This window comes from Hyaena hyaena, unplaced genomic scaffold (genome assembly GCF_003009895.1).
Source record: "Hyaena hyaena isolate Hyena2069 unplaced genomic scaffold, ASM300989v1 scaffold_593, whole genome shotgun sequence".
NCBI classification, from domain to species: Eukaryota; Metazoa; Chordata; class Mammalia; order Carnivora; family Hyaenidae; genus Hyaena; species Hyaena hyaena.
Window position 1 is genome coordinate 206,600 of NW_024081225.1, and position 288,358 is coordinate 494,957.

At 43.9% G+C, this 288,358-nt stretch overlaps 1 protein-coding gene across 3 annotated transcripts; it reads right to left on the reverse strand.

Annotated features, from left to right (window-relative positions):
- Positions 1 to 15,959: 15,959 nt before the first annotated feature.
- Positions 15,960 to 132,540, reverse strand: ZNF608 (zinc finger protein 608). 3 transcript variants are annotated; one of them, XM_039256904.1, is made up of 10 exons: positions 132,290 to 132,540; positions 127,738 to 128,837; positions 77,275 to 77,530; positions 29,121 to 29,208; positions 26,135 to 28,583; positions 23,669 to 24,086; positions 22,881 to 23,053; positions 21,342 to 21,495; positions 17,553 to 17,634; positions 15,960 to 16,967 (listed from the first exon to the last, which is right to left on the reverse strand). In XM_039256904.1, exons 2-10 carry the CDS (start codon positions 128,641 to 128,643, stop codon positions 16,961 to 16,963), a joined length of 4,533 nt encoding a protein of 1,510 aa, XP_039112835.1. In that variant the 5' UTR covers positions 128,644 to 128,837; positions 132,290 to 132,540; the 3' UTR covers positions 15,960 to 16,960. The 3 variants fall into 3 exon arrangements, with proteins under 3 accessions (XP_039112835.1, XP_039112836.1, XP_039112837.1); XM_039256905.1 differs by lacking the exon at positions 132,290 to 132,540 and adding an exon at positions 129,875 to 130,199; XM_039256906.1 differs by lacking the exon at positions 15,960 to 16,967 and having other exon boundaries at positions 17,549 to 17,634.
- Positions 132,541 to 288,358: the final 155,818 nt, after the last annotated feature.

The window sequence follows — 288,358 nt, forward strand, 5'->3', positions numbered from 1 at the left end:
AAATTATAAAAATGGAGGCTTGCCTCTATCAACACAGAAATATAGATATATGAGTATAGGAGACAGAAAAAGGTCATGTGTGTTTTACCTTAAGAGCTATCTTAACCATGCTTAAGCTCCTAGTCCTACCAAGTGCCTGTCCATAGATGCTAAGCAGGAAAAAAAGAAAGAAAAGAAGGCAGACTCTGCTAAATCCAGGCATTAACTAACCTTAACTCCTCACTAAACTCAATTCTTGCCAGGCATCTAAGCCACTATATGTTCCATGTCCCCAAGGGTTCCAAAGTGCCCTTTTCAAAATGGCAGCCATAATACAGATGAGTCTACTGCTCACACCTCACCGCCCATCACAAGTAGGTTTCTTAAAATGATGAAACTCCCTTATTTCAAAATGAGGTAAATCCTCTACTGAAAGAACTTTAGATAGGCTTCTTCACAATTGATATATTCTGTTTTTAGCTCCAAAATATTAAGCACCGTAAGAGGATTACTGAGCCTATTCTTTTTTTTTTTTTTAATTTATTTATTTTTGAGAGAGAGAGAGACAGCGTGAGCAGGGGAGGGTCAGAGAGAGAGGGAGACACAGAATCTGAAACAGGCTCCAGGCTCTGAGCTGGCTGTCAGCACAGAGCCCGACGCGGGGCTCAAACCCACGAACTGTGAGATCATAACCTGAGCTGAAGTCGGACGCTTAACCGACTGAGCCACCCAGGTGCCCCTGAACCTACTCTTAATAAAGACATTTATTTGTTAGCTACTCTATTTGAGCACTGTCCTCATTAGGCATGTGAGAGTGTGCATACGATGGTATGCTAAAATGAAATATTATACACAAATAGCCAAGGACAAACTTTGCATAATAAACTTCAAAAGCAGTTAATATCATTGTGAAAGATTCTAGAACTAGTTATTAAACATATATATACTTTGAATACAGATGAATTAACTAGAGATAGGGAAAAGATAGCAAGAGAAATAGAGGTAAGATAGAAACACAGACACATATCATGCTATGTGATTTAGGTCCATCATTTAAAAAATCCAACAGTTCACATTAAAGGCAAAGCCCCTCCCAGCTCTAGGCTACTCCCCACGCCCCATTCATGATAGGTCAGCATTGTAAACAATTTGAGAACCTTGCTTTTCAGCTTGTCTTTCCAAATACAAATATACAACACACACAGGCAAACCATACGTTGCGGCCAGCATATTGTGTGAGTACATAAACACTAACCCCTTCAAGGCAGCACGCCGTTGCCCTACCTTTGCTAGATCACACTGATGGACACTTTAGAAGTTTTTGGTTGTTTAAAATGATGCAGTGAACATCTGTCGACAGTGTCTCTGTGCGACTGAGAATAGCGGTAGGCTAAATTCCTACAAAGGAAATTATTATGTGTGTTCGTAGTTTTGACAAACAGCGCCAAATTGTCCTCTCACGTATATCTCACTAACAGTGTCGGAACTTTGAGCCACACCCTCAACTAACATTTAGCCTATGTGGTACTAATCAGTGAAAAAAAAAATTCTGTTGTCCTTTTCATTCACTATTTGACCATCTTTTTATGTTCCTAGCCCTCATTATGTTCCTTATCTGTTAATGGGTTTGTTTATATCCTTAGTCGCTTTTTTCTGTAAGGCTGCTGGCTCAATGCTTTTCAAGAAATCATTTCAGTATAGGGGCGCCTGGGTGGCTCAGGTCATGATCTCAAGGTTGGTGGGTTGGAGCCCTGCGTCGGGCTCTGTGCTGACAGCTCAGAGCCCGGAGCCTGCTTCAGATTCTGTGTCTCCCTCTCTCTCTGTCCCTCCCCTGCTCACGCTCTGTCTCCCTTCCTCTCAACAATGAACGTTAAAAAGATAATAAATAATGAAAAATAATTTCAGTATAAAAATTGGCCCCTTGCCTGAGGCAAAATTTACAAATATTTCTCCCAGTTTCTTGTTTGTTATTTGACTTTACTTATGACATTATTCTCCAAATTCTACTCTAAATTCTTTACTGTAGTCAAATTATCCATCTTTTCCTTTCTGGCTTCTGAATCTGATGCTATGTACAGAAACATCACTCCCACCCAGAAATAAGAAATAAGGTGATTTACCTGTCATTTCTTCTAGTGCTAGGGTACTTCTGCGAAATGTTTGGTCGTTCTAGAATTTACCTGGTCCTCTAGAAATTACCTGGAGTACTTTTGGATTCCAGACGATTTCTCACCTATGGCCAAGCAGTGTGTCAAGGTATATTTAAAATAATAACAGACAACATTTGCTGGCCAGGCAGTGTTTCCCTAAAAATAAAGATGGAATTACTTTTACGTTTTCATGCATTGATTTTATTTTTCAGAAATATTAATAGTAGACTATAATCATTTTATAGGTTTTATAATATATATTTCTTTCAGAAACCTAATTTTCATAGGGTTATTAACTGGCCTAACATAAAAAAAAAAAAAAGACACGTAATTTTCAATTTAAATAACACACAATTATTCGTTCTGTGTTCTAGGAACATGAGATAGGAAAGGTGTAACCCCCAAATTCTTTCACTACAAGAAAGACTCCAAAAAAAGGTGAAATCAATTATGTTCCACAAAGAACATTTTTCTATCATTTCTACTAGAGCTTAAATGGACTTTTTAGGGTGATACATCCATTGAAATCACTATACCCTTTAACTTTATGTACAAACAGTGCAAAACTTTGATCAGAGTACTTAAATAGGTTACTTTTCCACCCCAGCTAATGCAAATCACAGAAATAGGGTGATTAATATAACCCTGTATCATTTACAATTCATTCACGTGGAAGAAATATAGAAGGAATAACTAGAATAGGGCAGCCTGGGGAAGCAAGTCAAGCTTACTGCAAAGACTGGATGATCAGTTAAAAACAGCAGAGCCTCTCAGACTTAAAGGTACTATTTTACCTCCTGCCTTGCACACCTTCTCCCATTAAACTTTGTCCCGGAACTGGCTTGTGTCTGTTCCCTAGGCTGCCTCCTGTCCACCCTGTGCCCGCCCCCTCCCTTCGCATCAGGGGGTGACTGCCTCACTCTGCGTGCTGTGGTCCCCACGCCGCCATGACAAGATTGAATCGCTAGTAGGCAAACAAATCAGAACAATATCTATTCCTCAGCCCGCATAACCCAGCTTCTTGGTTCCTTTTATACTACACATCCCTCTACAAAGAATCTGCTGGTACCTGCTTCTGTAACTGTTCCTACCTCCTGCCTTTCCTAAAATCTCCCATGCATGTGCTGAAATTTTAGCCTCATCTAAACAGACAGCTCCTTCGTCCCGCTCCAGAGTAAAAATGAAGTCCTCACAATGGCTTATAAGACTCCAATAATATGCCACCGCTCTGTGTCCATCAGATCTCATGTGACGCGCATTTGCCACAGCGAGAATATTCAGTTCTACCCCAGAAGACAAGAAAACAAAGGTGATTGATGCAAATCATTAGGTGTGTTAAGCATAGATAATTAAATTATTTACCAGGGAGATAGTTTAAGACAGATAAAGCAAATAGAGCATACACGTGAGAACCCAGATAGAAAGGAAATGGAAGAACCAAGTAAATACTAAATATTCATGATCACTAAATATACATGAGACATACAAAGCACTGAATATTCATGATATCCTAAATATAGATGAGGACAAGAAACACTCGATATCCATGAGGCCTTACTTTAGCCACTCATTGATGACACTCCTGCAAAGCCCCATCTGTCCTCTGTCCCAGACATGCAAATAAAGCCTGTAGCTGCTCATGACACTAATGCTACATTGCCTGGCCAAGCTCCCCAACAAGCCTGTGCTGACTCCAGGCTTCTCCCATCTTCCTCATTCTCATGTCTAGTCCTCCTAACCACACAATCACGGAGAAGGCTAATGCACCATACAGATAAACAAGACAAAAGCATATGTATCACACAGAACTCAGGGGCGCCTCGGTGGCTCAGTCAGTTAAGCGTCTGACTCTTGATCTTGGCTCAGGTCATGATCTCACGGTTGGTGGGATCCAGCTCTGTGTTGAGCTCCGCTCTGAGTAGGGAGCCTGCCTGGGATTCTCTCTCTCCCTCTCTCTTTCTCTGTCCCTTCCCGGGTTGCACTCTCTCTCCCTTGCTCACTCTTTCAAAATAAATCAACATTAGGAAAATTAATAACACAGAACTCAGGGTGTGTGGCCCTTCCATTTGCCTGGGCCCCAGCCTGAGTGTGTTAATCCACTCCATTTCTTTCCACTGGCTTCCAACCCTACGCTTCAGTTTACACTACTTCGGTAACCTGTGTGATTTGTCTGTCGCCACTGTTATTCAGCATAGTATGGGAAATCTTAGCCTCAGCAAGCAGACAACACAAAGAAATAAAAGGCATCCAAATCAGCCAAGAGGAAGTCAAATGTCCACTTTTCGCAGATGACATGATACTCTATATGGAACACCCAAAAGATTCCACCAAAAACTGCTAGAACTGATCCATGAATTCAGCAAAGTGGCAGGATATAAAATCAATGCACAGAAATCGGTTGCATTCCCAACAATGAAGCAACAGAAAGAGAAGTCAAGGAATCGATCCCACTTACAATTGTACCAAAAATCACAAAATAGCTAGGAATAAACCTAACCAAAGAGGTGAAAAATCTATACACTGAAAACTACAGAAAGCTAATGAAAGAAATTGAAGACGACACAAAGAAATGGAAAAATATTTCTTGCTCCTGGATAGGAAGAACAAATATTGTTAAAATGTCAATAATACCCAAAGCAAAATACATAGTCAATGCAACTCCTTTCGAAATAACACCAGGATTCTTCACAGAGCTAGAGCAACCAATCCTAAAATGTGTATGCAACCAGAAAAGACCCCGGATAGCCAAAACAATCTTGAAAAAGAAAACCAAAGCTGGAGGCATCACACTCCTGGACTTCAAGACATATTACAAAGCTGTAATCATCAAGACAGCATGGTACTGACAGACACTCAAGACACACAAAAACAGACACTCAGATCAATAGAACAGAATAGAGAATCCACAAAGGACCCATAAATATATTGCCAACTAATCTTTGACCAAGCGGGAAAGAACATCCAATGGAATAAAGGTAATCTCCTCTTCAGCAAGTGGTGCTGGGAAAAGAGGATAGCGACATGCAAAAAGATAAATCTGGACCACCTTCTTACACCATACACAAAAATAAATTCAAAATAGATGAAAGGACTAAATGCAAGATAGGAAGCCATCAAAATCCTAGAGGAGGAAGCAGGCAAAAACCTCTCTGACCTCAGTCACAGCAACTTCTTACTCAGCACGTCTCCAGGGGCAAAGGGAACAAAAGTAAAAATGAACCGTTGGGACCTCGTCAAAATAAAATCTTCTGCACAGTGAAGGAAACAATCAGCAAAACTGAAAGGCAGCCGACAGAACGGGAGAAGATATTCACAAATAACACATCAGATAAAGCGTTAGTGTTCAAAATCTATAAAGAACTTATCATACTCAACACCCAACAAACAAATAATCCAGTGAAAAAATGGGCAAAAGACATGAATAGACACTCCTCCAAAGAAGACATCCAGATGGCAAACAGACACATAAAAGAATGCTCAACATCACTTATCATCAGGGAAATACAAATCAAAACCACAATGAGATACCACCTCACATCCGTCAAAATGGCTAATATTAACAATTCAGGCAACAACAGACGTTGGCAAGGATGCAGAGAAAGAGGAACCTTTTTTGCACTGCTGGTGGGAGTGCAAACTGGTGCAGCCATTCTGGAAAACAGTGTGGAGGTTCCTCAAACAATTAAAAATAGAACTACCCTATGACCCAACAATTGCCCTAGGAAGTATTTACCCAGGGGATACAGGTGTGCTGTTTCAAAGGGAAACATACACCCCGATGTTTATACCAGTGCTATTGACAACAGCCCAAATATGGAAAGAGCCCAAATGTCCATCAATGGATGAATGGATAAAGAAGATGTGGTATATATATAAAATGGAGTATGACTTGGCAATCAAAAAGAATGACATCCGCCATGTGCAACTACGTGGATGGAACCAGAGGGTATTATGCTAAGTGAAATTAGTCAGAGAAAGACAAATATCATATGACTTCACTCAGATGAGGAGTTTAAGATTCTAAACAGACGAACATAAGGGAAGGGAAGCAAAAAGGATATAAAAACAGGGAGGGGGACAAACCATAAGAGACTCTTTAAAATATAGAGAACAAACAGAGGGTCGCTGGAGGGGTTGTGGGAAGGGGGATGGGCTAAATGGGGAAGGGGCATCAAGGAATCTACTCCTGAAATCATTGTTACACTATATGCTAACTTGGATGTAAATTGAACAATAAGTAAACTGAAAAATAAATAAATAAAGTATTGATTTGTGCATCTTCAATCTGTGAGCTTTCTGTCCCACAATTATGGAGAGCTACCGTATCTACCATTCGACTCCTCATCTGTGCCGTCGGGACACTGTTCTTGTTCTCCCTTCTATATTCAAACACATTCTTACTCCAGGACCTATGCACTTGCTCTTTCCTCTGCCTGAAACACTATTCTTCGAGACATCTGTATGTCTTGCTCCTTCATTTCTTTGCGTATCTATTTCCTGAACCTCCTATATAAAATTACATCATTTTCCAACAACAATTTTCCAGTTCTCTAACACCACGTGAAAGAGGTGTCCTATGATTCAGTCCAATTTAGACACTGGCCTGTGTTAGCACAGACCCCACAGGTTAAGGACTGTACCTTTTTAACTTTACTTTTTTATTTTATTTTATTTTATTTTATTTTATTTTATTTTATTTTATTTTATTGAGAAAGACAGACAGACACAGAGAGAGAGAGACACAGACAGAGAGTAGCAGGGAAGGGGCAGAGGGAAAGGGAGAGAGAGAATCCCAAGTAGGCTCCATGCCCAGCACAGAGCTGGACTCATTTTCCAGTCCTCTTCCTGAAAGTTCCAACCTTCTTCTTCTTCTTCTTCTTCTTTTTTTAATGTTTATTTATTTTTGAGAGGCAGACAGAGCAGGAGTGGGAGAGGGGCAGAGAGAGAGGGAGACACAGAATCCGAAGCAGGCTCCAGGCTCCGAGCTGTCAACACAGAGCCTGACGCGGGGCTCGAACTCACGAACCACGAGATCATGACCTGAGCTTAAGTTGGAAGCTTAACCAACTGAGCCACCCAGGTGCCCTTGGAAGTTTCAAACTTCTAATTATTTGCTTACACCCTCTCCAACCAGGCACAAACTTGAAGCTAGAGAGAAGCCCTCCTGGAGTCACCTCATTACCATACAATTGGGTATGGTCAAAAGGGGCTCCTTATGAATAACAAAAGGCACTCCTATTCTTAGGCAATTCTAAGGATTTTAGGAGCTCTGTTCTAGAAACATGGACAAAGACCAAACATATAAATATTAAATATGGAATATATAGAACATATAACAACCCGTATATATAACAATACATATAATATGTATTATATGTGTGTGCATATATGTATATACATACATATATGTGAATATATATATATAATAACACAAAGATAGGACTTTGCTCTTCCACATACCAGGTATTGCCTGTCCTTCTGGCTCTACTTCGCCTGTCTCTACATCGTTTGCTACCACCTGACATGTTCTATATTTGTTCGCCTATTTCTTTACGGTCACCTTCTCCCAGTAAAATGTTAAACTCCATGAGGGCTGAGTTGGGTGTCTTTTCTTGATTGTTCTATCTCCGGCATCCCAAACAGCTTTTAGTCTAAAACAGGCACTCCATAAATATTTCTCAAATGAGGGAGGGAACACCACGTCGGGATACAAAAGAGATGCCACTGACTCGCCTCCTTTCTTCGAGAATCTGCCTCACCCACACTTGTAGGAGCGGCAGTCCTGAGTTCTAGGATTCTCCCCCACCTCCCAAATCTGGCCGGTCACATGACGCGACTACAGGGACAGCCGGCCGGTGCTCCTGTGCCCCTGGAGCAGGAATCTGGAGTGGGAACGCAAAGCCTGAGTCAGTGAAACGACGGTGAGAAACGGGCCAGCGTGCCCTCCAAAGCCATCCCAGGCCACATTCAATAACACAGGAGGGAAGCCGTGGGGAGGTACCGCCAGGCCATCTGTCAACAGCAGCAGGTGTAGGAGATCCCGTGACACTCAGGAGAGATCGAGGCATGATGTAGACACCATCACTGGGACCTGCCAAGCCTTTCCTATTTTTGGACATTACGAGACTGACTCATAATGACTTTCTAAGCTTTCAGTAGATCCTCTTTGTAACTAAGCTGGTTTGAACGGGCTTCTGTTCCTGTCCGTAAAAGCTCCTTGGGTGCTGGGCTTGGACGGCATGGGCACGGGGCTGACCCAAAGAAGCCAGACCTAGGGGTGGGCTGAGCAGTCTGCTCAGGGCCCCCTGCCCGGACCCCCTCCGCAGGCAGGTTCCTTGAGGGCCGTAGTGCTTCCTGGCTCAAGGGGCAGCCCGGGGACCACTTGCAGCCCCTCTCCTGGAAGTCAGGACTTGGAACCGAGATGCTACGAACACTGCCGGTCGAGTCAGGCTATGCATTCAGAGAATGACAGAGAGCCAGTGAGCAGAGAGAGCAGAGAGAGAGAGAGCAAAGGGGCCGTGATGAGGAGGGGGTGGAGAGGACAGGGAAGGAAGGACACAGGGGCCAGGGCCTGCACCCCCCTCCCTCCGCAAGCTTATACACACTTCCTGCCCTCGCTCCCTCTCTGCCCTACGTTGAACCTGCCTATTTTGCTTAGGTTAGTTTGAACAGGTTTCTGTTATTTACAACTGAAAAGTCATTGACTAAGACATAGTGCTCTTAGAAGCAGAAGCATCAGACTTCTTGGGAGGCACGTGTAGAATCTACCAGACCGGTACGGGACAATTAACCAAGGTAGTATTTGTGACATTGTGATAAGAAATATATAGGGCGCCTGGGTGGCTCAGTCAGTTAAGCATCCAACTTCGGCTCAGGTCATGATCTCACAGCTCATGAATTCAAGCCCCACATCGGGCTCTGTGCTGACAGCTCAGAGCCTGGAGCCTGTTCAGATTCTGTGTCTCCCTCTCTCTCTCTGTCCCTCCCCTGCTCATGCTCTGTCTGTCTCAAATATAAACATTAAAAAACTTTTTTTGTACTTAAAAAACAAAAAGTAGCAGGAAGTACCCAGGTGAGCCTGCTAAGCAGTCAGAAGAGAGGCCCTCAGAGTCGCCAACATGGAAAGCGGGGCGAGGCTGGAGACAGTTGGCCTTCCATAAGAGTACTTCCTTCACATTAAACACCTGCCGTCAGTTTCCACTAGCAGACAGTGAAAAGGAAGTCCCTCTTGGCTGAACTTGGGGGACACCACTTGGCGACCTGTATGATCTTGGCCCACCTCAACCTCCAGGCAGTCACGGGAACGTTCCTGGGCTCCCTGGATTGTCACGTGGGGTTTCCAGAAGCTGCACCACCACAGCGAGAAGGCTCTCAAGATAGAAACCACGTACAAGCTGGCCGCTAATTGGCACCGAGAAGTCCCCTGGCTGTGAGGCATTTTTTGTCTCTGACTCTGCCCTTCACTATCACAGAATCCTGGCAAGGAGCAGAAATGAATCAGTCACTGGAGCTTTCCACTTCCGGGCATGTCTGCAACTCCCCAGCGGCCTGGGGACTGAGCTCATAGTGCCCCCGGTCACACGGCCCCCTTCCAGGAGATGCCTGCTGGGGCCTGTCCGTGACTAATCCTGCTTCAGCCCCCAGACAGTCTGGTCACCAAGCTGTTGTCATAAAACACATCTTTTAGTGTATGTCCCTGTGTCTCTTCTCACTGAGGGGATGGTGGGGGGCTTGGGGGACAGCGGCCACACAGGCACCTGGGGACTTCTGAGGCTGAGCACATCGGGCTCCAAGGTTTATGAGCTTTGGTCGCCGAGTCCCCAAAGCGAGTGTTCGTCTGCACATCGATCTCCCCGGTCAACAACAGGTCAGAAGGGCACTGCAGAGACATGTGGTCAATGCGCAGGGAGGAGGACCCTCCCCTCTGCCTAGAAGGGCTGAGCGCACAAGGTCCAGGCGCCGTGTCCCTAGGAAATACGTGGCCCTTTAGTGGGACCTCAAGAAATACTTCCTGAAAGGACTCTGGCTCCTGTCCTGTTTGCCCACTTTCAAAATTCCTTCTCTGGAAGGAAGTGAATCCCACCCAAAGTGTAGATGTACCAGGTGGGGCATGAGCCCACCCCTCACTAACCAGGGACCACCATGTGGCACCACTGAGTGTTCCATCCTCCGCAGTATGTGACCTGTATACACTGGCACCGGGGAAAGACTGACAGAGGGGCAGGAAATTGGGGCCATTCCTCTACCCTCTTCCTACTGACCGCTGTGATCTCTGAGAGGAGAGAGGAGGTCAAAGGTTAAAAGGATTAAGCCCTCTCCGCCTCCCTCTCCAAACCCCACCTTCAGGACTACCTAGCAGCTACCCACCTACTCTTCCTTTTGCAAACACAAGACTGCTTTGCAAGAACCACTCAAGGCTCTTCCTCAACCTATCGCTTTTGATAACCCTATGCCAATGACCACAGACTAGAGCCTGGTTTCTCTTTCCCTCAAGGAATCTTCCCTGTCTGTGATGTGGTAAGATTCCTCCTCCCCATCCCCCTTCTCACCACCCCCCCACCCCCGCCACCAGTGAGCTAATTTATCCTTTCTCTTCGTACAGCAGTGTCTGACGCATAGCCCTCCCTAAGTCCCAGGGCCCTCACCGCCCGCCTCCCCCGTGCCTTCACACTTGTATCTCTATTCCAGTAAGGAATGGACCTGAGCACCTCTTTTCAGATTACGGGTGACTTGCTTGGGGAGAACGTAGGTCCCTCTTATTTCTGACAGGCTATAAATTTTAGGGAACTTCTGCAGGGGAAAAGAGCATGTAACGGTGTGCGTGCGTGTGTGTGTGCGTGCGTGTGTGTTTGGGGTGGCAGTCAAGAGTGGTACTGTTCTTCCAACCAGTAGAGTCCTGCTCAGTAGGTTGCTGAAGCCCTTCAGAGTTTTTTGGGTGTTTAGTGTGGCCGGTGACGTGGTGCCTCACCACCTAATTCTGCCCAGTCACTGGATTCTCTAGAAATCAGTTACAGCTGACGGTCTCCCTGAGTTTCGCTTACGTGACAACAAGTGCCTGCTTGTTACCCATACCCCGTCCCGTATGCAGACATGGTTCCGGAGAGGCACAGGATGTCAGGAGAATCTACCACTTCCCACCGGGCTCAAGGAGAGGTTTATCTTCAGACAACAAGACATTCAACTCCTTCATCTTCTTCCCTGATGGAGCCCTGGTTCTAAGTCATCATGCGTCTCTCCCACGCACGCTCCGGGGGCAGAGTCTCACCCTTCTTAGCCTGAAGAATCTCATCCTATGGTCCATGACGGTTCAGGAGTGAGCATGCGCCCCGATTCTGGTCAAGGAGACACAAGGCACGGTCTGCCAGGTGTCTGAAAAGGCCTCTCCCCTCTTAAGACAGAGACACAGAATGACTCACCCGTCTCCCAGATGCGGCGGTCTCCAGACAGGGCCCCTGGAGCGCCCATGGCCGTTAGCACGAGGGATCAAGAGGAGAACAAAGAATGTTCCAGAGAAGCAGACCAGTGGCATGGAGGACTGCACTGGAGCTCACTCTGCTCTCAGCTTTGTGCCATGGAACAGAATGTATTTCCTCGTGGCTTGAGGCAGCTGGGGGTCAAGGTTTGTCACATGCAGGGGAAAACCCCCAACGCCACAACCACCCAGCCTCCCTCTCCACGATCGGGCTGAAAAGCCATCCTTGCCAGGCTGGGGATTGAACCCCTGTTTCCCACCTGCCAATCGTCACCCTAGTAATAAATCCTGGAAATTTCAGGATCTGATCTAGGAGGATGGTGGGGGCGTGGATGACCTTCAGTGGAGAGTGACAGGAAATGGGACCCTTCCTCCTTCTAATCTATAGTTTTCTGACGATTTCATGAGGCTCAGGATGCTTGAGCCATAGCCTCCTGCTGCCGTTAGGAGGAAGAATTTTTTTAATCAAATAGTCTATCATGCTCACAGCACACATTTCCTGGAACAAAGTCCTCTCAGAGGCCAAGAAAAATCAAGGCCATTCTTTTTTTTAGGCGTCCACTATATTAAAAATGAGGAAGCAATTCCAGTACAAGTTTCTAGATACTGGGGTACAGTTTACATCTTGCAAATAAACATCTCACATGTCTCCCGCTGCCACGTGAGTGCACGCAAAATGCACTAGAAAAGGATCTGGTTCCAGGAAATGAATGTGAAGTTGTGGTTTGAACTTCTTCCTTTTCTAAGTCCTTTAAATTTTTTTTTCCTTAGTAGGCTCTATGCCCATCGTGGGCTTGAACTCATAACCCCTTGATCAAGAGCCACGTGTTCCATCGACTGAGCCAGTCAGGTGCCCCCTAACTTCAGCTTTTTTAAAACTTACTTACCTTTTCACACTCCATTTTTCCCATCAGCCTCTGTCACACAGGCTTCAGTTCCCACCAAATCTAACTTGGCTTGTGAGCCTTGAGGTACCAGACGCAAGCGGCAGAGGATTAAGGGTAGCGAGGCCATTCAGACAGCCAGGAACAGAGTATAACTTCCAGCAACGTACGCCAGCAATGAGCTGAGGACCCTGGAAACTCACAGGATCCTGGCTCTGGACGGCTACCCAGCTCTGGGAAAGGCTTGTACCGGGGTTCTTTCGCCTAGAAAACTTGAGACACAGGCTATCTTTGCCCCTCTTCAGTGAAGAAAGCGGACTGGGCTTTGTCACTCGCTGCGTTTACCATCCCTCTTCTGAAGCAGGAGAGAGAGCATTGTGCTTACAAAGCCCGCCCCGTCCTGACGTCCGTGTGGACTCCATTGATTTTACCCTTGTGCCTCAGTTTCCTTAACTTTCAGATGGGAATAGTAATTGGGTTTCATGAGAATTAAGTGCTGAAGCCAGGAAGCCTTGCCTTCGAGAGCGCTTTGGCTGAGGAAAATAAAGACTCCGGGCCAGGAACCCGCTAATAGTGGGCTTCGCTTTGTTCTCTCTCCTCAAGTTAACGAACGGAGGCCAACAACATTCATGACTCCGGCTTCTGCAGGAAGCAGGGAGTGGAGGACAAAAACAATAATAAATGGCTTTGCCTGTCTAGCCTCTTTTTCAGAATCAGAGAGGGAACAAAATGACCAGTAATTATCATTTAAACTGCTGTTTTATCCTGTATCAATCAGGGCTATTCATTCTGGGCACTCTCAGACCCTCGGGCTGAAACCACAGTAAATCAGGGTCACGGCCAGTGTGCACTTAGAAGGCCAGCCTTCAACTCCGTAGGTGTTAATGACCGCTGCTGCACATCCATGGCGAGTTTCCATGAAAAGAGCCATCAGAGATCTTCATCTAGGAACGGACGGTTCTACGCGGGGCCTATTACCTTGTTTTTGAATATTCTGCAGTCGACGGGACCACAGCTGTAAACAACTCTTCGCTCTCATTGCTCCGTGAAGTTAATTTGCACTGTGTCAGCACCGTGGGCTTTTTGCATATGTTCAGGACAAGCTGATATGAGCAGGCCTGGAATGAATAATGTTTCGTAAAATCAATAAACCCTATTATTAGTCACTAAGGGGGCTGATTTTATGTCTATAAAAGTAAAACAATTAGAAGCGCATTAATGGCAGATTCATCATAGTAATATAATGGAGCCAAGTAGGCCTGTCTTTTGGGAATCTTTAATTTACCATTCGGTACTGACTATGTACTCATCCAGAGAACCCGCACACATAATATAAACAGACCCTGGCCTTTGGCAATTCGTGTTGTCATAAGCAAAGACGACACTGTAACAGTTCAGGGGAAGAAACAAAACTTCGTTTAGTGATTAATGTAAACCAGTCATGAATAATGTTCCCCTAAAAGCCTAGGGGGAGAGACTATTCAAATTGCATTGTGCTTTTGGTCACAAATTTCTCTGCGTTTATCACCACTCCTGTTTATTACAGTAGCAGACCTAAGCATGGTCGGCTGTACCTATTTATACTCTCTTTAGGCATCTAACTAGCAGTGATGAAAAGGCTGGCTGTGTATATAGTAGGCACACACCCAGTCATTTTGCAGCTGAAAGGGAAGACCGGCTCTCATGTAATTTAAACAAAAAATTTTTTTTAACATTTATTTATTTTTGAGAGACAGAGCATGAGCCAGGGAGGGGCAGAGAGAGGAGACAACAGAATCCGAAGCAGGCTCCAGCTCTGAGCCGTCAGCCCAGAGCCCGATGTGGGGCTCGAACTCACAAAGCGCCAGATCGTGACCTGAGCTGAAGTTGGACGCTCAACCGACCGAGCCACCCAGGCGCCCCTCATATAATTTTTTTTAAAGTAATTATTACTGAAAATAGGAAGGTCATCAGGAATCTGTAGCATCACCCCGGCACCATAAAGAACACGATAATTGAGCGGAAGATGTACGCTGACCTTAGTTTGCCACTGCGTTGGGAACAACCGAATTGTTTGGTCTGTTCCGGAACTACAGTACCATGTAGGCCATCAACAGACATACTTTAAACCATGTTCGGAACAGAGGAAACATGCTTGTTTAAGTGGCATACGAAAAATTACATCAGCTCTTCATGGACACCTCAAGATGTGGTCTACAAACTGAAAAAAGTTTGATTTAAAAACGTGATTAAAAAAATGATGGAAGATTCGTGAAATTCTCTTAGGAGTAGGAAGAAAAAACCCACCACAATGATTTGTATCAATAGTCACACGGATGGAATTCAAAAGAAGACCAAAGTGAAAATTCAAAGCAAAATATGCTTCTACAGAAACCTAGTAAGAACACAGGCTAGACCTGGAAGGCACCTGGCAAGGGTAACGCTTTCAGGTGATTTTCCGCAAGTGGAGCAAACATGTTGATTGCACAGAAATCTACCCAGTTGTGATGCCAAGGCCCCTAAGGAGGACAGCTAACTAAATCAGACACCAAAACAAAGTCCGTCAACTTAAAAAAGAACTTTTTAGAGAACACCAAGTGGGAGAAGTGTCATTAGCAATTAGGTTAAAATTAAAAACTTAACAGAGGCAAAGAAGCACCGAGACCAACCAGTCCGAACACAGGAAGCACACCCCCACTGCAGTGTTTCCTCGTGGCTGCGATGCTCCCTAACCACCCCCATCCCCAGATGTGTGCAGGGATCACTTCTCATCTCCCGTAGTGAGGCTTCCCTGACCGCTCTATCTACACTCGCGGACTTGCCCATGTATTCGCCCAATGCCCACTCTCCTGCTTTCTGTCCGTAGTGTTTATCAACCGTGTAACACACTCTGCCTATTACATAGATATTTTGTGATACTTAAGACACCTAAAGTGCTAATTCTGTGAATACAGGAATTTCTATCTGCTTTGCTCATGGCCGTATTCCAGGGCCTACACCGTGTCTGGGATATAAAAGTCGGTGCTCGGTGAGTGCTTCTTGGAAGAGAGGGACGATGGGATGGGGGGCAAGAAGAAGGAAGGAAGGAAGTAGTTAATTCTGTACATTTGGCATAAAATACACTCGTGAAACAACTTAATGGCGAGTCAAATAAATGGCTAGCTGACTTTTTACGCACCTCACCTACTGTCTACACAGCGCAAGACTGACAACTTTGCAATATCAGCCCGTATCGCAGAAACCTAGATCTACCTATCTGTAGTGATATTATGCCCCATGTTCAGAGAAAAGACCCAGGGAATTTGGACATGCCCTCTGAATTAAACACACCACTAGGATGCTATACCCATGCATCATACGTGATGATGCTAAGAAAACTTAGCATGTGTGTACTTTATGAGTTGAACATTCAAAATATTAAGAAGCCTTCCCTTGAAAATTAGAATCACGATCAGCCAACTAGAAAGAACACGAGACAGACAAGAAGCCGTTATAAAAAAAAAAACCTTTTTAATTCTGATTGCCAAATTATTTAAGGCAGGTATAAAAAAGGAAAGCATTCAATATACATTTTACATAAAATAAACTAGATTACAGCATAAAACAAGTAACCAGGCAATAGCGTTAAAGTCTCTCTTCTAAAACTGGATAATTGTAAACATTAAAAAAAAAGTGGGGGAGGGGGACTGTAATAAGACTATTCAAGTAATAGAACAATCACAGATGTCTCTGGTACGCAGGCTATTGGGTTATTTGCCATTCAAGATTATCAAAAAAATGACACCTCATTATTCACAGATGCTCATTATTTCCCCATTTGTAATCTTTACATTATCTACAACACAGTTTTTGTGGTACTGGCAAACCCATGCCTTCCAAAAGTCTTTTTTTCCACAACACACAAGTACAAACAGCGACTACGGGAACATTTTACACGGATGTGTCTTAAACGGGAGCCACCAAATAGACATCTAAATTGTACCCAAGCGTCATCATCACAGCCAGACTTTCTGAGGGCCTTGCGGCGGCGGGAGGGGGGGCGGAATCTATGGAGGATATGCAAGGTTCAGGCACACGGATACGTCATTTATTTACAATCGAAAAGGAAAAGGAAAAGAAAGTAGGCAGCCTTTTGTGGCTAACACTTTTCAACATGACAAATACATTTTTTTTTTAAAATTTCCTTTACTGAGTGGTTTGCAACGTGGTAGCAGACCCTGTGTGTGCGAGCCTGGTTACTGATACAAAAAGTAAAGAATATATATATATATATATATGTATATATACATATATGTATACGTATATATATATAAAACAGAAGCTTAATTACAGCAACATTTGTTACTCTGTGATAAAATCTGTAATTTACAAAAATGAAATGACTGGTTCTTGCCTGCCATTAAAGGCATTTCAAATTAACACCATGGAACTGATGTCTGTATAAAAGCGCTTCCCCATGTGATCCAGTCACATGACAACGTACATTTCCAATCTTGTTATTCTCTGCAAAGGAAAAAAAGAAGACCTTAGTACAGGGTTCCACCCACACTGCACGCTGAAACCGTGAAAACCCCAAGCCGGATAGGCTTATCTTCATTCTACCCAATTCATGCAACATACACGAGGAAGCAAATGAACACGAGGGTTATGATCTATGCAGCAGAAAAATAAATTATTTTCCTTTCTGCCACAACTTGAGGGATAATTACAAATATCAAAGGACAAACATGACCTTTAGCATCTGAAAAGAAATGTCTCCCCTTGTGACTTTATTTTTAAACACGATAAAACAAAGGGAGTTGTGGCGAAGTGTTTCAGCAGGGCTGTGAGGATAACTAAGGGGCTTTCAACTGCTTAAAAAAAACAACAACAAAAACCACTGATCAGTTAATTACTAACCTATATTATAGCTAAAGAAATGAGAGTCCCGGATGCAAGCTGCACGGGAAGCAACCAGGACAGAAAAGCACAGTCGTTACAAAAATATAAAAAACCTAAGAGGCAAGCTTTTGGTCTAAAGAGCCTCTATTTAGCTTCCTCCCACCCATCAAGACGTCTCTATGTAGAAAAGTGTGTAAGGATATTTACCTTCTTTGTGCAGGAAACATTCCTGATGCAGATGCCTGGGCGGCCACCTGCTGAGAGGCAACGAGGGCTGCGGAGGTCAAGCCTAATGGGGAAAAAATGCAGGGTTTCTGTGATGTTCTGGAAAGATAAGAGCAGGCACAGGCGGTGTGTGTGTGCGTGTGTGCGTGTGTGCGTGTGTGTGTGTGTGAGTGAAGGGCTGCAGCAATCCGTCCTGTCCTAAACATACACATGAAAGGTTTCACACAGCAAGGACAGAGTCCACATCGCTTGGTCTAACCCCTATGTATCCATTTAGCCAATACTCTGTGGTTTTTCTTAATAGCTATTCAAAGAGAAGAGCGAACATTCCAGAGCATTCCATCTCTCCGACTCTGCATGGTACTAAGCGGTTGGCTCACATTCCTGAATAGGAAGCTCTGGAGAAATAATAGGTCCCCGGCAACAACAGGAATCAAAAGTCACAGTGAATTATAGAAGCAACACGCTATTTGCGTAGCATACAATACTTTCATGATAACTCTCATCCCTTTAGCATCTCCCCAGTGAACGAACACAACGCATCCCATAAGGAACACGGAATCGGTGAATCGAACTTAGAAACGGGCCTAACTTATACCCTGCAAGAGAAAGACAGCAGCCAGAGAATGGAACGGCTCCAGACGCACGAAGTTGCCTGACAGGACATTATGTTTTAATGCTACAGAAAACAACCCTGGAAAAATGAGAAAAAGCAAATGCAGAGCTAGGGAACATCATTCTTCTACGCCCTCCATGTTCTCTCTGAGCACCACTCGTTGACAGTGAGTAGTAACAAGAGCTAAATAAATAAAAACGACCCTGCCCACGTGTAGAGCACTTCCCACTTATGGAGGTTCCTTTAAACGTGTTATCTCGTACTCACCAGCAGAATGAGGGGCAACGTGGCAAGTGCCATGGACTGAAGGGGCTCCTCCAAAATCCCTATGCGGATGCCCTAACCTGTAATGTGACCATCTGAAGACAGGACGTAAACAATTAACGTCAAATGAGGTCATGAAGATGGTACACTGTTGCGACAGGATTAGCGTCCTTAGAAGAGACACCGGAAGGTAGCTCTTTCCCACGCTCTCCTCCCTCCACCCCCGGCCCTGCCCCCTGCACACAGAGAAAAGGTCACGCAAGCACAGAGCAAGATGGCAGCCACCAACACACATCCTGTCACAGCAGTCCGAGCTCCCTAAGACAGCAAGAACCCAGCAAGTGGAGCTCTGGGTAGAGATGGGGCCACCGGCCACCCCCGTGAGGTGCCGGGGCTAGACAAGTAGCGCAAGGTCAGCGAAAACACCACAAATCAAAGGCTATCTCCCATCGAGTCTATGGCTTTCTCAAAACGTTTCTCCATCTTTAAAGTCACAGCAATGAACAGCTGTGAGGAGCCCCTGAATTTGAGGGCATTAAAAGTGTTAAACCGGTCCCCATCAAATAATGACCGGCATCCTTCACAGAGCTAGAATAAACAATCCTAAAATTTGTATGGAACCACAAAAGAACAGCCAAAAGAATCCTGAAAAAGAGTGGTAGCCACAAAAACTAGAGGCATCACAATCCCGGACGTGAAGCTGTACTCATCAAGACAGTATGGTACTGGCACAAGAACAGACACTCGGTTCAACGGAACAGAACAGAGAACCCAGAAATGGACCCACACACATGGCCATCTTTGCCATAGCAGGAAAGAACATCCAATGGAAAAAAGAGAGTCTCTTTAGCAAGTGGGGTTGGAAAACTGGACAGTGACATGCAGAAAAATGAACCTGGACCACTTTCTAACACCACACACAAAAATAAATTCAAAATGGACAAAAGACCTAAATGTAAGGCAGGAAGCCATCAAAATCCCAGAGGAGAACAAAGGCAGCAACCTCTTTGACCGTGGCCGGAGTAACCTGTTACTAGAAATGTTGCCAGAGGCAAGCAAAACAAAAACAAAAATAAACTATAGGGACCTCATCAAGATAGAAAGCTTCTGCACAGCAAAGGAAACACAACTAAAAGGCAGCCTACAGCATAGGAGAAGATATTCGCAAATGACATACCTGAAAAAGGGTTAGCATGCAGTATCTCTAACAAACTTAGCAGACTCAACACCCAAAAACCAAACAACCCAGTTAAGAAATGGGCAGAAGGCATGAATAGACGCTTTTCGAAAGAAGACATCTAGATGGCTAAAAGACACATGAAAAAATGCTCAACGTCACTCATCATCAGGGAAATACAAATCAAAACCACAATGAGATACCACCGCACACCTGTCAGAATTACAACTCAGGAAACAACAGGTATGAGTGAGGATGCACGCAAACGGGAACGCTCCTGCTCTGCTGGCTGGAATGCAAACTGGTGCAGGCACTGTGGAAAACAGTGTGGAAGTTCCTGAAAAAGTTAAATTTGGTCCAGCAATTGCACTACTATGTATTTATCCAAAGGATACAAAATACAGATTTGGAGAAGCACACACACCCCAATGTTTACAGCAGCACTCTTAACAATAGCCAAACTGTGGAAAGAGCTCAAATGTCCATTGACTGAAGAATGGATAAAGAAGAAATGGTAGGTGTATGTGTGTATACACACACACACACACACACACACACACACACACACACCCTGGAATATTAATGAAATCTTGCCATTTGCAACTACATGGATGGAGTATATTATGCTAAGCAAAATTAGAGCAAGACAAATATATGACTTCACTCATACGTATATACACACATACACACACACATATATACGTGTGTGTATATAATGCATGTATACGTATACATACACACACACACATATATACGTGTGTGTATATATATGCATGTATACGTATACATACACACACACACATATACGTGTGTGTATATATATGCATCTATACGTATACATACACACACAATAGAGTATTAGTCAGTGATCAAAAAGAATGAAATCTCGCCATCCGCAACAACATGGATGGAGTATATTATGCTAAGCAAAATTAGAGCAAGACAAATATATGATTTCACTCCTACGTGGAATTTAAGAAACAAAACAGATGAACACATGGGAGGTAGGGAAGAGAAGACAAGCCGCAAGAGACTCATAATGACAGAGAACAAACTGAGGGTTGATGGAGGGAGATGGGTGGGAGGTAGGCGAGATGGGTGATGGGCATTAAGGACGGCACCTCTGAGGCACACTAGGTGGTTTATGTAAGTGATGGACCACTGAATTCTACTCCTGAAACCAATATCACACTAGATGTCAACTAACTGGAATTTAAATAAAAATTTGAAAAGAAAAGGTTAAACCTAATCGTCTCACTCCCCTTACTTCCGGAGTGAGGGTGCGGGTCGGGGGAGATCAACTTAAAAGGCCTGCAGAAACCTGTGTGATTTCACCAAAGCCTCTCAGTATTCCTCCCTTTTTTCCTACAATTTCCCTCCAGCAGCTGTCTGATCTTCTGATTGTTATATTCAGTGCCCCAGACACTGGCCACCACTCTCAGTCCGGCAGATAGCGGTAAGCCGCCGATAACATCAGCCAGTGACAATTATTAAGTGGGAGCCGTTTCCTGTCTCAGTAGGACACAAAGACACAGGGAATCGCCTCCATTGTGTCACTAGGAAATACTAGGAAATCAGGATTAAGAACTTATTCACTCCCTGGAGTTCGTGTTAACTCAAAGCTCGGTATATTTATTTTAAGACATGAAAGGTACTTTGGGCCAACAGTTTTCCAAAGCGGAATGAACAGCATGAGAACGACAGGACGGCTGACCTTGAAAAGGGTCATATTGACCAGGGATGAGCGGGTAACCCATGCCCACGTGGGTGTGGTGGTGCGTGTGCAGGTGCCGCTGGCCGAACGGCGAGTGGCGGTCCCTCTCCCGTTCTGCCTCGCGCTCCCGCTCTGCGGTCGCCTTTTCCGCGGGCTGCAACAGAAAACAGAGACGGGCCCCTCTCAATGCTCCGAAAAACCGACAGGAGTGCCCAACTTACCCTTCTGTCCTTTGAGCCATGTACGTTAATGATTCAGCAGCAAACACAGAGATCCTTAACGTTCCTTAATAACTGAAGAGAACCTCAAAAGGCACGCAGGAGCTCAGTTGGAATTAAGCCAAGCTAAAGAAACGCCCCACCTAAAAAGTTACCCAGGCGGCATCAGGGTTTGTCGCAAGTGATAAGAAATCAGAGGACTTTTTCTTTACAGTCACTCGTAACCGCAGGATTAGGATCTACCCGGGTTCTTCCCAGAGACATTTATACATGGGTCAAGGGGGTCGAAAAATGTAGTTGTGGAGACAGGAGTTGAGTTTTCTAATGACCCGTGTCTTCTGTTTACATTTTGTGGGGCGGTCTATCTCCTAATCCTCAATACACCTTATCTGTTTTAGTCCACTGAAAATACACAGCTCAACACGATAGGTCAATATCGCGTACAGGAAATCGTTGCCCTGTGTCTCTGGAAGCATTCCAGAATCTGGCAGCTTCTGAAGGCTCGACGAGGAGCTGCGGGTCTCCCCGATCACCGTTCAGGATGGCCTTTCCCATACGTGTCTGTCTGCCAGAACCCGGCCAACCTGAAGTGCTCGTGGTCATGCAAACAACCCCACAAATGTTTGCACTAGAAGGAGGGCTCACAGAAACAGATTCATAAATGCTCTTTCCCAGTCTACAGAGGCTCTGCTGGCCCGTCCACATCAAAGATCCTGCATCTTATTCCAAACTTCTCTTTTCTAGGCAAGAACCATCACATCCTTCTGTCTCTCTTCACAAGAGCCTTTAGGACGGGGAGTCGCCCTTTTTCTTGGGGGAGGGGAGGGTGCTGGAGTGGGAGCAAGGGCAGAGCCATCTTTCACAAAGACACTTGTCTCCCTTGCTTTGGGAGGTTACAGAGACAGGATAACAGGGTCGAGGTCAAAAGAGAGAGATGCAGCCGCCATCCCTTCCCCGCATGACTCGCCCGACATGCCAATGTATCAAAATATCAGGCATCAGAGATCCTTCACGCCGAAAGCCGGCTCCCATGAATTTAAATGTCCACCTAGCAAACGCCCTCCAGGGCAGTAAAGGTACACTGCATTTTGCGACAGGAAAGCTCGCCAGCGCCACGCACGCTCTGACAACGTTTTTCTCCCCTCGTGTGTGAAAGCATCTTACTTTTGAACATTCCATTCTTTAAGGTGAAGATAACACAGCATCGTGAAATCACAGCTGGGTTCGAAAACCATTTATATTTCAAGACCGTCTCCTGGCCTGTCCCCTCCTCTCCTCCCCAAAACACGGTGCTTTTAAGTTGCAACAAAAGGAGGCTTACGGCAGGAGACTTGCTGCGGTACTGGCTGGCGTGCTGCTGGAGCAAATCCAGCGCTTTCGATTCCGACGTCGTTTTCGTGTTGATGCTTGGGCTGGTATTGACTTTCTCTGCCTCCTCTCTCCCTGACATCTTCCCATAAACAGGATAATGAAAGCCTGGAGAGAGATAGGCCCCTGCAGATAAACAACAAATGCCACATCAAGTTACGGGCTACATCTTTTAAAAAGAAGAAGAAGAAGAAGAAGAAGAAGAAGAAGAAGAAAAAAAAAGACCATTCGGGTTACATGAATTTGGGCTAAGAGTCGGAGATCTTAAATTAGGGGATTACATTAAGCTTGGGCTACATCATCGTTAAAGTGCACGTAGGTTCTCCAACTTTCTTCTCCCAGTTAATTCATCCTGATGAACGGAGGTTTATAAACAGAATTGAGCTTACAGCCATTTCATACATTTACGCGTCCGCTTAAGTGAAAGGAATAGTAACTATAATGACTATGACAGTAGGCGCTTAGAATATTTTCAGAGGCAATAAAGTATCTGTGAGTCTAACAGCTAGACTAGACCACCAGAGTCTATGGAAACTAGAGCTGGGAACTCTTGACGTTTTCTCTACAGCAAAACAAAACAAACTGAGATCGGTCAGTTTCATCTTGGGAACTTCTAAGGAGCATAAAAACAAGCTAAACCTAGGTGACAACTAAAGCATCTATTTTATCCCGAGCTTTGCAATAACTAATAATTGAACGCAGCCTCTTCCCTCCAAGAGAGCGAGAACCCGTGACACGTACCAGGGTAACTGTGCATTAGGACAGGAGAAACAGCCCGGTATGCAGGGTGGCTGGGGTCATACATCTGTGGGTAAGGATAAGCATGCAAGTACTGTATGTAGGGCTGATGCTGACTCAGAGGCGAGGACACTGCCACTCTCGTTCCCCTAGAGTCCTTCCAGTTCACGGGCGTCTTCCGATCATCACTCTTGAGCTTGTTCTCCTCCGTGGATTGAGAATCGGGGCGCTTGGCCTCTTTGGGCTCCTCTTTAATGCTCGTTAATGACACGGGAAGGTTGGACACACCACTCTCCTTAGTGGGAGTCTTCCTGGGACTATCTTCTTTTAATTTCTTTTCCCTATCAAGCTCTTCTGACTTTTGCTGATCTAGGTATTTGGGCTGATATACATAATGATGCCAGGTCCTTGAATCTGGATCCTGATTTTAAAGGAAGGAAGGAAGGAAGGAAGGAAGGAAGGAAGGAAGGGAGGGAGGGAGGGAGGGAGGGAGGGAGGGAGGAAGAAAGGAAGGAAGGGTGAGAGGGAGGGAAGAAGGAAAGGAAAGGAGAAAGGAAAGGAAGAGAAAAGACTTGTTTTAAAATCTCAATTTTTAAGCATAACCCATTAATCACCATGACAGCATTATTACTCTTAATTCTAACACTAAGGGAACAGGTATTTATGTGCTTGCACTGTGCAAAGAGCCTTACCTCCCTCTCTCACAAAGTAGTAACATCTGAGGTAGGCATCATTATTAACAGCTTTTACACAAGACAAAAGCAAAGCTTTTAAAGCTCAAGGAACAGAGCTGCTGACCAGGGCGCAGCTGCGTTTCAAACTCAGGTCTGAGGGAACTCAGAGCTGGACCCTTCGTGGGATCTTTCAACCTTAAATAACACCCTCAGACATAATTTTATCTAACCTTCATTTTCCCTTCACTGTCTCACATACACAAAACAAATCTTAAGAAAAACTCCAGCCCAGGGGACACCTGGGTGGCTCAGTTGGTTAAGCGTCTAACTTGCGCTCGGGTCATGATCTCGTGGTTCGTGAGTTTGAGCCCCACGGCGGGCTCTGAGCTGTCAGCACTCCAGCAGCACTGGAGCCTGCTTCGGATCTCTCTCTCTCTCTCTCTCTGCCCCTCCCCTGCTCACACTCTGTCTCTCCCTCTTTCAAAAAATAAACAAACATTAAAAAATATATATATACACACACATATTTTTAAAACTTCAACTCAAGCCAGTGAATAGTAAATGTGAGTCACCACTGTATCGCTTAACATCATTTGCAGGGTGGGGGATGGTGAAAACTCTTGGTTTCCTAATATGTTTTCTTCACCTACAGCACCTGAGGCTTAATATAAAGGGCTCACATCTCCTGTGCAGACATCTTCATCAAAACAAAATTTCAAAAATTAATAGCACACATTGTAGCTTTTCTATTAGAAAACAACGACATCTATAACCGCCCCCCCCCACCACCACCACCAAATTGTAGGATTCAGAGGCAGCCCTGTGCAGCCACGGCCTGAACCAGGCCCCCAGAAGTGGGGGAAATGAGGAGCCCAAACGCCTCTGCGACCCTCATCCCATTCGTGACAAAAACCCCCTGGGTATTTAAGTCCCGAGAGAACATTCAACCTTGGGCCTAAGTCTCAATGTCGGGGCAGAAATGAGCAAGACAGGACTCTGGTGCTCTGATTCACCAGGGGAGAAAGCGTGGGAGTGGAGAGGGGGGTCGGGAGCCGGGAAACCCCAGAGTTAACTCTCACGGGAGTCCAGTGAGTCAGGACATGTGCTCGGAGACAGGAAGTGCTAGCACATGTGTGATTCACGGTGGCCGATTTTCAGGTGTCTGTACGGGGAAGCTCAGGCGGGCTGAGGAGGGGGTTCGGGACAATTACAGGGGGCCCACGCACCCAGACACCTCCCCCCCCCCCGTTCTCCTCACGGGCGACAGGCATGGAGCCCAGCTTTGGGGCTCTTAACACCAAGGCATCTGGGACACCGTGTGGAAGACATCTGGGCCCCAAGTGTTATGAGAGAGACGAGTGGGGAATGTGGATTTAAGGACCCGGTCTTAATAGTCCTCGAAGCTGCCCGGAGAAATTTGGAAACGTAAAAGAAGAAACACGGTAGAGACCAGACTCAGGATCTCAGCGGTAGGATTCCCTCACTGTGGACTCGGTAAGAAATGAAGGGACCTCGTGAGAATCACCGAGCGGACAGCACGGAATGCGAGTCTGCAAAGCACGGGCCCGAAGTTCCTTGGACTACACGACACAAGGCAAAGGGTGGGTTATGCGCACTTGAGAGGAACACAGTGACTCCTGAGAGAATCATTTCGAAAATGTTTCAGGAGAAGAGGGGTCAACCCTAAGGAACCCTTGGCTGATTTCCTGTGGACAAGTCTAACCAGATCAAGCCCAGACATGTCCAAGGGTCAGACTCGCTCTCTCCCTGTAGGGGCCACGCTCCACAATCTTACTTGTTTAAATCTCGAGGTTGGGTCTACACCTGTCTGCTTCATAGAGTCCATGACAGATTTCATTTCTACAGCCTCCTTAATAAGCTGGTGGTTTTCCATCTGCTTAGCTTTGAAGCTGTCGGCCTGAAGCTGCTGCTGGTGGCCGGGGAGAAGCTGTGATTTACCTGTCTCCTCAGTTTTATTAGGCACTGGCGGCCCTAGTTTAGAATGGGTTTTGTTAGGCTCCGGGGTAGAGGGAGCTTTTGAGATTGTGGCAGACGGCAGGCTTTTCTGTTTACTGTCCTCCTTGCCCAGCTCCTTCAAGGGGAGCTCGCCTTTCCTGTCGCACTCTCCTCTGCCAGCCTGGGCCATTTTCTGCTCTGCCAGCCTCTGGTCCTCATAGTACTTCTCATACTGCTGCCTATAGGCAGGGCTGGTGGCCATCAGGGACTTCTGGTCCATATAGAGCCCGTAGGCATACTGGCCGTAGTAAAGTGACTGCGCCAGGGCAGGGTGTCTCTGCGTGATCACCGACTGGTGCTGAGGCTGTAAGGGTGCCTGGCTGTGGTCCGCTTTCTTGGCGTCCAGCGGCTCCGCCTTGTCTTTCCTTTCGGCCTCCTCCTCGGACTCCTTCTTGATCTTCATCGCCTGCGCGCTCCCGCCGTTGCCGGCCGCGGGGGCTCCCACCTGCCCGGGGTGCATGTAACTTGGAGAATAGTAAGGATCGTAGCCGTGGTAAAAGGGAGAATGGGACTCTTTCATTTGAGATGATTGTGCGGAAGCTGCCGGATGCCCTTTGACAACGCCCTCCTTGCTAGAAATGATCTCTGACGGGGAACTGGCCTTGGACCTCATGCCCTCCGACCGGCTGTCAGACCCACCGTCGTCAGCGGCGTCCGAGATGTCCGAATAGGCGGGGCTGCTGGTCTTGGCCGCGGTCTCGGCCCCGTTCTGCGTCAGCACGTGCAGCGGGGCCATGGGCGCCTGCCCATTCACCAGGGGGTTGCACTCCATCCTCGAGGCGCTGCCTATGGAAGGGCTGGGGGCGTTGTCCGTGAAAGTGTAAACCTTGTCAGCCTCAGCTTTGATGCTGGCCATCCGGCTCTCCTGAGACTCTGACAGTCCGTTGGCCAGCCCCTCATTCTTGTTGAGATGGTCCTTTAAAAAATGCCCCGATAAATCTTTCCCGGCCCCCTTGGCGTCCTCAAGTTTGCCCAGCTTGGCATCCATCTTCGGGCTCCCCGACTCCTTCCCTTCTTTGTCCTTAAGCTTCCGCTTCTCCTTCTTCTTTTTGTCTTTGAGGGACACAAGCGCAGGGTTCACGGTGATGGGCTCCCCCATGATGGTGGGCTTTGGCTGGATGGGTTTCAACGGAGGACTCTTTGGTGTGGCCTGCACGACGGTGGTGGTGAGGGAGGGCAGCCCGGGGATGGTCCCCGTGGTGGTGCTTGTGAAGGCCGCAGTGGGTATGGCGATGAGCTGCGGCGGGGTGGGGGCCGGGGCGGGGGCGATGGGCCGCGCGGTTTTCAGTTTGGAGAGGTTCTTGTCCATTTTGCAGTTGTTGGCTTTCTTGCCCTTTTCTTTATCTCCCGCGCTCTTCTTGTCAATTAGCCCTTCTGCTTCCAGTTTGGGCATCTCGGCGGCCAAGCTGCCGTCTGCGGAACAGCTGTCTAGCGTGGCCGTCATGTTGGAGATGACCGGAAGGTTGTTCAGCTCGCTGTGAAGGCCCTTCTTCTTGCCAGAATTCTTCCCGGCTTTCGACCCGACGACAGAGCCCGGACCGTTGCTCATCAGCTCTCTCTTCCCCTTGGGGGTGCCGGGGGGGTGTCCGGGGCCAGGCGACGCCGGCGCCTTCACCTGGTCGTAGGCGGCCAGACCGGCGCTGGGCTCACCGCACTCAAGCGCCACGTGACTCAGCGCCTCCTCGCAGTCTGAGATCTTGTCCTCGCTGTCGGGCTCGAACTCCAGCTTGTTCTCTGGGTCTAGGTGTGCGTGAGCCTGGTGGTACCTCAGGCCGTTAATGTGCTTGTACTTTTTGTTGCAGTTTGGGTGGGGGCAGTCGATCAACACTGGCGAGGAGCAGCCCTGGTCCAAAAAAGTCGTCTCCGGTTTCCCCTGAGGAGTGGTCGGGGTGCTGCGAGAATTCGTGCGGACACGCTTCCCCGGCTTATTGTCCTCGGAGCTGGAGTTCAGGTCCAGCTCCATCGGGGGCTTGTTTTTCCTTTTGTTGGTGGAGGAGGGGCTGGCCTTGATGTCCTCGGCAGCACAATTTGGGGGTGTCCTGCGCCCGCTGGCGTTGAGGCTGCCCCGCCTCCCTTTCCCATTGGCGCCCCCCCGGTTCTTGTTCTGCAGGCCCCTGGACTCCGTGAAGCTGGCCTCTGAGCCCGGAGCCGCCGCAGCAGACCTCGCTCTCTTCCCCCGGCCCCGGCCGCCTCTCATCTCCAGGTCGCTTGTCGGTGACTCGCAGAACCTAGGGAAACAAGCGACAGACGTCAAGAGGAGCATCCCCCAAAGTGCCGGGTGCAATCGCAAGGCACACAGCGCTGGCAAGAGCGGCCAGCAGCCCCAACAGCGTGAGGGCTGGGCCCAGAGAACGAAAAGAAAGACACTCTATTGTCCCGCGGACGATTTTGATTCCTGCCGAAGAACTGGCTACGAAGGGCATATATATTCTTCATCAGAACACCAAAGAAAACTGGCTCAGGTGGCTAGCTTCAAATCCAGTTGGAATTCCCATTTTGACGGAAGAAGAAAACAAAGGAGAGAGGGAGAAGGCGCAGGGAGGAGAGCTCGCTCTGACGGAAAGGAGCCGCATCTGCGTTTCCCTGTGTGCAGTCCTCAACTGCCCCTTTCTCTTTTGCCTGGTTTCAATTACAGGCAGACTTTGATGCATTATTAATCTATCTCTGTAGTTTCTTTGCAAAGAGGGGACGGGGGAAGGAGAGGGGAAGTGGAGGAAGGAGGGGAGCAAACAGAGCCTGAAATAAAAGGCCGTGCAGGTACATACCTGGGAGGGGCCCAGTCGTGCTTGGTGCAGTCCAGGAGGGTCCCTACGTAAGTTTTGTTCCTCCACGTGACATTGACCACTAGCACACCTGCAGTAATGAGGAAAGACGGAGGCCCACGGTTAGCACTGATTACTCTGTTCCCAGGTTTTTATTATTATTACTGTTGTTGTTGTTATTACTATTACTATTATTTTACCAGCAAAATTCTGTTCTCATTTGCTTTTAAAAGCTGTGGTTTGCATTCTTCCTCTTTCTGGTTTCAGTGACCTCAAGTGAAAACCCACAGGAAACTGTGTGTGTATGTGTGTGTGTGTGTGTGTGTGTGTGTGTGTGTGTATGAGAGAGACAGAGACAGAGAGAGATCATGCCTGTGCGCATGCGGTCCAAAAGGGTAAGACTGTGTGTGAGAGCGTAATCAAGATAGTGCTGACAGAAGGAAATGGTTTTTGCCATGTCCTGCTGTAAAGCAGCAACACTCACCTCTTAATTTTTCTATTATTACACATAATTGCTTTCGTTTGGCAAGCAGCCAACAAAAACTAAGCGCCAGTTACCAGTGCTTAAGCCAGAAGGTGACTGAAAGGAATCGGCTTTGTTTCCAACTCAACAATATCAAATGATGGTGATTTTTATTTAGGAAAAGATAATGCGGGCACATAAAAATAGGTGAAGGGGAGGGCGGGGGCTGAGAGTCCAGAGAGCAGACAATCAGCAATGAGTTCTCTTTCCTTAATCCTCCCCTCTCTGGCTTTGTGAAACAAGAACCAGCCGTGGTAAGGTATCTGTTTCACTGTTTGGTCTTGTTTCATATTAAGGACTCCTAAAATAGCCCTCTTAAGAAAATAAATGTGCACAATAGGTTTGCTCTTGGGGTTATCTTTAGAATCAACTTCAGTAAGCATTTGCCACAGAGGATTAGAAGGAAAAAAAAAAATCTCAAAACCAACACACTTGTTTCCTGCGAGCCACTCTGCTTTTCCCAACTGCTCCGCAGGCAATTTAATTTAGCACTGCATCTGTGAATTACTAAACTTAAGTGCACTTAGTATACTAAATGTCACAGGAAAATAAAATAGAACATCCTCTTGATTTCTCTGGAGGAAAAGTGCCATATATTTTTTTAATCACCCCTTTAAAGCGTATATTAAAAGGACCTAGATTTTTGAGACGTACAGAAAATATGAGGGTCAATACATGAAATACTTTAAGCGAGCCTTTGTTTTCTTTTCTGTACCTACTTGCCCTCCATTCTATCTTGCAAACACCTAGGGACACTGAACTCAAAGGCTACTTCTAGCTGGTTTGCTCACTTGCCCACTGCCATTCTGAATTTTATTGAAAACCTCTACTGCACTCCTTTATGGTAAGGGACGCCTCACAAGGTTAAGACTAATTTCCATGAGAAATGTTCTAACAGCAGGTAAAAATATTTGGAAGGTTGGGACCCAAGCAGCGGGGAAGGAAGGATTTCTTTCAAAAGTCTCAAAAAGAGATTTAAAAATTGTTCCCCATATGGTCTATGCTGCGATTAGGTGACAGCTGAATTTACTCACTGTAGCAATAGTCAGGAGGGTGGGAGGGGGCCCAGAAGGAAGCATTTCCTCAAATCTCTTGATTCCACTCTAATTCCCTCGGGAAAATTTTCTTTTAAACCACGCAGTATAAAAATTCACATTGAGATGAGAATCAATGGTAATTAGGCATTTGGTCAAAATTTGCACAAGACCAGAACAATTGGAGGAAAGGATTCTTTATGAGCACATCCCTCCAGGAAAAGGGAGGGGGGAGGAGGGAAGGCAAAGGGGAAGACGGAGCTGCTTTTCTCATCATGTGCTCTCTGGGGCACTGTGTGTGGTGTCAAAGACCTTTGCAGCTGCTTAAAATTCTTTAGCATGTCAGCTATATTTACAGTGCAGGAATATATCTGTACTGCCAGAAGGTTACTGCATTTTAGCTTTAGACGCAATAGGCTGAATCACTGCGTTCCAGAGTCCCTGATGTAGCACAAATGTATAATTAAAATTGCTTGAAAGGAAACATGAAAGAAACAACAAACCCTCCATTCTTGCAGTAATAAAATTAAAAACAGGAAAAGTCTGCACAGACACTTAACATTTGTCTGCAGTGAAAGGCTTTTGTTATTGCTTTTCCCCTAAGGGTTTCGCGTTTCCAGCGAACGCGGGCCGCGGATTGGCCGGCGCCTGCTGGGAACGCTCGCGTCTGATTGGCTGGGCCCAGGGCGGCCGCCTGGAGCCGCGAGGCGGCGGCCGGGCATAAAGGGGCTCGGCCGAGGGCAGGGGCCGCGAGGCCGGCGGCGGCTGGGGGGTTACCTGCCGCCCTGGGGATTGGGGGGTGGGGGCTTGGCACGTGCGCCGCCATGGCGGGGCTACCCGCCGCGCCCCACGCAAGCCCGCTCACCGCCCCCCCGCCCCCGGACCGAATCGGTGGTCCCCGGACAGGACCGGGGGGGGGTGTGGGGGGGGAGCGTGCGGACCCCGAACAAGCCGTCACTGCCGACGTGGGGCCACCGCTGGGAGCTGTCACAAAGGCTGCGCTCACCCCGCGGCTTGCACATCATCAACCCGTTCCCGCCCCGCCGGGGGCTGTTTCTAGTAGCCGCCCGGGCTCCTCTCCCAGGGATACTGCCAGTAGCATCGTTCGTTCGTTATCAGCGCCCGGTGGGAATCAAGTCCCATCAGTCAAGTCCATCCCCAACTTCAAAAGGGCCTCAGTCAGCCAGCCTGGTTTTTCTAGAAGCCCTGGGTCTGTGAAACGCTCAGAAGAAAGGCTCTAACTCCTGGGGAGATTCTGAAGATCTCCATCAAGCCGAGCTAATTGAATACGTGTGCTCGTGTCTATTTTTCTTTGAGCCACACAGTATATTTCGATCGGCCTACAATTCACGTGCGAAATGTACACACGCCCGTGTTTACAGAGCCAAGCTGGAAAGACGGCTTCAGGAATGCTTCTCACATAAACTACAAAGTGCATTGTTTCTTTGTAAGGAAGTCTGTGTTTATACAACATCCTATTTTGAGGGGCCAAGTAGAAAGGTGGCGCTTGGGCTCTAAAACTCGCGAAGTCGTCTTTTTTTTTTTTTTTTTGCTGAAGTTTCAACATCTTGAACACTTTGTAACCCGTGGGCATATCAAGTGGACTCTACTTTTTAAATAACCAAAGCGAAAATGAATCCCTTAAAAGTTCTACTTTGAATTTTCACAAATCTGGGCATACTTGTGGTTCTCATTTATCTTCTATAAACTGGAGACACATATACTCTTACTACAGAAAGATTTAATACTTCTTTTAATGCACATCTGTTCTTCCAAACGTCTAACCCATGAACCATGAGCTGGGAACACTCTATACACGCCTTTTTCATCTTTACATTCTCCAGTATCCCACCGGGTTCATCATCTCCCCTTTTCCCCATGGACTGGGCATGGTCATTCTCAAAATGCTAAATAATGCCTGCCCTGTAACGTTTTATATTTGAAAAATATCTGAAGATGATTGCCAATTAAGTAAGAATAGAGCATCGAGGGATGGTTTGAATGTGCTCACTGACCATACAGGGTTTTCTTATTTCTATCAAGGCTCTGTCTTAGATACTGATACAGTGTCTAAGTTACTGCTCTGTCCCATAAAACGAGTATTAGCTACAGGGCAATGAAGAACGCGGTCTGTGTTCTATAACGTAAGCCTGTTACCTCTACACCCCAAAAGAGCCCTGACATCTCGTAAGGATTCCACAGTCGAGGGGCCCTACTATTTGCTCTTGTCAATACTTGGCAGCTAAGTGCTCCCAGAGAGATGATCAGGCCCATTAAGCATTTACAGTGCATCTTTAGGGTGTACCTAGGGACTTGTCTGGTGCTATGGAATCAGCCATGTTCTGGCTGGACCTCCATGCAAACTCTGTTCTTCAAGAGCCAGCAAATTTCTTTTTTTTTTTTTTAAAATGTTTTATTTATTTCTAGGAGAGAGAGAGAGAGAGCGTGAGCAGGGGAGGGTCAGAGAGAGAGGGAGTCACAGACTGAAACAGGTTCCAGGCTCTGAGCTGGCAGCCAGCACAGAGCCCGACGCGGGGCTCGAACCCACGAACCGCGAGATCACGACCTAAGCGAAAGTCGGACGCTCAACCGACTAGGCCACCCAGGCGCCCCTAAGAGCCAGCAAATTTCTAACAGAACCAACACAGGCATGCCCTGTAATCCAGAGAGGGAAGTAAAATTTACATGTTACCTAGACCGACAAAACAGCCCCCTTAATCCAATATATTAAATTAGACCCTGGATGAGATCTTCCTAGGGCCCACCCTGCCCACAGTCCCTGCTCAGAGGGTAGTCTTAAGGGAAGAGGCTCCTAAGCTAGTAATCCTAACCTCAGCCTCTTCTCATGGTTTCAGCGATGGGCACCTGGAGCTGAGGCACCCATTCACGGATTTACAATGGGAATCTGAATTAGTCATTAGGAAAGTTGACAAGACAAGTAGAAATCTCCTCACAAGGTCACAAGCCTCAAAAAGCTGAGAGGACACAGTGGGCCAAAGCCCCAAGGACTCAACAGCTATGAGATGAGGAAGCCAATGGATAGGACGCCCTCAGTACTTGGTGTGTGTGTGTGTGTGTGTGTGTGTCCCCTCCTCCTCTTTTACCAGGGATAGGGGCTCACCAGCACCCAGAACTGCCCCGTTATTTTCCATCCATCTTGTTAAAAAGGTGTTCCTGAACTTGAATCCATGTTTGAATATCTTGGTCCTGGAGGTGTCTTCTGATACCCAGCAGAGGCAGTCTACCCATCATCCACTTGACAGCCTTTCACCCAGGCAATGACAATGACCACAGTAACATTCTCACCTCCAGCTCACACTATGTTTTTTTCTTCTTCTTCAGCCTAAACGAGTTTCTTCAACCACTGCTTGTGTCACAACTTCAACCCCCCAAAGATGTTCTGGTCCAAATCTCCAGGGAAAGCTCAAGTTCCTAATGATTTAATACCAAAGAGAGACAAAGGGCAAATGTCACCTCCTCTGTCAATGCTCTCCAGTCACACATTGATGGTGCACACCACCAAAAAAAACGGCCACTCCCTCCTGGGTGCCCACTGCACTCCATACACAGTCCTGTGACCAGCGGACGCTCCCCAGAGTCCGTGCTTCCCTCGGAGTCCAGAGCCAGCCACGCTCAGCCTCCCGCCCAGTCAGACGAGGGTCCATGGCACGCTCAGGTCTACGACAGCTAAGTGAACTGATACGTGCCACTCACAGGCCTGGCTCAGAGTAATCTCCTGTTCATGTTCTTCTACGTTCTTCCTCTTTCTATCTGCCTGGGACGGAGACAACAGTGACCGTGAAGGCCAGCAGAGCACCCCAGAGCCTCCTTCATCTGGGACCCTGAACGACAAGCAAAGCCCACCAAAAGAATACCAAACTCAGTCTGTTAAGGAAGCTGTGAGTAATCTCCCCTCCCCCACGTTTGCAGGCTGTTGAGACGCTTTGTCTTGCCCTAAAGCGCAGTCCCCGTCACATTCCACTCCTCTCATACACGCGGTACCCCTCTCTTCCAACCAGACCACACTCCCTGAACACGGGGGCGGTGTCCGCACCTGCCGCACCTGTGAGCACCGTGCCCAGCACACAGAGAGAGTTCGCGCAACCCTTGGTAGCTGTGACCCAGTGACCGAAGGGAATACAGATTTGAATCCTTCTTTTTACTATTACCGTGCTTTTTCAATAAGCGTAATCTCCCACTAGCTTAGAGATGATAGAAATTCTCTGTGGAGAGATTGTACTCCAAAGATGTTATAAATATGGTTTATGAATTACTGTTTCTGGTATTTGTGAGGATGTTTCCTCAAGAACTGGGCAAATGCCTGATTTCCCAGCGGATCAGCATAACTCTGTTTGTATTACAGTTTAAAGACTGTTTCAGAGTCTTTAAAGTGCCTCATCCCTGGGACAGAAGTCTTTGCCAAGCATTGCAAATGCCGCATTTGGAATCAGACATCAGGGTTTTTTTTGTGTTTTTTTTGTTTTTTTTTTTGGACTCTTATTCAGACTACCACATCTGGATGGACTTGGTGTGCACTCATGCAGAAAACAGAAACCTCACTCTAATAACACCAAAATGGAACCCATTTATGCCACAATCCTTTTTTTAAAAGCTTACACATCTCTTTCCCTTTTATATATATTTTTTTTCCAGAGAAACATGACTGACAATGCAAAGGCCATAGTATGGTGGTCTCATGCGCAAAGGATAAAGTTCATACATTTTGAGTATCATATTACCCTCTGTTTTTATACAGCGTGACTATTATACAAGGTATGATTTATCACCATTCCTTTGTGCCCAAATTCCCTCCCCCTCCAGCATTTTATTGTTGTGGTTTTGCTGTATCCAATCCCGGTACTACTTAAAAAGCTGAGTCTTGGAGAGCCCACTTGTTCCTCTTTCTGGCTTCAGAGCATCTTATCTCCAGAAACATCTTTCTTCAAAGGACACAGCTGAGTTTCTAATTATTTGGGGAAATGTTTAATTTACAGCCAAAGTTGCCAATGAAATACCTGACGGCCAAAACGCAAAGGGACTTTCCTATTCCCCATGCTAAATATCTATGAGGCACTAAGACAAGAAAAGCATGGTCACGTGACCAGCACATGCAGCATTTTTTTTTTTTTTTTTTTAAGAGCCCCACTGCTGAGCTGAATGTTTGAAGAGTCACTTTAACCACATCCTGTAATCAAACCATCTGGAACACAGTGCAGCGATTAGTCACCCTGAACATTGGGCTTTATCTGAACAAATAGTGAACGGCAATGGAGCTTGGGAGATAGGGCAGTACTAACAAAGGGAAGTGTAATGAAACACTTTATGCCCTGGTGTGTCACCACCCCAGTCATAAACCCCAGACACACACAGCTCTGGTGTTAATGTACTACTTTAGGAAAGCACAGTGTGCTTCAAGATTAAAGGAATGAAGGGCTAAAAATTGCTGGTTTGGATAGATGTTCTCTGTTGGCTGCCGGAGTATGTTGGCACCCCTCCATCTGCGTTAATTATAACCTCTCAGATGACAATTCAGCATTCCTTTTAGGGTTTCGTGTTATTTTCGGGGCATTAGGAACAAGGTTCGTTTATGGGAGGATAGTAGTGAGTCTTTCGTTGCCAGAGGTTAATCAGAACAGGGGGACATTTCTTTTTGGTTCATCCAAGCCCCATCCACAAATAACAAGAACAAACATCCAAATAAATGTGCTAAGCCAACATCAAAAAGCAAAGAGCAATGGCAAAATGCTGTTCTCATCTGTTTTTGAAAGATGGTATTCTTCCTTGACTGCGCTTATCTCTTTCAGAAGTACATTTGATCGCTGGGATGCAATCTATGGAAATCTTTAAAAAAAAAAAAAAAAAACCACTTGAAAGGATTTTCCCCCCTAAATACGTTGAATAAGCCCTAAAAGGGTAAGGGGAGTGGCGGGGGGGAAGGGGACATGGCTAAAGAAATCTTGTTTCCCCATGGGCCTTATGGGTTAATATACAAAAGAACACAGAGCTGCCTCTGTCACTGTCACCTCCCCCGCAGCCTTTGTTCTGAGGCCTGATGAGCTGTATTGATTTGGGAAAATCATTGAGCTTCTTGGAAAACTAGACTCTCACTTATTCACTGCCATCTATTTCTTTCCCATGAAGACAGGTGGTCAATATCCAGTTGACTGGTCAGCTAAAAGAGGCTCTTGCTGCTTTTCTTTTCTTGCCTCCCCAGTAACATTATCCTTTCCCACTTCGGCAGGATACAATGGCCTGTAAAAAGTCTTGTGGGTAAGAAGAGGGAGCAGAAATAAGGCTTTTGTAAGGCACTACACATCTGCATGGGAGCCCGCGCTGCATCCCTATCTCCATCCGTGGCTGGTGACAGGATTTTCACTCACCGAATGTTAGGCAAAAGTTTCGGCCTTAATGGAAACTTTGAGAGCCCGGGATAAAACTTAAAATATACGCATTTTTTAATCGACACAGATCATTAGAGCTTCATGTGAACTGCAGAAGGAGACGCTTTACTTCTTTTAATCATCAGTACATGTGGTTTAGCAAGCTTTCTTCATTGCAGGATGCCCTAAGTGTCCTTATAGGCATTTGGGGGAGCAAGGGGCAAAATGGAAAAAATAAATACATCACACGGAGATCTTCACAAAGTAATTTCAGACATCATGAGAACAAAACTCACCCAAGTTTAGGTTAGGCAGACATACAGTCTACAGAAACACTGTCCTTGATGGCTTGACAACATTGTCCTTATATTTTAAAGATATAAATATATACATATATATAAATACATAGATATAAAAACACAGACATACACACATACATACACACACATATACATATGCTACAACCCCTCACACCACAATACGAAGTGCTTAATATTTAGGCAGTTCCTCTAGTACTTTCTGCGAAGGTGCCGCAAGTCCCCCCACCTAGGGGTAGGCAGGACAGGTTTCAGGTGATGATGCTGGGAAGGGCAGGGGGAAACGAGCCCCCTAAGCTTGCTTCCACAGGGCGGCAAGTCACAGGCCCTCAGCCACAGTGCATCCAAAAGCCACCCCTGCATCCCGAGGGGATGCCCTTCAGGTTGCCATCTATTAAGGCTCAGCCAGCACGCAGTAAAATGAAGTAAGAAATAAAGAGATGAAGGGGCTGGGGGGGTGATAGTAGAGGGAAAAAGAGAGGGGAGACAGGACAGAAACAAAATACGAAGTCTCCTGAGACAGACATTTGGGAGAACTGAAATGCACAAAGCGAACACGCACGCAGACGGAGCCGACGTATGTAGGTATACACTTGCGTGAAGGGGTTTCATGTCTTGTCTGGGATCAAACTTTCCCACAAGTAATGCCTTGAGGCTGGCGGGCATGGAGAGAAAGCTACAGAACCACTCTGACTTCTGGTGCAAAGTTCTAAGCCTGAATTTTCTCCTGCTCCCTGAAGGCATGCATTAGTATTTCGGAGAGTGGAGGAGTCTCGATGAATGACGTGTGGTTCCTCAAACCCTCTCCTTTGTGAAGGCACAATTTCCCCACTTGGAGTAGCAGAAGGAGTGCTCACTCCCCTCCTCCCATTCTTCACGGGAAGACCAGGACTCAATGCCAAATGTGACGGAATGGACTCATCTCCCCCAATCCAGTCTCACAAACTTGATTATTAGCTCATATGGAGACCAGTTGGTTTTTTGTTTTTTTTTTTCCTTCCTTCCTTCACATAAAAGCATTCAAAATTTGGGAAAGGTATCTTTCCCATAGTAAGGAGGCTTACTATGAGCCACAATAATGATACGGCTCTTATTCTATTCCCTCCTAACATGGTGTTCTTTTAAGAGTGTTATTTTAGAAGGCAGCCACGTACAAGTGGCCTGGGGCCCACAGCGCGTAACCAGAGCCCCCCGCCCCACCGGGAAAGACGCGGCCTCAACACAATCTCACTTTGACACCCACCTGCCACGGAGCTGAGAAGAAAGCAGGCCTTTCGTTTCCTACACTTACAAGTAACCACAGAATCTTTCCCACTTACAATTTGCGTGCCCAGGTTCTCTAGGATGCCCTTACTTTGGCTTCAGAAACAGGTAAAGAGAAGACCAGTGAGACCAGGCAAAAAGCAAGTGGTCCTCCAGGCAACAAGCCCCACCCTGGATCGCTGCCCCTACAAGAGAGCACTCGAAGGCGGAAAGTGGGGAGAAGGGCGTGAGGTGCTGTGGATCTGGAAGGTCGATTAACAGGGATCTGTCTCCACCTGCCCATTTCCTGGTGGGGACAGCGGTCTCTTTCTGGCCCACTACTCTCCTGGAGCAGGAGCAGGGGAGGGAGGGTTAGGTGGGGAGGCAAAGTCTGTCACTGAGATGAATAAAACTGCAAGATGCCAAGCACACATGCCCAGAAGAAGGGAAAAATTCGTATACTTTGGGGAGGGAGAGGAAACTCAGGAAGGAGGGATCCGTGTCCTAGCCTTGGTCAGAAACCTCCTGCCGATCAGTCTAGATGGGTGATTAGCAGAGTTCCCGGCTTAAATGCTTGTGAATTGCTTGTCAAAATATGTGTATACAACGATAGATTATAGGACTGCGTTTTCAAGTGATTTCTTACCATCACCAATCCTTGAGATACAAGGAGACGGTGGGAACCAATCGGCAATTATGCTCACATCAAAAAGCTGCTACTGAAGCATGCATCTCCCTGGGACCCAAGAGCCAGGCTTCAGATAAATTATGACGCTTTATTTAAAGTCAGAGCGCTTATTTGCTTTTGTGCCAGCTCTGGGCCCTTTTCATCTGGAGCTCTCCCCGGCCCAGGAGAGCACACATTCCTACGGCTCTGCTGGCCACCAGCTGTGTCCCCCATAAATCATAAATCCTCTGAACAAGCCATTCTTTACAAAGACCAACAGCATTTACTGGAGATGATCACTCTGCTATTATTCCACTTGCTGAAATTTAAAATAGCAATATACAACAGGAGCTGAAAACCAGGGAACTCGTGTGTGTGTGTGTGTGTGTGTGTGTGTGTGTGTGTGAGTGAGAGAGAGACAGAGAGACAGAGAAACAGAGAACAGGAAGGCTCTGCATGTCTGCGGCACACAAAGGGCATATTTTGTGTGCCACCTACAAGTCAGCAACTCTGCAAATCTAAAAAGGAAACAAGGGATGTAAATGTCAGAGGAACCAGACTCAGCACCCTCGCAATTAAAGGCACTGAGGCGAGGGGGTCTGTGTCATGGGTAAACCCCCCTGGGTCTCACCCGGAGGCGGCCAACCCCCCAAGGCAGCGTGGGAGAGAGTTCATGTGATCTCTAGCGAGGCCACATAATCAGGGCTCAGGTTCAGAATGTAATAAGGAAAGCTGAAGGAATTAACTCCAATCAAGCCCAGTCTGCAGCCCATTTTATTTTGAGGACTAGGGAGGAAGATGGAATAAAAGAGTGATGGGTAATCCCAGGCAGCATCCCGAGCGCCTGGAAAGAGGCCTCTGGAGACAGAAGCACCTGGCTCCCAGGGCGCTCCGCAGCTGCTGCCTCACCCTGAACTAAACAGCTTGGTGCCTCAGTTTCCTCACCTGTAACACAGGGAGGATACATACGGATATCAAATGGAGTGTGATTTCTCTACAGCATTTAACACGGCTTCTGGCACAAACCAGTCACTCCACAAGCGGACTTTGGCTTCCTCGTCTTCCAGCTCCCCTGTAACCCCAGGTCACACACTGGAGAACAGAGGGAGATGCCAAAATACTAGGAATTCACGCTCAGAAATACAGCCGGCAGCACGGCCACTGTGCTCCTTCTGGGCAAACACCCTCGGACCTGGGCATCCACACAGATCATCTGGGACTCCTGGTGACCAGGCTCTTGGGCACGTGGCACACCTATCCTGTCAAATCTCACGAGCTGCAAAACCCAGTGTTAAGGAGTTGTGTGATGTTGACACCTACCACCAATTTCAACCAACATGCAGTTCTCTTTCCTGACATACCCAACTGTTTAATGCAGACCACTCCCCATCCCACTGCTGCGTCATACAGCCAGTAGAGAACTCCAGTTCTAAATCCCTCAAGCCTCCTCTCTGGACACAGGATAGGGAAACCTCACATCCGGTTTTCAGGAAGAGCCGCTGGAACCGAAATGCCTGGCATCATCGGTCTAAATGGCCCAAGGCAAAATGAAAAGCCCCGAGTACCTTGAGAGTAGAGAGGAGACCGTTAATGAAAGGGGAAGCAGAGGGTCTAAGAGGCAAACTCATCTTTCCAACTACCATCTGAACAGTATTCTCAACAACGGTCCAAGGCATCTCCCACCTCCCCATTCCCCACTCTCCACTCCCCACCCCATTCCAAAGTCCCCATCTTTCAGGGAAGAAAAAAGCCCAGCAGAGTTACAAGTATTTCAATAATGTGCTTAGAGACCAGCTCTTTTCTGTAAACAAGCCTAATGAAGCGTGACTAATAGTGCTCTCCGTGAGCAGAGCAAGGGAAAAGGGCCTTTGTTAGCACTTACTGGAGCAAGTCATCATTTTGCTGGAGCAGAACAAAACTTAGCTGGTTATTGATTGACCAGCCTCGCCCGGTGTCACCGCTCTGCTGTCTATTTCTATCTACTGTGTATATAAATACATGTGCTTCTGCAAATGCAGAGACATTCTACATGCACGCACACACAGGCACACACACACACACAGTCATGTGCAGCCACCAAGCTAACTTCTCTGCAGAAGGAATCTAGTGTTCCAGGCATCTCACTGAAACTGAATTGCTTTCTAATACTTGCCTATCTTCCAGCCCTTGGTATCACCTAACATTTCTCTCCAAGCGGTCAGTACGGTGAATCTCCGCTTTAGAGCCTGTAAACGGACACGCCCCAAGGACACCTAACCGTTTCCAAAGTCACTATGATTTAACCTGACCCAGTTATTATGTTCTAGAGGTGATTTCCTGTCGTTTTGCGATACATTCAAAATGGCTGGTGTTTCTTTTCCCCATTTCACTTTCTCAGTTCCGGAACTCCTGAAATTTTACGCGACGTAACTGCCACGCACACATTTCGTGATGGCTCTAATTCTCTCCTGCTATTAAAGCTTCTCTTAAATGTTACCGCTGCACCCAACCACGAGGTTAGCAGGGAGAACCAGAGTTGATCCGGGCTTCTCTTCGGAACAGGCAGGAATTCGAGTCAAAACTTGCTTTCCTTGCGACTCTGAGCACAAATTTCCGTATAAATTATTGACTGCACTTTGGCCTCATCTGAAACATTAGCCCCGCAGGCTGATAAGTTCTGACCCCAGGTGGCACATCAACCCTCTCCGAAGAGGCTGGAACATTAGTGCTTTGCACTGGGGACTAAGGCGTGAGAGCCAATCAATCAAGCTCCTGACAGCTTTTACGGCCTCTGAGCATTAGGCCCAAGTCAACCTCCAAGACTCCCATTGTTCACATTATTCTCTTCTTCTCTGGTGTGATGAAGTTAGGGTTAAGTCCAAGGCTTGGGTGAGAGAGAAAGGCTATTGTTAGTAACTCAGTCTTTATTGACTCTGACCTGCAGGGCAGCCAGCTTGAAGTCTTTTCCAGAAAGTAATGCACTGTTAATTGGTGCTCATCATCAGGGTGTGTTTTATATACCTCTCTTCACTGAAAGGAGACCTGGCCAGACATTTCAACATCTTTTCCAGGTTGCCTTGTAATTCTCTCAAGAGTTCAACACACACACGCACGCACGCACGCACGCGCGCGCACACACACTTTGGACACAAATCTGATTGGTACCCATCGAGGTCCCTGGATCGCTAAATTGAATACCAAGGCGAACCTGGAATGTTTGGCTGGACCATGGTGACACTCAGGGGCTGGCATAAGGCACATTAACTATTTTTTTCATGGCAAATATCTGCAGGGATTAGTCCGTGGGGCAGGAAAACAACTGCTAGAGAAATGAGGTAGAAACACGTTATTTCCTTCTCATGTCCTCTGCGTGAAATAACCAAAGATCTTTCTCAGCTGAAGCTGGGAGCTGTGTGTGAGCAGCCAGCAACTGACTGCATGGCCTGGGCGGGGACAGGACACAATCCCACGTGGGCTTTGTTTAAAGAATGCAGCCTCTGAAGGGGTTGCAGAGTTACTGGACCCGAAGGCTTTCCTTTCCGCTTTCCTTTGAAAGAAAAACCAGGCAAACCATCATCTCTTCTTACCCAAACAGGCCTCTCAGGAGAGAGGGAGGGGAAAGGAAGGTGGTGGCCGGGCAGAAGTTAGGTACGAGAGCACCCAGTCTGCTTCTTAACAATCCTGGGTGGCAGGTGCCCAGACAGGCCAGCCACACATCAAGGGTCTCCCCCCCCCCCGCCCCCCACAACACTTGTTGAAAGTACTGAACAACAGGCTACACATTGGATGCTTTGAAGGAGAAATCACATGTTAACATTTTGGAAATCAAAATTTCTTGGATGGGGGTGGGGAAGCACAAAAACCAAATGGCTTTGTTTTTTCTTTTACTTAGCTTAGTTTCAACCATGGGGCGCCTGGGTGGCTCAGTCGGTTAAGTAACCGACCTCGGCTCAAGGCTGATGTTGTGGTCCTTGAGGTCAAGCCAGATGCTGGGCTCTGTGCTGACGGCTCAGAGCCTGGAGCTTCCTTCGGATTCTGTCTCTCTCTCTCTCTCTCTCTCTCTCTGTCCCTCCCCAGCTCACACTCTGTTCTCTCAAAAATAAATAAACATTAAAAAATTTTTTAAAAAAGAAGAAATTTTCAGCCACAAAATCCTACATTTAGCCAAAAGACTGATCATGCTATTTTATTTAGTACCTCCCAGTACCTGATTTAGTACAAATACATGAGTACATACTTTTCCAAATGAATAAGAATCCATTTTTCAATTAAATTTGTCCCATATGTGTGTTTGAAAGTATACTAACTCCACGATATATGAACCGCATAAGATTTGATAAGCTTTCCGAAAAGGTGGTAGTTAAGGGAGTGTTAACGTGCGTTCGGTCCTGACAGTCTCTTTCCTGCTGCAAAGGATTCCATTTTCTGGTGCCATTCGTTCGACTCCACTTCAATATTAAAGAAAACTAGAGGTTTCTAATTCACTACAAATGCACAGCCAAAGCACACTAAACTCATAGATACCATGTGCTATCAAGGCTAAAAAATGTCTGTAGACTCTTCAAGACAAAACTGAACATGGAGCCTGTTCTTATATAGGAAAACATGCCCAGTACTCTTCCTTCTTACAGCACAGACGTAAGTTAGGAAAAGACGTGGAGAAAAAAAACCAACGACAGTATTCAAGCACATGCTGTTCATAATGACCGATAACAAAAGGTAAGTCTTGAGCCAGGGCGGATGGAAACTGCAAGGGAACAAAACAGGCATCAACTGACATGTTTAAACCTAGGGGCACATGGGTGGCTCGGTTGGTTGAGCACCCCACTCTTGGTTCTGGCTCAGGTCATGATCCTGGGATGGAGCCCCGCGTCAGGCTCTATATGAGTAGTGTGAAACCGGCTTGGGATTCTCTCTCTTCCCTCCCGCGCCTCTGCCCCCTCCTCAGTTCTCTCTCTCTCTCTCTCTCTCAGAAATAAAGTTAAAAAGAATAAAAATAAATAAAATGTTTAAACCCACGGACAAACTGAACTCCAGACTGAATGAATCAATACAGCTTGAATATGGGGTCCCCTCTGAAGCTTCCATGAAGGGAATTCAAAACTAATACATTTTACGCAACAGGTAGTTCCCATTTGTGTTACCGTCCCCAGGGAGTAAAGACAGGAAATAAATACAAGGAATTCTGACGGAGACCTTTATTATCTGTACGCCTCGAGAACAGGATTTTTACACAGATGATCTCATTTACTTCTCAGTGCCCTACATGCCGGGATCTTTCGTTAGGACTGTTGTACTTAGGAGCAAGTCAATTCCAAGGTTTAGCTGACAGACTTGCCCCAGGGTAGAAAGTCATCAGAGATTAGAACAAGGCCATAAGGTTACTTACACCTAAGTTTATGAATAACACGATTTCATGAAGGCACCGCACGTGCGTGGATGGGGCCCCACGAGGTGGGTGGGGCCGTCTAGGTGAAGACCAGGTGACCTCAGACACTTGTGCTGTGGACATACCTGGACGACGGCACCACCATCAGTGACCTCAAGTTGGAAGCTTGGAATTGACCATGGTGGGAAATGTACACATCAAAGAAAAAAAGCAAACTCTACAATTCAGTCTCCCCCGCCCCCAGGCCCCAGCCCCCAGCTCTGACCCCAGAGCCAGCTGTTAACCATTTACCAGCACAGCGAGAGTTAGAAGCCTTAATCTGTTGAAATGCTATTCTTCTCTTCCATCATGTGATGCAGCAGAGAAACTAGGGGTCTTGGGAGAGCGGGGAACGTGGAAACCCTTCCCTTCGTATGTTGAGCTACTTAGAAGGTATTGAAGTACAAAACTGAGGGATGATTCTAGAACCCACCACAGACTACAGTGCTAATTTAGGATTTTGGCTGTTGCACAAGGAGTCACAATTCTCGATCCCGGGTCTCTCCTTCTGGCTAAGCACTCACACCTAATTAACTGGTCACCTGAGTCCTGACTGTCTTGCTTCCCACTAATTCTTGGCTCCACCCTTCCCTCCTCCATCCACACCACCGTTCACGGTCAGGGGATGGTTACCTTTCCACTGTCACCACTCATCCCTCCCCTGCCCCACAACGCCTCAAACTGCCTTTAAATGTCCCTGGCCCACAACAGGTTCCTTCAGGCTCCACGCTTACCTATCTTCTTCAGGGAGGGCCTGGCCTGCCTTCATCTCTGGAGTCTGAGTCCTGCTGCATGGAACTCCAGAAAGCCCTCAGAACGGCTGGCTGCCCCTGTGACTATTTCTATTGCTGGACTCACATGACATTCAGGATGCCTGATTTTTACCTGCCAAGCTCTGTAAGAGACCACGTAATAAGCACCATGTCTTCCAAAGCGCCTGGCAAAAACCAGACGCTCAATAAATACCTTTTTTTTTATTTCTTAGGGCAAATGAAATATTGAAATGAATAAAAGTGCACAAGAGCCTCTGTGTTATTATTATGTACACAAATCAAAGTACAGAAGCAAACTGCAATGCCGACAATTATCTGTCCCCTGACTCTGATATCTCCCGAGTGGCGAAGGAGCCCGTCTCAGTTGATTCTTCCCATTTTTAAAATAACTGGTTGATGATGTAAAGGTAAACAATTTGGTTTCGAGTGATCTTCTATTTTTTGTCGCAAACTCTTGTGAAATAAGTACTCTGACAAGGTAAAGAAACCGGGGACCTTCCCCTATGATTTCAAAAGCCAGCCACCTTTACTGAACTACTACAAAAGCAATTGACGAGGCATATTTGCTGCTCACCTGACGCAGACGCTCTGAACACAGAGCATAACCGCCCAGCCACGGCAGACGTGGGCCGCTGGCCTCTCCCACCTCACTCCTTGTAATTTAATGAACAGTCATATCCAACAAATCTCCTCCCAATGGGCTGCCAGTGGTTATTCTCCCAGACTCTGGGGCCCCAAAGAGAGATTTGTCATTGCTTAAATAAATTTTACAGATGTAATAGATAAAGGCAATAAAGAAAACAGAGCTTTTATAAAACAAAGTTGACAGAGCAGAAAGCTATCTCTCCGTAATGGGCGCGTGAGCTGGCGCGTCCTGGGCTGCTTGTGTGTACCAAAGGGAAACAGACGATGAAGGTTAGGAAGCATGAAATGACAGCCTTCTTTGCCTTTCAGGGGATGTAAATTTTATTTGCCGAATGTAAATCTTCAAGCCGTGGCTTTCAATCTGCATGCGGGATCCCCAGAAATTGATTTCAAGGAGATGTAAACTTATCTCACTTACTGGTCAGCAATGCGGACCCCTCGCGACAGGCTTGTGGGGATCCACAGCGGGAAACCCGGGTGAGGTTCTGAGGGACGCGTTCCTGTTGTGATTCCGGGAGGCACGGATTACTTCACCTGCCCTGGGGGCAGCGTGCTCCTGGAAGTGGTGCTGGTACTCAGAACTGGTGCTAACCGGAAGGGAGCATTACTGGAAGGGCAGGCACGCATCACTGGTCCTCAACAAGTGGCCCATGACTCTTAAGTGGCACTTTCTTGGTGCCAGATGAAATGCAGACAGAGGACTTTCTGTGCCCGCGTGCCTTCTGGTATCTCCTGCTCTACCAGTAAGATGAGCACATTCGTTTATGTTAAAGCGTCAGAGCTTCAGGCTATTAGGATCATGTACCTGGATCCTAACACAGGGAAGGAAATGGACAGGACACTACACTTCAATCCCAGTGTCTTCAGAACGTAGTAAAGGGGCAGATTCCCCGCCCCTCCCCCACACCCAGAAGATCAGCACCTCATTCTGACTTGTTTCTTTACAACTCAGATGATGAAACTCCCAATCACGGTTGTCGTGCATGTTATAATCTGTTCAACAAACTGCGGCGTTTAATGTTTAATTCCAATTAATTCGGTGAGTCCAGTTTTATGTGAAGGCATATTTTAAGACAGAAACTTGGTAAGTCTATAGAAGTCACAGTTTGCTGGTAAATATTCTACAAAGTACAACAAAGAACACTGATTTTTTTTTTAAAAAAACAGTTATGCTAAAAAAAACAAACATGGCCTTAATAGCAATGATGTAAATACCAGCCATCAATACACAGGGCAAATATGGTTAATACGGAAGCAGCTTGTCTCCTCTGGAACAGGAGAGTATAAAGATGGAAATTTTCACTTACTTATTATAAATTAGCAATTCAACTGAAAGCAAAAATGAATTGCCTGATCCCTGAATGCATGAGGTACAGAGGATCAATCCTTCAAAATAACTTCTACTTAAAATGCACTTACAACCGCCATCATTACGTGAAAGGAATAAAAGGAAGAAATTTACGAAGATGGGTTTGGGGGCCGGGGAGGAGGCAATAAATATTTTTTATAAAGCATTTCCCCATGAAGCACTGCTCCCTACCATCTCTTCCTGTTGTTTACAATCTATGTGACCCCAGAGAAAAGCGGCTTCTGAAAAGGGAGGAGGGCTCGTTCACTGCAGATCCTAAACAGGGTCATTGCCTGACCATGGCTCCCCTCTCCCCTCACGGTCACCTCTGTTGGAAGGACCTTCAGTCAAGCCGCCGGCTAGCTTTCTGTGTCTGTCCAAAGGACACACACGGCAGTGTTAACACATTGTTAGTTAAGCATAGGAGTATCTGCTGGTATGAGGGTCTGCCCACCATGGAGGGGGGAGTCCCAAAATACAGAGAACAGGTTGGCAGGCTAACGAAAAGCATTCCTGTCTCTGCCTAGAAAAAGATACTACTGCATTGGGAATTGCACTTTTGTTTGTCCATTTAAAAGCGCATTTAGTGTTGGGTGTTGGGCACTATTCAGAATGTCTTAGAATAAGCTCTCTAACAACCCAATCAGGAGGGTACTACATTCTCCCCATTTTACAAACGATGGTCCAATGCACCAAGAGGCAGTCAGTAAGTCACACCCCAAGGTCACAGGGACAGTGAAGTGTGGCACTGCGATGGAACTCAAGGGGCCTGGCTCCGGTTTGTGACAACTACCCAGTAACCCCATGTACAAGATGCTGGGGCAATGAGGGTGAACAAACACCCCCAGCCCTCAATTCAAGGGGTTCTTCCTCTGGCAGTAATTTGTTAGGGTGTCAGATCTAAAGGACAAGGTACACGATTTAATCAATTTCATCACATCATGTCCTGAATTCTCTCTTAAACAAATAAACAGACAAAACAAATTGTGTCATTTTGGGGCACCTGGATGGCTCGGTCAGTTAAGTGTCCGACTTCAGCTTGGTTCATGACCTTGTCGTTTGTGAGTTTGAGACCTGCATCGGGCTCCACACTGTCAGTGTGGAACCTGCTTGGAATTCTCTCTCTCTCTCTCTCTCTCTCTCTCTCTCTCTCTGCTTCTGCCCCTCCCCCTCTTGCATAGGCGCACGTGTGTGCACAAGTTCTCTCTCAAAATAAATAAATAAACACTAAAAATGTCATGTTGTTTTCATGCACAAAGGAATTTTAGAGCTCATTTATTCAAAACCTGCTGTCTTAATCAAGGAGAAGTCGAGGCCCAGAGAGATTAAATGGCCGATCCAAGCTCCCATGACTAAGGAGAAGAAGGCCAAAACCACAGCTAGATCTCTCACTTTCTTCTCTTCCAGTGATCCTATGGGTCCATCCAGCAGCACCCAAGGTAGGTAGGTAGCAGCCAGGATGTCAGCTGACAGGCTCTCCATGACTCTCCACTGAACAAGAAGTTCCTGTAAAGGCACTCACAGCCTGGGGCCATTGTAGGATTTTGCCCCAGTGAGATGAACACACATCCAAGTGAATAAAAGTTGCTTTGGAGAAGGGAGGGTATGTCAAGAAAAGGCTTCTTTGAAGTCTGGATAAAGACAGAGGAGTCAGAGCCTGAGCCATAACCGAAGTCCCTTGGTAGGTGACACAGGATCTAACCAATCCTCAATTTCTTGGCCCAATTAGGAAGGCAGCAGAAGATGAACGTCTCAGGTTTATGCACATGAAACAATCGCAGAGAAAGACTCAGAAGACTCGTTGTTGCAAAGGGCATATGCTAAAACACGATTCATTTAGTGTCACACTGAGTGCGCTCAAATGAGAGGGTAGACGTCGCATAAAGCATAGTCTCCCAGTGACCATGAGCATAGGCTTCCCGGGACAGCACCCTGATAAGCAGAGAGGTAACAAGTCACAGAGAAGGAGTCTTGTGACTCCTCCTGTCCTCGCCCCCCCCCCCCCCCCCCCCCCCCCCCCCCCCCCCCCCCCCCCCCCCCCCCCCGCCAACACTCACCACCTGCAGAGGAATGCATCCCTGTGCTAAACACATGACAAAATACAGTTTCAATCAGCTTGCGCTGAGAGCCCCTTGCTCTACTTGCTTCATTTCATCACAAAGCTCAAAAAGTAGCCGCTGAGGCCTGAAAGGCGGGGCCGCATCCCCTGGTGTTCAGGGTCTTCTGATTTGGAAGAGGGCGTGTTCTCATAATGGGAGGCGGGTCATCACACCCTTCTGGTCTAAGGGCCATGGGTTAGGGCCGAGGGACCTGCGGGACTGAGTGGGTAAGGAGACGCACTCCGTCCAGACGGAGCATTACTGACAGCAAAGTCCACAGGCTTCGAGGCTCCAGCTTTTTCTAAACATCAAGAATCAGGGTTCCATTTTTTAACAAACTACAGAGCAGCTTTCCAGATGTGGGTTCCTGGCTGAACTACAGAGAAATCTGTGACTCTCTTCTCTCACTCAGACTCAGACACACAGACACACACACACACACACACACAACACACACACACACACACACACACACAGGCACACCCCGCCCCAGAAGATGGCACATCTGGGTTTCAAACCCAGGCCTATCAGACTCTAAACGTTTCCCCAAACTCCGTGGGGGCTAAAAATCCTCTTGAGTGCTTATTAAAACTACTTATTCTTAGATCTACTCCAAACACCTAAGGTGATTCTTAGCAGAGCGAGTGGATTAACCAACTTTAAAGAAAAATGTACGTCATACAAAGTAAGACACACATACACCATATTGAGTTTCCCAAGGGCAGAAATGGGGAATAAGGATTTTGATGAATTACTTTCCAACATTCTGGGGGACGGGGCCGCAGGTGGGGAGAGGAAGGCATTACGCGATTCCTTTGGAAAAGTTACCAAGGGGCCTGGGGTGAGGCTGAGGACTTTTTATCTGCCTGAGCCCTCAGACAGGAGTATTAATACAACAGCTCGACTTGGTTTAAAGAAAGGATTATTTTGCCATCAGCAATAATCGCTTCTGGCAAGAGGCAGGCTCCGCTATGGCCACTCACAAAAGATGATGAAGCCCTGCAATCCCTTCTTCATAGACAGGAAGGGGGGGCTTTTCAAAATATTAATATAATCTCACTTATTAAGATAAAATGATGTGCTAAAGCACTGGAAATTCTCCCACTGGAGCTGCTATACATTTTTTTTTCCTTTTTTGCCCGTCTTCTCTGGACAGAAAGGGTCCTAAAATCCCAAATAAGAGTATCCATTTTCCCATCACCTCCTAAAATATTAACATCTTGATGTGTTGGGTCATTGTGTGCTCTTTTACCAGAAGTCAAAGAACTGAGCAGGTCATCTGGGCAAGACAAAATAAATCGTAGCTCAGGGCACCTGCAGGCTCAGTCTGGTTAAGCGTCCAACTTTGGCTCCGGTCATGATCTCGCGGGGTTCGGGAGTTTAAAGCCCGGCGGCGTGGGTCTCTGTGCAGACAGCTCGGGGCCTGGAGCCTGCTTTGGCTTCCGTGTCTCCCTCTCTCTCTGCCCCTCCCTTGCTCACGCTCTGTCTCCCCAAAAAATAAATAAATGTTGAAAAAAAATTTTTAAATAAATAAAGTGTGGCTCTGAGGCAAGATTAATAGCAAGGCTAGCTTCTACATTGTTCCAGGCAGGATTCTTCGGCCAGGGACCCTGACTGCCTCTGTGAGGTGGGCAAGTGCCTGAGGGCACCTTCTAACTCCGCCTAATCACCCTCCCATAGAATTAGATTTAACTAGTGCTTTTCATTAGGCTTACCGGAGGCAAGGAGGACAGACAGAAAGGCAGCAAGGGCAAGGAGCAAACAAGCCGGCCTTTTCCACACTGCTCTGCCACAAAACCCTCTTGTGAGGTCTTCAAAACTAACAATTCAGCAGAAAGTGACAGGGAGAGCAACCACTGAGTCAGCCCTTATAAGTCCTCTTCAAAAAGCTGCTTTCAGTGAATCAATTTTCAGTGTTGTTTCGGTTATTCTTAGATAGAAAACTTTCTACCCCCTCTCCTTCTCCTTTGGAAATTTGGTAACCATAGTTTCTGTATCCTGCTGAGACTTGATATGTGGAGCTGTATTCTACCTGCTATTAAGCTGCTGATAGCAGTGTTTCTGTTGCAATTTATGAGCAATGTCAGTTGAAGGCAGAGAGTATTGTACACACTATATTTTCCCAGCTGGAGATCTCCGTGAATGGAAAGCAAAAACATGAATACACATGCACTGTGGGCTTGAAGGAATAAAAAGGCAGGGAGAAAAGTCAGCAGGCTAAAATCAGGTGGGTGGTCTTGATTATAAACCAAGGAGATAATAAAATATTCAAAGGAAGCTCTGACTAAATGGCCAGGGCAAGGCGACAGGCAATATAAAGCGAAGCCTGATAAAGTCTCTTTTCTACCTGTAGGTCTCTCGCGTTCGATTCTCAGATTGGGGAAGTGCCAAGATGCACCTTGCCGCCTGGGGTTTTAAATAACTTGCCATAACCAAAGAGTCATTTGAAACCACAAAAACAAATCCCATTCCACAGTAAGTTTCTAATAAGGGCTGCAGCCGACAGTGAGCACCGCACATCTCATTTCCAACCTTCTCAATGTCTCCACACACTAGCTCAAGAGTCAGGTTTTATCTCTTTTTTTCTGAACCAAACACATCTTATAAGGAGACAGCAGTTGGGTTTTATTTTTGTTCTTAAGAAACAGACACACTGCACTGTCCTTGGGCCCTGATATCTGCGTCATCATGGAGTGTACAGAATAGGTAACGGTCCTCAAAGAGATCCAATTCTAGAGAGAAAGGATCAAATAATCAAGAAAGTGTCCAATGAAATTGTTCAAACCAAAAGATAGTTTCTCTTCCTAAAAACCCTACTGAGAAATGTAACATAAAATATTAATAGGCATCTTGTTAAATAAGCTTCATTCAATTCCTTCCCACCTAAATAAAAGGCAGGACACTGCTCCGTGTCAATGGGTCCCAATCCTGCATTAGAAGTATGGGAAGGCTTTTTGTTTGTTTTTTTATATAACCACCTCATACCCTGACCCCTAAATATTGTGATTTGGCTTCCTAGTACTTTTTCAAAACCATGATTTTAATGTTCTCCCCCATGAAAACAAGAATTCTCTAAACAACAAGTCAAACTGCGCTCAATTGTATCAGGAGGCTCTACGCCCTGGGAGGGGAAAAAAACTTGTCTCCAGGTACTAAAGGAAAAATGTGTGCAAAACAGAGTAACAAAAAGCAAAAGGATCATTTACTTATTTAAAATGGAACATAGTTTATGATTTTTCCCAAGTAACTCTGAAATAGATATTCAATGTTTGTATTCAACTGACTTCCTCATCAGGATTCAGTGGGTGTTTTTGTTTTTGTTTTTGTTTTTGTTTTTGATTCAGACCCTCATCCCTCAGTACCAACAGTATAAAATAAAATCCTTGAGCCTGTTAAATTCACCAAGCCCAAAGCTAACCCAGGAGAAAAGTAATTACCATTTAAATAGCAACATGAAGTTCTTTGAAGGAACAGCCTTTTGATGTTAGCATCTCCAATGGTAAAAGGCAAAAAAAAAAAAAAAAAAAAATCTCAGATCTTAAACATTGTTCATTGTTTTCCAACTCAGAGAAAACAAACGTGTCTCCTCAAAGTTCTTTCATCAGAAAGAAGTAGGAACCCAAGTTGTTTATCACAGGCTTGTAGTCAGTAACATGGTGACAAGGTCCTATTACATTTCGGTGACACTAAGAAGAATGGTGAAGTACAACGAACTGGCTTCTCACATGACAGAAAAAATATAACAGGAAAGACTGGGCACGTGCAATTCATAAACTTCTGGAGCCCCCATCCAAAGATGGGGACCGGACTGCCACACCCGGAAGTTACGACATCCCCCACTGTGTTCACCTACAGGTCAGCACAATTCCTTCATCATTTAAAACCCTTTCCAGTAGATTCAGCACAAAGTTGGAAAAGCTTGTCCTTCTTAAACTCCCATCTCTTAATTCACAGGAGGGGGCGGGGATCTCGCACCTATCAATTACAGGAAACCTCTTACAAATGACTAGAAACACCGGACAGTACGATGTAGTATATTACACACAGCTCCCACTCTTCATGATCACGCAAGTGACAAACCAGTTGGTAGATTAAACAGGCTGTACATTATTCAGACATGGCAGAACATCCCTGTTTGTCCATAAACCACAAGACACGATCTTACACCTTTAATCTCCTAGTGGCTCACACAGTGCTAGGCACATAACAGACACCGATCAATGCTATCCCAATGCTCGTGTCTTTTCACTTTTCCTTCTTTACCTATTTGTTTTTAACAGAATGCTCCATTCGAGTATCTCCACAAGGCCGAAATCATGAAAACAGAGAGAAACACAAACCAGGTTTAAAAATTTTTAAAAGTCTGGGTACAGGGGAGACAGAATAAGACCTTCAAGTACAGTAAGACTTTTTTCCCCTTTGGTTTTCGCTTTTAATTACCTATGCCATCCCTACATGCTATGATAAATAGTTGACAATTTGGCATATTCCGGTGATCAAATGTTTATCTCTGAACAGGCTTTCTATTTTAAGGATATAGGCAGCCTGTAGTTTATTATCATTTCACTAGAGAAAAGTAAGCAATTATTATAACCGTCCAGCCAAATGACATAACTGACACTTCTGCTGCTTATATACATTTTCCTAAGTCTGAAAATCTTTTGTTTTAAGTGGCTCCTTTGCTCGGAGGCAAACCAGTACATTTTGAGGAAACTCGCCTGCAACCAGAATTTGGTAAAAAGTGGGTTCAGGCCATGTGCCCCAAACTTGCATGATCATAAAAACCACTGGTGGAGCATGGGGCTCCCAATCACCCCTCTGGAGCTTGGGGAGTGGGGTCCGGGAATCTGCATTTTAGGAAGCATTCCAGGTTAAGTTGTACCAGCAGGCAAAAATGTGCAGGACTTTCTGTATCAGCTCTGGGTTCACCCAGCTCACACTTGAGAGCCATGGTTCAAAAACTGGGGCGCATGAGGATCATGGGAGGAAGCTTTTACAAAAATCCTGAGGCCCATCCTACCGTCGAACCACTGAAAGTCAGCGCGTCCTCCCTTACCAGGGTGATTCCAGTAGACAGCTAGGTGGGTAAGACAATGACCTCTTCAAGTGCTTCTCGACCCTCCCTGCTGATCAGAATCACCACAAGAGTTACAAAGAAGCTAACATACAAAAAAAAAAAAAAAAAGGCTAGATTCCATGTGAAACCAACTGAATTGGAATACTTGGATGTGAGGCCTCAAGCCATGGCATTTTTTTTTTCTAAGTTCCTAAGATGATTTTAATGTGCAGTCTAAGTTGAAGAGAATGGGTCTCGTAGATTCTGAGGTTAATATCAAGTATTTAAATTTAATAAGCTTGTATCTAAATACCCTTTGTCTGCCCGGCCCACAATGTTTGTCCGATAGAATAAAATTCCAAAACAAAACGGTCTGTCCTCTGAAGGATATTGCGACTCAGCTGGTCAGATGAATAACCGACCTGGATGAAAGAATAGGAGACTAGTACAAAGTATCAGCAAGGGTAAAATTTACAGAACTCTAAATACCCACATGTAGCAAGGAAAATAAAAATGTTCTTAGTAAGTTTCCAGTTCATGTCAGATAGATGCACTCATCATCCAAAAGGGTGCAGATTCTTGATGAAAACTTACTGAAACTGACTTGGAGTCACAGGCTGGACAGAAAACACAGTCTTTTGGAGGCTTCTACCCTGACTGGTTTTTTTATCTTTAAAGTTTAAAACAATTCTGAAAGCTTTTCAATCCAAGTTCCTTTCAAGAACCTTTTGGGCTAGTATATAGTCAGTGGCAGTTTATATAATGTCAGCAACATAAATGATAACAAAAATACATCTTTGTCCTTGTTTAAAAGGAATTTATATCTACTGTGTTACACTTACTACATCCATAACCCCTTTTCACAGATGAGAAAAACAGGGCCTCAAGAATCTGATGACTTACTTTCAAGTCTCTAGTAGGATGTGTACAGGACCACAGCCATCCTTTACTTAGAAATATCCTTGGGGCGCCTGGATGGCTCAGTCAGTTAAGCATCCGACTTCAGTTCAGGTCGTGATCTCACAGCTTTGTTAAGTTCAAGCCCCGCAGACAGTGCAGAGCCTGCTTCAGATCCTCTGTTTCCCTCTCTCTATATCCCTCCCCACCTCACAAAAATAAATAAACATTAAAAAAAAAAAACATCCTTTATCTAGCTGTTATTGAAGAAAAACTCATCTCCTCAATCCATTTTTATCTTTTCCCATGCACTAGGAACTATAGATAGACTCTGGGCCCATATGACACGTGGAACAAGACAAGAAATGGCGGTGGCCAGGCGGTCCAGTGGGTTAAGCATTTGACTCTTGATTTTGGCTCAGGTCATGATGCCACGGTTCATGAGATCAAGCCCTGCGCTGGGGCTCTGTGCTGATGGCATGGAGCCTGTTTGGGATTCTCATTCTCTCTCTCTCTCTCTCTCTCTCCCCCTCTCTCCCTCTGCCCCTACTCTGTTTGTGCATGCTCGGTCTCCTTCTGTCTCTCTCTCTCTCTCAAACTAAACATTTAAAAACAAAAAAAGACAAATAATAATAGTCAAGGAAGCAACTATAATTTCAGGTACTAAGTCCTTGAAAAAAATAAAGTAGTATAAGAGTTTAGGAAGTGATAGGAGAAGAGCTAGTTTGAGGATGGGAGTCGGGGAGTAACTTTTCGGGGAGGGAGCTGATCCCAGACTGCAAAGATGCGACAAAGTGGCCGTGTGGCAGCTCTGGGCAGAAAGAAAAAGCAAAGCAAAGGCCCGCAGGCAGAAAAGATGAGGCTACAGAAGACACGCAGGGTCCTACTCACTCAACACAGCTCCCTGAGAAGGCATGTTTGAAGAGTGGTACTCAGTTTTGGAGAAGCTAGTGTGTTCTCAACTTTACACTGAGTTCACTGGAGACGCCACCCAGGGCCTTTGGTGAATGCCCATGGAGAAACAACCAGAACGCCCAGTGACAAGTGTAAACAAGAAATGCTCTACGAACTCAGGAGGAAGAGGTGAAGGCGGCACATATAAATGAAGCCGGCACTTCCTGTGGGAGGTTTGCTTTTCCTACCGGTTACCTTTTTGATCTTAAAATTCCCTTGGACTCTTCAGGCTGTAGTTCGAATAAACATTAATGAAATGCATTTTGCAGCAGCCGTGACTTTCATCTGGACCACTATCAAGAGCGGAGAAACAAAACTGTTGCTTCATAATGCTGTGCAAACACGGGCCTTTCTTTGAAGTGTGTTATCACTGGTCATTTTACAATCCAGGATACCTGAAATACTCTGCGGCCTACCCTCTTGGCAAAATAAGTCCTTTAAAAAAAAAAAAAAAAAACCAGCATAGTGTTTAAACTAGATTGGTTTGTTTATAAACTGCCTTAGAGACCAGAAGACATGTACAAGAATGTTCTCGGGGACAATGTTTGAAACAGCAAAGAACTGGCCACAATCCAAAAGTCCACAGGCACAAGAATGGATACATAATAACAGTATATTCAAACAACCTGACACAGCAGTGAAAATGAACCAGAGCCTAATGTTGAGTGAAATGTTGAAAGAGAATTACTGTGTATGTTTCCACGTATTTGAAGTTCAAAAACATGCAGAACACACAATGTGTTTACCTAGGAATTTAGAGGGATGCAGTGAAACATGGGCGGGGCGGGGGGGGGTGGGTTTGGGGAGAGGGGAAGCCCCACCCGATTCAGATCAGTGGTTTCACAGAGCGGGTAAGAAGCAGAGTGGGGGGGAGGGCAAGGGCACACCAGCGGTTCTCAAAGGTCCTGAAACCGAGATTTTCTTAGTTCTTCATCAAAGCGGTAGGAAACACGTATTTGTTTTCAAGTCGTTCTTTACACCGCACGCAGGGTTGAAATCGCATTTCGTACACATATTTGTTTTGCGTTTTGCGTACATTTAATATTTAGCAAAGCCAGTGTTTATTAGTTAAAGCTGCCTTTAAGGAGGAGCTCAGATCTTCACCCAAATGCTGCTCTGGCTTATTTCACATGTGTACACAAATGCCTTTTAAGAAACAGAAGCTCAACACTCTTTCTTCCATGTAGTCAATATGCTGCTGAACGCAGCCTGAAGAAAAGAGAAGCACCTGAGGAAGCAGGGCAAACTGTGAATGAAATCCATTTTCCCTGCAAAGCTGCACGGAAAGGAGCTTGCGCGTTCCTCTCGCACCAAACGTGGGGTCCGTGGGCTCCTGATCTAAGGGACAGAACACCACGTCTGTGAGACACGCTGCGGCAACATTTGCTCCCAAGGGTGCATTATACAGGAAACCAAGGATTAACGTTCTCAGGGCTCCCAGGCAAGAACTTCCAAAACAGGGAACAAATAAAACTATTACACATCCGTGAAAATCAAAATTCAGAGAGGAGTGGCAGGCAGCCAATCCAACTATTGCAGGTCTGCTCCCCCATCTGCTTGGCCTGCTAACTGTCGGAAAATACAAGCAAATCACTTCTTCTGCAACTAATTCTCAATAGGGCTCCTAAAAACCAGACCCCATGATGCAACTTTAATAAGACAGAACAGCTTATTATGATCAATAAAGCAAAGGCTTCCAGCAGTTGGGGAGCCAAAAGCTGGCTCACACGCCTCTTCGGTGGCCACGGAGCACTAACGCCATCCTTCCCCGGTCCTGCGGAAGGCCCTGCGGAAGGCCCTGGGCCAGGAAACGCTCAGATACCAGGAAACCTTCTACCGATGAACGCAAAGGCGTTCTCGTCCTGCTAGATGTTATTAGCCCCAATATATGGTAATTAATTTACTGCAGGCTCTTTATTCATAAATGGAATCAAATAAAGCCTTCCGTGGCTTTTGGCAGCTAACCCTTACTAAATTACGGTGACTAGAAGTTTGCTCAAAGGCTGCACCGTAAGTCAGCCCCTTCAGCTTGTAAAGTTCAATTAGAGAGTTCTTAGCCTATTGTGTGCCTTAAAGCTTCAAAGAAGGCATTATTCATGCATTTGCCATTGCCAAAAAAAGAGGAAAGCTGGCAAAGAAGGAATTCTTGGAGTGTTGATCTAGGCATTACCAAGAGATCTTAAAGCTTCGGGCTCTCAGTACCCGAACAGCTCCACTTTGGGGCAAAACCTCAGTGAAGTGTAAAAGACTAAAATTAATCTGATTAACTGTGGAAATCTACATAATAATGAAAGTTCTGACCAAGAGCACACAAGCACAGCCACCTGCTAGAGTTTCCTTTTCTGTATTCCTCTTACAAGTGGCCGCTGGCTGGTTCCTGTAAATGTGGCCTAAGCACGCTGGGGGCTTCACCGAAGGCCAGAGAGGACATCTTGGGACCACCATTCCCACCACAATGGGCTGCCATCTTGGTGCTCATGCTCTTGTCTCCAACTGTGGGCAAAGCCAGCGCGTTACCACCCCCCGCTGCTGCAGGGGTGAATCCGACTGGCATTTTCGGAGGCGATGCGTTCGGCGCCCTGTGCACTTCCTGTGTGTGCCTCCTGCATCAGGCAAGGCTTGGCCCTGGAGAGCGGGCAAGAACTTTCGCTCTGACACTCCCCTTCCCGGCAGGCAAGTGACTGACTGGACTCTAGTTCACCTTCCCATGGGAGGTTCTGCGGTTGCCCTCAGGTATGAAAAGGGGCCAGTGTATTTTCTCAAGGGCACACCATTAAGTCAGGAAAGTCCCCGGCAGCCCAGCTCCGTGGCTGTCTGCAAAAGAATCTGGCACGGCCAGTTCTGCAAACAGCCAGCTTTTCCTACTGCCGGGCAGGAGGCTAAGAGGAAGGAGCAGGAAAACAATTCCACTGTGAGCTACTTGCCAGCGAGGCCGAGGCTCTAAATCTCCTCCAAGCTGAAAACAAATTAGCAGCTTTGCCCGCATCAAGCCAGCCATCGGAAAGAGGCTTTTTTCCCCCTCGCTCCGGCATTACAAACTGCTCCTCAAAGATAACACTTTTAAGGATATAAAAATGTTTCCTTCGGCTTACCGCCTGTCACCTATTGACGCGACTGACAGAACAGCTCGAAACCCTCACCAGCTCCCTGGGAGCGCCGACACGGCCCGAGCAACAACAGGAGGAGAGGGAAGGAGGAGGGCGGGTGGTTTTTATAGTCGTGCCGGGCCCGATCACCCTTCCCTTCACCATTCTTTCATCCATTTATTCATTCAGAGGATGCTGATTTGTTGGGAGGTTGCTCATGTGCTCGGCACTGGGGACACGTGCGTGAACCAGGCAGGCAAACACCGGCGCCTCCTGACACAGCGAGGTGATACTTACCATCATCTTTTACAGCTGTTCTACTCAACAAGGAAGTGTCCTCTGTGATGCTAACGTACATGGACTACATGAAAAAGCCCCTTTCTAGGCTGAGAAGGAAAATCTGAAAATACAAGCACATGTGCTTCGGATAAATGAGCAGAGTGCTTCCAGATACACGCTGTCCCCAGGGCCTGGGGCCGCCAGAGAAACCCAATGAAGGGAACTGGGTTTTAACAAGGTGTCTTCAATGCACCTGTCCTTTGCAGAAGGCAGAGCTACTACATCGGCCTCAACTTCAGGGTCTTAGAGGTGCAGGTGTTACAGGGCTGGTCAGAAACCAAACAAACGTGACTTTTGCTAAAACACTGAAAGGAATCTGTGAAGGAGCAGTGTGGTGAACAACTTGTGTTGCTAAACAGAGATAAGAAGAGTAGAGCTCCAGCCCCCAATAATGATCTGGCCAGGACCCAGGAGGGCAGCAGGTAGGGATGGGATTAGGAGAGTCTGTTTCAAAAGGTACTACATTTCTTTTGTTTAGATGACCAACAGCCAAGCAACAACAAAAAAAGCAGTTTGTTTCATTTATATGCCTCTGTTTTAAATTCCCAGATTTATAGTCTGTCTGAAAACGAAGTAGAACTAAAACCACGTTGCGGGGTGGGGGTGGGGGCAAGTAAGCCATCGCAAAAATTAACTGAATGACTTGACCTCCCTACAGAGGTTAAGTGATCGTGATGATGGCACATTCCAAATCAACTAAAACGATCTCAATTTCAGGACATGAAAACAATGGCGGCTACCAAGAAAACTCAATAAAGGAACTTCAGACTCTGAGAGTTTTCTCATCTGTATGATGTGGAAAATACTCAAGTTACTTTTTAAAAAAAGACGACAAAAAAGTAAAATTAAGTTTTTACAGAATGGAGAGTAAAACCTTCACCTGTGCTTTTTCCTGAAACTGGCACCAAAAAAGTCGATGACCAGGAAATCAAAGGCGGCTTTTCTGGAGAAACTGATCAAAGCAAGAGAAAAGACGTATGGAAACCCCCAGCTGGGAGATCCCCTAGAGAGAAGATCCGCTCAGATCTTCCTATGCCACCAAGATGCCCTCCCACGTATATGGGGCTTCAAACCAGCTTCCGAGCATGTTGTCCACAGGCAGACAGTCCAGGATCATGGGGCATTTGAGGCAAGTCTCCAACAGGAAAAACCGAGAACAAAGCAAACACACAAAGGAACCTAGAAACAAGGCAGAGGAAAGGAAGGAAGGGAGGGAGGGAGGAAGGAAGGGAGGAAGGAAGGAAAGAAGGAAGGAAGGAAGGGAAGGGGGAAGGTTTATCCTCAGGGAAATGAGACACTGTATTCATTAAACTACAACAGAAGGCTGTTAATCGCCATAACAACAACAACAACAACAACAACAACAAAAAGGAGCTTTCAGAAATGAAAAATTTAAGACATTTTTTCAATGAAAACATTTAAAAATAAAGAATGAGGAAAGTCCCCAAATCAGAAAATATATTAAAAACCGTATGCCAGAGGTTCGAACAAGGAGAGAAAAGGTCAGAAAAGTAGACCGATACAAGAAGTTCAGTGTGTACCTAAAAGCAGCTCCAGAAAGAGAGAACGTGGAACTGGGAATTACATCCCTTCCAAAGAGAGACATCTATAAAATTTCTAACACGACAGGGTCTGCGTTTCCAGTGAGAGGGCTGAGCTCAAGGCAAGAGACTGAAAAAGACTCTTGCCAAAGGATGTCACTGAAATACGTCCAAATGCTGGAGCCAAAGAAGAAAGGAAGGCTTGGCAGATGGATGGGCCAAACAGCCATCACACTCGAGATCTCAAATCAAGATGGCATTGAACTTCTCAGGGACAACACTGGGGATGGCTGAGAGTGTGGAAGAATGCCTTCAAGTCGGGCAGAAAATGATTTTCACCCATTCTTCATCTAGCCACTTCATCAGTCCACTATGAGGGTTGATGGAAAACCTGTGCAAACATCTGACATGTGAAAATTTTTACTTCCCATGAGTGCTGTCTTAGAAAGCTCTTGGAAGACAGGCTTCACCAAAATGAAAGACAGAAACAAGGGCATATGATACACAGATCCAGGAAATAGAGCGTCCAACATAAGAATGGAATCTTCAGGAAGGAGTAGAGAGAGCTCAATTTTTAAAACCATGTCATGAGGCCTCTGCAAGACCCCTACACTACCGATCCAGACGGGAGGAGATCAGAAGAGAGACTACTCCAAAAGATAAAATGCACAGAATGCTGGAGGTATTTTACAAACTTAGAAGCAATTTATAATCCTGGCATGACAGTTCATGGTGAATTAGTGATGGGTACATAGAACACTAAGCAAATAAAAAACAAGACCATTATTAACTTCAGGGAAAAAATTGGGTGAGAAAAGAAAATAGTCATAACACATGGCTGTGCTATGAATAATACACACATAGTTAGAGTCACGTAAACGCTGAATGTTGACCTGACAAAAACTCACTTGAGGTAGACAGCCCCCAAGATCGTCCCAAATAATAGGTGCTTCTTGGAAGTGATACCCTTATGTGATATGGTCCCTTCCTGGAGTCTGGGCTGGACTTACTGACTTCTAAGGAACAGCATAAGCAGGAAAACGGGCTGTTCTCTCAAACATGACGTTACGCAAACACTCTGGCGTCCATCTTGGACTCCCTGTCTCTGGCTGGGGAAGCAAGGTCAAGCGCAGCCCGATGGAGAGACTCCTGGGATTCCTGACCACAGAAACTGCGAGACAGTCATACTTGCTATTCTGAGGTACTCTGTTTTGGAGTCGTTTGTTACACAGCAATGGAGAATTCAACTATTTGGGAGAACGGGTGGCAGGAAAATCTGAGAGGGGAGACGGGAGTATGAGCTACATCACCAGCTTCCACAGGAAGTTAAGATAAAATGCCTAAAACTAAAAACTTACATCACGAAACAGCCACGGAAACAGGTGTTTTCAAATTTAAGGAAAATACAAGCTACAAGAGTTTGAAGTAGCTTTTTGCCTCTGGCGAGCAAGAGCAGGTGAGGAAATGTGGGGGTTTTCTGCCATTGTCACAGTCCTGGTAGAATGCTGGCTTTTTAAACCATCAACACATAAAACCTGAAGAAAAGTTAAAAAGAAAATTATATTCACGTGTTCACGCTCCTGCATCCAATAAACTCTCTATTTTACAGCCGTCTTTTGGACACTTGAAGGATTTTTTTTTTTTAAGATTTTATTTTCAAGTCATCTCTATACCCCATGTGGGGCTCGAACTCACAACCCTGAGATCAAGAGATGTACACTCTACCAACTGGGCCAACTAGGCACCCCAGGACACTTTAAGGATTTTTTTAAAAAACATTTATTTAATTTATTTTGAGAGAAAGAGAGAGACCGACCGAGAATCTCAAGCAGGCTCCACACTGTCAGTACAGAGCCTGATGCAGGGCTCAAACCCATGAACTGCGAGATCATGACCTGAGCCGAAACCATGCTAAGGATTTTCTTCAGAATCCTGTGAGTCTGAAACGATTCCGGCAAGAACACTCTATGGGCTTCACACTCCATTGCTCTGTACACGTCAGGTACCTTCATCCTAAACCTTCCCATTCCGCAGAGGAGGAAAGTGAGGCACAGAGCTAAGGAAATGCACCTGGCTTTCACAAGGGATAATGTCCACCGAAGCAGAGGAAGCAACAGGAACACTCGAATAGAACCTCGTTCGGCCACCGTACACACATGCATTTTCACAAGAAATGGGATGGTAGGATGTGGGAGTTACCGACACTCGTTGAACGGCCACACAGTTTCCCTTTTCCTTTCCACTAGTCTCCCTTTTCTGCAAAGACCAATAGACGCTAGTAACGGCCAAGTTGTAGCAATCACATCATTTTGTTTCAATTTGGCGTTTCTCATGGCTGAACCACATGTCTTCTCTCAGTACCAAGAGCTCTGGAGGATTCTGCCACAGCACTTTTTTTTTTTTTTAAACAGTCAGTTAAGGATCCGACTCAATCTAGGCTCAGGTCCTGATCTCAGGGTTCTTGAGTCCAAACCCCACATCTGGCTCTGCGCTGACAGCACAGAGTCTGCCTGGGATTCCCTCTCCCTGTGTCTCTCTCTGCCCCTCCCCTGCTCGTGCGCAGGCGCCCCCACTCTCAGTCTCTCTCAAAATAAACAAACCAAACACTTTTAAAAAATCTGCTAAATGGATAGATTTGGAGCACTGCAGCCAAAAAGATAAAGGAGAATGTCTGATAAAAACAATTCTATGTGCCTCTTACTGTGTGTGCTCATGCCCTTCCAGGATGTTTAAATGAACACAGCATTTTGTATGAAATATAAAATGCTTCTCTTGCTTACTTCTCATGGGGGACTGTAAAGGTGTATAGCTTCTCCTGTGCTTTTTTAGTCAAGTACTGTCACTCAAGATGCTTTTCACAAATAAAGGAACGAAAAAATACGAAGTTCATGTGCACAGAAGAAAGGCTTTGGCTGCCTTCAAGCAATTTTACAGTTTTCCTTTTGGGTTCTAACCAAGCTTATCATGCTTACCAACGGGCCTGGCCCTCCACCACCCCTCTGTCACCTGTCATTAATTATCAGAATGAAAGAAATGGAGCAATGGCACCAAACACTGAACTGTGTCAGTTGAGGCTGCCAGAATGCACGGACAGAACGACACGAATCGAGACTCTGTGACGATGCCCTCATAATATTCCTCCGGAAACACATTTTTCTACTTTCCAAAATACTCAACGATTTATCCTGTGTAGATACACAACAGTGAAGGGTGGACAGTCCCTGGCACGTTATCTGCAAGCCCCTTGGGTAAAGTGGAGCGTCAAAGCCGGGATCTACTTATCCAGTGTGGTCAGGGGAAGAGTCAACTGGGAGGGGAGAACATAACTTCTCAACGAGCCAGAACTCAGACCCCAGGGTGGTCCAGCCCGCCTTCTACTGAAGCCTTGAGGTGAGCCAGTGTGTCACCAGACCCTTCCCACACCATCACTGAGGCTACTGGATTCTCCGTCAGACCCCTGTCTCCATTTCCACTCAAGTCATAAATTCCCCACGCTTTATTCTCCGCCTTTTGAGGAACGAAGATGGGGATGTTAACCGCAGTCGCACGCGACATGCCATGCCTGGTTGAAATTCCATCCCCGGAGATGTGCTACCGTAGGAAATCGCACGCTCAGGAGGGCCGGCGGGACGGCAGAGATCTATTTCAAGACATTTAATTTGAAAGTCAGACAGAAAGGGCGATGTCCTAGAGGCCGTGCACTTTGGATTCTCTAGTAACTGACTGAGGATTCTGTGGTTAATGCTCTCCTTCTGAATCACTCAAGAGTAATGGGTCGTCAATATCAGTGTCAGTGCCTCACTGCGCTCTGCTTCTGTGCAAGCTGGCCCGGGATTTCCCCGAATCCCACTGGGGTCATCTGTCCCACCACCAGCTTAGAACCTGCCACTGTTTTTAGAACTCCCTGTGAACAGGACACCGCCTTTTTGGTCACCCTTCCCAAGCACAGGTTTCATGGGACAGACAAGCTCAATCTAAAGAAGACGGCCATCCTTCCGGTCTATAGCCTCATCACTTTCCTGCCCTTGGGTATTCAGGGACCCATCGAGCTCCGAACACCTCAGAGCACACGCTTCCTGCCACCAGTGGCGATCCAGGCTCAGAGTGCGAAAGCAAGACTTCCAACCCAATTATGGGTCTTCTGTGCTCCCAGTATTCACCCCGCCCCCAGTACGTTTGTTTGAGTAAGAAGTAACATGTGGACGCTCAAGGTGCTAGAAGAGTCCCCTCTCCCCCACCCCCGCGAGCACTGCCTGGGACTGACTGGCTCTTCGTATTTCCAGAAGCTGCTGGTATCCTCGGGAAGCCGAGGAAGGTCGTGGGTTCCCTTTCAACAAACTGGCCTGTGATGCTCCTCAAGCGAAATGACACACATTAAGTGTTCTCAGTCAGCTCTTTCAACTCGACCTACTTCAAAAGTTGTCTGTCACCGTGGATATCGAGAAGACATGTACATGACAACATACAAACTGTGCAGATGTACCGCTGAGTCTCCCCGAGGATTCTGGCTGCCCATCGGGCCAGAGAACGTGGGGCCACTGCCTCTGAGGTATGGCAAGGGGTTGGCCGTTTTTCCTCTAGTTATGAAATGTGTAGTCAAAAACCAACATTTTGGGTATTTTTGCAAAAATATTTGGTGAATATTAAATTAAAAAAAAAAACATGTCACTCTATACGCCGAATGAAGTTCCCACATTTCAGTCAAAACCTCCAACTGACAAGCAAATGTTTATTTGCCTTTTAGCATATTTTTAAAATAATTGGTTGCATTCATACACACATACACACACACACACACACACACACACACACACACAGATTTAAAAACAAGGAAAGGCTGATCACGTCAGGTACAAACTAGAAATCCAGAAAGGACACAGAGCTGGATCGCCCATGCCTCAGTTTCCCCACAAGACTAAAAGGGCTCATGACGGGAGCCTTCCACGCACCAGAGAAACGCTAATTAATTAGATGGTGTTGGCAGAGTGTGGTGAGGTTTCCCAGGCAAAAGCGTTCAGTTGTTCAGACGTGCCAAGACTGCCACGTGTCATGTAAAGGGAACGGCCTCCTTCTAACACCCAGGGAGCAAAAATACCATCAAAGTGTTTCAGATACATATTTGAGTCACACGGCTTAATTTGAAATGAACGCCACACATGGGGTGGCACGTTTAAAACCGCTCCATTTCCTACGCAGTTATGGGCGATTATCAAATGTGTGGCATGCGTCTTGCCTAACTCACATCGCCTTGTAGCCGACCTGTCTTGGGTCTCCTGACTGTTACATCGGACTTTGCTAGATACCCTGGCAGTTGTGACCCGGGAGCCTAATTCCTGCAAGCTTCTTTGCTGAGAACGGCTTTTTGCACCTTCAGACAGGCCAGACCTTCCCCTGGATTATAGTCTATTCTCCTTTTGCCAGGAAACTAGAAGCCAGTCTTATTTGAGCACAGAAAGGGTGGGGAAGGGTACGTATGAGAACACTTTAGTAGATATTATTGTTTTTAAGTTTGTTTGTTTATTTTTGAGAGAGAGAAAGAGACGGCAGGTGAGAGGCAGAAACAGAGAGGGAGAGAGGGGATGCCAAGCAGGCTCCCCACTGTCAGCATGGAGGCTGATGTGGGGCTCGAACTCATGAAACAAGAGATCACGACCTGAGCCGAGATCAAGAGCCGTAAGCTTAACCGACTGGGCCACCCAGGCGCCCCAGCAGGTATTACTTTTAAAAACAACCTGGAGGGGCACCTGGGTGGCTCAGTCGGTTAAGCGTCCGACTTCGGCTCAGGTCATGATCTCACAGTTTGTGGGTTTGAGCCCCGCGTCGGGCTCTGTGCTGACAGCTAGCTCAGAGCCTGGAGTCTGCTTTGGATTCTGTGTCTCCCTCTCTCTCTGACCCTCCCCTGCTCACTCTCTCTCTCTCTCTCTCTCTCTCTCTCAGAAATAAATAAAACATTAAAACTTTTTAAAAAACCTGGACAGTTCCTCCCACTGCAGCTGCTCAAGAAAACAGCCAAGGGAAGTGGCTAAGGGGGCAGGGCGAGGCTGGGCTGCGCTAGGGAAAGATCCACACTCAGCTTGAGCACATAACGTGACAAATTACATATTATCGACAAATCACAGGGTGCAAAGGTTTTCTGTAAAGATTCTGTCCTTCGTCCATCCTTCTTCTGAAGGAGCAGAATCCAAAAGAAGATATTTGCAGAGACGGAAAGAGGAGTGGCTTAGATTGCTCGCGGTTCCGAATGGATGCTTGACAGACCAATTTTTGCCCCCAACTGTTTGAATTCCTCATGCCTCAAAGTTTTTCTTAACTTCCTTCACAGCGGGGGGGGGGGGGGGGGGGGGGGGNATTTCACTCTAGACACAAGCATTAGTGGAATCTAAACCTCTGTGTCATCCAGAGCAAAGCCCAGCCAGGCCATACCCCTGGCTGCATGCCAACTGGAGACCCTTATTGGCACACCTGCTTTCTCTGCTGAACCAGTGGTTTTTACTACAAGGGAAAGGAGGTCTCATTCCCTTTCTGGGTAGGGACCCCGGATGTGGGCACTGGAGACTATGCATTTGACTCACAACCTCATCCCTTTTGTCATGAAAATGTCAGAGAGCCCCAAGTCAGGAAGGCTATATGAGGACAGCATTCTCAATCAGGGCCAGGTAAACTGGTGCAACCTTTCGGGAAAGCAGTTAAGCAAAAGCCTTTAATAAAGCCTACAAAAACCGTCTGTGTCCTTTGACTCAGTGACTGTTTCCCGAAAGCTGACCCTGGAGTAATAGGTGCAAAGTCCTAAAACGATACAAATACTTCACACACAAACATACAGGATGCAGTGTGATACTTTTTTTTTTTTTTAATATTTTATTTATTTTTAGGAGAGAGAGAGAGAGAGAGACAGCGTGAGCATGGGAGGGTCAGAGAGAGAGGGAGTCACAGACTCTGAAACAGGCTCCAGGCTCTGAGCTGGCAGTCAGCACAGAGCCCGATGCGGGGCTCGAACCCACGAACCGCGAGATCACGACCTAAGCGAAAGTCGGACGCTTAACCGACTAAGCCACCCAGGCGCCCCTGCAGTGTGATACTTTTAACTAAGAGGCTGAAGGCAATGGAAATACCCATCCTTACAGGGATTCGAATTAAATTTCATGTGTCCATTCCATAAAATGTTTTATATCAAGAGAAAAATGTCTTGGAAAGTGGTGTAGTAACATCAGAAATGCTTATGGTTTAATGTTAAGGTTAAAAGAGAAAGCAATATTCAAAAGTGTATTTACCAAATGATGTCAATTACATTTTTTAAAAATGCATATTTTAAAAGCTAAGGAGGGGCGCCTGGGTGGCTCAGTCAGCTGAGCATCTGACTCTTAGTTTCAGCTCAGGTCATGATCTCACGGTTCCTGAGTGTGAGTGCCACGTCCAGCCCTGCGCGGGACAGTGCACAGCCTGCCTGGGAGTCCCTCTCCCTCCTTCTCTGCCCCTTACCCCACTGATGTGCGCGTGCATGCACGCGCATGCCCTCTCAGAATAAATGGATAAACTTTTAAAAAGTAAAATAAAATAAATAAAAAGCTAAGGAGTAAACCAAAAAATAAAGTGGTTGCCTGAAGAGTGAGAATAAAGGTGATATTTTTCCTTCTACCTTTTGGGTGTTTCCCCTCTGCAAGTGTCCTACAATGGCCAGGTATTCCTTCTATCGTTAGAAAATTAAAACCATACTGAGGATATGAAGGACTGAAGGGAAAAAGCAAACCAAATTACTTTGTTGCCCCTTTGTTTAGAGATTGGTCTAGTCAGAGCAAGGTTGGAAGGCATATTATAATACAGTGTAATCACATTCTATAATGGCTTCCATCCCCAGCCCTAAAAAAAAAAAAAAAAAAAAATTCAGTGAGAAAGTAGATTTCCAGAGCTACATTTTCCAGATCGTCGAGGCCAAACTTCATTTAAAAGGAACATATTCTTGCCTAGAAAGCTATGCGACGCAAACTTAAACAGGTATCAAGACCGTATCACTTTGTTCCGTGAATTTATTCAACATTCAACAAATATGTACGGCACACTGACTTTGTGCCAGGCGCTGGGGATCCAACAGTGAACAAAACAGATGGGATCTGTGGACTACAGAAGCTTCCAGCTTAGTGGGGCAGAAAGGGATGGTTTGTATACATCCACCCAGCTGAAGCTGACTCGGTGACTCCTGCCAAATCAGATGCTCCCACTATGAAGAATTTCCTACCGTTCTGTGCTTAAAAAATAAAAACTCCAATTACTACATCACATCTCACGCCCACTTTCCCAAGAGTGCTTTGTGAAATATGTGGGTGCTTTTGTGCAGTGGAAATCCCACAAAACTAGGTAGGAGCAGGTGTGAACAGCAAGGGGTCTCCGGCACGCCTGGGTGGCTCAGTCGGTTGAGTGTCTGACTTCAGCTCAGGTCATGATCTCATGGTTGTGGGTTCGAGCCCTGCGCCGGGTTCTGTGCTGACAGCTCAGAGCCTCGAGCCTGCTTCGGATTCTTTGTCTCCCTCTCTTGCTCTGCTCCTCTCCCATTCACTCGTGTTCTCTCTCTCTCTCTCTCTCAAATAAACATTAGGGGAGAAAAAAAGAGCCAGGCGTCTCCAGATCCAACCAAGTTTGTTGCCTTGTACAGGGAAATCCCTTGCTAAATCTCCTTCGTAAAAAAACAGATACTAATGGTTTACTCTGGATTCTGTTCTAAGGATTAAAGGAAATTACTATCTGGAAGGCATGTCTAGCACAATGCCTGGTACAAACACTCAACAAATCAATCCTTTCTCTCATCCATAAAATACACGTAAAAGCAATGAAGAGTCGAAGACGAAGATGTACTAAGCCAATGAAATGGGGGCTGGGGTAGGTAGTAGTGACTGCTGATGGGTACAGGGATTCCTGGACGTAATGAAAATGTTCGAAAGTTAACTGGTGTGATCGCTGCAGGACTCTTAATACATTAAAAAGAAAAAACACTGAAGTATCCACTTTAAGTGGAGGGACTGTATGCTGTGTGAATTAGATCTCAACAAACTTGCTATAAAGACTGTATTTTAAAAAGTTAATGAAATCCTTGCCATCAATATTCCCAGGTCTGCCAAAAACTATTCTTTGCAACCAATGAGAGGATCTTCATTTTGTGATTAGAAAATATAACTTCTTCAGGGGCACCTGAGTGGCTGTGTCGGTTAAGCATCTGACTCTTGATTTCAGCTCAGGTCATGATCTCATGATCCTGAGATCCAGTTCCTTCTGGGGCTCTGTGCTGGGCATGGAACCTGCTTAAAATTCTCTTTCTCCCTCTCCATCTCCCTCTGCCCCTCCCCCGTGTGCCCCCTCTCTCTCAGGAAGGAAGGAAGGAAGGAAGGAAGGAAGGAAGGAAGGAAGGAAGGAAGGAAAGAAAGAAAGAAAGAAAGAAAGAAAGAAAGAAAGAAAGAAAGAAAGAAAGAAAGAAAGAAGAAAAGAAAAGAAAAGATATCTTAAGTTCAAAATCACTATAATATTAAGACTCAAGATTTTCTTACCAACTTTCTTACAGGGAAAAGAAAAGCAAAGGACAAAACTACACACGCAAATCTTATAACACAGCTTCTTAAGTCCCATATTATTATACTCAAGTCCTAAGGGAAGTTAAATTTTACATGTCTTACATTCTGTATTCACATCTAAGAGTAAGTTTAGCTACCATATTAACCACCCAAAGGTTAACAAAAACCCTTTACACAGTGAGTTAAAACTGACTGCTTCATTACTTAACACCTAATGTCAACAGCAAAATATACACACAAGTGACACAAAAAGAACAAATGTTTGGTCTAAACACATGAAGCTGAATCCTACCTAAAAGCAGCTTATTTTTCACACTGACAAGCAGTGACGTGACAATGGTATTGCTTTCCAGCAAAACACACCATCACTCATCGTATCACATGGTGGCCCCATTACCTCATCAGGAAAGCAGAAAACAGGTGGGTCCAGAGGAAAGGAAAACCCAGGAAGATGGCCCAGACGAGCCTTCCTTTGGTCCCTTCCTTATACTCCCCTTCATTCACAAATCTACAGAGCGCCCACTACACACACCTGACCGCCATTTTTAATTTCTGCTTTTTCTGTGAAACTGGTAACCCGAGTTTCCGTAACGTTAAAAAACCAAATAACTTTGGTATGTATTATAAGTGTTTATAATCTATATATCCTCAGACCAAGTTTATTTTTATTAAAAAAAGCTTCTCGCCACTGATCAGAGAATAATCAGATAACCAAGACGGTACGTGGCCCAGCAAATACACAAATATGGCTTACTATTTGGGTTGCCGTTTGCACGTCAAAATATGTGGCACTTGTGCGCTTGGGAAGGCCCATCCTGGAGCTTTTCTGCCACCAACGGTGACCAACGTCCACTTTTCATTGGCAACCACCACTGCAAGACTGCCCAACAGGGTGAGGAGAAAATGTATGGCCAGTACACAGAGCGGCCCTGACTAGTAGGTACTTCCTCCTGCCCTCTCACCCTCTGTTGAGTTCGCGTTGAAGAGCAAGGCTGGATGCCTTTCCTCCCTAGCTCAGTGATTAACTGACTGTGCCCACCTGCCAAACTCACAGACCGGGGACTGGTTTACCTCCATTTAGCACATTGCTGAGAGGAGGAAGATTGCCCGTTAGCAATCTTCACGTTCCCCATGACTGCATAGTTCTGATCCTCACTGGTATGGCAGCTAATGAAATGCAGAAGCGAAAGCGGGCATCTTACTCGCCTTGTGAGTCAAAGCGGAATTTATAATATCACTGGGAAATACCTCAATAAGTAATAACATTTCACTTGGTAAAAAAAAAAAAAAAAAGAGAGAGAGAGAGAAAAGAAAAGAAAAAAGAAAAAAAGTATCCCACCAACCCCATGCTCCGATACCGAAAACACAGTGAGCCTGGATCCGTATTTAATCTCTTCTCAAATCAAAACTGAAAAAGAAAGTTCGAGTTCCAGTAATGAGTTTGGTAAGTCAAGACCTCAGAATAGGAGTAACCATACCATATGCCAGATCTGTCATCAGTTTATACAGTATCTTTTGCCTTTGAATGAATGAACTTGAAACCCCTCTACTTCACATGTAAACACTATCCTCTTTATGACTTTGGAGATGCAGGGGAAGCAGAAGAACTGAACACCTCTCGTGGCTTGAAGGCAATCACTGACTTCCCCAAGACCGCTGTTCTTGGAAACATTAATTCCCGAGACCGCTGTTCTTGGAAAACACACAGAACATCAGACGAAGAAGCGCAAAGAACCATTCTTCCTCTTACGCCAGGTGTTAATAAGTCTTCTCTAAAAAACACACACTTACTCACTTTAATAAGCTGCCATTTGCATTTTCACTGTCCCCTCTGAAAGCTCCCAGTGAGGCTGGGAGTCCAATCTTTTATTTGCTACTTTACTATTAACTTTTCTTTAATACTCTGGGTTTCTGAACTCTTTCAAAAATAATTCAGTAGGGACCACACGGAAATGAAGCTACCATTTCTGGCTTGGTGAAGAATCACACAGGAAGGTCCGGGCTACCATATGAATATCAGAAAGAGTGGTACCAATTAGATATTCATTATGCCCCCAAACCTGTGCGAAGTGTAGGTTCAGGATTAAACGATGGACCCTCTTTCTCATCAGCACAGGGAGGAAACGGTGATGCACCAGCCACAGCATAGCACCCGGACAGACATCATCTACCCTGTACGGTAACTAGAGCAAGGCTGTCTGTCCATCTCATCCCCGAGAAAATGAGGCAGTAACCCAGTGACTTCCTTAAAGGGAAAGGGTCAAGCAGCTTGCAAAGGGTTAGGACATCCCCTCTTTCCCCTGAGACATTGTCCGCACATTAGAATCCCCTAGGGAGCACTGGGGAAAAACAAAAGAGGGAAAAAAAAAAAAAAACCCACCAATGCCAGGTCACCAAACCAGACCAAACTGCGTCCCAGACCGAGCAAACGCCTGGAAGTGGAGCCTGGGTGTGTTTTAATAGCTCTCCGGGTAATTCAAAGGCACAGGGTTGAGAACCCCAGGCCAACACCTACACACATTTTAAAGGCCACAGTAAATGAGAGTTGTAACAAGCAAACACAGCTTCACAGCGGAACCAGGTATGTTCGCGGGAGAGGGCAAAAAAACGGGGAAGGAGAAAAAGTCCAAGAAGAAATATGATTTAATAAAACTCCAAACGAAAATGCATTCCTAAGAGTTAAAGAGCCAAACTCAACAGGTATGTATTTACACACGCTGCTTGTACACTCCAAATTTTTTCCCAGTTTTACCTCCCCCGCCCCCCCCAAACGAGCAAATTTCCAAACAAATAACTATACACAGGCATGTGTGTCCCAAATGTCAGGAGTGAAATGCTAAGGAAATTCTTTCCAACATCTGAGAGTCATTTTGTACAATATCTCATTGCTCCTACGCACTCACCTTAAAGAAGCAAGAACAGAGTAGAATAACTAAACATCCAAACGCAGTAATAGTTTTTCTCCCCTTTAAGCACGCTCTGAAACCCACTAATTATTTCCAGAGGGAACTTCTCTCGTAACACATTACTCCCGAGGACAGTCTGGTTCTCGGGCAAGCGGGACTCCACGCGCTGGCGATAACACTAAGGGGTAAGTCTGTGACTCAAAGAACCCTCCACAAATGAGGAATTCCCAGCACGAGAAATAATAATGAGTATTTAGTGGGGATTTCAGAGTTCAGTCTTGCTATCCCCCACTACCTTCCCCCAAATCAAAAACAACAACAAAAAAATCACAAGAACACTCAATGTTCCCCAAAGACTACAGATATGAGCTCTTAAAACTTCTAGGATCTTAAATATAGACGTGCACGTGCGTGCGCACGCACACACACACACAACCTTCACACACCTACGAATGCACATAATGAATTAGGTTTATAAAAAAACACCACCAGGTACACAGTAACCTCAACATGAAACTACCAGGGAAGAATTTTTTTTTCAACTCAATCTATAGGACTTTAGGACTAATGTCCTATGGACTGAGTTTCCTGCCTGTTTCCTGAGTGCTCCACTTGCCTTTTGTGAGTGAAACCCCCATTCTAGAACACTAATGTGGCTTCCTTTCCTCTCCTTCTTCCCAAACCATCCCCTTGTAGCTCTGCCCCATAACCGGCTCCAGACGTGTTTGTTCTGTTCCTCTCCTTGTTCTTCCCCAAAGGGAAAAATGAACGGCCAAGTGGGTTTAATTTTTAAATTGGTACAAGAGCTTCAAACAAGCTGTACTGAGAAGCTGGGGGGGGGGGGGATGCAAATGGAACACTCTTGAAAATGGTTGTGCATTAAATACACATCTTACGGCCCAGGGTCTTACTAAGGAGGGTTCTTAAATTCTGAGGAGGTCGGAAGTTTCGTTTATTCAGCAAGAATAACTCTATTCACTGCTCTAGCTCCTTCCTGTCACCACAGTCAACATCCATACATTCCAAATCCTGGATCGTGGAAGCAATAAAAAGAAGGCTTGGAGCTGCAGAAGGTTCCACTCCTGTGTCTGAGAAGCACCTAAAGCGGTCAGGGTGCCCCAGGAGGGGAGGGAAGACGCCCTCGGGGACGGATGGATGACAGCACACAGAAGCAGGTGCACAGACTCAGGAGATGTACTTGTCAGAGAACAGAGCAGAACTGGGGAGGCCATACCTGCATCGCCACCAACTAAAACCAACCAAAACATAATCATCGTAAGAATGAAACACCACAAAGCTCTGTGACCGTTTGCCCAGAGTTACTACGGCTTTTGAATACAATTGGCTTTTTTCTAGGTAACCCCATCTCTCAGTAGAAGCTGAGGTTCAAGTCAAAACCAAGCAGACTTCTAGGCCACATGAAAAATAACCCGAGACTCACAGGCATTCCAGAAAGTTTGTGGCTCATTTTACAACATCTACCGCCCAGTGAGGTTGCACTGCAGGAAAGTCGGTCCTGTCCCACACGGGAATAAATAAAAGTATGACAAGCAATAAACCGATAGGCGCTGGGTCGTAGCTGAGAAATCAATGGAAGGCGGCCCTTCACCCAAACGAGTGAGAGATTCAAGTACAAGAAAAATCTTTCTTTCAAGTCTATGGAAATTAACGCTTAGCTTTTCCACATCTTCTTCCATTCCTGAAAAATCGGTACCTAGACTAATTAACTACAACCTTAGATTCATGTCTTGAGTCCTTCTCTGTACTTTTCTCGCCAAGATACCAGTCAGACACCCTTAGCCACCACTTCCGCTCTAAGGAAAACCCGAGAAGGCAAAGTGTGTGCAACGCAGAGAGCCAACAGGAGAGGAGCTTGCTCCCCACACGGGATCCCTTGCAGAGACATAAGCAAGAAAGAAAACCTTGAATTCCAGCTTTTATGCCAGTTCCGCCCAACCTGGTTGCAGAGAAGCCAATTCAAATGGCTTCCTGGTTAAAAGAACACAGAGCACGGGGGCCCCCACCAAACACCAAACATTTCTAAAGCTAAAAGTAAATTTTAACTAGCATTTTCGGTTGAGCAAACAGGAGAGCTCTTCGTATCTGCCGCTTTCGTTCACCTTCTCTGAATCCTTCTTATAGAATTATCTTTCCTTACTACGTTGTCTACGAAATGCTGTAACCAGTTACGAAATCTATCTTTCAAGATTTTGGAGATTTTCCTACGATTTTTGCTTTTCTACTTTGAAAGGGCGTGCGTTCTGTTCCGCCTTCTGACGATTACACTCACATCTGTCACCTGATTTCCATTCTTCAGGGCTGTCCTCGCCTTTCGTTCCCTGGTATGGCCCTATTCTTTGTTCTTTTTTCTCAACTACTTCTTTCCCAGCAATGACCTCCAATATATCCCCCCTTCCCATCCAATCAAGTCTCCTTGGCATGTATTTTCCTTTTTCTCCTGGGAGTCTGAGCCCTCCATTTTCCCCCTTGCTACATCGAGCCCTGAACAGTGATTCTGAACCTCAGACCTTTCTGGTTACCCTTGTCCTTGCCCTTACTCCTCTCCCATCTGTCCATGACATTGACACCTGTCACCTCCCTGGCTCCTTGACCAATCTAGCTTTGAGGCAAAGAAAAGGTTTCCCCTGTGTTCTTCACTTTCCTTTGTTCGCCTGGGGCATGTGTGCTATGAGATGGGGCCCACCATAGTTTGGGTCCACAGTAGGTCTGCTATATGCCACATTTATGTTTCTAATAGCAATGACAGACTAATCCTAATCCATTTGTCTTCTGACTATTGGATTACACTTGCCAGATGGCCTGCTGAACTTAGGGGCAGGGAAGGTGCTATGTCCCCAAGTCAAAGAAGAGAAATGACTGGTTCGACGGGGGCTCAAGCCTCTGACCTTGGGCTTCGTTAGCCCTGAGCACTGACCAGCCACACCCAAATCACGGCCATGGCCCTTGCTACACCAAGAACCCTTGCCCAATGCAGCAGGTCAACTTAAACCTTAACAACCTAAGAACAACCACGTGAAGACACAGAGACCGGCTGGCACACCGAGAAGAAAGTAAACCTGAGACTGATCCATCTTCCCAAATCCCATGATCCCCCTCAGGGGAAAGGGTAACCCTCGCCCTTGCTTCCCAGTCTTTCTGTGCTGGCATTTGAAGCGCAGACCACTTTTAGGGACACCGCACCGGTCCCAAGTGTCAAAGCCGCCATGAAGGGACAAGAGAAACATAGTTCTTATTTCAACAGAAATCCAGACGGTATGAAAACCACGTTTTCTTTCCTCTCTGAATACGGCAAAACAAAGTCCCCTTATCGGCGGACAAAAAGTAACACATCAGGGGGGAAATAGATAAAAGTAAATTGTATTTACCTTCTTCTGTTTCATGCCACACGATCCCTTCCAAATTCACACTGGTCCCAGGTTCACAGGGCCCCAGACACTCTGGCTCTGTCACTACTCCAACTTCACATGTATTGACACCCACGGAACGAGTCCGAACCAAAAGCTGTTCAACCGGTGCTGCAATATTGGATGAAGATGGGGAAAAGTAGGAGGGCAGAATCTGAGGCGTGAGGCTGCTGGAAATCGGCGGTGGCGGCGCTGGCACTGTAAACAGGGGGTCAACCTGAAAGACAGACAGGCTTACTGCAGTGGTGCTGCATTCTCTGAGCGCTTTTTAATGCAATCTGTTTACATCACTTCTAGAACACATCACCATTCCAAATTCCATTTGCAAGGAGAAGAGACTTCGAGTGCTTTCGTGGGACCAAAATATAAAGGAGACTAGAAATGAGCGTTTGATTTTTTTTTTTTTTTTTTTTTTTAATGCCTGACAGGGTAAACATTGGGGCTCTTGCTTCCTGAATAGACAGGCAGGACTTCAAGGTCCTAAATTCACCGACGGATGACAGTTAGCTTCGGCCAATGTGCGTGAACTATGCTCTGCAAAATTAAGACTCTTCCCTATGTGTAACAAAATCTTACGTGCAAAACTACGATAGCTTCCAAAGGAGGAGCTCCAATAAATACCACAGAGGCACCATTGGACACTTGAGCACAGGAGATGGACTAAAATTGTTTTCAAAGTACTTTATAAACCGTAATGAATTAAATCACTACGAAAATACATTAACTTGCTCTGCTGAATATGTAAAATACATAAACTTGATTATACACACTCAAACACATAAACCGGATATTATTAGCATGTATTAAGCATCAACTCCTAATTAAGTGTTCTACTGCAAGGTTTAGCAGAATTCATATAAATGGGGAAATAAAGGCCTGTACCCAACGTCAGCAGAATTAGCAGTTTCTCCAATGCCACACGTCCCTTTGCAGTTCAACTTGGAAAAAGATCCCTGAGGAGTTTGACCAAGTCCCAGGATTCCGCCCTCAAAATCCCAGGAAATAGACCTGACAGCCAATATAAGAGCTTACGGTGCAATGCTATGTCCTTTGCACCCCCGTCCTGGAGAGCAGGAAAAGAGATCTTTACCATAAAACATTCAGAAGCTTGGCCATAACAAAACCAAAGGCGATGCATGTACTAAGTAGGCACATCTCCAACCAACTCATTCTCTCAACCGACCTGTTTCAACTACCGTTATCACTGGTACAGAATAGTTTTGGCCCTGCTGACAGGTGGTCAAATGTGGAAGACCCCAATGCAAAGCCCATCTGCACCCTGACTCCAGATGGCTCTCCCATGTCCTCAAGCTACACACAGATAGCACCTAGCTATAAGGGAGGACCCCCTTGTGCACTTTATCAGCTGACGTAATCAATCATCTGTGTAGAAACGACACAGAGGAGGTTTTTCTGGTAAAACGCCATCTTGGTCTGCAGTTCATATATCCCCAACTAACGTTCGTAAGAAATCAATGCTTAGCTACAGACGTGCCATTACATAGTCTTTGTTGTTGAAAACACACACATACACACGCAGAGTGCATTTGAAGGCAAGTTACATGAGGAAGTGTACTCCTGATTAAAGAGCTGAAACAGTCATGTGTGTGGGGTCCTTGTTCATATGACTGTAGGAACCATTTCTACAGTTTGCCTTTCACTAAAATGATCAACTGACGTTCACTTGCCTGAGTGATCCAAGATGCAAGAGAACAGCCCTTCGCCCATCTGCATGCTAAAGAAACTTAATTTCCTGGTCTCAAAGCTGCCATAAAACTTCTTTTGCTCCATGCTTTTTATTGTTCTGCATTCTTGATCACAGAGCCCAAGAAAGAAAAGCATTTAACGGTCCCAAACCTCAGATCCAGTAATTTATGCTTTCGCGTAAATGCAGCTTAATGTGGATCAAAGTTCACACTGATAGTTCCTATTTTAAAACTGAGCTGACAAATGTAGAAAGGGGTTCCAAGGGAGGAAATGCGGGGCGGGGCGGGGGGGGGGGGGATGCTAAAAACTCCATTGCTACCTTGTAGTCTTTATTACAACTAAAACATTTAGAACCACTTTCCAGAATTAAAAAAAAAAAAAGGCCAAGAAAAATGATAAGCCGGCTACTGTAGTTTTTTTTCTTCATGTTTGCCAACAAACTGTTAATTTGTATAGTTAGTCATAAAATGGCTATAATTGGTTGCTACACATAGAAACTGGAAAGACAAAACGGAACAATATTCTCAAAATACTCTTTATATCACTTGATTGACAGCTGGCGTTAATTCCAAGAGAATATAGTTTCAATTGGATAAACAAGAAAATAAGATGAAATCAAAGAAGGTAAGGTAGCTAAGGGAAAGCATGAATTCCCTTTGGGAGATGAGGATACAAGAAGGCAAAGCCTGCAATACAAAGTTTTAAGGACTGGGCATGCTGGACGCTAGGATTTTGGCTCAAACTCTGATGATAATTATAATTAGCATGTGACTTTGGACAGTTACTTAACCTCACTAATGGCCGTTTTCCTCAAAACAGGAATCCCTATTTCAATATAACCCCAACTCTGACTATATCTGCATACAGACACACACACACACACACACACACACACACACACACACGAACCCACTACCTGGATATTTAAGTGACTCCAAAGATCAAATTTCTAAAGAATGTAGAAGGCTTGAGAGAAGAGGCCAAGGTATCCTGGGTTTACTAGCAGCTTAACAGTGTTTATTTCCACTCACACAATCCAAATGCGGTGAAAAAACCTTAGCTGATAGCATTAATCGAGGAGACCTTGGAGCCCTGTCCCCACATGTTTTACAAGGACAAGCTAAAGTTCAGAGAGTCCAACTATAAATATGAACTTAATCATCAACAGTCCCCTAATGCAATAATAGGCTAAAGCACTTCAAGTCGACAGGAAAACTCAACAGGTAACACAGTTAAGACATTCAACTGACTTAACAGTGAATTTCTCGTTATTTCCACAATATTGGCTTCAAGACAGCTCAGAAGCTGCCATTCCTACAAGCACCACCACTACCAGTGAGAGAAGAAAGGGGAACTTTTCTCCCTTGGGATTTCAGAATTTGGAGCGCAGCATGAAGATCACACCCATGTGGCCTCCTGGAAACCCTTCTTCCCCAGAGCTCACAGAGGAGGGAGGGGTTTCATAAGGGTAGATCTGCTACCTTTTAAAACATGACAATTTTTTGCCAGCACCAAAAATTAGGGACAAGTCTGAATGTCTACTATCTCTTAAAACAATAATTAGATAATGTACGAGGCTTGGCCTACGATTCCTCGTGGCATCAACCGACAGGACTTAGGCCCTGCAGGGACCAGCTGAGTTTGCACTTGTCTCCCCTGAGATAATCCCAGAATGTCTGCCCTTAGAAGACCACCTCATCCAGCCTCCTCATTCTAGAGAGAAACATGGCTCACATTTGCACAAGGGCCATAAGGTACCTCTGGTGACAGCCCAAGGGAGAATACAAAAGCATCCTGTAAGCAGCAGGAGTTCAAGTACGCACACAAGGAGACAAGAGGGAGGTGGAAGGGAAATAATTCAGTGTTTGGGACGCCTGGGTGGCTCAGTCGGTTAAGCATCCAATTTCGGCTCAGGTCATGATCTTGCAGTTGGTGAGTTTGAGACGCGTGTCGGGCTCTGTGCTGACAGCTCAGAGCCTGGAGCCTGCTTCAGATTCTGTGTCTCCCTCTCTCTCTGCCTCTCCCCCTCTTGTGTTCTGTCTCTCAAAAATAAACATTAAACAAATTTTTTAAAAAAGAAATAAAACAATATACAGCGTTGCTAATTCTTTCTGCCAGCTAATGCCCACAGTAAGAGGTGCCCCCCTTCAAAAGGTTTCAGTTCTCATGTGAATCTTACGGCGTCTAAAACAAAGCCACATGCACCATATGTAAAGCAGGATCTGGAAGGATTTTCAGTAGTGTTTTTACCTCCCACAAAAGATCCAACTCCACTGCACCCTGATTTCCAGGTCATTCATCCACAGATGGAACCGTAACTTCTTCAATGAGGCTCATGAAGAGGCTGGCGGGGGGGACGGGAGGCAATGGTCCCTAGGAGGGCTTGGTAGTGGTGGACCTGGGGTTGTGAGGAGTTCGAACCCCTACCTCCCTGTTACTTGCTGTGGGGGACCCCTGAGCAAGGAACCGGGCTACTCAGAGGCTCCATGTCTGGATCTAAGAAATGGGAGTAAGAATAACAATCGCACCCACAGGGTCACAGCGAAGACTCAATGAGATAATTCATATAAAGTGAAGGCTCAGCAAAGTGCTTAGCTCAGTAAATGCTGGCTTTGAAAAAGAGGGGTGGGGAGGGGAAGTCCCAGGTCTGATATTACAGTTCTCTAACCCTGCATGCAACCTTACAAAGCTCTTTTTATATCCTACTATATTTAACATAAATCTATAATCCCCTCCAAGTGCATGGTTAAGTGCAGTTAAAGTGTGTTAAAAGTATAAGAAAAAGGGCTTAACCCTGAGAAGCTCAGCCTGGGGAAAAATACTGCTTCTTTCATACACTGGCATCTGGCAGCATTCGACCCAGCCAAATCGCCCCCCAATTTTACACCAGATCCTGAGGAGTCCTGTACCCCTACAAAATCTCCTACTAATCTAAGGTCGCACCTCTTTTTCATGTGTTGCTGCTCCCCCAAAAGTCGTCTGAGTTGTCGCAACTTGATCGCATAGCGCCTCCCCCCCACCTCCACCACTAGTAAATAATACCTACACACCCTCTACGTGCCAAGCATCACGCAAATTGCTAGCGGGACAGGAGCAGGTCCAGCCCAAGCTGTCCTGGACTTACTGCCTAATTAGCAAGACTGTGGCACTCATCATCAGATACTCACACAAGTACAGCAGAATTACATCTCTAATTTCAGAACCACATCCCAGGGGCCGTCTCTAGGGCCTGAGTGCAAAACACAGCATGTAGCGCAAGGCAGGGCAGTGCAGGGATCAGTCTTCAAACTTCTGATTCCTACCTCCACCTTCAGCTACATAACCTTTAGGCAACGTCACCTGACCTGTCTGGGACTCAACGGCTTCATCGGAAAATGGAAATAATCCATGCCTGAAGGGACTACTGCATGAGATCAAACAAACAACCCTGGTTTAGGTCCGGGTAGGGAGCCGTGCTCCATAAACATGAACTATCGCCATTGCCAATGTTATTATCATTATTACAAATATACCTGAGACCTGAACTGAAAAGAAATCAATGTAGGATTTGCTACATTCAAAGACAATTCCCGAGAGGCAGTTATGAATACCCTTTGCAGGGGGAAGGTACTCTACAGTGGTTCTAATCAGATATCCCAGGTAAAAGTCAGTGGGGAATTATGGGGAATTATTAGTCTGATAACACTAACACGCAGAAGAAAAAGACCAGAATAGAGAACTGGCCGGCGTTAGCAGTGGTTCGTTTGTCAAAGCTCTTCTCTGTCATCTTGATGGGACACTGATGTAACCTATTAGAGCCCAAAAAATAGAAGCAGGGAAACAGCCATCTCGGGGTGGGGGGGAGCAGGGGAGAGAGAAGAGACCCATAAGTCTAACAGCTGGTGGTGGCAGCCTGTCAAACTGAGGAAAGTTAATGTCAAGAACAGACGCGCGGCAGTCTCTCACTGTTATTTTTGCATGATTATTCCCAGGTGTTGGTGCACGCTGAGCAGTAGCCTGGCTATTTATCACTCGAGAGAGCCGAAGAGCAAGGGAGTGGGGGAGTAGGGGAGGCAGAGGGGGCAGAGAAGAAAAGGTTATTTACACAGATAGCGGCACTTAGTGTGTGTAATCACAGGGCTGGGGGGGGCTGCGCGGGGGAATGCGCAGAGAGATTCTGGCAGTATTTTCTCAGTTCACCTTATTTCAAGGGCTTCCTGAATGCCGATGGGCAAGGAAGGCTCCAAAGCAGGGGTGTTCGTGGTAGCAGCCCTGACTCACTCCAGCCTGACTGTGTCGGCCAGTGACGGGCTCCAGTACCGGGAAACTGGCAGCCCACAGGGAAGGGTCGGCAGAGCAGGGCTGGAGGCACCCCGGCCGGCACTCCCTCACCCCTCAGACCCGACAAAGAGACAGGTGATCTGCAGCAGGATGTGGTGCAGCCAGGCAGAGGGAGACGGGGCGGCCAGGGGCAGGGACAGGGACAGGCAAGCCTCAATGGAAGGTCTGAACCCTGATGCGGGAGCCTGCCCTCGTGGTCTCTTCCCTCTCTTGCAAAAGTCTCCAGGCGCATCTGGCTATTAACCCCTCAATCATGGAATTCTCTGAACAACAGCAAGCAGGGCGGAAACGGGGTTCTATTTCGCTCCATCAATATTTTTTACATTCCGTGAGCGTGCTAGGGCACCATTACTTAATGCTCACATTTTCTCCTGATCGTGGTATGTGGCTGTTTTACGAGATTGCCCATTGTCACCTCTTTAATTTAAAACGCATTAGACAGAGACTGCACTTCATGTAGGGGAAATCACAGCTCTTTGAGGGTGACCACGGCCACAGTCTCTCGCTCTGCATTTTAACCACCCTTGGTGCCTGACATGGCTGTTGCTTCATTAGCAAAGAAGGGAAGCTTCGAAGAAAAACGGATCTCTTCTCCTAAATGAACTGTCAAGGTTGAATTTCCATCCCCGATAGAGAAACCTGAACAAATGCTGGCCACTCCTAATGCTGTCTTTCCTAAATGGGGTGGAGACTTCTCCTTCCAGACGCACGATCAAAAAGCAACTTCCACTTCGCCCGAAAAACAAACAACCCAGTGAAGAAATGGGCAGAAGATATGAACAGACACTTCTCCAAAGAGGACATCCAGATGGCCAAGACACATGAAACGATGCTCAGCATCGCTCCTCATCAGGGAAATACAAATCAAAACCACACTGAGATACCACCTCACGCCAGTCAGAGTGGCTAAAATGAGCAAATCAGAGAACTCTAGATGCTGGCGAGGATGTGGAGAAACGGGCACCCTCCTACACTGTTGGTGGGAATGTAAACTGGTACAGCCCCTCTGGAAAACAGTGTGGAGGTTCCTCAGGAAACTAACACTAGAACTCCCCTATGACCCAGCAATAGCACTGCTAGGAATTTACCCAAGGGATACAGAAATGCTGAGGCATAGGAGCACATGGACCCCAATGTTCATAGCAGCACTCTCCACAATAGCTAAAACATGGAAAGAGCCTAAGTGTCCATCAACAGATGAATGGATCAAGAAGATGTGGTTTATCTATACCATGGAATACTACATGGCAATGAGAAACAATGAAATCTGGCCATGTGTAGCTACATGGATGGACCTTGAGGGTGTTATGCTGAGCGAAATAAGTCAGGCAGAGAAGGACAAATATCATATGTGTGCACGTATAGGAGGACTAGGAGGAACTTAACAGAGGACCAACCGGGAGAAGAAGGGGGGAAATGGTGGGGGAAAGGGAGAGAGGCAAACCATGAGAGACTCTTGAATGCTGACAAAGACTGAGGACTGATGGATGTGGGGGGGAGGAGGGATGGGCATGGAGGAGGGCACTTGTGGGGATGAGCACTGGGTGTTATGTGGAAACTAATTTGACAATAAACTATTTGAAAAAAATAAAAAAATAAAAAAAATAAAGCAACTTCCACTCAACAGCTTGGTTCTCTAACCAACATGGGTGAGCTCTCAGTTAACGGCACCACACATCAGACATTTCCTATCTCTCTTATGTCTCGACATCCCCATTTTATAGAGGGGAATGCTCAAGATGTTGCGGGATAGACAACTGATTCAAGGCCAAACCTCTGATTTTAAAATCCATGGGCTTTCTTGTAAAATTACTAGCAACGGGGGGGGGGGGGGGGCAAGATACAGTTTCACCCCTATTACATAGAGGGATAATACTATACATGCTCTCAGTCTTTGCAAGATTATGACAGGCCAAGTATTTACAGATGGGGAAAAAGGAAATTTGGGAAAAGAAACTTCAAAGGCCACTCATGGGACATCTGGGTGACTCAGTCAGAGTGTTAAAAATTTTTTTTAAAAAAAGGCCGCTCAAGGTTGAACTTGAACCCACAGTAGTCTAAGAGGAAAAGCCATCTCTTCTAAATGTAAAGTATGACACAAGGAGATGGAAAGAAACCTTCCTCCTAGGGTGATTTCTGACCCTTGTCTGTATATTAGAAGCCACACACCTGAATCGCCTGGATTTTTGTTTTTCGCATAGAGTTCAGAACGGTGCCTTGTGGGGCATCTAATAAGCAAATACTGCAATCCCTTCTGGAAAACTCACTCAAAGGCCTCAATGAAACCAAAGCTCTGGTTTGGTTTTGTTACTTTAAATCAACCAGCCCTAAAAGCTACAGCTACACACAATGGCTGGGAATGAGACCATTATTTTCACTTTCTCATTTCCAGGTGTGAAGACCAGAGGCCGCCCTAAATAAAAAAAAAAAAAAAAAAAAAACAGATTCAGCTGCTAAAGGGCTTTTACGGATCTGGCAGGGTGGGACCCCGGGACCGGACCAGGGCTCTGAACCCCCAACAGCTGATTCCATTTCCAATCATGCCAAAGTCATCGAGTGCCGATCCGGGGTCACTCTATGGTACCGCCTGGATGACTGCAGGCAGCACCGGGGGGAGGTCACTGTGGGGGTGTCACCTCAGAACCGGCCCTATGTGCAGGTCACAAAGCACAGACACATAAAGGCCAGCAACGTGACTTTCCACAACAGTGACCAGACGTTCATTGTCTAGACGTGGCAGTTTTCAAAGCCAAACAGAAGGTACAGAGTACAGAGAGTATATATAATTCAACTACTTGATTCAGTGTCTTAAATTTGGTTTTGTTTTGCTGCCAAATGGAATTCTCCCGCAGAAGGCCCCCAACTGGGCAGGGCTCCAGCACAGTACTCAAGGGCAGGTGCAGCGGACACGATGGCTCCGTCCCGGAGGGCTGACCCCACCAGCACACATCAGGTGTCATGCCCTTAAGTTTCATTTGCGTCCTCTGCGAACAAAACAGGTCCTACTGTGGAGGCACAGACTCCTCCTGTTTGAAAAGTGCCGCTGACATCTTTGGCTGCTCAGAGAGGACCACGAAATCGACCAGTGTTTTCATATGTTGTCTGTAAGGGTTCTCTGATTTTCTCTCATCCTGCCCATTTCCAAAGTTACTGAAAACACGAAAAGAAGCAGCAAAAAAAAAGGAGAACATAGCAAAGGTTCTTAGAAGTCCGTCTCCTTTCGCTAATTCTTTTCCCGAGTTCCTGGATTTCGCAACCAAAGCTGCAGTCCTGAAAATTTCCACATAAATCCCATTTCCATCCATTCGACCTGGTTCCCAGTCCCCTAGGAGTAAAACGAGAAACGAACCAACAGCTCAGTGATAAAATTCTGGATTTTTAACTCTGGATTTGGCTTTAACAGGGGTGCAACTATCATCCTAAGCAAATCAATTTCAAAATACCTGAATGAATAGCTTAGCAGACACTGCCCATCTTTTAATGACCTTGACTTCTCCTTGAAATTAGGGACCAGTCACAGGGCTCTCATCCTACTGCGCACACGCATTTTAAGGAAAAAAGGGAGGAATAAAAGAAAAGAAGGGCCTATTTGGGGAAAATCACTTTATTTTTTATTCTCAAGCAACAGTGGTTCTTTTCTCCAAGTTGTATTAGGGAATCTCACTTGAGACTGCTAAAAAGAGTAGCTTCCCAAAAAAAAAAAAAAAAAAAGAATATCTTCCATTAAAATCTGATACACTTAAATTATAAATGCAATACATGCACATCACAACAAATTCAATAGTAAAGACGTGCCTGAGTCACACTGTATGAGAACCAGGATGGTACCTTGGCCTGGATCAAAAATCTGCTTCTCCCAAGCATGGAGGGTCACCTACAGAAGGGGACAACTCTGCCCAGGATACCACCTTGGTGCCATTCGCTCTCCCGCCTGCAAAAATCTAAACTCTGCCCACTTACATCCATTTCATGTCTGAGAGCGAGCGTGTGAACATCTCGCCTCTCTTTCTTCCATACTTCCCAAATGCTGATCCGAAAATCTGATCAATTTCAGTAAATTCATGAAAGCTTTGAAATTTTAATTCCATAGTGAATCGAAACAAACGACTCGGTAAAGCTTTCCACGGTTTAATCACAGAGATGCAGTGCTTGGGGGGGGGGGAGGAGGAGGGAGAGAGAGAGAGAGAAAATCATAACAGCTTCTACCGTCACCTACATACCTACTCTCAAGGACACTTTAGTGACACATTCATTCTTATTTCGGCTCAACAGAAAGGCAAGGGTATGTTTTCTCATCTGAAGTCTTAAGAGAGAAGTGAGACCTCTCAGGGTCAGGAACCAAACCAGAGGCCATCACTAGCCCAGGGTGGGCTGCTCTGACCTCTACTAAGTACCTACCCTAATTACTACTTTTAAAAGTTTCTTCTCACAAAGCCCCACACAGAAAGAGCTGCTCACAGGACCAGAAGTCTGTCTTCCCTCCTGAGAACAAAGATTCTAGAAGCCAACAGGTCACTCTCTAGGGAGAGTCTTTCTCCTAACAGTTTCTTACGCATCCTTCTAAAAATGTTATCCATATAAAAACATGAAATGGGGGGACAGGGGATCACTTTTTATTTTATTTTATAAAGAGTTTTTATTTTATAGCTTTCTGCATGAATTTTAACATGAACACGTACTACTTTCATAATTCATTTAAAAAACTAGCGCTTTAATAAAAAGATGGTAAGCCATTCTGCTTTAGGATAAAAGTAAGCAATTACCAACGCAGAGGGGAGAGGGCATATGATTAAGACCATTGTTTCAAGCCCTTGTGCAAAGGTCCTGAAATCGACAAGCCAAAGGTGGTCTGTGACAGGAGGCCCGTGTACTGTCCCCAGGTCCTCCCCTGTATAAAGGCTGCTGTTTAAACCTGCCTCCTTCTGACAAAGCGATTCCCTTAAAATCCAGCAAATTCTTGCCCGGGTACCACTATGTGCAACGTATTGCTGCAGGAGCTCTCAAGGGGCCCCGAGCCTCCAGGGGAGACCAGAAGCCTGTGGGTAGGGCTGAGGAGGCCCACCGTGGCAGGGTGGGGCGTGTGAAAGAAGAGCCTTAAGGAAGTGCACGGTGCAGTGTGGGGAGGAGATAGGAGATGAGGGCAGAGCTGGTCCATTCTAGATATCACAGTCGGTTAAGGGCCTGAAAGCCTTGGAGGGAAGAAACACAAACCAGAGTCAAAGCTGGAAACGCAGGCCTCCTGGGGAGCCTGGAGAGTGCTAAGAACCGGGTGGTGATTGCCAAGTGGGAAGAGAGTCCTAGGGATTTCACGTAGGCGCATGGGAGGGTCAGGTTGCTCGTCTGGTAAAAAGCATGCGAGGAGGTGTGGGGAGAACAGAGGCGAAGGGCAGCTGTAGGAAGGAAGGCAGTTAGGAAGCCATAACAGTAGTCCAGGGAAGAGATGGTGGCCGCGGTGCGGAAGAGAGGACAGGCCACGCTCCGCTAGATGGTGGACAGGGGCTAAGATCAAATTGGTCAGAGAGGTCTGGTGTCCAACACTGTGCAGCGGTCAAGAGAAGGCCGTGCGCCCCCCCGGGAGAGCTGGCTCACCCCCTAAGCCCACTCCTCCCAGAAGAGTTAAGACTGCTGGCTCTCTAAAGGCGAGTGCCTCTCAATAAAGAGAGCCCTTAATTTCAACCTAATAGCTACTACCAGCCACATAGTATGGCTCCAGTGTGCCCTTGGAACTCTGTCTCAATCCGGCTGAAGAAATTGTGAAAATTAATAAAGGGAAATCTCATTTCTTAAAAGAAGTCGAGAAACTCGGCAGGAGGAACTCTCATGCCCTATCACTTGCCATCAACTGCAGACGCAAAGGAAGACAGGACCTTGCAGGTGCTTTTTACTTGACTACTACCCAGCAGGAGGAAGAAAAGGCTTTCCTTGTCGCCCCAGCAACAGCCCAGCCACCGAGAGACAATCATGACTCAGCCAGTGAGAAGCCACCGTACCCAGCTTCCAGTTTCCTCCAATGGACTCTTTGTTTCTAAGAGCCCTTCAGACTTGCCCCTATCTTCTATAAAAGAGCTGTCCCCTCCTTTGTTCTCCAGAGATGACTCTGATTTTTGCTGTGGCTTGCTGGCTGACGATCACAAGGGTCTCCCATTCCCAAATAATCCCGTTTTTGCTGGTAAAATAACTGGCGGTTTTATTTTTAAGTTTAACAAAATAATGACACAACAGGGCTGCAGCCACTTCTTCTCCGTTAGATTCTTTATCTACGTTTATTTCGAGAGAGCGCGCGAGTGGGGAAGGGGCAGGGGAGAGAGAGAATCTCAAAGCAGGCTTTGCTCCGCACCTAACCTGACAGAGCGCTCAATCCCACCACCAGGAGATCACGACCTGAGTCGAAGGTGTGTCGGACACTTAGCCAACTGAGCCACACAGGTGCCCCCCATCAGATGATTCTTGGTCTTTGAAAACCCAAACTCTACCTCCAAATACCACTTCCCTCCATCTTTTGTTCTGGCAGCCAAGAAGATAAGGAGACCTTCCCTTGGCGGGGGGGGGCCTTTATCACAAAACCAATGCGTGTCCTGAACGCGTTTTTTCAAAGCGTCCTCACCTAATCCTGCCTCTCCCAGAGTGATGCTCTTAAGCTTTCAAGGCACCTCCCCCTGAGAATCACTGCCCAGCCACAGAGGAGAGATAAACTCTCCTTTCCTTTTCTCTTTCTACTCTTGTACCTGCTTAAGAATATGTTCCCTTATCCCTTATGTTCTTACCCCCAGCTACAAATTCCATTTTCTCCAATGCAAACAGCTTCCCTTTCCAGTCTTGGAGCAAAGAGCCCTTGTAGAGGAAGAGTATGAAGGGCATATTGCCTCGCTTGTGACATCAGCCCACAGTCTAGTACAAGGGTTGGCAAACAAAGGCCAGAGGGCCAACCATGGCCCACGAATCCATTTTAGTTATTTCCTCTTTAGAGTCGAAAAGGAATGAGGGCCAAAGGGGAGTAGGAGACAGAATCCCATTATCTCAGCATTTGTATTTCCAGAAAATTTAATTTTACATGGGTCTTATTTCAGAACAGATTTTTTAGATGACTAAAACAAATCATTAAGAATAATTTTAAGGCAGTTCCCTCAAACTCATACCTACCAAGTAATTAACCAGCTCTAAATCTTGGTCCTATAAAACAGGAAGATACCAGATCCAAGTATACGAAACACTACATATATTTGTGTTTAAGGTGGACGCTAAAACCTGTCCAAGGTTTCTTACCCAATGAATAAGACATTTTGCATAATGTAGCCCCCCCCAAAAAAAAAAAAAAACGAGAGAGAGAGAGCAAAAACAGTATACATATGCCGTATACTAATATCAAACTACAGCACCAGTGGGCAATGTATATATCTTCAAATTTATATTAAATTTATTTATGTTAAAATGTATTTCTATTATGCTCTCCCTTAATATGTCAGTGATTTCCAGTTAGTCGATAAACACCTGCAGGCAGTGATAGCATGAGACCAAGCTACATTTAAATCAAGTTAATTTGAATCATGATTTAAATCATCAGTCAAGAAGAACTGGTGTCTTTTTTAAAATTAAAGGATGCCTTAAATTAGTTTTTGCCGTAAGAGTAATACACTTCATAAAACTCAGAGATACGTATACAAACCACTGTCTTAAAGGAAACATTATTTAAAGATGGCAAAAAAAACCCTTTTAAATACCCCGGTTATTTTTATCTTTACCATTACCATCCAGCCTTTACATATGCACATGTATTTTACACAATCAAAACCATACTCAATCTTTCAATAGATTTTTTTCATATTTTGCAGCTACATCAGGAACTCCAATACAGCTGCTATATGTATCAAAACTAAAGGCTCCATTTATATCACTAAAAGACTATCTTCTCTAAGTGAGTCATGAATATTTTTCTACAGTGTATTAAAACCACATAAGCAAAACAACTTATAAACAACTGTTTTCTTCAATTAAAAAAAAAACGGTAGGGGTAATTTCCTTCAACTACGATTTAAAATAAGAAGCTTAGTTTAGTATCTTTATCTTTCAATGCTAATCAATAAACATTACTCCTTGATGATAGTGCTTATTTTAATTACAACCCTAAAACACGGGATGGTAGGGGGTAAGTACTCATGTCGAAGCCATTCGCAAGCAGTTAAGGATTAAATGGGGCACCTAGAAGAGAGGACACAAGTTAGAGACGAAAATGGAGAAAACGGTTTCATGTATATAAAAATTCCAAATATTATAGAAACGCACATCAGTCCAGCATTCAACTCACAATTTTAAGTATCTTTAATAATAACTCTGAAGCACTTGGATTGCTTATCAAACTTCTGTTTCTCTTGTTCTGTTTGGCTGGGCTAAAGGAAATTTGTTTCAGGTAGCTTTGGTGTTAAGTACATTCTCCTGCATTCTTATATTCTAGAGCTCTACTAACTCTTTAAACTGTAAACTGTTAAACTCTTTAAACTGTAAATTGGGGCGCCTGGGTGGCTCAGTCTGTTAAGCGTCCAAATTCAGCTTAGGTCATGATCTCACGGTTCCTGAGTTCGAGCCCCAAGTCGGGCTCTGTGCTGACAGCTCAGAGCCTACAGCCTGCTTCAGATTCTATGTCTCCCTCTCTCTCTCTGCCCCCACCCTGCTCACGCTCTGTTTCTCTCTCTCTCGCTCTCAAAAATAAATAAACATTAGGAAAAAATTTTTTAAAGGAACTGTGAACAGGTTATTAACAAAGCACTCTGCCATTTAAGTTCATTCTGAATACAAGTTTTCAGAATTTTATACATACATTTGATAAAATATTTAATGTCTGCCACACCCTCAAACAAAATAAGTACCTCTTAAATGCAATGTGCTTTTAAGCCCAGTAAAAGAATCCTATTTCTTAAAAATCAAGTAATTATGACATAACTACTTCTTTGAAATCGAATATTGCATCCAAAAAAAGTGAAATAAATTAACTAAAGTTAGCAAAAAGACTGCAGGGCTCTGGAATAGCACAGCCCAAGGATATGCAAAAGTACAGAAGGAAAACAGCAACATGATCTTGGAAATTATTTGGCTGCCTTTTTTTTTTTTTTAAAGTTTCCTCGATAAAGAAAGTTATATCAAGGACACATGAGTTTACGGTAGCAGAGGTTGCCGGTCAAAGCCCGCCACGCGTGTGCCAAGTGCGACCTGGCTGCATTGCTGCAGTGTCCAGACCTCTGGGCAGATGGGGGGCTCTGGCTGTGCCTGGAACAAAGTATCCCCACATGGGCAGTGAAGGTGGACAACAGATAGGATTCCTGTGGCGGTTACCTCTTCCCCCTATAACACCCTCTTGCTTTCTCTTGCCCTTCTATGAAAGCAGCAGAGCCAGACCTTGACGCTTGGGTTCGCTACATACTATGACTGAACAATGAGCACAATCTCACAATTCTAGACGGTCGGCCCCAGCCATGTCACAATCTGAAAATAAGCCCACATTCTGAGAACCTCCTCCCCCATGGCCCTTTTCTTTTTCTTCCAGAGAGACACTGCGCCAAGTAGCATGGCCCCACTACGTTCACCTTGGCGGGAGCCGCAAAGGCGAAAAAATACAGCCTGCCACCCCACCCTGTCCATCTTCCCCGCGCATCTTTCTCGGCCTATCGTTCTCCAAGTGCCTTGTTAGAAGGACCAAAAACATTCTCTTCCACATGCGTTAGAAAGTCTAATATTTTGTCAAAGAGAAATGAAAAATAAACCTAATCTAAGCTGTCACAGAATCATGAAATGCCTCTGGCAATTCTATCAAAGTGTGTAGACATGTACGGACTCTTTGAAGAAACGAAACTACAGTTTATCAAGTGTGATTTATAAGCAACACTGATGTAGCTGGTAGATAACACTGCTGTCTAATCATTAGTAGTCAGACAACAGCCATGTGAACACATCAATTATGGGCCCCACTGCCAAAAGCCCTTGAGATCTTGGAGATTAACAGCCAATCCTCTGTTTTACAAGCTCACATCAAAAAGAATATTAATAAGAGGAGGGGCGATGTGAAAGCTTGTCAGAGTAATTCAGCCACTAAAACGAGGCATTTTTTCCCCCTCTCCTCTCTGTTGAATTGGCCCAAGAAAGAAGCTGGCATCCGCTACAAAGTACGACGCTGCCAATTTCTTGGAAAATGTTTTTCACTAACATATGGGAACTTGCAAGGGTCTGCAAAACTGCTATTCGGTGAAGAAAGACAGGCAAGCCTTCTTCGCATCCCTTTTTGAATGCTGAAATGAAACCGGTGCAGTTATTACTCAATTATTTTTAAATCAATATGCACGGTACCAACACCCAGGAGCTCTTCGTCTACCCTCAAAATCGAAAAAAATGTTGGAAAACCTAACGTATTTCCTAGCCTCCCACCATCCACCAAAATTTAATTAACGAAAAGAGACGACTGGTATCAACCCGCACCTTAACGAGTTTCGTCAAAGACACAGAGTTCTTCCCAAAGTAGGACAAAAATCAAAATATGTCACCTCTGACTCTGAGGACGGAGATTCCTTCTTTCCAACTGCCTCCGGACCACAGATATAAATCTCACTGATATTTCTGCAGTTAAGGCTTAAACCAGTTCGCCCAGCGCAGACAGCGAAAGCATCTGCAAAAATCTATGCCGCGGGCCTCGCGTTTACTTCCGTGATATCAGCATTTAACATACGCACCAGTGAGGATTGCTTTATTTTTGTAAACGATCAGATTAAACCAAACAGCTGGCAGCTAACCGTTTAGTGGGGTTCCAGCAGGGCCCCTAATATATGAACGTCAGCCACCCTACAAAACGCATGGCCTGGGTTTCCCTTGCCACTAAGAAACTGGCTTGTCATTTTCATTTGTAGAACACTCTGCACTTACGGAGTGTTTCCCTAATATTTCAGTTGTTGTTCATCATTTGAAAATCAGCGTGGCATCGTGGGAAACGCATGAGGGGAGGAAAAAGAAGCATGGGGTTTCCACTGCTTCTCAGTAGTCCAGCTGTTTGGCCCCTGACTAAGTCGCTTAATTCAAGGGCTTGCTGACAAGCAACTGTTAAATCAAAAACTCTTTACCTAGGGTTCAAAGGCTTCGTGGCGTCACAGACGCCACGTAATTATCGCAGCAAAGGTTTGTGTGTTTACACCCCGGTGCACTTTCTAATTTTCCTTTCCCCAGAAGAGAGAGCTCATAGATGCTCAATAAAACTGTAACCCAAAATAGACCGAAGAGGCACTAAGCTAGTGTTTTGTAAAGTCGGGGGCAAGAGCAGGACTTCTTTTTCATTCCACTGCATACTGCACACACACTGAGTCATCAGCCTCAGTTTCTGCACCTGTTAAATCAGAGCAATAACAAGCCCGCTAACAGCCTTGGAGCCCATCATACAACCAACAGGAGGGATGGCTGGGTGGCTCAGTCGGTGAAGCATCCAACTCTTGATTTCAGTCACGATCTCATGACTTCGAGCCCCGCGGTGGGCTCTGTGCCGACAGAGTGGAGGCTGATGGGATTCTCTCTCTCTGCCCCTCCCCTCTGGCACTCTCTTTCTCTCTCAAAAACAAACAAACTTAAAAAAAAAAAAACCAAGATATGGCTCCCGAAGTACTTAAACATCTTATGAGGTGTTTTTGAACTCAACAGACATCCCTCGCACAGCTAAATGTTAGTGGTTATACAAAGCTGAAGAATTACTGGTTGCCTTTTTGATATTAGAAAGGAGGGGGCGCCTGGGTGGTTTAGTCGGTTAGGCGTCCGACTTTCGCTTAGGTCATGATCTCACAGTTCGTGGGTTCGAGCCCCGCGTTGGGCTCTGTGCTGACAGCCAGCTCAGAGCCTGGAGCCTGTTTCAGTCTGTGACTCCCTCTCTCTCTGACCCCCCCCCGCTCACGCTGTCTCTCTCTCTCCTAGAAATAAATAAATAAATAAATAAATAAATAAAAAGATTTTAGAAAGGAGAGAGCCTTCTGAGTAAATAATTTATCTGGGAAACTTACTTAGTTGGAGGAGGAGGGGCTCCGAAGGAAATTATCCCTAGACCTTGTTGAAACTATACTAGAAACTCACTCCAAAAGATGCTAAGTTCTCACCAATGGGCATCATCAACAGCACCCTCTAATAATACATCCCGTTAAAATATTTTTCACAACTTTTCTAGCAAAAACTCTCAATGTCAGAAAAGCATGTGACTTAGCACTAAAAGAACCATGCATGTGCCCTGGCTACGTAACACAGCAATGTATCAGAAAAAGAGCCTCGGAAAAAACAGGTATAGTTTCAATCTATTAAAATGTATACTAGCAAGTGTATTTTTTGAAACATAGTTTTTAATAACATGTTGAGTTTAAATGGCCAACTTCAAGGTTAAAAAATCAAACCACTGTTCCATTTAACAACAGCTGTGACTATTAATGGCCAACACTGTAATAAATGATTATATACCAAAGTCGCCCAAATGGGCCATGCTCCAAGTTCTTAGGCAAGGCAAAGTTCATCAAAGATAAAGGGGCCAAATTCATCCTTGAGTTCCTAGGACCTTATTACACTCCAAACTCATGGGCTGGCTTTTTTTTTTTTTTTTTTTTCTTCCCCAAATTAGATTGTTAACTTGGTTTAAACCATTTTCCCATGGTCACACCTAAGTTTTCAGCTGTAATTGGCACTTCTCTCTTACTTGAATAATGACCTTTTTTTCCCCCCCTCTTAAGAGTAGCCTTCCACTTCAACCCTGAGGGTTTGGTGAGTGACCAAAAAAAAAAAATGATCAGACAAAAATCAGCCAGCAACCAGGATGCTCGTGTAATCTGTTATTCTGACACAGCATAACCCTTCTGGCTAAAGCATCTTCATCTTTATTCTTTAAAATTCAACAGACACACTCTACCAGACCCAGCAAAACAGGTGCAGTGTAACCGACTTTACAGATGATGGTGCTTTACAGAATTACAAGTGCCACATGAATGTGAGATATTAAAAGATCCGGATAATTCCCAGCAATGCTTTTGCCTGTGATCGCTACATGGAAGAAAGACAAAAGACGTGGACATGGTGGAGACAGCCTGGAGGGCCTCCCGTTTCTGCAACCCTGCGAAAAGCAGACCCGGCCGAGCGAGCATTTACAGATCATGCCCGGCCGGCCGGCACAGTGCTAGGTGCTAAGAACATAAAAGTGCGTGAGATGGCGTCCATCCCCTCCAAGGTCTTGGGCCGGCGGGAGAAACATGCGTGCACAGAAAACAGCAATAGACGGGAGAGGCTCGAGTCAAGAGATTCGGTTTCCGGCGCAAGACAAGGAGCGGCAAGGGCACTCAGAAAACGTAAGCCCAGAAGATGCTAAGCCCCAAGGATAAAGTGACATTTACAACAGATCAGGAAAGAAGTCCAACCCAAAGCATCCAGTGGGACCCGGTCTCCCCATTCCCGTTCCAGATTTCATGATCCGCCTGGATCACGAATGAGCCAGGCAGAAGTCGGAGCCAAGGGCTCCGCTACAGAGAACGTTCTACCTGCAGACCCCACGTGGCCACCACCGGCAGGATTCACTGGCTGCACTCTGCAGACTAAGAGGATGGGCCAGCAAACAACTGGCAATTTTCTGAAGCTCCACTGACCAGAGGAGATGACCCCCACAGATCAGACCTACGGCAGCACTACAACTGCAGGCTTTATACACTCCCAGAACACTTCCTCGGGCCTGCATGGAAATTATCTACCCGCTACTAAACCAAAGTGGCCAACTAAGCAAAACTGTGGTTCATCTTTACTGCTTAAGCACTTGGCTGTGCAAGGCATCTGCGCTCTAGGACTAGAGGACACACAGGGGAAGGTACTTACCTGGCTGTGAATATTCCTAGGGCCGCTGCTGCAAATCCTTAATCCTTCCTGCTCTACCTCCCATCTGACCAAGTACACTAATTAACCACCTGTAAAACACTTAATGAAGTCGTATTTAAAGCAACAGCGTGGGGATTTTTTTTAATAGCTTATTTTATTTTTAGGTTTATTTATTTATTTTTGAAAGAGAGAGAGAAGAGAGCGACTGAGGGAGGGGCAGAGAGAAAGGAGGAGAGGGAGAATTCCAAGCAGGCTCTGCATTGTCGACGGAGCCAGACTCAGGGCTCGAACATATGATTCCCGGGATTATGACTTGAGCTGAAATCAAGAGTTGCTAGCTTAACCACCTGAGCCACCCAGGACCCTTGGGGGGGGGGGGGGTTTCTATAAAGAACCTTAAAAAAAAAAATCCATAAACAGAAGATACTAATAACCATTCCTAACATTTGCTTTTGAGAGAGGGGGGAAAAAAAAGACATCTTCAAATAAGCTATCTGAAGTTGTTTCTAAATGCACACAAAGGAGCACCCCTGTGGAGCTAGAGAATCAGAACAGAGGTAGGGGGCCTAGAACTGGGTGTTTGGGGAAAGGAAAAGAATTAAGCACTCTTTACCTGATTCAGATGCACAGCTCTGGTGAAGAAACAATGGTTTAAATGAAGGGCTTAAGGATTCCGGATATGTGATCAAACACTGTGTTTTGTTATTTATTAGAGAGGATTAATAAACACTATTTATTATAAAAGCATGATCCCAAAAGCCAATGAGATAATATCATACTCACCTTCCAGCTGGAGACTATAAAGACAGCCAACTACCACCAAAGCAGTAAGAGAAAAACATTTTTTTAATAATCTCAGAAGAAAAAAAGGTCTTCTTACACCAATACAAAGCCCAGAAGCCACAAGAGGAAATGAATAATAAACCTGACTACACAACTTAAGATACATACACAGAGGAAAAGCAAAAACTTGCATAAACAGCATCAAAAGGCAAATGAAGAGATGGGAAAAATATTTTGCAAGCACATGAGAAAATTTGCAAAATGTAAAAAAGAAAAGTATTAATATACATGGAAATACTTTAAATCAATAAAAAGTGGCCCAAGAACTCACTAGAAAACGAGTCAAAGGTTATGAATTGTCAATGATAGGAAAATAAAGAGATGATAATGGTTTGTTAACACGAAAAAGGGAAAATCAACAAGTTACTATTCGATTAGCACAAATTAAAGCCAAATTATTATAACTCACAGTATGAGTTAACTTGTAGAAATACAGGCATTTCACGTCCCACCGTTGGTAGGAATGTAAATCATGCCATCAAGTTAGGAGACAAATTCTGAGATCTATGTGTACAAAGATGTCCACCACAGCGTTCTGTAACTGAAAAAGACTGTAAACACCTATGTGCTATTGGTGGAGAATCAGCTAGTTAAATTATGAAATCCAAAACAGAAAGGGAACATAGGATATGCAAGATGCCCAATATGAAAAAAGCAAGGTGCAGATCTGTTTCTTTACTATACTCCGATCTGTATAAGGAGAGGAGATATACAAATATATACGCTTGTACGTATGGAGACTAGTTCAGGAAAGACATACAAAACTGTTCAGAGTAGTTGGCTCTGGGGCGCCTGGGTGGCTCAGTCAGCTAAGCGTCCGACTCCGGCTCAGCGCATGATCTCACGGTTCGTGGGTTCGAGCCCCGCGTCAGGCTCTGTACTGACAGCTCAGAGCCTGGAGCCTGTTTCAGATTCTGTGTGTGTCTCTCTCTCTGACCCTCCCCTTCTCACACTGTCTCTCTCTCTCAATCAGAAATTTAAAAACAAAAAAACAGAGTAGTTGGCTCTCTGCTCCAGGGAGCAGGTCTAAGGGGGAAGTAAAACCTACTTCCCATTATATAATGTTTTAGTGCAGTTTAAACTTTTATAGACTCATGTACTACTTTCTTAATTTTTTAAAAGTCAATTAAAAGGTATTTTAATAAATGCAATTAGTTTCTCAAGGCTATAGACTAGTCTCCCAAATTGGAGCACGTTAAACACCCAGCAGGTATGGAAGAGGTATCTACTGCGACGCAAAATATATATATATAATTTCTATTTATACTAGTACCCCATCATTTTAAGGTCTTCATTGTTTGGCGGCACCTGGGTGGTTCAGTCAGTAAAGCGTCTGACTTCAGCTCAGGTCATGATCTCACAGTTTGTGAGTTCAAGCCCCGCGCTGGGCTCTGTACTGTTAGCAGAGACTGCTTTGAATCCTCTGTCTCCCTCTCTGTCTCCCTCTGTCTGTCTGTCTGTCTGTCTGTCTGTGTCTCTCTCTGACCCTCCCCCACTCTCTCGCTCTCTCTCACAAGTAAACATTTTTAAAAATCTTAAAATTGTATTGTTCCTAAGTTTAATAATGATCGACTATATTCGTACAATGACACATGAGAGAGTCTCTGTCCGCACACAACTAGAGACACCTGAAAAATATTCGCTCTGAGGAAAGTGCCGGTCTCCTTTCAATGGGGGAAGGTACCATTTTGTCCACTCTCTGAGAAAACAAACAAACAAAAACCCTTCATGATCTTGCCTGAGGAATGGAGGCAGAAATTAAGCTTAGGGTAGAGTCCCAAACACTGAGATCCTTCTTTACACATCACAGCCTGGCCCTCCCTCCCCCTCGTAAAGCCCCACCCCTTCGCATCTCTGACTCCTACTTGGTTCCTCATGGCTCCCTGGAGCCTGACCCCAGGCTCCTTCGTGAATTTCATCTCAAAGCACCTCTGCTTTCCCTCAGGGAGGCTCCAGTCACCCAGGGTCTCCTAGATGAACCAAACACAATCCCTCCTTCAGGGCTTGGCAAGAGGCTGTTCCCTTCTTCTAGAAACTTCTCTCCCTCCTCAGGGGCTCCAACGGCTTCCCTCACTGTTTATCAGGTCCCTACTCAAACACAAAAAGGTATAAACTCTCCTTGCCCACCCTCCCTCTCTACCACCTCCTTCCTTCAGGATTCCCCTTGAAGCACCTAACACCTACCAAAACACATTCATTCATCCAGGATAAACTAGAATAGAAGCTTCCTGAAAGCAGAAACTTTGTTGGTTCACTACCCTATCCCCAGGACCCAGACTGGGTGTGGCATACAGTCAACATTCAAAAACTGTTTTTTGAGGGAGGGAGGGAGGAAGAGAGGGAGGGAGGGAGGGAGGAAGGAAGGGAGGAATAAGCAGAGATCGCATTGACACCTTCCCTGTTTCTAATATTTCTACCATCAGAACACAAAACAGTCCAAGATCGCGAACCGTAGGAGGAGGCAGGGAATGAAAACTACTGTCACTGCTGTCCACAGTAACTGTAGGAAAAAGAATTCCTGGGGCACCTGGGTGGCTCAATCAGTTAAGCGCCCTACTTTTTTTTTTTTTTTTTTTTTAATTTAAGTCTGAGAGAGGGAGAAACAGTGTGAGTGGGGGAGGGGCAGAGAGAGAAGGACACAGAATCTGAAGCAGGCTCCAGGCTCTGGGCACAGAGCCTGATGTGGGGCTCGAACTCACAAACCGTGAGATCGTGACCTGAGCCAAAGTTCAACACTTAACCGGCTGAGCCACCCAGGCGCCCCTAAGCGCCCCACTCGTGATTTCAGCTCAGGTCATGATCTCACAGTTCCCGCGTTTGAGCCCTGCATCGGGCTCTGCGCTGACAGCATGGATCCTGATTGGGATTCTTTCCCTCTCTCTACCATACCCCCCAACACACAAACCCCACAACTGCCCCCCACCCTCCAGCTTGTGCTCTGAAGAAAAGCAAAAAACAAAAAACCTCCTCAACATAGCAACAATATCCTGCACAAATGATAAAAAATGGTAGGTTTTTGCACCACAAAAACTACCAAACTCCCTGCATCTATATGTTTTCTGACTTCCCTCCTTTGCAATAGAGGGCTCGTCCCAGCTCCAGAGGCCACAGCTGTACCCGTGTACCAGGTCTCTCCCGCCACCATTCCTGCCCCGCTTTCAGGGTGCCTTATCCCCCTCTCTCTGGTAGATTATTAGCTCCTCTCTTCAACCTCCCCTGTATCATTCCCATCAGCAAACATGCTATTAAACAGACAAAAAAGCTATTTTACAGAGTGCCCTACTTTTAAAAATGACAGAATATTCCCTGACTCCACGCTGCCCCTCAAAGAAAAGCGGACTACACTCACCACGTTGTTTTCTTCACCTTCCACACAAAATCCAAGCCCTCCCTCCAATCAGACTTGTAGCCCCTCTGTCCCCTCCCCCACCCTCACCTAAGACCACCTGTATTAAGATCACCAACCACAGGGGCGCCTGGGTGGCTCAGTCAGTTAAGTGTCCGGCTTCGGCTCAGGTCTTGATCTCATGTTTCCTGAGTTCAAGCCCCGCGTCAGGCTCTGTGCTGACAGCACAGCTCAGAGCCTAGAGCCACATTCAGATTCTCTCTCTCCTTCTCCCTCTCTCTCAAAAATAATAAAAAACTTAAAAAAAGAAAAAGATCAACAACAGTCATCTCTCCAAAGGCAGTCCTCACTTCTGAGTCTCCTCTTAACCTGACTGCAGAGCAGCTTTTGACACATCATTACATCCTTCTTGTTAGAATGTCTTCGCTGCCTTTCCAAAACACCAGGCTGGATGGGTTCTCTTCCTCCTCAATGGACACAGTGCTGGCTTCCACCTGACGCTCGAAGGCTCAGCCCTGGCCTTGTCATTCCCAATTATACTCACGAGGTGACCTTTCCCAGCCCCCCAACCGTAAAGCTCACCTATATGCCACCCCCTTCTCCCGATCTGTGTCTCCAACCACCGGTCGTCCCACGGAGCATTACCATCTGGCAGCCATGCAGGACAGGACATCCGAAGTGTGTCCCAAATCTCGACTCCACCCACCCCAACATTCTAGGTGTTATTCCATTTTTTTTAATGTTTACTTATTTTTGAGAGAGAGAGAGTGAGCAAGGAGGGGCAGAGAGGGGGAGACAGAGGATCCGAAGTGGGCTCTGTGCTGACAGCAAACAGCCCAATGCAGGGCTCGGAACTCACGAACTTCGAGATCAAGACCTGAGCCAAAGTCGGAGACATAACCAACTGAGCCACGCAGACGCCCCTACATGTTAAGTCTTAATTCTCATCCACTCGACCCTCATTATCAGAGACAAAAGGAGCACTTGTCACCACCTCCATGACCAACTCTATCCCAACCTGTCTTGCCAGAGCCACTGACAAAGCCTTGTAACCTTGTCTCTCCACAGTCAATTCTCCACAGAGCAGTCACACACGCCATTTTTTGCAAACAAACTAAAGCATGTCACCTCGTTGCTCAAAATTCTCTACAGGTTTCTCTTCACATTCAAACTAAAATCCAAACTCTTCACCATGACCTACAAGGCCCTGCATGATCTGGCCCACACCCAACTCCCAATCCAATCTGGGCATGGTCTGCCTGGAACACATTCTATGTGTTATTATCTGGGTGGATTTAACAGCACGTGCAGTCAGCCAAGAACGAGACCGGGAAGCACATCCAGAAAAACAGTGCAAACATCCAATCACTGGGAGAACAGGCTTTGGCTCCCCTCAAGTCACCATCAGGAGCTGAATCTCTTCTTTCTCTCCCCCATCTCAGGTTTGTACTTGACATGGTCCTTCTACCCTGTAACTGGGCTGCAAAACCAGAGCTACATCATAGCTGCTTCAACCTCACCTCTTAAACACGCGGTTCCCATCATCAAAGACCATAAAGAAACGCCAACAGAAGGGATTCTCAACAAGGAGGCAAACCTTCTACTCTGTCTTCCTAAGATGTGTCAGGATTTCCAATGGAAAGAATACCTAACTGTGTATTTCCAACTCAAAGCTTCAGAGGAAATAAGAAGTATCACTGCTTGCACCAACTCTGAGGACCTCTGTCCTGGGGTGAATTGGAAAGAGTTGAGAGGTACGCTGATGAGTTTATCCTTCTGACCTGCGTCCTTCGAATTCCAGTCGCTTTGACCTTGACCTTGTACAGCTGCCCTCACAGAACCTTTTCAGTTACGCACATTATTTCCACTATTTCTATGCCTCAAGTCAAGTTCATCAGACATATCAGAAACATACAGACTAAGAAAATACAGCTTATAAAAATACGTATGTATATATAGGATATATTAATGTGGCAAACAGAGATATAAGACATTGACACTACGCTCAAGTCTGTGACTCGCTCTGTAACCTAACAGCAGTACCAATGCTTATTAGAATCTCCTATGCCTGTCTGGTTCCTGTTTGAAAAATGCTCCTTACGTTAGTTATAAAAGTCCCCCTAAAACACCCACTGTGAAATCAAGGTGGGGGGTGTGGGGGAAGCCATGTCAGACCCTGCTTCAACCTCATCCCTTACACCTTGTCATCCGCTTCAAATACACTAAGAAACATCTGCAGAAGAGGTTCTCTCCAAAACCAGCTGTGGGGGCAGAAAAGATAACGGGCCCCCAAAAGACGCGATACAATTAAGACCCCAGGAAAGCTCTCCTGCTTCTCCTCCTATCAGGAAGTCCCTACATGTGAATTCCATCCCTTGGGGTTTCACAGCTCTGCTCACAAATTGAGGGAGTGTGGTACCACCACTAAATCAGCTGAAGGGTCATTCAATGGACTGCTAGCAGAGGGCGAAGCTGTTGACAAATGGAGAAAAATTAGGCTATAAACAGACACGGAGATACCAGAAGGCAAAAGAAGGGTATTTTTATAGAAGGGACTTCACCAAGGAGATCAAGGCAAAGACCACTTCTGCTGTGGGGGCGGTGACTTTTTGTTTATCTTGCTCTCCCATACTACGGATGGTAACGGCCTCAAAGATCTACACTCACTCCTCCTTGGGAAGCACCTTCTCCTGACTTCTGTAACACAGGCTTTCCATAATCTGAAAATCACTGGCCCAACAGAGCTGGTCTTCTGATTATCTTCCTTACCATGGAAGACAACCTTATGGACATTCCTTGTGCCACTTTAAAACACTAAGGGCTCAATAATCAAATGCTGAGGGGCACCTGGGTAGCTCAGTGGTTGCATTTCCTCTCAGATCATGAACCCAAGGTTGTGGGATCCAGCCACGCGTAACTCTCTCTCTCTCTCCCTCTGCCCCTCTCCCCACTCATGCTCTCCCTCTAAAAATAAATGAATAAGGAAACAAATAACTAAAAATAATCAAATGTTAGGGGCACCTAGGGGGTTCGGTTGGCTAAGCATGCAACTCAGTTTTGGTTTTGGCTCAGGTCACCATCTAGCATCTTTAGGACTTGGAGCCCCAAGTCGGGCTCTACAGTGGCAGCACAGAGCCTGCTTAGGATTCTCTCTCTCCCTCTCTCTCTTTCTCTGCCCGTCCCCCACTCGTGCAGTCTCTATCTCTCTCAAAATAAATAAACTTTAAAAAAAATAATAATCAAATGTTAAAACAACAGATACATGATAAATGTAGCACGTGGAAATTTGCCTCCTTTCTCCATTTGCCTCCTTTCTCCATATTTTCTGAATGTTACTTAATGTGTTTATATATAAATACATGGGTGTATTTCCATTCTTGTGACATAAATGTGTTCGTCCGCTTGCCTTAGAGATCACGAGGCCATGAACCCTAGCCACGGCCCTGGAACAAAGCAGATCATATCAGAGCCCCAGGGCCTAACCTTCTCCTGTCCATGGTACATAACTCTTCTTGCCTGTATCTCTCCTTACGATTCCACGTAATATAAATAAAGCTCAAGATTGAGCCCTATCAGCCTCCCAGGTTCAAAGCTAATTTGGTAGCCCAACATTTAGGCCAGTGGTGTCCCAACTACAGAAGACAAAGGGGCCAATTTCTACCAAAGCTCTGATCTGAAGCCACAAGAAGAAGGTCTTGAGTAGGTTTAAGAGCTTTGGCTCACGGCATCAGTCCCAAGAACTGTGAAGGATAAATGGACACTCACAAGGGGCCGCCTCCTTCCCCTGCACTGACCGCCATCTAACCACCCCTTCCTGCCCGGGCTCCCTCCGTCAGCTGCACGGGGTGGCACGTCCGGAAGGGGGGGCCGGCCCAGGCCTCGGAGAGCACCACAACGAGGGGGAACACCCGCCAGGGCCCGGGCAAGGGCAGTGCTCCCCCTCAGGTCTGATGAGGTAACTGCCACCTCTCTTGAACCAAGAATCGAAGGTGATAGGAAAGCCCTCTATTCTCAACACACCGGAGAGGAAACCTACTTGGAGCCCAGGGAAGGCCCAACATACACATGAGCCAATACCTTCAACAGGACACACGAAGCCACGAAACCTGAAAAACTATCTCTCGCTCCTACGTGTTTCCGCTGACGAGTATTAATAAGACCTCCAAGCTCCTCCTTGACTGTGCACACATACAGACGTGGAGTGAACACGTTTCAAAATAAAAAATGCACAAATACGCTATATTTAGGGACTTATCGTTACTTTCCCCTCTTTCTTGGTGTTCAGTTGTTTCCTGCACTCCCACAAAGGGGACTTTGAAATCTTTCCAGTTTTTACAATTAAACCTAACCATCTGGCCTAAAATCTTCACATTCACTAAATTAGTCACAGATTTTGTGGGTAAGCTGAGAAAGTAAATGCTGCGCTCAGTGCTAGGATTTAAACCACATCTACCACAGCAAAACACTCTGCAATAATCTCTCCAATTATGCACGCACAGTCAGGCTCAAATAACACAGCGGCAAGCAGACCTCGCTGCACAGAATCTTCTCACAGTGAGTAGTACTCTTCAGGTCACGAAGTGACTTAGGACGCATCCAAAATGAAATTCTTAAAAAAAAAAAAAAAAACCTGTCAGAATTCACTGTACAGAGAGAATAATAAAACAGCACCCACTTCCCCACCCACCGCTGAACGCCCTTCCCGCTCCCCGTGTGTGCGGACAAGCAAGCTGTTCCCCAAACTCAGAGGTGATCTGAGAAGATCTGCATCCAGGACGGGGACACCACCGAAAACAGGATTTGAATACACCGGGCAGTTTCTCTAGATTTACTTCAAGAGCAAAAGTCTTCGCTCCTCTTCAGATTCCACTGAAAGGGTCAGAAAAAGAGAACGCGACGTGTTTAAGATTCAGTACAATGAGGTGCACCTGGGTGGCTCGGTGGGTTATTCAGCTCAGGTCATGCTCTCCCGGTTGGTGAGTTCGAGCCCTGCCTCCGGCTCTGCGCTGACGGCATGGAGCCCGCTTTAGCTTCTGTCTCCCTCTCTCTCTGCTTCTCCTCTACTCATGCTCGCTCGCTCTCTCGCTCTCTCGCTCTCCCCACCAAAACCAAAATAAACATTAAAAACAAATCAGTATACTTAGCAGAAAGCCAAAAAAGTCCAGTAATCGTGTGTTGTCTTTCTATCACTGGTAAATAGTGTAGACATGACAGAATTCGAATGCATCTAACACAGGACAGTGTGGTCTAACCAACTGTCTGTCCATCAAACTCTGCAGCTGTACTAACTCCAGCTACGTGAAACTCCACTGATTTTCCCAAGGACATAAGGCACTTGAATTTATACTAAGCTTCTAGACTCCTATGCTAGGCTTTCAAAGAAGACTTTAAGTAAGCCTTTAATATGACTAAATACAAAATACTAGACTCTGGCATAAAAGTCATTTTCAGAACATCTTAAAAAGGTTAGCATTCTCCCTTTCACATTTTAACGGGCAACAAAAAGCTCCCAATGAAGCGGTACACAGAACAGGTCAAAAAGGAGGAACCAGAGACAAGGGGAACCCTCCTTACGATGCAGGATCTCAGCACAAAGTTCCCGTTGTTGTTGATTTTTTATTATTTTTTACTGTTTTTTTGAGAGAGATTGAGAGAGAAAGAGAGACAGAGAGACACAGAATCTGAAGCAGGCTCAAGACTCTGAGCTGTCAGCACAGAGCCCGACACGGGGCTCAAACTCACAAATCTAGAGATCATGACTTGAACCGAAGTCTGATGTTTAACCGACTGAGCCACCCCGGTGCCCCCAATTCCCTGTTCTTTAAGTACCTGTGAACGTGGACTAAACTCGCTGAAATGCCCAGGACGTTCAGGTGGTTTTTAAAGCCCTCACAAGCATTCACACTGTGGGCACGCTGACAATTTGGTTAAAAAAAAAAAAAAAAAAATCTATCTTTCCAGGAGGGATTAAAGCTTTACTGTAAAGAGATTTCAAGTCTGCAAAACCTCTAGGCTGTCATAAATATTAACACGCACCATGTTTATCTCTGCACTTTTGGTCTGCCAAGTAAACCTAGGTTGAGCACGTATTAACCGTCAAACAAAACCCCAAGAAATCAAATTTAGGTGAGCATTTGCAGGGATTTACCCTCTTTGGTAAAACATCGGGTTTTTGCACGAGTTTTTATTTACTTAAATTTTTTTGCATGATCTTTTAAAAAAAAAAATCTTGACACAAATGTCATCAATTGGTGACTGTAACAGTGCTAGATTTTATGAGATTTCAAAGTTTACTATTTTAAAATTATGCTGGATGCTCACAGAAATAAAATCCAGTTTCAGTAATATACCAAATATTAACAGAAAAGCAGGAGGAACAAATACTCATTCCAGGAAAAACAAAAAAGGACAATGAAAAGTCACTAGTCTGACATGACGGAAACCCCGCAGACCTATATGTAACCTTCATGCCGTCTTTTCCTCCTGTTGCTCACCACCACCCCCAAAGAGAAAGATTTTCAAAATGAAGCTATCAGCCATGATTTCGACTCGAAAATCAACCCTTTTTTAAAATGATCGTGATACAAAAATAGTAGGACCAGAACTTAGGAGAAAAACAGGGGGGAAGAAAGGAGGAAAAAAAAAACCCCACACGAACACGTTAAGCCAATCTGGCATATTTAAAGTTTAAATTTTCACATATCTGTCAAAAAATAAATCATCTTAACGTTCCAGAAGGAACGGGCTTTTCATGGCCAGGTAGGATACAAAGACATCCTAAAGCAACCATTCTTGTAAGTATTCTGAGTTGTTATTATGGTGACAGTTTATACACAGAAGAGCCCTTGGAGCTAAAGGGTTTCCACTCCCAGGAAAATGAACGCAAAAATAAAAACAATGAACTGAAGTGCATTCAAAATGATACTTCTAGAAAACAACGCTTTCCCAGAGATTTCCTTGAACAATTCACACAGGGATTAGAGGGGCAATCTACAACCACAATGGGAACAAAGCCATGATTTCTGGTCTCCTGATGAGTACCATCTAGTCCTAAAAAAAGACATCCTGAAATGCTGGGTGCCAGGCCAACAGCCTGTCCCCCCCACCCCCAAACTCGTACACCGCTTCACCTCCGTGGCTGGAGAGTTACTCCCCATTTAGTACCGTAGCCAGGAACTAATGAAATAGGGAATTTCTGTAAACGGTCCCAATTATTCAGGAGAATGCATTGTCTGGGGCTGTTTTCACAAAGGCTTTCCGTTTTCCCACACGCCTTCTTTCTCATGTTTAGTCCCCACCTCCACCACCACCACCCTGTAAACCGGTGCTCCCCCCTCATCTGAACAAACAGGAAAACTCACGGAGAGCCACTGTCCCTCTCTCAGTTGGAAGAACCTTAAGCCAACAAGGCAGAGAAGGAAGGACAAGGTGCCTCTGCCTCCCTCTCTCTCCTCTCTCTTTACAGCCTACCAAGTACACTTGGCCAGGCAGTTCTCACCATTAAACAGTTCAGTCTCCTTTTGAGAAAAACGGGTAGAAACAGCGGAGCATGATCACAAAACAGAACACTGGGCATTCAAGCTTTACACCTTACAGCCTCATTCTTTCACTTCCTGGTCCATAGGATTGGGTGACCTAATAAATCTTAATCTGTAAACAAACGGTTTGCTCTACAATTAAACCATTCATTCTTTTTTTTTTTTTTTTTTTTAACTGCTTGGCGGCTACCCAATCCAGAGACTTCTAGGTTCCTCCATTATTTAGTGCTCCCAATGGTTAAAAGGCAATAAGCTCATTTGGAGTTTATAAAACTATGCACCGTCAACAAAAGCGCGTAATGCTTCCAAGACCCACGGTGGTTTCTGCAAGCACAATGGGGAGCTGTGTGTAGTCTCCCCCAAAACAAAACTGCCCAGCCCCAATTAAGCACCCTGGGGGCCTTCAAAGCAGTTGTGCTAAGTTGCAAATACAGCAAGATCCACTTGAACTCCAACTGTCTTGTGTGCTTTTCCTCTCCCAAGGTAGGGAAAAAGCCAGGGCAGACTGACCTCATTAATGGGTAATTAGTGAACCCTGGGACTTGAGGGGCGAGCACAATCGTGGCTATTGTGAGCATTTCACTATGGGGCCACTAATTTCTTTTCTTCTCTCTTTTTTTTTTTTTAACCCAGGAGGTCTCTGCAATCTGAAAGGCCCACATTTTAAATGTTTAAGGATTTCAATCCGGCTATGTTTTCTACTCCCAGTCATAGAGTAGGAAGAAAAGAAGCAATACAAAGAGCGAGCCTACTTCTTTTGTGGAAGTCTGGCATAGCTAAAAAGTACTAAGTAAAATAACTTAAGTAATTTATACTCCATACGTAGGAAATACTAAAATAAATTCTGTTTCAGACAAAGGGAAATAAATGCCCAACTCCTGATTACATAGATTGAAAACAGTCTGTACAAAAACATTATAAATCAATGTAGGGCTTTTATGATTATACGTGACCATGTCGGGGGGGAATGCCCCAAATGATCTATGTGTACGTGAAGGTGTTACTTAAAACAAACATAAAGTAATGTGACCACCATAACCACTTTACCATCACTGAAATTCTCCACACCTCTTCAAAGCTCATTAGTACTGTTGATACCGATCTGCCAAGATGCTGAGGTCTAGAAAACACACCAGTTTACACTGTTTAACGGTACCGTCTTTCTGCATATACAAAGCCAGGGAGCCAACGCCTTGGCGCCAATTCGCTAGTATATGAGAAAATAGCTTTTAAAGCCAGTAATAAAGCAAGCTAAACTTGACCTTCTCAGCAACTAAGATCTAAACACCTCTAATATTTACATAGATCAGGTGAATCCATACCTTCCTTTAAAAAAAAATTAAAAAATAGCCACTAACAAGGAGTAAATGGAGTTGGGAAGAATGATCACCTTCAAAGGAGAACCATTCCAAAACCCCCAATCCAGCAAACGGTCTAACAGCGGATTATGCACAGGGAGAAGGGGTTAGCCAATGACTATGCCCACTGTAGCCCCACAGTTCCAATGGCTTCCAGAAGGCAGGCTCAGGGTCCAGGCACAAACTTGTAGGATGTAATACTACCGCCCACAGTGACATCTTTAATGTATTTGGTAGGCCTGTTAATCACCCGATTTATTTATCTGGGGTTTATAGCTTTTGAATACCAATGGAAAAAAAAAATGAAGTGTATAACAAGTCTTTTGTGTTTCGGCCAAACAGACAAGCCATATTTAGAATTAAATTTGTGTGTATCTGTGTTGTATTAAAACACCACACTGGGACCTCTCCGTTAAACTTAGGCCAGCAGCCTTGTTTTGTTTATTTTAGAAATACTACAAAATTTATTTGAATAACAAACATATGTAATACATTCGAACAAATCTTGAAAAGATGGAAAAGGTTTATTAAGAGATGGGGAGACCCCACCATAATTGCTGGGTGTGTGTGTGTGTGTGTGTGTGTGTTAAATAAACCCAATATATGAGGCTTGGGGGGGGCGGGGGGGGGACGCAAATCCTGGAAGCCATTCCACACAGTTGGAAACTCTTCCTCTTAAAGTAAATCCAAGGGCTCAAAAAATAAATATTCAAGAGCATTAATTTGTTTCTAGATGTGTGCGTGCAAGTAAAACAGCAGTCATAATGTGGAAATTTCAGTCACATTTTGCAACTAATTGGAAGCAGATTAGAATTCCGCCTCGGGGGAACGTTGTCAAACTAGAAGCTGGAGCAAATGAAGAAAGAGGTGAGGGCGTCGGGAAGAGCTGACAGATTTACAGCGCTCAGGGCTATAAACGGGTGCGGGGCGGGAAGGAGGGCGCGCCCCCGGCTGCGCGTTCCCGCGCCCCCCCAACGGGCGCGCGCGCCGGCAGCGGCGCGAGCGGCCACGCCCCCGGGCCCTGGCACTCCCATCTGCTGCCGCCTGGAACAATAAACGGGCCTTCAGAGCAAAGCAGCGGTCCTGATAAGATAGAAAACCTACAGACTGATAAACTGGAGCATGCAAAAGTCGGAGGCAGGGAAGGTTTCTTTCTTTTAGAAGTCAGAGGGGGGTGGGGGGGGGGCGTGGAGAGAGAAGGCAAGCAGATTGTGGAGGATAATCCAGCAATGGAGTAATGGAAACAGCTGCTCGCTTTCTACTTCAGTGTCTGGCATCTGCTGCGGCATCATGGAAAGGCTGGTGGAGGATTTGGGCAAGGAATGTAAATGGAGACAAGTGGCCAAATGGAGTTTGAGGCGGAAAAAGCTCGACTGCTGTTTTTAAATCACGCTGTTCCCTTCGGGGAGCAGAAGCAAACCGTATTACTTAACTCGGATTCCACCTTCAAAGCGGTGTGGAGGTTTGGGAATGGGAATCGCTTTTCAATCAGTGCCCGAAGATGGGAAACAGCATAAAGGGAGGGAAGCCTAGCTGTTGGAGTCGCCTCCACTGGTCAAAGCGTTCGGCCCATCTGCCAGGGATCTTCACGGAAAAGTTAAATTCGGGTACTTTTCTGTGTATTTCACTTACTTTGAAAAAATATACATAGATTCTTCCATCACCTCTGCTTACTTCTCAACCGGCTCAAGGGGCAATTTCTGTTTGTTGTGCCTATTTTCCCCTTGGTTGGAAAGATTCAGTTCTAATTTCATTTCCATCACAAAGGAATTGGCATAGAACGACAACGCAGAAACAGAAGTGAAGGGCTGCTGTGCTAGTCATAAGCCTATAATAAAGCACAGATTTGATAGCATTATCCATGTACTGTGGTGAACCACACACAAATAAACAGTTCTCCGTGAAGAATGAAAACCCGAGGCTTCAACCCTTCCAATTCAAACATTATTGTTGCTTTTAACATGAGCCATCCATAAAATCGGCCAAGGAGGGGACAGGAAATCCAAAAGTAATCTGGCCTGGCTACACACACTTTGCAAAACAAAAGTCAGGAGATGTTTTCCAACTCATCCTGATGATGTTCCAAGAGAAGAATGGGTAAAACTGTAAAATCGAGGCATAAAAATAAGTTGGTATTTTTATGCCAAGCGAATTCTAACGCGCGGTGGGTGCAGCAACCCGAAAAAGCACAGCCTTCCAGAAAGGGGCAAGCTTGCTAACCGAACCGGGAACAACTTAGACGTGACCTCTGAACCCTCAGTGATGGAAGGCGAAAGAACAACAAAAAGGTGCACCTAGAGGAACCAGAGGGCCAGACATGCTTTCCTAAGAAACCGAACCAGTTTTCTTTAATCAAAAGGATGAAGGGTGACTTCCAGAAGTTTATGAAAGTGTGACCAATTGGAACGTGATCGTCTGTTGCTAATTGAAGTATATAAAAGAGTCCATTTCTTAAAACATACTACAAACACTTGTTTTGTTGTGTTTTGTTTTGTTTTTAATTCGCTGCCACATGACAAAAACCAGAATCAAGTTGACTGGTGGAAGATCAGTGCAACCAGAGACCACGCTATTATTTCAAACTGTCAGGGGAAGGCAGTAAAATTGCTACCAGGTCTCCTTAAGTTACCCTTCAATAAAAAGAAGCCATCAGGGAAATAAGAGGAAAAGAAAACACATCAAAACCTTAAAAGTCCCTTTAAGTAAAATTATACGTCTGTGGCACCATGCCATCTGCTCTCTGGTTAACATAATAAGCCCATTCCACAGCTTAACTATCTGCTTTCTAAAATCATTAGACACAACACCAAATATAATCAATATATTTTCAAACTGTAAAAGCTGCATTCACATGGCATTATTGGAATATGCCTAAAAGTCTCTTGTAGGCACATTTTTCTTACGGTCCTAGCTGACAATGAGGATTCCCAAGAGGCAAAAAGCTTGGTGGTTGAGCTAGAATAGTCACAGTGAATAATAATCAAACGGAGGACGAGGGTGGGGATGAAGAGGAGAGAGCAGCTTTGAAAAAAATCAGCAGTCGTATTTACTCATTGCTTCAAACTCATTTGTTCTAACAAAAACACCCTTTCCCTTTGAGTTCTCTCTTCCAACTAGAACGTATTGTTTTTTTAAGTCTTCATTTAGCAGGGCGCCTGGGTGGCTCAGTCGGAGAAGCGTCAGACTTCTGCTCAGGTCATGATCTCACCGACCATGAGTTCGAGCCTGGCATGGGGCGCTCTGCTCTCAGCACGGGAGCCTGCTTCGCATACTCTGCCCCTCCCCCCACTCACGGGCATGCGCTCTCTCAAGAATAAAAATTTTTAAAATAAATCTTCACTTAGCTTCACCGTAAGGGGGGTGGGGGGCGGAAAGCCTTCTAAATACCAAATGCGATCCAGGTACTTCACGGCCCATGACCCACTGAAAAACATTTGCTTCCAAGATCCTTTACTTCAGTTCTTCAGGCAAAACCCATGATCTCTTTTCATACCGTACGTACCAAAGGTATTTCTAACCAAAATCTGGCACATACGCAAAATTCTGCCTAAGGTGCAATGTGCCAATCTCACTCCCTTGAAGATACTTTGAGTTCTCAAGTAAACACTAACAAATAACCCAACTGCTGGTCAATAGATGAGGAAAGAGTTTAACTTTCCATTCAGTTGCTAAAGCTTTGTTCCAATTGCCAAAATGCTTTAGTTTAAGTTAAAAAGAACTTGCAACAGACAGCAAGTAGGCACTTTGTGAAACTTCATCTGGTTCAGGCCCACCCGGAGGGGCCGGGGCAATGAGGTCCCCATTTACTCTGTAGCAGAGTGGAACATAAAATCGACAATGACATTTCTGGTAGGGAAAAAAAGCCCATACCTACTAGATATTGTCAGTCTACTCCCAACCCACTATCTACATATGCAATTATAACCTACTGCTCAAAAAGAAAGTACAGGCCCAAAATGGAGTCACTAATGCCAAGCCCCACGTCAGCAAAACAAATGAACGCATCAATTAACTACGGTTTTAGCCTCTGCGTAGGAATGCAATCTTTAACTAGGTGATCTGGGATTACCTGGTCATGGTCAGCACGAGACAGAAAATCTATCCAAAAGACCCCTTCTCTCCTCCTTAGGAAGGCAACCCCACCTAAAACAAGGTGACTCTGCCAATAAACTTCCTTGTCCCACACACTTTCTACCTTTAAAAACCTTTTCTTTTCTATGACTCTCCAGAGCTCCTTTCTGTTCACTACACTGGATGCTGATTCATGAATCCTTCAACAAAGCCAAGTTGATCTCAATAGTTACTCAGTGGTGTTTTGCTGCTTAACAGATATGGCAAGAGCACCGCAGATGAGGAAGGAGAAACACAGGTGTGGTAGCCGCGAAGAAAACTTTTGGGTTGTCTTCCTCACCATTTCCAAGGACAGGGCCTCAGGTGAGTTCCTCTCGGTTCTGAGTTCTACTCCCTTGCCTATCTAACTGGCTTTCTGCATTTCCTCATTTGATTGGAAGTCCTTGCCAAATCCTCTCCCCACTCTTCCCAGATTCCACACTGGGTCATGCTAGTGGTTACCAGATGGGGTCCCACTTAAAAAACCAGACTGGGTCCGACTGAAGCTGTTCTGGGTCCAATGCGAGGTCTGAGATGAAAAAAATTTGGTTTTAAGCTAAAGGCTGTTGCTTATGGGAATCTCTGAAGAACAAAACAAAACAAAACATACACACAAAAAGCCACAAAACTGATAGCATGGGTCAAGCCCTTAAAAGCTGTTAGAGCACTCACTGCCCAGCGCAGGGCCCTTCATGCTAGGAAAAGTTGATGAAACATTGATGGAACAGGTTTAGATGGACACTAGGTCGCCTGCCAACCTCCAGAAATGTTCCACGTCATAGGGTGCCACGTAGAACACCCCACGATCCCTAACCCAATGACACATCCCTCTTAGTTATCAGTTTGGCTCCAAGACAGCCAGAGACTTAGCCAAAAAAATGAGATCCTTAAAACCTAAAGAGTTAACTGCACCACTTCCAGGCATACCTGCTTATTTGGTGTCTAAGAACTAGGGTCCCAGAAGCCATAAATCAATATAAAAAAATGGCAACAAACAAAACAAAACGTACTGAGCTTGTCTTCTGTCCTAAGAACTTGAGGACATAAGCATAGGGCTTGGGGGCTCCCAAACAGAGCCAGACACAAATGTGGGTTAATCTCCACTTGTGGCCAGGGTCCTACCAAATAGCTGCCAGCCCTCAGGGGACTTAGAATGGCCACCAAGAGGAATGCTCCTATTAGATAAGAACATAGAAGAAGTGTACTTAAAAGCAATGATTCCCAAATCCAACAAACAGAATGGATTACCTATTTTAAGCCTCCAAAGTCTTCAAAATTCCAAAGTAGCTACATTGAAAGACTCACTGCAAAGCGCTAAGGAAAAATTAAAACTACGAAAAGTACATAAAACAAAAAAACTCTAAACCTAACCCCCACTGCTTCCCTCCACCCTTTGAGTGCTGATTCTATTGATCCTTTATCTACGTCTACTTTTCACTCTGAAAAGACTATTAACTGGTTTTGAAATAAGACCACTGGAGGCTACAGGTGACCATCATCAGTTATCTTTCACTCCTTGGACAAAGGGCCTCAGTTTAAAAATTTCCTAAACCCAGGGCACCTGTGTGGCTCGGTCAGTTAAATGGCTACGCATCCAACTCGTGATTTCAGCTCAGATCATAAACTCACAGTTTGTGATATCTAGACCCACATGGGGCTCTGCACTGACAGTGTGGAGCCTGCTTGGGATTCTCTTCCCCCCACCCCCAACTCCGCCACTCCCCAGCTAATGGGCTCTGTCTTTCTCTCAAAATAAATAAATAAATGTTAAAAATTAAAAAAGATGCTCTCCCTCTCTCCCTCTGCCTCTCTCCCCCACTTGTGCATTCTCTCTAAAAATAAAAAAATAAAATAAATTTCCTAAACCCAAACGACATCCTCAAAAGTGTCTATAAACAGATTATCTCCTCAGATTAATGAATTAATAAAAAGGCAGAAAATAAGCTGAGGTCATGACAATAGGTAAGCACTCTAAAAAGACTATGGAACATGACAATAGACAAAATCTGCCAAATTATAAGCTTTAGGGACAAGCCCTCAAATGCCCTTGGAGAATGTCATATAGGACCCTCCCAGAGTTGACAGCGCTCAGGAATTTTCCCTTTTGTTCTTTGGGGTTTTTTGGTTGTGGTTGGTTGGTTGGTTTGTTTTTTAAAGAAAGAGAGAGCCTAAGTGGAAGAGCGAGAATCCCAAGCAGGCTAAGAGCTTCACAGGAGGCTCGACACCACAACTGTGGGATCAGGACCTGAGCCAAAAATCAAGAGTCAGACACTCAACTGACTGAGCCACCCATGCCCACCTCAACAAAGGAATTCTCTGGTAGACTGCTGTGTTATTTCCCTTAAAACGCCAAAGGCAAGCCAAAATGAAAATTAATGAAAAACCTCGCCAAATTCTGGTGGATGCTTTAAACCCCCTCGAAGCCTGCAGATGGGGTCCTGGGAAAACTAACAAAAGCCAGCTAGGGATGAAAGTTCTTAACTAGAGTCACCTCTCCCAAATCTCTGTGGCACCCAGCAGAAGGAGGAAAATAAGTTTTGCACTGTCTTTGGGGACACCTCTTACGTCCAAGAGGTTGTTCAATATTGCCAGAGATATTTACTACTTATCCCGGGTGAAAACTGTCAAGATACTTTAAAGAATTTTTTTTTTAGTAGATCGCCAAATTGGAAGCTTTTATTCAGAACATGATAACATGTTTTTAGGCGTTTTCCCCTAAAATAAAACCTCACCCAGAAGACTACCTTTTCTAAAGTCTTTGTGTAAGGATCCCTAAACCCTTAGAAAACATAAAAACCCCAGCATTTTTTCAAGTTCAACAACTAGATTAACGTTGTTGGTTTAATTAAAAATAGGCATGTCACTGGAGTTATTAACATTGAATCCAAAGCAAACATACAACTTTTTATTCTGTCTGGGTTTGTTAATTGAGTAACTTCATGTTATCTCTGCTACAAAATCTGTCAACCAGAAAAATGACTTGGGACAGTGACTGAATTGGTCTAATACCTAATGAAATTTTCATAGGTAATTAAACATAATTGTTAAGAACAAATGATTTAAAAATAGATGCAAAGGAGATAAGGTTTCTCTGTGAACTTTTCAGCAATTAGTCTTCAAAATTTTTTGGCTGCTATTTCTTAGCTACTTTTGCTAAGTTAAATGATAAGTCCACTGAATATCTAGATCATCTACAAATTAAGTACTGAAACATTACTAAAAATCAGTTTCTCCACTTTGGGCTTCTTTTACAGAGGAACTGAAGATATCTGGGTCTAACAGTAAACATGTTTTGTGCCACAATGGATTTACTATGTGAAAATGTGTATTTCTACAAATTAGGAAAACTACTTATAAACTTGCCAAGCCTCAAAATGCTAGTGTAACAGTACGCTATTATTTATTTCTTAAGTTTCGTGAGAATATAATTTTTAAGGGCTAAAAATTCTAATCTATGTAAGTGGAGCTACTAGAAATAATAAGAGAAACATCATGTATTGCAAAGAAAGGAGGCTGTGCAAAAAAATAAATCTATGAGTGGAGATGCATTTTGTTGAAAGAAAAATAAAAGTAATTCTTTGGGGGGAAGCGGTTATTTCAGGATGGGCAAAAGGAAAAACAGATGACAAAATCTGGATGTAAAAAATAAAGTCTGTGGGGCGCGTGGCTGGCTCAGTCAGTAGAGCATGCTACTCCTCATCTCAGGAGTTGTAAGTTTTTTCGTTTTTTTTTTTTTCTTTTACAAACGTCCCCAAATTAAATCCTAAGTGAAGTCTTTGTGGCTTAGAACTAACTTTGAGATTTTTCAGAGGGTCCCTAGAATATCTGAAAAGATCTGTTTTCTCTTCTTATAAAATGGGAACTGTTAAACTAAGTAGGCTTATCTGGGTCCCCTGAGTGGCTCAGTCAGTTGAGTCTCCAACTTCAGCTCAAGTCACGATCTTGTGCTTTGTGGGTCTGAACCCTGCATCAGGCTCTGTACTTATACCTCAGAGCCTGGAGCCTGCTTTGGATTCTGTGTCTCCCTCTCTCTCTCCCTTCCCCACTCAAGCGCCTGCACGCTCGCTCGCTCTCTCTCTCTCTCTCTCTCTCTCTCTGTCTCTCTCTCTCTCTCAAAAATAAATAAACTGAAAAAAAAAAAAACTAAGTAGGCTTATCTGATATGTTAAATTACACAGGAAGCATTGTCAGATAAAAGACAATACTAAGACTTCTTTTTTCCCTTTCCCTTGCCCAATACCAAGACTTCTTTATGCTGTATTTGAACAGACATATATGATTAGTATTCCTGCAACTGTATAAAATTCAAGTCCAATATGTCCTGCTATAACACTGTCATAATTCCAGCTCTCATTTCAAAATGTGTGTCATAGAAATAACCAAATTTTCTTCTCAATTTCTTATAATGAACTTTCAACAGATCTTTAACAATTTTTTTTTTTAATTTTTATGTTAAGTAGGCTCCACACCCCATGTTGAGGCTTGAAGTCACGACCCAGAAATCAAGAGTCGCCTGCTCTACTAACTGAGCCAGGCAGGCGCCCCTAACAACGGACATTTTTTTTTAGTCTTTTCACTGTCAGACAGTTACTGTTTTACTCAAATGCTTTCGAAAAAGTGTTCCTGCAAAGGTATGTCATCTTAGACTTCACAGAAAGAACTCTGGCAAACAGGTTTCTGACAACTTAAGATCGTAAAAACTAACTGGTTAACAACTTCCAGAACTAATGGAAAAAGGGGATTCAAGCAGAACAAAAATTAATAACATAGGGCTGAATGAAAGGAGGATGATGATTATAATTTTTATGATTTCTTCGTTGAGACAGTGCTAGTTCTTTAATGTTATTTTTCCAGATTTGAGGGAACTTTTTCCCTTAAGCTATTTATGACTTAATAATTTGGTGAAGTATGCCTTTATAAACAAAGATGAAATATTTACTTTCCCCGATTCCTCCAGAATTTGGAAATTCCCGAGTATTCTTTTAATGGCAAAATTGTTATTTACTTAAGTTCAATGAGAATCCATTCTGTTTGTAACGGGACACAATTGGAAACTGTGTTATATCACCAAGACTTTGACTGGAATCTTGTATTTGAGAGACATGTGCTTAGGCTTGGGACCAGAGTGTTTTTTAAAAAACGGGTTGACTTTATGGAGCTAGAATAAAGCCCTTGGAAAAACTGGCATGGTACCCTGCTTACAAGGTGCCAGCAAAGCAGTCTTAAAAAGAGCTTTTTTGGTCAATCACTATTCTTTCTTTTCTTTTTGAGTTCATTATTCATCTGAGAGAAACAGAGAGTCAGGGAGGGGCAAAGAGGGAGAGAGAGAAAATCCCAAGCGCGCTCCATGCGGCCATGGCAGAGGCCTTCGTGGTGCTCGAACTCACGAAACCACGAGATCAGGACCTGAGCAGAAACCAAGAGTCAGACACTTAACCGACTGAACCGTCTAGGCGCCCTGGTCAATCACCGTTCTTGTTGCACTTATGTAAACGATCAGACCAAGGTTAAAGCAAACAAATTACTTTTACTGCAGTTATCTTTGGTATAACCTGGAGAGAACTGGAGGGAGAAAAAAATGTTTGCACCTTTAACTCTATGTTAGATTCCAATCCTATTAATTGCCTTTGAGGTTTTGTTATTTACCTATACCTGGACCAGGCCCCGAATTCTTCCAGTTTCTTACAATATCCGGCTACAAGTCCAACTGACGTTGCTAATTTTCTCCCACCCTTCTGATTCACAGTCACTAAGAACAAAGACCACCCTTCAGTATCCTTGGAAGAAATGCACCAGGTCCTCCTTACGACTCAGCTGGCAGCCAAACTTGAGGGACTTGAACCTCAGATACACAATGTCTCTCGTAGCTGAAGAAGTCTCCACCGACAGCTCCTGTACTCCGTACTCCTGCCAGAGACCTCCAAATCAAACTGACTGCTTAGACAAGCAGCCGACACTGAGGTACACTGCTTCTTTCATAACGCAACCTCCAAACATCGGTTGAACTAGCCCCTGGGCTCCTGCGCCTCAGTTTCTCTCAAACAAATCAGCCCTTCCTCTATTTTCTCAGACTCCCTAACCCGGAGGGTCCATTTCCATGTCTCTGGTTAACACCCCCAAGCCCCGGGGAACCTTATACCCTGGTTCGGTACAAAGAAAGGGATACAGAACCAGAGTAAGCAGAATAAAACCATCCGCGTGCTCTACAAACCTGTACGTTTTACTGGCTCCCACAGCTGTACCAGGGGGCTCTCAGGATTCCAAATCAGCTCCCTTTGGCAGGTCTCAGTTTCCCTGATTAGCGTAAATATGAGGCTGTGATTAGGAAGCCATCCTTAACTCTTGAAAGCACTACGGAATCCGCTGCTAATGCAAAAGCTGCCCCCCAGACATTCTAGACTCTCTGGCCAACATTATTCTGGAGAATAGGGCGGCCCATGCTTATCCTCGACCTGAACAAGCAGGTGTCCATGTTACAGCCAATACTGCCTGCTTCGCCTGAATTAACGTTTCTCTCAAAGTTCAAACTCGGCTATCTAGGATGACTGAGCAGGCCACTTAGCTTAAAAACGGACTCCTAGAGCAGTGTCTTTCTTTGACTTATTGGATTTTGTATTGGTTTGGGTGTTGGGAACCATGGCTTCAAAGAGCACTCCAGGCACTGGGAATTATCCTACTTACGATATTCACAATAATCTCCCTGGCCAGCGATATTCTCTCAGAAGCTTTAAAGGCATGTTCGCCACCGCTAACCACCAAGCAGATGAGCCCCCTAAGACTGGAATGCCAGACAAGCATTGAAGAAAATAACCAAGTAAAAACTGGTGAGCCTGAAGCCGCGCCCCAAGAATACCACCCAAAGAATCAACTAAGAACTGGGAGAACGTCAGACGGTTCACTGGCAGCGCTGCTAATACCTTAAAGTTTGATCACATCTCTCACAGTTTAGCTAAACCTAATCAAAGGGGAAGACTGAAACAACAGGTACAAAATGGAGTCACTTGTGCTAAACACCACATCAGCAAACCAAGACTTAATGCTAATCTAATTGCAGTTTCAGCCTCTCCCAGGAATGTAGCCTTTAACCCATCATTATGGGATTACCTGGTCAGCTCCAGTGAGAAAACCAAAAGACCCCTTCCGTCCCCCTTAGGAAAGCACTCTAATATAAACTTCCCTCTCCTGCCTGCCCCCTTCCCTGCCTTTCAAAACCTTACTTTCCCTACAGTTCTTTGGAGCTCCTTTCTATTTGCTAGATGAAATACTGCCCAATTCGAGAATCCCTGAATAAAGCCAATTTGATCTTTCAATTTACTCAGCTGAATTTTGCTGTTGAAGAATTTTACATACACCTAGGAAATGTGAGTTACAGGGCAGCAAGCTGATCCATATATTAGCCTCTAAATGATGACCTAAGTCATTCCTGAGGCAAAGATTTCACCTGTTCTCTTTCCCTATCTATATGCTGAAATGTACAGATTGAGAATACTCTTCATTAACCAACAATCCTAGTGACGAAGGCTTCTATCCACCGTGATGTTGTTAGCGACTGCCCAGTATCTCCTTACTTCTGGCTTCCATATTCTACAAGAACGCTACACAAGGGAATAAACTGTTTAGTATTCAAGCGAAACCCGTGATGTTCAGATCACTGGCAAGTTCAGAGTGCTGGCAATCAAAACTATGTTGTGCTGCGGTAATTACTATGAAAAACTTTCAGTGCTTAATATTAAGGAAGAGAATAACATGATCCTTCCACCTCTTCTACAACTCTAGCGTGTGTTCAACATGGCAATTATCTGTGCTCAAGAAGCAGAGTTTAAACTGCAGGGAAACTCAGTTATACCCATGACTTTTTAAGCATACACTTCAAAAGGCAGGTTTCATCACCTTCACATCACTGCACAAAATCTTGTCCCCAACTTCTAAAAAATAGATTTTTTTATGCCTCTCCCACGAGGCAAACGTCACGTATAAAAATGATTTCTTGTTAGCTTCTGGACCCACTTTTTTGGTTTGTAAAAACAGAGGGATGACTAAGGCACGAGGAAAGACAAAGAGAGCCCATCTGATTTAGCCAGTTCCCAGGGCCCCTCTCCCAGACGTCATTACCACCCAGCCTAGAAGCGCCGCCATTTAAAAAGAAAAAAAAAAAAAGATCATACACTTGTTAACAACAAACAGACACACTACTTTGCTACTTTTAAAAATGTAAAGAAACTAGGAGCAGTAGATTTATGATTTAAGTGCTTGTGGCTAAAATAGCTTTCCAATTATCAAGGGCCTCTTAGGAAGAGCAAGAATGCATTATGTGTTAATGACCACAACCAGGGTCCCTTCTTGACTCTTTTGTCAGAACCCGAGCAGATCTTCCCCGCAGCCTCACCATTAACATGTCTGTTTCCTGTCAGCCCACTCAGAGATAATGTCATTTATCTCTGGGAGGCACAAGCCCAGTCATTAGCTTCTATAAAAGACCTCAAACAAAGGCCGGATAATGTTTCACCCAGGGCTCTTACTAAACCCAGAACCAAGCTTAATGTCTAAAAGTCAAGGACTCAAAAGTTATCATCGCTGAAAGAATATTTTCCCCATTATCAACAATCCTAGATACAGCTCTAAAGAAGAGCAAGGTCTGGTCCAGTAAACACCAGTGGAAAGTGCTATCACACACAATTAGATTAACCGATAAACGCTGACCAGAGTTAGCCTGGAAAGAGCCTTTACCCCTCCGGCCTCCAGGGGGAAAATTGACAGAATAATTCAGGTACTGACTAAATAGTGAGATCTTTGAAGAACTGACCCCTCATTGTGATTGCCTGCAGGAACTGAATAGCCATTATAAAGTGTTCAATGGCTGGGCTTCTGGAAATCTTTTAAATAAAAGTGGAACTGGTTAAAATAAATGTAGGAACATGTGTTTTCACAGCGTTGCTCATATTACTGCAATTTCAAGTTTCTATGAAGTACCAGGTGAACTTTTTTAAATTAAAAAAACACGCACTCACACACAGACACAGTCAAAATGGGAGCAAATCTCAGCCATTCAATCCTTGTTTTTCAAGCTGAAAACGAAGAACAGATGGTCCTTTCCATGTTGTTTGAATCTGGTTATTGAACACCTCTGTGGTTAGGGAGATTGCTGCTTAGCACTTTCGGCATATAAAATGCTGCTTAGGAAAAAATAAGTCTTTATAACACTTTAATTAAAACCATCTTGGAGCCAAGCAATTTCACCTGAAGAACATTCTTAACCTGGTGACACTTGGACAATGACTCCCCCACCCCACACACACACTCTTTTTTTCCAGACTATTTGCAAAGTTATTAAAAGTTGCGAAACACTATTTATCTCCTTTAGCCCCTTGTGCGTATTTTTTTTTTTCATCTCTCCAGCACACCCGACCCTGATACATTTCCAATGCCACGTACGCTCAGGACTCAGTGATCGGCTTGGACCCACAGACGCTCCCCAGTTCCTTGGGTTCTCACAGAACATTTGCTCGGGGAACGGATGGCCTCCTCACCCACCTCAAAAAGCCCTGTCCCCCTCAGAGGCAGCTTATAGAAAAGTAAGGAGCGGGCTCAACACTGACTGGGAGCCACCCTTAGTTACCAACGTTTTTAACCGCTAAATCCCTTATGTGGCTTTCAAAACAGTTTGCTGTCTGACAACAATAGACTTTGTTCTTTAATTACAGCAAGTGACCTTTCTGCCCTTTTATTTCACAGTAGATAAACTGCACTCTCTAAGCAGAATTTGTAGGGCGCACTAGCTTTGGGGGCAGAGGGGGGACGCACATTGTCCACGAAACTCGTTAATCAAAATATGTTCTTAAACCGCTCCCGCTCACTTAGAAAATGTGCCAGAATTCCCCAGTGAAGTGTAAAAGGCTTCTAGGAGAGAATAAAATAAAATGAATGATATCCCTTATAGACAGGTCTATTTGCAGACACCACCTTTAGGCTGTTAAGGACCAGCTTAATGAAAGCAGTATGATATCAGAGGAGTAATTCTCTTTTCTGAATATGTACTGAGTCGTCAGGGCCCTGAGACACAACTGTAAGATCTCTCGTGCCTTTCATGTGTCTTTAAGTATCAGGTATTTTTAAGAATTCTTCTACGTGGTTTTGAATTTTCCGGCGATCAAATAAAACCACGTACGCTATTTAGCCCCGGCCGAATGCCTGTGTCTGATAAGTCAAAACTGTAAGACAGCTCAGAAGGATACAGGCAGAAGAGCCTTAATACAGGCCATTATGCTTCAAAAGAAAGGGGGGGTAAGGTGGAGAAGCAGGTTTTAACAACCCAAAGCCAACCCGTCAAATCTACTTATTCAGACATGTCACTGGTGGCTTAACCACAAAATAGGCTATAGAAATATAGCTCAAACATCTTAGAATTATGGCATGTTTTGATTTTGCTCACGTATTAAGGGAGTGGCGACTTTTACAACATACTTGTGGTTTCCACATAAAGGAGAACACTCATTGATTTAATTAGGTTTCATAAAGTCCAATTTATCATGTTTTACATGACTTTGTGTAGTGTAGAAACAGAATAAACAGACCAAAAATAGACATTTAAGCATGCTGTGAAAATTAACCGGTGACAGCAAGTCTTATGAATCTCCTGTGAAACCTTTTAGCCAGGGAAACACACACACACACACACACACACACACACACACACACACAGAAGAAAAACGTGAACACATACAACCCTTCCTCCGTGTTCACACTTGGCCCCGCCATGAGCCACATCTGATTGCTGAAAATTAATCATCTTCACTTTTGAGGCACTTACTCCAGAAAATCAAGCCAGGCTGAAATGAAAACATTACACAAAACGTCACAAGAAACCTTTCTCAAAGATGCCTCGGTGCTGAAATACTTTGTCAGGTAAAGCGGGTCCTACGAAATCTTTACCTGCTCAACAGAGGACCCTCCTATCGTTAGGAAGCCGTCCCTAAATTGAGGTCTCATTTTTCCATGCACGAGTTAGTGGAATCAGAGTGACTTCCCTGGGTGGCATTTGTCCGAGCGAGTGCCATCTCGGGGAGCCCAGGGAGCCGAGGAGGCAAGGATGCTTAAGTACTGGGGGAGTGGGGGCGCAGGGGGAGGGAGGAGAGCCTAAGGACCCAGGTCCCTGAGCCAACACCCCCCGCTTGACAGAGAATGGCCAACATAACACGGCAGGCAGGATTCGAGCCCCTCGGAGCCATCCCCGAAGGGTCCCTGTACCAACACCGGGGGCTCCGGCTGGCGGCCGGCTGGCGGTGGAGGGCGTCTAAAGGCGCTGTGCTCTCTCCCCTCCTCCACCCCCAGCCCATCATGACTTGTTTGCTCTTCACGTATGTAATTCACATTATCGCCTTTATACTGCTCCCGACTCCAGATGAGTTGCACGTATATGAATAATTTAATTCTTCCATTCTTCATCCAGTTTCCTCTGTGACTGGAAAGTGAAAAGAACACAAAAACTGGAGAACCGACACCGTGCTCTAATCTCAGTTGCCATGACAGCAGCCTTTGAGATACAGAAATGTTCCGACTGCCAGCTAAACAAAATTGTTGAATGTGAACATTTGGCTGGAAGATTAAAAGGCTAAGGGGAATGCAAAAGGGCAGTACCTCCCACATTCCAGGCAGCAGTGAATCCAATCAAATGGTTCTGACTCCTTAACCACAGCCATTGTGAGCACTGGATTAGGGCAATTCATCTAGATAGTTAGAGCAGATTAGAAGTGCAATTTGAAGACTATTGGCAACAAAAGTAAATGCCCTACTGTACTAAGTAATAAGAAGATTTCGGAACGCCTTTTAGCAGAAATGATGTGCAACTACGCAATGAAATGGAAGAATCGAAACCTGGGATTTTTAAAGACGCATTTAAAGTCACCAGTGTGAAATGCTGCCTGCCCAAAGGCATACGAATAAGAGAAGCGACCAGTGGATTTCTGTGAGACCGGCGTTATCTCCACTTGGATGGACCTTCAACAACCTCTAAAATCATAAAATCAGAACTTTCTTCCTGCACTCCCGGCCCTGAAGTCTTCAGCACACAAAAAAAGAAAACCTCAAGGTCTGAAGACCTTGAGCAGCGGATAACTGTCCACGGCAATAATCATCCACAGACGTCTTACTGTTCTGGTCAAGTTAGAAAGAGCAGAAACACCGAAGTATTTAACAAGCACATTTCCAACCAACCATGCCATAAATCACAGGATATGAATTTTTGCTTCTGCAAGGCACTGCCTGCAGGATTAATCTAAAGACTGATTTCACAAAAACATTAATCACACCCCCAGCTCGCTCCCAACCCGCAGGGTGGACAGCACTTGCGGACAGGACCCAGCGTACCACCATCACCAGACCAGTAAGTCACAGGCCTCCAGCACCAAAAGGCCCGGCCCTGGGGGCAAGTTTTGCAAAGGCAGTGCCTAAGCAGACATTTGCTCAAATGCAACCCCCGATTCTCGTCTCCTCTGGCGGTTTTCAGGAACAGTAATCGGCCGGCCAAGCCTATGTTTTCACTTGTCTGAACCAACCCTCCCATCCCCTAGGCAAGCCAGAAACCCACGGGAGAACACTCAGACCTCCAGCTAAGGACTGGGCGAGGGAACCAGGGTATAGTCCTAAAAAGCCACCAAAACCATCCCAGTTTTTCCACACTGGGAAAAAAAACCCAACGACCCATGGACACCGAGGCTGGGGTTGCATTCAGGACCAATGAGAGGAACCCAAGCAAGGATGATACCCATTGACAAAACTAGTTTGGCGAAAGTACCCAAAATAAAATAAAACAAAATAAACAAAATAAAAACACACGGGCTGAGGGAGGAGTGTAATTGAGAATCCTCCACCTACCCCCCCAGGGAGGGACCATGAGCCCTGCCCCTAAGGACACGCTACCAGAAATACTAGGGCTCTACATTCACACGTAAGACAGCTCTCCTTGGGCGAGAAACCAGGACAGGAGTCAAGTGGGTACATGAGCAGGTTTGCTATTAAAAGCACGCCACAACTGGCTGACTGGCCGGGAGCCCGGCTGCAGGGCAAAAGGCACTTTAGGAACAGCCAGGCCCTCCCACCTGGGGACTCGAACCCTCAGCATCACAAGCAGCAGAAGCGAGAGCTAAACTCCGTGCCCTCAAGGAAGCTCCCCCATTCCGAATTTTCGTGGAAGGGATGCAGAGGACAGAAGCCTCACAAAGAACCAGAAAGCACGAGGAGGAAGTGTTAAGGCACACAGAAGCACAACCGCCCCCCCCCCCGCCCCCAACACGCACACACAAACGCACACAAAGAGGAAAGTGGGAAGTCGGGGAAGGCGACTTTATCCTACCTTCTCGGTTTTCAGTTTCTTGATTCGCCTGTGGCTCTCCTCCTCCTCCTCTTCCTTCTTTACCAACATAGGGTTTCCCATGAGCCCTGAATCCGGGGCACTTTTGCTAACTTCCCCTGCAGACGCGCCGCTGCCACTCCCAGCGCCCCCGCAGTGGAAGGGGCTCGCGCCACCTCCATTGCTCTTGGCCCCAAAGCCATAGAGGTGCCCCCCGGAAGGCGCCTGGCCGCCACTGCCATTCTGGTGGCCCTGAAGCAGGTCGTGCTTGTCCTTCCTGGACTTCCCCGCATCCTTATCCCGCTTGGCGCCTCGGCTGCTCTGGCTTTTACCTGCCTTCTCCTCTTTGCTTTTCCCACAGGAGGCCGCCCCCGCGGTGGCCGCGGAGGTGCCGGTGCCGGTACTATTGCCGTTTGGGTTGCTGACGCCGCCGCTGCTCACACTTTGACCCAGCGCTGAATTCATGCCAGTTGCCTCTCCAGGGCGCCCTTGGACTTCCTGCCTCTTACCAGTGCTGCTGATCTCGGGAATCCCATACAAGGCAGCAGAAGGCAGAGATTTATTAGCATCCTTAGAAGTTTTACTCCTTTTCACTTTTGATTTGCTGGTCTCTTTGTGTGAATTCCCCTGGGGAGCAGAGGGCTGAACAGAAGCAAATTTTAGGCCATCGGCTAAGGCTGCGGTAGCCCCGGCCCCACTGGAGGCCAGACCTCCGCAATCCTTAGAGTTGCTGCTGCTAGTGGTGTTGGTGGAATTATTCATCTCAAATTTCTGTCTGTCCTTCTCCAAATCAGCGTCCAAATCGATTATTAAATTTCCAACCCCGATTTCCCAATCATCACCACTGTCATAAGTATCAACCGTATTTGGATCCACACCTTTTCCTGCAGTAGAAATGTTCACTGACATCCTGAAGATGAGCTCTCTAGTATAAAAATCCGATGAACTTTCCTTTGGAGATGAGGGGACATCCGTTTAGCTCCGCTGGGCTTTCTCTTAAAAAAAAAAAAAAAAAAAAAAAATCTTCTAATCTTCCTCTTCTTTTTCCTGCCCCAGGAATGTGTCCAGGGATTTTACACCCTTTAGTCCAGGTCCACCTTTTCCTGTGAAGGGGGGAAAAGTCGAATATTTCTTGTCGGGGTGTTACCAGAATAAAAAACGATTAATACTGGGGGGGTCAGTAAGGGGTACAGGGAAAATTGGAGAGAGGAAGGTGGCTCCTATATTGTCTCCACAGTCCAATACCAGGTTTAAAAGAAAATAACCAAGCCCAAAAAACTTACCCATGATAGTAAGCATCTTACAGTAGCTTTAAAAAAATCCCTTTAGCAACAGCACAAGGATAATCACTTTTTTTAAGTAAGGTATTAAAATATCTTAAAGATCTGAGTCAAGTTCAGAAAGGTAAAAAAAAAAAGAGAGAGAGAGAGAGTTTAGGTTTTCTTTTTTCCCATACATGTGATACTTAACCCCAGAAACACAGCCTAAACACTCTGACGAGGGAGGAACACAGCTTTAAACATCCCTAACCATGTCCTAGATCTTGCAATTTCAAAGACCAGACCCTGGAAGTTCTCTTGAGGCTAGTTTCAGAATTATGTTTCTCAATTTTCCTTATTTCTAATTTTATGACTTCTTTTTACAAATTGTCTGGGCAATCAGTTTTTTGTTCCCAGTAAGGAACAGGAAAAACAACCAATAACTAACTCTCCGCCCCCCCCCAGCAAACGCATACTGTCTCTTCACCAACAGTTTATACAATGTTATTTTTGAAATACACACACGTCTTTAAGAGCATTTCTCTATAAAAAGGCAGTGTTTTTTTTTTTTTAAAAAGGCTGAATACCTGCCTTTTGAGGAAAAAAAATTACATGTAAACAATTCTACCATATTCCTAGGTCACAGACTTGCTCAATCTGTTAAACATGGTGCCACTGACTGTACGGGGAAACTGATTAAGACATGTACTTTAAGTAGTCTGCGCCAAGGTGGCCTCAATGACCGCAAATGAGTGTGTGTTTGACAAAGATCAGTTAAAACGGTTTTTAAAGGGATCAGCCCCTTTTAACAGTTGATTGTCGAGAAAAATAAATAAATATACATACACACACACACACACACACACAAAGACATTGCTTACCTTTAATCCTTTATCATTTTTTAATTAGGCCAGCAAATCAAAATGCCTTTCCCACTCCACTCGGCAAACAAGCCTGTGCCTCATTTTACTTAAACACCAAATGATCAAGAAGGAAGAAACCAAATAACACATCTCAGCCAGAATAATCACTCGATAACATTATTCCACCTCCCCACCCCCCTTTTGGCAAACGGATCAGGAGTCCTTTTCTCCTTAAAAAAATGTGTCACTGTACAGCTGGAAGATAATGTTTCACATTCACAACAGAAGCACCAAAGGTTTTTTTTCCTCTTAACAAGCATCGAGAATAATAGTTTTTTTATATCTATATAAAAAAAAAAAAGAGAGAGAGAGAGCTTAGAGAAAAAAGTTTTCCCAACTTCTCATTCCGCCTTCAGTTCCAGACTTCAGAGTCACCGTGATCAGTAAGTAATGATCCCATGTAGCAAACCTACAGGCGTCCGCTAGTAACAAGACAGAATGTGCTAACATCGGGATAAATTAGTGAAAGGGAAGAAAGAATAAGACGAAACGACTGAAAATCTGGGCTGGATTCCGCCTGTTAGTCGGGAAGTGGCATTTTTCCGCCCGTCCTGACAGATTTGATTTCTTGAACTAACTTAAGAGGAAAGGAGGGGGAAGAAGAGGGGGAGGGGGAGGGGGAGGGGCGGAGGGGGGGGAGGGGGAGGGGGAGGGGGAGGAAGAAAGAGGAGGATGAGAAGCCCGGCCAGGGGAGAAAAAGAAAGGTGTGGAGGGGGAGGGGAGCAGATGATTCACTGAGCTGATAAACCAGTTATAACAGCATTCGCTCGGGGCGGGGGACGGGGGGCGGTGGGGTGAGGAAAATAACGGCGTTTAAAATTGGTTCAGTCTTCGAAACCCAAAGGATGTGATGTTTTCCTGTTTTATGTTGTTTTAAGAAAAAGGAACCCAGTTCCTAGTAGTCCCCTGGGGGGGGTGGGGGGGGGGGAAATCCGCCGTCGCTCAAGCCAATCACTCATGTGGTAATTCGATAATTAGAGTCAAAAAAAAATTTTTTTTTAGGCGACCTTTTTTAGGACAGTTTTTCCCATTGATCGTCGCAGCAAACGGTGCGTCTCCCTTTTATTTATTTTTCTCTCCTCCTCCTCTCTCACCCACCCCCTCCTGTGTTTAGTCAGATGGCCCCGGAGCTTGGCTTAGTATTTTTAATTAGCTGGCGTTTGGAAGCTAAAAGCAGTAATGAATTGTTGATGGATTGGAAGTGGAGAGTCGCTTTGCTGGAAATGTCGGGGCTGGGAGAGGGGGATGGGCGAGTTAGCAACAACCAACCATCTAAAAGGAGCGATTTTGTTACAGTGCAAGCCTTTCACATCACGTGAGGATCAAGGGCTCAATTGGTTGTCGTGAGAACAAAAATGGTGACAAGCGTATCAAGAAAATACTGATCTGGTCTTTAAAAAAAAAGCTGAAGGTCTCCCCCCTCCCCCTGCACACACTCCCCACCCCCCGCCGCCGCCGCCTCCCCGCGCCCCCACCCCCCTGCAGTGGGCGCAGCTACAAGTTATGAATGTGAAACATTTCTCGCAGAGATCTAGGCTCTCGGAAGTTCGAAGGAGTGAAATGTAAGGAGCACAAGAGCAAAGCAGATGTTTTAAAGAAACACCTTATAAACCTCTCCTCAACTTATCTCCAATTTGTCGGCTTTCCTGAGGGGCCAGGGATGGGGACGCCTAGCAGAGGGGGGAGGGCACCTCCAAGCTACTTGGGTTTTAGGGACCCCCTCACGTCTTAAACAAAGAAAAACATTTTGCTAGCTCGCGAGCCAGGTCCTGTAATAAACACACCATTGTTGCTCCATTTGTGGGTTTGTTTGGGTTGGGTGGGGCTTTTTTTTTTTTTCTTTCCTTAATGGTGTTTTCGCTGCTTGCTTTTTTAAGGAGGTGGAAAATGGTAATTATAACCATTACATGTAATGGGTGACTATTCCCTTGCTTAATATTAAATTATTGGGAGCTAGGATGTGGCAAGAGATAGAAATCGGCTTGTTCTGCCCTTGCCCCCGTTTTCCTGGCTCGGGTTGGAAGAGGGTCTTGCCCGGCTAGGACAGGAGAGGGAGGGGGCGAGGTGAACTAGGGAATGGACACTGCAGATCAGGATATGTAACTGTGTCACTTTTATTCTCCTTGGGCTGCAGCCCAAAAGGTAATTTACTCTAAGTTACCCCGAGTGCCCAGTCAAGCTTAATTTGTGTGAAGAAGTTACAAATGCTTCACCCTCCACTGAATAAAATTCACCCTTCTTGGGTTGTTGTTCTCAATGCAAAAGCCAAACCCTGTAACTAGTTCCTCATTTCAATGCATAAAACTCGCACATTCCCCTGCATGAAGTCCCCGCTAAGTGCTATATAGAGACACACCACGCAACCGTACTTACGGTCTGTATTGGATCGAGTTGACCTTTTCCTTCTAACTGCATTGAATGTGTTTGGTTGCAGCCGCTTTATTTTGGAAATTGTAATCTCTTCAACAAATTTATTATTAAAGAAGATGGACCATCAAATGTCACAGACCGTCCTGTGTATTTTTTATAAAAGCAAAAAATTAAAATTAAAAAAAAAAACAAACAGAAAGAAAACAAAAATCCCCCTGGTGCACACACACAACAAGCTTGTTCTGCAACACTGAAATCAGGACTGAAACACAACACACACACAGGGGGAGTGGAGCAAAAGGAGCTCTCAGCCTCTATACCTGAAAGGGACTTTTCTTTGTTCCCATTGCCCTTTCGCATCGGGCCAATCAGAGAGCAGCTTTTATGAAACTGGGCTCTCTCATTGGCTAGCTGCTTTCTCTTGGCTACTGTAGGGGGTTGAGATACACACACGTATAAAACACACACTGAGAGCGGGTGGGGGGGCGGTGGGGGGTGGTTGTGGAGACAAAGCGTTTTATTTTCCAACCAGATTGGGGATGGGGAACCTCCTGCAGTAAGAAGGAAAAAAAAAAAAATGGTGCGCCCGTTTCAATTACTACATCATTCACATAAAACACTTATTTATTAAAACAAGTCTCAAACAGGCTGCGAGGAAAGGATGTCGGTAAATACAAGTTTGATTGTGTTATCTTGGGGGAAATAATGTATGTGATCGCTCGGTGGCACAGGGAAGCCAAATGAGCCACTAGCGCGTAGCGAGGAGAAAAGGGAGGCTGGCTGTGTGGAAATGACTGCGAGCGTTTTGCTGGCTTCCCTTCCTTGCTGCAAGGACTCAGGAGCGCGAACTCCCAAAGACTGATTTTCTGTATTGCAGCCAATTTTTTTTCTCCCCGTGTCTCTCTTTTTACTCGCTGATTAAATAAGAAAAATCGATCTGGGGGTAAAGGCGGCGGTGGGGAAACAAGTAACCCTTTTGTTTCCAGTCTTCTTGCTGTACAAGCACTGAAGTGTGAAGGCTGGCAACCATTTCACCACCACGACGTGAACACTTCTTCCCTGGAATTTGTAACAAATCTTTTCCACCTGGTCCTAGGCGGCTCCAAAAAAAATTAAAAAACAGAATAAGGTCCCAGCCAACCATATTAACACCTCGGGCCAGCCTCATTTTTTACCAAATCGATTTGTGGGAGATAGATTCACTAGAAAGATTAACCCCTTAAACAGTCCCAGTATGCATTTTTAAACGGAACGATGGTCAGAGTTCCCCTTCCCCCAGATCTTTAACCCTGTCTTGGGGAAAGGGAGGGGAGGGGAGGTCAGAGAAGGGGTGTCAAAGCCCTCTGACCACTACTGGCTCAATCCACCAAGAACAGAGAAGTATTTTACAATTTATTACAGGACGAATGCAAACAACCAAGTTAATGGGACTCCGAGGTCACAGGATAAGAGAGGTTATAGAAAATACCAAGTGCAGTATTGTACTGTAACAGCTAATGTACTTAAATTAATGTATTTATATATATTAAGCCTTTAAAGCACTTTTATTTTTTTTAATTTTTCACTGTTATTTGCCATTACTTTTAGGAGATACAGTGTGAAAATTTTGAAGTCAAAGTGTACTCTGAATTTCACGGAAAGCATCATGATCCCAAGCATTAAAGACCCGGCACTGAGGCTGTGTCTTCAGAGTCAAATGGACATAGAAAGTGGATTATTGGTAGCAAAAGACAGCTTATGATGTAAACACTCAGTGATGACTTTGTGGGTCAATAAAAATATTTATGTCACATGTTTTAAGTAATGTCTATTGACTCATGTTTGAGCTTTCAATATATTTAGTTCTTTTAAAAAAATGGCGATTAGTTGTTTCACTACCCGCGGGGAACTCAATTTAATGCTGCAAATAGTAATAAACAGCACTTTGCATCCTTTCCTGAGGTATATAAACGAGAGGAACACAATCTAGAATAGCCCTTAGATCTCCCTTAGATCTGTATTCAAACCAACGCTGTACATCAACAAAGAAAATGGGGCAAATTAGCCACCCTCCATTTTAGCTTTGATGTTTGTTTCTATTTTTAAATGTACGGATTTTTACCATTTTTTATGTTCCATTGATAATAATAGCACCATATGGTGATTTTTTTTTTTTCTAACTTTTCTTCTTTTCGAAGAGTGGTTCCTCAAACCTCCAGATCAGACTTGGGCACTTTGAGTGTCCCTGGAGTATGCACTCCACTTCAGCCATTGGAAGACCACGGCTACCCCAAATGTTATATCCGCTTGGAAAAATCAACGACGAGCTTTTACAACTGGACTTCAAAAAGCCCAGAAAACAAGACCTGAATTTGGTGAGGTTGGAAAGGGTAGAAGCACCCCTCTAACACTGCTTTGGGGGAAAAGCAGATCACTGGGTCTGCAGCATAGACTCAGCATAACTAAAACCAAAGCTCCTAATACTCAATCTGATCTAACCCTAACACGACCACCTAGCCTTAAATCTTAAACTTTTTTGTTAAGTAAGCAAAGGTAGAGGCTCAACTGGTCAAAGGTAGAGGCTCACGACAAACTCATCCACGCATTTAACCCAAACCATTTTCCCGTCTTCCCAACGTCTCCGCACTCCATTTGCACCCCGCCCCCATCTCCTGCTCTCCCCATTCTTCTCCTAAGATTTGAATAAGCCAGAGTTGTTATGCCGGCTTTGCGTGTGTTTGTTTTGTTTTGTTTGACAAAGGGGGCAATCAAGAGACATCAGAGGGCTATCAGCTAATTGATGAGTGAAACTAAGATAATTAACTACCAGCTTTAGAAAGTCAGAGCTGCTCCCCTCACAAAAATCTGGAAGTTCTCGGATTTTAGAGAAGATCACTTTATCTCTGGCTCTTATCAAGATAAGAGGACTGCGCCAGTCTTCATATTAATATGCACATCCACATACTTGATAACGCTGGCACACCATTGTATTTATTATATGCCCACCTTGTAATTTTAGTGCGTGTCTCCCCCAGAGATGTGGTAGAGGGGAGAAGGCAGCTGTCCTCGGAGTCTAGAAGGAATGGAGGGGTGGAAGCGGCTTGAGGAATAGTGTAAACGGGGCAGTTAAAGAGTTGTTCTTCTCCAATCACCATCCCCCAAGAGCCCTGCCCCAGGACATTCTGCACTGATTACAAGGTGCAGAAGCTTCCGGCCAGGGACGCTCCCTCCCTTTTTAAGGGCAAAAGAGCTCAAGGCTGAGAAGGCCAGGGGCTTCAAGCAGTAACAGAAAAACACAGCAGTAGGTCTGCCTTCGGTACCTATTTCCTCTGAATTGTGGTGTATTAGGGATCAGAAAAAAATTATTGGGCTCTTATTTATTTGGAAGGGAGTGTATATACTTGGCCCCAGCTTTTCTAAATCTCTGCCAACATCGAGGCTTATTCACGCAAGACCACGTGGAAACCGGGGAAAGCAAAGTTATAAAGAATGAAACCTACCTGGAAATGGGCTTCGTGTATGGGAAAAGGAACTTAATTTAGACATAATGAGAAACTCTGTGACAGATTGTGGAGAAAGATTCTTATCTGTTTGGGGCCACTTATGAACAGACCCGCCTCAAGGCAGTGGGCAGGTGACCTGCCCTGATTTCTAGGGAATGCAGAGTTGGTGATTTAAACGCCCACACAAACACTAGAAGGTCTTCACTCTTTTTACCTACCAGTAACATCCTAGCTTCCCACTTGAAGTAGGTCTTCTAGAGAAAAATGTTTCTCTGCCTTTTCACACCTGCTTACTAAATCCACTTTGAGTTTCTGTGGAGTATGTTTAACAATATCGCTCTCTAGACAACTATCACCAGCGACCCACGTTAAACATTTGACATTTTTTGCAATATCCTGAAATATCGCCGGACCAAAACAAGTGACCAGAAGCAGATGTCCAGTGAAAAGAGAGGACCTGTACACAGAAACATTTCAGGTCTTTCCCCGGGGGGGGCAGAGGGCAGGGTGGCAAAGGGTGGGATTTGTAAAGGGAAGACACTGATGGTGTTCACCCTTCCACGGAAGACATTCTGAGACGCGTTTTGTGAATACAGACATTTACACACATTGTGTAACACAGCTGTGTTAACTTCTCAGGTCATTTCTATGCACTATTCACCTTCCATTTAAACTCCTGAGAGCCTAACAAAGTGACCCTCCATTGAGAGGAAGGAGATTAATGGCTGTCTCCACAAATCTTTATACCCCAGTATTGTTTCAACAAATTGAAATGATATACAGCAAAATTCCCAGGCTCTGATTTAAGACTACAATGAAGTTTAACCGTAGCGAAATATAAAGGAGATTATTAAAGAGGATGCTTCCCACCCTATGTGTTTCCCCATCCCTTCTCCCAGTCCTCAAACTTGAAAGAAAAAAGAAAACACAGCAAATCTTGTCCCTTTCATGCCCTGCAGTTCTAGAGAAACTGGCAAATACTGCACCACAGTGCATTCTTCTGAAGGAAAACATTTGTATACTGTTCACATTGAGAGAACCGCAATGTAGGTCAGTGTTAAGTGTCTGAAATGGTACCTCTGCTCGCAGCACGCCCTTGCAGCGTGGTGCGCGCCCCTCTATCTGAATGGGTGTCCAAGCAAGGTCTGCGAATCAGTTAGCAAAGTAAGGCAATTTACATTGCATGTAATGAAACCATTTCTGGAAAAGGATTTTTCTTTTATGCCAGTGGAGACCCGGGACATAAAGGAGATCAAAACACAAGCTACCGTTTTTTAAAACTACTTATTGGAGATTGCTGTTGCTGGTTTTATTACAATATGTATTTTACAGATTTAGGTAATAGCCCTGATTTTTCAAATCGACCTCTGTTTAGACACGTTTCACTTTGGGCTGTTTCTTGTCTGCAAAATTACAGTCATTTGCACGTTATTACAGTGAGTAGGAGACAGATTGTATTTAGCGTTGGGTGGGGGAAGGGTTATTATGGGAAGTGTTGTGCTACGGTCAGCACATAATTTCAGCCTGAAGAAAATTGCTTCTGAATGGCTGGTCTGTTAGCTAGCCAAGGAATGGTCACTGGGAGAGACTGAAAAAATACTTCTGCTTAATCTGCATTATAGAATTACTCTCATTTCCAGAAAGATGGTCTGTGGAAAGAAGGATCGTTAAAGTCAACGTGAAAACTTGTAGGTGAAACGTTGTCACTGCTCTATTTGAATCTAAAACAATTCCAACCAAAGAATGCCACCAAACAGGAAAGGGCCCAAAGAGAGCAAGATACAGACATTATGTTCCACTCCATCTTTCTTCTTTGCTTTGCTTTCTCAGCTCCCCCTCTTGCCACTTAAAAAAATCTCTAGAACCTTGGGGCGCCTGGGTGGCTCAGTCGGTTAAGCATCCGACTTCGGCTCAGGTCATGATCTCACGGTTTATGGGTTCGAGCCTGCATCGGGCTCTGTGCTGACAGCCAGTTCAGAGCCTCGAGCCTGTTTTGGATTCTGTGTCTCCCCCTCTCTGACCTCCCCTACTCACGCGCTCTCTCTCTTTCTCTCTCTCAAAAATAAATTAAAAAAAGCATTTTTAAAAAAACTCTAGAACCTTAATGACAGTGGGTTTTTAACATAGGTGTCAAATTTTGTAAGAGCAACGGAGAGTCCATTGGTAAACATCTCTAGCTTTCACACATATATGACTGCAAGAAAAAAATTTCCCAATACAGCCTCTTCTTGGAAACAGTAACAAGAGTCCTCTTAATTGTGAAAGTATTTCATGTACTTTTGGCGGTAGAATTTCAGAACTTCTCCACACTTTACAAACTACAGTCCATTTGTGCAGATCTCACAGAGCTGCCAGATGAATAAAGCAAAGACGCTTATCATGAACCGTAACCCCTGTCGAATTTTAAGGTAAATCAAGCCCTTATGCATCTCTTAAGTCTCACTATCATGGTTAGACAAAAAAAAATCAGGCTACTCAAGTTGATTTCCAAAAAGATAAAAGAGTACCATTACATTCGGCCCTTTTGGCTGCGGAGTATCCCTTTAGTTTTGAACAACTGTGCCTCTTTTGTTTTCAAAACAAGCTTTCCTAAAGGATGAATCACTACAAACTTTTGGAGGCTATGCAGTACACAACAGAAAGGCAGAAAGTTGTTTTGCTGTTTCTGGCAGGATCCTCCCCTCCCATCCCCTCGGCTAAGGGAGCCTCCAGCCCACCGGCCAATCATCATTATGGAAATCTGCTTCTCAGCCTCCTGATTGGCTGACTCCCGGCCAGTATGTTCAGGTTTCTACAGCCCTAAGTACCACTTGCACCCCAGCCTGCTCGAGGGACCTTCTTCCAAAAATATTTTAATCACTTTTTCTTTTCCTTGTTTTTCTTTTTCTTTTCTTTTTTTTTTTCCTGCTCTTTTCCTTTCTTTCCTGCTGTCTTTTTTTTTTTTTTTAAGATTCTTCAAATTATCCAGCGACTCACCTTTTATTATTATTATTTCTAAACGTCTTTAAAATGTAATGATCTGGGGCGCCTGGGTGGCCCAGTCGGTTGAGCGTCCGACTTCGGCTCGGGTCATGATCTCACGGTTAGTGGGTTCGAGCTCCCCGTAGGGCTCTATGCTGACAGCCAGCTCAGAGCCTGGAGCCTGCTTCAGATTCTGTGTCTCCCTCTCTCTGACCCTCCCCTGCTCACGCTGTCTCTCTCTCTCTCTCTCTGTCTCTCTCTCTCTCTCTCAGAAATAAATAAAAAACGTTAAGAAAAATCTAATGATCATACTAAGGAACGGCTAGGAACAGAATTTAAGGTATGAAAACATTTATTCTAACTACATTTTAATGTTTTCTCTTTTGTATTCTTAGGGTGCTTCCTTGGATTTTAGAGGAATCCCACAAAACTTCTATAAACATGTTGGTTCTATCCTTTTCTTTAATTTTTATATTCCTAACATTATCTGTCTTGACTAGACTTTCCGGTGAGATTTGGACAATCTGAAATATTGAATTAAAACAAACACTTCTTAAAAATGTTTATTTATTTTTTTTGGGGGGGGGGGGACGAGCAGGGAAGGAGTAGAGAGAGAGGAAGACAGAAGATCCAAAGCAGGCTCTGCACTGTCAGCGCTGAGCCAGTTGTGGGGCTCAAACTCCCCAACCCTGAGATCATGCTCTGAGCTGAAATCAAGACAGATGCTTAACCGACTGAGCCACCCAGGCGCCCCACACCATTTTTAGGAGCAAAAGAGACAATGTATTTTTCTTCACAGTTAAGACATTGCACATTTATCTATAGTATTAAAGTGTTTAAAACGTTTTCATTGTTATCCCCAAAGACCCACCCATATCTTAAGGATGCACAACTCTTTCAAATTTAAAAGAGATTTAAAAAAAAGAAAGAAAGAAAAGAAAAGGGGAGGTGCATGGGTGGCTCAGTTGGGTAAGTGGCTGACTGTGGCTCAGATCATGATCTCCTGGTTCATGGGTTCAAGCCCCACATCGGGCTCTGCTGACAGCTCAGAGCCTGGAACCTGCTTCGGATTCTGTGTCTCCCTCCCTCCCTGGCTCTCCCTCACACTCTCTCTCGCGCGTGCTCTCAAAAATAAATATCCGAAAAAAATTTTTGTTTATTAAAAGAGGTTTGTAATCTTAAAAAATGAATAATGGAATATATGTATGACTTAAGCATGTTCCACACACTCCTCTTGATTTTTCATTTTAGTTTATTTCATCTTCATAGCAGTCCTCATGAGGTAAGTATTACTATCATCAGATGAGGGGGCTGAGATGCAGAAAAGATAAGTAACTTTTTCATGTATCACAGTTAATTTCTTGGTGGAACCACGATTTAACGTAGAAAGGCTATCCTGAATCTGGATGCTTAGATGCTGTATTAGCCACCAAAACGTGGCTCCACCCCACTATTCTAGCCATTTTGCTGAGCACAGAAACATGAGCAGGTGGCTGATTGATAACTTCTCTTCCAAAAGGAATAACAAATTTAAACTGCCCTTCAGTCAAAGGAGAGCCATTTTGATCATTTTCCACCAGAGACCAATACTATGCCAAGCAGCAGACCTGGCACTTAGGGCTCAGCATTAGTTTTTTAAGTTTATTTATTTATTTTGCATGAGAGGGAGAGAGTAGGGTGGGGGAGGGGCAGAGGGGGAGAGAGAGAAAGAGGAGAGAAAGAATCCCAAGCCACACTGCCACCACAGAGCCCTAGGCTCAGACTCACGAACCTTGAGATCCTGACGCAGAACACCCTGAGCCTTGCAGGCATCGCGGGACTCGGGATTATTTGTTTTAAATCAGTTTCTTGTTATTACTCAATTGAAAATTTGTAAACATCAAAACATAGTACCAGAATGGGTAGCAGAGTGAGGTTAAAAAATGACCCAAGACTGGTTATTACTGAAACTGCTGGAACATACACTGGGGTCCTGATATTATTCTTCATGTAATGTACACATCTATTTGGGCATTTCTGTATTAAAAGTCACAGAAAATAAAAGCTATCTCTGGGAGAAAGAAGGAGCTATTCAGAGACAGCTTATCCCTGGGCCTTGGAACATTTTTGTCATTAATTATTTATTAATAGGATAAACATTTATTAATCGGGTAAAATGGTCTCAAACGGTACTGCCGTGTATATGAACAAACAGCAGATTATACTCACTTCCTACCATTTGTTTACTCAGGTTTTTGGTTGTCTGTTTGCTTGTTTTAGGTCCAATTCACTTGCGAGGCCATATATGGTGATGTTCCGTTTCTGTGAGCGCTTAGGAGACCCAGCTGAACACTCTGTAACTTTCTTAAACTATATTTCAATCAGGAAGGGGGGAAAAAAATCAATCCCAGATAGAAATATAGTCAATAGATATTAAGGAATGAAGATTCACTATTTCATTACAGGCATCTTACCTATTGGAAGAAAGGGACCATATGGTAATTTATCTGCGGTGCCTTCCATCTTATTGAAAGAAATACAACTGTAAAAATGAAACCAATAGTTTGGTCATAGAATTTAATTCACTAAATGAAATAGCAACATATAGTGGAAATCACTAAATATTATAAGCAACATTGAATAGAATGAGACTAACTGAAGAGAAAACATGTTTAATCTTTTCACAAAAAAGACTATGACATTGAGATTAAAAAGTGCATGGAGGAAGATGAAATCATGGTAACAGTGACTATTCTTAACAAATAGGATATAATTTTGTGAAATAATGAGATTATAACACAAGGAGTCACTGATAAAACTGTTATAGAAGAAAATGGATAAATCATTACATATAATGAGATTTAACCATCACTGCAAGAGAAATGATACGTAATTAGAAAAAGGAATAGAATATAAAAAGAAAGCAATGTTTCTATCCATGGTTCCACATTACTAAAAGTCTAGTGATAGAAGAAGAAAATACTCTGGGTCTATTAATAAATTATGGACCTAATCAACATTAATTATAGTAGCAATAGTCCTCTCAAATCCAAACTTGTGTCCTACCCACCTTTCCTTTTATTTAACAAACACCTGTATAGCACCTTTATTTCACTCTGTGAAAGGCCCTGTGCTAAGCATTTTACAAATGTAAACTCATTTCCTGTGATTCAGTTTGAGATATTCATTCAGCAGGTCTCTATTGTGTTACCCAGGTTCACGGAAGATATAAAAACGAGTAAGACATCATCTCTGCTCTTACTCAAGTTTCACAGCTGGGATAAGACCCTTGCCCAACTCCGAAAAGGATTTATGATAATAAGGACAAAATGTATCACTTTGGGGAAGAGGAAAAGCTCACTTTATCTAAGGAATCCGCTTAAGCGCTTGGGAAGAAGTAAGCTAAATCATTATGCCACATTAGGATGGAGATGGAGGGAAGGTCACGCGAAGCCGAGGAACACCATGAACATAGGTGTAGAGACAAAAAAGAAGAGGAGACAGGGTCAGCACAGCCGAGCTAGATCATAGGGATCTGGAAGGGAAGGAATGGTGGTCAGCCTATAGGGTGAAGCCTTGCTCTGGTTAAACCATTGCAGAAAGGTGTATTGAGTGAGGGAACAATGGAAGATACCATCGAACGTATGCTCTGCTCACCAAGCTATGTGCCCTGGCTCTGTGCTGTGCCAGCTTAAGAAAGGGCAGCCTTTTATAATGTATTAAAAGGTACTTTCAACCAGACTAGGTTGGAAGACTGACTTTCTCCTCTATGAAGAAGAGTTTGAGAATATCACAAGGCAATGGATGGCCTAGCTTTAGTAGGTCTATGGAAAACCCTTGAATCTCTTCCAAATTAATTTACAGTCATAGAAACATAAAGAAATGGTAGTCAGAAAATGTCCAGGAAGTAGTCAATGAATAATATCACCCACGTGTGCCTCAGTTTTTGTAAAGTGCTTCGAAAGTGCTATGCTTAATATTTGTTAAACTAATGAACTTGTCATGATACTTCCCTATGGGAAAAGAGTAGAAGAGTCTCCCCAGAAACACAGGGGATGAGAAAGGTTAACAAGCAGCTCAAGGTCTATTGAGATGATACTGAAGCCAACAAGTATATTCAGTGGACAAAGAAGTATGATAAACATGTAATAAGCCAGCTCTGAATTTAGAAACCCTCAGTTTAGAAAGAGCAAATTCTCTAAGAATAGTCTACAGCCACATTAAATAAACTAACCAGAGGCAGGAGGGGACTTTATGAATGCAAACCTATTGAAAGATAGGTCTTTGTGAATGAAAACATGTTAATTGAAGCACACGTTATGTCAACAAAAAGAACATGGGTTCAAAATGGGATCCCTGGGGAACACCAACATCTGAATTTGGAGAACAAAAAATAACTGCTTGGATGATGAATGTGAGTAAGCAGATACACACACACACACACACACACACACACACACACACACACAACCAGGTAAGGGATACCTCTGAGAAGAGCATGACCAACAATTCCAAATGCACCGGAGAAATCAAGCAAGTTTGAGATGCAGAGCTTCCACTGCTTTTCCTGAATGTTTTGGTTTGGGTTTATTTACTTTTGAGACACAGAATATAAGCAGGGGAGGGGCAGAGAGAGAGGGAGACACAGAATCTGAAGCAGGCTCCAGGCTCCGAGCTGTCAGCACAGCGCCTGACACAAGACCCGAACTCACGACCTGACATACCATGACCTGAGCTGAAGTCCGATGCTTAACTAAACTGAGCCACCCACGTGCCCCGGCCTCCACTGCTTTCTATTTAGGGGAAAGACTTAGCGATCTTAGAAGCAACAACATAAGTAAATTGGTAGACACCAAGGGCTTCACAACTAAAATTGAGGGGACAAACGGTGAGAACAAATGAAGCCTGCTCTTTTCAGAAGCGTGCCCTTGAAAGGGAATAGAGAAGGAGAGTTTGAAGAAAGAGTCTGGGAGGAGACTTGTGTTGCTGTTGTCGTGTATTTTTCTAATATGAAACAGCCTTTAACATACGTTTTGAGAGAAAAGAGCCAGGACAGAGAATAATTGAAGTTTTAGACATTTGCTGATGAACAAAGATCCTAGCTGAGAAAGGAGAGAAAGCGAAGGCGACAAGGTCTACCACAAGACCACTCAGCCATGATCAAGGGAGCAAGGGTTTCTAGGACAGAAAACCCACAATGAGGGGACGAAGTGGAGACCTTGGGAGCTGGCTCAACAAGGGTCTGTCCCCCCCCCCCCCACACACACACCAGTAGCATAAGGACATCGGTGGATCCCAGAACAGTACCAGCAGGCAGCCAAGTGAAATAGCGAATATGAATAGAGTGAGATAATTAGAACTTTTTTATGTGGACACCAAAAGCTCTTAAGAGTTCAATATATCCGGTAACTTTCTGGGAACCTCGATGAGTTAAGGGGAAAAGAAACTTCACTGGGGACATTATAACAAATTTGTCTTGTCAAAGTAGAAAGCGTTTAACATGTATTGTCCTAAATTAGTCTTTCCATTTTTAACAGGGCTGAGCTGACCAAAATAAGAAGGAACGTTAGGGGTTTTCTTTACACTCCACCTTTATATTGTGCTAAGGTGAAAGGCTTCTATACTCTCTCAGTGGAGAGCTACAGGCAAATCAAAACTGATGTTTATCACTGATCCACATGCAAAATGAAGCAGCTGACATTAAAATCTCACCAGTTTATTTTATATTGCTATTTTAGTCATCTACTTAAACACCATTTATTAAACACCAATGACGCTGGGCTAGACTTGATGATGCAAAAAAAACAACACCCCCCCCCAAAACAAAAAACTTTATTGGTTAATTCTTAAAAAGGACCCATTTGTAAATATTTTCTTTTCTTTCTTTTTTTTTTTTTAATTTTTTTTAATGTTTTATTTATTTCTAGGAGAGAGAGACAGAGAGACAGCATGAGCAGGGGAGGGTCAGAGAGAGAGGGAGTCACAGACTGAAACAGGCTCCAGGCTCTGAGCTGGCAGTCAGCACAGAGCCCGACGAGGGGCTCGAACCCACGAACCGCAAGATCATGACCTAAGCGAAAGTCGGACGCTTAACCGACTAAGCCACCCAGGCGCCCCTCTTTTTTTTTTTTTTAACTTAAATTCAAGTTAGTTAACATATAGCATAGTAATGGTTTCATGAGTAGAATTTAGTGATTCATCACTTACATATAACACCTAGTGCTCATCCCAACAAGTGCCCTTCCTAATGCCCATCACCTATTTACCCCATCTCCCCACCCACCTCCCCTGCTGTAACCCTCAGTTCGTTCTCTGTATTTAAGAGTCTCTTGTGGGTGTGCCTGGGTGGCTCAGTCGGTTAAGCATCCGACTTCGGCTCAGGTCATGATCTCGTGGTTCATGGGTTCGAGCCCGGTGTCGGGCTCTGTGCTGATGGCCAGCTCAGAGCCTGGAGCCTGTCTTCGGATTCTGTGTCTCCCTCTCTCTCTGACCCTCTCCTGTTCACACTGTCTCTCTCTCTCAATCAAAAATAAATTTTAAAAAATTACAAAGAAAATTTTTTTAAGAGTCTCTGTGTTTTTATCTCATTTTTTCTTCCCTTGCCCTATGTTCATCTATTGTGTTTCTTAAATTCCACATATGAGTGAAATCATATGATATTTGTCTTTTTGGGACTTTCACTTAGCATAATACACTCTAGTTTCATCCGTATTGTTGCAAATGGCATGATTTCATTCTTTTTCATCACTGAGTAGCATTCTGTTATATATATATATATATATATATATATATATATATATATATATATCACATTTTCGTTATCCATTCATCAATCAGTGGGCATTGGGCTCTTTCCATAACTTGGCTATTTTTGATAGCACTGCTATAAACATTGGGGTGCATTTGCCCCTTCGAATCAGCATTTCTGTATCCTTTGGACAAATACCTAGCAGTACAATTGCTGGGTCATAGGGTAGTTCTATTTTTAATATTTTGAGTTCTGTTTTTAATTTTTGTTTTCCAGAGTGGCTACATTGGTTTCACTCTTACCAACACTGCAAAAGGGTTCCTCTTTCTCCACATCCCTGCCAACATCTATTATTTCCTGAATTGTTAATTTTAGCCATTCTGACAGGTGTGAGGCGATATCTCACCGTGGTTTTGATTTATACTTCCCTGACAATGAGTGATGTTGAGCATTTTTCCATGTGTCTGTTAGGCATCTGGATGTCTTCCTTGGGAAAGTGAGAAAGAAAGAATGCACAGGCAAGCACAAGTGGAGGAGGGGCGGGGGCGTGGGGGAGAGAATCCCAAGCAGGCTCCACACGGCCAGCACAGAGCCCTATGCAAAGGCTCGCTCCGACAAACCATGTGATCATGACCTGAGCTGAAATCGAGAGTTGGCAACTTAACTGACTGAGCCACCCAGATGCCCTAATATTTTATTTTCAAAAGAATTTTTCAGGTTGGTTGGTCTCTTAAGGATGAACACATAAACATAACTCTGCAAAGTCATTAACCTTTGCATTCAAGAAACAAGAAGCTGATGAAGGCACCCCCTGCATCCCTTAGCGGAAGCAACCAGGGACACGACACCCATCCAGGTCCAGAATCCAGCCTGTCGAAACTTCAGGTAAAACCAGATGACAAACACAAACAAAACAAAACTAAACAAAAAAGGAGGCTGTTTCAGGAAGAGAACAAAAATAACCTGTAATCTCAGCATCCAACTCAGAAATTGATTGATTGATTGATTTAATTTATTTACTTACTTATTTCTTTAAAGCTTATTTGTTTATTTTGGGGAGAGAGAGAGAGAGAGAGAGAGGGAGAGAGAGAGAGAGAGAGAGAGAGAATCCCATGCAAGTGCTCCACGCTGTCGGCACAGAGCCTGACCTGGGCTCAAACTCACAAACTGTGAGGTCATGATCTGAGCAGAAATCAAGAGCATCTGCTAACTGAACCACCCAGATTCCCTCAGAAAATTTATTTGAATGCAAGAGAATAAGTAGTGCAGAAAGAGCAAGTTCCTTGCATGATAAATATCATTTTGAGGCCAAGTGAATCAGTATATATTCTAAAGGTGATGATACAAATATTCTAAAAATCTGTCCCAAAACCTTCAAAGATACTCTAATGGAAAAAAAATAATTGGCAGTGGAATATTGTTCAAAGAAGGAATCAGAAAAGATTTATGGAAGTCATGAAATATTATAGCTCTGGAAAATAAGATACAAAGGAAAAAATGTAGTAACGATATGCCTATAATATCTGACAACAGTACAAAAACTATTATGAAATGATTTAGCCTTTGAAAAACAGGTTGTCTAGGGTTTTTTAAATAAATTTAAATATATATAACATCTATTTTTTCATTTGAAAAGTTTGGCATATAACCTGTGTCTCATTACCTTTTAAAAACAACTTTATTGAGATATAATTTATATGCCATAAAATCCACCCATTTTAAGTATGTAATTCAACGAATTTTAGTATATTTACAGAATTTCACAACCATCATATCTGATTTTAGAGTATTCCCATTACCCTAAAAAGAAATCTTGTGCCTATTTATAGTCACTGATGCGGTTTTTAATAACAATTTAGGAAACAACATTTAATGATTTGATACTCTACAGAACTGTATTTACATAAAAGTTATGATTGAAAATGAGTTTGATATTTAAACATATGACCATTACCATCTAAAAAATTCACCTGGGTGGCTCAAGTCAGCTGAGCATCAGACTTCAGATCAGGTCATGATCATGATTTGTGGGTTCAAGTACCGCATCAGGTTCATTGGTTTTTTTTGTTTTTTTTTTTTTAATCAGAAGATGTATGTAAGGGGAGAGAGAAGAAGAGTTGATATGGGAAGAAACAAATGGAAATAGGCCAGCTGGGCTCTGTGCTGACAGCTCAGAGCCTGGAGCCTGCTTCAGATTCTGTGCCTCCTTCTCTCTCTGCCCCTCCCCTGCTTGCGCACGGGCTCAGTCTAAAATAAACATTTTTTTAAAATGTTAAATATTCACCTTCTAGAGACATCTGAAAAATTCTAGAACTTGATGTGAGAAGTTTAAGATATGTTAAAATCCTGATGTATAGCTCATTTGATCTATTTCTAAACTTTAATTCTATCAATGGGAAACCGAAAGGGCATCAAGAAATTGCTGAGCTCGCTGTTGGTACATCTAGGTTGCAAATAGATGACTGTATTCAAAGAGAATTTCACATCACTTTTTCTTCTGATTCTTTTTTTTTTTTTTTTAAAGATTTTTATTTATTTCTAGGAGAGAGAGAGAAAGACAGCGTGAGCAGGGGAGGGTCAGAGAGAGAGGGAGTCACAGACTGAAACAGGCTCCAGGCTCAGAACTGGCAGTCAGCACAAAGCCCGACGCGGGGCTCAAACCCACGAACCGCGAGATCATGACCTAAGCGAAAGTCGGACGCTTAACCGACTAAACCACCCAGGCGCCCCTTTCTTCTGATTCTTTTATTAAATTTCACAATATGTGCAGTTGTGGGTTATTTTTTAATGACTCTTGCTCAGCAAACCTGAAACTCTTGTAATTAGGAGACTTTTATTTCTCTCTGTTTCTAAGACTACTTCTTTCCTTCCTTCCTTTCCCTCTCTCTCTCCCTCCCTCCATTCTTTCTGTCCTTCCTTCCTTTTGCTTTTCTCTTGCTGGCAAAGGATTTATAAAGTTCATTAATCTTTTGAAAGAATCAGCTTTTGACTTTGTTATTTACTTTGTTGCTTGTTCATTCAATTCTTGTTGAATTGTTCCTTCTCTGGGCGCCTGGGTGGCCCAGTCGTTTAAGCCTCCGACTTTGGTCCAGGTCATGAATTCATGGTTCATGGGTTCAAGCCCTGGGTCAGGCTCTGTGCTGACAGCTCAGAGTCTAGAGGCTGCGTCGGAGTCTGTGTCTCCCTCTCTCTCTCTGCCCCTCCCCAGCTCAAATTCTCTGTCTCTGTCTCTCTCTCTCAAAAATAAATAAACATTAAAAAAAATTTTTTTAATGTTCCTTCTGTTCTTTATTCTTTCTTTTTATTCTTACTTTGGGTTTAATCTGTTCTTTTTTTCTTAAGTAATTTCTACCCTGAACATGGGGCTTAAACTTACAACCCTGAGTTCAAGAGTCACGTGCTCTACCAACTGAGCCAGCCAGGAGGCCCTCTCCTGTTTTTAAAGTTTTATTTAAGTACTCTCTGCCCCCATCATGAGACTCAAACCCATGCCCCTAAGGCCAAGGGTGGCACGCTTTTCTGACTGAGCACGCTCTTCAGCCATCCATTATTTCTCTTCTACCCGTCTGGAAGGCTCACTGAATAAATATTACAACTTCTGGGTGTATCTTCTGTGTTTCATAACTACTTGCTCATAACTCCCGTGATCTTGTCCATATTAGTCAGCTAGGGCTGCCTTAGGAGAACCCCACAGACGGGGCGGCTTAAACAACATAAATTTATTTTCTCCCAGTTCTGGAGACTGGAAGTCCAAGACCAAGGACCTTTTCCTTGGCCTGCAGATGGCTGCCTTCTTGCTGTGTCCCCGGATGGCTTTTCGTCTCTGGGAATGTATCCCTGGTATGCCTGTGTGTGCGCGCCCAAATTTTCTCTTGTCATGAAGATACGTCAGGTTTCATTAGTGTCCACTCATATGACCTAATGTAACCTTAAGTACCTCTTTAAACGCCCTCTCTGCAAAGAGAGTTATGTTCTGAGGTACTGAGGGTTAGACTTAAACATGAATTTGTGGGGGACACAGATCAGCCCGTCACATTGTCATTTTGCTCTGCCTTCTGCTAGAAACTCTGGGCTTGGGGCGAGTGGGTAGTTCGGTTGGTTAAGTGTCCGACTCTTGATTTCGGCTCAGGTCATAGGTTCAAGCCCTGCTGTCAGGGCAGAGTCCATTTGGGATTCTCTCTCTCCCCCTCTCTCTGTCCTTCCCCAGCTTGCTCTCTCTCTCTCTCTCTTCCTCTCTCAAAAAATAAATAAACATAAAACTTTTTTTAACAGAAGAAACTCTGGGCTCAAGTCCCCTGCTTATTCACTGGATCATAGAATATCCATTCTGCTCTTTCCCCTGTTATTTTAATTTCAATCAACATCACCTTATTTCCAACAATTCTCATGTTTCTTTTCCGTATCTTCCTATTCTTTTACATAGACAATATTCCCTTGACTCCCTCACAATAGAATTTTGCTGTAGTTTAAATACATGATTCTATTATTTGAGAGTTTTCCCTCAGGACTTGGTTCTGCTTCCTGAATTTGGAGCCTGTTTTTCAGGGTTCTTCTTCATACATTTGGTGATATCTCACCATCTGAAAAAAAAAGAGTGTACTCCTGGCTTGTCTTCTGGGTTGGGAGCCCTTCTGCGCGTCTGTACGGGCCCTGGGGTACTGCGCTCAGCGTGCACCTGTAAGAACTCCCACTTCAGGGAACCTTGTTCAAGGATTTATCCTAATAGGAAAGGAAGGCAGTTGCGTGCAGCATGTATTCCCCACCCCCTCCCCCAATGTTGTGTGACCCAAGGCCCCTCGCCTACCTGAACTTGCTAGAGGGCTTCCCTCTCTGTTTCAAAAAACAGTTCAGGGGGCGCCTGGGTGGCTTAGTCGGTTAAGCCTCCGACTTTCGCTTAGGTCATGATCTCGCGGTTCGTGTGTTCGAGCCCCGCGTCGGGCTCTGTGCTGACTGCCAGCTCAGAGCCTGGAGCCTGTTTCAGTCTGTGACTCCCTCTCTCTCTGACCCTCCCCTGCTCACGCTGTCTCTCTCTCTCTCCTAGAAATAAATAAAACATTAAAAATTAAAAAAAAACAAAAACAAAAACAAAAAACAGTTCAGATAATAACCTGGAAGTGGAAAGCCTCTGCTTCCTGTCTTTCAGTTTGTGCGGCAAAGGAACGAGGAACTGGACCCTACTCACGCAGCGTTTTCAAATGTGATTCACATGACACATTAGGTCATTGTTGGGATTGCTGCTAGGCCCACAAAGATCTGACATGTTTAGTGGCTTTCTTCTACCCCTATTTTTCTTTACTGGTTTCTATTTTCTAGAAGTTTCTTGAGATCTGGGGTCCTTTCATGGTACCCCTTGTTCGCAGCATTCTTAAAGGTGATTTTCCATCATTTCAACGGAGCTTTGGTGTAAGGGGAGTTATACAGGTATGCTTAGGCCACTGTCTTTTTTCTTTCTTTCTTTCTTTTAATGTTTATGGAGCGCAAGCATGCGCAATTAGGAGAGGGGCAGACAGAGAGGAGGAGAGAGAGAGAGAATCCCAAGCAGGCTCCGCACTCACCACAGAGCCTGACAGGAAATCTAGTCTCATGATTGTGACATCAGGACTTGACCTGAAATCAAGTGTTAACACGTTTAACCGACTGAGCCACCCAGGCACCTCTGTTTAGGCCACGATTTTAATATAATCCTGTTAAGTTTTAAATGGAAGACATAAAAGTAATTCTGCTCATCTTAAAAAATTTTTTAAAGTTTAAAATACATAGGTATCTAAAGCAAAAAAGCATATGCTTCCTATACATGTCCTCCTGACCATTCTCCCTTCTCTGGTAGAAACTTCTCCCAACACTTTACTATGCACCTTTTCTCCATGAACTGACAAACATATACATGATATGTAGAGGCTTTTCTTGCTAAAACTGGAATTGGACTATCGTCTTTCTGCAATCAATTTTTCACATTAAAAAAATTGAGAGAGACAGAAATAGAGTGCAAGGGAGGGGAGGGGCAGAGAGAGGGGAGCAAGATAATCCCAAGCAGACTCTGTGATGTCAGCGCAGAGCTCAGCGTGGGGCTCAAACTCAGAAATCCGTAAACTGTGAGATCATGGCCTGAGCCAAAATCAAGAGTCAGATGCTAAACCGACTGAGCCCCCCCAAGGACCCCTCACCTTTTCTAAACATTTATTTATTTAAGTAATCTCTACATTCAACATGGGGCTCAAACTGATAATCCTGGGATCAAGAGTTGCATGCTCTTCTAAGTGAGCCAGCCAGGCACCAAAATTATTTTTTCACTTAAGAATAAAGGAGAGGGGAGCGCCTGGGTAGCTCACTCGGTTTAGAGTCCGACTTTGGCTCAGGTCATGATCTCATGGTTCATGGGTTCGAGCCCCGCGTCGGGCTCTGTGCTGACAGCTCAGAGCCTGGAACCTGTTTCAGATTCTGTGTCTCCCTCTTTCTCTGACCCTCCCCTACTGACACACACACACACACACACACTCTCTCTCAGAAATAAATAAAACATTAAAAAAATTTAAAAAAAAAATAAGAGGGCACCTGGGCAGCTCAGATGATTGAGCACCGAACTTTGGCTCAGGTTCGAGCGTCACATCAGGCTCTCTGCTGTCAGTGCAGAGCCTGCTTCAGAGCTTCTGTCTCCCTCCTTCTCTTGCTCTCACATATGCACACCCACACTCTCTTTCTCTCTCTCAAAAATAAACATTTAAAAACAGAACAGAATACAACATAAACATTTCCCCAGGTCAGTACGTATAAATGACATCACTCTTTTCAAGGCTGCAAAATATCTTCAGCATGGAAATAGTGTCATTTAAGATGTCAACTCTCCAACTGACGGATGCCATGGACTGAACACTTATGTCCTTTTAAAACTTCTGTGTTGAGGGTGCCTGGGTGGCTCAGTCGGTTAAGCAACTGACTTCGGCTCAGGTCATGATCTCATGCTTCGTGGGTTCGAGCCCTGCGTCGGGCTCTGTGCTGAAAGCTAGCACAGAGCCTGGAGCCTGTTTCAGATTCTTTATTTCCCTCCCTCTCTGACCCTCTCTTGCTCATGCTGTCTGTCTCTCTCTCAGAAATAAATAAAACATTTTAACAAATTAAAAAAAGAAACAAACCTTCTGTGTTGAAATCCTAATGTCTAATATGATGGTATTTGGAGAGGGACCTCTGGAAGGTGCTTAGGTCTTGTGGGTAGAACCTTCTCGAATGGGACTAATGTCCTTAGAAGACAAAGCCCAGGGAGCTAGCTTGCTCCTTCCACCGTGTGCAGACACACTGAGAAGACAGCTGTCGATGGAAAGCACTCCAGTGAAGAGATGGGCTCTCACCAGACAGGGAAACTGGTGGCACCTTGACCTTGGATTTCTACCCTTCAGAACTGTGGGAAAGGATTCTCTCTTGTTTCCACTCCACTCAGTCTATGAAATTTTGTAGGAGCTGCCCGCCCGGACGAAGACCTGATAGATCGTTTCCAAAATGCTTAGGGTTTGATTTTAACACTTCAACGAGTTATCAAGGTATTGTAAAAATCAAGAGTATCCTATAACATTTGATGTCACTATAGAAAATACTCTTAAACCACTATTCGATATGGGAAATGGACACTATTCCAGGAAAAGTCATTTAGTTGTCTCTCTGATGCTGGGGATTAAATTTATTAGACAGAAAATACTAAGTTACAGTGGCCATGGCTGAGCATGAAAGCAAACATCTCCTCAAATATTTGCTTTACATGGGTCATTTGAAGTTCTATCAACTCTGAACACATTGCCTTAAACTGTCGAAAATCCAAAAATAGTTGTGCTACTGCTCTCCTTATTGTTCCTATTCCTCCCATATCAGTTTACTTCTGTGAGATGCTTTGTCCTAATATTTATTTAAGGGCTCGCTGGTGTGCCAGCCATTCTACTGAGCCTTTAGCCAGAGGAGGTCACTTAACCCATAACACCCAAGAAACTATTAACCCAGGTTTAAATGAGACAGATACTGTTCAAATCCCAGTTTTATTCTTTGTTGGCCATGTGGCTTTGGGCGAATAATACAATTTCTTTGAGCCTTGGTTTCCTTGTAAAGAAAATAAGGAACATACTCTAGCATTAAATAATCAACAAACATCTATTGAGTTCTTACTCTGAGCCAGGAATTCTCTCAGACACTGAGAAGCAAGGATGTTTGGAGGATTAGGTGAAATCATGCATGTAACATATTTGGCACACACCAGGCATTCATGTGGTAGCTAGAAACACACCAAGTTTGAATTTGAATCCAAGTCCATATGAGGCCAAAATTCCTCCCCCCTCCTCTTTTTAAAATGACTCCATGCTGTCTTCTTAAAACCAGCAACGTGAGACTCTACCTACAATTCACTGCTCCTTCCACTGGTTTCCACAATCCAAGTCCTACGATTCTTCCAAGGTAACAAAGTAAACTGAGGGGTGCCTAGCCGGGTCAGTTGGTGGAACCTGCAACTCATGATCTCTGGGTCATGAGTTCGAGCCCCACACTGGGTATAGAGATTACTTAAAATAAAATCTTACACTAAAAAAATTTTTTTAAAAAGGTATGGGGGGCAGGGGTCACCTGGGTGGCTCAGTGGGTTAAACGTACGACTTCAGCTCAGGTCATGGTCTCATGGTTCATGGGTTCGAGCCCTGCGTCGGGCTCTGTGCTGACAGCTCAGAGCCTGGAGCCTGCTTCGGATTCTGTGTCTCCCTCTCTCTCTGTGCCTCCCCTGCTTGTTCTCTGTTGCTCTCTGTCTCTCAAAAATAAACGTTAAAAAAAATAAATAATAAAGGAAATCTTAAAAAAAAAAAAAAAAAAAGGAAACCAAAACCTACTATGATTTCTGGTCACAGAGGTATGCTTAATTTTAACTCATTTTTTATTTCTCTGATTTCACTGTTTGTTTGCACCGTGGTCTGCACGATCTAGTTTTCCAAAGGTTGGCGCCTATGTTTTTCTCCAGTGCCTTCTTAAATGTACCTCGTCTTTCCAGACTTTGCATGGACAGACAGTACTTTCTACTGCTTTCACGTTGCTTCTGACAGAGCTTATGCTGTGACTACACATGAGGCAGACTGAGCAATATGCAAATGCAATCTGATTTTATGAAGTCTGCAAATCAAAAGAAAAGGAAGGAAAAGTGTGATACCTCACCAGCGTGAAAGAGGGGAGCCGAGCGCGAGAAGGTGGTAGGGGGCAACGTTTAGACATACTGAGGCTTTTTGAAGTTGAAAGAGATTCAACCAATGCCTGTAATATTACAGTAATAAACTTGGGAAGGTGACTATAAGTCAGCAAGAGTAAACATTTGACCTAACAGTTCACTCTGTTATAAACAGAAACAACCATCCCCTTCCCCCCCACCCCCAGGTCAGATGGTCAGCATTTTTTACTGCTTCCTGTAGGCAGCAATGCTATTCCTTCTTCACTAGAATCCTAGAGTTTGTTTGTTTTCTTTAGTTGATTATTCAAAGACTTCTACAACAGGATTTATACCAGAAGAGGCAATAAGGTAATAAAGCCAAACACAGCCAGAATTTTTATCCCAAACAACATATCACATCTAAAATTGAGAACTAGAAGTATACTGTCCTATTTTTATGCCATAATTCCTTGCCTAATTCTACCCCCGAAAAAGCAATGCGGTCAGTGGGTAGCAGAGACCACTTACAGCAGAATGGAACGAGTGGAATGAGTAGGCTGGCTGAGAATGGGGGCAGACACCATGGAAAGAACTCTGGACTCAGAGTTAGAATCCTGAATTCTTGTCCTAGATGTCACTAATCAACTTTGGTGCCTAGGGCGAGCCACTTAAGTTTTCTGCTGTGCCCTAGTTTTCCTCTTATAAATTGGGACAAGAAGGCTTGCTCTACTTCCCTCATTAGTTTGTTGGGAGGGTCACAGGAGTTAATATGTGTGAACGTACTTTTCAAAGATAAAGCCATCTGTGAATGTAATGCATTCTCATTTCCTATGTGGACTGGTCAAACCAACAAATAAATGGGTGATTGAAGAATACTCCATTTTGACTACTGTGGCTCATATACACAGGTATAATAAATATGCTAATATTAAATGCTGAAATTCTATTTCCAGGAGTCAGTGGATTTTCAGTATAAACTGACAGAAAGTGTTAGCCATAGGAGCATAAGAGTATGTTAGAAATGGATATACTAGTGGGACACCTGGGTGACTCGGTCAATTGAGTGTCTGACTCTTGGTTTTGGTTCAGGTCAAGTTCCCAAGATCCTGGTCCCAGGATCATGAGATTGAGCCCCACGTTGGGCTCCATGCTGAGCATGGAGCCTCCTTGAGTGTCTCTCTCTCTCTTTCCCTCAATCTCCCCACTTTGTCTCATGCCCTGCTTGCACTATCTTGCTGTCTAAAATTAGAAGAAAAAAAAAAATAGGGACACCTGGGTGGCTCAGTAGGTTAAGCGATTGACTTCAACTCTGGTCAGGATCTCACAGTCCATAAGTTCGAGGTCTGCATCAGGCTCTGTGCTGACAGCTCAGAGCCTGCATTCTGTGTCTCCCCTCCCCTGCTTGTGCTTTGTCCCTCTCTCACAAGAATAAATAAAAACATTAAAAAATTAAAAAAGAAAGGAAAAAGAAAAAGAAAAAAGAAATAGATATATTAGAGACTGGTGGCAGTAGGAGATATTAAGATAAAGATGTGATAGCAAATATGCAATCTAGGTCAGTTCAACATGAGATTAAATAATAGTGACTTTGAGTGTTTTGCTATCATAGAAATTATTTGAAAATTTAACCTAAATGTATTTGAAAGTAAAGGAAATACCACATAACTAGAATCAAAAGACCTTAAGGAATATTCTAATCCAACTCCCTTCATTTCACAGCTGAAAACATGGAAACTCAACTTTCATGTGCTTTGTCCAAGACCACACATCTGAGATAGCAGCAAGATAATTGGGATATTCTGGCTACTCAGAGTGATCTCTGAAACCATTTTTCAAGTCCAAAGTGAGAGACTGGCTCAAGGTGGTGGCTGAATTAAGAATCTAGGATTCCAGAAATGGGTAAAATGGGTATTGCTGGTGTAACTGGTCTAGGAGACTCTGGAAAACTCATGGACATCCATGAATAAAGGCAGATTTGTTGAATGATCCATCCCAATACAGAAACAAAAGTGGATGAAACAAATCCTAAAGGAAAAACAGGCTATCTGAAGAGAGACCTTGAGCTGGAGACAACGTAGACATGATGAAGAGATTCCACAAGTTAAGACTGGCTAACCCAAATGCACTTGGGAATAACATCAATAAGAGAATAATGGGAATTATACGATCGCTATACCATTACCACTACTGCTACTACTACTTATAGCTAACTGTTATGCTTTTTTTTTTAACATAATTCTGTGGGGGGGGGGGGGTTAAGTTTATTTATTCATTGGGGGTGGCAGAGAGAGAGGGAGAGAGAGAGAGAATCCCAAGCAACACCCCTCTGTCAGTGCAGAGCTCTATGCGAGGCTCACACTCACAAACTGTGACATCATGAACTGAGCTGAAACCAAGAGTCAAATGTTTAACTCACTGGGCCACCCAGACAGCCCATCATAATTCTGTTTTTAAAATCTCACACATATGCTCAGTGGGTTAAGCATCCAGCTTCAACTCAGGTTATCATCTCATGATACATGCGTTTGAGCCCCCATCGGGCTCCTCAGTGACAATGTGCCCCCTGCTTGGGACCCTCTCTCCATCACTGTCTCTCTCTTTCTCTCTCAAAATAAGTAAATAAACATTAAAAATAAATAAATAAAATCTCACACATATACACACAATTGAGAAAAAGGAACTATTATGTCATTTGGGGGGAGGAGGAAATGGACACAGAGTGGGAGAACCAGAACTTGCATAAGTTCAGAATCCACATGCTTAACCACATCGGGCCACGACCTCCAAAAAAGGGAAGGGCAGTAAGAGGATATGTGTTCGGTTCAGCAATACCAATCCTAGACTCATAAGTTAGTTGGCAGGAGTGCAGGGTATGACTCCCACACACTATCGATGACTCTGAATACTACAAACTACCCAGAACCTACATTAAAATGTTGCTTCAAAATTATAACTTCACATATTAGCATCTTGCATGAGTCAGTGTTATTCATATATACATAATTTTTCATTTTAGTGTAGACATGATAGCATGGATAGAAAGTGTTGATGGACTTTGGCTTGCAATTAATCCTAGTGGATTGATGTTTACACCAAACAACAATCAAAATAATCAGGTCATTTCTACACTAGTTAAATATTTATAGAATTATAAGATCAGAAATGTATCAATTGTTGATATATCATTTGAGGAGAAGCTATTTGTGGACAGTCACCATATTACGACCCTTCATTCATTTATTCTTTCAATAAATCTTTTTTAAGACTTTTGAATGTTTCTTTATTTTTGAGAGACAGAGCACGAGCAAGGGAAAGGCAATGAGAGAGGGAGACACAGAACCTGAAGCAGCTCCAGGCTCTGTCTGAGCTGTCGGCACAGAGACCAACACGGGGCTCGAACTCATGAACCACGAGATCGTGACCCGAGCCAAAGTCAGACGCCTAAACACCTGAGCCACCCAGATGGCTCTACTTCCAACAAATCTTTATTGAGCATCTATTGTGTGTCAAGCTCTGTTACAGGCACAAGGTATATCTGTTATATACAACAGCATCTCTGCTGTTACGGAATTTGTATTCTAGTGAAGCTGAGGAATAATAAGACGGTAAAGAGGTAAATATATACAATAATTTTAGATAGAAGAGGTTTTTTTAATGTATTTTATTTTTAAGTCATCTGTACACCCACCATGGGGCTCGAACTTACAATCCCCACATCAAGAGTTACCTGTTCTACTGACTGAGCCAGCCCGGCGCCCTTCAGATACTAAGACATGTTATGAAGAAAATAGAAGAAAATGGCATGAGGGAACAGGATGTGGGCAGGAAGAATTTTAACTCCCTAACTACCCCACTCCATTAAAAACCAACAATGATCTCCTTTCCTAAATGTATACTATTGCTCCGAATTCCTCTGAAATAGGCCCCCAAAATATGCTTGCTTTAAAGGGAGTACTGACATTTGAAAACAGAAGCAGCCCCAGAAAAATCCTGTCTTGGTTCTACGTGACCAACGGACACCCAGGAGTGGGCTCCCCGGGCGTCTTCCACTCCATCATTGGCCATTTGTGACAACCTTGTTGGGGGGCAATACAACGCTGGAATTCCAATCAGCTATTAAAGAAAGATGAAATAACAATTACGGCTATGATCTGGGTAGTTCCAAATGAAGGCACGGCACATCAATTTCCTTTGTTTTATCATACCCATCGTACACACAGATAAAATTCGGCTAAGGTGATGACACAAACTGGCATTCTGAAGTTACCAAGAAGCTCTCCATATTGGCCGGGTCATTTTCATGACGCTGTCCTTTCCTTTTCATAAGCAAAGAGGCTCCACTAGGGAAAGAATGCCTGTTATGCCTGAGCATGTAAATGCTATGGAAATGCGGAGATCTTGTTTTCACAAACTCACGGCCCTCCCCCCACCCCATGTGCGGCTCTGTGGTTAACATGGAAAGGATGAAGGCAACGTGATGAATGAGGACTTGATTGGAGATAAGCTGCAATAAAAATTTGGTTCAAAGTATTGTTTTCATGCAGAAAAAAAAATCTTTAAACATCTACAGTTTGGAGCAATATGCCTGGGGGTAGGAAAATAGGCGGAGGTAGGAAGTGGGGAGAAATGTAAAGAGCACCGAGAAGGTCAGTAACAAGAGGGGGTGAAGGTGAAGCTGAGTATTCCCATTTGGGACCTTGACCTTGTGCACCTACGTTCCTTACAATTAGGGAGGGTCCCTGTATCAGGTCTCCCGCAGCCTTCAGCGGATGCTGCTCTTCTTACGACAAAAGTGCCAGCAAGGACAGTACACTTTGAAAGATTTCATTTATTTCTTTAAAAAATTTTAAAAAAATTGTTTTAATGTGTATCTATTTTTAAGAGATGGAGAGACAGAGTGCGAGTAGGGGAGGGGCAGAGAGAGAGGGAGACACAGAATCCGAAGCAGGCTCCAGGCTCTGAGCTGTCAGCACGGAGCCCGACGTGGGGCTCATACCCAGGAACTGTGAGATCATGACCTGAGCCGAAGTCCGAGGCTCAACCGACTGAGCCCCCCAGGCATCCCCTGAAAGATTTCATTTATCTTGTACCCAGACCACATAGGCTCCGTGAGGAGAACTGGCCCCCCGGTGTGTTTCCTCAGAACCAGCCCAGGGAAGGTATTTTCTCTCGGTGGGTCCAGGGCCCCTGTGGCCTGCAGGGCCCATCAAATGCAGACTGACATCTATTTGTAGCACAACTAGAAAAGGCAGTTCCATTCTGCATTATTTAACATGGCAACATTTTGCACATATAAATCATGTCCGGCTTTATTAGATTAGGCCAATTGAAGAAATATATACACCTGCCTGTCATGTAAAGCCTTTCATCTGGGGGAGCCGAATCCCCAGGGGGACGTCCCAGGAGGTAAATTGAATACTGAGTGGTTTATCTCGTGATGCGCCCTGGATGGGAAATTGAAATTCCTGTGCGGACGTCGAATTCCACATCAAAAATGAGAACCGAGTTCATCTCTCTCTCGGTTACCAGGGTACTAATCACTCTCCAAACTTGGATTTACATGACTATGGCCATTCTGTGCCCTTTATGTTGGAGCCGGGCCCTGTCAACGTGATAATGTTCCTAAAAGCCCTTTGAGGTCCTCACATGAAAGGCATTTTACAGACACAAACTATCACTTGCATATATCAGCCAAGGAGCTTGATATTATTTCCCTCCATCACGGGGTTTGCCAGAATGGCACGGGAGATAGCAAACGGCATGCAGGGAGACGAGAGAACAGAGATTAATAGGGGACTGGCTGCTTTTTAATCAGATAAGGCCTGATGATGGTCAGCTGATAGTCTGTTATGAGAAAAAAATAAATACACCCGGGGTTGTCCGCGTACTCGGAATCTCAGAGAAAAATCTCTTTCATAAAAACAGGCTGTACTTCAAATGCTCTTCCTCATTTAAGTTCAGGGGGAAAAAAATCAGCGCCACATATGGGGACGGCACTGAGAAAATGGGATCTTATTCCTGCTCTCCCCTCCTCCTCCCTCCTCCCCTCTCCCTTCTTTTAAAACCTTGTTAAAGGGAGAAACGATGCATTTGAAAAGAAAAACAAGATGAAGAGACCCAGGGCCATTACTCTGGATAGCTGAGCGGTGGAGAATGGAAAAGCTATTGGTCTCAGTTTTGCTGCCACAATGGCCTTTTATGAGCGGGATTAGATACGGCGAGAAGTGGGACAGCATTCACTGGTGCCCCCGCGACAATCTGGAAAAAGGACGATAAAAATCAGTTTGTCGGAAGGTTAAATCACCCAAGACTTCCTAGATTGGCTTTTCAGGTTGTTTTTCCTTTGGAAAGAAGATGAAGAAAGAAAGAAATATGGGTGAAAAGCTGATTTTCAACCCCCTGTCCCTTTTTTTCTCCCTTCAGTGCAAGATGTAGCATTCAGAAAACATGTTGAGCCAGTTGAGACATTAAAAAGATCAGTCTCTGGCTGTTGAATGAAAGGCTGCTGTGCGTGTGACTCACATACTAAATGGAAACCTGCCTTCAAAGCCTATTTTACTGCCTAATTATATATACACAAAATGTAGCTGTCTGTTTCAATCAAATCATAGGAAAAGGAAGAAAACTCCTCTAAAGATGCAATTTTCATGGTTTGTCATAACCTTAGAAACACTCCTAATGCAAACAGAACGTACAGCTGCATGGTCCAGATAAGGTTCCAGTAATTGTTTTTCTTTTAATTATTACTTTATAAAGACATTATACCTCCTACTCCGAAAAAGGAAAATTAGTGTCCTCTGTCTCCTTTTTTCTTTTTTTTTTTTTTTCCTCCCTTCCCCTCCCCTCCCATTTTCACACCAGCCTTGTTGATATGCATTTCAGATGTGGCTGGAAGCCAGGGTAGCTATGGAAATAATATTTAAGTAACCGCCATAACTATAGCCTTTCAGAGGGTTCCAGGGAGGAAGCCTTTTCCAAATTTATGTTTTGAATTGAGTAGAGCTTTCCAAAGCACAAAACAGAGTGCGAGGGATCAGGATAAAGTGCTTACACCCAAACAAATGTTTGTGCTTGGCTTTCATGGGAATAGTTCGTATTCGTAAGAGCGGATGTATTTCTGTTCGAAAATTATTAATTGCATAAACATTTCCATTGTTGTTATCCTCGCTGAAGGGCGATGTCATAAAATACACAAAAGGCTTCCCCCCATTTCCTACATACAGATCTTTCTTGTGCAATAACCCGAAACTGTAAAGTTTAATAAGCCATTACTAATTTACATATTTTCATAGATTCAAATCATTAAAATGCAATGATATTTTAATGGCTTAATATATATCTAATTGCAGATTAAACCTTTCGAACACTGGAGAAGGCATTGAACGTAGCACCAAGGGAGTCCATGTATCTAATTCAGAAAACACTGGCAGCTACTAACCTTTCTGAGGGAAACACAGAGTTCATTACTAGATGAATACATCGATTATCTTGCCCTCATTGTGAGTACACCTACCACTCTTAATCTCCTCCCACCTACCCCAGTTATGTTAACTTGGAACTTGCTGTATGAATCCATACAGTAAAAAATTTGATTAAGAATTCTATGACGAGGGGCGCCTGGGTGGCTCAGGGGGTTAAGAGTCTGACTTCGCGCTCCCGCCCCCACCCTCGGCATGATCTCATGGTTTGTGAGCTCGAGCCCCACAATCATGCTCTTTGCTATCAGTGCAGAGACTGCTTCAGATACTCTGTCCTCCTCTTTGTCTGCCCCTCCCCCACCCTCTCTCTAAAAAATAAATATTTAGAAAGAAATACTTAAAAAAAGATTTCTATGATGATCGAGCATATATGATGCTTTTAATGATCCTGACAAATCCTGGAGCATGAGAGATGTGTAGAAAATGAGAAACAGGCCAGCACTGAATGAAGCTTAGGCTCTAGAATTCATCGCCTGTATCCCAAATTCCAAAATGGGAGTTGTGACCTATTAACAATGAATGTCCAGGAACGTTCATAGGAGCACTGTTCACAACAGCCAAAAGGTGGAAACAACCGAAAAGTCCATCAACACACGAATGGATAAACAAACTGGATACACACACATACGTGTATAAACACACACAACAGACTATTATTCGGCCATAATAAAGAACAAAGTACTGATCCATGTTATAATGCGGATGAACCTCAAAAACATGCTAAGCCAAAGAAGCCAGACATGAAAGGTCGTCCACGATCTGCATCTATTTACATGAGATATACAGCTTAGGTCAATCCATAGACACAGAAAGCAAACAGGCACTTGTCGGGGGCTGGGGGAAAAAAGAGTGGAATGTAACCATTTAGTGGGTAAGGGGATTGAATTTGGAGCGACGTAAATGTTTTGTAACTGGAGAGAGACAGTAGCTAGGCAACACTGTGGATTTACTACATGCCACGGCATTATTCACTTTCAAATTGTTAATTTTTAGGGCGCCTGGGTGGCTCATTCGGCTGAATGCCCAACTCTTGATTTCAGCTCGGGACATGATCTCACAGTCATGAGATCCAGACCTACATTGCGCTCTGCCCTGAGCATGGAGCCTGCTTAAGATTCTCTCCCTCTCCTTCTGTTCCTCCCCCATTCACATTCTCTCTCAAAAAAACCTGTTAATTTTATGTGTCATGTACTCCACCTCAATGAAAAAAAACATTGTGATCACATTATTTGTTCAGTCCTTTGACTCATTCATTTATGACTTCAAGGAGCATCTATTTATGATCGATTATGTGTCAGGCAATGGGAGTGCTTAGAATGCTATCAGGTTGAATCAGCGAGGCCAGCCACAGGGAGCTTGCATTCTAGCTGAGGGGCAGAGAAAGCCAACAAACTCAATAGTTACCAACCGAGTTACCTGACAAGTCAGTGGTATGACGCTTTAGCCGCAGGAGTTAACAAAGGCCTTTCTGAGCAGATCATATCTGAGTTCAGTCTTGAAAAACAAGAATCCATCAGTGGAAGATGGAATTCTCTCTCCGCCCCTCCCCTGAGCACTCTGTCTCTCTCTCAAAGTAAGTAAACAAACTTAAAAAAAACAAATACATCAGCGGAAGAAAGTTATTCAAAGAGAGAATAATGTATACAAAGGCATGAGTTTGTCATTTCACAGAAACGAATCCAATTGGTAAACCAAAATGAGTCAGGGTAAATGTCCAAGTTAAAATCAAAGAGGTAAGCAGGCGCCAGTTTACATAGGATCTTGTAGGTCATGCTCAGAATCTTAGATTTTACTCTAGTTGTGTTGGGAAGATACTAAAGAGGTTTAGGCAGAGAAGTGACATCCATTTTTCAAAAGATCGTTATTCCAGACAGATGAAGAACCAGTGGGAGGGGAGTGGGGGGGAGAGGTGTAGAAATAAACAAACCCACTAGTAGGCTGCCATAGTAGACCAGGTACAAGTTCATGATGGCCTGGCCAGGGTGTGGGCAGAGGAGATGCAGAGAAATGGACAGATTCAAGATCCATCTTGAAGGGAGAATGGTCAGAACGTATACTGGATTAGATAGGTAGAAAGTAGATAAAAGGCAAGGGAAGGGACACCTATTTGTCCTGAGCAACAGGGCAGAATACTGGTGCTACTTCCAGAGAGGAGGGCTGTATTCAGTTTCTATCGCCACCACCATAAACAATCACAAACCTAACACCTTAAAACAACACATATTTGGCACGCCAGGCTCAAATTTGGCTCAGTCAATTGAGTGCCCAGCTCTTGATCTCAGCTCAGGTCATGATCTTGCTGTTCGTGGGTTAGAATCCCGTGTAGGGCTCCGCACTGACAGCATGGAGCCTGCTTGGGATTCTCGCTCTCTTTCTGCCCCTGTCCTTGACTCATGTATTCTCTCTCTCCCTCAAAACAAACAAACTTAAAAAACAAAGACAAAAAACCGAGGTACCTGAATGGCTTAAGCATCCAACTTTGGCTCAGGTCATAATCTCACAGTTGGCAAGTTCAAGCCCTGCATCAGGCTCTGTGCTGACAGCTCAGAGCCTGGAGCCCACCTCAAATTCTGTGTTTCCCTCTCTCTCTCTGTCTGCCTCTCCCTTGATCATGCTCTGTATCTCTCTTTCAAAAAATAAAATAAAATAAAAATAAAATAAAATAACAACAAAACCAACACAAATGTATCACCTTATAGTACTATAGATTAGGAGTCTGACATGATTCTTAGGAGGCTTGAATCAAGTGTGGGCAGTACTGTGTCCCTTTCTAGAGGCTCTATGGGAAAATCTATTTCCTTGCCAGTTCTAGCCTCTAACAACCACCCATATTTCTTGGCTCATGTCATCAAATTTCTTTTGCATCTTATCCCTCTGAGCTTTCTCTTATTTCATCTCCCTCTGTCCACAGCTGAGAAAAGTTCTCTACTTTGAAGGATTAAATTAGGCCCATGCGGATAGTCACAGGGCTACGACCTCTAGTTTTCTTTTCCCCTGTTACATGTCCTCTCTTCTGCCTCCTCCTTCCACTTTATAACAACCCTTGTGATGATGTTGGGTCTCCTCAGATAATCCCATATAATCTTCCCATCTCAAGACTTTTTTCCCCCTAGAGATTGAGAGAGAGAGGGAGGGAGGGAGGGAGGGAGAGAGAGAGAGAGAGAGAGAGAGAGAGAATCTCAAGCAGGCTTCGTGCACCGCACAGAGCCCAACAGAGGGCTCGATCATGACTTGAGCCAAATCAAGGGTCAGATGCTCAAACGACTGAGCCACCCAAACACCCCTGAAGGTCTTTAATCTTAATCAGATCGGCAGATTTCCCTTTGCCACTTAAGTGCACATATTCACAGGTTGCAGGCATTATATGTGCAAACACTTGAGAGGGCAAGATTTCTTCTTACCATAGGGGTAACTAGGAGAGAACAAGGTTTAAGATGATAAGTAGAGATTTAACTCTGAGATAACTGAGAGATACCCAGTGAGGATACTGGAACACCACTTGCATTTATACCTAAAGTATAGGAGAGAGATCCTGGCTAATGGGTATAAAGGTGGAAGGAGTGGTACATAAAACCATGGTACCAGATATGATTGTCCAGAAAGAGAAGGAGATAGAGAAGAAAGTCTAGAACGAAGCCCCGAAGCACTCTGGCATCTAGAATTTGGGGGTGGGGGTGGGGCAGAAACAGAATAAGAGGCAACTGGTCAATCAGGAGGCCAAGCCTAAAAGAACATGGTCTCTTGGAAACTAACAGAAGAAAAGAAGCATTTTAAGAAAATAATCTCAATGTGGGAGAGAGAGAGAATAAGTCAGAGAAACAACCTACGAATCTGACACTAAGAAAACCATAGTTGAACTTGCCCAAAGAGGTTTCCATGATGTCAGACTGTACATGAGGTGAGAAAATGGAAACCATGAGATTAGATAATGTTTTGAGGAAGTTTGGTTCTAAAAGAGAAGAGGAAACTGGGGCACCATTTTGGGAGGCATTCGTAGAATCAAAGGGAAGTTGTTGTTTGTTCATTTCCTTGTTTCTTCACCAAGAAGAGTCTTTCACCACCAAGACTGAATATACTGGCTTGGTGGTCCTCAAAATGTGGTCCCTAGGCCAGCAGCATCGGCATCAGCTGGGAACTTGTTAGAAATGCTAATTATTGGTCCCCAATCCAGAGCCGCTGAACAAGATGTTCTGGGGGTGAGACATGGCAGTCTGTGTTTTAATAAGCCCTTTGGTGATTCGGACACAAAATCAGGCTTGAGACCCAATACTACAGTGCCTATGGGTCTCATCTAATGAAGAAGGAAGACCGATGTTAGAAAAGAAGGGGGATGCTGGTGCAAAAAGATAGTAGAAGGATGAGACATCAGTTGAATTAGGGAGGCTTTCCCCTAGAAACATCCTCTTTTCTTTTTTTAATGTTTATTTATTTATTTTTGAGAGAGAGAGCAGGGGAGGGGAGAGAGAGAGGGAGAGAGAATGCAAAGCAAGCTCTGTACTGTCAGCACACAGCCCGACGCAGGGTTCAGCCCCAGGAACCTTGACATCATGACCTGAGCTGAAACCAAGAGTCAGATGTTTAACTGACTAAACTACCCAGGTGCCCTGAAACATCCTCTTTTTAAGAGCTAAGTTTAAGATGGATCTAGGCGGAGGTAACGTTGCAGGTCAGTCAACAAGAAGATGAAAGCAAGCCATGACCCACTAATTACTTTTTATTAAAAAACAAAAAATGGGATTGGCTAAATAGGCAGGTATAAAACAGAGTGCTATGAACATTTAATATCTGAATTTTAGGAAGACACATGACAAATTGCCAATTACAGGCTCAGAAAGAATGGAGGCATAAAAACTGGTGAATGGGAGAGTTGAAGGTGGCTGTTGAGCACAGAGGGAGATTCCTGGCAGGAGAGAAGTGGCAAGTCTCCACATTAGGGTTTCCCTGCCCAACCCATTTTACCATCCACTTTGCTAAGGGCAAAGGAAGTGTACAAATCCATTCTGAATTTGAAGTGAAACTGGGACGTCCAGGAATGCATTGGATGATATCATTTTTCTAAGGTTTAGAAGGACGTTGACCAATTAGAATGATGAGCCAGAACCTAAAGATAAAAGTGAACGAGAACAGGGCACCTGGGTGGTTCAGTGGTTGAGCATCCAACTCTTGATTGCAGCTCAGGTCACGATCTTATGGTTCGTGAGAAAAAGACCCACGTCAGGGTCTGTAATCACAGAGCAAAGCCTGCTTGGGATTCTCTCTCTCCTCCTCGCTTTCTCTACCCCTCCCCCGCTCACATTCACTTGCTCTCTCTCACTCTCTAAATAAGCAAACTCAAAAAAGTGAAGAAGGACAACACTTACGTATTTATAGTATTTTAACGATGGTTTCTAGTGACAATTTTGGGATGGGAGAAGATCAAGATTTGGATTGACAGAAGTTTGTCGGAGAAAATCCTAGGCATTTTCGTGACCTGCAAGTTCCATATGAGCCACGTGACTCAGTCGTAACTTCCGTTAATAAAAGTGAAGAAACCAGATCATGTGATACTTCTACTCTTCTCTAATTGTCATGAAATCTACCAGGGGGATTGTGTACAGTACAAGAGGACACCAAGGACGAGAGAACATCATGCATCAACATATGAGTGCACTGAGAAGTCTGAAAGTCTTACTGTAAGTCTTACTCTAAGAGGAATTTTCAAGTTACTTGAACTACATTGAATCACACAGCAAATATTTCTTAGGCCACACAAAGCTCTGTGTGATGGGGACAGAGTAGAAAACTGGATTAAGTCATTCTTTTTTTTTAAGTTTATTTATTTATTTTGAGAGAGAGAGAGAAAGAGAGAGAGAATTAGGGAGGAGCAGAGAGAGAGAGAGAGAGAATCCAAAGCAGGCTCCACACTGTCAGCACAGAGCCCGATGCAGGGCTCAAACTCACAAACCATGAGATCATGACCTGAATGGAAATCAAGAGTCAGACGCTTAACCACCTGACCCACCCAGGTGCCCTGGGACTAAGTCCTTATTCTGTCTCATGGTATAGTCTAGTGGATAGATGAAAACAGATCAAAAACAATAAGCTAACTAAATAAAGCAGATCATTTTAAATACTGGTCATTCCCCAAACAAATTCAGATGTCACTCAACTTGTGCATGATATATCAGTAAGTGCCCACTGCTGGCTAAGACAAATACACTGAGAATTCAGAACCCTCCATGATGAGATATGAATTTACCCTCCCCTACAGTCTTTCCGTCTCTATGCCCTTTTTTTGGAGATCTGGCCAACAAAAAAGGAGGCGTTTATAATGATATTACATTCCATGTGTTATTGTCACCATTTCATAACAAGATGGCTGCACCAACCTTCCTATTTCCATTCTCATGCTTTTTGCACTATCACTTTGTTGATTTCTCTACCCATTGAATCGAGGCTTGGCCATGAGCCTCACTCTGGCCAACAGGCCATTACAAATGTAAGCAGAAATCTGAAATCGTTTCCACATGGGTTTGCTTTCTTTTGCTTGTGGCTGCAACTCTGAGACCACTGTGTGAATAAGCCATGTCAGCCTAGGGGAACAGTTACAGAAAAAATTCAAGTTACCCCGGACAGACATGCGGGGGAGAACGACTTTGCCCAGGCAGCCCCATTCAAGCTACTGTTTGACTTTATCTGCATGGCTGACCCCAGAAGAGACTGGACAAACTGCCCAATGAAGCCTAGTTCAAATGGTTGGCCCACACAATAGTAACTATTTTTTAAAAAGATTATAATTTCACACCTACTAAATTTGGGGCTGCTTGGTTACACAGCAATAAATAACTTAATTGCTAGAAGAAGGTTCAGAGAATCGCTCATAACCTCACAGGAAGTCAAGTGTTGGAGCTGGAAGTTTGCTCACTGCACTGTCTGCTTGCCAGTATATACACTCATTCTCCTCAAGTGTCCCCAAAGGGCCATCAACAAGGTTAGGCTATATGTGAGTGAAGAATGCATGATTGCACATGTAGCAATGATCCAAACTCACGGCACCAGTTCTCCCTGAACTGGATGTGTGGCAATGTGGTTTGCTTGTTCGATTGAGCAAAGTCATATAACGTCCTTAACCGAAAAAAAAAAAAAAAAGATTCGTCCTAGATTTGGGAAAAAACTCTGACCCAGTTTTTTTCTGCTTCTAGAAAACAAAATACCTTGGTCAGATGCCTTTTTCCATCCTTTTCTGGAGCCTCCAGCAATCCCACAGGATTTGAGCTGGAGAGTGGCCCTGGTCTTTCTGCTCGTAGAACTGATGGGCAAGACGCCTGTGGGGTAGCTAATAAGGTAGCACAGAGGGGCAGGAAGGATGGTGAGCTCTGTAATAATGACAAGCATTCTGAAAATCAGGAGTAATTTTGCATTTGTTTATTTTTTTCTTTTCTTTTCCTCTCTCTCTCATTTATTTATTTATTTATTTATTTATTTATTTATTTATTTATTTGAGAGAGAGAGAAAGAGAAGGCCCGCACGCCTGCGTGCAAGTTGGGGAGAAGGACAGAGAGAATCCTAAGAAGGCTCCATACCCAGCGTGGAGCCTGACACGGGGTTCGACCTCTTGACAGTGAGACCATGACCTGAGCGAAATCACGAGTCGGATGCTTAGCCAACGGAGTCACTGAGGTGCCTGGCGTTTGTTTATTTTTAAGTGGGATAAGAAAAGCGAAGCTGAAGGGACCACAGATGTCAGAAAAGGCAGACACAAATTCCAGCTTGTCACTGAAACCTCCACTGGCCTTGGAGGCTCACGTCTGAGGGAGCCTAGATCCTTTCTGACGAGCCAAGGACACACCACGTGTTGAGCGCAAGTGTACCGAGTACCTAGCATGTGCAAAGCACAGCAGCTATTCTGACAGACGGCAATCTGTGTATGTGTGTGTCAGGTGTGTAGTGAGCTCTGGCTTAGGCGTCAAGAGCCTGACCCCTCCAGGTGTGACTATCAACTCTGCAGGTTTCTAGGGAGTAGCCATGCAGCAAAGATTCACATGAACCCAGCTAGCGTGAACTGATTGTTATACCAGCGCAAACAAAAGCCTAAATAGAAGGAGAAATCTATTACCCTGGAAATTTGAAGGCTTTAACTAGAGAGAGGCTCGTGGTTGGACCACGCACTGATCTGGGGTACCTGGAACATCACGATGCTCAGAAATGGGAAAGGCATGGGCTCTGCCGCAGAGAGAACTGGGATTGTGTCCTAGTTACAATCACCAAGTGATCTTGCAACTCCCAGGCTTTGAAAGTAACGTAACTTTTAGGATTGTGCACACTAAAGATTATAATGGCTGTAAAAGGCTTGGTATGTGGCCTGGTCCCTTGTGGGTCCAAAATATGTGTCAGTTCCTGAGGATGTTCCAATTAAAAATATATTAACTCTGTGTTTACAGGTTATTTTTTGAATAGCAGAAATTAAACACTCTTGGGGGAAGCAGATCTTGAGGCTACCACATGGATGAAACCTGAAAATATTACGGTAAGTGAGGTAAGAGTCAGGAGGACACATACTGTGTGGTGGCCACTTATATGAGGCACCTAGCAGAGGCAAGTTCGCAGAGACAGAAAGTAGAATAGAGGCTTCCAGGGGCTGTAGGGAGAAGGGGGGGTTGGTGTTTCATGGGCAAAGAGTTTCAGTTGTTGGGGTGCGGCGCCTGGGTGGCTCAGTCGGTTAAGTGTCCGACTTCGGCTCAGGTCACCATTTCACAGTTGGTGAGTTCGAGCCCCGCGTCGGGCTCTGTGCTGACAGCTCAGAGCCTGAAGCCTGCTTTGGATTCTGTCACCCTCTCTCTGCCCCAGCCTGGCTCGCACTCTGTCTCTATCAAAGATGAATAAACATTAAAAAATCTTTTTAAAAAAGTTTCAGTTGGGGAAGATGAAAAAGGCCACTAAATGGCACACTTCATGTGGTTAAAATGGTAAACTTAGGGAGATTTTGCCACGAAGCAATAAAAAAATGAAATTCAAGCCTCTCTGGATTAAGCATGGCACAAATGCTAAGTCCTGTGCAGCGTATCACTGAGGATATCAAAGACAAAAAGCCTCCAAATCCCAGAGGACAGTGTCAAGTCAGCTTGGGAGGCTAGCTATGAATGTTAACTACTTCTTTTTAATATCCATTCTCTTTGTCATCATCTCCGCAGCAGGTTCAATGAGAACTGACGGATCGGAGAGCAGGTGGCTCCACCTGTCTGCTAAGAGGTCAAGCTCTCGAGGAGGCTGAACTTTTGCGTTCTCCTGCGGACTCCGCTGGGATCCGTCTCCCCCTACGCTGGAACGCACACCTGGAGAACACAAGCAGTAGCTAGCTGAACTGGCACAAAAGTCACACGCAGGGGAGGTGTTCATGTTGGTGACCATGCCAAGATGCCTGCAACTGTAATGACAAGAAATCCCACTCAACCTGGCTTAAGCAAAACAAGAGAAAACATGGGCTTATGAAAATGAGTTAGTCCTGGCTTTGTGTGAGGCTGGTCTCACTGCTCCCGGGAGGGATGTCAGAGGACCTGCGTGCTCCCGCTGCCTATTGGGTCCGCCTCCCTGTCACCTCTTTTCTTCAGGCTCTGCAGGATGGAACTCAACAGCCCCAGGCTCCTAGCTCTCAGGGGCGATTCCTTCCCAAAGCAATTCCTGACCTCATATCCTCACACCACATCCTCCAGAAGAAATCAGGCCTCTTTTGGTAGCTTTCAGGATAAGGCCGAACTTCCTTTTGCTAGAAGGTCCAGCAAACATCTCGCCACATCTCATTGGCTCTGATTGGCTCACATGCTATCGCTGAGCTAATCCCTGTGACCAGGCAGCCGGGAAGACCAAGTGGCTAAAGCCCCACGTGTAATTGCTCCCAGAGCTATGTTGTAACCTACATATGAATGGCGCTCTCTGAAACTCTACAGTGTCCAGCATGCACCTCCAATCGTAACAGCAACCTGCAAATTTATGTCATCTTTTCACCAAGGGTATGAATTCCTTAAATGCAAGGATACGATCCCCATCTTATATCCATTCGCAGAATCTGACACATTACGGCTACTCAGTAAGGCCTTACTGAATGAATACATTATTGTGTGAATGGACAGAAAACTAGCTGGAATGCATACACCACCCGCAAATCGTGTCTCTGCGCTCTCCCTGTATCACCGATCTTTCCAATAACTTCTTGCTACTGGACGATAACCAGTTCTTAAATTTTTAATATTAAATGAAGGTGAGGCTGAGCACAGATGAATCCAATTTCAACCTCCTGATCTATTAAAAGGTGACATTTTTGGAATCTCACATTTGCTGTATCTAGGTTGTTAGGAAAGGCGAGTCATTGAAATGCAAAGCTCCTGGAGAAAAAAGCTAAGCTCTTACCAGAGCCTTCCCTCCATACTCAACACGGGAAAGAAAGCTGCCAAGTCTGATGGGTTTCTTGCGTGTGTGAGAGAGAGAGTAGTAGTTAGACTATAAACACTAACTTTGTGTGTATTTTTACGATTTAATTTCTCCTTTTTATGGGAATATAAAACGTATTTTTAAAAATAAATAAATCGTTAATGGAAGTGTGTGATGGTGACATGGGAAGTATGTAAATCTGTCACATGCAATAGAAGAACATATTTAAATATGCATATTATGAACATGTAAAGCTGCAATGGTTCAAAATAATGGTAGCCTCTTACACGAAATGTTACTCTCTAAATACGAGCCCACTAGTATCTTAAATACAGATTGCATTTTACATATATAAACAACGATTGGTAAAAATTTCTTAAAAATTTTTTGAGAGAGAGAGTACAAGTTGGAAGAGGGACAGCATAGAGAGAGAGAGAGAGAGAGAGAGAGTTTTTTTTTTTTTTAATGTTTTATTTATTTCTAGGAGAGAGAGAGAGAGACAGCGTGAGCAGGGGAGGGTCAGAGAGAGAGGGAGTCACAGACTGAAACAGGCTCCAGGCTCTGAGCTGGCAGTCAGCACAGAGCCCGACGCGGGGCTCGAACCCATGAACCGCGAGATCATGACCTACGCGAAAGTCGGACGCTTAACCGACTAAGCCACCCAGGCGCCCCGAGAGAGAGAGAGTCTTAAGCAGGCTCCATGCTCAGCAAGGAGCCCAACACGAGGCGTGATCCCATGACCTGGGATCATGACCTAGGCTGAAATCCAGAGTCAGATGCTCAAGCGACAGAGCCACCCAGGCGCCCCTAAAATATTTTTAAACTAATATTTATTCTTTTTATCATTTATTTTCTTCTTCTTCTTTTTGAGAGAGAGAAAGAGAGAACACACAAGTTGGGGAGGGGCAGAGGGAGAAGGAGAGAGAGAGAGGGAGAATCTTAAGAGGGGCTTGATCCTATGACGCTGGGATCATGACCTGAGCTGAAATCAACAGTTGGATACTCAACCGACGGAGCCACCCAGGCGCTCCTAATATTTATTCTTAAATATTCTCTCTCTTTTAGAAATTACTATTCTATGTGCCAAGTTTACTTTTCATTGAGCTAGAGAAAAACATAAAACTCCCCTGAGCCTCTCACTGCATTTTTTTGGTACGTGAAAACTGGCACACAAGTGATAAGAGGCTTCCATACCCCCATTCCTAGTCTGTCTTTCCTTCTATTTCCACCTTCTTCCCAGGGACGCTAGTGTCTTCCCCTGTGCTGCAACCACGTATAAGTTAGTGACCCCAAGTCAGCGTGTCCAATCCTACGGTCAGTCGTCAGTGCCAGAATATTATGTCCAACATCCTAACAGAAATCACCATTGCAACGTCCCAATGATCTCAGGGGCCTTGGTTAGTAGCATTAATCATCTGCATGTCCCACCCAGCTAGATCATCTGGGGTCCCCTTAGATTCCTCTTTCCCCATCAACTACTCTGTGGCTCCCCTCAGTTGCAACTCACATCTGCTTCTATAGTGTAGTAGGTCTCTCTCCATTCCAAGGCCAGCTTTAACCTGCATTCACTTCTCTGGACGACTGTATTCCCCGCCTCTTTGAACACAGTGATTCTACTTTCTTCCCAACTAACCTGTCATCCAACCTGCCCTCTCCCCACGTCATAATAGGTTTCGGATATGATCTGATTATTCAAATTTGCCTCCTTAAAATTCTTCACAGCCCTCTCCTTGCTTTTAGAATAAAGTACACGTTCAGAGCCTTTTGTCATCTGGCTCCGACTTCCTGTAAATCTCACATTCTGCTCTTGCCTTCAGTTACAAAAGCCTTCTGCTCACACTATTCATTCCCCAAAGAGTCTGACAACACTCCCTAGGTCCCTAGGCCTGGATTGCTCTTCTCACCTTTCTTCCCCTGTATAGTTAACTTCAGTAAAGTCTTTGCAGACTTCCCACCGCAATTAATCATTCCCTCCTCTGTACTCCCACAAAACTCCGTTCAGATTGCGCACATCTGGTACCGGTCTTCCTGGGTGCATCATGTGCTTCTTGGAGGAGGTGGGGGAAAGAGGAATGTGTCTCATTCATCTCTGCACGGACAGTTCCTAGCCGGTGCCTGGTGGTTAACGTGTACTAAAAAAAATGTTCAGGGAATGAGTCTTCATTTTGAATACTCAGCAAGACACAAGTTTGACCTATAAACTCCCCAAAATAGGAAAAAGGAAGCCTACAGGTTCACAGCAGTTTTGTTGACCCCATGCACTAAAAGCAAGCAAGTTATAAAGACAAGCTACAGCACAGTGGCTACAGTCTCTTCTGTCCTGTAAGAAATGCCTAACTTGAGCTCCCTTTCCCGTGCTCCCTTCCCAAGGTTTAATGTACGTGATTAATCTTGACTTGCCTTAATACCGCTAGGAATGTGGCATTGACCTCAGCTGAACACCAGCAAAGTGATTAATGTTACGTGAACTGGTCGAGCTTTTTTTTTTTTTTTCCACTCTAGATCCTGAATAAACACATTCATGCAAGATTCGGTTGCAGACCTTTGCTCAATAGAAAATGTACCGTGATTTCAAAGGGTAATGTTTCAGATGCAATAAACAACGTTAAAGGAAACATGGCTCTTGTTAAAGAAAATGCTGTTTCAGGCTAAAGTCCCAGCGATCATAAAAGATTCATGGTGCAATAAACAAAATGAACCACAGGCAGGCAGGTCCATTCGGTGACTAACCACTGATTGAATTTCCCAACACTCTTGGACTTTCTGAGAGATAAACTATTCACCAAAGGTCCACGTTAAATATAAGGCTGTCATTTCCTTTTTATGTTTCTAGTGAAGTCTAAGAACAGTAGAGGGTCCCCCCCCTTCTTTTTTTTCCCCCTATTGGTTGTTTGTGTTTTTGAATTTTTTATGATGTGGGAAGACTGGCAAACACTTGCTATGATTGTCAAATGCCTTAAATCAAGAAGAGAAAATGCAATAAAACACAGTTTCCATGGTAACACATTGTAACCTAGTACCTCTGGATTATGAGCCAGCTTACATCTGTGATCATTACTTGTTGACAGGCATAAATTGAGCCTAAAAGCATTAATTTTAGAGATAAAACTGGAATGTGGGGCTAAGTTATAATAATGTTTAAATATTTCCAAGGTAGTGGCAGCAAATCAACACTGGTTATGTCACCATTTAAATAATGTTAATAAACGAAGCATAAACACTTAAAAAATTTACCAGCTTTTTTCTAAAGATGGGATAACACATTTATATAAGCTCTCGAGGCCGCACGTGGTAGCGGACATATTTTCAGTGGGGTTCCCAGAAATCCAACGTCAGCAATTAAATGGTATGATAGATAGACTTTTTAATGAAGGAATGCGTTCAATATGGAAGTAACTCTGAACAATCTTGGTCATTTGCTTCCTAAAACTGTCTTAGGATATAAATATACAATGTTTCTGGAAGTTTCTCAGGAGACAGCATTTCCTTTTTTTTTTTTTTGGAAGAAACCAAAATGAAATATGACCTATCACGTTAGAAGTTGTTATTAGAAGGTGTTCATGCATGCTTTTCTACGCATCCACTCCCCTGTTCTCGTTAGAAGCATTCATACTTCTGTCAGATGCTGTAAGGCTTAAAAAAAAAAAAAAAGAATGATTGTCTCCCGTATAGGCTGCCTCCAGCTGGCTTCAGCAGTTACCCATTAACCAATACGATCAACAATCAAAAAGACCATTTTTTCAAGGCTATTTGTAACACTTCCAGATATATCTTTATGACAATCAAGGTAATCGGATACTACATGCAATGGCATGATTTCATGGGATATGGCAATAAAACAATGGCTGATTTTCTCCACAGTTAGACTTTAGGGGAGAGTCCACTGAATTTCCCTGGAAACTTCTAAGTTCAACTTCCCTGCTAACACTTAAAAGGATCATGGGAAGGGCACCTGGGTGGCTCAGTTGATTAAGGGTCCGGCTTGGGCTCAGAGCGTGATCTCGCCGTTCATGCTCTGTGCTGACAGAGCCTGGAGCCTGCCTCAGATTCTGTGTCTCCCTCTCTCTCTGCCCCTCCCCTGCTCATGCTCTGTCTCTGTCTCTCTCTCTCTCAAAGATGAATAAACGTTAAAAAAAAAAATGTGCAACGGGAGAGTTAAGTAAAAGACACAAAGGTCGTCTTCCCCCAGTCTTGACATTTACGGTCTTGAGGCTCAAGGGTGCTGAGAGAGTGGCCACCGTACCTCAGTTACTGCTTCTGTACAACTGGGATTAGACCTACTGGATAAGGTGGTTATGAGCACCTACTGAGACAGATGCCTGCAGGGAGCTGGGAAGAGTCCTTGGTGCACGGTAAGCCCTCTGTGAAGCTTAACCCCTACGGTCATCACGGTCACGATCATCATACCCCAGCCCCCCACCCCCACCTCCACCCTCCCGATGCCTTGCTCTGTGCTTGACACCTAGCGTGCCTGGTAAACGTGAAGCTGAGTAAGCCAACTTATTCGACTGGGTATTACAAGAGTTGACTGTATTACAAGAGAATTACAAGAGTTGACTGTAACTATTTTTGCTGGAATATATAGCACTTTCAGGAAATTGGGCCAGACTGCTTTTATTCATGCGCACTGTGCCGCTCCGAGATTCATCAAACCCCTGGTAAGAGAGCTCATGGAGTTATGCAAGAATCCTATGGCCCAGGGTTGCTAATTTGTAGAATTAAGCCCTTGGGAACACTGCAGGGTATCTGACCCAGTGTAACACAGACTTGTGTTTAACCTATTGACCTGGGAAGGGCATGGATTTAAGAATCCTTCATACTTTGAAGAAGTGGCTTAAAGAAATATGCCAGCTACTTCTATTTTCTCAGTTCTTTTTTTTCCCCCCCTTCAGCCTAGCTTTTAAAGAATGTAACCCTTTTGAGAAGGAAGAGAGCAATTTGCTTCCATTGTAATTGCTCTAGACTCTGGATTGTTTCAACCTGGCATTTGGTTTGTCCAAAAAACAAAACAAAACAAAACACAAAAAACTGAAGACACTGGCCTATGCATATCCAGCTCTCAGGACTCCGTGTACTAGTTTGCAATCCCCCCTCCCCCTTTTTTTTTTATCCTTCATCATTTTCCGTTCACCTTCCCCCACTGCATATCCCCAGATGTAGCCCATCTTTTTAATCTGATCTCTAGTTTTTCCAACCTTAGCCAGTGACCTCGTCCTGTAAACCCAAAAAATAAAGGTTGTCATAGGATATTTCTGCTCTCTCTTAACAGCACCCTCACTTATGAGAAAGTGCTAAGGCATCACATGAGGAATATGGAAAGCCATCAATAATTGTCAACTCCGTGGTTTAAAGAAAGGAGCTGCCCAGTTTAGGGGAAGTGTCCCTCTTTGCACTTGCTCAGGTGAATCCTTCAACCTATACGCCGAGCTGGCTCCTTATGATCTCTCCTCTATACCCTGGTTCAGTTCGTTGTTCCCGCTTCTGTATTTTTAGGATGTTTCTTTTTTCTGATTCTTCTCATGGTCTTTGTCCTCCAAACGTAGGCTTCCTTCATCCCAGGGAAGTACTTGACCCAAAGGGCAGCAAGCAATAGATGGAAGGGTATAAGCTTTCTCCAGTCAGGCCAGCCAAGTGAGTGCCTCGTGTCTCTTGAGCCACCTCTACACAATCTCCCAGGTAGGGGGGCCTGAGTGGCTCCCCAAGTGCCTGACTCTTGGTTTTAGCCCAGGTCATGATCTCACAGTTTGTAATGTTTGAGCCCCACGTTGGGGTCTGCGCTGACAGCACAGAGCCTGCTTGGGATTTCTCTCTCCCTCTCCATCTGACCCTCCCTGGCTTGCCCACTCGCATGCTCTCTCTCTCAAAAAGTAAAGAAAGAAAAGTTTTTTAAAAATTCAAAAATAAATAAAAATAAAGAGTTTCCCAGGTAAACCAGAGCAAAACGGCCCTTGCTTCTTGCGCGTCGCTACACCCTATTCGTTATGTAAGAATGGGTGTAGTTGGTCTCTATATTCTCCATAACCAGGGAAATGCTGATCATCGGGCTGTTGCTTTCCCATGGTTTTCCTAAAAGGACATTATTTTCCTGCTCTGGAACTTTCTGGAAGCTTGCAGTAAAGGAAAATGAAAGCCGAGTTCATTGTTGAGCTTGCCAGCCAGAGACATGAACTCCCCACAGCACTCCATGCTGTTTCTCAACTCCAGTGCCCAGTGCTGGCTTCTGTTCTGATGTGTCCTGGGGGATACCGCGCTTTCTACCGAGGACTGGATGAAGATCCCTACATTTACCACGTGAAACAGAAGACCACAGGCCCCAGGCGGCATCACTTCGGTTAAGGCCCCAAGTCAGTGCACGGAGACTTAATACCTAACCTGACTGCAGTTCCAGCCCCTAGGAATGTGACCTTTAGCCAGTCAACAAGGGAATTTCCTGGTCAGCTCGAGGAAATTTATTGATAGGCCTCTCCCATTTCTCCTCGCAGGGCGACCTTGCCTCAAACAATGGATTCTTTGCTAATAATCTCCTTTTTTTCCATTCCCTCCCTACCTCTGAAAACTTTTCATTTTCTATAGCCCCTTGGAACTCCCCTCTACTTGCTAGATGGGGCGCTGCCCCATTCATGAACTGATTAATAAAGCCAATTAGATCTTCAAAATGTACTCCGTTGAATTTTTGTTACTTAACAGTCTAAAGAGCACAGGACAAGGCATTACCTTTACTCCTTCAATTGAGCTTGTATTTCTCTGTGCTTCTCACGGCTCCGCTATGAGTAACAAACACCTCATTACACTAATCATTAACTGAAGCATTGCTCTGAATCACAGGTTTTCAACTTTCTCTTCAGAATTGTTTCTTCCTGTGTCTGGTGATGATTTCCACACTACCTCGAAAACAGCTGACGCTTATTGACGGACAGTAGAATTCAATTGCCTTCCACATATTCACCGACAAGTACATTCCAACAGCCAGAATGGAACAGCCAGTCAGCATGATGACATCACATTCTTTCTTTGAAAGGCACTTTACAAAAAGAATATGTGGAACTCATTTTGCCATGTCCTAACGTAGCTTTGGAAAAAGGCTCCACCATCACCAGGAGGAAGGAAGGAAGGGAGGGAGGAAGGCAGGCAGGCAGGCAAGAAAGCAAGCAAGAGAGAAAGCAAGCAAGCAAGCAAGCAAGCGAAAGAGAGAAAGAAAGAAAGAAAAAGAAAAAATGAGATGGTTGAAATTCAGATCCATCCAGATTAGGTGAGAGGAGGAAGGGCAGCTTTGCTTTCTTGCCCTTGGGCTGCCTCCTTTCATCATTAGTAATTCTATCCTTCTCTTATCTGATCATGCAGGGACACATTATCTCACCAGCAAATGAATACACTGTGGAAAAACTCCCCAAATGCAAATGAACAAGGGGGTTGAAAACGCGCTGCCACTGAAATTAATGGAGCTCTTTCTTTTCCCCTCCCACTGCCTGTGGATGGAGAAGTTATGGATATTGTGAATTAATTCCACCTCTACTTATTCAAACTTTGTCAAGATAAACCTTTTATCTCATTGTTCTAACTGCTACATAGAGGAGATCATTTACGTGACAGTAATTACGTTGCTATATTTAGTAGCATGCTCTTGGCCCATTTCTGGTAACTTCCCTTTATATAAAACATTGAATGGGCTTTTCAAAACTTGGAAGGTCTGTGTATGATACTATTTAAAACATGACAGCTAGAAAGCAGAGCAATTTGGGTAGATTTTGTACACCTCATAGCTTTTGGGGAAGATCAAAAGGGGAATAATAGCTCTACCGTTCCTTTTGAAACAATGTGTACTGTTAGAAGGAAGCTTCTCTAAGTTTTATTGGCTTTCTCTTGTTCCCACAAGCGAACGATTATTTTCATTTTTTTTATATATTGTGTCGGGCTACCAGCAGCTTTTTTTCCCCTTTAATCTGACATTGATTTATTTTCCTTCATCCCTTAGGTTAAAACAATGAAGAAAAAGAAACTATTCCTCTGGACCGAAGAATTTATTTGAAACTTGGACTTCAGAGAGGCCCGGGCGGCGTTCTTTCGTTTGTTTCAAGGTGTTAGTTGGCTTAACCCTTTCAGACCTGTCCAAATACAATGATTTCGCTGGCAAAGAGGAGTCTGCTGGTCAGCTGAGTCACACCACGGAGAGAAGCCACGGGCCACCCCCCCCCCCTTCCTTTTCCGGTGCCCATAGGCTCTGAAGTTTTCAGTCCAGATAGCATCGCCTCACGTTTTGAGATGTCTTGTTTCAGTTGTGAGGGTTACCTGTTTCTTCAAAGTTTACTTCAAGAATGCCTCTCGATGGTCATCTGAGAAGCGTGTAATACTTCACTAAATACAAGGTCAAATACGCCCTGACCGTCCGCCATCTTTCCTCCACCTGAGTTACCCAGCTGTGGTGACTCCTCATCTTCCTAGAACCACCGCCAACTTCTCCGCGTTTCCTTTTAGTTGCTGAGCTGAGCCTGAACCGGCGACTTCACAGATTTCCCGTTCAGAACGAGAAATAACTAGCTCCTTGACGATATTCCTCAAGATACATTAAAATGGAAAGCTTCATTTAGGCTCTCACCTGATCTTTTTCTTAATTTTAAAAGTGTGTGTGCGTCTGTTGGGACAGAAGTGTGGAAGAGGAAAGGAACCCAAGTGTAAAACTGCAGGGAGAGCGTGTATGGGGAGCATTTTGTCTATTAGCATGGAATTAGGAGACCAGCTCTCTGATCAGCTTGGAAAACACATGATCACGTTACGTTTCCAGCGAAGGTGGAAATCTGCAAAGCAGCAGAGCTTTGGAAATAAAGCCTTCGTACTCCCACTCTCTATGGGCATGAGTTGGAAAGGGGGTTTTTATTAACAGCGTAGCCCTAAAGCTCTACCAGGAGACACCCTTGGCATGGCTCTGCCCCAGCTGACTCCCCTCATTCCCTATTTCCGTTCGCATACTATTCTTCCCTCGTTTTATTTAACTTCTTATTTTTCCCCTGGACGTTCCTGTACCTTCCATGTGTCCATTGGTCCTTAGACCTTGGTGCACTAAACTCTTAACAGTGTTCCGACTCTTAAACTACATCAAGAGACGTCACAAAGGGCTCCTGATTCTTTTCCTCAGTCACAAAGGATCAGAAAGAAATTCTGCACCTATAAATACTGCACACAACCTCCACAAACAACCGGAGAGGCCCTCTAATTGTTCTGAGCCTTTTATTAGAATCCCCAGTGCAGGCTGGAGGGGGTGATTCCGCTTTGAAAGATTCTCAGGTGATTCCTGTTCACAGCAAGGTCCCCACTGAGAGCCTTCCCCAGACGCCCATGGAAGCACCAGAAATCACAATGAATTTTCTATCCCACAGGGCTATTTTCACGGCCAAAAACAATTTTGCTTCACTGGGAAACTGTATGGTCTGCCTACAGCACACCCTTCCTATTTTCTGATTCGAGCCTCTCATTCTTTGAGCTATTTCACAACTCCGCATGTTACAGGTGACTCAGAGACGTGTGCAGGCTTCCCTGGCTGGTACAGTTTCAATTGATTTCCCCCCACTGACCCTGGATAAAACCAGTTTTGAGCCATTTGCATACTCTTGCAATATTCCTGGTCTGTAAAGGCGTCTCTTCAGATTCTCTTTAACCGGGTGTACCCTTTTGATTACTGAAGACAATCAAATCCTTAACATGTATATGTTTTTATATCTGTAGAGGATCACGCTGTTACCCTTTTTTGAAAATTCTTTTATAACAACATTCTCCCCATCCTTTACACCTCATTCTTTCCCTCCCTCTGTTCTTTCGTTTTACAGGGAGGCTGATTGGGATTTCTGAATTCAGCATTTGACGGGCATATATATTTTCATGGGCATAACGGGGCACAGTGTTTAGAGTTGGGATGTGTAGCCGCTTGACCATATTTTCCAAGGAATAATGAAGCTGGAGACCACCTTAGGCTCATCTAGTCCCCTCCTTTACAGGAACTAAGCCAACCAAAGCCTGGAAAAATGGAGACTTTTTCTCAAGGTCTTTTTTCCAAGTAGTAACAGAATGGAATCTGAACCCGAGTGTGGCCAGTTCCAGACTTCAAAGCCTTTATTACTACAGTAAATCTATTCTTCCTCAAGTGGGGATGAAAACGCAAACCTGAAAGTTACCATAAGACTTTAGGGAGAGTCGGAATGTAAGGGCGCTCGCTGTAACACCATGCCTCGCTCACAGAGGCCCTCAGTGAATAAAACAGAGCGACAAAGCAAATGGTGCCATTTCTGTGTCTGGTTGGTCAACCGATCTCAGTGATTCATACAGACCCTTCCCACGTCACTTATTTTCCACCAATGCTTAGGCACATAATAATCACTCAATAAAACTAAGGTGACTAGAACGAGGAGCCACACAGAGGCACCTCGGCGGATCTGAAACAACGCCCCCCTGAACGGTAGAACGTGAAATAGACCGCAGGTCGTTTTCAACCCGAGTTGCGCTCGAATCCATTCCTTAACCATAAAGTCTAAACCAATCCCACGGGATTTGCAGTGAAGGAAGGGTTTCTCATCTAGAACAACGGTTGTAACTCAATATCCCGACCTACTTTTTCTAGAAACTCACTCACAGTCCTATTTTGCATGAAGGATTGTCATACACTCTGGCGAGTGCGGGACGGCCTATTTTAGGAAATCGTTAGCTGCACTTACATTGGTTACTGCTTCCTTCCTCAGCAAAACTTCCCAGGCGGACCTTCAGTTCAAGCAGATGACGCGGGGCAACATTTCGCAAAGGGCTCTAAAGCATAGATGCCCGAGAGCTCTTTCGACTGCGTGCTAACAATATTTTTATATACTCTGTTTCCACCCCCCAACCCCCCAGCTGTTTCCTTTGCTGCCTGAGCTGTCTGACCATGTCTGAACTGCAGCTGATGAAGCCTTTTCTGGCAAGTTGCCCAGGGAGCAGCTCTCCCGTAGATTCCGCCTCTCTCTAGGAGTTGCCTGCCTTCAGTATAATGGGCAGCATTGAAAGCTGCGAGGCGTTTGGTCGACAAGGTCAGAGTGCCTTTCATTCCTGCAATAATCAACCAGTGTAGCTCTTCCTCAGACCTGGGGAGAGAGAAGATAGAGGTCAAAAGAGCAATTACATTTCACATTGACTCCAGAAAAGGCTTGGATCACAAGACTGAAAAGAAAAACGGATTCTAGCCTCCTTCCCATCTATTCCCTTTCTGGTCATCTTTGTTATTAACACTGGCCCGAAACCATAACAAGTTTTAGCCTGATGACGTGAAAAACGCGCATTTTCCACCCGCAGATGAGATCTTTCTTGGAGACATTTAGCCCTGTCAGCAGATTGCAAAAGAATGCAAATGGGCTGCAGGGTCTATAACCAGAGACAGTAAGCAAAGGCCATTAATTACGTTTTTAAAAAATGTTAACCCTCGCAGACTGGAGAACAAGCAATTGTGCTAATTTCAATCTGTAATCAGTCCCTACATTAGCATAACTTTATTTATTTAGCATTAAGGCAACAATTTAGAGAATATAATTTAGTTGGAAATGTCAGTAATTTTGCGCTGGCGCATTGTTGTGACAGAGCTACCTCTGTTTGACCTTACAGCTGCCAGGACTAATTACTTTAATTGCATTAATTGCGCTGACCATTCTGGTGCGGAGCATAGCTGCCGTGACTCTACCCACTGAGCAAAGGAACCTGGCTGAATTCTCAGTAAAAGGGGCTGTCTCTTTATAAATCTCCTTTGATTCTTTTCCGCATTTCGAGAACCCAGATAATCCACAGATTATCAGTGCTGGCACTGAGATCAAGAATCTTGAGGACAGCCCTTGAAAGAAAAAAAAAAACCTGTATTTGCTAAGTGATCCTTATCGCTCATTCCTGACTCGATTATAAAACAATGCCATCAGTTTACTAATGACCAAGAAGTGTTTTAAAAAAATGCTCGTGTAGGAGGAACTTAACGGAGGACTGTGGGGGAGAAGAAGGGGAAAAATAGTGGGGGAGAGGGAGGGAGGCAAACCATGAGAGACTCCCGAATGCTGAGAACAAACTGAGGGCTGATGGGGGTTGGGAGGAGGGGAAGGGGGGTTATGGGCATGGAGGGGGGCACTTGTGATGAGCACTGAGTGTTACATGGAAACCAACTTGACAATAAACTACAAAAGAAATGCTTGTGGCAGTTTGATGGTAACCCAACAATCCCCCCTTTTCTCATTTTGGAAGGAAGTGCTTTTTAAAAGCCTGTGTGCTCTTTGTTTTCACCTTGTCCAGCGAATACGCAGATTTCCCTGAGATTTGACTCAACACAAGTTGAAAGACACAGCCAGGTCCTAGGTTAAGACCTATGGTCTAATGAATCTGAGAAAGATATTTTCTCCAGATAAGGAAAGCCCTATAAGACCTCGAATAAATAATTTGCTGCTGGGAACATATCTCTTAGCCGAAACGGAGAACGCTTGAAATACACATTCTAACACATGGAACTATGGAGCCAGAAAATCACAAAGCTTACATATCAACCAGTTCGCATGCCCAACCAAGGCAGGTGTCCGCTTCTCCTCGTTTCTTCCAGATGACCATCTCGTCTCTGGTTGGACACTTCAGGCTATTTTCCTCAGATAATTCCGATAACTTTGTTCAACTATTTGGATTGCGAAACCATTCTATTAGGTAATGACACAAACTTACCTGCTTTAACTTTTATCCACGAGGTAATAATAGGTACTAAGGGCTGCTGTGTTCCAGGCACTGTTTTCGACCTTCCATATGCATTTATGTATTCGTTTCATCCAGCCAGCAGGGCTGTGCAGTATGTATTACCGTATGTCGCAATTAGCTGCTATGCAGACGAAGTAATGAAATTCATGGCAGAGCCTGGACTCAAAACCGGTATTTGGGTCTGGAGACCCCGAGCTTGATCTGGATGCTAGACTGCCTCGGGATTAGATCAAATTCTGTCTCCACAGAGGAAGGGTTCACAGAACTGATACAGCCGCTCTCCTGCTGTGCCGGTCACTCCTGGCTAGCTGTCCCGCCCGCTGTGTTGATGACTCCTCGCTAGCTGTCTCTGGTTGGTTTCTCACCTGGCAGACCTTCCATCTGGCAACATTGCTCTTGAAAGCGAGGCACCCGGGGCGCCTAGGTGGCTCAGTCAGTTAAGCATCTGACTCAATTTCAGCTCAGGTCATGATCTCACGGTTCGTGGGGTCAGGCCCCATGTCGGGCTCTGTGCTGACATGTGGAGCCTGTTTGGGAGTCTCTCCCTCTCTCTCTGCCCCCTCCCCGTTAGCTCTCTCTCTTAAAAGTAAATAAAAACATTTAAAAAATTAAAAAAGAAGAAGAGGCACCCAGATCGCAATAAAGACTTAGCACTCCCACGGTGTACAGTACTTAAGGCTAAGTTCTACTTTTCTGCAAGCTCTTAGCCCACATATCACACCCTCCAGGAAGTTTTCTTGACCCCTGCGCTACCTTAGGAAGCCTTACTATTATTATTACTATTAAAATCTTTATTTATTTTTGGGGGTGAAGGGGCAGAGAGAGAGATGGGGACAAGAGATCGGAAGTGGGCTCCGTGCTGACGGCAGACAGCCCAATTTGGGGCTTGAAGTCGCAAACCACGAGATCATGACCTGAGCAGAAGTCAGACGCTTAACCCGCGGAGCCACCCAGGGGCCCCAAGGAGCCCTTGTCGTAAGCTGTGGTGGGACCACAAAACTTTCCTTATTAGCGTGAACTCCTGGCAGTTTAACACTTAAAGTGACCCAGATACCCTGCTTTTAATTTTCAACAGTTTCACCGTTCGTTAGGCCATGCCACACAGAGCAGGAAAAAATTTACAGAACTCTTGATTCCTTCAGGTTTGAGCTATGTCTTCTGATTACATGGGGTCCACAGGAAGAGGTACGTGAATGGCTCCTTTAGTTTTCTTTCCCCCAGTGCATCCCCAGCTCCTTCTTGCCTGTGGAGCCCTGGCTGTGAATTTTCTCACGGATCTTAAACCCTTTGGGCCTAGACGTTATCCCTTCCTCCGTGGCTCCTTTATATCCAGCTATTTTCTCGAACATAGCCTGTGACTCTGGCTAACCTGGATTCTCACGGTATCTCCCATATACCCAAACTTCTGTTTCCAGGACTAGGCTCATGGCAGTTGCACTCTGCGTACATCCTTCTCTCCCGTCTGCTTTCCGCTTCCACAGAAGATCTGTGACCCCTTTCCTTGTCCATGCTCACCGCAAGCAGCACGTCCACATCTCTTCCAGAGTCTTTGCGATGGGTTATTCTGGCAATTCTATCGTGCCAGGCTCTCTCCACGACCTCCTTTCTCTGTCCCCTGGCCCCTTTCCTTGGTCCCCTTGTGTACGGACCCTTGTGGTGGCGGCCGCCTCCTGGATGTCACACCTCTGTGGTCCTGCACACAAAGTCACGAAGGCGCTGGCTGCTGGCATTTATCACTCTGTATTTTCAGTCCTCAGCACATCTGCGGGGCATCCTACGTGTTCAGTCTGAGGTCATTCTTCTGGGGAAGACAGAGCAAAGCAAGAGCTGAATAATTCTATTTGCTCTTTGTCTTGTTGACATTACTTCAGAGTCGTTAACAGTGTGACTAAGAGTTCTGTGTTCCTGCTCCTTACACGTTGGTCAAAGTTATTTTTCCCTCATCCTCCCCCCCTCCCCCAGCAAACCTGAGCCTATTGTTTTTACTTTATTCTTTATGATACCATTCTTCTAGGTTTGTACCGTTGCATTGTTTTTGTTCTTGGCTGCAAGTTCTTTGATCTTTCAAACACGCTTTCTTTTTTTTTTTTTTTTTAATTTATTTCTGAGACAGAGAGAGAGAGACAGCGTGAGCAGGGGAGGGTCAGAGAGAGAGGGAGACACAGAATCCGAAACAGCCTCCAGGCTCTGAGCTAGCTGTCAGCACAGAGCCCGACGCAGGGCTCGAACCCATGAACCGCGAGATCATGACCTGAGCCAAAGCTGGACGCTTAACCGACTGAGCCACCCAGGCGCCCCTCAAACAGGCTTTCTAAACTCACCACTCAAAGGAGAGTTAGTTCTCTGAGCAACCATACTGACTTCTTTAGTTTCTCTTCCGTATTCGGCTAATTATTATTATATAGTTAGAATTTCATCTTCTGTTCCTTCTGGACATATCCATACCTTTTTGGAAACCCTGTGGCCATGAGACCAAACCTATGTATTGTTCTTGAACTTTCTGAAATCTGCTTTTGCATAGTCTAGGATGCATGTCAGATACTGGTGTATTTTTCTGTCTTTTGCTCGTTTGAATTCTAAGATCTCATTGCCTCCCAAGTTTTTCGGCATTCCTTTGTTCTGTACCTGCCCTTTCTTGAAGATCAGAATCAAGTTTATAAGCTTCAGTTAGTGAAGCATCTGACTTCGGCTCAGGTCATGAGGTCATGGTTCATGGGATCGATCCCTACATCAGGCTCTATGCTGACAGTGTGGAGCCTGCTTGGGCTTCTCTCTCTCTTCCCCTCTCTCTGCTCCTCCTCCACATGCACACTCTCTCTCTCTCTCTCTCAAAATTAAGCATTTAAACAAAAATCAAGTTGAGAGTAACTATGTCTTCCACATCCAAGCTGACAATCTACATCTCTTTATCTGCTGGGTTGAGGACCTCTATTCCCAGAGGTGAGAGGGGCCCCACCCCCCAAATGCCTAATATGATAGGTGGTCCTCCCAAACTTTGGTTCCCGTGAGCAGGCACCAGCAAGGAATGCCAGAGGAGGAGGAGTGGAGGCAGCCTCGAGAGAGGTACCCAGCTTCCTTCGCTGGAGGAAAGGCTAACAGTCTCTTACCAAAGTCATGGAGCACTGCCATCATCCTTTGCCCAGAGGGGTTCCTCTACAGTCCTAGAGTGGAGACAGCGATGCCGAGGAGGTAGGAGACCTAGCGTGGGAGAAATGGAAAACGATGAAGCAGGGAGGGGCGGAGTGGGGGAGTAACGTCTACTGAGATGCTGTTGTGTGCCAGGCACCGCGGCAGGCACCTCCACACGCCGATCGCTCCTTCCTCCCAATGCCATTTTACCACATGGGGCAACCGTGCCTCAGGTAAGTTGCTGGACTTCGCGAAGTCACAGAGCCAGGGAATGCAGAAGCTGGGAATGAATCCTACAGTTGAGCATGACGGGACAGTCAAACCAGGAACTTACAATTCGTGGGTGGCAGATAATCTCTGTTGTATGTTTGCAATCGTAATGATCTTACAAGGGACATATACGTACAAATCAATGCCTAATACGACCAACCCACAGAGAATACTCATTTTGTTGCACATAACTAATAATTTTCATGAGTAGCACTAGAATTTAATCAGATCTTCTTTCTCGAAACATGTAGCCATTATTTCAGTATTTTTGCCAGGCAGACTTTTCTCTTTGTTTGGTTACATTTTGTTTTAGTTTAAAATTCTATTGGTGACATTTCTGGGCAAAATGGAGAGAAAAATGAAGCAACACCAAAGTGAGAGGCACATAATTTGTGACCCTTAAAGGGACTGGTCTTCTTGGTACATTATTGTCAGCTAAACATATAAATGTTCTTTGAAAAGTCTGCTTCCAGATGTTAATGGAAGTATTGATTCTCCCCTCCTTTTTTTTTTTTTTTTTTATAACATCTATTTACCATGCTACCTCCTCATCTCCATTCTGAGCTCTGGTCTCTTGAGTGTCAGTGTCAGAGGCAAGTGCCAAAATCAAGGTGACTAAGTGGGTGTCAGGCCAGTTGCAGAAACAGAGAAAAGACTTAACTAATGGCATTGGTCTTCCAAGTCAATGGACCCTGTCTCACCTAATTTCATTATCAATTCACCACAGGAGCCTGACAGAGTCAGTATGTTACGTCAGATTCAAAGCCTCAAAAACGAAAAGAGGAAAAAAAAAATCCAATCTCAGAGTCAGGTAAAAACATCATAATTCAGAGAAAATCTTTATTATTGATTTATAGCTGCAAACGCTTGTCCCGAGATTTCCTCTTTAAATTAAGAATGCTAATGATTTCCCATCCTGAAATTCATCCAAAAGTTGCACACGTTTTAAAAAGGCACTAATTGTGGTACTTCAACCGGGGAGTGCCAATGCCTAGTCCTTTCAGCAACTGGGGTCGATGACGCCCCGTGGTTTTCTTGAGAATCATGCTTCCTTGGGAGGCATTCTCTTGTGTGCCAAGAGGACATAAATTTGAGATGGAATATCCTGTTTGTTGAGGCTCCCATACATGCAACCCAATTGCTCTCTGATAAACAGATCTGTTTGGGACAAAAATTCCTGCCTAAGTCATTTGGAGACTTAATTGTCCTGGTGGAAGAGGAGCCACAGCCCCGGTGGGCAGATAAGTCAGGCAGTCTGGGGCCTGTGGGAGGCACCAAATCAGTTCCAGAGGAAACCCAAGATAGCCAGAATAGCTACAGCGACTTAAAACAGATTTGAAACCAGGAAAAAGGAAACAGTTATTTGCAGGGAGCAGGAAATAGATAGTAAGAGGAAACTGACACACAGAGTTATAGTCATGTTGCTACCGAATATTTTCTCATACCTTGTGCAGTGGCATGAGTGGTATGTAGTTTCGTACGCAATGTTAATTATTTAAAAAATAATATGGGGGTATGAATGAATAAGTGAAGTCTCTTTAGAACATTTTACGTTACTTTGTTAGGAAAAAACCCAGAGATTCAGAAACTTTCTCAATGTTTCCAAATAGGAAAAATTAAAAAAAAAAAAAAAAAAGAAAAGAAAAGAAAGAAAGATCGGCTTATATTCCTGGTTTATCATCCACCTGTTTTTTGGTAAATTGATTGTATCAAAATATTGGAGTCATTTGCAGCTACCTCAGAATTGACTTGAGGATAAGTTTACAATTTGGCACCTTAGTATCTGTTTTGTGATTAGTCATTCTTGTGCCGCCTTTCTCATCACGTGGAATTCCTGGTAATATCACAATGTCCTCAGTAGCTGAAAAGGCTCTAAAAGAGAAGACACACAGTAGACCCTTCCTGGGATTGATATTAAATAATACAATATAACTAATTTGCAGGATACTTACAAGGATTCAATGAGATAACATAAAAAGCCACCATATATCTGAATCACAATAGGAACTCAATATGTTTTTTAATTTTTTTAAATGTTGACTTCTTTTTGAGAGAGGGACAGAGCATGAGTGGGGGTGGGGCAGAGAGAGAGAGACTCAGAATGTGAAGCAGACTCCAGGCTCTGAGCTGTCAGCATAGAGCCCAGTGCAAAGCTCAGACTCACGAACCACGAGATCATGACCTGAGCCCAAGTCTGACGCTCAACTGAGCCACCCAGGCGCCCCAGAACTCAACATGTTAATTCTCTGCTCCCTTCTTTGAATGAAAGGGGGAAAAACATTCTTCAATTTTTAAAGCAATGCAGAATACTAAGTATCAAAGTTCATTTAATAAAAAAGATGTATGCTGCAGAACTTGATTTGCTCTTAAGAATATCACATGTGGTGTATTTAGACATTCAAGGCGTAGATGGATGAATAGGAACACAAAAAAGAGAAACACAAAATTTGGCTTCCTTCCTGTCAATAATTCATGGGAAAAGTAGCCTTAGGAAAATGTTGGTGTCTTTTCTTCTACCTTCTCTTATTAGTTCCCAAAACTAAACTAAACCTTTTGTCCTTCATGGGTGAACCCCCAGGCCCTAAGCGCAGGCTAACTTTAGGAGAGCTGTGGGAGGGATGCCTGCGGCTCAGTTGGTTGAGCATCTGACTCTTGATTTTTGGCTTCAGGTCATGATGTCACGGTTTGTGAGTTCGAGCTCTGAGTCGGGCTCTGCACTGATGGTTCAGAGCCTGCTTGGAACGCTCTCCCTCCCATTCACTCTCCTCCTCCCCAGATGGGTCTCTCTCTCTTTCTCTCTCTCTCAAAGTAAATAAATATATTTTTTTTAAAAAAGAGAGAGCTGTGGGGCGCCTGGGTGGCTTAGTCGGTTAAGCGTCCGACTTTCGCTTGGGTCATGATCTCGCGGTTCGTGGGTTCGAGCCCCGCGTCGGGCTCTGTGCTGACTGCCAGCTCAGAGCCTGGAGCCTGTTTCAGTCTGTGACTCCCTCTCTCTCTGACCCTCCCCTGCTCACGCTGTCTCTCTCTCCTAGAAATAAATAAAACATTAAAAAAAAAAAAAAAAAAAGAGAGAGAGAGAGCTGTGGGAAATTTGGTATCATTGACCCCAGTCAATTTTCCCTCAGACACGAGTCACTCACTGTACTGCACACATTTCACCATTAATGATGTACATGCCTAGTGACTTGTCAGGCAATTTATATGCAGGTTAAAAAGCATCCTGCATCAAGCACAGGTGAAAGCGAGCCATTGGTTGGTCCACAAATGGTCTGGACTATTCTTGTGCAAGTGGCCATTTGGCTACACTGAATTTCTATCTGTGGGTGATTTCCATCGGACCGTAACTAACCACAAAAGATGAACAAAGCATGTCCTTTTCTGAGAAACTACCTCCCATTTTAATGGCTTCTCAACACATCTCTCTCCACGAACCTTCTATCTGTTTAAACTGCCGGTGGGAAGGGATTTATAACAACCCGCCAGTGATTCCTACTTCTTAGGGTTGCATTTCAAAGAGGAGCAGAACCTGCGATCAATTCGAAGAGATTTCGGAAAAGAACGCCAGCAATGAGACAGTGTCACGCGGGTCTCTGTGTGTCACTGACACCCACGTGTCCCCAGGGCCGATGGGAACGGCACAGAGCGGACTGTACTGGCAAGAGATTCCTCGGCCTCCTCTCTCAGAAGAAAGCTGAACAACTGTCTGTGCAGCTCTGCTTTTCTGTGCCCGGCAACAAAGCCCTCTGGCCATCTAGAAAGCTCTCTGGCCATCTACGTTGTTTCATTTCAAGAGATGGGCTGTACTGGACGATTTGTGGTCTATGTACAAACCAGAAAAGAAACGAGTCCAAGAATCTGAGCCGGGCGTGAGCACTGACCTAACAAGGCAACCTACTCCATTATGACTCAAAAAAAGAAAGAAAAAGAAAGAAAGAAAGAAAGAAAGAAAGAAAGAAAGAAAGAAAGAAAGAAAGAAGAGAATGAAAATGTTCTAAACGCTTTCAGACTCTGTAGTATCCAATGCAAAGCTTGATAGCTGACCATATAGATGGATAGTTCTTAGCTCTGGATGCACCTTAGAAACATCGGAACCATGAAAAAGGTAAGGAGAGGAAGGGAATAAAACACCCATGACAAACAGAATGAAATTCATTTGACAAAAAAAGAATTCAAGACATATAAAACAATATACGGGGCGCCTGGGTGGCTCAGTTGGTTGAGCATCAGACTTCAGCTCAGGTCATGATCTCATGGTTCGTGGGTCTGAGCCCCACATCTGGCTCTGTGCTGGCAGCCTGCTTGGGTTTCTGTGTCTCCCTCTCTCTCTGCCCATCCCCTGTTTGCGCTCTGTCTCTCTCAAAAATAAATAAACATTAAAAAAATAAAAATAAATAAAAATTAAACAATATGCAGTGAAATAATGGTCTCTTCCATCCCTGCCTTTGGTATCCCAGTCTCTGATTCCCTCCCACTAACTGAGAACAAGAGCACACCACGGCTATGCCACCTACAGCCACCCTGCACATCTGTCCTGCGCAGGGGCCCCTGACGCTCAGCAGACACTCATTCTGCAGAGAAGAAAGACTAAAATAACTCACATCCATACGCTGCACCACAGGATCCAACGATGCCAGAGCCCTCACGGTACCCGGACTTCCTGACACATGAGCCAATAAATCCATTGTTTCCATAATTTTAGGCTGAGGTTCCTGGCGCCTAGAGCTGACCTCTTGCCGTCCAGCTTCTTGAAGTCTGAATCGTTCACAGCATGCCCCAAGTTACTCCCTGCCCTCAGGGGGTGTTCACTTCCCAGCCACGTGCCTTAGCCTTCTTTTATATCTTTTTTAGCTCTATGACTCACCCCCTCTCCCACCCCAGGTAACTCAGTGACTACCGATCTGCCATTTTTATCATTTTTTTCTGCTGATGCCTGTCCCATCACAAATGGGATGCACTGAGGGACACGGAACTGCATCTACAAGGCACATTCTTGTGCACAGTGAGGGGATGCTTTGGCCGGCGACAAGTGGAGAGGGAGCTTACATTTAGGTGGTTCCCAACTTCTGAAATCTAGGGGTGTCTGTATGATGTTACCAAAGTCTCCTCTAGCTTTTACGAAGAAAAGGACCATTTGAATCTTCACGTTAAGTGAACAAGAAAAAGATTGTTTCATATGGATTGTAAAAGTTCTTTCTTCTTTATCCTGGGAAAGTGATTTGATGGGAACTCAGGGAAGAAGGGAGGAGGAAGGAGAGAAGGAAGGAATCATTTTTTTTTCTAATCTTATGTCCCACGGTGCTTTCATGTATAACTTCAGTCACATCTTACAACAAGCCTGCAAGGCAGGTTATTTTTATCTCCACTTTGCATTTGGGTCAAGTGAAGCTTAGAGAAGTAATTTTCAAGGCCACTCAAATGCATGGCAAAGCCAGATTCATACCAAGGGCTGTATGACTTCAAAGCCATATATTTTCTATACCTTCAATATTTTTATCCCTCAGGCACCTCAGTGGCTCAGGCAGTTAAGCGTCTGACTTCGGCTCAGGTCATGATCTTGCGGTTTGTGGGTTCGAGCCCCATGTTTGGCTCTGTGCTGACACCTTAGAGCCTGGAGCCTGCTTCGCATTCTGTGTCTCCCTCTCTCCCTTCCTCTCCGTCTGTCTCTGTCTCCCCAAAATGAATAACAACATTAAAAAGTATTTTTATCCCTTTATCTATGCCCCTGGAGAGGTTTTTGGACTTTTGCAAGGCCCTAAAGTCTCTTTGCTGAGCAAGTGGCTGGAATCACACGGGCAGCCTTCTGGTGTCCGGAGGGTGGGTCGTCCATCTCTGGGTTTTTCCTGTGCTTCACCTCAAGCTCGCGGCAGCCAGAGGTCCATTTGTCTGTTCCTCTCCCTGGTGACTGTGGTAAACTCCAGGTCACTGAATAAATGGCTGCTCATGAAGCCTTGTTCCTGTCACATATTTCCCTGACTTGAGTCCTCTACACAACTTCTGTGGTCCTGTCTAATGGTCACCACATGTGACCAAAGTATAGCCTGGCTCCAGCCCCCATCCTGGGCTTGTGGATCATTGAGGTTTAGTGAGTTATTCACCAATACCTACTGCCCTGTCTCTCTGTGGCACATTGTCTGCCATCTACGAAGCAATCTGTCCCAGCTCTTAGTGAAATCTGCCACAGTGCCCAGGAACACTGCGTCCACAGCGCTCTCTGAGAAGTCAAGCTTAGAGTTTGAGGAGTCGCCCCAAGCACAGTGGGGCTGCTCCCTTTCCAGAATGATTCCTCTTCATGACGTCAGGGCACTGTAAGGAAGTGGAGAGGGAATGGACGGGGGAAGATCTGGACACGTCCGCCGAGTGGACAGAAATGCGGATACGAATGTTACCAATTCTGTCTACACTGCGGTTGCTGTAGTTCAGTGATGTCAATATCAACCCTTTTGAAAACGATTTTTAAGGAATAACAGCTTCCCAAGATCCAGAAGTGAAATCAAAGTTACTACCAGAGGTCTTTGGAGTTGCTGTAGAAAGGTGGTCATTCTCCTGACTGAAGTGACTATGTTCCGCTTATTTTGAGTTTTCTCCCGTTTCCTCACTGCCAGTGGCTTGAGGGAAAAGGGAAAAGGAAGAGCAGAGATTCGCACATTTCATGTTTTTAAAAAAAATACTTTATTTTGAGAGAGAAAGGGAGCAACTGCGTGAGTGGGGAAGGGGCAGAGAGAAAGAGGGAGAGAGAAAATCCCAAAGAGTCTTTGCGATATCAGCACAGAGCCCGACACGGGGCTTGATTTCAGGAACCATGAGGTCATGACCTGAGCTGAAATCAAGAGTCAGATGATTAACCAACTGAAGCACCCAGGCGCTCCTCATGGTTGTTTCTTATATGCCAGGAATTCTTCCGTTTATAACACTATGTGTTCATCCCGAAAACTCTTCAGCAAAAGGGGGTAGAGATGATCATAATCCCCTTGTGTTATAGTCAAGTTTGCTGAGGCTCAGATCATTTGAGTAATGTTCCCTACCAGCACTAACAATTGGTACACAGAGACTTGAACTTGGTTGGAACCAAACCCTCCGTGTGCATTATCTCAGTTAAACTCTACAACACTTTCAGGGGGTAGGTACTGCCCTCTTTCAGTTCATCTGGAGACCACAAGTCTAAACTCGAGGAGTCAGCAGCGTCACGCTCCCTTCCAAGGCTCTGAAGGCGAATCCTTCCCTGTCCTTTCCAGCCTCTGGTGGCTCTTGGTGTCTCCTTGGCTTGTGGTAGCATCTCTTCAATCTCTGCCTCTGTCTTCATACGGTCTTCTTCCTTGTGTGTCTGTGTCTCCTTTCCTGTCCCTGTGAGGACACTCACTGGATTTAGGACCCACCCCTAATCCAGCGCAATCTCATTTGGATCCTCCCCTTAACTACATCTGCAACAAACCCTATTTCCAAAGAAGACTGGATTCTGAGGTTCTGGATGAACGTGGCTTTCTGAGGGACCCGGCTCAACCAACTACAGCAATGGTCTGCTTAAGATCACACAGCTATGTGGGCCACAGGTCTAATTACAAACCATGTTTATTTGATAGTATTTCTTATTTATAAGAACTTCAAAGACAAGCCTCGGGGGTTCCCAGAGTGAAGGGGTGGGCTTTGCTTGGGGCGCTAGGGCTCATAATAGCAAGTAGGAAGGAAACCTAGGGAAACACTTTGTGACAACGACTGGGGCTCCATCCGAGGGTACCCACCTAACAGGTGTGTGCGTGTAGAAGTGCTAAGAGACACACGAGCATTTTTGGTGGAACAACTAGAAGAGAGTCAGGTCTTGAGAAGCTCTGTTCGGAAAGACCAGAGCATGTCACGTGGGACAGCAAATGGTCTGAAGATGGAATGACAAAGATGACAATGACAAGATACTGTGATGACAGAGAGCTTTATGTCAGGACAATGAACACAGAGGCTCCCAGGAGTTTACAGGCTTAGCAAACAATGCAGGAGCACGAGAGTTTAAGTGAATTAACGAAAACTACATTCTTGGATGGATCTTTAACATTTTTTGGTAATACAAAATGCTTTCAAAAAGAGGGCGGTGAGAGAGAGAGAGAGAGAGAGAGACAGAGAGAGAGAGATCCCCAAGCAGACTCTGCTCAGTGCTGAGCCTGACACGGGCCTCTATCTCACAACTGTGAGATCATGACCTGAGCTGAAATCAAGAGTCTGATGCTTAACTGACTAAGCCACCCAGGCATCCCAAATGCGTGGATGTTCAGAGTGAGAAGGATATCAATAACCATTAGGGAATTAACTTTTTTGGCTGTGCCTCTTTAGTTGAGATACGTCTTCAAAACAGGTCAAAATTTTGGTCATGAATTGATCAGTAACATACACATTACACAACGATTAGTGGAAAGTTCCGCCCATTCTGTTGGAAGTTTTCTATCTTCTTCCTAAGTATCAGCCAAATCTTGGGAAGAAAAGGTACGGTTCAAATATCACCGTGAAGGTGATAGGGATCAAGGAAAGGTCAGAAGTGGGGGGAGGGGAGGGCATCCAACGAGACTAGCGAATGAAAAGCAAGGACCAGAAATCTGATAACAAGAAAATCAGATTTACAATGGTGAATTAAGTCTAAAATTCAAAGGCAGTCCTCAGACTCTCTTACGAAACATGTTTTTCTTTGGCTTCCTTATAAACTTCCTTCTGCCCACGAGCCACAGAGCTGTCGCTGCAGACTAGTTCAGCACTGCATTTGGGGCCCCTGTTTCTAAGCAAGTCCGTGAACTTTAAGGAAAGGAATATGTGCCGTGACCATCAGCAAAAGAAAGAGATCCTTGCCAAATGTTTGCAATGGATCCAATAAGGTGAATGAACTTCCCCAGGTTAACAAAGGAAACCCCAGACTGGATGCATGAAGTCCCAAAGACGCTTTATCCAAAAGTCCTCCAGAAACATCCAAACAGGTTTGTCTTTCATTCATTTGCATCTTTTGGAAGTGAAGTAGGACAGCTTTAGGTATGTGTCTGCTTGGGAGGGTCAGAGGGAAAAATGTGTTTTCCCTCAAGAACCTGGTACCCTTTCAATAATGGAGAGGAGAGAATACCACGTAAACTCCTGATTTCACCTAAGCAGCATCATGTAGGAAAATTTATTTTGTCCCTTTTGCGTTTCATCCCCAGCAGTTTGCCAGAGACTTTGGAGAGTCTCGAAACAACATTCTTCGTGTTTTGAGAACGGTGCTAAATTGTTTCCCTTGCAACAGATGTAACAAGTGAAAAATGGAGGGTTTTTTCCTCGTTTTCAGACATAATCTTGGCAGAATGTTTAAAAGAAAGACAAACAAAGTGTCAGGAACACTTACAAAAGAACACTAGAATGGAGAGGCAAGGAGACGCAGGGAACAGAATGCGTGGATCTTGTCACACAGATGGTGGCCGCCGCTAGAGGGGCCGATGCCATGACGCTGAGTTTTCTCCTTTGGGATGATGGACACGACACTGTACTCATTTCGGACGGCCCTGACCAGGCGGAAGTTTAGACGAAGCTCCCATCCTTTTCTTCCCTGCCACATGGGGTAAGGCATCAAATCCTTCTCGGTACCACAGTCATCTGTCTGCAGAGAGGTTACGAGCCCAAGTGTGAGAATAAATGCTTGGCTTCCTAAATTACCTTGTTTCCTGGGAGGCTTTCGCGAAACCTGACAGAATCTGTACGGCCGCCCCAAATCTGCCTGTTCTCAGCACCCACAGATGTTCTCTCTTGGCACAGACAATAAGCATCTAGGATTAAATGTTACCATTTAATAATTAATACCATTCAACTCTCCCTCCCTTCTGTCGAAAGGTGGGCCTTTGGCATAACTGCTGATGTGCTGACATCCTGAAACCCCGGCGCGCTGATTTCCATGCCAATGTAACATTAGATTCAGGATAAAAGGGCTTTCATTTCCCAAGATGTACTAATTGCAGTTTTCATAAACTGGGCCATATGTTAGAATCCGTTCCTATACCTGCCGTTAGTTACATTTATATATAGAAACTGACGAACGGTTTCTTTCAAAGAAGTTGCAAATGTGGATTCTCTAACCTTCTCCTGAGTATTTTGCTTGTGAAATCCCTACCTTTTTATCATCTGGCTAACAGCACACCATCACAGAATGATGTAAGACAATGCCCGTTCCTGAATGTAGAATTACCTCCCTTTTCCTTTAAACCACGCTCCACATCTATAAAATGTAACCTTTGGGGAATCAGAGTGAGAGGTGTCCAGACTGCCTTTGTATTATCCTCTCCACTTTTCTGGAATTCTGAAATTACGTTATCATGAAAAATCTTTTAAAAATCTGAACCCTACCTGAACTGGCTTGATACACTCTCTTTAAATAAGGCAAATCTTCACTTTTATCTCCAAAAGCAGAAACTGAAGGAAATCCAACCTTCTATAGACAGGAAACATTGAGATTAAAGGCTCTACCCTACTACCTATAGAAACATAAAGCGGCAGATATGTTTGTTGTACAACTAACAAGGTCACAGGCTGTTCAGCTGCTGGAGCAAACTCGATTAAGACCGTGATAATCTTTTGAAAGATTGTAATTTATCTCCATTTGAAGGGCATTATCTTAGTTCTTCAGCTATCACGGGGAGCAAGGGTAACAAATACTCAGTGATGAATTTTTGAAAGCTGTAGTCAGATCTTGTTCTCCGAAACCCTTCTAAAGGGCTGTCAGAAGGCAGCGAAATAAAAATTGTCGAATTTGTTCACAGACATACTTAATGGCTGTTATCTGAGAAAGTGGTTTATGATTCATACAGTCACTACCTTTACTTAAGCAATTTCTCGTTTGCTTTAGATGGAAGACAATCCGTTCCCATTGCTCACGTGGGAGAGATTACCACAAAAGGCTCTTGTTTACTCGAAATAAGAAGCTATGAGACACGAAATCCACCCAGAGGGGGATCTGTGCTTTCAAAATAGGCTCATACTTTTGCTAAGGGTCAGCATTCTTGACGGTCCTCTTACTAAGCGGATTTCATTTAAATGTAGGGTTTGGAGTCTATAAATAGTCTTGACTATTTCAAGTGGGTTTTGTACTAACTTTTAAGGAGGAAGGAATGGGAATGATCGAGCATCTATGTGCTCAGAGTACAGTTTAGGAGACAGGTCATCCTGACTGACTTTTCCCAACAAACGCACAAGATGCACATTATTTACATCCTGCAGATGAGCACCCCTAAGCATGCGAAGATCAAGTGTGCACCACAGACTCACATAGTGAGTCACTGGGAAGGGAACTGGGGAAAGATACAGCCAAAGGTTATATCTTCCCACGACTATGCTTGCCTGGCAACTCTTTGTCAAATGTCTTTTTATAATTTTTACCCGGTCATTTGCCCAGGTGGCTTTTTTTTTTTTTTTTCACTTTATGCTGGGGCCCCTTTTTTTGAGGTGGACTGTGTCTATGAGGTAGATATGGAACAGAGCTGGAAGATCTCAGTAATATCCACTAACATGGCCTTAGAGGAGGGGAGGAAGGAATGAGGCAAGGGAAGGGGAGAAGAAACCGAGAGGACACTCCCTGTGTCTCACGTAGTAAGAATGCCCAGGGGCACCTGGGTGGCTCAGACGGTTAAGCGCCTGACTTTGGCTCAGGTCATGATCTCGTGGTTTGTGGGTTTGAGCCCTGCGTTGGGCTCTGTGCTGACAGTTCAGAGCCTGGAGCCTGCTTTGGATTCTGTGTGTGTCTCTCTCTCTGCCCCTCCTCCGCTCACACTCTGTCTCTCAAAAATGAATAAACGTTAAAAAAATATTAAAAAGAAAAAAGAATGCTCAGACCCACCAGCTTCCTTTTTTTTTCCTTTTAGAGTTTATTTTGAGAGACAGAGAGAGAGAGAGAGCACGCATATGTACATGCATAAGTGGGGGAGGGGCAGAGAAAGAGGGAGAGAGAATCCCAAGCAGGCTCTGCACTGTCATGGCTGAGCGTGATGTGGGGCTTGAACCCATGAATGATGAGATCTTGACCGGAGCCACAGTTAGACGCTTAACCAACTGAGCCACCCAGGCACCACCCCACCTACTGGCTTTCTAATTACTATTTTATGAACTTAACTTGTTGCCACTGCTATACCGGGGGCGCTGCCTGGAGAATGAGGTAGAAGGAGCACAGTGCAAGAGAAATCCAATTCAGCTTTTTGCCAAAAGTCTTGTGTGTGAATGCTTTGCTTTTTTATCTTTATTTTAGCAGTCTTTCCGTGTTTTTAGGTCCGCAGAACCTACTACATGATTTGGCCAAACTCTCTCCGCAAAGGAAAGACACCAGGAGAACCTCGCTTTGCTGACAGCCCGAGTATAATGAAAGTAATGAAGCATGGCCCAACAGGCTTAAAAAACTAGAGTATATTTAGAAACTTACACGGAACAAATTTAATGCTTCTTCCTATAAAATACGAAAAGCACATCATATTCTTGCTGCTCATAAGATAACTGCAGGATTAAAGGCATTTTCATTCACAGCAACACGACAAAAGCTTAAAGGAGTGTGATGATAGGGGTCACATACACCTGAAAGCATCTGTCAAAATTCATCAAATGTGCATTTAAAAAGAATGATTTTTTTAAATGTAAACATTTCACTTCAGTAAACTGGACTTAAAAAAAGGCTACCATCTTCTCAGTGTATTTCCTGTGACTGTATAACCTTATCTGAAGACGTTGCTAAAAATCTTTGCTTGAGTCCTCTCAAGAGCGTTCACCCAGGTGGGCTCTGATGGTCTCTCTCTCTCTGGAATGCTGTAAGGTGGTTCTCATACGGCTCTTGCAGGATAGAAACCAGGGCTTAGGGGAGTATCAGGCACATGGCCGGGGAACATTTGTACCTATTTACGGACAGCATGAGGATCCCTAATGGTCTACTAGGGTACATGCCCAGGTGAGCCTGTTAGCTCTATATCATTCTTGTACCAAAGGTACCCAATATGCATACCCTCTTTCCAGGGTCCTAAAAATCTTTATAGATACTGGAGGTACCGGCGATGCATTGGTCTGTTCCAGGACATGATCTAGATAGAATCTTTGGGGCCTTTTAGATCCTCTTGCATCCAGAGAGGAGTCACCAAATGCTCTAGATGCCATCCCCTTGGTGGTAAGGAATTAGGACATGATTTTCACCCAGCACAAGAACACTTGTACCTAGAACCCACCCTGGAAAAAATGAGGAGCAAAGCTGATGTACCTGGAAAAGCGTATTTGCTCCATCATTATGTTTTCTGCTTAGACAGTAATTACTTTGGGGATTCATTTTGCTTTGCTTGCACAGACATAATTTTAGAGTTAAGTATTTTTCAAATAAAGCTCAGATCTCAAAACAAGAAAATCTTACTGTCCCTAAAGTCACTGTTTTGACAAAGTGCTGTATATATAAATCTCCTTTGACTAGAGAAGTATTTATAGTGACTCCTCCCTAATTACTCCTATTCTGAATAATGAATTTTATTATATAAGATTCATTTGAGGAAAGCGTGGTATAGAACCAACAGAATATCACCAGCACTGTGGGTGTCTTTAGCTCTTTATATCTCAGTGTGTAGACGGAACAAGGTTATAATGAAATCCTCACCCCATAAACATGAATACATATAGGTTAAGCTACTTCAGCACATTTCTCCAGGAAGTTGGCTGAATTCTGTTTTCACCAGTCAATTAAAATGAAGACATGCAATTGTGTGGGAGTACTGCTTCCCTCTACGAAATGTAGTCAATCTTAGAAATACTTCCGTAAATGTTAACTGCCCACCGAATTTCTAAAGTCCTCCAAAGTCTTACTTTGTTGTTTTGGTACTTGGTTCTGGAAAATATGCCCTGCTCTTTTTATATATCATAGAGATACCTGCTCTGAGTTTTCTCTCTCTCTTTCTTTTCCAGTAGAGGCATGATGATGGGGTTGGCCTGAACCAGCTCATTCAGGAGTAATTTCTCCACTGGGAAAAAGTCTACAGGGCCGCTGGAGAGGCCAGGAGCTTTCCAACTGGTGAAACCAAACTGATCATTTGGTTTTTAGGATTTTGGTGAGCTGGTTATTAAATACGGTCATTCTTAAAAAGTCAATCATGTAAATTTACAATTAAATATATTAAATCATCGAAGGTGACACACCACAATTTAGCACTTGCTAATCATTTCCTATTACCTATCCTTTTGAAGTTATTCATATCGGCTGTGTCTGTATGATGGAAACATAAGGATGGACCACTTCATCTCTCCCTAACCCCATGTTCAGTGACATCATGTTGGTAGCTTGAAATTGGCCAGGGCTGGATATCAGCCAAGAACTCAGGGCTCCCTGGCCATTCCCTCCACCAAACACCCCTCCCCTCTTGTCCTCAGGAGTTGTTAAACATTCACCAGCACATTTAACAGCCTTCTCTTTGAAGTTAACTGGACAACAAAACAAAACAAAACAGATGGAAACCCCACGACTGTAACCTTTCTTACAAATGCCATAGATATTATCACTGTACAACTCTACTCTCAGAAATTATCAACCCATCCCTCCATTCATTCAATATTTACCTAGTGCTGTTATGTACAAAGCACTGTGCTAAGCACTGTTGTAACTGGAGTAAAAAGACACTGCACATCTCAACAAAGAAATAGTGAGTAATGAAAAGAACGTGTGCTTTGGACTCAAAAGGATCCGAAGTCGGGACCCAACTAGGCAGGGTGACTCACCTTCCCTCTTTTCTGGGGCGCTGTATTAGTTTTAGCAATACAAATCCTCTATCCTGGGAAGCCCTTCCACCCCAGACAAAGCAAAACCATTGGTCATGCTCCAACTATGACACTTAATGATTCTGAAAATTTGGGCTGGTTACTTTGTGTCTGTGAGCCTCGATTTTCTCAAGTATGAAAGGAAGGAAAGAAAACCAATTTTTCAGGGCTGATGTGAAGATTAGTGCTATATGAGTACCCTATATTAGACAGTACCCATCTATACAGGCACTTAGGACAATCCCTCACATATGCGATGCGCTCAGTGAATGAGAGTGTGGGTCATTCACAAGAAAACACAGAATCAAATAGGGAAAGAACTCTTATAGGATTTGAGATGTAAATACCGATTCTAATTGAAGGTTTTAGAAAGATACGATAGAAGAGGCAGCATTAGATTTGGACCCATTAGAACAGAAATTGTCTTTACCCCATGATCGATCAAACTATACCTTGCCCTCTGATGCGGCTATATTGTTTTTCAGTACCTGACACTGACATCCTCACTTTCAGATCCTGTGAAACCCAGGTTCCCCCTTTCTACCCCTGCTCTGTCTCAGACCTCCTCTTCTTTAATGCCTGCAGCCAGGCAGAATGAAGCAGGATTTAAATCCTGGGCTCTGAACACCTTCAATAAAACGATGCATTCAGCTTACATATTAGTGGGATAAAATTCACTGGGGGAAAAAGAAAACCAAGGTGTGATTTTCAGTGAGACTCGAAAGGTCTGAAAAGTTCCGAAACATTAGCAGTGGCTCAAAAACTGCTAGTTCATATTTCTACTTCAGCCCAGTTACTTTCCAAAGCCTACATGGCTGAGGAAATAAAAACCTACAGGGGTCATTTGAAACCATAAATGGAACGTAGGAAAAGTACCACTGTTGTTTGAAGACCTTTTGCAGAAGGACAGGTATAATTTTGAATAGATATTAAGATCAGAGACACATGCAAACATCCATCTCACTGTGGAGGAAGTGGCTTCAGAAAAAGGCTTCTATTGTTCACCTTCCTCTTCCTTCAGGCAAAATGACTCTGACGGTTCTTATTTTGTGCATTAGGACTATACAATTGTGGTAACAGATGCTGAAAGATCACTTTTGGGGTGTGTGTGGAATGTGAGGAAACAGAGGGGATTCTTAGAGAAGACATTGCGGACAAGGTTTCAGGTCTGGTGTGTTGGCCAGGCTCCGAGTGAGCCCCGACTGATCTTTACCTCGTGGCAGAACACCCTTCTGCGGTCTCCTCCTACAATGAATCGGAGCTTCTCTGTGTGGCCCCAAACTATGGTACAGGTGATGGCACCTGATTTCTGAATGTAGCTCATAAAAGTTAGGTTGCCAGATAAAATACCAGTTAATTTTACATTTCAAATAATCTACCAAAAAACTTTTAGTATGAATACACACCAAATACTGCATGTACCACATCGATACCAAAAGATTATGTATGACTTATCTGAAATGCAAGTTAACTGTGTGTCCACTATTTTTATTTGCTAAATCTGGCAACCCAATGAAGAGCATTTTGGCTTCCATCTTCTTCTCTGGGGTCGTTCACCGTGTTGTGCAGATAGATGTTCAACCAGCCTTGTGCCCATGTGAAGAAGAACTGAGGTCTGCAACCAGTGTCTAGTGAGAGAATTTGCCTCACCCTTCTCATCTGTTCGATTGGGTTCTTTGCGGCTACTATAGACTATGAATTCCATTAGAAGAGTCATGTATATTTTTGCTCCTTATTGTGTCCCAGTGCTCAATACAGTGCAGGGCCAGGTACTTAAACTGCTTTGTTACATGGTGTAAAACATGCTCTGAGCCTCACTTTTGACATCTGTAAAATGGGATAGAAATGAAATCCACCATATAGATATGGAACAATCCCGTTTACAACTGCATCAAAAGGAATAAAGTACTCGGGAATAAATTCAACCAAAGAGGTGAAAGAACTGTACTGAAAACCATATGACAATGATGAGAGAAACTGAAGATGACACAAATAAATGGAAAGATGTGCTGTGATCATGGGTTGGAAGAATTAATTTTGTTAAAATGTTCATCCTTCTCAAAATGATCTATAGATTCAAAGCAATCCTTATCGAAATACCAACAGTATTTTTCACAGAACTGAAACAAATAATCATAAAATTTGTATGGAACCAGCAAAGATCCTGAAGAGCCACTTCAGTCTTAAGAAAAAAGAGGAAAGCTGGAATTTTCAAGGTCCCAGATTTCACATTACACTACAAAGCTGTAGTAATCGGAACAGTATGGTACTGGCCCCAAAAGAGACACATAGATCAATGGAACAGAGCAGCTAACCCAGAAAAAAACCCCACATTTTTATGGTCAATTAATCTATGATACAAGAGGCAAAAATATGCAATGGGAAAAAGTCAGTATCATCAATAAACAGTGTTGGGAAAATTGGACAGCCACATGCAAAAGAATAATACTGGACTGCTTTCTTACACCATACACAAAAATAAACTCAAGATGAATGAAAGACCTAAATATAGGGTGTGAAGCCATAAAACCTGTAAAAGAAAACGCAGGAAGTAAACTCTTGTACATCAAACTAGAAAGCTTTTGCAATAAAGGAAACCATCAGCAAAACACAAAAGCAAGCCACTGAATGGCAAAAGATATTTGCAAATGATATAACTGATAAGGGGTTAGTATCCAAAGTATATAAAGAACTCATACCACTCAACATCAAGAAAACAACCAATCTGATTAAAAAATGGGCAGAGGACCTGAACAGACATTTTTTCCAACGAAGACATATAGATGGCCAACAGACATATAAAAAGATGCTCAACATCACTCATCATCAGGAAAATGTAAAGAGAAACCATAATGAGATATCACTCACACCTGTCAGAATGTCTAGTATCAAAGTGACAAGAAACAACAAGTCTTGGCAAAAATGTGGAGAAAAGGGAACCCTCATGCACTGTTGACGGGAATATAAATGGACACAGCCAGTATGATAAACAGTATGGAGCTTCCTCAAAAAATTAAAAATAGAAACATTATATGATCCAGCCATTCTACTTCTGAATACTTATCCAAAGAAAACAAAACCACTAATTTGAAAATATGTATGTACTCTTCTCTTCAGTGCAGCATTATTTATAATAGCTAAGATATGGAAGTGTATACATACAAACACATTCACACATATACATACAGTGGAATATTACTTTGCCATAAAAAGAACAAAATCTTGCCCTTTGCAACACAGATGGACCTAGACGGCATAATACTATGTGAAATGAGTCAGTGAGAGAGAGATGAAGATCCTATGATTTCATTCATATGTGGAAGTTAAGAAACAAAACAAAACAAACGACCAATGGAAAAAAGACACAACCAAAAAAGTAGACTTCGATATAGAGAAGAGATGGTTACCAGAGAGATGATGGGTGGGTGCGTGGGTGGGGGGGGGAGGATGGGTGAAAAAGGTGTAGGGGATAAAAAGTACCTTATCATGATGAGCAATGAGGAATATATAGAATTGTTGAATCACTTTATTGTACACTTGAAACTATTATAACATTGTACATTAATTACACTGGAATCAAAATTTTAAAAAAGTGTTACTGCTCATTGGCAATGCACATGGTAAACCAAAAGCTTTGATGGAGATGTGCAATGAGATTAATGTTGTTTACATGCCTACTAACACTATATCCATTCTGCTGCCCCTGGTTCAAAGATTCATTTCAACTTTCGAGTTTTATTATTCAAGAAATACATTTAATAAGGCTAAGGCTGCCATAGAGAGCGACTTCTCTGATGGATCTGGGCAAAGTAAATTGAAAACATTCTGGAAAGGACTCACCATTCTAGATGCCATTAAGAACCTTTGTGATTTAGGGGAAGTGGTCAGAATATCAACTTTCATGGAAGTTTGAAAGAAGTTGATTCCAACGTTCATGGATGACTTTGAGAGATTCTAGAGTTGAGTGGAGGAAGTCACTGCAGATGTAGTAGAAACAGCAAGGAGAACTAGAATTGGAAGTGGAGCCTGAAGATGAGACTGAATTGCTCTGATCTCATGATCAAAGTTGAATTGACAAGGAAGTGCTTTTTATGGATGAGCAGAGGAAGTGGTTTCTTGAGATGGAATCTCCTCCTGGTGAAAATGCTTTTAAGATTGTTGAAATGACAACAGGAGACTTCAAATATAGCATACATTTAGTTGATAAAGTGCTGGTAGAGTTTGCAGGGATTGACTCCCACTTTGAAAGAAGTACCACTATGGGTAAAATGCTATTGAACAACACTGTAGGCTTCAGTGAAATCATTCATGAAGGGAAGGGTCTACTGATTTCACAAACTTCAATGTTATCTTAAGGCAACCATACATTTTTGTTGTTTTAACAACTTGCCACAATCACTCAGCCTTCAGCAACCACCACCTGATCAGTCAGAAGCCATAAATGTCCTGTTAAGTCCCTCCACCAGCAATTAGATGATGACCTGCTGAAAGCTTAGATGATGGTTAGCAGTTTTTAGCCACAAAATTCTTTAAATTAAGAGTTTAATTGACACTGCTTTTTAGACACAGTGCTATTACACACGTACTGTGCTGCAGTATTGTGCAAACACAACTTTTATATGCACTGGAAAACCAAAAGATTCACTTGGCTTCCTTTATTGTGGTATTTGCTTTACTACAGTGGTCTGGAACTGAACTCATTGTGTCTGCAAGGTATGTCTGTATTGGGCCCCATGTCCCCGAGTTTCTGATTCTGTAAGTGTGGGTATGGCCAGATCATGCTGATGCACCTAATTTTGAGACCAAGCAACCATTTGGGCTTAATGCTTTCAATGACTGAGGCCGTGCTGGGTAAGTGCCTTCTCACTTCTGTTTATAAATGATTTGTGTTGGCTGGGCACAGACTTCAGTGCAGTCAGGGCTGTCAAGAGTGTGAGGTCTGATTTCTTTTCACAAAATTAGACCCAGAAGTCTCTGATTTATTACTGATTATAATCAATACCTCTACATCAAGGGATGCTCTTAGCCTGTGGGAAGTTTAAAATAGAAAGAAAGCAGCCTCCATATTAAACTTAAAGGTGAGCTCTGCTTAACTACTGTTGCTTTTGCTGGTTTCTGGACTCTGGTCTCAGTGTGCTTGTAAACCCATGTTTTCAGCTGAAGCCCATGCTGTACTCCAAAGTGGGTGGGAAATTCACAGTAAATAGTAAATATTGCCGCAGCAGATCAGAAGCAAACATTTTTTTGTTCTCCTAATTGGCACAGGTTTAAAACATTAAACAGTTTATTAAAAGAATTTGTTTAATGTCTATTTTTGAGAGAGAGAAAGAGACAGAGTGTGAGCAGGCAAGGTGTAAAGAGAGAGGGAGACACGGAATCCTCAGAGCAGGCCCCAGGCTCTGAGCTGTCAGCATAGAGCCTGATGCGGGGCTCCAAGTCACAAACCACGAAACCATGACCTGAGCCGAAGTCGGACGCTTAACCAACTGGGCCACCCAGGCACCCCAACATTAAACAGTTTCTAACAGCTTTCCCTGTCATTAACTCCCTTCCAAGACACAATCTCAACTCCAAAGCAGTTTGGGGAAGAAAAATTTTTCCTCTACTTAGACTCTTTTTAGGGGACGTGCAAATTAAAATGACAAAGATTAATAGGAGAAAAGTCATATGAATTTTATGAACATTTTTACATGACTGGAGGCCTCACCGAAAACAAGCAAAAGTCCGAAGAGTTGGTTGGACCTGGTGGCTTATATACCATTTTAACAGAAAAGAAGACTACATTGTGAAGAAATGTCTACACAAAGGAGAAGAGGGGCTAGGGGCAGTAAATGTGGGAAGGTGAGTAGCAAATGAATGGTAGATAAAGGTTGTTCAGTAAGGTTTGTTATGCAGACTCCAGCTGTTTCCAATGATAAAGTTAGAAAGTTTTCATTTAAATGCACTGTGAATAACTGTCTTTCAATTATTAATGTGGTAAAGCCTTTTCTGTTGTATACCGCCAACACCTCAAAATCTTGTTAATTTCACCCCTGGTAATTTACACATCCATCAGTCAATCATTGAAACAGTATTTATGGAGAATTATCTCTGTGCCATTGAATGTGGACATACCGATTATCCAATAGCGCCCATTTAACTTCAATTACAGTGGGCTTTAGTGAATACTTTTATGGCCCCTAACTTTTAACATTTTGTGTTTCTTGGCTTTAAAAATGTAAACCTATTTTTTAATGTACCAAATAATGTAAATTTCACTTGCCTTACATCATTTCTTCAGAAGGGAGCAAAGAAAAGGAAAATCTTTGTTCTTAGAAATTACTTACTACTTGAACAATTACCATCTTATACATGGGAAACCAAAAATGTATCTGATGAAAGTAAAGAAAAATCTAAATTACGATTTACTGCTTATGAAAATGACTTTGTTTATGAAATGAAGTTTAGTAATCTCCCAATGAATACAGTAATTTAAGCAAATTTTGCATTAAGAATGAATCATACTAAGAATTTTCTATTGTGAAATTGTAAGATTTTAATGGCCATTTGTTTTAAACCAAGTCTCTGAAAAGAATTGGTCAAGTGCCAGAAGCTGTTTGTGATGACAAATTGCTCACAATGAATTGCTTTGAAAGAAAACACTACTTTTTGTTTTTGAAACAAATTTGTGTAAGTACTAGACATATTCCACTATCTGTAAATCATCTTCTCTGACCATAAACTTAAAAGGCCCAATTTTATCTCTTCTTGTTTCTGTCTTTCAGATCTTTCTAAACCTTCTACTTCTATTCTTTGTGGCAGCAAAGAGTTGTCATGTATTATCTTTGCTGGTGAAACATCATTCCTTCACATGTCCTCATTATGCAAACATGCAATGCTTTGTTGATTGGCTTATGCTTTTTAGTTCTTCAAGCTGGTCATAAAAGTGTGATTTTTACTTCCCTGGGATTCGCATTGATTTACAAAGATAACCAGTGTTAAAATTGTAATTGTCTGTATTTCAAGTACTGTTATTTATAGTATGATCGTATGAAATCAATGAGAATACAAATTAATAGTGTCCATTTTCACAAATGAGTAAGATCAGTTGCCAATTTTCAAATAGCCAGACATGTGTCTTCTTTTGATGGAATGGTTCTACCGTTCTATTTATGGATTCAAAGCAAAGCAGAGAACTTGGGGAAGGAGAAATTATTTCTTTTTCTTTTCTTTCTTTCTTTTTTCTTTCGAGGGCCTTAATTTTGCTTCTGATTTGGTTGCCTTAATCACATTTGACCCATGCATTTGGGCCATCTCCAGGGCCAGATCCAGGCTATGTAGGATTTCATGGTTTCATAAATTGGAGGGGCTTCTTTGGGAAAAATGTTTTAAAAAATATTTTACTTATGCAAAATTTACAGAAATAGATGACCACCTAAATTCAGTATTAGGGGTCATTACCAAGCTGCCGAACGGGGCCCATTCCACGGTGCAGGTTCTAAGCCTGGAGATGAAGCTTTGCTATCATCACAGTAGATGGGCTTACACACACATCACAACTTGAACACGAAGCTGTGATAACCTACCCATCAGAAGCACAGTGTGATTGATTTGTCTATGGTTTGTGGAAATCAATTTTATTACTTAGTCATGTTATGTAGAAAAAGCACTGGGGAAAAATCCATATTGATAGATTGGTAAAAGGATCTTAGTACAGGGCAGAGGACTTTGTGGGATCACCACATGGCCAAGTTCCTTCTACCATGAAATTCTTCATGGAATTTGTAGACTGCTGGGTTATTTACCATTATTAGGGCTATTTAAAGAACTTTTTAAAAACATTTGTTTATTTAAAAAAATGTTCTAATGTTTTATTTATTTCTGAGACAGAGAGAGAGAGAGAGACAGCATGAGCAGGGGCGGGTCAGAGAGAGAGGGAGACACAGAATCTGAAACAGCCTCCAGGCTCTGAGCTAGGTGTCAGCACAGAGCCTGACGCGGGGCTCGAACCTGCGAACTAGGAGATCATGACCCGAGCCGAAGTCGGACGCTCAACCGACTGAGCCACCTAGGCGCCCCAAAACATTTGTTTATTTTTGAGAGAGAAAGAGCGAACACAAGTAGGGGAGGGGCAGAGAGAGGGAGATAGAGGATCTGAACCAGGCTCTGCGTTGTCAGCACAGAGCCTGATGTGGGGCTTGAACCCACGAACCGTGAGATCATGACCTGAGCCAAAATCAAGAGTTGGCCGCTTAAGTGACTCAGGCACCCAGCGCCCCTCATTATCAGGGTTACTACAGAAAAAAATTAAAAAGTAGTTAATGTTTAGTTTTGTCATATGAAACTAGTCTAAGATCTTCAAACTTACTGGCTGTATTACACGGCCAACAATCTGATCATATTTATGGACAGATAAGTGGGAATACAAGGTAGTCTACACCCTGGGCAAATACACAGCAGAAAAAAAATCAACGCTGCCACACTGGAGTTGGAGAAATCCTTAAATCCTATGGAACGCAGAAATTTCACAGAAGCAATGGACTTCTTTTACAGCAAGAGTAAGGATATGTTTTAAGCAGTAGAAACTATTCTGGTACAGATGGGGGCATCAATTTGGGGCACAGCGGACGGAAGAGCTTCAGTAAAATAGGTTCCTGTGAAGGGGACTCATGAATAGCGGTTTGAAGAGGCAGTTGAAGACCACAACGTTATACAAAAAGGCCTTGAAAGTCATACCAAAAATCCAAATTTTAATGTCAACGGTCCTCAAAGCTTAGTCTCTAGACCCAGCTTCAACCTTGCCCCAGAACTGGTTATACATATAAACTGTCAGGCCTCACTTCAGTTCCTCTGGATCTGAAACTCTGGGTTGGGGCTCAGGAATCTGTTGTGACCAGCTCTGTAGGTGATTCTGAGGCTCAATGGAGAGCCAGTGCTCTATGTTACAGTCAGCAGCAGCAGATTTCCTAGAGGAAAGGAATGCTCTCAAGTGGTGTTTCTGGAAGCTAAAGCTGGCACCTATGGGTTAGACAGATTGGATAGAGAAGGGATGGAAGGCAGGAACGTCTATTTTTTCAACCTCATGTCTCAATCAGCATAATATATATGAATTATGACGCCGGCTGCTGAATTCCAAAGCTGTTCTTTGTCAGGGTGTTAGCATCTCCATTTTATGGCACAGTGTATTACACGGTGGCAATATACTTCGTGAGTCTGCCCTAAGTTTTTTAACAGTCAATTAAATGCTTCCGTTTTATTATAGCAAATGCTAATTTAATGACTTGTAGCTAGTTACTAGTAGGAGGAAACTTCATCTTTTGCACGGAGTACAATAAAAATTCAGCAGCCTTGTAAATATGCACGGATAGGTCGAGGGCCATTTTTATGGAATGAATCTTGGTGTTTTAAGGGAGTCTGAAACGCCCTCCTAGACGTAATGACTTCAAATAAATATATGTGACCTTGTAGTATTACAGGTTACTTAAGACAAAGGAAGGGGCACCTGGGTGGCTCCTTGGGTTAAGCGTCTGACTCTTCATTTTGGGTCACACCACAGTATCTGGGTGGTGAGAGCAAGCCACCCGTTGGGCTCTGCACTGACAGCGGGGAGCCTGCTTGGGATTCTCTCCCTCCCCGTGGTCCCTCCTCCACGCATGCGCATGCACGCTTTCCCTTCAAAATAAGAAAAAAGAGAGAGAGAGAAAGGAAGAAGGTGGAGGGAAAGGAATGAAGAGGAGAGACACAATGGTATTCCGAGCGGGAGATGAGAGGGAGCAGAATATGTATAAAAAGAGAAGGAGAAAAAGAAAGAAGAGAAAAACAGCAGGACAGTATAAAATGATGTGCCTCAAAGGTCAGCCCAGTCTGTCAGCGGTTAGGGCTCGGTGAATCAGCAGCGCGGGGGAGGGAGGGGGGCTGTAAGCACTCGGTAATGAGTACCACCTATGACAGCCCAGCTGTAAAGAACTTATGCTCCTGTGCCTCGGGGCAAAAAAAAAAAAAAATAGAAAAGAAAAAAAAGACTGTTATGCTGCAGGACCGCTGCCCTTTAAGTGTTTTCTTAAGTTTGAAATCTTGGCACTTTTTATATACCCATCCAGAGAAAACCTGCTGTGTGAGAAATACGCAGAAAATGTACTTCTGGAAGCTCATGTGTGAAGCGAGATTGTTTACATAAGGCTTACACCATTTGAGAATAACGCAATTTGACAGAAGAGACAGGTTGATGAAATGTCTGTGGTGTCTTTTTTTTTTTTTTTTTTGCATTTGAGTTAGGTGGGTAGAATATAACCATGGGAAAGCCAAGAGCTGGCCCTGATTTCTGGCTCTGGCACTGATATCTTGTATGATTCAAGACAAGAGACACGGCTTCAACCCCGCACTCATTATGCAGCAGGACCTGGGGACAGAGCGGTGCGTGAGTTTGTACACGGCTCAGGCATTCTTATTTTTCGGCAGATTAGAAGGCTCTTCAGTTGACAACGTCTAAGCCGCATGTGCCACTGCCAGTCTCCCGGCAGATCAGGCTGTAAAGAGAGAGCTTTTCATTAAGACCAAACCTCGAATCCTGTTAATGCCGGAACAGCTTCGGACAGCTGGTCAGGGGAGCAGGGGTAAGGCCTGGGAGAGTGTGATAAGTTAGGTTTGGAAATTGCTCAGAGCCTGGCATAAGTGCCCCAAAGCATTAGGCAAGCTGCAAGGAAGGGCCTGGAGCCACAGAAAGAGGCACAGAATCAGACCACATTATGTGGGTTCCGTGTAAAATCAAGGCAGTGGGCCAGTCAGGGACCAGACGCTGTGGCAGGGAATAGTAATACTAACGTGTACCCAGAGCTCACCATGGGCCACGTACCAATCTTAGTTAGCACTCTGGAACACATCTCCTAAGGGGTGGTGTACGCCTATCATGCCCATTTTACGGATGAAGGGATGGAGGCTCACAGAGGTTAGGATGACCTCCCAAGGCAGCCGCCCAAAGGCTGGACACGCAGGCAAGCTACCCGCATGCTTGAATTTCACACAAAGGGAAAAACACGGAGGCGGTACTATGCGTGTAGATGCGAAATAAAGTCCCAGTCACAGAATGGAAAAGCTTCCAGTGGAGCCGTTTGCCCCCACCCCGAGCCCCAGAGAGCAGCGGCATCAATCTGTTCCCAGCATATTCTACCGTCTGCCAGCCCCCAGGGCCCCGAGGATAGTGGCCTCTGCAAGGACAGCAGAGTGGGGTTGGTCGCGTTACAAAACCACAGCTTTCACACAAACTCTGTGTTTACTTAACAGAAAACGAAGACGAAACTTTGCAATTATATAGCTCCTCCGGACCAAGGAGTCATCCAAACTGGGTAATTCAACTCTCAAGACAGGAACCCGCTCACTGTGGGAAGAGGCGAGGGTGTTCACTGCACAATTCAGAGGAAAACATTCACTCTCGCACGCACACAACTCGGAGTGAAATCTAATAGGCGCATAACATACTTGTTGAGATTCTTTTGGTTAAACTGTATTTAAGGAGAGCACATCGGTGGACAATTTTGAAAAATAACACTAGAGTACACTGTCAATTCTCACAACACTTAACAGTGATATTGCAAGTAAATACGCTTCTCTTTTCAGAAAGAATATGACCTGTGAGGATTATGCCTTGGGCACTCATTTTTCTGTTGACCTGTTTCTTTTGAAAAACGTCAGTCGCTTTTCAAATGAATGACTTGTTAGTTTCCCTTTCCCTCCAAGCGGGAGTAGACATTTCAGAGCTTAACAAGTAAAGTTAAAAAAAAAAAATCCTCAAACTTTGGATCAGGCATCATGAACCATCATATAAGCTTTGGGGAGGAGAACTCCTGAATTGGTTAGAGCCATTAAATCATGGAATTACAGAAGTGGAATCACATAATTAGAGGTTTTTATTTTTCAGATGAGGAAACTAGACCTCAGATGACTCTCCAAAGCTCGCAAATTTGGGAAGTCACTCAGATGAGCCTATTCTTTCTACTATCCTCTGTTCTTGCTGTGCTATTCACTAGATCGAAGTTTTTTTGTTTTGTTTTGTTTTCCAATTATTTCTGGTGGGGTGTCTCCCCCCACCCCCAGATGAAACAAACACCAGTATTCCACTTTACTATTTAAAAATACATGAGAGGGGAGCCTGGGTGGCTCAGTCGGTTAAGCGTCTCACTCTTGATTTTGGCTCAGGTCACGTTCTCACAGTTCGTGAGTTCAAGCCTTGCATCAGGCTCTGCGTTGACAACACAGAGACTGCTTAGGATTCTCCCTCTTCCTCTGTCTTGATCCCTCCCCAGCTAGCATGTTTGCTTGTGCACACATTCTCTCGCTCTCTCAAAAAAATAAACTTAAAAAAATATATATGGGAAACAAAAGAATTATAAGCAAGGGCTTGAAGAGATATTTGCAGGCCTATGTTCATGGCAGCTCTGTTCGCAAGACTCTAAGCTGAAAGTGTCCATAGATGGGTAAGGGATAAAAAATGTGGTATATAGCTGTGATGGAATATTATTCAGCCTTAAAAAGGAAGAAAATCCTCACACAAGCTATGGCAGGGATGAACTTTGAGGACATTATGTTAGATGAAATAAACCAGGCACCAAAGGATGAAGGTTGTATGATTCAACGCACACGAGGTTCTGAAAGGAACAGATTCCCAGAGACAGAAAGTAAGATGGTATTCCAAGGATGGGGGAGAGAGAGAGAATGGGGAATTACTCATTAATGGGTACTGAGTTACAGTGGGGGGAGATGGAAGAGTCCTGGAGGTGGATAGTGGTGATGGTTACAGATCAACGTGAATGTATTAAGGCTACTGAATTGTACACTTAGAAATGGTTAAGATGCTGGGGGCGCTTGGGTGGCTCAATCAGTTGAGCGGCCAACTCTTGATTTCAGCTCAGGTCATGATCTCAGTGTTGTGGGATGGAGCCTTGTTTTGGGCTCCACTCTGAGTATGGAGCCTGCTTAAGTTTCTCTCTCTCTCTCTTTCCCTCTGTCCTCTCCCCACGCTCACTCTTGCTCTCTCTCAAAAAAATACAAAAGGTTACGATGGCAAATTTTACATTGTGCACGGTTTGCCACAATTGACAATAATTTAAATAAAAACTAAAAAAAGCTACACAGAGAAAAGTAGTTATCTTCGCTCTGTGTGAAAAGATGGACCAGGCTCTTATGATTATGCCATTGTTTCATTAAGAAACTATGCTTGACACGTCCTTTCACATATTGTCTTCACTAAAGGCATACTTTTAGTGTCTCAAATTTACCTGTAAATAAAATGTGGATATGCGCTTGATCCGCATAAGTAGTTTACATGGTAGATTTATCAAATCTATTTGATACAGGGGGAAAGATTAGGAGTACCTTTATGCCAGTGGATGGACAGCACAGAAGTTGAAGTACAGAAGGCACTGGAATCTTCTCTCCAGAGCTCTATGAAAGTGCTCTCATGACCATGTGTGCATTTTGGATGAACATGTTCAGCACTCTTTTGAACAAAGGTTCAAGGAAGAACCTAGTATATCCTGGGTGGTTCCACTCGCAAATCAATAGTTAGAAATTCTACCAAGAAAACTTGTGGCATAGTTCTGATTCTTACATCGATGCTCTCCTGATAAGAGAACAATCCATTTTAGGGGCACCAAGGTGGCTCAGTTGGTTCAGGATCTGACTTTGGATTTTGGTCAGGTCTTGATCCCACGGTTGTGGGATTAAGCCCCACAGAGGACTCCGAGCGGAATGTGGAGCCAGTTTAAGATTCTCCCTTTCTCTCTCTTTCTCTCTCTTTCTTTCTCCCTCTGCCCCTGTCCCCTGCTTGTGCTCTCTGTCTCTAAAATACAAACAAAAAAGAAAAGAGAAGAAAAGAAAATGATCCATCATTCTAGGCTGCTTGCATCTGGCAAAGTACAGCATGATGCCTACAGATTTAAGTATATGACTCTACTCCCTATGGAAAATGAAGGCAGTATACAACTTATACTGTACATTTAAACCATTATGTCCATTTATTTAAGAAATAGCATAATCTTTGTTGAGGCTTACTTTGAGGGTTGTTGTAATCAGGAAATCATCCTTTTTATTTTGAAAGCAGACATATACGAGAACAAAGTATTTCTGCCGTTCTGTTGAATGGCGATGTTCGGATGGTTAACAATTTTAAAAACCATTTTACGAAGCTACCTCTTGAATTCATCTTTTCACAATATGCTAATACAGGGTTAAGCTCTATTGGTTTTTTTCTCCGCTGTTTAAAACTTATGACATATCTGAAGGGTGAATTTGGCATTAAACCAACATTTGTCTATTGTCAGCTCTGCAGAGTCAATATATCTTAGTCCCAGAAGAGAAGGTTGTGTTCCACTTTGCCTCTACCACCATTAACAAAATTGACAGCAAACCACTAATTCCAGAACTGTTCCCCTGTTATTGATGTGGAAAGCAGAAAGGACTGAGCCTGTCAGATGTCAAGCCAGGTTTCCATTATGGACAAATAAACACCTGCACAGTTTGACTTGTAAAGAAGGGCCCAACTGATCAGAACATTGTGCGTCAGAAAAAAAAATATGTAAGAAAAATGCAATTATGGCGTCTTTTCAGAATCTTTTTTTCCCTTAACACATCAAGGAAAAAACCAAAGTTTATTTTATGTATTTATTTTTTTGAGAGAGAGAGGGAGAGAGAAAGCAGGGGTTGGGAGCAGAGAGAGAGGGAGAGAGAGAATCCCAAGTAGGCTCGGTGCTGTCAGTGCAAAGCCCTCCATGGGGCATGATCCCATGAACCATGAGATCACGACCTGAGTCGGAATAAAGACTTGGATGCTTGACTAACTGAGCCACTCAGGAGCCCCCAAGGAGAAAACAAACGTTTAAATAAAAACAAGGGTGCTTTAGGGACAAACAGAAAACGAAGGGACGTTTAACCCAGCAAGAATTACATTTTAGTGTTTTTTCATCCTTTGTGAAAAGAAACACAATATCCCTCACAACTGTTACATTGCGAAAGGCGGCTTGAACTGTTTTTAGGTTCCTCTTTGCTGGGTCTGTGGCTACTTCTGTGCAGACAAGAGAGATTCTAGTTCTTTCCCCTAATTCCAAAGTGAGAAAAGCAAGTATCCCAATGGTATGGTCTTCCAGATGGGGTTTGAGGACTATTACTGGTGGACTCAAACACAGATGTTTCTCTGAAAGGCTTTCAGAATTTCTCCCTTTTGATCCTCCTTTACTTCGGAGTGCCAGGAGGTAACTGGCTATGGAAGTTGTACACCCAGTCTCAGTTCCCCAACTTCCTTCCAAACAGAACGCTAATTTTGTTTGGGGAAAAAAATTGCCCAGCTGAAAAACTTTCTCATCTTTCTTTCTTCTTCTTCATCTTTTTTTTTCTTTAATGTTTTCTTAATGTTTTAATGTTTTATTTATTTCTGAGAGAGAGAGAGAGAGAGAGAGAGAGGCAGCATGAGCAGAGGAGGGTCAGAGAGAGAGGGAGACACAGAATCTGAAACAGGCTCCGGGCTCTGAGCTAGCTGTCAGCACAGAGCCCGACATGGGGCTCGAACCCACGAACTGTGAGATCATGACTTGAGTGAGCTGAAGTTGGACGCTTAACTGACTGAGCCACCCAGGTGCCCCTTCTTCTTCATCTTCTACCTCCTCACCATCAATCTCTCCACCCTCCCCCACTCAAACCCCACCACACACACACTCTGTAACCAGAGGTGGCTGTGGAATTGGCATCATTCGGTCACTGATGTGGAAGTGGAAATTGCTGAGTACAGCTTCCAGGCAAACCCTTTGTAAAGGAAATTAACCTAGGGGTGCCTGGGTGGCTCAGTTAGGCATCCGACTTTGGCTCAGGTCATGATCTCACGGTTCATGAGTTCGAGCCCCACATCGGGTGGGCTCTGTGCTGATAGCTCAGAGTCTTGAGTCCATGTTGGATTCTGTGATTCCCTCTCTCTTCACCTCCTCTGCTCGCACTCTGTGTCTCTCTCAAAAGTGAATAAACGTTAAGTAAGTTTAAAAAAAAAAAAGAAGAAAGGAAAGTGACCTAGCAGGTGAAAAAGAACATGGAGTCGGAGCGGAGTAGCCATGCTAGCACCCTGAGTGCATGCTGAGCAGAAATACAAAACACAAACACAAAAAAGCCTGGAGTATCAGCTCTGAATGACTCCTCTCTAGACTCGTGGTTACATTAAAATCATAGAAACCGTCATCATCATCCCCCAAATTTGTTTCAGCTTCTTCTTTTCAGCTTCCCATTACTTATAGACAAGTTTCCTCCCTAGTCACAGGACTATTTTAGAGAGGAATATTCAAAAGCAAAATACACCAGAGTCTGTAATGAATGGCATTTCCCTAGGCTAACTTGCTTAATTATGAGGATGTTTAGTTAATATACAAATTATGAAGCTTGAAATAATTGGCTCTGATCAGCATCCTCATTATTATCATTAAAGAGATTTTTATTCAGAACTCATTTGCATTGGGAAGCTCGTTCAGCTATTTACCTGGTGAATGGTTTTTTTTTTTTTTTTTTTTTTACACTGGAAGCCTCTCTCAGCCTTGGAAATCATTGAGAAGAATCCACAGGCTTCAGGACAGTCATAGGAAGGGTAGAGTCTTAGAGATGAGTAGCTTTCTTGGAGGTGTCACAGCATGAGGATGCTATTTCTGTGAAAGTTGTTACAAACGATCTTTAACAAAGACTAGTTATTGTGAGATTTGATACGATGTAATGTCTTTATATATTAAAGCAAAGTCAGGCTTGTCATATCATTATATGGTTTGTAACAATGTCATTCTCTTCTTGATTCCTAGACGCTTTCTTGAGTGGGACAGAAAATGAGTTGCACTGATCAAGCTGGGAATTTCTTCTCACTCTGGGCATGCCCACGGGTGTTTCACAGTGTGAATACTGTCTCTTCTGTTTTTGAAAGAGGGCGGGGAAAGCTGAGGACTGCTTCATACACAAGGAACAAAACTCCCTAACGCATACCTTCAGCAGTAGAACCTTGGCAGCAGACGGGGAACTCTGTTCTACTTATTTTCAGTGGGCATGGTTGGGGGTCGGTTACTAACCCTTCAGGGACAGATCATTATCTCAAGGGCAAGGGCTTGGAGCTTTTTATGTTTACCACAAGTGGCGTGAAAGAAAAAGTTGAGAAACACTGCCGAAGAGCCTTTGTACAATATGTCTCTCTTGGCTTATGTCCAGTCCAAGGACTTGGCAGCGGTGGCCTGAATCTTCACTGAATTGAGAAATTCCAGGAGGCTGTATTCAAGCCCAGTGGGGAGCGAGTGCAGCGACTGTCTTCCTGGCCGTCGGGCGTGGCTCCTCTGGTCCCACTGCTGTCCCCTTACCCTTTTGCTGACTAGGCCACATATGTTGAAATCATTCCCCTTAGATTGTGTCAACAACCTTGATCCATCCCTCTGCAATGTCAGTACATCTTAGGCACTGTATCAATCTGTATCTCTGGGGCACCTGGGTGGTTCAGTTGGTTGAATATCTGACTGCATTTGGGCTCAGGTCATGATCCCAGAGTCATGGGACCGAGCCCCATGTTGGGCTCTACACGGAGCATGAAGCCTGCTTAAGATTGTCTCCCTCTCTATCTCCCTCTGCCCCTCTCCTCTGCTTCTGCTCTTCCTCTATCTACAAAAAAAAAAAAAAAAAAGAGCCAAGGAAAAAAAAAATTTATTTCCCTCCCATCTGAAATAGCTGGGATTAGCTTCCACTGCAAATACTGGTGAACCCTCAAATAGCAGTGGCTTAAATAGTATAAAAGTTAAATTCTCTTTTAAGTAAGGTAAATCTGAAATAGTAAGGCAAAGACTGACATGGTTCCTTCTAGTTTTCTGCCCCACTTTTCCTCGGAAAGGTCTACGTTTTCATACGCTGTACAGTAGGAGGAGGGAAGACCAGAAAGAAGCTTGCTTGCCTTGCAAGGAAACTGTGTGTACATACCAGAGAACATGTGGGCTTTGTATCATTGGCCAGAATGTCCTCACGTGTTTACATCCAACCACAAGAGAGGCTGAAAAATAGAGTCCTATATCCGAGTTCTTGGATACACTCTCATCAAGTCAGGACTCAGTTACCAAATAAAGGGAGAAACTACTGAGAAGCGTTCGCTGTTGCTGATGCCATTTGCAAATAACTCTAATTGCGGGGACAGCTATTTGTAAACGCACTGATTTCGGCATATGGGCTGTAAGCCTTGTCCCATTTAGCACCCGAAGGGCTGTGTCCGTTCCCGAGGGATTTATGGAAGCCAGATGGTGGCCAGTTACCAGCCATAGGGGTTTAAGTTTTCTCTCCTGCTTTTGTTTATCTTGATTCTATAGATGACAGGGCTCTGATTTATCTTTTTTGTTCCCAAGCCCCTTCCCATTTAGTGAAATTGCTTTGGAGACAGGATACACGTCTCCTCCTGTCATGGTGGATACTTGATTATTTCTGAAGACTGTCAATGGGTGCTCTTCAAACGTAGATCCATTTGCAGGGCACATTCTAGGAGCTCGATGGTGACATGTATTAAAAAGCTTTGGTTTCCATATGAAGAAGCAAAATGAAGGCATACCAATAAAAAGTAGTAAAAAGCTTCTAAAGTCTCCTGGTTGAATAAAGAATGCCACCCTAGGGATTGTCAGTGGGAACTACTAGACAGAGGAGACCCTTTTGTTTCTGAGAGCAATGACTCCCACTTGCTGCTCACCCAAACGGTCAGAATTCAAGAGCATCTCCCCTGCCTATCAGTGAGAAGTTATAATAGGCTAAATAATTAGACCATTTCATCCCAGATTTCCTGAGCTCTCCTAAGAGCAGATTTTGGTATTTAAAGTATTTATTAGATGTAGTTCTATTCCGAGAAGGGCCAGGATTTCAAGAATAGATTAAGATATGAAGGAGTGATGATTCTGAGAATAAAGGGAATACATGTACCCATCATGAAAATAAAGAAAAAAATTCTTTTCTGATTCTTTCAACTACTGAGAGAATCGTAATGGTGTAACTTGTGTGTGCTGGACAATTTGGGTAGAATGTGCACTGGGATGGGACTCTAGGAGATTCAGCTATCTTAAAGGATTATGAATCTGGGATGCCTGGGTGGCTCAGCTGGTTGAGCATCCGACTTTGGCTCAGGTCATGACCGCACAGTCTGTGGGTTGGAGCCCTGTGTCGGGCTCTGTGCTGACAGCTCAGAGCCTGGGGCCTGCTGCGGATTCTGTGTCTTCCTCTCTGTCTGCCCTTCCCCCGCTCACATTCTGTCTGTCTGTCTCTTTCAAAAATAGACACTAAAAAAAGGATTATGTGCCTTTTAATTTTATTGTTAAGTCCATGAGACTGAAGGCACCACACCGGTACAAGAATAGAGATATGTTTTAATACCTGCTTAACAATTCCCATGTGGCTCTCTTCAGTTCACCTCAATTCAGTTCACTGCAACAAATCAATGGAATTCAATTTGATTAAACATTATCAGTTCCACAGAGGGGGTACAAAAAGAGACCATTTTATTTAGGAAGCACACATAAATGCACCTAAGAGGAAAATGTAAGACAGGCTATGTCTTAATGCCAAGATGCTTGCAACAGGACACCATTTTTAATAAGGGAGAGAGAGAATCCCAAGTGGGTTCCATGCTGTCGGCACAGAGCCCAACTAGGGGCTCATTCCCACAAAGTGTGAGATCATGACCAGAGCTGAAATCAAGACTTGATGCTCCACCGACTGAGGCACCCAGGCATCCCAGATCTCATTATGTTTAATCCCTCCTGCTGAATCTACTGTAAATCTCTGTACACAGACCCCAAACTTATGTGGTGAATTGACTGAAATGTAAGAGAGGTGTTAATTAGATCGGCGTTCTCTTGATGAGTGTCAGCTGGTACCTGGTTCCTGGGTGCGTAATGTCAAGGAGAGGCACTCACAGAGAACCGAGTTAATTTAGCGCTGAATGCTAGTTACAATCTGGCCCGTACCCTTCGTCTGCCACTCGTTAAGATGTGTGCTTCATGAAGCTGGTTACGTTTGTTTCTGAACCTGTTTAAGCAAGTTGTAATTGCTACTGTAATTATAAAATCTAATTAAAATTTACACAAACCAATAAAATATGAAGTTGGAAAGAAACGTGTTAGTTCAGTGAAAACTAAGCTGAGAGGGTTGAAAACAGCAGAGGTAAAGCAGTTGGACAGGTATGGTGGGGACAAGAATAACTTTTGGGGAGAGGAGATCCGAGAAGTCTAGAGGCGATTTGCATTTAGATTGCTTCATCAATGTGTTTAAGTTTCTCCTACAGAAAAGCAGGTGAGGCATTCTGGGTGTAATTTAAGTAAGAAAGCTGGCATAGGGGTGCCCGGGGGGCTTAGGCAGTTGAGGAAAGCGCTCTTGGTTTCGCCTCAGGTCATGATCTCAGGACTTGTGGGTTCGGGCCCTGCACTGGGCTCTGCATGAACAGCGGGAAGCCTGCTTGGGATTCTGTCTCCCTCTCTCTCTGCCCCTCCCCCCACTCACACTGTATGTCTCAAAAATAAACGTTCAAAAAACAAAAAACAACCAGTGTTGAGGTTCCTGATCTCTGTTCCAAATATTTAATTTACATTTTATTTTTATTGTAAAATATCTTTTATCAGCCCCACATTTTTTTAACTTTAGTTTTTAGAGAGAGGGAAAGAGACAATCCCAGGCAGGCTCTGCAGTATCCACGCGGAGCCCGATATGGCGCTTGAACACACAGACTATGGGGTCATGACCTGGGGCTGAAGTCGGAGGCTTAACTAACTTATCTGATTTAACTGAGCCACCCCGGCGCCCCTACTTCTATATACTTTTTAAAAAATGTTAAGTGAGTATTAAAATGGTTGACATAGCATGTTTTTTTAAAGTGATTTCCTGTTTTAACTGATATATTGAATAATACTGGTTCAATGAACAGTACCTCCAGAGAATAATGTTAGGTAAAAGCATTATAATTCATTTGTGACAGGGTTTTGTTAATTTTTATCATAAACAATGACATTAAATTTTTTTCCCTATGTTTACTCATTTATTTTCCATTCATTCATTCATTTGCCTGTTACTCAACAAAGACATATGAACGGGGCAAAGCGCTATGGTATGAATTATGTATAGGGTGGCAGATACAAACAAATTACCTAGAGCTTTCTGCTTTAGATGCGGTTAGCATCTTCTAGAGTAGCATTTCCAGCCCTGTCCCTATGGGGGAGTCACCTCTTAAAAGTTCTGAGAAATACTCATGCCTGGGCTCTGCCCCATAGACTCTGATTCAGTTTGTTCAGGGTCGGGTCTGGGCATAGGGCTTTTCAAAGACTCACCGGCGGTTTTAACTTCCAGGGAAGATTGAGAACCGCTGGTCCGGAAAGAAAGGTAAGACAGGTGCAAAGGGAAATGTGGAAAATAGGAACGTTTAGTAAGTAAATGTACTGGTGGGATTGCTATTTTGTGTCGGATCTCACCAGGGGACACCGAGGAAGCCACCGCCAGTACTGCATCGCCTGTGGGGACCTCTGAGAGGCTGGCCATTGTCTTGGTTACTCCAGATCAACATGAATGACCTGGGGTATAAATCCTCATTACAACCGAGTCGCCTCGACTAGAGACTTTATATGCTCTCGTGACCAAAGAGCGTGTGTCCGTGCAAAACAATGATCTTTTACACTTAACACCTGCCTGACAATAGACACGTCTGAAGGCCTTAGGAGCGGAGGCTTTGCTGCTTCGTGCGAAAACACCTTCACCTCTTTCTGCAACTGAATTTTGTAAGGCAGCTGTTTTTCATTTGATCTTCTCAGGAACAGGCGGGACAATAATCAGGAGATCTAATGAGAACAGGTTTCATAGAGCATTTTTATGTAAAGACCTCTTGGCACTGCCTCGCTCTCCCTCTGTATACCTGGGCTATTTCGCATGCTGGAGATGGTTTTTCTGATGCTCTTTTCCTTCTGTTGTCCAACGCCTTGTTCCACTTTCCTGAGCTGGTGGTACCTGTGCTCCCAGGTACATCCTACAGCCACACTGTGGTCAGCGTGTGGCTCAGCACACCAAGCTCTCTGCTGTGTCGGGATTTCCTATGTGCTGTTCCCGCTCGGCTTTTCCTCAGGGTGTGAGCTAGTGAGCTCCCCTATTTTCACAGGCTTGCACATGAGTGGGGACCGATATAGGGAATAAACCACAGACCTCTGGGCAAGCGAGGAGGGCATGGAAACTGACTTCAATCGCCAGTGGCCAATGACTTAATTCATCACGACTATGTAATGAAGCCTCCATAAAACCCACCAAATGACAGGTTCAGAGAACGTCTGGGTTGTAAGCGTTGGTGAACACTCCGAGGACACGGAAGCTCCTTGCCCTTTGCCTGTATCTCGCCTTGCGCAGCTTCCTGTGAGCTGCTCTATTTAACTATCCCAAGGAGAGGATCGCTGGATCCTCCGATCTACAATTCTGACAACCTGCACTTGTAACTGAGATCTTGTAGGACTGAGCCCTTACGTCCCGGGCCACGAGGCATTCATCTCCAGGTAGACAGCGTCAAAATCAGAGTGCATTTTAGGACACCCCGCTGGTGTCCGAGAATTGCTTGGTGTGGAGGAAAACCCCACGAATAGAAAAGGTGACCAGAATCATTAGCTATTAGTACAGACACTATGAAAGCTTTCGTTTGTGGTAAATACATATATTTTTTCTTGATGAGAATAAAATAAAACGTTGCTCACAGTGCCACTTCCCGTCATTGCCTCGAAATGTCCCAAGTGTCCCTTATAAATTTTTTATGTGGGCGAGCTATAATATTCGAGATATGAAACTGAGAAGCCCGGCAACTGCTTGCTGATTGGTCTCATATGGTGGGTCTTGCTGGGTGTCTGTGCGCTGCTAGCCTTCATCAGCTCTGTGTTCCTGAGGGCAGTTCAAGTCACAGTGCTGGTGATGTCCCTCCCGCCACCTCTGTGGAGATCTGTGTGGTTCCAGTAAGTGATGCGTATGGTAGCAATTTGCATCATGCTGTGCTACCCGAAACTTCTCTAATGTGCCCTTTTTTCCCAGCAGCTCAGATCTAAAGTCCCGCGGCCCCCACACTTGTTTTATACTCCTCTCTCACTGAAGTCCGATTCCCCAGAGAAAAGGTGCCCTTCCAGTGGAAAATTCCCGAGCGCTGCTCACCCCAGCTCTTTATTTGGAAAGGGGTTTGGGATATCGGTTCATAAACAGCACAAAAATAAAAATAAAAACCACTACGGTTCCCATCCATCATATTCACAAAGGTGAAGGGTACCACTGCCTGACAAGCTGAATATTCAACAAATTATAAGTAAAGGGCAGTGCCAATCAGTTTGGAGCTCAGACCTCTCTCTGTCATTCTCAGTCCTGAAAAATTTTCCAATGGCTTTTATGAAATGGTGCCCTAATGAATTTCGGGCCCAGGAGTTTGCGTGGTTTTCCCTTTTGAAATCTATCCCAGCGTCCCCATTGAAGGACTGAAAGCCTCAGCAAAGTGTTTATTAACAAACTTCCCAGTAACAGTATAAACCATGTGGTTTGACTAAACATGGATGAAGCTACACTCATAAGGGTCCATGTGAAATGAGCCACACGACTTCATGAACTGTATGGCTGTGCTTGGTATGGGCGTGAGAAACAGGGATAGTTATGTTGGTGAAGATAATGACGAATACTGGAGGGATAGTGGTCAGGATTAAAATCCGTAACTGGAGGTGGATGACATTTCAGAAGGTTAAAGACAAGAATTACTGAAAGGAAATACATGACAGTCTCACTGGTGATATTTGCCAAAAACAGAGTGTGCTGCCTTCTAGGTAATGATTTGAGTCCTGCCCACCCCCTCCTGCCCCAGGTCATCAGCATTATCTTCATCGTTATAATTATCACTGAATTTCTCTCAAACTCACACAGAGAATGACTGTAGAGTAGGTGTGGGGGTGCCTCCGATTGCTCTACACCCTGAGTTATTTAGAGCTTGTTAACGGTGTCATCTGATTTTTAATTGGTCAGCTGTCAAAAAACGTGGAAAATACTGAACCATCTCCCCGAGCGAAATTGGGGCTTCTGAGCTTGAGGCGTGCACTACTGGGAAACAGTGGGTCTGGGATGAGTCAAAGGCCTCCCTCAATCCACTTACAGGTCTTCATGTCATCAGGGCGACTCACCTGTCACTGTCCATATCGTGCCCGAGGCAAAGGGTTAGTGCTGCTGATGGTGACATAGCCTACAGCGGTGGCTGCAGCAATTACCTGAGAGTCACATTATAGTTGCAGTTTGTTTGGATGGATGGACGGACGGACGGACAGACGGACAGATGGATGGATGGATGGATGGATCGAAGAGGCTTCAGGTCAATATCAGGTTTTTTGGTCAGACTTGGCAAATAAAGAAATAAACATATGACCACAACTGTTATTAAATTTAAGCCTTTAGAATCTTCAGTCTATGTGCCCTTGAATGTGTCCTTCTGTTTCTCAAGTCCTTCCTCCATAGAATTACTTCGTGGAATTATAGTCCATAAAAGCCTTACTTTCCTCTGCACTGTCAGGCTCTATGTGCATCAGGCTTCCTCCAGCACAATCAGGCAGAGGGACAGAGGAGGAAGGAATGACAAAGGGAATCCAGAAAAGCGATTTAAGGATGGTCTTTAAAAAAGGAACTCAGGGGCACCTGGGTGGCTCAGTCGGTTAAGTGCCTGACTCTTGATTTTGGCTCAGGTCATGATCCCCTGGGTTCATGGGATTGAGCCCCTTGTCAGGCTCTGTGCTGACAGATGGGATTCTCTCTCTCCACCGCCACTACTCATGCAATCATGTGTGCGCACTGGCTCTCTCTCTCAAAATAAACATTAAAATAAATGAACTCAAATAATGGGTAAAGGTAAAAGGGTAAAGAAAAAATAGAAAGTATACTGAATTTAAAGAACAGAGGATGACACAGCAAAGCCCCAGAAGATCTTAAAATACGCAGAAAGAAAAGGGGAGCGAAAGCACATCTAAATGCAAGGCATTATACCAGAAGCCCCAGCTACTCTGTTCCTAGTAATCATCCCAAGAGAAGTGATAACATGTCCATACAAATGTTCATAGCAGCATTATTCGTCATAGCCCAAGCCCAGAAATAACTGAAATAATCATCAACTGAAAAATGGGTAAACACAATGTTGCATGTTCATAGAACAGAATATTATACTCAAAGGTAAAATGGAAAAAGTATTGATCTAAACAATAATAAGATGAATCTTGAAAATAAAACATCATGCTGAGCGAAAATTTAGTCACATATTGTATTTGTTGTATTTTGTACATATTATGTTCATATGAAATGTCCAGAATATCCAAATCCATGGAGATAGAAGATAGGTTGGTAGATTAGAGCTGGGGTAGAGAGGGAATAGGGAATAACTATTTACAGGTATGGGATTCTGTTGAGCGGTGATGGAAATGTTCTCAAAGTAGACAGTCGTGGTGATTACATAACTCTGAAAATAGCAAAGACCACTAAAATTTACACTTGAAGATGTTGAATTTTATGGTATGTGAATTATATCTCAATAAAGCTGCTATTTTTTACACTTTATTTATGTTTTTATTTTGAGAGGGAGTGCACACATGTACACTCATATGAGTGGGGGAGGGGCAGAGAGTAAGGGACAGAGAGAATCTCAAGCACATCCCGTGCTGTCAGTGCAGAGCCCACTATGGGTCTTGAACCTACACACCATGAGATCATGACCGGAGCCAAAATCAGGAGTCTGATGCTTAACCAACTGAACCACCAGGCACCCTTCAACAGAGCTGCTATTAAATAACACCCACTGTATTATTTCTCTTCATGTTTCCAAGGTCTTTGACAGAGATGGGCCCTTGGAGTATGCCTGAAGCATAGACAAGGGGGAAGGAAAAGAGGGAAAAAAGAATCATTAGAAGGAGGTTGATAGAGGAAAAAAAGCAACGGAACAAAGACTTTCAGCGAGGCTTGTGAAATTGCAAGGAACAGAGACTCCAGTTAACTCAACAGCAGGGTCCACTGGGAAAGGAACTCAGAGGAGGCCTCAAAATGACAAAGCCTAAGGCCCAAAGGCAGTTCTTGCAAAAAGCTCTGCCATCATGATGTTTCATGATGTTTCTATTTCTCTCTGTGTATCTGATCCATTTTCTTCTCTAATATCTGACTTTCTCTGCCTTCTCGTAACTTTAGCCTACACGTAACACTGACATCCAATGTTGCTTCCAAATACGACTCTACCTTGTAGTGTTCTTAATATAATCTTTGCTCTCTGCTTCGGTGGGTATATGATTCAGCCTCCTTTCCCAATTCTCATGTCCTAAGAGAAGAACCCAATTCATTCACCTCAGGTGTGCAAGCCTGGATCATGGGATCATGGTCAACCAGCCAGCCTACATGGACGTGCTTTGCATCTTGGTGCTATCTTTAAAAGAATCGGCGTTCACTGGGAAGAGAAGAGCTGGTGTATCTCGTTCACAAAGGGCACAGAAGGTTGGAGGGAAGAGAGAGAGGGGAGAGAGAGAGAGGCAGTTTGTCAAAGGACACTGTGGACGGGCAGTGGAAAACCTTCCCAGCACTACAGGGAGAGGAGAGGTCCGCGGGAGGCTAGAGCTGGAAGGCTGTGTCAGCACCCCAACCAAATGGGAACCGTCCTTAGGAACTGTCAAGGTTTTGCTCCATCCACCACTCAGAGGAATATATTAGCCATGTTAGGGTACCAATTTGGACCTAACCTCTGTATTTTTGCCAGAAGAAAGTTCTAAAGAGGCTGAGTTTGGTTTCTTCCCTCATTTTCTGAAGTTTCAAAATCTCCCTATATGCATTCAAATGCTTGAAAGACAACAAATAAAAAGATTTTGGAATGGAATCCAAGCAACTAGGATCTGGTACATGTTAAAATATAAATTTCTATTCCACTTCTTACGTCGTGGATAATGGCCTGGCCAACACAATTATTACACATAAAGACTATACACTTTCAATGAGACTTCTAGGTGTATACTCCACCGAATCATAAGTCGAGGCTTAAACAGATACTTGTACACCAGTGTTCACAGAAGCATTATTCACAATAGGTGAAAAAGTTGGAAACGATCCAAAAGCCCACCAAACAGATGAATGGATGGATAAAAGAAAATATTGTTCTATACAGACGACAGAATGTCATTCCGCCTCATAAAAGGAATGAATTTCTGACATATGCTGTACTATGGATAAGTCTTGAAAACGTGATGCTAAGTGAAAGAAGGCAAACACAAAGGGACTAATAGCGTATGATTCCACTTATATGACGTACCCAGAAAGGCAAATTCATAGACAGAAAGTAGGATAGAGATTACCAGGGGCTGGGGTATTTTAATCCATTTGGGCTGCTATCATAAAATACCACAGAGTTGGGGCGCCTGGGTGGCTTAGTCGGTTAAGCGTCCGACTTTAGCTTGGGTCATGATCTCGCGGTTCGTGGGTTCGAGCCCCGCGTCGGGCTCTGTGCTGACTGCCGGCTCAGAGCCTGGAGCCTGTTTCAGCCTGTGACTCCCTCTCTCTCTGACCCTCCCCTGCTCACGCTGTCTCTCTCTCTCTCCTAGAAATAAATAAAACATTAAAATAAATAAATAAATAAATAAAATACCACAGAGTAACTCACAACCAACGGAAATTTATTTCCTACGGTTCTGGAGGCTAGAAAGCTAAGATCAAGGTGCTACCAGCATGGCCCTCTTCTCTTGTAGGTCACGGACTTCTTCTTGTATCCTCACATGGTGGAAGGGGTGAGGGAGCTCTCTGGGGACACTCTTACAAGGGCACTTGTCCACCCTCATGACCTAAGCATCTCCCAAAGGCCCTATCTCCTAATAGCATCACATTGGGGATTAGAATGTTAACATATGAATCTTGAAGGAACACAACATTCAGATCACAGCATGGGGGTGAGTGGATGAGGGGATGGGGAGTGGCTCAAGAGAGAGAGCTTCTGTATAGGATGATCAAAAAGTGCTAGAGGTAGATAGTGTTGACAGTTGCACCATATCATGAATATGCCAGCACCACTGAATTGTACATTTGAAAACGGTAACTTTACATTATCCATATTTTAACACACACACACACACACAAATAGGAAGAACAATAAAAACTATATATTTTGCGTGAGTGCTTCTTGGTGAAAACATTTCCATTTTTCATGAACTTACGGGAAAGCAGCGCTGCCTGTTAGATCTTCTTACAGAGATGCTGGGGTAGAACTAAGAATCAAGGTACCCCAGCTCCACCTGTATTTGATCTGCTGCCCCGTGACTGTGGAGTGAGGCCACTCACAGAGTTCTTTTTTTATATACATACAATAACTCACTTTATTTAGTCTGATCCAAATATCAGGCCCTGCGTGGAATCTTGATAATCACATTACTGTCAAAACATCTGAATTGTACCTAGTAACATGTTCCCTTTAGGAAGAAAAAATTACTAGATCCAGTTTTTCCACTATTTTTGCTTTGGTATATCATGATGTTTGGGAGGCTCACCTGAAATTGTTCAAGATACACATTTTAGGTTATTAAAACAAGGAGCCGTGGGAATGAGGCAGAAGATTGGGATTTTCTGACTCCACTCGCCTCCGAGATTCTACACCATTACTTTTCTTGGAAGGATGAGGTTTTCTTGTAATAAAAATGAAATGTAACTCTCTTCGATATGCTTTCTGGCTCATAACTGAAGAGGCTCTTTATGGACAAGAAATAGTAGGAGCTTGAAATTTTGAAATAAAGGTTGGGAAGATACTGGAGCTCCTCTGTACAAAGTGTGTCAACTGCCCTCCGTAAAGGTTGACCCACATAGGCTTTTATGGCTTAGTGGACAGATGCAGATCTTCTTTGGGGACTGGCAGACTGGCCAAGATCTAATGGTTCTGGGAGCAGCAGAGCTTAAACACTCTAAATTTGCTTTTAATTTAATTTTTTAAAGTTAATTTATTTATTTTAAGAGAGAGGGAGGGAGGGAGAGAATCCCAAGCAGGCTCTGCTCTGTCAGCGCAAAGCCGGATGTGGGGCTCAAACCCAAGAACCTAGAGATCATGACCTGAGCCGAAGTCAGAAGCTTAACTGACTGAGCCACCCAGGTGCCCCTAAATTTCCTTTAATTTTAATGATGGTTATGTTTATTACCTTTGCATACACACCTCTGTTCGGTTGTTTATATTCTTACAGAAACCTGTGCTATGAAATGAGCCTTCAGTAGCTCAACACCATTTTCCTTTTCTTTCTAGCACATTCCTCTCCTGTCCCCTTCCCATCTACCCTGCCCACAGCCAGATAACACTCTCCTGCTGAGAAAATTTTAAAGTCACCACACAGCTCTAGCAAATGAGGGCTGTCATAGTTTTTGGATGAGAAAATCTACTACAGCTCACAAAGATCTAGGCGTTGATCGTGGTTAATTGACAGCCGGAAGAACTTGGTCTCCTGGCGGAGTTCGAGGGAGGGGGCGAGCCCTGTGGGTTTCATTTGGGCAGAGATAAAACAGGTTTTTATTCAGTACTCATGGAGAGAGCGTAATTAACCTTTTAGAAGTTTAAGGATGATCAAATTGTTATTCATTTTGCAAATGAGAAGAGAGAGCTTCCCTTCCTGCCAGCAAAATGCCAGTGCAGATTTCAAGGTCACTGGATGATCTCTTTGAGGGAAAAGAAAGCAATAAACACATACACACATGTGCGCGCGCACATACACACACATACACACACCACCACCACCACCACCACCACCACCCCCAAACCCACAGATTGGGAAATGTCACCGTGAAAACATTCAGGAATGAAAAGGAACAAACGTTCTTTTCTATCAAGCCCCACAGTAAAAATCAGAGCTCATGTTTGCCGCACATTCACAAGGGCCTACTGGACTATTATGGTGCTACCCTTGTCAGAGAAAACAGAATATATGACTCCAGCTGGTAACTCCTTTGCTCTGGTATGTTCTGGGGTTTATTTAGAGGATGGGGGAAGGGGTTTTTGACGTCTAGGCATGTTTTAAAGATGGCGTGCATCACATTGCTACCCCATGAGAACTCCGTGGTGTGAATAATGAACTCCAGCGCTTCGAGAGTTTTTTTTTTTTTTTTTTTTAAAGAAAGGATTTAGCCAAGTCTATGCATGAAAGGAAGTGGTTTTCAGTAGGCATCATGCTTTAAAGATGACTATGTTTGTTATGTGGATGACCTTATTTTGCAGCTATGCTTTTGCCACATCACAAGCAACACTATTCACCACTGCTTAGGAAAAGAACACTGTGTGGCCGTTCTCTTTTCTTAAAAAAAAAAAAGATGGAAACTCAGAATTGTGTGATAATTTCAAACATAGCGAAAAACTGCAATGATAGTACAAAAAACATGTAATAGTACAAAGTATACTTTTAAGGAGATTCACTAGTTTTTAACATTTCTGTCATTTGCTTTAATATTCTTTCCCCCCTTTATATATTATATAGATACTTTCTTTGTCTTCATATATATATATATGTGTATACACACACACACACACCCCTACTATATATGCTATTTATGTATTTATTCTGTTGCACAGTGAGCATGGGTTAAAGCCAAACATAGTACATATATATGCACATAATTATAATATGATTCATTTTCCTGAACCATTTAAGAATATGATGTAGACATAGTGTCTCCTTACCCCTAAATACTGCACTGTGTATTTCCTAAGAAGAGGGATATCTATTCACATAACAATGATACGATGGTCAAAATGAGGAAGGTGACCACTGATGTAACACCATTATCTAATTTACAGATCTTTATTCGGATTTTCCCAATGGCCCCAGTGATGTCTTTTTTCCCCCAGTGATGTCTTTATTAATAATTTACCCCCCAGTTCTGAATCTAGTTTCAGATCTTGCATTTTAATTAGTTATGACTCCCCCCACCTTTCATCGGGGATGTGCATCCTTAATCTTTCTTTGTCCTTCATGATATTGTTTTGAAGAGCACAGATCAAAAATTTGGAAGAAAAAAAAGCCAAGAGCACAGGTTGTTTATTTTGTTGAATATCTTTCAGTTTGGGTTTATCTGAGGTTGTTGCATAGTAAGAAAGATTCAGGATATTCTTTCAACCTTTTGAATTCATAATAACAAACTTATAGAATTTCTTTTCAGATAAGTGGTAGGGGTACTGTGTCCTTTTCACGTGAGGCTGTTCATCTCGTCATCGGTGATGCTAAATTGGGTAAGGTGGTCCTTGCCAGGGTCCTCCATTGTGAAGCTGCTCTTGCCCCCTTTATAATTAATTAGTAAATTGTGGGGAGAGTCTCTTTTTCTTTGTTGGCTTTGCTCTAAGGAAAACAAGCTGGGGGGAGCTGTTCCCAGGTATTTTAAGAGGAGGCTAGATAAGATTTCTTAAATAGTTTAGAAAATATGTTGAGTAGGGGCGCCTGGGTGGCTTAGTCGGTTAAACGTCCGACTTTCGCTTAGGTCATGATCTCGCGGCTCGTGGGTTCGAGCCCCGCGTCGGGCTCTGTGCTGACTGCCAGCTCAGAGCCTGGAGCCTGTTTCAGAGTCTGTGACTCTCTCTCTCTCTCTGACCCTCCCCTGCTCACGCTGTCTCTCTCTCTCCTAGGAATAAATAAAACATTAAAAAGTTTTTAAAAAAAAATAAAAGAAAATACGTTGAGTAAACATAATTGGATTTTGTTTTTTTCTCACTCGGTGATGGAAAGCCCTGCACAGAATCAACCAGGACTCTTCCTTTTCTACCACCTTATCCCAAACTCAAAGCTGACAAAAGAATCAGGGACCTCCCCTCCTCCCCACACCACTTTTGTGAAGGAATGTGACAGATATGCAAAGGAAATAGACAAGGGGACTAGGAATGAGAGATCGGGGAAACCCATAAACACTAAGAGCATAATAATGACTCTTTACAAGGTCTTCCCACATAAATTAGGGGTGCACAAATTCTACTTGGCCCTTTCAGCCTATACAGGTCCCGAATCATTTATTTCTCCCCATCACATTACTCCTACTTCCTTCCATTGTTTTCCCTTCCAGTGGAAACAGCGGCATCTTCCTGCAGGAAACATGCTCACTGAAGCTGACACAAAGTTTATTATCAGTTTCCTCAAATTGTCTTAGTCGTATTCATTGTTGAGAACATTTTAAAAAGTAAATAGCCTTGGGAACGCCTGGGTGGTTCAGTCACTTAAGCATCCAACTCTTGATTTCGGCTCAGGTCATGGTCTCATGATTTGTGGGTTCGAGCCCCACACTGAGCTCTGTGCTGACAGTGTGGAGCCCACTTGGGATTCTCTCTCTCTCTCTCTCTCTCTCTCTCTGCCCCTCCCTCACCCCAAATAAATAAATAAACTCAAAAAAAGGAAATAGTCTTACAGAGATGTGGGAAGATGAAAAAATAAAGTGTATTTGCCAAAGGAAGACGTGTGTGGGTGTGTGACTTACGTTGTCTGTAGATCAAACTCAGTGTTAAGGAGAAAAAAACCCTCTGGGCACTGAGACCTAAGAGTTCTCCAGCTGGTCCTCATGAAAAACACACTTTATAAAGAAGTCAAGGACACCTGTGATGGCGTCCCTACAGGAAAGCAGCAAATGAGCGACAGGGCTGTTTCTTAAGAGGTCTCCTCAGTGTGGCTGGGCGCCTAATGTCAAAGCACAGTGGATACAAAGAACTCAGTGAGCCAGTGACAATGCTCTCTGTAGTGTGGTTTATTCCAAGGTTAACCTGCAGAGTATCTAAAGCAGTATTTCCAAATGTACTTTTTACCTCCCTTGGCCATATCCTCGGATCTGTCAGATGGGAAGGATAAAGCTTTCTCCTTGGTGGCAGTGAGGGTTGCACGAGGTAAACCAAGGGGAATCACAAAATACAAAGGCAGTAAATGTTAGAAGAAGAAATAAACAAATAGAAGTTATTCTTCTTCTTCTTGTTTTTTTTTGCGGGGGGGGGTGGGGGAGAAATGAATGAAGAGTCAAGGCTCCAAATAAAACATGTCCACAGAAATTACCTGGAATTTTTTTTTTAAGCTCAAAAATTTTGAAGCAGTTTTACGACCCATGGCATGAGAAATGATCTCGGTAAATTACCTAGCAAATGTCCAGTTTTGTGTGATTCATCTTTCTAGTAAACAAGGAAACGCAGGATCTAGAATATTGTCCCTAGATGACTTAGAACGCTTGCTATTCAGGATTCTTTGCTGTAACCCGGTTATGTTTCTGCCTGGGCGCTGGAAAAGCACACTATTTTCAGGGGTTCTCAAAGTGTGGAGATGGAAGAGCCAGCATCAGCACCATCTGGGAACTTGTTAGATATGCAAAATCTCAGCCCTCTCCTAGATCTACTGGATCAGAAGCGGGTTGGGGGGGGGGGGTCGGTACCCAGCAATTCATATTCTAACAAGCCCCCCTCGGATGATTGTGACCTTGGCTAAAGTTTGAGAATCACTGGTCTTGGGTTGTAACTAAATAACAGGGCTAATCATCTATTAAGGCCTCTCTCAGAATAGGAGCCCTCCGCCCCGAAACCCCATTTTCACATGGAAGGATATTTATTCTTCCTTTACTGTGGAGAAGTAGGAGGCATAGCATCTGGTTTATAAGGGTGACAGTCTTAAGGTATATTATTAAAGTCAAAGTTACAGTGAACGGGGATCAGACTACATTTACCCTTAATGTATCCCAGTGGAAAGCACTGTAACTCTTGACTCTGCCTTTAATATTGGCTTAGCCTAAAACTGGTTCCTATTGACAGAGTTAAAGGCTGAGGGACAATCAATGAAGCTGTGCATGATTCTACAAAAATAGCCTTAGTGTATACCAGAGCAGCAGAGCTCCACCAACTTCTCTCTGTGTGGGGTGCAAGGCCAAAGACGCTGAGGTGCCGTGCGTGTGCTTACAGGAACAGAGGAAGTAAAGGTAAAATCTGTGTGTCCTGTTGGTGCTTGAGCTGTAAGTGGGCTCCTTTCTCTTCCAGTGAGCAAGACATAGTGAAACACAGTCACGAGTGTGCTGATTTGTACGAAAACTCTAGAATGCCTTCTAATTTACATTTTTAAAAAATTTTATCTCAGAGAGCGAGAGCGAGCGAGAGAGAGAGAGCCTGTGTTTGTGTACATGCTGGGGAGAGGCAGAGAGAATCTTAAGGAAGCTCTACGCTCAGCGTGGGCTGATGCAAGCTTAATCCCACAACCCTGGAAACACGACCAGGGCCAAAATCAAGAGTCAGAGGCTCAGGCAACTGAGCCTCAGGTGCCCCTCATTTACATCTTTAAAGATGTTTATTTATTTATTGTCAGAGAGACAGGGGTGTGGGTGCACATGAGCAGGGGAGAAGGAGAGAGAGAGAGGGGGAGAGAAGGAATCCCAAGCAGGTTCCACATGTTGGCCCCAATTCTGATGCAGGGCTTGAACCCACAAACCGTGAGATCACGCATGACCTGAGCTGAAACGAAGAGTCAGACGCTTAACCCACTGAGCTATCCAGGCATCCCTTTACATTTTTATGAAATAATTCCCTTGCAACTTCTGTCTGGTACTTTATGAAGAGTAAGAAATTTCTAGTAGCACCCACATAAACCAACTTCACCTTGAAGAACTAAGCCAGAGCATTTAGGCACAAATGCGGTCTGAGCAATAAGGTACAGAGCTCGTTGTGGGGTAATTAATTTTTTTACTTATCCGACGCTCAGTCCTGACGTGCATACTCAGGCTGCTAAGTGCTGGAGAGAATGCAGAATTCAGATTCCCACAGCGAGTCAGGGGAGGAAAATGAACACTTTTTCTCATGTGCAGTAATATTTAAAAGGAAGAGAGGGGCGCCTGGGTGGCTTAGTCGGTTAAGCGGCCGACTTTTCGCTTAGGTCATGATCTCGCGGTTCGTGGGCTCGAGCCCCGCGTCGGGCTCTGTGCTGACTGCCAGCTCAGAGCTTGGAGCCTATTTCGGAGTCTGTATCTCCCTCTCTCTCTGACCCTCCCCTGCTCGCGCTGTCTCTCTCTCTCTCCTAGAAATAAATAAAAATATTAAAAAAAAATAAAAAAAATAAAAGGAAGAGAATGCTAACCAGAGAGAAAAAAGCAAAAGTGAGGGTGGGGGAAGGAAGGGGCAGTAGTTTCAGTTTTCCTAACAGTCAACTCATTCTGTCATCCTGAGGAAGAATGACCTGGCCTCAATGGCACATCCCAGTATCAAACTGCCGGGGTCGAGAATAAAAACGCAGATGGTAATGACCGTGGATACATGGGTGCCTCATCAGGTGCAGGCTGTAAAGACAGCTCTTTAACCATAATGTCATGCGGCGTGGGGAAAAGTGGGTAACTCTCTAAATCTGATCGCCTTTCAGTTCAGGCTAAACATTCAGTAGTAAATTTTAGGAAACAACAGCTTTCTTTTAGTTCCGAATTTGGCTCATTTAGCTAAATGTCATATCCATTTCAAAAAAGAAGAATGGATGAGTCGGTATCTTCAAACTTGCAGGAGGCTTTTAAGGTTTTCCATTTTTAAAAACTTATTTAGTTTTTACAATATGAAAATTATAGACAGAGTGACATTTAAACCTTTGCTTTTCATAGCATTTCACACTTAGACCATTTTAAAAGACAGCTATTAACATTTACAAAAATCTTTCAGAAACCAAATGTTCTAACATGCAGAATTCCAATTATACTGTGTAAGAGGGTTATCAACCATTCTTCTACAAGAATACTTTGAAGTGTCTGGTATTAAACCAAGAGCTAAAATGTCAGTTGCACATAGACAATAAATTAGGGTTTATAAAATCTTGTAAGATTTATTTAATATTACAATTTTGACCTTTAGGCTGTCCTCACCATAGCTTACTTAACTTTCTCTCCCTCTCTCTCCCTCCCTCTCTTCCTCTTATCCCTGGAATCTTACTTGAATGTTAAACAAAGCTTGTGTTGCAAGTCACATGAAGTTAGGTGACTCACTCATGCTTTGGGGGAGCTCTCCCATGCCTCCCCAGCTCCTCCTGTTTGGGGCCCGGGAATCCTAGGAGGCATCGCCGACTTCTCCACACAGCACGCGAGTGGGGTTACCCCTGGCACGCTGACCCCGTGAGTGGAATGCTATCAGCAGGCAGCCAACTGCAGGATCAGGAAGTCTATCTCTTCCAGGAATGAGAAGCTTTGAAGGCAAGCCTGAGGAGGCAAGGACCTCCCTCAGACTTCTCAACCATTTAGCCGGAGAGAGAAAAAGGCAGTGGTATTTACAGGTATTGTGCTAACAATTCGGGATCAGATGCGCTGGAATTTGCAAAAAGAATGATCAAAAGAAATTCTGATCATTCCTACCGAGCTGAGGAGAAGTCAGGAAATTTCCTGTCAAGGATGGGCTCTAGGGGCACCTGTGTGGCTCAGCGGGTTAGGCGTCCAACTGCGGCTCAGGTCATGATCTCGTGGTCCGTGGGTTTGAGCCCTGCGTCGGGCTCGGGGCTGACAGCTTAGAGCCTGGAACCTGCTTCAGATTCTGTGTCTCCCTCTCTCTGTGCCCCTCTCCCACCTCTCTCGAAAATAAACATTTATTTAAAAAAAAAAAAAAAAGAAAAAGGATGGGCTCTAGCCCAGGGACCATCCCTTTCACCTCTTCTGGGAGGTTCCTGCAAACCAATCATTTTCATTATTGGGTACGTTTCCTGGAAGCATGGCCAATGTGGAGGGGAAGAAAGAAATGTCAGGACGGAGAAGTGACTAGTTTGTCATGTTGCTCCTCCCAGGCCACTGGCAGTACTGAAGATGCTTCTTCTCCTCTACATGTCGGAGCCCATAGTTTTCAGGAATGCTTTTTTCAACCACTAATTAGATCTTAAGAATATCAGCAAACATGTGGACAGAATTTCTACAGACCGGACTTTATTCTGAGCACTTTACGTATTCATGCCTCATCAGGACTCTGGATTTACTGATGAGTAACCAAGACACAGGAGGTTGAGGCAATTTGCTGAGAGTCAAACAGCGTGGGGATGATAGAGTCATGATTTGCACACAGGCAGTCTGCCTTAAGCCCGTGCTTTATGGATGGCAAGGTCCTTCCTTCCTTCCTTTCTTCCTCCCTCCCCCCTTCCTGTCTCCTTCCTTTCATCCCTTCCTTCCTTCCATAATGTTTGCTTATTTATTTTTGAGAGAGAGAGGGAGGGGAAGAAGAGCAGAGGGGAGGGGGTAGAGCGAGGAGAGAGAGAATCCTAAGCAGGCTCCTTGCTGTGAGCTCAGAGCCCTACGTGGGGCTCGATTCTACCAACCGTGAGATGTTGGACCTGAAAGGAAGTCAAGAGTAGGATGCTTAACCTACCGAGCTACCCAGGCGCCCCTGGATGGCAAGGTTCTTTCTGAGAACCACCCCCGCCCCATTTAAAGTGGGTTTTAAAAAACCCACACCAGCCTATTCATGCTTTTACATTTGTTACCAACAATCTGCGAAGTTACAAGTGACCTGACGTAAGGTCCTATACTTGAGCCTTTATAGAATTCGTCCTATCACCTGCTTTTGAAAGCAGCTTTGTGCTGAAGCCCAAGAGCAACAAGCGAAATCTAATAGTGAGGAATTGCTTAAGTAAGTGGTTCTCTGGGGCAGCTGGGTGGCTTAGTCGGTTAAGCGTCCGACTTTCGCATAGGTCACGATCTCGCGGTTCGTGGGTTCGAGCCCCGCGTCGGGCTCTGTGCTGACTGCCAGCTCAGAGCTTGGAGCCCATTTCGGAGTCTGTATCTTCCTCTCGCTCTGACCCTCCCCTGCTCACGCTGTCTCTCTCTCTCCTAGAAATAAATAAAAATATTAAAAAAAAAAAAAAAGTAAGTGGTTCTCTCCAGCCAACTGCCAAGTCAGAAGCCTGTGAGCAACTTGCAGCTGATGCCTTAATGACACTCCTCATTTGCGGCAGATATGACTTTCTTCTATATTGTTGTTAAACAACATATTGTGACATATTGCATGAGCACATTTCTGAATGTTAGCTTCTGAGATCTATCTGTGTAAAAAATAGATCAGTATTCACGAACCCGTAGAAGGGGTTCTAGCCTACATTTTATGACTGCAGGACAAATCAAATCCCATTTCAGTGAAAGGGATTCAAAGACTTCTCACTCTCAGCAGATGGCCCACTTATCTGAAGCAATATTCCATAGAACAAAATTCTAGTGTAACCATGGAATTGGGTCATTTCTTTGGAGTCTACTGAAAGCAACTTGGCATGCAGCCATAAAGATTGGCCCTATAAACATAATTACGTGCCATCCATTCAGACTCGCTGTGATCTACTTAGGGCTTTCTTAAGGTATGCAGAGATTTTAACCCCTTAGATACTTCTCTGGGATCATCTACACACTTAGGACACTGGGTGACGAACACTTTACGTATGAATGAGCCAACTTTGTGTGAAATAATTATTTGCCTGTTTCTGTTTTGTAAAAAGTATATATCTAGGGGCACCTGGATGGCTCAACTAGTGAAGTGTCCGACTTCCATGCTGATCACGACCTCAAGGTTCCTGAATTTGAGCCCCTCATAGGGATCTCCGCTGTTAGCACAGAGCCTGCTTCGGATCTTCTGTCCCCCAACTCCCCCACCGTCCCTACCCAGCTCATGCTCTCTCCATCTCTCTCTCTTAAAAATAAATAGATCAATTTATTTATTAAGGAAGAAGAAACCCCAATATCTAGGTGTGCCTGGCTGGCTCAGTCGGTAGAGCATGTGACTCTTGAGCTCAAGGTCGTGAGTTACAGCACCATATTGGGCATAAAGCTGATTTCATTAAAAACACCACCACCAAAAACCTCACAAATGTCTATTTCTTTTTGATGACTGCTGATAATATGGAACAACTCCTGTTCTTTTTCTGTCACCTGACGTGATGTTGCTTTTTTTTGCAATTAGCAAAATGCCCTCTCTCCAAAAATCGGCCAAAAAATAATGGGAAAAGAGAAGTGAGCTCACAGTGGGAACCCTCAGGGTTCTCTGGAAGGCAGAGATTGCACCAGGCCTTTGCTATTTTATTTGGAGTCAACTTTAGAAACACTGGCCTTTGCCCTTGGCAAGTGGTCCTCTTTCAGGTGAATTCTGTCATTTACTAGAAATTTACCTCTAGCGTTAAACACAAACATAGGATGACGGGACACACAAACATTTATCTACGTTTGGAGCTCTGTTTCAAGAAGCCATTTATCAAAGAAGGAAATGAGGGCTGTGGATGTTTTTTACAAAAAGGTTGGGATCGGGGTCTCAGGTAGGTGCAAATACGAACGCAAGTTAAGGACTTTATTTATTTCACTAGTGAGGACACTAGTGAGCTGTTTCAATCATTTGGAGGGAGAATGTTTATCTACAGTTACATTTATAGATCAGAAAGGTACAGATGGCTGCAAGACCAGCTTCTCCTACCACGAGGAAGGAAGGAAAACCAGCGGAATCTCCACGAGGCAGAATTTATGGGCCTGTTGACAAGAATTATTTTACAGCGCTGTCTCTTGTCTACCAACTACAGAGTTGCAACACAACCTCAAAGACGCTGAAAGACTAGAGCCAGATAGTCTGGGAAGGTGTGATCGAAACGACGCATTCTCCGACGCAGCACAGTTTTCCCCCTCAACTCGCCTGCAATCCCTGTGGAAAACCAGAAAGGGAATCAGAGAAGGACCTCTCTCTGCCGACCATCTGAGCAGTTACGAACCTCTAGTGCAGTCCCTCATTACTGCATCACTTCTCACCTGCATAGGTGCAAAAGCCTCCTACCTGCTCTCTCTTCTTTCAGACTCATCTTCCTACCCAGTTCGTGCTACATGCTGCCGTCAGTTTGATCTTCTCAGGGCACTTCTGTGACTGTCACAAGCCCCTTAAACAGTGTAAGTGGTTCCCTGCTGCCTGCAGATAATATTGGCAAGTTCTAACCTGGTCCCCCAGGATTTAACCTCGTATCAGTGAGGGTTCCACGTTGCAAGTTACAGAAACCGACTCCGGTTGATTTAAGTAAAAAAGGAATTTCTAAAAAGGGATGTTGGGCAGCTCACAAAATTGCTGGGAGGGCTCGAGAACCAGGCTCAGAAGCTTATGGTGCCAGGACTAATTCTCAAAGTCATGCCGAGGAACGGGATGGATGAGGACATCACAGCTGCTGCCACCAAATGCCAGGCGAGGTAGTTCCCACACAGTGTTGCCATGCGCACGGTCTTCTGCCAGAGGTACCTTCCTATTGCGGACCTACGCACAAAATTCTGCAAGTGTCACCAATGCCAGTGTGGATTTTCCTCTGTCCCAGCTTCGTACACGTTCCCAGTTCAGAAATGCCGGGGATGGGGTACCTCTGATTGGTGGCCCTAAGGTCCCATGCCCATGCCCTAGCCGCAAGGGAAGTTGGGAAAGAGCAGGTGACAGACCGGTCATCTTTAATGGTGGGTAGGATCGGCCTCATTCCATGACTCGAAAATGGTAACTTCCACCAAGAAAACTGGGAATTCCTCAAAGGAAAAGATGGGTGGTTCAGATACTGGGCAAACGGTAAATTTTTACTACATGTTCCCGCTGTCTTCCCTGTCTCAGGTCCTGTGATTCACACTCCTCTATCATACACTCCAACAAAGCCCGACAACAAGTAGTCTAATCACTGTGTCATGTAGCAAACATCAAATGGTGTCTGCTAAGTACTGTGTGGGGTAACACAAACAGAGAAATAATGGACACATCAAGAGGATGGTAACCTCCGTAGGGGCACACACAAGCAAGGAGGCGATCACAATTGGCTGCTGGGAGACGGGTGAGCTCACGATGCTTTGGGACTGTCCACGAGGGGTACTTAGTCCAGATGGAAGAAACCATCATCCAGTTGTGGTGGCCATTTCTTCCCTCTAGCTAGACAAGTAATAACAAGAAGGACTGGCCATGCCTCGGCACCTGCTCCCATTAGCCATGAAACCAGGCCGCTGACTCCTCTGGACCCCCCAGCACTGCTGACACCCTGAGCCTGTGGAGGCCATTGTTTCCCTACTCATCATCTCCTCCACTGGCTGTGCCTCGACTCTTCTACTTTTCCTGTTGCACCTCCGCTTCTTCCCAGAGAGGCTGCCCTTACTCATCGGCCCCACCACAACTCTGCTCAGACAGGCCTGCAGAGTAGCAATGACCCGGCCCTGACCTTTCAAGTCACTTGTGACATTCCATCTTTCTGCTTGCTTCTGGATGTGTTGTGGGTATTTTTGCCCACCTTTAGGTTAGTGCATGACTCTCAGCCATCCCCGTTGAGATAGTCTTAATGCTCTCTTCATCCATGGAGTGGCTGTGATTTTAACTATTTTTTTCTCCATCTGATAAAAAGTGAGGCGCGATATTGCAGTTGCTGGAACGAGGTTTCAGACCACCTGAACTATGTTTATAGTGTCACGGGCCAGCTTAGAAGTTGGATACTGGCTTGGAAATGCTGGTGCCCTGCCGGTGGCACTGTCTTATTGCAATTTTTTTCACCAGTCCTCAACTTTGCTGTTAGTGAGAGATCCAAAAAGATGTTGATGGGCCGTTTAAACTGTGTTACTGTGAAATTTGTGTGGCCTGGCGTGGACAGTATTCTAGCCTTGTATGGCTATGTCCCTTCCAGACTCTGAGTCTCCAGAGGACAGGGTCTCGGACTCCGTTTGGTAAGACTCCGAACCTCCATCACGCTGCCCTGAACTCCAGAAACAAATGTCACACACATGAATAATTGAATAAGTGGTCTCCCTACTAACGAAGAAGTTGGCAGCCTCGGTTTCACAGGATGATTTGACCTACTTAATGTTTTCACACAACCTGCAGTGTCCCCACAACCTGGACTTGGTCTGACTTCCATCCAAGAGCTGGAGTGGATGCCAGTTCTGGGCCCTGGCCCAGGGGTTTGCTGGCTTATTGGCTTTCTGAGCAGGTGAGGAGTGAAATGCTCTGGTGATGAGCAAAGGAATTGGAAAGGGCACATTGGATTCTGTTCTTCCGTTTTTTGCTTTCATGAAACGAGATGGCCGGCTAGGATTGAGTCCAAAAAAGGAAGTGACTTTATAGCCACCAGTCCCTGAAACTATGTTCTTTTTGAATAGATCTTTACAAGGATATCATTTCTCTATTCGCTGACCATCTAAATATTAAATATTAAACGTCTTTCACATATTCATACACATAGAGCAAGCACATTAGGCATCATCAGACCCCTGCTCAAATTATTGTGGAGACAGATATAAGTTGTGCTGAGTCATTCTTTGCGCTACTGACTTGGGCATCTGGACCATCTTTCCCACCCTCTGCTTCCGTCTCAGCTGGGCTTATGAGATCTCATATAGACCTGCCACATCCCTCCAGCTGTTCACCCCAGGATCTACTAGTTCTGCCATTTATCTGAGGCACAAGTTTGGATGTCACTAAGTACATTCTGGAAGGCATTAAGTTCTGTTTATTGGTTCACAGGCTCTGCTGCTCAAAAATTCTTCCATAACGCCTCCAATATAACTGTAGCCCCTCAGAGATGTGCTGGGCCCCATCTGCACAACTGTAATGATAGTTGTGCCAGTCAGCCTCGGAAACAGCCCCAGATGATCCACACCTCATGATATCCTCATGATATCCACAGCCACTCCCGTTGTAGGAGGGTTGCTCTGTGTGATCGACAGAATGCAGTAGAAGTGAGAGGAGTCATTTCCACGATCAGGAAATGCATTGTAGTTTCTTCTTGCATCCCTTTTGGGGGAAGCCGGCTGCCATGGAGAGGTCATGGAGAAGAACCGAGGCGTCTGGCTGACAGCCATGTGAGCTTAGAAATGGAACCCCAGCTCCAGACAAGCATCAGCTGACTACAATCCAGACTCACAGATACCTTGACTGCAACCTCCTGGGTAGCCCTGAGCTGAGTCACTCAGCTAAACTACACCAGACTTCTGACCGAAAGAAATTAAAAAAAAAAAATTTTTTTAATGTTTAATCTAGTTTTGAGAGAGCAACAGAGTGTGAGCAGGGGAGGGGGAGACACAGAATCTAAAGCAGCCCCAGGCTCTGAGCCATCAGCACAGAGCCCAATGTAAGGTTTGAACCCACGAACCATAAGATCATGACCTGAGCTGATGTCAGATGCTTAACCGACTGAGCCACCCAAGAGCCCCACCCACAGAAACTATTAAATAATAATCAGGTTTGCCCAAAGCTACTAAATTTGGGGGTAAATTGTTAAGCAACAAAAGACAATGAATACAAGAGTCTTGAGTTCTCTCCCATATCCCTTTTCCCTTCTCCCTCACGTCCTCATGTATGTTCTACGTTCTAGCCAAAGTAAACCAACCTTCTTTCCCCAAACAAGAACCCTAAGACACAGGAACCAGAGGACACAGACTTCTACATCCACACATTTTCCTCAAGATGCTCTTCCATCCCAAACACCCTTTCCTGCCATCTCCACTAGCCAATGTCCTCTCCTTTGTTAAGACCCAGCTCATGATCATCTCCCGCTTGAAGTCTGTCTGGTGGCATCTGTGGGATGGACAGAACTCCCTCCTTCTGAGAACTCAGAAATTACTTTTGCTCTTCTCAGATCATTTAACTATTGGTGTCTTGCATGTGTCCCTCTGAGTATGTTGTTCTGGCTGTATGAGCTGATTTGCTCAGAGCAGGGAATGTATAAATGTCTGCCAAATGAGCAAACTACCCGTTGAAACCTGAAAAACAAGCTCGTCTGGCAGGCTGGCTTTAGTCGTTGTTACGTGAACTCTGTCTTCTTTCCTGTGCTGAACTGGTGGGACATCAAGTCTTGCCACAATAGCCAGATTCGCTTTTTCACCCAGATCAGAGAGACAGGTCTTTAAGAGTGAGGCTTGTAAAGCAACACACTCTTTCCTGGACAAGAGTGGCTTCCATTCGTCTTTGATTTCCATGGACACCCCAAATGAACAAAAGTTCTTGGAATTCCTTCTGTCTGATCATTTCCATAGACATGCGTGGAAAACACAGAGCTCTGATACCGAGCTTTAGACTTATGCTTCGATTTTTTCAAGCTAAGTGAAAATCTAAATAAATGTCCTCATGCACCAACAGTCTACCAATGAAATCATGTGTTAATAAGTAAGGCGCTAATGCCTGAAAATGATGATACAAAAGAGCAGATGAATTTGCTTTGCTGCTGGCTCTAGTACTGTATTTTACGTGAAAACAATCACATCCCAATTTTGGTCTCCCGTGGCTGTGAAATTAAGCTACAATCTTTACTTGATGGCTCTGAGGGGACGAAGAAAACTATCAAACCAAATGGGAAACAGGTTCAGAAAAAGGAAATTAAAAAGAATACAAGTGGATAAAAGTGAGCATATTTCCACTTTGCTTCCACCTGACAGCCAAGGCTCAAACATGTAACAGGCCTGCTCTCACGTGGGAAATCTTGGGACCCAGACTTTTAGGGGATGTATGTGTAAAATGATGCCAGGTAACTTGAGGAATTAGGTTTGGGAGATTAGATGGAGAATGGCATGAGCCAGACGTTAAAATGTAAGGGAGAAAATGAGATTTTGCCGTAGAAATGTAAACTTTTTCCAGTTGGTGTGTCACTTCAGTGAACCAAGAACTGTAAGCTTAAAAAATAAAGAGGCTTCAGAGAATGAGAGGACAAACTAGAGCCTGGGAGAAAATACTTGCAAAGGACATATTCAATAAAGCACTGTTATCCAAAAGATACAAAGAAGTCTTAAGAGTAAAAAACGAGAAAATGAGCAACACAATTAAAAATGAGCAAAAGACAGGCGCCTGGGTGGCTCAGTTGGCTAAGTGTCCAACTTTGGCTCAGGTCATGATCTCATGGCTTGTGGGTTTGAGCCCCGCGTCAGGCTCTGTGCTGACACCCAGCTCAAAGCCTGGAGCCTGCTTCAGATTCTCTGTCTCCCTCTCTCTCTGACCTGCCCCTGCTCACCCTGTCTCTCTCTCTCAGAAATAAATAAAACATTAAAAAATTTTTTTTTAAAAAAAGAAATATTCAACAGACTCTTACTGCACAATACAGTAATAGTGCTGGTGGGATTCAGAACACACCACCTCAAAATATGGCCCCTTGGCATACTGAATATTTCAGGCTAAGGGAATCTGAAAAATGGCATGTACAGGAAGGACCTTCTGATCTTCCCCTAAAGCAGGCCATAAAACCTTCATGAAAGAGACATCCCCTCTATACTGAGAGGAAAAGCTTCCTTATTTCTGAAGATGGAGAGACACAGATAGGAACCTGAATGAGCGGGCCTTGGTGAGTTTCCCCAGTTCACGCCACTCACCTCATTCTCTTTGCCTTATCGTATCTTTCCACAACTTTCTATTCTTCATCAAAACCAGCATAGAAAAACCTTAGAGTTAACCATTTCTTGGGGTCTTCATTTCCACAGAAAGGCTTCTCTGCCTCATAAAATTTTATATTAAAGATATTTGTACGCTGTTCTATTAATCTGTCTTAATATGTTGAATTTTCAGGCCCAGTCAAGGACCCTAAGAGGGTTAAGAAAAATTTTTCCTCCCCTACAGCACTCACTGGTATTTACTAAAATGAAGTGAAAAAAAATTTTTTTTTACTTTTATGCAAGTTAGTTAACATGTAATGTAATAATGGTTTCAGGAGTAGAATTTAGTGATTCATCACTTACATACAACACCCAGTGCTCTTTCCAACAATCTCATCTCCCATTTAGCGCATCCCCCCCATCCCCCACCACTCCAGCAACCCTGTTTGTTCTCTGTATTTAAATGTCTCTTAAGGTTTGTCTCCCCCTCTGTTCTTATCTTATTTTACCTTCCCTTCCCCTATGTTCATCTGTTGTGTTTCTTAAATTCCACATATGAGTGAAATCCTATGATATGTGTCTTTTTCTGACTGACTCATCTCACTTAGCCTAATATATTCTAGTTCCAACCACACTGTTGCAAATGGCAAGACTTCATTCTTTTTGATCATTGAGTAATATTCCATTGCCAAACGAAGTGAAAATTTATGTCCACACACAAACCTGCACAAAGATGTTTATAGCAGCCTTATTCAAAATTGCCAAAACTCAGAAGCAACCAAGATATCCTTCAGTAGGTCAATGGATAAATGATCTGTGGTCCGTACAGACATAATCGGAATATGACTCCATGTTCAAAAGGAAGTAAGCTATCAAATGAAGAAAAGACAGGGAGGAAACTTAACTGCAGGTAATTAAGTCAACAAAACCCATCCAAAAAGGCTACACACTGAATGATTCTTAGTATATGACAGGCTGGAAAAGGCAAAATGATGAAGACAGGAAAGAACCAGAGGTTGCCAGAGATTGGGGAAGGAGCGAGAGATGAATAGGCAGGGCACAGAGGATTTCGAGGCAGTAAAACTATTGTGATATCATGGGGAATATATGTCAATACAGTAGTCAAAACCTATAGAATGAACAAAACCAAAAAGGAAATGTAATGTAAACTATGCTAATAATGTGTCAATGTAGGTTAATTGATTGTAACAAATGTACCACCATAGTTAAGGATATCAGTAGTGGAAGAGGCTGTGTGTTGGAAGAGATAGGCTGTATGTGGGAACTCTCTGTACATTCTACTCACTTTTACTATAAACCTAAAGGTGCTATAAAAATAATATCTGTTAAAAAAATGAGAGAGAGAGAGAGACCAATAACTCACCAGGAAATGGCATAAAGAACCAAACTTACCATCAAATTAAAAGATATGTGAACTTTTAAAAGTAAACTAACTTAACCTCTAAAATTTATATTTAAATTTATAATGTGATCTTAAGCATTGAAATATATTCTTATGTGTTTTGTTTTTTTTAACATGGCCTGATTCTATCAAATAGTTACTTTCCATCAAGTTGCATGACAATTGAATTTTTGTAAGTACTCACATTTTTAGTACATTTGTAAAATACCACCTTTTCAAAGCATTTTTATTTGCGTTATTAAATTTCCTTTAATAGCTCATGTAACACTTGATTATATGCCCATAAAAGGTCAATAAAAACAAACACTAACTTACTAAAGGTGGTTAGGTTACCTGTGTTGAGGGGTGAGGGGAATTCCATTATTTTGTTTCATACTTTTCATATTACTTGAATTTTTTAAATGTTTACTTATTTTTGAGAGAGAGACAGAGACAGAGTGTGAGCAGGAGAGGGGCAGTGAGAGAGGGAGACACAGAATCCAGAGTAGGCTCCAGGCTCTGAGCTGCCAGCACAGAGCCTGCCGTGGGGCTCGAACCCAGGAGCCGGCAGATCACGACCTGAGCTGAAGATGGATGCTTAACCAACTGAGCCACCCAGGCACCCCATTCAAATTAAAAAAAAAAAAAAAAAAAAACATGCATTACTTTTATGATTTGTAAAACATGAATTACTAATATTTAAACAATTTAAATGCTCTAATATGACTTGTTACTTTGGAGTCTGGTAGTAAATGAGTTTTACTAATAAAATTCTGGAATAGAATTTTAAGTATGGTGTACCTGTGTCAGTTTCATTTGAATCATCACTTTGATTATGATGTAATTCATGTTTTGACGGTTACTTGTCATTTCAATTTGATCCTTCCTGCCATCCTTCTACTCCTCTGCAACCAAGGGCAGCATCTCAGAAATGACTCTGTATTTCAGAGAATTCAGGTTAAAAACTCCTTGACTCCTCTTTCCTCCCAAATCCAAAATCATGTCTGCCCAGTCTCTAAAATCTCTTTCTCTCTATCAAAATACATCTCAACTCTTACTACCATTTCAGTCCAAGTCATCATGATTTTTGCCTAGATTACTGAAATGGCTTCATTAAAAAAAAAATTTTTTTTGTTATTTATTTTGAAAGACACAAAGACAGTGTGAGTGGGGGAGGCGCTGAAAGAGGGAGACAGAGAATCCCAAGCAGGCTCCACACTGTCAGCACAGAGCCCCATGCAGGGCTCCGCAAACACGCAAAACCGTGAGATCATGACCTGAGCCAAAACCAAGACTTAGAGGCATGACCAACTGAGCCACTCAGGTACCACTGAGCTTCTTGACTGGCCTCATTGTTTCTTCTTTTGCCTATTGATACCCTATTCTTTTTAATGTTTACTTATTTATTTTGAATGATAGATAGGTAGGTTATCAGTAGGGGGCGCCTGGGTGGCTCAGTCAGTTGACTCTTGATTTCTGTTCAAGTCATGATCTCTTGGTTGTGAGATCAAGCCTCATGATGGGCTCCACCCTGAATGTAGAGCCTGCTTGGGATTCTCTCTCTCCCTCTCTGTCTGTCCTTTAGCACAGCAGATGGCCTGATCCTTTTAAACAGAAGTCCTATCCCTTTAGTTCCTTGTTGTGACCCCTCTTATGGTGTCCCATGTCATGCAAAATAAAACACAAACTCCTTCCCATGTTCTATGTGCCGTATAGAGCTCTCCAGTACAGCTCATTAGAGCCTCGATGGCCTCCCTCTAAAAGCTTCTATCTCACTCTGACTTCCCCCCATCACTCTCATCCAGATTTTTCTTTAGTGGCTATGTTCACCTGACATATTATTACCCCTACTAGATGGTAAGTACCATCTATTTTATTTATTTTTATTTTCTAAATGCTTATTTATTTTAAGAGATAGAACACATGCATGAGTAGGGGAGGGGCAGAGAGAGAGAGAGAGAGAGAGAGAGAGAGAGAATCCCAAATAGGCTCTGTGCTGTCAGTGCAGAGCCTGACACAAGGTTCTATCCCAAGAACCATGAGAACGTGACCTGAGCCAAAATCAAGAGTCGGATGCTTAACTGACTGAACCACCCAGGCATCCCTAGCTCACTATTTTAAAAAACAGCTTTGTTGAGATATAATTCATGGATTACATAATTCACCCAATTAAAGCACACACTTCAATGGCTTTTAGGATATTAGTAGAGTTGTACAACCATTACTACAATCAATTTTACAACATTGTCAAGGTCCCCAAAAGAAATTCCACCCCTCCTAGCCATCACTTCCCCATTCTCCTATCCTCCTCTGTCCCTAGGCAACCAGTAGTCTGCTATCTGTCTCTGTGGATTTACCTATTCTGGATGTTTCATATATGGAATCATGTAATACATAGCCCTTTGTGACTAGCATCTTTTACTTAACACAATGCTGTCAACATTCATTTATGTCTCAGTAAGTATCCGTACTTTGCTCACCCCACTTTTTTTTATTTTTCTCCAAACAATATGCCACTGTATGGATAGGACACACTTTGTGTATTTATCTGTTGATGGATGTTTAGGTTGTTTCTACTCTTTCACTATCGTGGATAGTACTGTTATGAATATTTGTGTACAAGCTTTAGTGTTCAATTCTTGGAGGTACATACTTAGGAGTGAAATTGGTGGATCGTAGGACAACAATGTACTTATCCACTTGAGAAACTGATAGACTGTTCTGCAAAAGAACTGCTCCATTCATATTCCCACTAGCAGTGCCTGAGAGTTCTCATTTCTTTTTATCCTTGCCAACACAGTTTTAAAAAATTCTTGCCATTCTAATCAGTGTGAAATGATATATCGTGTGGTTTTGATCTGCATTATCCTGATGAATAATCATATCAAGTATCTTTTCATGTGCTTACTGACCATTTGTATATCTTCTTTGGAGAAGTGTCTGTTCAGATCCTTAGCTCCTTTTTGTTGGGCTATTTGTCTATTTATTATCGAGTTGTAAGAGTTCTTTATATATTCTAGATATAAGCCCCTACTCAGACAGACAATTTGCAAATACATTCTCCCATACCGTGGACTGTCTTTACACTTTTTTGATGTTGTCATTTGGAGCACAAAATTTTCAACTTTGACGAAGTCTGAATTATCTATTTTTTTCTTCTGTTGCTCGTGCTTTTTCTATCATAGCTAAGAAATCCTGGGCTAATCCAAGGTCATGAAGGTTTATACCTCTGTTTTTTACTGAGGGTTCCATCGTTTACTTAGTTTATTTTAAATATGAGCTCTTTAATCTACTTGAGTTCATTTTTATACATGGTGTGAAGTTGGAGGTGTCTTCATTCTTTTGTATGTGGCTATCCAGTTGTCCTGGAAGTTTTTCATGAGAAGGCAATTCTTTCCCCAATGAATTATCGTCGCACCTTGGTGAAAATCAACTGACTGTAATGTTGAGGGTCTATTTCTATATTTCCGTTCTGTTCCATTGATCTACATGCCTATCCCTGTGGCAGCATCACACTGTGTTGATAACTACAGGTTTGTACTTAGGTTCTGACATCAAGAAATGTCAGTCCTTCAACTTGGTTCTTTTTCAAGGATTGCTCTGACAATTGCAAATCCCTTGAGATTCCACATGAATGATGTGATCACCTTGGCAATTTCTGGAAGAAGTCAGCTGGGATTTTGATAAGATGTATCATTAACTTTCGTACCCACAGTTTATAGTGGGTGCACCATAAAGAGTTGTTGAGTGAGTGGATTTTACCTTGTAGCGATGGAATACGTGTTTTCCATCCACAGTTTCTCAGATTTGAGAACTTTTTAATGGTTCTAGCTCCACAGTATCTAGCAGATAACCCACATAAACTAGATTCCTAAGACAGCAGCATTAGAATGTACTACTATAACTGAACCCTACAGCCAGTCTCTGTGTTTAGAGACTATTGAAGAGCTGTTATTGAAATACCATCTTGGCTTGGTTAAGACCAACACTGGAAAACTTTTCTTTGATTTAGGATACAAAGTCAAGGAAAAGTAATGATTGGAATAGAAAATCTATAACATTACCATCAGTAGCACTTCTCAGATTGACATTTGGTTTAAAAAGAATGAATCATTAGGGTGCCTGGGGGGTTCATTCAGTGAAGCATCTGACTCTCAATTTCACCTCAGGTCATGATCTCACGAATGTATGGGGCAATTATAAGGGTGAGTCCCCCATCGGGTTCTGTGCTGACAGCATGGATCCTGCTTGGGATTCTCTCTCTCCCTCTCTCTCTGCCTTTCCCCTACTCATGCTCTCTGTCTCAAATTAAAAAAAACAACAACTTCAAAACAAAACAAAACAAAACCAAAGCAAAATGAATGAATCATCAATTACATACACCAGCAGGCAGAGAAGTTAGGTTTACATCTTACTGAACAGGTTTTGTTTAAAAGGAGAGGGCTGAAGTGGGTGGTGTGAGTCCCCCGGCTGGTGTATATTGGTCAATCCACTTCAAACACCTTGAGAATCCTCATTTAGCATCTCCTAAGATCTTAATTTAGGATCCCTTAAGAAAGAGGCAAAAAGTAGTGTAGTGTCCTGAGAGGATAAACTCTGGGTTTATGTTCTCTGGGTTCAAGTCCTACCTCTGTTTCTGTGTATTTTGTTACCTAGTTCATCACTTTTAATCTGAGAGTAAGTGGTAACACTCATTTCATAGAGTTGTTTATATACTATATTATAAAATTCCTACAAGAGTGATTAACATTCTATTTTTGCATCAAGTGAAATAAATGAATAAAAATCAATAAAAATTTTTAAGTACCGGGGCGCCTGGGTGGCTCAGTTGGTTGAGCATCTGACTTTAGCTCAGGTCATAATCTCGCAGGTCTTGAGTTTGAGTCCCACGCATCGGGCTCTGTGCTGACAGCTCGGAGCCTGCAGCCTGCTTCACATTTTGTGTGTGTCTCTCTCTCTGCCTCTCTCCCACTCACAGTCTGTCTCTCCTTCTCAAAAAAAAGAAAAAAAGAAACCTTAAAAATTGAAAACAACTGTTAAGTACAGGTAAGTCATTGCAAATTGCCCAGTTTATCTAGCTTCCTTTACCTTCCCCATGATCTCCCCTTGATCTCATCAAGTTATCAATTAATAATCATGATTCCACCACTCCTACCCAGAGAGGTTCTAATTAGATGGTTACTGAAAGATATCCAGTTTCATGACACACATTTATTCTGCAAAATACCCACTATGTGCAAGAAAATATCTGTCAACAACCAGACTTAAGTGTGTTTCACTTTGGGGCCAGTTACTTTGAAAAAAAAAAAAAAAAAGAGCTCTTTGCTTTTGTTTCAATTTATAGACTCAGTGTTGGATCAGCTCATTTAATGAGCTATAGCTGAGAACAAATACTCAAGGAACATCAAGTGCTAAAAGTTTGGAGGATTTGATTCTTTTCAGTCCAGTAACCAAAAGCATTTGATCTTTTATTGACTGAATATGGTTGCTGTAAAAAGAAATGAAATGTCCTAAGTATTCAGGGTTGAATAACTACGAATGCTTTCTATTTTCACTGTTCAAACACCCTTAACTTTATGCTGTGTATAATAATATACTAGCATGTTCAGGCTTTATAAGGAAAATATACTTTTTGTCTGACAGTATTAAAATGGCCTAAGGGATGAAATTCTCTCAGTGTTGTAGATCTTTGTATTAACAATTATTTTCCCAGATTAGTATTCTATTTTACCTGGGCAAGACAAGGAAAATGAAAGTAACATGCAGGGATGTTTCTTATTTGAAAGAGTAAGAGAATGTGGTCTTCATCCAAACTGTGATTTTCTTTGATAAATGTGCTGTAACGAGATTCTGGAAGCTATGTAAAATGCCCTTGGAGCAGCACACAGCCCAGCCTGGCAAATCTTCCCAGGAGGCCCTGGAGACAGTCCCACTGGGATAGAATAAAAGTTCTATTATTCAACACGGCAAAGTCTATCACCCTACTCATTAGCATAGTTTGGAGGTTAAACAATGGTGTCTCCTCCTTACTTATTCATTATCAAATTACTTCACGATGTTTATTTAGACTGCTATCACTGAATCAATGGCACCAAGTTATAAAAACACGACTTCCTGAGACTTTGTTAAAGGAAAGGCTCCAAGAGGAAAGTTCTTCGGAGAGGGACATAAGAAATGTACTTTTTCACATTCAAACAATCGGTTCCAATATCTGTTTCAAATACCTCCCAATTACTATACAGGATATAGAAGTTGCTTTAATAAAAACTAGTAACGAGTCTTAGAATAGTAGTGTCCTTTAGATATCTATGTACTTAACGTCACATCATAATCAACTGAAAATAGCACGCACTCTTGTAAATGACAATAATAAATGGAAAAATCCATTTTATTACCAGTGCCTGCAAGTACCATGGGTATTTTGCATACAGTGGTGTAGAAATATATAAGGAAACCAAGATGGGTTTGCCAGTTTTCAGTGGGTAAGGCCAGCCTGGTCTCGTTCAAGTTTACAGTAGGAAACAATTTCTACTTAATTTTTCAAAAGTCTTCGTGAGTGATTTCAAGGAGGGACGATGACCTTGGGAGTAAGTTTGGGCCTTTAGAACAGAGAATTTACTTTTTACTTTTAGCCACTGGACAATGGATCGGCGTGGTTAATCTTTCACTAGGAAAATGTCCACTGATTAGGTAACTTGGAAACATGCTTCTATTTCTCATCTAGGAGGGTAGCTCTGCCCCATTAAGTCTGTTTCCATGGTACATCTGGGAAGTGGATACTCTTAATCCTGGATATGCATCTACCCAAAGGCACCTCCAGATATAGTGCACACAGAGGAAGCAGAGATTATGAATGGGCATATTGAGAGAAGGCCCTGCTCCTGGGTATATGCGGAGTGAGCTGTGACAGTCCTCTTTAATAAAGAAGGGAGTGCCCAGACGTCCCCAGATTTGGAGCAAGCAGCTGTGTGATCATGTACCTAGCCTTGACAGGAAATGGCTTATTTTACATGATTTTTTTCAAAAGCAGATTTGAAGTTCTGGTTGTAACATGACACTTTCCCCGCCCCGAAAGTGGAGTGAGGAAAAGAAAACTTCATACAGAGTCAGAGTGGCCCGATTACTCCCTCACTAACAGCATGCTGACATTTGTGAAGAGCGGAAGTTACCTTCTTGGAGTATTTTCTTTTAAAAAATTTTTTTTAATGTTTATTCATTTTTGAGAGAAAGACAGAGAGCGAGCGGGGGAGGGTCAGAAAGAGAGGGAGACACAGTATCGGAAGCAGGATCCAGGCTCTGAGCTGTCAGCACAGAGCCTGTGGCGATGTGGGGCCTGAACTCCTTAACCGTGAGGTCATGACTCGAGCCGAAGTCCGACGCTTAACCCACTGAGCCAGCCAGGTGCCCTTTAGTTGGGGTATTGTTATTTTGCAGTTGGCTGTTAGTCCTCGCACAGATTAGGTGAAGTTCCACAACTTTAAGGAAGATCAGAACTTAGGTCATCTGCAGAATAAACTAACCAACCATTAGAGCTGCCAATCGTTTATGGTGAAATAGACTCTTAGTTTTTTTCTTTTAGACCATGATTTTTACAGCCTTCCAACCACCCACCTTCTCCAATTATATATGGTAAGGCACCTTTCAATCAGAAGGACTGCAGTTGGTCGGTGAATTTAGGGAATCATTTCTTTTATTTATTTATTTATTTATTTATTTATTTATTTTTAGAGAAAGAGACAGAGTGTGCGTGGGGAAGGGGCAGAGAGAGAGAGGCAGACCCAGAATCCGAATCTTGTATTTATTTATTTATTTATTTATTTATTTATGAGAGAAAGAGACAGAGTGTGCGTGGGGAAGGGGCAGAGAGAGAGAGGCAGACCCAGAATCTGAAGCAGGTTCCAGGCTCTGAGCTGTCAACACAGAGCTCAACGTGGGGCTCAAATTCAGGAACCATGAGATCATGACCTGAGCCGAAGTCGGCCGCTCAAGTGACTGAGCCAACCACGCGCCCCAAGAATCATTTCTTTATACGCTTACTTCGCATTTCACGCCATCCAGAAAGGAAATCTAGTGCTTTTGAGAATATGTTGGGAATTGCGCAAACATACGCAATGCATCTCAGATTTATCTTTGGCTTCTCTGCCATTTATGGAGAAGCTGCGCACAAACAGAATCCGACTGCTCAGGCAGCCAGCCCTTCCAGCACACCGGGAATACATGATTCTGCTTCTGTTTAACATGCATTCTTCGTGGAGGTGCAAATTTGACACAGGTATACTTTTCTAACCTCCCGTTTACAGCGGAGCGATGTGCCTTTCTGATGCTGCACAGGAAAGGAGACGGGATGAATCTGGGAATACAGCCTCACAACGTGCATCATCCTGGCTCTGCAACTGAGGAAAATCAATGAGGGGAAGCATCGATCTCCTTGCAGAGGGCAAACGCAGTTAGCGCGGAAACGGTCTGTCTGGGATGTTGTTATTCAAGTCATTCCATTGCATGTGTTTTCAAACCAAGCTCTTATCATGCAGCAGCTCTTTGGAGCTCGGTGCTAGTTACACATGCACAAAAGCCCTGTCTTCTGGAAGGAGAGAGAACCGCATATCCACATTTCGGCGTCTGTGTTTGCTCAAGGCTAAATGAAATAGCCTTCACTTCAGTGACACTCCGCTGTGTCACCATGTCACTGGGTGGAGAGAACTCCTGCAGGAAGGTGAAGGCATGAATCATTTCAGGAAAATATTATCTTCAGCGATGATGAATTTGATGTTCCTCCAGGCTGCCTGGCCAATTTGTTCCCCTCTTTTTTTGTAAAGAAGTAAATGTGACCAAGATGTTACCTGGAGGGCCCTCTATAGAAAGGCCTTTGTGTGCTGATACACACAAAGATGAAATATATTATATAGCCACATGCGGTATGTAGAAATATATATATATATATCTCGCAATATTTCATACTTGTTAGTGAAAATATTTTTACAACATAGTGCCTCCCAAGTGCAGGAAATAAATCAAGCCTTTTAAAAAGTGATTGCAGATGATTCATTTAGTGCTGTCATAATACAGTGTTTTCTTTAATGAAAATTTATATCGTTTTTCCTGGACTCCGTGAAATAAATTTATACTGAAAGACGGAAGGCACCAACATATCCAATATTAAGCACACCCCATACTTGACAACACACAGGGGCTTGACGAGCGAGGGACAGTCTGACATCACTCAAAAGCACCTTTTCTGATCCAAGATTTTCCAAGTTAAGATCATCACATAAATGTATTAGAAACTGGTGGCATTTGGAAAGGAGGCAGAGCACTTTTAGATCAACCTTATGCTATCACAGTAAACTACCCACAGAATGATTCAGACCCGGATAACAGATTTGTGTTTTATTTATTTACTATTTATTTATAAATGTTTATTTATTTTTGAGAGAGAGAGTGAGCAAGACAGAGTGTGATCGGGGAAGGGGAGAGAGAAGGAGGCACAGAGGATCTGAAGCGGGCTCTGTGCGGACGGCTGAGAGCCCTATGTGGGGCTGGAACTCACAAACGGGGAGATCATGACCTGAGGCAAAGTCAGATGCTAAACTGACTGAGCCACCCAGGTACCCTCAGATTTGTGTTTTCAACAACGTGCTTGCGACTGTTAACATCTGCAGTGAGAGAGAAATAAAGCTAGCAATTGCAGCCTTTTAGAGCATTTCAAGTTGCAGACAGATGTAAGAAGATATGACCAGAAAAGTGTGGCAAGCATAAAAGAATCAAGAAAGGAAAGCAACTGGAAGAATGATATATGTGTTTATATGTATATATATGAATATACATACATGCCTCCTTTTGTCGTGCTTTGTTCTATTGCACTTTGCAGAACTGCATGTTTTACAAGTCAAAGTTTGCATCCGCCCTACGTCGAGCCAAGTCTATTAGTGCCTTTTTCCAACAGCATTCGCTCATTTCATGCCTCTGTGTCACAGTTTGGTCATTTTTGCAATATTTCAAACTTTCTCATTATTATTATATTTGGTATGGTGATCTGTGATCAGCGATTATGACCTGCTGAAAGCTCTGAAAGCAGTTAGCATTTTCCAGCAATAAAGGATTTTTAATTGAGGAATGTATATTGTTTATTTAGACATCATGCTATTGAGCATGTCATGAATGACAGTACAGTATAAACATAACGTGTATATGCGTTGGGAAGCCAAAATATTCACTTGACTTATTGCAACATTCACTTGATTGTGGTGGTCTGAAACCAAATCTGCAGTATCTCTGAGGCATACCTGTGTATTCACATATATAATTTTATACTCCTAGAATATGTAGGAAGGACTCATGATAAACAAAGAGCAGGAATGTAAAGCCAGGACTTAGAATAAACAGATGAGGGCTGAAGGGGAAAAAAAAATCCTCTCTGATACATTTAAAAAAAGTCACTGAGATTAATGTTGTTCAGGAGGCAATAATCTTTAAAAAGTTTTAATGGTGAAATAAAGGGCTGTCCTGCCTAGGGACATGGAGGTGGTATGGGGTTGTTTGAAGTGTGAAGCAGGAAGGAAGGGGGAGGGCGTTGTCTTACCACTGTTTCTGGAACCTCACTTCAGAGACACTGTGAGATGTGTGGCCATCATGGACTGTCGACCGTGCACTACAGGTACCAACAGAAAACAAAGCAAGGAACTTATGGTCCGATGCTAATGGTCTCCAGGATAACAAGTAGAAGGGTGAGGGTGACTTCTTATTTGAAGTAAACAGCGATGTTACTATTCTTCCTTTTAGGACAATCTATCTTGGAACCTCAAACAAAGCCTTCAGTACTCTATCAGTCATGGTCCAATCAGGAGAGAGAGGCCACATAGTAATTTGAATAGGAAAGTTCAATAGAAAGAACTTTTTTGTTTTAATGTTTATTTATTTTTGAGAGTGAGAGAGACAGAGCACGAGTTGGGGAGGGGCAGAGAGAGACGGAGACACAGAATCCAAAGCAGGCTCCAGGCTCTGAGCTGTCAGCAAAGAGCCTGATGCAGAGCCTGAACTCAGAACCACGAGATCATGACCTGAGCCAAAGTTAGCCAACTGAGTCACCTAGGTGCCCCTCAATATAAAGAACTTCTAATTTAAGAGGGGATTGGAGCAATGAGGCATCAACTAGTAGGAAATAAAGAGAACTCTAAGGAAAGTAGTAATAGCAGACATGGGTGGAAGGCCTGGGTGGTTCAGTTAACTAAGCATCTGACTTCAGCTTAGGCCTTAAGCTTAGGTCATGATCTCACAGTATGTGGGTTCAAGCCCCACATCAGGCTCTGTGCTAAAAGCCCAGAGCCTAGAGCCTGCTTCGGATTCTGTTTCTCCCTCTCTCTCTACTCCTGCCCCTTTTACACTCTGTCTCTGTCTCTCTCAAAAATAAATAAATATTTTTTACAAATTAAAAAAAAAGCGCTATTCATGGGAAGGTGTGTCACCCAAGGTACTCTAGGGCAGAACCACCTGAATCACTTGTCAGGGGAGGCTTCAAGGACTATCCCAGGGGTGCCAGGGTGGCTCAGTGGACTAAGCATCTGAGTCTTGGTTTCAGCTCAGGTCATGATCTTACAGTTTGTGACCTTGAGCCCCACGTCAGGCTCTATGCTGACAGCTCAGAGCCTAGAGCCTACTCCAGATTCTGTCTCTCTCTCTCTGTGCCCTTTCCCTGCTTGTCCTCTGTCTCTCTCTCAAAATAAATAAACATTTAAAAATAAATATTCAAAAGAAAAAAAAGAACGAGCAAATAGTAGCTGTGTAGGCAGGACAAATCAGTTGACTTACACAAATCTAGATCAGTCCCCTTACATCCTTTACACTGTGTTCTTAGCACAGACAGTGAAGGACTAGAGCGTTAACTGTGCTTCCATTTCCACTGCTTGGAAAGGGCAAAGTTAGACACACGGAAATATGACCTAGGCTTAAGCAAATTCTTTCCCTCTTCATGAAATTGCTGTTAAACACACGCTCTTTGTTTATGTTCTCCTAACTGAGTAGGATGGTGTATTCCTTGGCAAGTCCACCACACATTTCTTGTCTCAGAGTCCTGGAGGCTGAAGGCCCTGATCAAGGATTCAGCTTCTTCTGAGGCTTCTCACCTTGACTTATACATGGCTGTCATCGCCCTGTGTCTTCACACAGTCTTTCCTCTGTGTCTGCTTCTGTGTCCAAATTGCCTCTTCTTATGAGAACGTCAGTCATATTGGCTTAGGGCCCACCCTAATGCCCTCATTTTAACTCATTCCCATCTTTAAAGACACTATCTGCAAATACAGTTACGGTTTGGAGTATGGGGGCTTTGGCCTTCAGCTTATGAATTTTGGGAAGTACACAAGTCAGTCTATCGCAGGTGGTTAATTGTTGGGGGTGCTTAACTTCAGAATGCTTAGGTTCAATTTCCAGATCAGCCAGTATGGAATATCAGCCATGTGACATTGGGCAATTTCCTTCCTCATGTCCAATCTCGGTTTCTTTAAGTGCTTTGCAAGTCAGTTGTGAGACCCAAGGTGGTGTAGGCATAGCATTTAGAAGATTTTCTGGAGTATACTAAGAGCAATGGATATTAGCTCTTGGTTGCCATGATATGATTTTAAATCATCTTTTATTTAACGATAAATGCACAATGGGTACTTTCCCAATGATGTGATACCTCTGCATATAATATGGTAGGGAGGGCACACCAACTAATAATGACTGGGTTAAATTTGTGTTTTCCCCAGGACCTTTACACATGCTGCACTCGATGCCTGCCCTTCTGCATTGCTGGCTTCTTCCAGCCTTTGCCCTGACAGAACACAACAAGAGAGGCCTTCCTTGGCCACTCTGTGTAAAGGAGGAGCTTCCTCATTCTTGCTGCCTATCCTACTGTCTTGTCTTCCTTTTCAGTATCCTGAGTGTCAGTTCTCTGTCTTGTCCCCTGTAAGGTCAACTCTTTTTCTCACTGCTGTGTCCTGAGTTCCTAGCATGCTGAACACGGCACACAGATGGTGTTCAATGTGCACTGTGTAACTGAGGAAGATGCAGGAAGCTGTGTGACACTGTATGTGGAGGGAAGTACCGGGTAAATGAAGATAGGCAGCCATGTGCTTCCGATCATACACGGGAAGGCTCTGAAAGGAGAAAGGGATCAAGTAACTACATTTTGGGCACACTTACATTTTTGTAAGTCAGTGATGGTATTCATTGTTTTTATTGCTGGAAAACCTCTATTCCCTTCCAGGACACTTACCCCCACAGGACGACAGCAAGAAGATGGGATCTTAGAATGTTAACTTTGACATCTGTACATGGAGAGCCCCAACTCTTTCAACAACCATTGTAATCAAATGCAAAAGGCATAAAAATGTGAACATTTAATGAGCTCCCTTCTCTGCAGCCTAACCCACTCCAAAGCATGTGCTCTGATGTTCAAGTTACTACAGACTTCAAAGAGGGGTAGGATCAGCTCTGTAGGATCCAGAGAAAGAAAAAGCAAAGTTCCAGGAAACACAAAGGCCATCAAGCCCAAACACACATTTCTTTGACTGGATCCCCAGGGCGTGAATATTGCGACAATGATTAGTTTGGGCTTAGGGTTGTTTTGTCAGGTCTAAGTGGTCAGGCAGGCCATTTAAATGGTCCCATTTTATTTTACTAGCACCAAACCCTTAGTTATGATCAGGTCAAATATATTTTGTGTATGCATGAATGAGCATCTGTGCGCCTTTTTTTGCATGAAAATTTGAGTGCAAATCTTGTTAGAAAGCTTAGCTCAAATTATGAGATGATTTGGATTAGGAAACAGTACATTTATGTAACTTTGCCATGAGCCTCTTAGACTTGTAGTTTTATTATCACTATTTTAATCACACGGCTGGAAATGTCCAACCTGTCCAAATTTGAGACCATGTCGTCTTGGTACTTTTCAAATATAAACTGAGATAATCTGAATCTATTAATATGCAAAGAAGACTCTTAAGAATCAACTAGAAGGGCACCTGGGTGGCTCAGTCAGGTAAGCATCCCACATTGGCTCAGGTCATGATCTCACAGTTGGTGAGCTTGAGCCCCACATCAGGCTCTGTGCTGACAGCTTAGAGCCTGGAGGCTGCTTCAGAATCTGTATGTCCTTCTCTTTTCTGCCCCTCCCCTGCTTGTGTGCTTGCCTGTGCCCTCTCTCTCTCATTATCTCCTAAGCAAAACCCGACCAAAGATTTCACCATGCGAAATAATGAAATTAGCATCGACACCACGTAGTATAACCTACACTGAATGTAATGAGTCAATTACATTTAGTTCATGTCACATTATGGATTTAATTCTTACCAACCCTTCAGTTTTGCTGCCCTTGACAAGATGTTCATAAGGAACACCTGTAGAGGCACATTAAGGCACGTTTCCTTGAGGGAGCTGGACTCACATCCTTAGAGCCATCAAGATTCCAGGGCCCAGAAGGAGAAGTTCAATTTATTCTTACCAGAATAACAAACTTGGCAAAGGGTAGCCTTTGCTGCTGGTTATTCTGAAAGCATGGAGATTATTAATGCGGGGGGAGGGGAGCAAAGCAAAGACCATTTGTTTTGTATGTTTTACAGAAGGTCTACCTGTGAGGTGCCATGTACAAGTTCTTCTGCCATTATGTAATACACGTGTTCCTGACAAACTTCACGTTCTGAAAAACTGAGCACTGAAAATAACAGCGTCCAATGGATAAATAGGGTCGGGTCAGATCATGCAAACATATGCAGCCTTGTAACCAGAGCACACGAGGAACATGTTAATGATGTTTAAAAAAAATGTTTTTTAATGTTTATTTATTTTTGAGAAAGAGAGAGAGAGAAAGAGAGAGAGAAAGAGAACAGAGCATGAGCAGGGGAGGGGCAGAGAGAGAGGGAGACACAGATCCCGAAGAAGGCTCCAGGCTCTGGGCTGTCAGCAAAGGCCTTGAATCTATGAACCACAAGATCATGACCTGAGCCAATGTCAGATGCTTAACCCACTGAGCCACCCAGGTGCCCGCAACATGTTAATGATCTTAATAAAAATACTAATACAGTTAAAAAGATATTCGAAGTTCCTCATCAATAAATAATAAACCTATGATTTTGTCCATTTTGTCCTTCTAAGTTTTTTAAAATTTATTTTGAGAGAGAGAAGGAGGGAGAGAGAGAAAGAGAGAATCCCAAGCAGGCTCCGCGCTGTCAGCACAGAGCCCTATGTGAGACTGGATCTCACATGTGATGATGACTTGAGCCAAAATCAAGAGTTGGGTGCTTAACCAACTGAACCACTTAAGCACCCCGGATTTTATCTTTTTTTTTTTTAAAAAAGAAGTGAACGGTGCTCAAGAGAAGCAACTCGAGGGAAGAGCCAAGTTTGCTACGGTACAGAGATGAGAACAAAATATACCAAGAGTGAGGAAGGACCAGGCCAAAAGCACCTACATCAAGTTCTGACTGAACGAAGAAGAAGAATGGACATGATGTGGGGAAGTCTGTTCGTCAGCGGTTCTGCTACATCCAGCCCTTGCTACTTGGTGCCATAAAACATTCACGGGAGGAATAATTTATTTTACATGTCAACTTGACTGGGCTAAGGCATGCCCTGATAGCTGGAAGAACACATGTCTCGGTGTGTCTGTGAGGGGGTTTCTGGAAGAGATTATCAGCATTTGAACTGAGAGAGAGTAAAGAAGACTGCCCTCACCAGGGTAGGCGGGCCCCATCCAATCCCCGAGGGGCCCGAAGAGAACAAAAAGTCAGAGGAATGGCAAATTCTTCTCACTCTTTGTTGAAGCTGAGATATCCACACTCTTGGTTCACGGGACTTTGAACTTGGAATGAATGACACCATGGGAGTTCCTGGTATTCCAGCCAACAGATGGGAAGTCATGGGACTTCTCAGTGTCCTCCAGAAGAACAGAAGCTATATATATATATATATATATATATATATATATATATATATATATATATTTCTGTTTTTCTGGAGAACCCTGAATAATGCAACGTGTGAAGAAAAACTCACATTAGGACTTTCTTGTGATATTAGCATTGTTTCCTTATTTACAATCGCATATGAGCTTATGCCCATCGGAGAACCATGGGGGTGCCAGACCGGACTGTATGCCACTTCTCAGTATATGTACTTATCCCTACAATCATTTGTTGATTTGAATCATTGCCTTTCGAACAAATTTTACTAGATTTGGCTAAAAAGTCCATATTCCTTTTATTAGATATTAAGATCCCTACATCCCCTTTCCTTTTTTTCTGGGCTACAGTTTTCTTCTCCACGTCTCAAGTTTGTTCCAAACCAGGGTTCCCAGGTACATTTTCTCTTCTTCCTTCCTCTTCTCACTATTGCCTGCTTGTCTTAATCTATATGGCTCTCTTTTCAAAGAAGAAAGTGGGGCTTGATCCCACAACCCTGAGATCATGACCTGAGCCGAAATCAAGAGTTGGAACCTCAAATGACTGAGCCACCCAGGTGTCCCGTAAGGATCCTTATTCTTTACTTTTTTTTTTTTTTAAATGTTTATGTATTTTTGAGAGAGAGAGAGAGAGCAAGTCAGGGAAGGGTAGAGAGAGAGGTAGACACAGAATCTGAAGCAGGCTCCAGGCTCTGAGTTGTTAGCACAGAGCCCACCATGGGGCTCAAACTCATGACACGTGAGATTATGAGATCATGAGACCATGACCTAAGCTGAAGTCAGACGCTCAACCAAGTGACCCACCCAGGCACCCCTTATCCTTATTCTTAATGTAACTCTGTTCTGATGGTAAGCCATCTCATATATACCTATTTTAAGTGAGCAGTGTTAAAATAAGCAACAATGCATAAAGAAGTTGAAACTTGCAGCCACACCTCATGCAACAGATGACCAATCTACTTTTCAACTAGCTTGTTCTCTCTACTACGCACACAAATATAACACTCTTAGGTGTGTGTGTCCATTTTCCAGGGCCGCCATAACACATCACCACAAACTGGGTGTCAGTTTACTTCCTCACAGCTCTGGAGGCCAGAGTCTAAAGTCAAGGTGTTGACAGAGTTGTTTCCTTCTGAGGGTCAGAGGGACAATCTATTCCATGTCTCTCTCTTGGCCTGTGGTGGCTGCCGGCAATCTCTGACACTCACTGGCCTACAGACACATCACTGCCATCTCGGCCCCTTTCTCCATGTTGAATTCTCCTTTGTGTGCAAGTCTTCTTTCCTTCTCTTCCATCATCACACCTGGCATCCTAATCCAGGATGACCTCATTTTGAGATCTTAAAGTCCATCTGCAAAGTACCTCTTTTTCCAAATAAGGCCACATCCCACGTTCCAGACAACATAACTTTTTGAGGCGCATCATTCAACACACTACAGCACAATTTAAGCAATTTTTGTTGTCATGGAATGATGATGATGGATTTTCTTTAAATGTTGATAATCCCTTCTTAAATGGCTGCGGTGGTTGGGCCTATACTCAGTGGCTGAGAGAGTTTTACTCTGTTTGAAATTAATGTATTTTTATTGACTCTCTGACCTTAGTTGTATGAGTTAATTGCCCCATGAGAAACTACTTTGATTAGACAGACGAGTTCACTAGGAAAAAGTGACTCAAAAGGCCCAACAGTATTCACTTTGGCTCCCCCTCACAGGCAATGTACGTCTTAACAAGTCAGCTTCTCTACAGTAACCAGACTGTGAAAGCGTTCATAAATTACACAAATTCTCATAGTGGGAAAGTGAAATTTACCTGCAGGGAAGAATACAAATGTAAATTCTTTTCTACCGTTTATTGTGTTTGTAGCAAGAGATGATGATTGTCCCCACTTCCTGTCCTGCCTACAACACACCAACACACACACACCAACACACCAACATACACTAACACACATACACCAACACACACAGGTATACCAACATACAATACACCAGCATATACCAACATACGTACTGACGTACACATACACAGCAACACACACCCAAACACATTATACTGAGACTAAATACCTATGGCGATTTCAAGCAACTCACATGTATAGATTCAGTAAGTGGTAACTAAAAGCAATGAATTTCTTTCCTTTATTGTTTCCTTTCAGTACATTCCAGACTCTGTTCTTAACTTTTCACTATTGCTCACTTAATTAATAAAAATGTTGCCACATTTCTTTTACATAATATACCATTCCCCAGCAAATGTAAGGGGATCTTGGCACACAAGGCTACTGTTTTTCTTTTCTGTTCTTTCTGTCCGGAACTGAGCACTATGAGTCCCAATTATTTTACCCACCGAGAAAGGAAAGTTTAAAGCACAGCCTTTATTCATAGGGCTACCTGAAGCTCTGACATCATTAGATGAAAGTCACTGCATGACTTTAGTAGCTGAGTTTACACACACCACCGGAATTTTACTATTATCATCTCTGTTAACGTCTGCTGTTGTTGTTGTTTTAATAATACCAGAGCTCCTGGTAGAGCGTAGGTGACTCTTCAGAGACCTGAGTCAAGGTCAAAGAAATCTAGTTTTTTGTCAGGCGTGGGGAATTCTTGTCTGGCCAACGATAATTGCTATTCAGAGACTAAAAGGGCACACTTCCAGCTCCAAAACGTACACATTCTGCAGTTTGACCCTTCAAGGTGCTATAAAAACATAAATACATCTCTTTGGAGAAAATGCTCTGCTACGCATGGTCCCCTGAAACTGTCCAATTTGATCTGTGATTCCTGTTGAGATGTGCATTACATCATGGCCTATTTTCGGCTTGTTACATTAATCAAAACCTATGCCATTTATTAAACAGCTTCCTGCAGCTCAGGCATTTGAAATGAAGAGTGCCAGCAAGCAGCTGCCAAACACCATGCACGAAAGAGGTGGGCTGGATGTGAGTAATGTACAAATTGAATTTCAAGTGACTGAGCAGTCTCTTTATCTCTTGGTGACACAACCAGGGACTGTGGCCGTGTGCTTAAGGAAATGAAACCCAGAGCCATGGTTCAATCATGGGGTGGTTACCGTGGCCCTGCCCAGCAGTCTTTCCGGAACTGCTGATGAGTGTGACCTTTACAAAAATGCACAGAGCCTTGATTTCTGCACGCTTAACCTTTACAAGCCGGAACCCCTCTGTGAAACCTACCCACAGCAGAGGGAAGCTTCAGAATCAAAACAGACACACACATTTTATGAAAGAGCAAGTACAAACACGCACCCCCACACACACGTATTCTCAGAGGATGAAGACATCGAACCCAATTTCACTTATTCTCTCAACCGTGTGTTTCAGGCATTTACACTCCCCTTCCTCCTCTGGAGTGGGAAAGTACCTGTACTCAGTGCAGCGTCAACCCTGTACTTAAATTCATTTGCTCCACTTCACAATAGGCTTGGCCGAAACTGGTGGTGAGAATGGAAATTACATATGTTTGGGAATTGCCGAAAGTCACCGAGACCATTTGCTCACTGTTAAATAATGACCGAGTGCACATTCTGAGAGAAGGGGCACGTATTAAATTGACAGCCTTGATTTCCACCAGTGATCCAACCAGGAAAACCATTGTGATTGGATAGCGTTTCAAAGGTAAGGGTTTTTCATGGTGAGGGTAGAGATACAGTGACTACAGCAATATTCGTACTCAACTAGAACAAGGACTCGAACCTTCCTTCCTGGTTCCTACCTGCTTTTAATAATATTTTGTTTTTAAGTGAATCTAATTTTTCTTATTATTAATATATTGATTCAGACCATGTTCAGCACTAAGAAAAAGTAAGTTAAGTAGCTTATCTAACCCTTTTTTATTTTTTATAATGTTTATTTATTTATTTAGAGAGAGAATGAGAGAGAGAGAGAGAGAGAGATTGAAGTAGGGGCGGAGAGAGAGGAGAGAGAGAGAATCCCACGCAGGCTCTGCACTGTCAGCATGGATCAAGCCTGACACGGGGCTCGAACTCATGAACCCTGAGATCAAGACCTGAGCTGAGATAGGAGTCAGCTGCTAAACCGACTGAGCCACCAGGAGCCCCTGACCCTCGTTTAATACCTAGTTCTAACAGTTGCATTTTCACTACTATGCTTTTCTTTTGACTAAGCTCTTTGCGTACCCGATCACGCGATTTGCCTACGAAGCAAGTCCACGAAGCAGTTCGAAGAGGCTAAGTTATTACTATTGATGAGAAAACTAAAGTCCAAAGAGGTTGAAAGGCACATCAAAGGTCAACATGGCAAATCACTGGTAATCCTGGAATGTTAACCTTCCTTTTCTGTGATTTCTATGAACCACGAGAGAGATGGCAGTAAGGCTACTAGGAAACCAGTAATTTCAAAGGACAACTTTAATTGTCTTTGCAGAGTCTCAATCTTCAGCTTCCTGTTTACTATATTCACTGGAGAAACCTTGTCAAAGTGCAGGAAACCCCTGATCTGCAAATACCCAGCATAGAAACACCATCCAGCCCAGGGATCAACCATGAGATACTGAGGGGAGGAGGCGGGGCAAAGTTTTAGAGGCTCAGTTTAGAGGTGGAAAAAAAAAAAAGTGGGAGGGAGGAGACGCTACAAAAGAAGAAAGAACCAACAGATGACCTCCACCATGGTTCATTCATTCGCAGAGTTGCCATCCAAAATTGCCACAGGAGAGAGTCCGTGAAATTCATAAATCCCTTTCATTGCTGTGTTTGAGGCACTGTACTAAGTGCTGAGAATACAGATCCAAGATTGTCTATAAATAACTCTAAGCAGAGACTGGGTGTGAAGAATGCTACTAGAAAAGTACCAGGGAAATGAGAACACAGAGGTTGGAAAGTTTATGTCTGGCTGAGGTAACGGGGGAAAGGCTTTGAGTCCAAGGCTGGGGCTGTGATGAATGAGCTGAGCTCAGTACAAGTGCGAGTTCTCAGGAGTTGGCCCCAGGAAGTATTACTCCCTGAATTCCAATTTTAAGCCCAAAAGGGTTTTGTGGGGGGTGTTTTAGGAATCTAGTTACTTTTTTTTTTTAATTTTTTAAATGTTTTATTTATTTCTAGGAGAGAGAGACAGAGAGACAGCGTGAGCAGGGGAGGGTCAGAGAGAGAGGGAGTCACAGACCGAAACAGACTCCAGGCTCTGAACTGACAGTCAGCACAGAGCCCGACGCGGGGCTTGAACCCACGAACCGCGAGATCATGACCTAAGCGAAAGTCGGATGCTTAACCGACTAAGCCACCCAGGCGCCCCGGAATCTAGTTACTTTTATAAAATGTAAAATATGCAAAGCAAAGGACACAGTATGAGACAAATTCCTACCAGTATGTGTTAGGCCCTTCTGTTTACCAGGTATATATATTATCATTCATTTTCACAAGCATTCCCCCATTATGGAGACACTGTAATACCATTTTACAGAGGAGGACACTGAGGCTTACAAAGGCCTCGTCACTTCACCTTCACTAGTAAGTGGGAAATTAACTCTGTTATCTTCAAGCAAGTAAAGTGCTCAAAAAAATGCGAAACGCTCTTACAAATCCTAATATGCACAGATAACCCAGCCCTACTAGCTGTTTAGGCAAGTACAGGGTGTCGAATCTTCCACAAAAGATGCTTCGGATGGTGAGCTTTGTCAGTGGACGTGACCCCCTTTCAAAGCTTCCGTGTATAACACAAACCTTTCCAAAATACATTTTGTTTTCTGTAAGGCAACGTCGCTTTTACTTTGGCAAAGTACGGCTTCTCTCCCTCCTCACTGTTCAACACAGGCACATCTGTCCCAAAGACAGGATTTAGCTTAAGTTAAAAATAAAAATGAAGGGGCGCCGGGGTGGCTTAGTTGGCTAGGCACCCAACTTCGGCTCACATCATGATCTCACAGTTGGGAGTTCGAGCCCCGTGTCGGGTTCTGTGCGGACAGCTCAGAGCCTGCTACAGATCCCCTGTTTCTCTCTCTCTGCCCCCTCCTGCTGGTTCTCTCTCTCTCTCCCCCAAGTAAATAAAAAACTTAAAAAAAAAATGAGGGTGTGTAGGGTATATGTACGTGTGCAGGGTGATCCCTCTTGAGTTACTGATGAGTGTCCTGGGGGAAAAGTAGGCGATTCTTTTTTCATGTTACGCCGTCCACTCTGATCTGTGTCCTCAGAGGCCCCCAGGCACTACGCTGCTCTGCTGCTTTAAATTTGGGGTCCCTAAGAAATCGGTAGGAGCAGCTTTCTTTGAGGCTTCAAAGTACAGCCAAATGCTTGGTCCTCGGCGGGAAAGTGACTTTAATTAATTCTGGAAGACCTTTCTATTGAAAACCAAACCACGGCCTGGAGGCTTTTCAGAAAGGGTAGGTTATACCTCTTCCCTCTCACTGTTTATGAAGCGGGTGTTAGGGTTTCTCACACAAGTCTCTGCCTCCTGTGTTGTTGTGGGTGAATCCACTTTTGAATAAAGGACAAACACAATAAAAACAACCAAGCAGCAAGCCAAAAAAAAAAAAGCCCCTGTTTGTAGTCAATTAACTTGTGGATTCTGCAAGAACTAAACCAGAGTATAAAATCTTCCATCACAATAAAATATGACTAAAGACCTCATCAATACTCATTTAGCACATGCTTCGTACTAGACCATCTTTTTCTAATACTTACGAATTCCATTATTTCTTATTTCAGTGAACATGTTAGAAAAAAAAATTAAGTGAAGCGGGATTAGGTTTGCCATTTGTCATTTCCTCAGAGTAGAATTCTGGTCTGACATGTGGGCACTCATAGCCAGAGCTTAATGCTTCTAGTAATTATAAGGATCATGTAGAGTATGTTGATTGGTGGGGGGGGAAAATCTTTATTAACTGCTCAGAAATAGTTAATTCTTCATTACTCAGAGCACTGCACTAGAGACTGCTGCCTGTGAACCATGGATTAGAGTTTATGATAGTAATAACCTCCCTGAAAAAACATTTGTTACTATACTTAATGACCAGATTTTAGTGCATTAACCTTCCTCGGGAGGTCAACTAACAAAATGGATGTTAACTGCTTGTAACAACCAATTCCTCTGAAATTAATATTTAGATGCCTTTGGTGTCAAAAAACCTTCCTTCCATATCAGGGCATTAAAAACACTTCTAAATTATTAACAGCAGGCAGAATTCAATGGCCGAAGGATTTCCATTGCGATGCTCTTTATCGTCAGCCTCTTCCTATTTTCGCAAACAGAGTTCTCCTTCTGCAGGAACAAGGAAGGCATTCAGGGAAATGAGGTCTCAAAAATGCATGTGGGTCAACAATGCACTGCAGTTTTGAAAAGGTCACCCTTTAAGTTCAACAGAAATAAACATAATAGGAGTGTGAGAGGGGACGCTGAGCATTCACTGGGAACCTGACAGCGACAGACTCCCGCCAGGCCTCAGGCCCCCGGAGCCACAGCCTCCTCACCACCTGTCAGGAACTCCTTAATGACATTTTTGCGTCCCTTCTGCAAGTGACCTGCTGGCGGGGCTCTCCAGCCCCCCCCCCCCCCCGCCCCCACGCCTTCAAATTGGAAACAAACCACATTTATGTCAAGAGAACTTTGCAACTATTTCCTTCCCGAGCAATCCCGGAATATAAAACATGTTCTGAAAAGCTGCACCGTTCCCTGGAGAAATTTTATGATTTGGTTACTGCGCCGTGTGCTGCTCCTTGGCCGGGGTAGCCTTGAGTCCGTGCCAAACAATGAAGCAATGCTATTATTAGCCTCCCCATTCAGTGGCGACAAAGCAGTCCGTGTTTCTATTTTCAGACTGTTCTCCTCTGGTGCAATAGATATGCAGAAACTTCGACTCAGGGCCAGCGCTGCACCGGGAGGGGGAAACTTGGCATCTCTTGCCAAAACATGCACAGGGGCACGGACGTGGCAAATGTTTGAAAGGTCGGATTTGTCGGCAGAGGAAAATACAGATGGCCAAAGCCCCGCCTGCCCAAACTTCTTGTTTCCACAGGAGCTTAACTACTGGCGTTGGGATTGTACCCCTGAGAGATCAGTGATGCTGCCGCCATGTTTAATAATTTTCCCAGATCGCAGGGACGCGGTAACTTTCGTGACTCAGTCATTTGCATCCGTCTGGGTGCGGTCACAAAATGATAAACCAGCATCCTACAGAATAGTGACATGGATGATATGAGTGACAATGTAAAATGGGGCGCCTGGGTGGCTCAGTCGTTAGGCATCTGACTTCAGCTCCGGTGATGATCTCACGGTTTGTGGGTTAGAGCCTTGCAAGGGCTCTGCGCTGGCGTCGCAGAGCCTGCTTGGCACTCTCTCTCCCTCTCTCTGCCCCTCCCCCACACATGTGCATTCTCTCTCTCTCTCTCTCTCTCTCTCAAAATAAATAAATAAACTTAAAAAAAATAAAATAAAATGTACGTATGCAAGGGCCTCTTCCTCATGGTGCGGTCAATTAGAAGACCAGTATCAGGGTTTCCAGAGAGGGCAGGCAACTCTGTGGACATTCTGTTTGTTGGTTGGGTTGGTTTTTTTTAAGTTTATTTATTTGTTTTGAGAGTGCATGTGTGTAAGCGAGCACACAAGTGAAGGAGGATCAGAGAGAGAGGGAGAATCCCAGGTAGGCTCCATGCTATCAGTGCAGAGCCAGATGTGGGGCTCAGACCCACAAACCATGAAATCATGACCAACTGAGCCACCCAGGAGCCCCCATTCTGGGGTTTTTAAATTGAGATGTAATTGACATCCATTATATTAGCTTCAAGTATACAATGTAATAATTTTATATGTATACGTATTGAGAAATAATTACCCCGTTAAGTCTAGTTAACATCAGTCCCCATAGTTAACAAAATGTTTTTCCTGTAATAAGAACTTTTAAGATTTATTCCCTTAGTAACTTTCAAATATACAGTATGGTATTATCAACTATAGGTGTCATGCTGTATATTATATCCCTTTGACTTATTTTTTTATTATTTTTTTAATGTTTATTTTCTTTTTGCGAGAGAGAAATAGAGCACGAGTTGGGTAGGAGCAGAGAGAAAGGGACACACAGAATTCAAAGCAGGGTCCAGGCTCTGAGCTGTCAGCACAGGGCCTGACGTAGGGCTCAGACTCATAAACTGTGAGATCATGACCTGAACTGAAGTCAGGTGCTTAACCAACGGAGCCATCCAGGCGCGCCCCCCCCCCACCCCCGACTTATTTTATAACTGAATGTTCATACCTTTTGACCCCCTTCACCTATCACCCATGTCCCCAACTAACCACCAATCTGTTCTCTGTATTTTTGAGCTTGGTTTCGTTATGGTTGTTTTAAGATTCCACATGTAAGGGAGATCATATGGACTTTGTCTCTCTTGGACTGACTTATTTCACTTAGAATAATGGCCTCAAGGACCACCATGGTGTCACAAATGGAGAGATTTCCTTCTTTGTATAGCTCATTGATATTCCAGTATAAACATAGATACCACATCTTCTTTATCCATTCATCTGTTGGTGGATACTTAAGCTGCTTGCATACCTTGGCTATTGTAAATAACGCTGCAGCGAACAAAGCGTTGCATCTATATGTTTTTGAGTTGGTGTTTTCATATTTTTTGGATACATACTCAGAAGTGTAATTGCTGAATTATGTGCTAATTTTATTTTTAGTTTTTGGATGAACCTCCATACTGTTTTCCATAGTGGTTGCACCAATTTCCATTCTTACCAACAGTACACAAGCATTTCCTTTTCTCTACCTCCTTGATAACATTTGCTCTTTCTTGTCTTTTTGATAATACTCATTCAAGTAAGCATGAGGTGCTATCTCATTGGGTTTTGCTTTGCATTTCCCTGATGAGGAGTGATGCTGAGCACCTTTTCCTGTATCTGTTGGCCATCTGGATGACTTTTATGGGGGAATATCCATGTAGGTCCTCTGTGCATTTTTAATGAAAGTGTTGATTTTTTTTTTTCTGCCACTGATTTGTATGAGTTCTTTATACATTTTGGATACTGGCCCCTTATCAGATATAGGATTTGCAAAAACTTTCTCCCAAGTCATAGATGATTTCATTTTGTTGATGATCTCCTTTGCTGTGCAGAAGCATTTTAGTTTGATAGAGTCCCATTTATTTTTACTTTTGTTGCCTTTGCTTTTGGTACCATGTCCAAAACATCATCACTAAGACCTATGTCAAGGAGCTTCCCACCTATATTTTCCCACAGAGGTTTTATGGTTTCAGGTCTTACATTCAAGTTTTTAATGCATTTTGAGCTAATTTTTGGGTGTGGTGTAACAAAGTGGTCCAATTTTCCCAATACCATTTATTAAAGAAACTGTCCTTTCCTCGTTGTACATTTTTCACTCCTTTGTTGTAAAATTGCTGATCTACATGTTGGGGGGTTATTTCCGGGTGTTTATTCTGCTCCATCAATCTATGTGTCTGTTTTTATGCCAATAACATATTGTTTTGATAACCAGAGCGTTATAATATAGCTTGAAATCAGGGTAGATGATAATTAGCTTTGTTGTTCTTTCTCATGATTGCTTTGGCGCTTTGCCTCTTTCGTGGTTCCACACAAATTTTGGGACTTTTGTGCTACTTCTATGAAAAACACTATTGAAATTTTGATTGGGATTGCAATGAATCTGTACCTTGTTTTGGGCACTACACATTGGACATTTTGGACTTTTTTCCTCACAGATACATGTGTAATATTGGAAATTAAGTACAGACAGGAGTCCATTAAATTTTTGGGCCTGTTTCTATTTGTAAACAAGATGTGCTGTCTGACCATTCAGGTAGGACACGTTGTGTACACGGATGATTTTAATTTCAGAGCCAGGTTCATCCTCGCTCTGGGAATCCTTGCTAATCGAGAGGTTGCTATGCCCTCGCATACATATTATTCCTCTTTCCTATTGTAGCTGCTTTTCACTTTGGTCCTGGTCTTAGGAAAAATTTTTTTGCAGGCAGGAAATACGCAATTTTTTTTCTTTTAAGCTGTGACAAGTTTTGCCTTTTTAACAAAGGCATCTAGGAAAAGATCTCTTTTCAAATATGAAGCTGAAATATAAACTGGAGATACTCTCTCCATCCCCTACACTAATTTTCCATGGAAATATCAATTATCAGCTGCTGGGAGCCAGCTCTTACACATCGGGTTTTCAATGGTAGGAAATGATTAAAATATAGTTATAGCCTTGGACGGCTTTCTCTGTAAACTGATAAGATTTCTGAAAGCTATTTAATTATCATGTGAATCATTAACTTCATTATGTTTACAGAGAATATGTTATCTCTCCTGCTTCTTGGAAACTGTGGGTCCTTCATCAAGTGACCTGGAATGGTTACTGAGTGTGATGCAGGTAATGTACCTGTGCAATTTATTAGCGCCAGGTAGAGTTTTAAATCAGCACGTTGACTGCAGTGTTGTTCACTTAATGAACTTCGATGCACTGCTTCCTGAAAACCCCTTTATGGTTTCTGTTGGCTCCATATGGCATTCTGATGAGCTTACACTTCTCCTTAAGTGTTTCTATATCAGAAAACAAGAGCAAAGCTAAAACAAAGTGAGTCATCTGGTTTTGTCTTTGCTTTCCCTGCATGAGATAATGTGGAGGTGTTAATTACAAGACTTCACTGAGTCTTGACTAATAACAGTGTGCAAACAAATGGATGTCAGGCTCAGCCACAGAAAAGCTTCTACTAATAAGGTAAAACTAGCAATTAGAGCTGACAATGAAGTAATACTTTCCGTTGAATATTCATTAATGAAGTTCTTGTTTGGGAGAAGGGAGGCTTCTGATTGTCCAGATGGAAACCCAGAATAGGAACCCCGGTCATTCTTTTTAAATGAATTCACCACCGTTTGGTGAGTGAGCACACTGGATTAATTCCCTTTTGTACAAATGCACTGACCCTTTGCTTCAAAGGCAGAGCCTTGATAGCAACTAAGATTCCTCAATCCGTGACCTTGGCATAATAGGGACAAATTGAATTCCCAGAAAGAGAAAAATGATAGTGACCAGAGAACATCACTACATAGCATGTGTTATTGAAATTCTTCCCTGCAGCCTGTAGGGTTTCAGGGAGAAAGAACGTGATTAGCTCACGTAACCCAGTCACGGCACTTAGCCTCATGCTTTCCTTCATTTTCCTTTTTTCTTCCCTTCCTTCCTCTTTTCTCTCTTTTCAGCAAGCAGTTTTGAAATGCTTCTTTAAGTCCCCAAGACCCTCCCTCTACTTACAGGCCAAAAGGAAGCCTCCCGCCCTCCAATAAAGAGTATCGGGCATCAACGGTACAATTATTTCTGAAACGTGATCAAGAGTTATAGCACCTGGGCAATACACCTTTTTAGCATTTCTTCCCAAAGATACACAGATGAGGGGCTCTACTGATGAAAGCATTTCATTTAGGTGACACTTAGGAGCTCAACATGTACTTAAAGAGATACAAAGGATTGGCCTTGTTTCATTTTGGTTTGGGATTGAAAGAAAACACAAATCTGCCAATGAAATAAATGCTGAAAATGTCAAAATCTTTGAATGGATCATGACCTGTGTAAAATAAAACAATCTTCTGTTTTGACTTTCTTAAGTGGCTCTGTGCCCGGATTAAAAAGCCACAGCCTCTGCCTCTTTGCAGTTACAGACGGCTACAGAGCACACATCTGGCCAATGGTACATATAAAAGGAAGTTACTTAAAGCTTCTCAAAATAGCACAGAAGCAGCTGGGAGGCACACATTCTGGTGTCGCTGTGTTTTTCTGCAGTCGCCGGAACCAATGAGCCATTTTGCAGGAGAAAGAAACCAAGAGGTTTTTAGAGCCTGCAATTACGGTCCTCTGGACCTCTCTTTACGTGAGGATCCCTCCCTCCTCCTTCACAGTGGTTACGCCTCTAATTTCTAGGCCTTTGATGTGCACAGCCAAATGTAACTCTTAACTGAAATAGAATATGGCGGTCAGAACTGGTGGGGGGTGCGAGGAGGAAAAGGTGCTTCAAGTCATAGATCCTAAACTGTCTAATTTGCTTGACGGAAGAGGTGGCCTAGTGAAGACGGTAATACAGGCAGGGCTGGCTAGTTGATCCATCTGACACAGGGCAAAACAGTTCTTTTTAGACTCTTGAAAAGCAGTCTAGGACTCCTATGTAACACAGAATGTTGGCATATACTGAGCCCTTCTTGCTGCTTTCAGCAAAGCTCTAATGGAGAGATGAACTCTCTCAGGAGACACCCAGTCTACAGAGATGTGGAAGAAAATTCAGCACTGCTAAGAGAGGTACTTTTGAACAAGACTTGCATCTGAAGTTGTTTGAGAATTTCCAAATTTCCGAATTTACTAATCCTTGTATTAGCTAGGATATCTGTTTGACTGCTGGAACAGAAACCAAAAATACAAGGTAAAATTTTAAAAATACAGAGGCTTAGGGGGTGCCTGGGTGGGTCAGTCGGTTAAGTGTCCGACTTCAGCTCAGGTCACGATCTTGCAGTCTGTGAGTTCAAGCCCCACGTCGGGCTCTATGCTCACAGCTCAGAGCCCGGAACCTATTTTGGATTCTGTGTCTCCCTCTGTCTCCGCCCCTCCCCCACTCACTCTTCTGTCTCTCTCTTGTCTCTCAAGAAAGAAATAAATGTTAAAAAAAAGTAAAAAAAATCTACAGAAGCTTAGTTCTCTCTCCTATAACAGTCTGAGAGTAAGCAAGACAAGCCATGAGGTATGTGGTTCTATGTTGCCTTTCTATCTCAGGACTTCTGAATCCCCAAGGTATTGTCTTTGTCATGATTATCCAAGGTGACTCTCCATCAGTGGCATTTCAGCTGACAGGAAGGGGAAAAGAGGGAAGGAGAGGGTGCTTTCTTTTCTTTAAAAGCATACGCCGGAAGTTGCACGTGTTAGTTCTGCACGTAACCTATTAGACAGGATTTAGGTATATAGCCACCCCTAACTGTAAGATGCTTAGCAATAAGCCTTGGCTCCTATTAGCCTGGAAGGTGTAAAGAACTGGTATTTTCTCTCCTGTAGGGTTGAAAATCCAACTTCTCCTCTATCTCAAATGGAAACTCTTACACGGCAAGGATATCTTCGGTTTCCTCTTCTTTTCCTCTTCTAACAATCAGGCCTTAAAAGGCTGCCAACACCAACCTTAAATTCCTCAGGGCTTCACTTTTTTAAAAAAAAATTTATTACATAACTTTAATAAGATGGCAATGCATTGTATTTTGCTCTTCCATGAGGGCAAAGTTCATGGTGTTGGAATGTTCTTTAGCAGTTGCAGTCAGGAAAAACAAAACCCCCCAAAAAATCTTTTAAAGAAATTTAGGATAGATGGAAATGTTTAGTCTCTAACTGGAATCTGAGATTCTGTTCCTGGAGATTCTACTGCATTGACTGAGCTCAGCCCAGGCATCCTGGGACATTCCCTTTTGTTTTGAAAGAAGCACGTTGCTAATTCTCTAATCAATGAATGAACTCTGCATTTATCAAACAGCATAACTGCCAGTGAATGAAAATACTTCATACCTCATTCTTTAAAAAGAACAATTTTTTTCTGCAACTTGACCAAATTTCAACTGTATTTCTTGATTTACAGAAGCATCCAATAAGTAGACTCCTTAGTGCCCTTTACCCATTTAGCCCATCCCCCCTCCCTCAACCACTCCAGTAACCCTCCGTTTGTTCTTCATATTTGAGTCTCTTATGTTTTGTCCCCCTCCCTGTTTTTATATTATTTTGGCTTCCCCTCCCTTATGCTCATCTGTCTTGTATCCTAAAGTCCTCATATGAGTGAAGTCATATGATATTTGTCTTTCTCTGACTGCCTAATGTCACTTAGCATAATACCCTCCAGTTCCATCCACATAGTTGCAAATGGGAAAAAAAAAAAAAAAACTTTTCAAAATCTATATACTTGAGGAAACTTTGGCCTGATCTTTTGACTCAAACACGTGAACAAATACTTTGTTACAAGGATGTTTACTGAAGCATTATTTACAATATTGAAAAACTGGAGGCAAATTAAATATCCATCAACAAGGGAATATTTAGGTAACATATAGTATATCTATGTCCTCAAATGCCTATGCAATCCTTAAAAAAAAAAGAGCATCTAGATCCATGTGGGAATATAGTCAAGATAGAACATTCAGTTTTGAAACATTATAAAATATATAGATTTCAAATTCCTTTCTGTAACACAGAACAAGTCAGAAAGTATATACATACAATTGTATACCCATGCAAGTTTCTGGAAGCATATATAAGCAGCTCCTAAAAATGTTTACAACTAGAGAGAGATGCAGATTGTCCTTGTATGAGGAATATAGGACTCTCACCTTTTACTTTGTAACCTCTGCATTGAATGAACTTTTTACCTTAAATTTACATGAGTTTTAAATACACAAAGGGTTACTAAAACCTCTAAGACAAATTTTGTTCCAACGTATCTTGTCTTTAGACAGCACAAGGAGTAGCTATCATAAGAAATGATGCAAGGAGGGGTCTAAACTGTATCCAGCTTCCCTTTGCTTTAGGTTGATTAAGGGACAGAGTCTATGACTATTGCTTATAATGCTGTAGCCTTGGCCACAACCTGCCAGAGAAGAAATCGCTAATTTCCTACCTTAACTGCAGAGAGAAGAACATTTTAAGATACCCACCTGATGCTCACTTTGGCAACCCAGGACTCATTTTCTAAACATTTCCCACTTATCAATGAGAAGTGCTCATCCGATCAGACTTCAAATTTAAGATGAATACTCGATATGTATAATTTCTGCTCATTTTAAGAGAGAGTACATTCTTTCTCATGGGACCATGGAGGTGAAGTGTGCAGGAGCATGAATTTCAATCTGACTGTGTGTCAGCTCCAGAAAGGAGCTGACGGTAGCCTCACTGTGCCTCAGATTGTCACAGATCTGTAACACGGGGGTGTTTATTTCATAGGGAGCTTACGTAATCAACACACTTCTCATGACGGTAAAAAACCAATTACTGAGCATCCGCTATGTCTGAGGCCCTCTGCCAGGAAAGGGAGAAGCCATAAACTCTTGTCGTCTCAGATTTTAGAATCTAGTTGGAGACAGGACTTATGCATTCATAACGAAAATGTTTTATGTCAATATCCTGCAACATTCATTTCTGTCCTTCGGAAATGGAGAGCTAGCTAGTAGCTATGTTCTGTAAAAACCCCCCTCCATGCAAATGGGACAAAACGATTTTCCAATCTAATTTGCAAACAAGGAAGGGCAAGAATTGCTGAATAATAACAGCACTTCCCACTGATTCGATACCTACTATGGTTTTCGCACTTTACAGGCATTCTCTATTTTCGTCATTTTTCAGAGGAAGAAAGCGAGGTTGGGCACGAGTCAGTGCCCGAGTCAGGAATCAGCCGCCTAGCACAGGTCCTTTGGACCTCTGAGCTATAACGCTTTGTACTCTTAATGAAGGGAAATAGAGATGGGGAGGGGTGGGGAAAATCTTTCAACTCTTCTCTTTTTCCTCCTTGCAACACTTGAAAAAGAGTCAGGACAAAAGCAGAATGCACGTTCTTTAGGCACAATTCTTTGCAGCCCTCTGACGAAGTACCTCAAAAGCGAAGCTCCCATCAGTCCTGGCGAGATAGGATCGGCAGGGCACAGGGCTGAAATGAATGGCTTAAAAGAACAGCAGAGACCAAAGAACTTTTTATGCAGAGAAACCCCAAATCTGGGGCCTGTTCATTTTATCTCACAAAAGGTACGTACTGCTGCCTGTCAAGGTAATGCATTACTACACTATTTGGAAAAACTACAGTTCTAATTAGATGAGCAAATAAATGTTCATTTCAATTTATTAATATAGCTGTAGGCCTTGTTACAATTTATCTCTTGGTTCTGAGGCCAATCCATCTCGAGCTGGGATTCATTGTGGTGAAGTAACGGGTTTTAATAATGGATACGGGTGGTGAATTATTCAGGCAGAAGGGAGCAAAAGCCTTGATGCCTTCACTCACTTCTTTAATTAACTGTGAGATGCTGACGAGTCTGGGCTGTCTCGGGGCTTTCTAACTTTATCTCTATCAGAACTGGGAATTTTTCCTGAGCCACAGATACGTTGTGTTCAGGCCCCTCCTTATCTATCACCATCTTGTCCTCCGTTAGTCTGAATTCTGCGTCTGCCTACATCACTTCTATTTTTTTTTTAATTTTTAAAAAATGTTTTATTTATTTCTGAGAGAAGACAGCATGAGCAGCAGAGGGTCAGAGAGAGAAGGAGACACAGAATCCGAAACAGGCTCCAGGCTCTGAGCTAGCTGTCAACACAGAGTCTGATGCAGGGCTCGAACCCACGAATCGTGAGATCGTGACCTGAGCCGAGGTGGGACACTTAACCGACTGAGCCTCCCAGGCACCCCTGTGTCTGCCTACATCACTTCTAGAGCAATGACCACCAGTCCTGATAAAACCCACACCTTTGTTCCGCTGTACATCTGTCTAAGACTGCAACACGAGAAAATCTGAAAAGTTTCCATCCCCATTTACGTTTGGAAACTAACCGATAAACAAAGCCAAATCCAGTTCTGGCCGCTTCCGCCCATTTTGTTTGGTTTGAAGCCATTTATCTCGGTGGCTGAGAAATAAATGAACTTTGAGAAGAGAATTTTTAGAGTTTCCATATGACGTAGCATCAAACACACAAAACGAAAACTCATACCGAAGGCAGGCTACATCTTTTGCACGGAACAGGGTGCTATTTACGGAGCTTTGTGAGGTGCCCAAGTAATTCCTGTAAATAAGAGCCTCTCAGGGCTTGGTACCGACCAAATGACAGAACTAGTCCATGTCTGGTGAATTTTCTCTTTTGCCCAACACAAGACTTTCTGACTGGGAACTACATCTTGCTCATAGACTTGGTCCCCGTGTGAACCAATGGTTTTGCTGTGAACGCATTAATAATATGCTGAGATAACCGACTGCCTTCATTTGGACAATCTATTTTGCTATTACCTATTTGTACAGAATTTTTTTTTTTTTTTTTAAAAAGTGCACATAGACTGTAACACAGCCATTTATTTATGCTGTGACAGACCAGAGAGTTCCTCTTTCAATTTTGTCCCATCGGAGAGAAAGTAAGAAGCTGGGGGAGGTCTGAGCTTACCACTTCTTGGCAGAAATTGAATCACCGCTTCTATAAATCAAAAGTCATGTTAAAAGCTCTGTGAAGTAAACAATGATGTATATGAATTAGCAGCACAACCGGAGTCAATAGAAATCAAAGTGGCTTTATGAAGGTATTGATGTTTTCAGCTCTTGTAAGGTTGAATACATTTTAAGTATTTATTCTCCAGGGCACTGTTGATCTAAATGAATCTATTCACACTGAAACCAGACCATGGCTGCATTCAGACACACAACCATACACGCTTGACCCCAGTGTGGCTCTTCCCCGAAATGAGTGACCCCAGCTGTGGCCAGAGGCTCAGAGTAAACCGGTATCAAGTGAATGACGCCAAGGGCAAAGATGTTTGTATAAAAGGAGGCTATCTTTTTATTTGGTTTTCTTATGTATGAATTTTTCAAAGCTTTTTGGGAAGGCAACAAAAACGTATTTTGTAAGGATTTGGCCAAGCAGCACCCGTCTCAATGTTTTACTGTATCATGATTTCACTCATCCCAGGCCTTTAACAGACCGATTCTGGGGGCGCCTGGGTGGCTCAAGTCAGTGAAGCCTCTGACTTTGGCTCAGGTCATGATCTCACAGTTCATGGGTTCGAGACTGGAACCTGCTTTGGATTCTGCATCTCCTTCTCTCTCTGACCCTCCCCTGCTCACGCGGTCTCTCTCTTTCTCTCTCTCCCTCTCAGAAATAAACAACATTAAAAAAAGTAAATAAACACTAAAAAAGTAATAAGAGACTGATTCTGTATCTTCAAGTTACATCAGTACCTCTGGTTACTGGATGCTGACCAGTCCAGTGGGTGTTACAGGCAGAATGCTGATCTGAAAAGCAAATGAACTTTTATACTTAAATGCCATACTTAAAAACAAATCTGGTAACACAGGCATCCTGTTAGGATATACTAGACTAACTAAAAAAAAAAACAAATTTTTTTTTAAATATCAAATTGTGACTGGACGGCTGTGAAGAAAAAACACAGGATGCCTATTTCCACAAGCTCTCTGGCACCCGGGGGGCATATTCACAGCTCAGGTAAGTCATCTATTTTGCCCTGTCTGGAGTTCAGAAGAGAGCTCATTGCATGGAGGACACACATCAGAATTCTTCTTGCTTTTTCTGGGAGTATTAAGAGCATTTAACTTTGTCTCCCAAAGGACTGGCTTCACATGATCTGACCAAGGGCTCTTACACGAGACCAGCCCTTCGAGAGCACGCTAAGAAATGAAACATAAACTGGTCAGGGGGTGGAAGTCATTCATCTTTTAAAGCCCATAAAAAGGGCGAATTGTAAATTAAAATGTCTACAATAGGTTCAACACCTCTCTTTCCGCCCCTCCCCTGCTTTTGTCACGGCACAGCATTCAAGTGTGGGAATGTTCCTCTGCAACGTGTGTAAATCACACATTTGGTCATGCTGTACCAGGAGCCCGGACCGAGGGGGCCAGGAGGAGGGACGCAAGGGACATTAAATACCGGTCCAGCCGTTTGTTAATGAAACATTTACACAAGCAGTTTATGTGGTTGTAATAAAAAGGGGGGCCTCTTTCATCACACCCTTTCATTACTAAGCGCAGCCTTTAAGGGGATTAATGTGTTTATCAGTTGAGTCTCAGGATTGGCGACGCGGAGTTCTTAATAGATCGCCTCTGGATTTAGGATTACGGCCATGCAAATTCTCCCAGGCTTTCAATAGAAGGGAAAGGGGTTTGTTTTCTCCCCGTCAACAAGAAGGGCTGTTGACTTCGAGATGACACGCCCTGGGATTCAGTTTACCACTCCCTTCCACTCCTGTTACTCCCGAAAGCCGGATTCGTTGCATTCACTTATTTAGGCTGCTGGTGGCCAGCGCATCGATACTCTGCATCGATCCCGCCGTTACTACGATGAAGGAAGCAGCCGGCGACACCAGTAAGATGGCAACCAGCGGGCGCTTAGGATGTTCGCATCGAGCGTCCTGGCAGACAGGGAAGCTATCAAGAAGACGGAACTGCTGTTTTAGAGGCTGTGTGTTCTCTGCGCCTCATTTTCTGAAAGGGTCCCTCGCGGCTCAGATAAGCTACATATTTTGGAGGACGCCGAAGTGCCTAAGTGGCCCTTTCATGTTTCTGGGAAGTTAGAGGCGGCCTTTATTGGCAGTCTGGTGAAAGAGGAAAGCACGGCTGGATCATGCTGCTTGTGGTCCTGTGACTTCCCACTATTTTTAGCACAAGGAAGATACTGGTTGTAACCGCGCACAATGGACTAATCAGCTCTAACAGAGCTCACAGTGTCTTTGACTTCACATTGGACGTATCATGTGCCTTGAATGTAAACAGCTCTTTGCTCCGGACAAAGATGGCAGTCGGCCATGGTGGGATTCAGCCCTCTCGAAGGCTCAGCAAACAATGAACAGAAACGAGCCTGAGGCCTCTGAAAAGGCAATTGTTTGAATATATGTCCCTTGCAGCCTCAGACAAAATTATTTTTGTTACCTGCATCCTTTCTTCCCGACCCCCCCTCTTCAAATCAGCAAGCATTCACCCAGGCCGTTATCTGTGCACGACCAATTATTGTTACTATTTCCCCACCCCCGCTTAAAAAGTCAAGAAATCACAGCTTGCAGAAAGCCTCGGAGGAGGGCATCCCACTCCGTTCTACACTCCTCGTGAAATAGGGGGAACTTAACGTTATGGCATAAAGCTTGATCATCTAAGTAGATAAGAGATATTCCATTTAAAATTACACCCAACACCAAAAAGAAGTTTATTGTGTTGTACCATCTGTATGTACCATTAGCAGACTCAATAGTTTGCTCTCAAAACAGATTTAGAGCAATTTACTGTAAAGCAAATTGGTGTTGGCTAGCCTTCCTACATTGTTAGCATCCGAGGATTTTCCGGCCATGTTGGCGTATTTCAAAGTATTTAGAATTTTTATCACAGTGATACACGCCCATAATAAAAACAATCAAATAGTACATACGAGCGTTTATCCCCCTGTCCCTCCCTCCATGCCCAGTCCCATTTGCCGAAGCAACTTCTAACCTTTCTGGTCTTCATTTCTTCTGGGAATTACCTTCTAAACTCTAAGTAACTACTAGGCTTACAACGGTTTCTCTTCATACATTCAACAAATGGTTCAACAAATATTTATTTGGTGCCTACTATTTGCCAGACACTCTTCTAAGACTGTGATACAATAGCCGATAAAAAAGGACCTCATCTGCCTCATGGTCCTTATACTCTACTGGGATGGTTATGGAAGAGAGTAATCCACATTATCAGTAAACAGCTTCCACCGTTTATTAAAAAGCAGACACCACTAGTGAATAAAAGAAATGGGAAAGGTGGACCAAGAGAGGTGGTTTGCAGTTTAAAATAGGGTGTTTATTGGGCATCTGGGAGGCTCAGTCAGTTAAGCATCTGACTCTCTTGGTTTCGGTTCAGGTCACGATCTCACAGTTCACGGGTTCAAACCCGCCATCGGACTCGGTGTTGGTGCAGAGTCTGCTTGGGATTCTCTCTCTCTCCCTCTCTCTCTGCCCCTCCATCCTGTGCTTTTCTCACTCTATAAATAAGTAAAGAAAACATTAAAAATAAAATAATATAAAGTAGGTAGGGTGTTTATGGATGACCTCACGAAGAAGGCGATATGTGAACAAAGACGTGAAGGAGGCAATACAGTAATCTGAGCCCAAGCATAAGGAACAGCAAGTGCAAAGGACCTGAGGCAGGAGCATGCCTGGCTGGCTAATGGGCCTTAAGTAAAATTGGCATGTGCCATTCCCGAATGTTGCTCCTTAAAGGACTGGCTTGTAATCCTTCTGGTCCTCCTCCCCTATCCTGGTTTGGAGAAGATGAGATTTAAATAACCATCTGAGATGCAGAGATGGGAGCCCCTTGTCAAGGATGGGAGAACAACCTTTTGAGGTCTGGATTCTTGCTTTTTGAGCAAGTAAGCCAACAGGCAAAAATAAGTAAGTAAGGCTCCAAGTGGTAGCTGTTTCTTTAGGAATATATTAGTTTTCTATTGCTGCATAACCCGTTACACCAAAATGTAGTAGTTTAAATCCACAAGTGTGTTATTCCATCATTTCCTTTTTTAAAATATTTTTTTAATGTTTATTTTTGAGAGAGAGAGAGAGAGAATGCGTGCATGGAGGAGGGGCAGAGAGAGAGGGAGACACAGACTCGGAAGCAGGCTCCAGGCTCTGAGCTGTCAGCGCAGAGCCTGACGT

What these genes read in the sequence shown, in the direction of transcription:
- ZNF608 (XM_039256904.1), bottom strand. Translation starts at nt 128,643, where the DNA reads ATGTCAGTGAACATTTCTACTGCAGGAAAAGGTGTGGATCCAAATACG. An exon ending in AGAAACTGAAAACCGAGAAG is followed by an intron (nt 77,531 to 127,737) that starts GTAGGATAAAGT and finishes TCTGTCTTTCAG; the next exon opens with GTTGACCCCCTGTTTACAGT. An exon ending in CACGACTGGGCCCCTCCCAG is followed by an intron (nt 28,584 to 29,120) that starts GTATGTACCTGC and finishes TTGTTTCCCTAG; the next exon opens with GTTCTGCGAGTCACCGACAA.